The sequence below is a fragment of the Hesperophylax consimilis genome, chromosome 7, assembly GCF_061612785.1.
Source record: "Hesperophylax consimilis isolate HC1 chromosome 7, BYU_Hcon_1.0, whole genome shotgun sequence".
NCBI classification, from domain to species: domain Eukaryota; kingdom Metazoa; phylum Arthropoda; class Insecta; order Trichoptera; family Limnephilidae; genus Hesperophylax; species Hesperophylax consimilis.
In genome coordinates, this window is record NC_142842.1 from 4,412,512 (window position 1) to 4,700,523 (window position 288,012).

At 35.8% G+C, this 288,012-nt stretch overlaps 14 protein-coding genes across 18 annotated transcripts; 8 read left to right on the forward strand and 6 right to left on the reverse strand.

Annotated features, from left to right (window-relative positions):
• The first annotated feature begins 484 nt into the window (after positions 1-484).
• Positions 485-16,841, forward strand: LOC149422178 (uncharacterized). Its single transcript, XM_089633641.1, has 9 exons — positions 485-845; positions 6,487-6,606; positions 9,955-10,062; positions 10,187-10,335; positions 11,679-11,840; positions 12,867-12,973; positions 13,433-13,544; positions 14,304-14,460; positions 15,193-16,841. Exons 1-9 carry the CDS (start codon positions 687-689, stop codon positions 15,391-15,393), a joined length of 1,275 nt encoding a protein of 424 aa, XP_089489767.1. The 5' UTR covers positions 485-686; the 3' UTR covers positions 15,394-16,841.
• On the reverse strand, positions 7,827-29,150 carry LOC149422179 (uncharacterized). Its single transcript, XM_089633642.1, has 2 exons — positions 29,018-29,150; positions 7,827-8,989 (listed from the first exon to the last, which is right to left on the reverse strand). The coding sequence occupies exon 2, from the start codon at positions 8,937-8,939 to the stop codon at positions 8,100-8,102; it is 840 nt and encodes a 279-aa protein (XP_089489768.1). The 5' UTR covers positions 8,940-8,989; positions 29,018-29,150; the 3' UTR covers positions 7,827-8,099.
• Positions 18,660-26,721, forward strand: LOC149422180 (beta-alanine transporter-like). Its single transcript, XM_089633546.1, has 7 exons — positions 18,660-18,865; positions 20,853-21,051; positions 21,789-22,047; positions 23,408-23,657; positions 24,768-25,153; positions 25,781-25,959; positions 26,302-26,721. The coding sequence occupies exons 1-7, from the start codon at positions 18,660-18,662 to the stop codon at positions 26,719-26,721; spliced, it is 1,899 nt and encodes a 632-aa protein (XP_089489672.1).
• Positions 29,151-29,935: 785 nt separating the features above from the next.
• On the forward strand, positions 29,936-54,925 carry l(2)k01209 (uridine-cytidine kinase-like lethal (2) k01209). Of its 2 annotated transcripts, XM_089633139.1 has the most exons (12): positions 29,936-30,195; positions 36,625-36,752; positions 39,990-40,169; positions 40,569-40,675; positions 43,144-43,314; positions 43,651-43,787; positions 44,176-44,362; positions 45,313-45,402; positions 47,656-47,815; positions 49,517-49,662; positions 49,912-50,109; positions 50,215-54,925. In XM_089633139.1, exons 1-12 carry the CDS (start codon positions 30,143-30,145, stop codon positions 50,329-50,331), a joined length of 1,674 nt encoding a protein of 557 aa, XP_089489265.1. In that variant the 5' UTR covers positions 29,936-30,142; the 3' UTR covers positions 50,332-54,925. The 2 variants fall into 2 exon arrangements, with proteins under 2 accessions (XP_089489265.1, XP_089489266.1); XM_089633140.1 differs by lacking the exon at positions 36,625-36,752.
• A 9,132-nt stretch (positions 54,926-64,057) lies between these two features.
• Positions 64,058-69,360, reverse strand: LOC149422182 (uncharacterized). Its single transcript, XM_089633643.1, has 7 exons — positions 69,210-69,360; positions 68,444-68,723; positions 67,305-67,769; positions 67,137-67,227; positions 65,954-66,121; positions 64,879-64,964; positions 64,058-64,583 (listed from the first exon to the last, which is right to left on the reverse strand). The coding sequence occupies exons 1-7, from the start codon at positions 69,259-69,261 to the stop codon at positions 64,490-64,492; spliced, it is 1,236 nt and encodes a 411-aa protein (XP_089489769.1). The 5' UTR covers positions 69,262-69,360; the 3' UTR covers positions 64,058-64,489.
• A 6,476-nt stretch (positions 69,361-75,836) lies between these two features.
• Positions 75,837-85,576, reverse strand: LOC149422183 (threonylcarbamoyladenosine tRNA methylthiotransferase). The gene is made up of 7 exons (XM_089633644.1): positions 85,310-85,576; positions 83,922-84,096; positions 82,819-82,976; positions 81,904-82,170; positions 80,835-81,000; positions 77,555-77,662; positions 75,837-76,443 (listed from the first exon to the last, which is right to left on the reverse strand). Exons 1-7 carry the CDS (start codon positions 85,488-85,490, stop codon positions 75,837-75,839), a joined length of 1,662 nt encoding a protein of 553 aa, XP_089489770.1. The 5' UTR covers positions 85,491-85,576.
• A 2,815-nt stretch (positions 85,577-88,391) lies between these two features.
• Tre1 (Trapped in endoderm 1) lies at positions 88,392-182,395 on the forward strand. The gene is made up of 6 exons (XM_089633647.1): positions 88,392-88,628; positions 147,079-147,332; positions 159,507-159,753; positions 176,869-176,971; positions 179,507-179,709; positions 181,057-182,395. Exons 2-6 carry the CDS (start codon positions 147,155-147,157, stop codon positions 181,451-181,453), a joined length of 1,128 nt encoding a protein of 375 aa, XP_089489773.1. The 5' UTR covers positions 88,392-88,628; positions 147,079-147,154; the 3' UTR covers positions 181,454-182,395.
• On the forward strand, positions 140,232-141,914 carry LOC149422185 (uncharacterized). The gene is made up of 4 exons (XM_089633646.1): positions 140,232-140,271; positions 140,371-140,458; positions 140,536-140,631; positions 140,981-141,914. Exons 1-4 carry the CDS (start codon positions 140,268-140,270, stop codon positions 141,819-141,821), a joined length of 1,029 nt encoding a protein of 342 aa, XP_089489772.1. The 5' UTR covers positions 140,232-140,267; the 3' UTR covers positions 141,822-141,914.
• A 1,672-nt stretch (positions 182,396-184,067) lies between the features above and the next one.
• LOC149422186 (uncharacterized) lies at positions 184,068-201,131 on the reverse strand. The gene is made up of 3 exons (XM_089633648.1): positions 200,990-201,131; positions 200,638-200,855; positions 184,068-188,387 (listed from the first exon to the last, which is right to left on the reverse strand). The coding sequence occupies exons 1-3, from the start codon at positions 201,007-201,009 to the stop codon at positions 187,735-187,737; spliced, it is 891 nt and encodes a 296-aa protein (XP_089489774.1). The 5' UTR covers positions 201,010-201,131; the 3' UTR covers positions 184,068-187,734.
• A 1,238-nt stretch (positions 201,132-202,369) lies between these two features.
• On the forward strand, positions 202,370-233,683 carry Spt-I (serine palmitoyltransferase subunit I). Its single transcript, XM_089633156.1, has 6 exons — positions 202,370-202,561; positions 217,104-217,573; positions 218,189-218,447; positions 227,129-227,288; positions 228,328-228,451; positions 230,878-233,683. Exons 1-6 carry the CDS (start codon positions 202,532-202,534, stop codon positions 231,173-231,175), a joined length of 1,341 nt encoding a protein of 446 aa, XP_089489282.1. The 5' UTR covers positions 202,370-202,531; the 3' UTR covers positions 231,176-233,683.
• Positions 233,684-234,971: 1,288 nt separating this feature from the next.
• Positions 234,972-240,398, reverse strand: LOC149422188 (tektin-B1-like). Its single transcript, XM_089633547.1, has 6 exons — positions 240,190-240,398; positions 239,062-239,278; positions 238,065-238,213; positions 237,129-237,351; positions 236,221-236,444; positions 234,972-235,158 (listed from the first exon to the last, which is right to left on the reverse strand). The coding sequence occupies exons 1-6, from the start codon at positions 240,396-240,398 to the stop codon at positions 234,972-234,974; spliced, it is 1,209 nt and encodes a 402-aa protein (XP_089489673.1).
• Positions 240,399-242,377: 1,979 nt separating this feature from the next.
• On the forward strand, positions 242,378-259,389 carry LOC149422189 (uncharacterized). 2 transcript variants are annotated; one of them, XM_089633142.1, is made up of 7 exons: positions 242,378-242,516; positions 242,596-243,238; positions 244,725-244,991; positions 249,776-250,012; positions 250,452-250,608; positions 256,687-256,908; positions 257,020-259,389. In XM_089633142.1, coding segments are annotated over exons 1-7 (2,082 nt in total). In that variant the 5' UTR covers positions 242,378-242,514; the 3' UTR covers positions 257,574-259,389. The 2 variants fall into 2 exon arrangements, with proteins under 2 accessions (XP_089489268.1, XP_089489267.1); XM_089633141.1 differs by lacking the exons at positions 242,378-242,516; positions 242,596-243,238; positions 244,725-244,991 and adding an exon at positions 245,258-245,535.
• A 1,360-nt stretch (positions 259,390-260,749) lies between these two features.
• Positions 260,750-262,484, reverse strand: ATPsynD (ATP synthase, subunit D). Its single transcript, XM_089633649.1, has 3 exons — positions 262,281-262,484; positions 261,979-262,197; positions 260,750-261,359 (listed from the first exon to the last, which is right to left on the reverse strand). Exons 1-3 carry the CDS (start codon positions 262,397-262,399, stop codon positions 261,179-261,181), a joined length of 519 nt encoding a protein of 172 aa, XP_089489775.1. The 5' UTR covers positions 262,400-262,484; the 3' UTR covers positions 260,750-261,178.
• Positions 262,485-266,471: 3,987 nt separating this feature from the next.
• On the forward strand, positions 266,472-277,318 carry LOC149422191 (cyclic GMP-AMP synthase-like receptor). 3 transcript variants are annotated; one of them, XM_089633145.1, is made up of 3 exons: positions 266,472-266,637; positions 272,170-272,275; positions 272,417-277,318. In XM_089633145.1, exon 3 carries the CDS (start codon positions 272,478-272,480, stop codon positions 273,519-273,521), a length of 1,044 nt encoding a protein of 347 aa, XP_089489271.1. In that variant the 5' UTR covers positions 266,472-266,637; positions 272,170-272,275; positions 272,417-272,477; the 3' UTR covers positions 273,522-277,318. The 3 variants fall into 3 exon arrangements, with proteins under 3 accessions (XP_089489271.1, XP_089489269.1, XP_089489270.1); XM_089633143.1 differs by having other exon boundaries at positions 266,472-267,798; positions 270,292-272,275; positions 272,417-272,554; XM_089633144.1 differs by having other exon boundaries at positions 270,292-272,275; positions 272,417-272,554.
• Positions 277,319-288,012: the final 10,694 nt, after the last annotated feature.

A 288,012-nucleotide genomic window follows, 5' to 3' on the forward strand; every position in this document is an offset into this window, starting at 1 on the left:
AAAATTTCAGGTGTTATGGTACAGATTTCATTGCGAATATTGGTTTTATGTAAGTATAAAGCATTATATGAGAATAATGTCACCGTTTTTCTTTGCTAGCTAAGTTTGCCATCATTGCACAAGTAATAATTCCCTTTCATAATGGTGGTAGTAGGAGCAATTCTTTTAGAAAAATATTAAACACAATGCTGAGAGATATACCTTAAACACGGTACTAAGCGATTGATAAGAAACAATAAATAGGTAATGTAGTGTTTTTGCTTCATGCTTGTTTCAAAGTCACACATGATTATCATTATTTGATATGGGATCATATTGTTGTGCTGTAAAGTTAGCATACTTTATCATCAATGGCTCACAAACAAAGATGTGTGACCTTTGTCTGTCTGCATTAGATTGAAACATCTATGTTAATCTTTAACCCTAAGCACCTGGGTCACAACAAAAAACAAAAATATTATTTCTGAAAATTTGATGGCATAATAGGTGTCATTTACAAAGTGATATCTTTTTGATAAGCCCTCAATCAGAGTGTGTACGTGATATGACACTTGCAGATAACAGACTATCTCATATTGTCTTATAATTCATATTACTGCATTGCTGGTACCGGTAATGTGTATACTTTTAGTAACTAATTGAGAGAGAATAACAATTGTGTTTATAAATTGTCAATACTGTTTGAAATGGTGTTCCTTGTGGTGTTTTGCGCCATATTCATTGTGGCTGCTTGTCTCTTCCTCCGAATCAAAGATCCGCCGCCTATTTTCGGCGTTTATACTCAAAAGGGGAAGTGGTACCCGGTGAAATATGTACTATTCCTGATGATGTACTGTTACAGAAGGGTGAGTAAAAGTTTAAAGCTGTTTGAATAGTAAAAAAACTTAATAATGTATACCCAAAGTGTAAAGCAATAAATAAAACAAACACTCCCAGGCTACACATAACCTGACAATATTTTTAAATCTCCTGCTACCACAACAGTATGCGGAAAACGTTGCTTGTGTCGTGATGGAGGACTCAGCCAGCCGAGGAATTGAACTCATGACGCCTGGGTGGAAAAAAGATGAGATGCCAACTCAGCCACTGACGAGTGTTGGTTAGCACGAAAGGAACTACAGTAATTAAAAGTCTATTACACAGCGCCGCTATATAAATTACCAAATATTATTATTTGTGATCATGCTTTGATTGTTAATACACAACTCACAAATCCATTTGAATGATTTAAAAAGCTTCAATCTCGCAACACTAAACCTGCTATGCCTCAATACAAAGGACTATCCCGTAAAAACCGTGGTTTCAAAAATTCCCCCATTTCTCCAAAAAAGAAATATCCTCACTTATTCGAAGGAGGATTGGACATTGTTCCGCTCCTTTCCATCTTTTTAAAATTCACGTGCTTGACTCCTGATTGGTCACACATTCTGTGGTCTAGAAGTGGGAACTTATTTTTATTTTTCAGCTGTCCCTCTTTAAACAAATATCATCTCTTCTATCAAGCCTTATCTAAAATTGCCTCCCCTCTATTCAAAATCTCATCTCTTCCAAGTCTGAATTCGACTCCAATCTTCCATATAATTTTGAAATTTGCACATTTAAACAAAATTGAAATATAAATTCACCTTCCCTCTCTCCATAATTTGAAATGTGGCCGAGAACACCCTTGAAGGGTGAAAGCCAGAAACAAAAAATCTCACAACACCTGTTAATATGCTATGGTACAAAAGAGAACTGTATTTCGCAATTTTCGGAAATGGTCTTACAACAATAATAGTATCTCGAAAGGGTGCTTTTATAATGGCACAGGACGGCATGCCGTCATACCGTCCCCGTGGAAGCAAAATGTATAGGTTTGTATGAAAATGCTTTTAATTTATCAGTAACGGCATGCACATGGACATTGTAGCCGTGGTAATTATAAAAACGCCCAATGCCTTCTAAAAGCACAAAATCACCACCGGTTTTTGTTATGTAAGTAGTAGTAAAAATGACACTACTTTAAAATATCTAAGATATCGTAAACAATAACTGTCAGATTTGATTGATGTTTTTAAATAATTGCAAATGGTTGAATGATTTGAGATTATTACGGCAAAAAGTATTATCATGATTAATTTTTAGGTTATTATTCCATGATGTACTTCCACTTTAGCCAAAGTTTTCGGGCAGATATGGCTGTCCGAAACGTTATAACCCAAAAATTAATCACTACAAATGTATGGGTATGGCTCTATTAAAATATTAAATTAAAAAATCAACAATAGATACAAACCTCTATTACAATATTTACAAAAAACTTTAGAAAAATGGTGGTTGCTGCGATGGAATTTGAAATTCTGGATATTCCACTCACCGGACTACGGCTCCAATTACTGAGTTCCCAACATACCCCAAACTGGGGATGCCGGAATCCTACTGAGATAGTTCAGACTCTTGTGTAGTAATAACTAGGACACGGCAACGCCAGTGCCATACTCTAGGGAAAAATAACTTTATTTAACACAATAAAAAATGCTTATTTTTAACATGTTTTAGCATGGTTTTGCATGTGAGTGGTCGAGTATGTTGTCGACAATAAAAGTTTATTGACTTATTATAAATAGCAGCAATAGTGCAGTTTATATTGGGGATATCCTTCAACTACGGACACTGTACAAATCACAGTGCACCCCCTGTTGAATTTAGCAGCCTCCTCTGGTCTGAAGAACGAAAATACTCTTTGCGGAAATAGGGATAGTTTGATAGCTTCCCCGATTTTAACAAACGGATTAAAATCTGAAGACTTCTTGTGGCTTACATTATCCAGCTGCAGAAACTACACTGTGATTAAAACGAATTTAACCCATTAAATAATAATTTAAATTTTTTGCCTTTAATAATGACCGGCTCTGGAATTCTTCATTTTGCCACAGCGTTTCCGTGTTCCAGTAATACCATTAAAAAGTTACCTAAGCAAATAGACTTGTGTTTACCGATGAATTAAATGCTGTTTGAATAATAATAATAATAAATATCTTTATTGTGACAAATTTTCAAACTATAACTATAGAAATACATGTAAGACTGTTTTGTGTACATTGGTTTATAAATTAGAAGAGTATATAATTTTATCAATGGAAATTAATATATAAACAGTAGGTAAAATAAATGTAAATAATAGAAATGTTAATGTAGTTATATGTTAAGGTTTATCATAGCCCGCCTCACTAGGCTTAGCCTGTGTTGAGGCAGCTATCCAGTGGCTGATTAACCCTAAGGCAAAGTAGGCACGTGCCTAGGGGCGCCAGTTACAAAGGGGCGCCGGCGGGCGCCCCTAGAATTAAAAAAAATATATATATATAAACTTAATTTTGTAAGTAAGTATGCACCTGCTTACACAATATAAAAGATTATTTACTTCTGTAGAGATGCAGAGCTTCCAAAGCATACTCGCCTTCTTGATTATTCCTCCATGCCTCCATCGCATGATTTTTTAATAGAAGACCGCTCGCTCGTGGATTCGTTCGCGGGCGTTGCTAGATTGCAGGGCAAAGGGCGCAGCGGGGGCAGGGGCCAAGCGGCCGGCACCGGACTTCCGAACGGATGACGGGGTGACAGTCACACTCATCACTTTCAGCTTGGATGTCGCCGGTTACGCGCGCTTCTATTGATTACGTACTCGCAGCGGTATTTGTGTGAATTAATTAGTACATTGCGTTTTAGTTCATTACCCAAATAATGAGTGAATTGAAGAAGAAACCTAGTGGTGCAGCTTATAAAAGGAAGGCTAAGGAAAAAGAAGAAAAAAATCAAAATTTTATAAAGCATACGAAACATATTGAGACATTTTTTTCTAAATTAAAAAGTGATGATTCGGAATTTTCTAACGCAATTCACAGTGCGTCTTCTACCGAGTCTATTCAATGTGAAATTCCTACTAGTTCTAAACAACACGATTTGTCCATGCTGCCTACTCCGTCAGCCGTAGAAGTTGTGCACTTGTAGCAGTCGCAAAATAGACTGTTTATCGTGGGATGTGACCCTAACCCGTAACTTTTCCATTTTTCTTCACTAAAAATATCGTTTTATAAGACAAATAAAACAATGCGTTGCTCTGAAGTACAAAGAAACGACATTTAAAGTTTATTTGTCGTCCTTTTTTATATTAAAAAATTACATTATTTTTATTAGTCACTCAGTCAGCCACATAGCGAGTACACAATGCTGTTCATAAATAAATGCTGTTTAAGTGTAACCAAGACAACACATAAGTGACATTTGAAAAGTGCATAAAATAAAATTCGTAATTTAAACACAAAGGGATCCTAGGCATTTCTAGGTAGGTACTTATTAGTGAGTACTTATTCCTTTACATAAATAATTGATCATTTAAATTTTTTATGTTTTATCAATTATCCCTATTAATATTATAACTGCGAAAGTGTATATGTGTGTGTTTGTATAGGTATATGTTACTTCTTCATGCAAAAAAACTACTGAACCGATTGTGATGAAACTTGGTATGTAAAAAAAAGATAGCTGGCAGTGTTGCCAACGAGGGCGATATATCGCCATTTAGGCTACTCAGAACGAGAATCGGGGCGCTGAAAAAATCTAAAAGGCGACTGGTCGGGCTACTTCAGAGTCAAGTTAAAAACATCAATTTTAAACAATTCTCTAGCCACCCCCCCCCCCATGAATTTTTTTTTTCGGGACAAATTTTATTTTCTTGAAATTCTCTAGCCACCCCCCCCCCCCTCCCACGAAATTTTTATTTTCACGTAAAACCCACCTAACTACAAATTCGGCTACTTTAGGTACTTGTTAAAATTTATAATATGTGGTCGCTAGAGGGGCGCCGATGAGGTGCTTGCCTAGGGCACTCTCAACAGTTAATCCGCCTCTGCAGCTATCTACCAAGTTTATTTATAGTACTATAACGTACCTACAATTATATAAAAATATGAACACTCAATAGTTAGGTAGCATCAATATCAATACATCATTTACCAAGTTCGTTTCTAGTCCTAATAATATACCTACAATTATATGAAAATACATACAATAATTAGGTTGCATCAATGACTGCGAATTTGGATGAGTGCACCGGTAAAGGCCCTATCATTACTTTTAATCCAAATTTTTACGCTATCTTTGAAATTTTTTTGTGAATGACAGGTTTTTATTTTATCAGGAAGAATCACAGACATAGGAATTAATAGACGAGAAGATAAAGGCGAGGGGTAAAATCAACTGTTGAAGAACGAAGGGAGTGAAGATGACTGTGATTCGTCAATAAATCAATCTGACAGTAAATAGGCATCTCGCATTATAATATCACCATTTACTTCTTAAAAGTAAAATCTGCTTTGAATGAATAGACATTTTTACATGGGAGCGCAAATTACTCGCCACGTTATGAACAAATTTGCGAAGTCCAAATTCGGCAAAGTAAGGCAGCTTCTATATTCAGAGTCGTAGTTAGTTTCAGAGTATTTAGTTAAGACACTTTTATAAATGTTCATAATTTACTTCCCAGCAACCAACCAGCTTTGTGTTTCGCGTCCAGACGTTTCTCGATGTGATAGTAACAACTAATTCATATTATACGATGTGAATATGCTTAAAATAAAATAAAATAATGCTTATATATGGAATGTAATACGACAATTGGGTTTATTCTCTTTTTTCGCATCTATTTTTACCAGTTTTCATAGTACAAGTAAACATTTTGCCGTGTTATTTCGTAAAATGGACCGATGATGCCTCGACCATAGTTCGCACAAGAATGATGACGTCACGTTTTCAAATATCACTTGAGGCCGTACGCGAGCCCAGCCGGCTCAATGGAACCGGTATGGGGAGTGGGGATAATACGCTTTTTAATCACTTAGGGCAGGTCTACCTAATATTCATATGTCTATGGGAAGAATGTTATAAAGTCTAGTCGCAAGATATCTAAAATTTCGTTGTCCAAAAGTAGTGTGCGTTACAGGAATTTGAAGTAAGTCTTTGTTATTGCTTCGAGTACAGCGAGTATTAGATCTTTTTTCGTAGTATGTATGTTTATCTGTGTATAGGTGAGTGAGTATTGTTTTTGCGTATGTCTGCCGAACATCAAACACATTCATAATATGAAAGATCAAGTTCGAGTCAGTAATTAGAGGAAGCCTAAGAATTATTTTTATAATAGTTTTCTGTGCCCTTATGATTGGGTATAGTGCAGATGAAGTTCCACCTCCCCATGCTATGATACCATACTCAATAATAGATTGACAGAGTGCAAAATAAACCATTTTCAAGTGTTTTAAGTTGAGGAAGTTTCGTATCGTTCTGAAGAAGTGCATGGTTTTTATATTATGACTTCCACCTTTTGATGTAAGTAAGACTTAAACACAAAAATCACCATTTGGTGTTGGGGAATTTCATTCCCGCTTTGTAACAGATTGTTAACATGTCTGTTTTTATTTTGTTTTAACTTCTGTGCCTTATTTTGCCTTCCAGTGGGTTAATCAAAACAAGGAAGAAGAGCCACAATCCAAAGGAAGCACCGGCCAAGGGGTTAAGTCTCACAACAGGCCCGAGGAAATGGACGTGGCACAGCGCCTTTCTGATCACGCCAAGGTGAGTTACTAAAATAAATATACTTCTCATATTTAACAATAAAACCAACAACAATTTGCAACCTTTCACATCCATGAGAAAAAAGAATTGCATCAGTTCACATCTGCCGTTATGACGGTCACTGTGACGCTTCGTTGAATTCGAAACATTGGCTAAGAAAGGAGGACCCAGCGTAATAATACAAAAATTAATCACAATGGCATCAGTTGTTGGTGACAGGTCAATTTTTTGGTATTTGCATATTATCAATGTATTGTGTTCCTACCCTTTTTTTAATATAGGAGATGGTAGACGTAAGGTTCCCGTGAACACTTAGGCCATAGGCCCATTGTGCTATCTCCCATTTTACTTCATTCCAACAGTAATCCGGTCCCTATAAAAAAAGTTCACCAGGGTTGTCATTAGATATGTGACTATGTCTTCTGGTTCTACAATGTGTCTTCCCAGGTATCCTATATAGAGCCTTGTTCCCAACAGAGCGGGACATTGGCACCAAAAGTGAATTGGAGTCTCTTCATCCTCTTCACATTTCCTGCATCTGTTGGTGTTTTCCACTCCCAATAACTGCATGTGCCTCCTGAGATGGCAGTGTCCCGTTAGTTGTTCTACCAGTTCCCTCAGTGAGTTTCTGTCCATATTGAGTAGTTGTCTGGTTCGCCTTGGGTCTGGCCCGTTTATTGCCCCATTCCGGGTGCCCTTTCCCATTCCTCCCAGTGCCGGGATTTGAGCCACCTTTCAATATGTATTTTAGTGTGCTACTCCTACTTCGATCCCGCAAGTGGTACTTTCGCCCCTTTCCTTGCTAGTCCATTAGCCCGCTCATTGCCCTCAATTTCTTTATGTCTTGGTACCCAAATCAGGGTTATTTTATTTTAACCTACCCTTTCCTTTATGCGAGAAAGCTTCCTTTACGAGAAAGAGACTGAGTTATAATGATTACACCACGCAATATATATATACATAGAAATGCAAATACGTAGTCAATGATAGTGTTCAAATTGTAGACAAAGTGCAGTTGTTTTCTGTCGTGCTTTAGAACGATCAAGAAAGTGCAATGTACAACATTTTTACCTCAATAGGTTTGTTGGTGATAGCCATATTATAAAAACATTTTGTGTAGAAAATGCTATTGATCAAAAAATAATGGAATAAAGGTTTTTAAAGAATCTCAAAATTGGAGAAAGGATTTCAATAAAAATAATAGCCAAATGCATTTTTGTTTTATTTTTTATATTACAAATTTGTACTTTATTATAATACATGTCAAATTAAAAAAAAAATCAGTAAAACTACATTCTAACTACACATACAAATTTAATATTAAATAAAATGTTTTGGTATATACACTAAAAAAATTATTATCGCCAAAACAAAAATTAAAATGAATCATAATATTATTGCTCAATGAAGAAATTGTAAAACCATAAAATTAATTAAAATCAAGACACAAGACACGAGACACAAAAAACATCAGATGTATTCATAAAATAATATCATGGTTCCAAAAATGTTCTCCTTCCCAAAATTCCCTTTTTCGTCTTCAAGTTTTCTAAAATAATTTCATCTGGTGAAGGCACGTCAAATTTGAATACATTCAAAGCGTCATAATATTTAAAATCTATGTGAGGTTTACGCAAGTCTTTAGGGTTCATACAGATGACCTTTCCCATTGTTGACATCTTCTTGTACGAAGCTCTTTTTCTTGATTTTGTTGAGACAAATGCGTTTGTGTCGTAAAATAAGCACGGCAATCTCGGGGTGTCATCCACTACCGGCGGAGCTATGTCCAAATCACATTCAATAAATTCCATTGTTAAGATTTCTTCAATTGCTTCGATGTTGGGAGGTGTTACTTTAGTTACAGCATCAGTTTTGATGATTGTATGAGAGAGATCAATATCCCAGTCATCTTCATGTTCCTGCGTCGGTTTTTTAAATTCTTCCTTTTCACTTGAGCCGGTGCTAAACGATAAACTACCTTTGTTTCTTTCGTCGATGTTTCTTTGTGGAATATTGATGGGGGAGGATCGGATATGCAGCTTAGAAACGAGGTTCTCGAGGCCACCATTCTTGCTTCCTTTGATATTTGAAAAGTTTGGAATGACGAACTTGCCTTCTGAAGGGTTAATGGTCAGGTTATTTGATGGACTCTTTGAGAGTTGGCTGGCGAGGTATTGATTGGCGAAGGCCATGAGGGAGGAGCCATTGTTGGGTTGCGGGGGGGATATTTCGACTTTCTTGGCTGCAGAATCCAAGTGGTTCTGCATCAAGGAAAACAGAGAGGAATGCGTCACGACTGGCGCGCTACTATTACTTGCGTTTGATTCCTCCATGACTTTTTCTTCAATTGGCCCCTCTGCTTGTTTGTTGTCAAAATTTTAATCTGAAAATGAAAATAAAAGAAGAATTAATATGCTGCTAAATTAACGCAATAAGATAACTTAGAATCAAAATCTTCACAGTTTTCTACGCACTAAAATGCAACTTTACGTATAGGCTACCTGATTTATGCACATGGTATTTATACTGTAACAATGTAATACATTGTATTTTATGTACATAATATTGCCTAGATAAGAATTTGTAGTGACTCATATTGTGTATTGACTTAAAATATTATGTTGCTAAAATAAGAAATATATTTTTTGTATGAATAATCTTCCTAATCTTGTTTGTACAGTGATTTGATCAATAAATAATTTAATCTATAAAACTTAAAATATCTATAAAAATAAAAATATTAATAAAAATGTAATTGTTTGTTCAAAATCTTAAATCTACGACAGATCTTCACCGATTGCTTTGAAATGTTGACACAACGTTATATTCGAATACGCGTGTGTTTTTATATACGTTTATTATATAGATGTCACCTGTGACGGTAAAAACATGATTTTTTTTAAACAGCGTCATCTGTTGGACGTAAGAGCAACATGCGCTATTTTTTCTCTATCTGCACAGACTGATTAAACCACAGCTAGTACTTAAATAAAATTATATTTATCGGTAAGCTGTAAGAAACTGCTGCTAATTTAATAGTTTACTATTCAAAGAAAAGCGTTTTTTTCACTCGATGATGAATAACTCTAAAAATAAAACATTGGATTGAATCACCGATACAATACATGTATGCCTTTCTTGAAAGAATTGAGTTTGTAGTGAAAACAGATAATTCACCTTGATATATGTGAAAGCATAACGTGCTAAAAGTGTTAATAATGAAATTAGTGCCATCTATGAAAGAGCATATTATAAATTCTTTTTGGTATATCCTTAATCTGGAAACTCAAAGAATTTTCAAAAGAAATATGTCGCTAATATTTGATCATAATGGTGTTTGTTTTTTAGGCATTTGATGCGGCATTTTTCATAGGAGCCAATGAAGAGGGGTTCTATGTTGTGGCCGGGTGCGAGAGAAGACCCATGGGAGTTATTGCCGGAGTCTTCTACATTATTGTTCGTAAATAAATACCGTAATTTCGAATAAATATAATTATAAAATGAAATCATCAGGAAACAGCTAATAAATAAACTTCTGTAGATAGATTTAATTAATTATTTGATGGGAATATTTCCCCAGGTTCCCGGGAAGGGAGTGCTGTGCGGTGCGAAGATCCCCGACACAATGTTGTTTGGAGCACATGTGGATGAGTTTGGGGCAGAGGGACTGATGCTAACTCCCGTGGAACCAATGAAGAAATGGAATATCTCGTACAATGGAAAGATGTGGTAAGTTTTATGTACATAGTAACTAATAGGATCCCGTTTTTCATAACTTGTGTAATATCATCCTTGAATAAGAACTAGGACCTGAATCTAGCGCAATAACTTCATTACAGGGGTAGGCAGATTGGATAGAATGCCAAGCAACTTCTTGGCACACACTCCGTGCTTCATTAATTGATACTTCTTTTATTTATTTATTTAAAAGAAACAGCTTTTATAATACAAAGAATTATAATACAATTATAGTAAATAGAATTATAATAAATAGAATTATAATAGAAGAATTATAATACAGAATAGATATGATGTTAAATAAAGTTACAAAAATAGTTTCTTATTTTGCTTTAAAACTATGTAATAAGGTGAGAGCGAGAGAAAAGGAATATAGGATAAGGATAGGAGATGCACCCAATACATTCTACACGCAGTACCCGCATGTACTGATTTATGATTGTAGGCATTCCTTCAATATTCTGGGTTACTGTTAAGAATGTCGATTCTTGAAATTGTGGGCTATACCATGTTATTATTATTTTTTATAAGGTTAATTTTATTTTCTTAAACTCACTTTTATAGTTTTGTTCTCATACATATATAATTTTATACCGATTCTTGACATTTATGACCTAACTCTTTTTTGAATATGAATACAGCACAAGAGTCCCAACTGCTTCTAACCATTTGGATCCAGTGAGACTATGACATCCCCAATTGGGGTATTTTGTGAGGCTCAAGATAGTGGGGGCGGGGAGGAAATGGGGAAGACTTGGAAGGTGGGGAAGTACCTGGCTATTCAGATCTGGTCATCAAATATGGCTAAAGTCATTTCAAGCAACGTTTCAGTTCTGAATGGTGGTCTTATACTAGGGCGATTCTGAGAGTGTCTTCCACTCTGAAACGAGCCGCAAATTATCTTATATTATTTTGAATGATTAAATTGTGAAATAATATCACACCGCGATTTGAACCCGCGACCTTCGGATTGCTAGTCTAGAGTATTACCCTTCCACAACGGAGGCCGTCAACTCTTATAGAATTTAATTCATCCTCCTCCTATTTGTAGAAATTTGGCTTTTGAGCAATCATACAGTTACAGCTTGACACAGGCAGTTAAAGAGGAACTAGTAAATCAAAAAACTTTTAAAATCTGTACTATTTTTTTGTTTGTGCCCGCAAAATCTACACTAGCAAATCCACAGAGTGCAAAGATTAATGTGTCAAGTTATAAGTTGATGAATAATTGAGGGTTGATGATTTTAAAGCCGCTATTTTTTTTAAAGGTGTTTAAGCAGTCCAAGGTATTAGCATATTGTGACTTCTATGACTAATTATGTTTTTACTGTCAGGTATCAGTCGGATCCCACCAAAACAATTGAGGTGTCATTTGAAGCGGAATGGACGGCCACCAGCAAGTACTTTGACTACGACACAGACCTTGACGCTCGCTGCATCACTCGGGCCATCGCCAAGGAGCCCTGGTCCAAGAAGTACTTCAAGGACTTAGAAGTGTAAGTACACAGTCTTTTGAGGCCTTATAAGTGTAAATACACAGTCTTCTCAAGGACTTATAAATGTAAGTACACAGTCTTTTCAAGGACTTATAAGTGTAAGTACAGTCTTTTTAAGGACTTGGAAGTGTAAGTCATCCATAGCTCAGAATTGGAGGGCAAGTATTATGTTTTATATCAAATCCAACTCCACGTCCACTCGCTTGCCCGCGACCACAATACTGGCATTCCGCGTAAATACCTTAAAGCAGCATAGTCCAAATAAATGGACTTGCGATTGCGCGTAAAATCCCTCCCAAGTTACTCTTCTATTTATTTTTTAGTATTTTTTTATATTATAAATAAAACTTCTTTCCGTATAATCACCGAGTTAGCCTATCTTTTATAAAAGATTTTACAGTTGCAGCACTGACATTTATTGACTGTCAATATTTATTTATTTATGTTTCAATAGTTTTTTTTTTTGTTTCCGACGATTAGAAAGTAAATTTTTTTATATATTCTTTTATTTTTTATATTAACTTTATATGTTTAATTGTTACTTATTCTTTGCCACTTTTATTAGTATAGAAATTAATAAAATATAATGAACATTTTTAGACATAACTGAATCTTGTTTCAACGCGGTCACTTGTTTGTTTACATAAAAAAATAAGTTAATAATTATTTATATTACAGCATCGAGTTTATATAAACATAGTTTGCTTATTAATTTGATACCAAAAACATAAGAATTGATTAATTTGTGAGATTACACTCGCGAAAATAACAACTTTTGAAAAGTATTATTTTCGCATTGTCAGTTGACATAAAGCCCGTACAGCACTTTAATTCAACAGAATATTTTGTGTAAATTTATAATTTTTACTTGCTACTTATATAATTTTTCCGTACTATTATCATTCTCTAATGCATTTGAGATGGTTTCAAAATAAAGAACAAGTTGTAAAAACAACCCATTCTCATCCGGATGTCAGGCATGTATTATAACATTATATTAACACTGATTTATTTTTTGGTTTTTAGAGCACACCAATCTCACTACGAACAGTTTGGAAACATGAAGGCTAAATTTAATATTGAGAAAGAATCATTTGAAGTTAGTTTGGACTCTTTCAGAGATCACAGTTATGGTAAGACATCATTATTAATTATCAAACATACTAATTTAGGTTGTCTGTGCTGCGCGTTAGTCCTGGGTAAAATCTGGTTCAATGAACTGAAATTTGCTTTGAATTTAAGTTACATTTTCAATGTTGGAACTGATTGTGTGAAGAATTCAGACAAGCAATAAAACAACCCATATAATAATAAAATATTTGAACAGAAAATTATTTTAATTGTCTTTTCTAAAATTGTAATTATAATATATGTGTAACAGTAACATTTTTGTTGTGTATACATAACACTAAATTAATTAGTTATTTGTGTAATGGTTACGATATTTGACTTCCACGCAGTTGATCGGGGTTCAATTTTCGGTCATGGAAATTATTTTTTTTCACTTTTTTTTTAATGTGATTTTTCACGGATTTTCAATAATTTTGAAATGCTAATGATGCCCTCTTCACAGTTTGGTTTGATCTTTCCAGGTAACAAGAGGGATTGGGAGTTGATGCATCGCTACGCTTTCCACCACATTTTCTTGGAGGACAAAACCAAGATCGCAATCGGGGTTGTCTGCCAACCTTGCACGGGATCAGCGTAAGTTAAACATAAAATATTTTTTCTCTAATTATTGAAACAAATCAAGGAATATGAAATAGAACAAGACACAGAAAATAAAAATATGTGTCATGACCGAGACTTTAACCAACCAACTGGAGCCTATGTTTGGTAGACTATGGCCTCTCCAAATGAGGTATTTTCCGAGGCTGAAGGTAGTTGAGAGGGGAAGAGGAAGATGGGGAAAAACCTGTTTTTTTACATGAACTACATATAGGACACCTTGTGGAAAATAATTTCTCTCAAGTCCAATGTCATCTTTGGGAATGCTGGGTGGAGGGTCTTGTTGAGGAGAGGAAGGAATGAACATGGGTCTTGAAAATACCACATTGTAGGAGGGAGAAAACACAGAGGCCGGCAAATGATTCCACAGCTGAGCTGTTGAACTCAAGAACGAGCCATAGAAAGACGCATTCTCATGTGACTAAATGTTGAGTGCGCCTTTTTTGTGTTTCCCGGCTATGCACCGGTGCTGAAGGGATCAATGACGCTAGTTCCTCAGAGAATCTTCCATCTAAAACACTAGTAGAACAAGGACAGCATTCAAGATCCAAGGAACAAGGACCTTTAGTACATAGATGGTGTCCTCAGGCCTCCATACCTGACCATCCACTCTCAAGAATGGTACACATTAAGCTAAATTAAAGCAGCATTATAATTGCAACGTTGGTCAACTCCTTTGAATTGTTTATGACAAAACCCAACATCTTTGTGACTGATTTGTGATGATGGTTATAGCCTAGAGTTGGGATTCCTGTGGACCCCAGAGCACGGGGGCCAGAACGTACCCGTGGAGTGGTGTGACTTGGAGCTCTACAAGCACGGCGAGAATGGCACTGCACCAACAGACTACGCCTTCAGATTCAAGGCGGGCCAAGACGAATACACCGTACAGGTAAACTATATAATATGTAAAAACATTTGGCCATTGTTTTCAAAACTCGTTATGTTGAACGATGACAATAGATATAGTTTCATAAATATTGTAATAAAAATCAGTTTTGTTATTAAATTTGATAGAGAAGCAAATTCCGCCTATGCTTAGTTCACAATACTACCACTAGATATCGCACACAGCGGCAAATAAGCAATACCAGACAACCGACATCGGTTATATTTTTAATGAAATACTGCCTATTTCCAATAGTTTCGATGTGCCACAAAGAGTCAAAACTCGTCAAAAGTTTTTGTCTCTCCTTCACAATTAGGTTTTTGGTATTTGTGGTTATTTTCTACAAACGTATAATAACTTTGGGAACGTTTTCGCCAGCAACAGTGATAGGCAGATTGAGGAAAATGCTGGAGAAGGATTTATTAATGTAGATATCGAAGAAGCCCAGATTAAATGAAGGAGTGGAGACGTATGCCGATAGCTTGTGCAAATGTGTCCGATTTTACACGTCACAAGAACAAGTTAGATAAATGACCCGTTTTCATGCCCACAAAAATTAGTGTTCAGCTTTTTTCTGCCGAATTTCAGTGTACAGGGGATCAATTCTGCACTTTGTTCATTGCATATCGATACACATTAGTTGTAATTTCAAGAAAAATTTTACAAGGAAGATAATAACTGCATTGCACAATCTAAACTTTGATTTATAAGATAAAAATTGTTATTTCTATCTAGGTGGACGTGGTTCATCAATCTGTGCACTATGTGAGCCCACACTGGGACGCCCGCATGGTGGAGCGCTTCGCCAAGTTCACCGTTAACGGAGTGCAGGGTTGGGGAGTCACGGAGTTCCACTACAACAACAAGGGGGGCAGACCCGAGTCGAAGACCAAGGGAGACCCAGACTGGTACCACAGCCTGAGGAAAGACTCCTAATTCTATAAGAGATATACGATATACCACCAACTGGCTCCATTTTAACATCTCACTCTTTCTTATAAAGGTTATCGCACACATGTCAGCTCGGCATCGGATCGGCATCGCCTCACCTAGCTTATCCTGAGGCCTACGATGCTTATTACTGTGCATTGCAGTAAGGAGTTTCATACGAAGAATTCTGAACGGCTCGAGCTGATCTGGTGCCGGGGTATTATGTGTGCGACAACCTTTAAGAGGAACGGTCACGCGGCCCTTTTCATACAAATCTTAAATTTGGATTTGGGGCCAAAATACTTATCCAAAATGAAAATTATTTTTTTTAATCAAAAGGTATAGCAAATGTCTATTATTTGTGTTTTAAATTATAAAATATAGACCATTAGATAATAAAAAATTTCATTATTTTAGAGGCAATTATTTGTGAGTTAATATGAATTTGATGAAATATAAAAAAAAAAATTAATATGATTAAAAAAAAGCATTTCGATGAGCGAAAACTTGAATTCTAAAAGACCAATTTACGTTGGAACACAAATTTGTCATATATAAAATAAAATTGTGCATATCCGTACTAGATATTTGCTATACCTCTTGATTACAAAATGATTTTCAGTTTAGTTGGGTAATTTGGCCTCAAATACAAAAAGTTTTGTATGATAAATGCCGCGCAACCGTTCCCCTTAACAATGCAAATAACGGAAAGAACAGTTTGAACGGAGCTCTCAGCGACAGGAATATAATCCTATTCATACTGGGTGCTTTTCAGCAACAGATTCCAAGATGCACTTTCAATGCAAAGCTTTATTAATTAGTTATTCGTTCTAAGCTACTTCTGAACTCTTGCATTCAATTGTTTTCTGTGTATTGAATGTAAAAACATTCAATTGTTTTCGTATTGGATGTAAAAACAATATTCAATTGTTTTCTTTCTTATAACTTAGTCAGAAGCCTTGAACATGTTTTGAGGGTGAATTCATAATTTAAATTTTTTATATTCAAAATGTTTCCAACTAAGGACGGGTTGTTTCAGAGAATTTGAACAATTCTGCAAAACAACCCATCTTAATAATATGACAAATGATATGGACATTTTTAACATAACTAACTAAAATGATAATTTTAGAATTATCTTTTTTTATCAAATTATATACCATTAAGTAAGTAATTATTGTACGCAACCATTGTTTATTACTAAAAAATTTACAATTTTAGTAATAAACCATTGTTTATTACTAAAATTGTAAATGTTTCATTGGGTGTAAAAATAAAAACAGAGATTAATACTGTGAACTTTACAATAATTCTTTCTCATGTAAATGCTTTTGTTTTTCATTTTAGAAAGTTCAAAATTGAAAGTGTTTTAATGTTTATATAACTCGCTAATAATTTGATTTATAAAATGTTTAAAGTTTGTTTCATTTGTGTTCTATATACTTCTAGTTGTGTATCGGACAGCTGGAATTTGTATGTTATGTTTTTTTTATAATTTATTATAAATTTTTTTTACTAAATAAAATAAATTTAAATATTATCTATTGTTTTAATATCTATCTATCTATCTATATAAATAAAAATGTAACTGTTCGTTTGTTCAAAATCTTAAAGTTCTCCACTGATTGCTTTGAAATTTTGACACAACTTTGCATTCAAATACGCGTGTGTTTTTATATACCTGTATTATATAAATGTCACCTGTGACAAGTAAAAACATTTTTTTTTTTCAACAGCGACATCTGTTGGGCAAACATGCTTTCTTTGAAAAACACAGAGCCTTCCGTTGGACGAAAAAGCAACATACGCTATCATTTCTCTATCTATGAAGGAAAATGTCTGTTTCGGGCAGTCGGCATTTTATTTCTATGCAAATCTACAGTACCTTTCTAAGGTTGATGAAATTTTGCACACTTGACCTTCAAAACAAGAGAAGGTCACTGTCTAAATCTGACTTCGAAAAACTATGTGTAATGCCCGTGCAACGCAATGGAACCCATGCAGAAGAATACTATTATGCTAACATTAATTATTAATTTAATTTAAACGCCCTGATAGGCTTTTACGTGAAGCATATTTTACATGATTTACTACATAACACAGTGCCAACAGAAGATTTTTATTTTTAAAACAACAACAAAATAAATTAACAAAAACTTAAAAACACATGGTACATATATTCCATTTAGATGTATTATTATTATTGAGGTGTGTTATTATAGTCTTCTTTTAACTATATTAAATGCAGAACACATCTACTCATTCTGAATAATACTGAGCAATCTATTATTATAAATTTATTATATCTCCTAAAAAGGGTGTTAATAAATAAATAATAAAATAAGTTATAACGGTTTTACCACATCAGCTCCACCGAGGCGTAGCGAAACGACAACACTTTCAATACATAGAGAGTATTTTTTGGCTGAATAAAATCAACTATATTATGATGGCCTCTGCGGAAAAAGGATAAGACTCTTGACCAGCAATCCGAAGGTCGCGAGTTCAAATCCCGGCGTACATAAATAAATTTTATTTGATTAATTTGTATTATTGCACAATTTAATAATATACAGTATATTTACGGCACGTTCCAGAGTGGAAGATACTCTCAGTATCACCCTGGTGTAAGACCACCATCCAGAATTAAAACGTTGCTTTAAATGGCTTAGCCATGTTCAGTTTACCAGATCTGAATAGCCAGGTATTTATTTCCCCACCTTCTTCCACATCTCCTCCCTTCTCCACTACCTTCAGCCTCACTACATACCCCAAATGGGGATGTCATAGTCTGACTGGCTTCAGACTGTTGGGAGCAGCGTGGTATTCACATAAAAAAATAAATTAAACTAGGTACTTAATTACTGACTTATATACACGAACCACATCAAACCAAGTAAAATAAACTTAAGTACTTGCTACAAAATAAAAATTTGAAATGGGATTTCATTAGTGGACACTGCTTTCTGTACGACCTTACTTCATAATTTCGTTTCCTGATTACTACATACAATCATTCACAATTTCCTCTCGGGGCCAATTTGCCCTGACAATTTCTATCAATTAATAATTCCAGAGTATCTTAATTGAATTATGCCATTCTACTCAATTATCCATTCTAAGGACTCCCAAAGGATTTACATTTGGACATCAGTCACTCCGTGTCATCACATCACAGAGGCCATCATCAAACCACCAAAACATGTGACTGGACTTGGACAGAGAGAATTCAAAGGAGAATTTCCGATTGAAAGATTTCGATAAATTTAGTGATGGATTTTGACTCGATCTTGGCGGATGTTGGAGAATTTGGCCGGTATCAAAAGCTGGTAATCTATTTGGTATTACTGCCGGCCGTTTTGCCGTGTGGTTTCCATGCCTACGCCCAACTCTTCATGGCGGCCAGACCTGATCACTGGTGCCGGATTCCCGAGTTGGAGCGATGGGATGACAATATGCATCTCGTTAAAAATATAAGGTAGGTGATTTTATCTATATATGATAAATATGGCCTTCTACGGACGTAGGCTAATGAAGCAGCGCAAGACAGGGAAGCATGGAGGTGGAGGCGCCTTGTCGTGGCGATGGGTCCCTGACCCGAATAGGAGAAAGGGAAGAAGGTGAGATGAGATATACAGGGTGTCCGGGGGTAAAGTGCACAAACTCCGGGAGATGATTCTACATGATGGTAGAAGTAAAAAAAAAAATTCTAAATTCTGTTGTTTTTTCCCAAACAAAAATATTTTTCCATTGATTTATTATTTGCTCAATACAAACAATTCAACTTTTGTACCTGAAAACTACCTTAAAATTTCTAAAAAAGTTATTTATCTTTTCATGTAGAATCGCCTTCCAAAGTTTGTGCACTTTACCCCCGAACACCCTGTTTAAGTAGATTTCAATTCAATTCTAAAGATTTTATTCTCAATAATGAAATGAGAGTGTTATTCTAAATAATAAATCTTCGTTAAACACTTCACAGAATTGAACATCAAATTTCAAAATTCTATGAAAGTCCTATTCAAATTCTGTTATTATTTCATCATGGGTTTGTTTTACGTTTGGATATTAACAAACTTGAAAAGTACTTTCACAGAACTTGAATATTAACTATTAAATTTGAAGAATTGTTAAAATTCTGTGAAACAACTGTAAGAGCTTTGCAACCTAAATTTGGCTATTTTAACCCTTAGCTGAAGCATATATAATTTTTACGGAATTTTTTATTTCAATAAAAACCACATTTTATTAAATATTCATTTTCGTAATTTTAAGAGTACAATACTGTTTTAGTTATTCGTCGCTTGATTATCCGACAACTACTATAATTCGCTATTATTTTTACTAGTTGAAAGCATACAATCAAGCTCTATCTCGCCTGCATTTGTGTGTCAAATTCAGTTGTCCGCCACGTGCCTAGACTCGAGGGCCAAGATTTGTACACTAACGGTTTGGCTTATCTTACTATTACACACTCTTTGTCTACCATACCACCGTCTATAGTAATCTCAGAGAGAGGTCATACTTGACGTCATCATTCTAGTATCTTCTGTCTTTTTCGTTTTCATACGAGACGAGAAGGAAGTGGACGATTCATCTCGAAGCCATCTCGTAAGCTTATAAATGACCATAACTTTAAACCAAAAAACGGTTTGGAGAAATTACAAAAGATCGATAGCGGTGTTCATTTGTTTTTATGAAATACCAGTAAATTTTTGCATGTACAAACTGTAATACGCCGCTTTCGGATTAGTGAGAGAGCACTGACTACATACTATACTATTTTAATCTTGTCGACACTGCGGTCTGTTCTCAATTGTATTACGTCCGAGAATATTTTTGAGTTATGAAAATCACTATTTTGAATAATATATATTTGGAACTCAATTATTTTCAACTCCAAAGGCTGTGTGAGGCCTCACTATTGACGGAGGCTACTGAAGTAGTGCAGGACAAGGGCAAGAAAATATATGCATATATTTGGAACACGAGTGGAACTGGAGCAAAACAATAACAAAAAATGGTCTGCTCATAAATTACAAATAATTTTTTTTAATTTTTTTCTTCATATGAAGCGGTTACTTTGTGATGTGACATTATAATTTAAAATTAAACAATAACTTTGTAAACATCACTTATAGGTAAATACTTAATGTCGACCGGGTTTCGCTACAACCGTAGCTTCATCAGGACAGTATAATACTAAACATCTAAAATATAAATTAACATGTGTTGATATCACGGTAAGTAGACGGTCTGAGCTACAGTGGAAGAGGTAGGGATAGGTGGGAGATTGAGATGCGAGTGCTCTTTGTCAATAGGGAACAATCTGAGTATAGGGCTTTTATTTAGGTTTATTTGGTTGTTGATGACTTTGCTATTGACGTTTTTGGCTTTCCTTAACTCTAGCGCCTCTAAGTTATCAATTTTATTATTATTGTTATTAATTTTTTTTAAATTTGCAGTATTCCCAAAGAGTATCGCGATGGGGTGATACGTTTTTCGGAGTGCCAGATGTATGACTTCGACTACAAAGAACTCCTGGAGAACTACACTTCTCTGGAGGATATCAGCGACAACCTTCCTGATGTGAGGGACAAAGTGAGCTGTAAGCACGGCTGGAAGTATAACAAGACGTTGTACGAAAACACCGTCATTATGGAAGTAAGTTACATTGACCCTAGGAACCCATAGAAAGGCAAAAACATTAAAACATAATTCTGGCAGAATAAATTGTGTGACAAATTTGTAAAATCATTTAGGAATTTTAATTATGCGAACTGAACTATGAACCTTTTTCATTCCATGTAATAGAATTATAATAATAATATTTGGCTAATTTATATAGCGCCGTTTTCGTGAAAAATCACCTCAAGAATCACCTCGAGAATCACCTTAAAATGAAATTATATGAAAAATCGCAAAGAAAGCATCAAATCCCCATGGAAAATATGATTTTTCAACGCTGCTGGGCAATATCAGTAATTTGTTTATATCAATTTATTAATTTTTTATTATAATGTAAAAGCAAATAAGTAAAAGAGCGCGCTTTTGAATACACAAGGTGTCTAAGGGGTAAAGTGCAATAACTTTGGGAGATTCTCCATGATAATACAAGTAAAAAAGATAAATAACTTTGTACGAAATTCGAGAATTACGCCTGAAAGCTTCTAGTTTTGCGACGAAGCACGCGCCTAGTAGGACCACCCGGAGAACTCACAGGTAGACCGGCGCACTTTCCTCGCGAGAAGTTTCCAGGTGTAATGCGCGCTCCCCATACCAGTCTCAACTCAGTGATTTAGACGAATAGGCTACTTTGCTTAGTGTTGAATTAATAACCTTGATGTGAATTTTCATAAAAATTACCCCATGGTAACTATAAATTAATGAATATTTTCCAGTGGGACCTAACATGCCAAAAGGACTTCTACGGTACGTTGGCGCTAATCCTGCTCGGAGTGGGCGGTTTGGTGGGGAACTACATATTTGGATATCTCCAGGACACGCTGGGTCGGAGACCCTCCTTCTTCATTTACCTCTTCATCCAGTGCGTGTTCGGTGTCGCCACTGCCTTCGCCCAGAACTACGTCACGTGGGCCATATACCGGGTGGGGGTGGGCTTCACGGTGCCTGCTATTCTGGCAACACCTTATGTTTTAGGTGAGTACCATTTTTTAGTCTTCTCATTAACCTTTTCACTGCATTCTCGAAACATAGAAAAATGTGTGAGGCAAAAACTCCTTCTCTGTCGTTGTGCGTATATTTGCTTTATAATATTCAAGAGGAACGGCAAAATAACCAACAAACCGAAAAATTATATTTTTAATCAAAAGGTATAGCAAATATCTAGTACAGATACTTCATGTATTTATGTATAAAAAATATCATGATTTTTTAAGCAATTTTGGCAATTATTAGTGAGTTAATGAATTATTAAAAAAATACATATCTATTTCCCATATCTTATATTTCATCATATTTACCATATGATGAAACATAAAATTCAAAACAAATATAAAAATGATTTTAAAAAAAGCATTTTGGTGGGCTTAAATTTAAATTACAAATAACCAATTTATTTTGGAACACAAATTTGCTGTACAGTTAAAAAAACGCATTTTTCACTATTTTAACACAGTAGTTAAGGCAAGATTTTTTTTTAGTAATTACAATTAATTCACAAAAAAATGCTTAAGTTACCTCTAAAAACATGCAAAATTGAATTCTTTAATGATTTTTCTATGTATCATAATTTAAAACACAAATAAATAAAATATCACATATCCATACTAGATATTTTCTATACCTTTTGATAAAAAAAATATTATTCCGTTTGGTTTAGTAATTTAGCCTTAAATCCAAATTAAAGTTTTATATGAAAAAGGCCGCGCAGCTGTTCCTGTAAAGGGTTCATATGATTTCATCACAAATCATTTCCAATTCAAGAAATCTCTCCTTAAATAGCGTTAAAAACAAATCTAGCAATGAAATGAGTACAATCATAGAACAGCATGACAAGCTTTGGCTCTCAGTAAATTACACAGATTTATAAAATTAGGACGGTTCTATCGAGCCCTTTCGAGGCGTAGAGAAATGACAACATGTCCACTTAGACTGAATAAAATCCTCTAGGTACTTAACTACTGAATAACATCCTTCATCCTGTTACTACCGCTGATGAGTTTTGTCCTCCGTTGAACTCCAATATTGCATCATAGAACATAGTCCAAACTTATCTCCTTCTGTTGAACTCGATCGCGTCGTCAGCGATATTGAGAAATTCCTCCGTCTAGGGGATAGACAGCCACAGGTCGTCACATGCATGTGAATCGATACTCGTTTATTGACCTCCTTCGATGCGCTAAAAAGATCAGCACTCGGAGCTAAGAGGTTACAATGACTTATTTTTATATGAATACTGTATCTTCATTGTTTTGATTCTGAATGGTGGTTTTTCACTAGGGCAATACTGAAAGCTTCTAGAGCATTTGGAGGTAATGAATATTATTTTGATTTCCAGCCATCGAGCTGGTAGGCCCCAAGCACCGCACCCTGTGCACCATCGTGTCCAACATCGCCTACTCCGTGGGTCTGGTGCTGCTGGCGGCGGTTGTGTATCTGGTGCGCGAGTGGCGCCGCCTGGCCCTCGCCACCACGCTGCCCTTCGTGGCACTCTTCTGCTTCTGGAAGGCGCTGCCTGAGAGCCCCCGCTGGCTGCTGGCCAACGGGCGCTTTGCAGAGGCCCAGGTCATTCTGCACAAGATGGCAAGGTAATACTTTCATTGCTATTGGTCACAATTTATTGTATTCCAATCTTTTCAATTTCGGGCTATTTCTCCGTATTATTAACCCACACAGAAATGCTGTGGTTTTTTAGCCTTTCAGTCACATGTCAGTTCTATTACATGGTAACTGGTAGAGGGGACATTCTTTTTCATGGTTTGAACCTATCCACATGCCCATAAGAACCCGTTTGTGCACTGTACCAACCCAGCTGTGACTGCACCTGACATAGTTTAATGTGGTTCATGCTTTTCTAGACAACCCACTTCTCTTTCAGTTTAGCTCCTCTAAGGACTGATATTCTGATTATTGACCAAGCATAGTGAAGTTCAGTTTTTTTCGCATTTCGTCTCTCTGTAAATTTGTTTGTACTGTTTCTGTTTCAAGAGAGTAGTCATTTTAATGGTTCAGTAAAGATTATATTTTCAAATGTGAAATAGTTGTGTTCATTAGAACTTTTTTATTTGCATTTTTTCAATATTATGGTACCTACCACGACGGTCCGTGACTTTTCAGTCAGCTAGAGTTGAAAAAGTTGAAAAATATGACATTATTGATGTTGCCGTAACTGAAATTTTACATTTTATATTTTCAAATTTTCAATTTTTTCTATGAAGTTTTTCAAGATTCTTTAGGTTTGGGGAAGTGCAGCATCCCCAAACTGAAAAATTTTCATCCAAAAATGTGAAATTTTGAAAGTGACGTTTGAATAGTGACGTTTTTTTGTACAAATTGCTTTTTTGAAACCATATATATATACTTATACTCCACCACGCGTTGCGATGGTCTGTCTGTGCAAATAGAGAAACAATAGCGCGAGTTGCTTTTACGTCCTATGGATGGCGCTGTTTTTTTTAAAAAAAGCATGTTTTTACCTGTCACAGGTGACATCTATATAATATAGGTATATAAAAACACAAGCGTATTTGAATGCAATGTTGTTACAAAATTTCAAAGCAATAGGTGATGCATATGTTACATATTTTGCAAGGTTAATTACAAAAAATCGTTAAATTTATTGTGCCTTGGGAAGCCCAAATTTGGGTATCAGCTCGAGTGGTTAATATGATAAGAATATTGTGCATTACTATTTCCAGGATCAACGGAAAGACCTTGCCTGCCAACTACATGACCCACCTGAAAGCTCGTTACGAGATAGAGAAACAGAAGCAAGACATGGAGAAGTACAAGGACTACCAATACGGAGTCATGGACCTGTTCCGGACGCCCAATCTCCGCCGGAAGACATTGATCATCACATTCATCTGGTTCACCAACACCAGTGTTTACGTGGGCCTGTCGTACTACGCGCCCGTGCTAGGGGGTGATGAATTCCTGAACTTTTTCCTAGCCGGAGCGGTGGAGCTGCCCACTTATCTGTTCCTGTGGCCGGCCATGGAGCGACTGGGCAGGCGCTGGACGCTGTGCCTGAGCATGGTGGTGGGAGGCACTGCGTGTCTGGCAACATTCTTGGTGCAAAACGGTATTTATTTATCTAAATTTTATTTATTGTTTGTGCCAAGAAGTTCTTAGATATTGTTTTATAGATTTTCGAGAATTCCCGAGTGGCCCTTATTCTTGGATACTTTGACTAAGAACGTAGAAACTAACAGAATTCACAACAAAACTCAAAACATATCCATGAAGAAATAATTGTAAAAATCTTATTTCAAAGCCAAAGTAGAACATTATTTTGGTACATTTTGTGAAAATTTTAACCTTTTTGATTTAGTCATTCTTGACAGTTTATCAAACAAATCTGAACCCTTTAATCAAAATTTTTTTTAATGTAACGTTGATTCACCAGTTTCCCGGACACGGTGTGGGTTTGATTTTTAAACAAATCTATAGTTTTATTACGAGATTGACGAAAATTTGCACAACCGACATTCAAAATAAGAGGAAGGTCACTGTCTACATGATATTTCGTAAAACCAACCCCATCCACTTTTCCCACCCCTTAAAGTAGAATTTTGATACTTCTTCATAAAATTTTGCAACTCGACTTTAAAAATAAGAGGAAAATTACTGTATACATCTGATCTCAAAGGAGTCTGCGTAAAGCCCGGGCAACGCTAAGGAAAGTAAAGAGATAAACTTGAATTTCCAGAACCCACGGTGACGTTAACCCTCTACTGTGTGGGCAAGATGGGCATCTCTTCTTCGTTCGTGGTGCTTCCCCTGATGGCCTCAGAGCTCTACCCTACCGTGGTGCGCGGACTCGGAATGAGCATCAGCTCAGTGGTGGGCATGCTCGGACCTATCTTCATACCTCTAGTCAATTACCTGGTGAGTTTGAATCAACGATAGCTAGTTTATTCATTCTCTTTTGAAGTTAAAAGTGTGGCTTACATGGTCTTACTACAAATACGCCTCAGGGATCATATTTCTTTTTCATTCAGAATACTTTCATCAATATTTCCTCGGCTAGTTCCATACCTTACTAACATACATCAGGATCCTCACAACTCCACTGTTAACTGCCAGCCTCGCTGTATTTTTGTAATATGTGGACCAGAGATGAGCAGTAAATAAAATGAACAGACGGGATATTGTGAATGAAGATCAACCGAGAGTTTACTTTACGTAATAAAGAACTAAACCAAAATATATTTTATCTATTTGTTTCAGGGTGGTGACATGATGGTGCTCCCACTCATCATAATGGGCGTGCTACTCGTAGCTGGTGGTGTCACCAGCCTGCTTCTCCCGGAGACCCTCAACCAGCACCTCCCGCAGACCCTCCAAGACGGAGAGGAAATGGGGCTCGACATGGAACTCTGCTGCCAGCCCCCTAGTCACCCGGAAGACACGCAATTCGAAGAAATCAAAATAACGCAAAAATACACCATCGAGGAAATAGACACACACGATGTTATCGTCAAATCTAATTTGGACGAGTTCAATATTATTGAAGCAATGCACAGCGGGCAGGATCAAGTCATGACCTGCGAACATCCCAGCAGTATGAGAAAGTGTGGACCAAGGAAGAACGCTAATAGCGCAGCGGTCGAACGACATGTTCACATTCAGAATGTGGATGATATTTAATGTTTTACGCTCGTTGAGAGAGTTTTTGGTAGAAGCTAGAAGAAGGTAGAATCAGTATTTTGCAACAGTGAAACACAATCTGAGTTATTGTAAGCATGCTACAAAATCTGATAAATAAAAATCGATTTTATTGTGTAAGTATGAACTGATAATATGTCATCTGATGAGGATGGAAACTAATGATAAAATAAGGTTAGGTTATGTAAAAATAAATCGATTTTATTTTTAATAATGAAAAATCGTTTTGGAATGTTAGTACTTTTTTTCATATGGAGTCATTGGCCTACTTGTACACTTATAAATAAATAATACGTTGCTTTATCTCTTATGTAACAGATTAATCTATTTGGCAGTAAAAATAAAGTATAGGAAGTATGTTTGAAAATGTTACATTCAAAATTTTCAGTGGGCGATGGATTAAAATCGATGTTTTAACCTTACATTAAGGGTTCCCCAACTGTAATCTTAATCATTTAATATGATCTTGAATAATTTATCATAAGCTGACGAAATTATTGAATGATAAAATAGAGATGATAAAAAAATATATTTTTTAGTAATTTAATCAATATAAGATACCGATAAACGCCCTCGGGGTGATTTTCTGAGGTGCTACAAAAATGAACCGAGTATTAATGATTGATAAAGAATAATAACACTGGTCAACACATTTTTTGTCCCTTTAACGAAAGTAGCCAAATCTGACAGGAAATTTCACGCTGATTGCAGATATGTGATTAGTTTTTTTCTATCACGTCAGGTTTTTATGGGTTTTAAGTTTTACTAAAATGTGTATTAATTCATATTTATTCATGAGTTATCATTGATTTTTTTTTATAATATGGCAACACTAGGCTCGAATGTCATTTGAATGTCACAAACATGAAAGAGAACTATGACAACATGAAGCTGCTGTTAACAAAAATTAAATATGTAAAATACAAATGGAAAATATGTGGTGATCTAAAAGTAATAGGGCTCCTACTAGGACTGCAAGCGGGATACACAAAGTATTGTTGTTTTCTGCGCGAGTGGGACAGCAGAGACAGGAAAGACCAAGGACTGGCCTACTAGAAAGCACCTTAAACATGGCACGAAGAATGTTCAACATGCTCCCTTAGTAAAATCTAAAGATATCTTACTTACACCCTTACACATTAAATTGGGTTTGATGAAAAAAATTTAAGGGCTTGTCTGAGGATGTAAATGGCATGATTTACTTACAGCAAAAGTTTCCTAAGATCAGCGACGCAAAAATCAAAGAAGGAATATTCAGGGGACCACAAATAAGGGAGATCTTGACTGTTCCGAATTTTATAACAGTGTTGAGAACAGTCGAGCTAGCCGCTTGGTCAGCCTTCAAGAATGTTGTCGAGAACTTTCTTGGAAGTCATAAAAGTGAAAACTATATCAGCATTGTGTCTGAAATGCTCATGGCCTATAACATATGGGATGTAACATGTCACTAAAAATACACTTCCTTCACCCTCATTTGAATTTTTTCCCCGAAAATATGGGAGATGTCAGTGACGAGCACGGCGAACGATTTCACCAGGATATTGCGGCTATGGAAAAGCGATACCAAGGAAAGTGGAGTCCATCTATGCTAGCAGACTATTGCTGGACCCTGCAGAGAGACTCTCAAGATACTCACAAGCGCAAAAAAAATTAAATTGAATTAGTTATGAAATTTTGTTAAGTAAGTACCCGTCATACTAAGGAAGAATTATGTAAAAAAAACATTGTTAAATAATAAAAAAACCTGACCTACGAAAATTTTTTTTTGTTTCATTTTGTGTTTATGGATACTAAATACATATAAAAAAATAAGCTTTGCTTAAGGGACTGCACTTTAAAAAATAAATGTCGACCAGTGTAATTAGTATAATTATGTATGCATTCGTTGTGATTATTTTAACAGTAACGTAATAAGTAATAGCTAATATTTTGTCAAATTTCATTATGAAAATTAGAATTCTTATTGGAAAACGACCCAGGGTCATTTTAATATTTACAAAACTAAGAAACAAAATACAAGTAGACATTGACATTATAAAATGAAATTGTAGCTGAATGTACGTAGCAAATATACAACGAATTGAATTGGGACGTTTTTCATGAACAAAGAAAGGTAAAATAATATTGTCAATCTGTCAACTCAGTGTTATTGAACTTGGGATAGCGTAATAATTATTCATTTTATAAAGTTAGATATGAATAGTGACCATGACAATACTTTCTCGAAAAATATTCCAGATAATTACGAATATCCCAATGCAAATGATAAAACACTTACCTAATTCTTATTTGGAGATTATTCACTCAATTATTAGTAACATTGTTATCAAAACTAAGAATAAACCACTCATATTCCCGCGTCCAGTTCCAGATGTCAATAAAAATAAAATGACATTCGCGTTGTAAACATCATAAATCATAAACAATAAGAAGAGTTGTAACTCGTCTGCTTTATGGCTGTAGCTATGGCTCCGTATTGATAAATTGTTAAAAATATTGTTGTAAACATTTTTTGAAGTATCAGACGCCGCGCCGTAGGTACCCACATATGAAATAAAATAAATATTTTCTCCTCAATATTATTTTGTTATGCACTGCCTCTAACGCTTTTCTGTAACGTCCTCGAGGGTATATTTAAAGTTTTAAATCTGTCACAAGTAAATCAGTTTAAAGAGACCCTTGTTTGTATTGTAAGTGGTGTGCTAAATAAAAAAAAATAACAGTAATTTTGTTTTGTTGGGAAGTTGAAAATTAAACAAAAAAAAATTAAAAAGAACATTGTCAAATCGAATCGCGGGTCCAGATTTTAACGGAATTGATCAACTTCGTTATACACCCAGTAAATTTGAGCATTTGCGGGCTTGAAGGGGACTCTAAACTAGTTTGAAAAACTTTTTTGAAACTTTTGATACTACCGATGTGTACAAACAATACATTAAAACGCATCCTGGTTCATTTGCCTGCGGTTGGTTATGAAATCATTGGTCTTTGGAGTGAAATGATGAAATCATTTTAACGTTGGCGACAGTTTTACAGTTGCTACGCATGTGGTTGTATATTTATGCGCATGTGTTTAAACCAAACGATTAGAGAAAAAAACCTCACTCTTCTGGCTAGAAAATAAAAATATTCCATAAACAGCAATTTTTATTTATGACAGTCGGTCCTTCTTCCGCCATAGAAGCACATAGAAGCTTGGCCGAACTTTGAAAATTGTGCAGACGTCGTGTAATAAATTTTTAAATTAAATTTTAACATTGTTTACGTTGAATTCCGGAATGCAGTTCCGATGCAAAAGTAATTATTATTCTTGTTAAAATTTACGGGAGACAATATTAAGAAAAATCAAAGTTGATTTTTGGTGATTGTCTCGCTTTCAAGTGCAGGTGCTACGAAGTATGAGATGGCAGCTCAGGTTAATCACTGCGAAACTTTGAGTTCGGCGAGCTCCGACAGGTAAATACACTTTATAATATTCTCCGAAAATAATTCGCTTTCCATGTCTGATAATTTCAGCACGCTGTTGAAAATCGTTAAAAAAATCACGAACGTGGTTTGATATTTTGCAATGTTTTGGTACACCGCGCAGGTATTTTATCGTTTTATCTATCACTTGGTAAATAGAGAATTCGTGCATATTTTATAGCTTATCATTTATTCCGACATCTAACTGAAATATCATGCGGGTTTAACCTATTCGAGATCATTGTTCTCTTTCCTATCTATTTTTAGACATTTAGATTTAATGTTTTGACCACGTTCCGTCCCCACTTTACTTTACCTGCGCCTTATTTTGTGCATACAAACATTCATAACATGATGTATCACTTATTATTTTGTAATTAAATTCGACTTTATCAAATTTATTACACAATTAAACTGACCTACTCTGTCAGAACTTCTCATTGAACAAATCATTTACAAATGCCGAAAATAAATAAAGGGTCACTAGATTAAACTTACCTACTGAAAATATTTTCCTTTCGTTTTGTATTTCAATCGTTTCAGCTGTCAGTTATTTTCATTCTCCATTTACATTTACACACGAATTACTTTGACAACTTCACAACAAACAGCATTAAATAAAATTATATCACATTTCTTTCAAATGAAGGCAAAAAATTAAACTGTATATTTCTCTATGAAATTAAAGACTTATTAATACTCACAAATCAAGATGCTGTATCATGTGTCACATACACATCAATTGACTTATATAACATAGCATCCTTGAGGTGATACTGTCAAAATTCAATTGGTTTTTATCACTGTTGACTTTAAAAAAAAATAAAATCACTCACTATCCATATAATAATAATTATAAATAAAATTATTGGTTAGCACAGTTAATAATTAATGGAGTTATCCAGTCTGAAAATATAATAATATAGTCACTCCAAGTTATGATAAGACAATGTTGCACAAATTGTGCCTAATTTTATTAATATTGTGATTCCCCGTGAATATAATTTTATATCATAATTTTTTTTATGATTGATAAGTCATATTTAATCTTCATTTCTTTGATAACATAAATATAAACTGGTGGAATATTTAAACTTATCAGTATTCTTGAATTAATACATAGTGCATTGTATCCATTGCAAAATCAAGACTTGTGCAAAGTTTCGTACGTCTGCTGCAGAAATAGATTGTAAAGTTTTATTTAATATTTCCCATCAATAAGCACAATAATGCATAGGCAAATATTTCTACGAAATCTTGGAAATTTTGACAGGTAAATAAACCATTTGTATTTTCCGTTCAATAATAATACAATACCAAAGAATCATTGTTATAATATGTAAATATTATTATGTGTTTTTAATCTTTTTATATTAACCTATACACTCTTGTTCACCTTGAAACATATTTCCAATGACCTAGTTTTAGGTAAATACCATACTAAATGTGGAAAAAAACAACAAATATACTGTAATATATATTATACATCATCCAAATATTATTATTATTTATTTATTTTGTAAGAAACAAACAGCTTTTATATAATATGCAGTGATAGATATAAATATACAAGTTAATTGTAGTCAAGCCACAGAAGTTTCTTATGTTAAAGTGCATTAGAAATGAAGTTTTAGTTTCTTAAAATTAATTTTGTGTTAAAGGAAGGGGAGAGGAAGAGGAAAATAGGAAGAGGATAGGAGATGCTGCCGATACATTCCATACTCTCATATTAATAATTGATCGTACGCATTAATTCATATCGATATTTCTTTAGGTTATTACCAAAAATGTCAATGCTGTAAAAATTTTTATTATATTGTGCACATATACGAGGAATTGGGGAATTTTTTCGAATGTTTGTTCTACACGAGGGTAGATAAAATAAATCAGATTGTCGGGTTGATCTAGACGGAATATGAAAATTTATTAAATTGGTAAGTTCTGGTGAGTCCAGACCATTATTTAGGATTTTAAATAATAGGATTTGATCAAAAATTAGACGTCGTGTTTGGAGGGAGTTAAAATTATGAAATTTAATGGATTCGGTATAATTTGAGAACTGTAAGTTTAGTTTATAATTTATGTGTTTAAAAAATTTTTTTTGAATTCCTTCTATTCTTTCGATATGGGCTTGGTATAAAGGAGTCCAGATCGGTGTACAGTGTTCCAGGTGCGGGCGAATATATGAGGTGTAAAGGGAATATAGAGTGTTTATGTTGTGGAAGGGTTTTGCTATGTGAATTATAAATCCCAGCATTTTATTGGCTTTGTTAATGATGTCATCAGTGTGTTGGATAAAGTTTAATTTAACATCCAGTGTTACCCCAAGGTCCCTGATATATTTTACTTCATTGATGTGTGTGCCGTTTAGTGTGTATACAAAGGATATTTTATTTTTATTACGTGTAAATGTTAATTTATTGCATTTTGCGATGTTAATAACAAGTTTGTTTAATTCGCAATAGACAAAGAGACGGATATATGCATTATTCTGGCAACCACTCAGATTTTACTCATTTCTTTTTAATATTTTTTTTTCAGGAAACGTGGATACAATAACGCTTCGAAAATAAGTGTTAAATTAGTTGGTTTCTTTTATATTCTAACATTTTGATGCTTTTTTTAGCATAGAGCTATAAAATTAGAGGTGCTATTGCATACTAATATCTCTTCTAAACGTTTTTCACTAGCGATAATCATTGCGTATTGCGCTTAGACCGGATTTTGTAGTTTCCGGTCAGTCAGCGTTAACATTTTTTTCACTTCGTCTCATTTAGATGATCAATGTTTTTTGGATATTTTCAAACAGAAAATGTAATTTTTCGAAGAAAACTTCTTCTAACTGCTTTTCACTTTGTGATGGCATTATTTATTTTTTATTAAAACACAAATAACATTGTTTACATCACTTTATTTCGATACAAAATCTCAACATGTTTCATGAACCAAGTTCACTTCATCAGGAGCACAAGTATACTAAAGTTATAATTAAAATTAGGTCTAGAAAGAAGAGGTAGAAGGAGCGGGGAGGGGTAAGAGTGGGGGAGGGTTATTCAAAGTAGGAATTAAAATGTCATTAGACGGGAAAGACCGGGTAATTGGGAAAATATTTAAAATGGGGTTTATAAAAATTTTTTGTTTATTAATAATATCTGCTTTCATATTCACGTGTTTTCTTATTTCTAGGATTTCAAAATTATTGATTTGAGATACCTTGTAACCAGAATGTAGTATTTTAAAACCTGAATTAATATCGAAAGTATGGTCGTTATTTAATAAATGATCCGCAAATTCTGATTCACAGTTTCCCTTTAAAGCCCTAAGATGTTCTTTAATTCTGATCTCAAAGTTTCTATTAGTTTTTCCTATATAAAAGGAATTACAATCATTACAGTTGAGTTTATAAACACCTGATTTTTTAGTTTGACTATCAATATCTTTATTATTAAGAATATATTTTTTTAATTTGTTATTCGTATAAAACGCCGGTTGAATAGTGAAGGGGATGTTTTTATTTATAATTTTGGAAGTATCATTATCTACAAATAGAATTCTACGCCATTGTTTGTTTGTATCTTTATAAATAGGATAAATATAAAGTTTAAAGAATTTATGTTTAATTTTTTTATTTAGTATTTCATCTATCAATTTATTAGGATAGCCGTTATTAGATGCTATTTGTTTTATGATATTTAATTCTGAGATATAATTAGGATCCGACAAAGGAATAGAAATTAATCTATTAAGCATAGAATGGAAAGCTGCGACTTTTTGAGAAAAGGGATGATTTGATGAATTATGAATGACAATATCAGTGTACGTATCTTTACGGAAAATATTAAAATCTATTTTATTACCTATTATTGTTAAATTTAAATCTAAGAAATTTAAACTCTTATCTATACCTATTTCTAATGTAAATTGAATATTTTTGTGTATTTTATTTAAAAAGTTTAAAAACATGTTCAATTGTCTTTCTGTTCCTAACCAAATGCAAAAAATGTCGCCAACATATCTCTTCCAACAATATACATTTTTAAGTAACAAGGCACCGCTATTAAAAATCTTATTTTCTAAATTATTAATAAAAATGTCTGCAATCAAAGGACTCGTACTGTTCCCCATGGCCAAGCCATCCTTTTGTTTAAAAATTGTATTGTTAAATTGAAAATAATTTTGTTTAAAAATAACTTCGAAAAATAAAATAAGGTCATGGATAAGGTCTTTCTGTAAGTTAGATGAATTTAACAAATTATTGATGATGGTTTTACTTTCTTCTATTGGAATACTAGGGAATAAATTTACTACGTCAAAAGAAACTAAATTGATAGATGAAATACTAAATAAAAAAATTAAACATAAATTCTTTAAACTTTATATTTATCCTATTTATAAAGATACAAACAAACAATGGCGTAGAATTCTATTTGTAGATAATGATACTTCCAAAATTATAAATAAAAACATCCCCTTCACTATTCAACCGGCGTTTTATACGAATAACAAATTAAAAAATATATATTCTTAATAATAAAGATATTGATAGTCAAACTAAAAAATCAGGTGTTTATAAACTCAACTGTAATGATTGTAATTCCTTTTATATAGGAAAAACTAATAGAAACTTTGAGATCAGAATTAAAGAACATCTTAGGGCTTTAAAGGGAAACTGTGAATCAGAATTTGCGGATCATTTATTAAATAACGACCATACTTTCGATATTAATTCAGGTTTTAAAATACTACATTCTGGTTACAAGGTATCTCAAATCAATAATTTTGAAATCCTAGAAATAAGAAAACACGTGAATATGAAAGCAGATATTATTAATAAACAAAAAATTTTTATAAACCCCATTTTAAATATTTTCCCAATTACCCGGTCTTTCCCGTCTAATGACATTTTAATTCCTACTTTGAATAACCCTCCCCCACTCTTACCCCTCCCCGCTCCTTCTACCTCTTCTTTCTAGACCTAATTTTAATTATAACTTTAGTATACTTGTGCTCCTGATGAAGTGAACTTGGTTCATGAAACATGTTGAGATTTTGTATCGAAATAAAGTGATGTAAACAATGTTATTTGTGTTTTAATAAAAAAAGAAAATGTAAATACATTTTATAAATTCCTCAACGATTATAAAAGTTCTGTGTTTTTTATATTGTAAATTATATCTGTGTCTATCGATATATAAAACTACTTGAATATTCAAACATGCATTTATTTATTTTTTACAATATTTTTTGGGATTGATTAAATCAGTTTAATAAATAAGTTTGTAAAAAAGGTCACCCCATTCCGAAAGGTGACTTTGATCACTGTGTTTTTATTTTTTTTGACTCCTCAAAGCCATATATTTCTAGATTTTCACGGCCAAACATAATATAGTGTTTGGTTTTTGGGTTATTATGCCGTGTTGCACTACTTCATTCTTTAGCCAACTTTTCGAACAGCATTATAAAATTTTCCCATAAAAACGATTTTTTTTTAAAGTTATTTAGTTTCGAAGAAGTCAAACAAATTCTGTTTTACGTATGAAGATTTTCAGGAAATCTGTGCGACGCATGGCCAAACTGAAATTTCCTGAAAATCTTCATACTATAAAACTAATTTAAAAAAAAAAAAATCATTTGGTTAGTCCAATGTCAAATTTTTCAAACTTAACACTCCATCACTCTTAAATGTCACGAGCCGCCACTGGTCACCAATAGTCACGACTCGCAGGCAACAGACTTGCCAGTAAAATTGACTGCTCAAGAAATAATTTCGATATTTGGTCAATTTCTTCAAATATTTTCAGTTCAATTAAACCCTCATGCTGAAAAACAACATTATCGGCATAACACTGTTTTTGTGTTAATCCATTCAAATTACGGGCCATATGTCCATATATATAATATGGTGACCGGATAAATCATCACATCTTTAAAAAAATATATATAAAGTCATGGAAAGTGATGAAACAAAAACTTTATTAACTGGGTTAAGTAGGTTAGGTTAGGTTTAAAAAAAAAAAATTTCATCGTTTCTAATGACTTTATATCACTTTTTAAAAGTTGTCACTGTGTTGAGTTATCATGGAACCATATAATATATGTTCACAGCAAAAATATCCAACACAGATGACTGTACAAGGCCGGTAGTGTGAGTTTTTTTCCATACAACGGTAAAGTCAAGGCAAGTCGGCCATTTCATTAAAACTGACAGTTTATGCGATCGGCGTTTGGAATATTTGTCATTGTTTGTTATTTTTGGAAAAAAGGCATTATTTTTTTTTCGTTTAATTCTATGTCTATTAGCTGAAACATCTTATACAAATATATTTTTTTTTAACTATCAATGTGTATACGCACACTACAGTTAAATGAAATATTTAACAGATTTTTTCAGACTCATTTGTTTTGTTGGTATATTTTCAGCGATGTGACAGAGTTGGCAGCCCGATATGAATCGGTGTTTCTCCGGGAGGACGATGAGTTCCTCACAGGGGCTCCAGCCTCCCCCACCACGGTTCCCAACACGAGGTCCAACAGGCCTCCGTCCTCAGGTATGAGGACACTAATAATAATTCTAAAACACAAAACAATGTTATACTGCATTTAGATAGAACTCACGAGCTCATGATTTGCTAGTAAAACTATTGATCGGTGAGCTCTGGCGTTATGATATTTGCTAAGCAACTAAGTCAATGCAATCATTTTCAATTTGCGGCATCCTTTTCATGGTGAGCTATGGCGCTTTGAAATATCCATTCATTTATATATATTAGTTCCACACAGGAGGCCACGAGGAATATAACTTCCCTCATGGCCTCTATCATATTTGGGGATGCTGTGTGGAGGGTATTTATGAGGAAATAAAGGAGAGGAAGTTCTGAGAAGGAAACAAGTGTGAGGGGTGTGTAGGAATTTAGGGGGTCAGTGTGTCCAGGAGTGGCGGACGTACTTTTGGCAGAGGTGTTGGTTATCTAATGAATGGTTCCTAGGGCGGCGGTACCCATACCCGAATGATATGAAGTCAGTGTGATAAAACTAGTTATTATTTAAGTATCTGGTCACTGGTGACATTTTAATCCTCTTTATTTGATAAGACAGGTTTTACTAAAATTGCAAAAAAAAACATGTCTTTCAATCTTTGTAGCTATGGCAACTTATTTTGATTGCTAAATTTATGTAATTTTTTGGTTAAATTATAACGCAAAACATGCTAATGAATGGTCAGTGTTGTCTGTGCTTATTTTTTGGTAAACACGTTCTGAGACAGTCGTTAGCACATCTTGCTGGGCACTAGACCCATTCATTGGTACAGATAAAACTAGATGTCCCCAAATCATTAGAAAACTACTAGCGCATACCTGTAATAAATCCTGAGATGTTATAATTCCAATTTTGAAAATGGCAATTAAAATAACAAGTATGCCCTGTAAAAAATCCTGAGATGTTATAATTCCAATTTTGAAAATGGCAATTAAAATAACAAGTATGCCCTGTAAAAAATCCTGAGATGTTATAATTCCAATTTTGAAAATAGCAATTAAAATGATTTTCTGTTAAAAATATTATATTATTGGTAGGTACCTACTTTATCACTTGTTTTAATTCTTCAATCAATCAGTTACAATTTAGATAGCAAATTAATATGTTTTTTGGACACTTTCATTAAATCTTCTTTGATCAGTTCATTCATTTTCTTTTCATGTGCAATGAGTTTGTCTCTTGTTTTTATTTTTATTTTATTATTTTGATGAAAATGTATTATATTTAAAGTGTTGATGATGACCGTAAAATTAGTTTTTCGATATTTCCAAATGGGACGATGTTATAGACTTTCAAAGTCAACGTTGGCAAAATGTAGGCAATTGTGTCTCGTGATGTCAGTTTATAATTCGGATGGCAGTGCTGCAATACTGCCGCGCATGTACCATGATGTCATACGCTTTTCAGCCGGCTGCAAATGGCGGCGTTTTGATGGCTTATACCTTCAGTCCTGTCCTCAGCATGCTGTAAACTAATATGATAGACACTGGTAGGACATCTCAGGAGACACATGCAGATATTGGGAGTGGATAACACCAATAGATGTAGGAAATGTGAAGAGGATGAAGAGACTCCAATTCACCTATGGTGCCAATGTCCTGCCCTGGTGGGAACTAGGCTCAGATACCTGGGGAGACATACAGTAGAACCAGAAGACATAGCCACATACCTAATAACAACCCTGGTGAAGTTTATCAAAGGGACTGGGTTGTTGTTAAAGGATTGAGGTAAAATGGGAGATAGCACATTGGGCGGGCCTATGGCCTGAGTGCTCACGGGAACTACGTGTAAACCGTCTCCAACCTTAAAAAATATATATATATATATACATGATAGACAACTTTGTAAATAACATGCAATTTCACAAGTAGACGACCTCATTGTGACAATCTTAAAATAACATATTTACAACTGTTAAGACGAGCACTATTAAACAGTGTTTTTATTAGCTTCACATCTACCACTGTATTGCCCGCATGCGTAGAATTGTTTAACTTCACAGGCAACTAACTATGTACTACCCCGGATATGATTTGAGAATTTTTTTTCATGGCCAAAAGTATTATCATTATTAATTTGTAGTTTATTATGCCGTGATGCGCCTCCTCCTTCGTTAGCCAACGTTTCGGATAGCATTACAGTGTCCATCATCAAGGCAGATTTGTAGATTGTGGTGAAATGGTAATGTTAATGTTGTTTTCTGCATTTAGTTTTGGAGTAGCAATGGTCTGGTTTTCATACTTCCCAGACCAATGAACCAATCACTGGTCAGTTTAATTGCCACACAGGCTAGTATTGTTATTCAATGTCGATGGTTCTATTAAACAATTGAATCTCCTCCGTTGACCACATAATAGGAGTAGAGTGGATTATTATTTGATAAGTTGTCTTAACTTCGCCATAATGGCTCTTCCAATTAAACATGTACATACACATGCAGGTTTTATGTCCACAACACAAATTCAACCACTCTCAAATATGAAGGATGGAGAACTATTAGGTATACCTAATTGAGCGTTTGACTCGGTATGTTCTTATAGTTTTTGTTAGTAGTTCATTTGTATTCTTCTGTGGATATTAATTTTGCATTCATTTTAAAACACTTTTATTTACATCACCAGGTAAAATATTTTAAAAATTCATAACGCACATTATTTTATAGGTGAATGATTGCCTGTTTCAGTGTCATTTTACTCCAATAAGCCACCGACGAAAGTAAGAATTAAAGTATTGATTATTTTAATTCTTCAATAGTTTCTTAATAATTCCAACAAAGTACCAATGCAAATGCAAAATTCCAGTTATTTTAAACTTTCATAACTGTGTTACAAGGGCAATACAACTGTCATATGAATTAAAATTAAAAATAACATCAAACAGGCTGGCATACTATCTCATTTCACAATACACAAAATACAATAATGAAAATATGTTTTAATTGTTTTAACAAAATTGCCACTCCTCTCAAAAATTCTTTGAGCCTGGAATGAACTCTCTCATTCATCATTCTGATTTGTTAACTGTTTGCAATAAATCTATCCCTACTCTTCCCCTTGTCCTATTCGGGTGGGGGACCCATCGCATCAACAAGAGGCCCTGTCCTGCGCTACTTCATCGGTCTCCGTCCATAGCAGGCCAGCCTCTCCTCGCACCGTCTCTGGAGTCGTTTCTCCCAACTATATCTGGGACGGCCTACTGGACGTATCATGTAATAAATCATTAATATTATTTACTTGTTTGTTGTCCAGGATCGGGGGCCCTGAAGTCCCCGCGTTCCCGCCGGCCACGCACCACCTCCCTGAGCCAGGCGGGCAGCAAGCGCACAGCCTCGGAGAACATCATGCACGCTGACCGCAGGACCATTTACACGGCAGGTCGCCCCCCGTGGTATAACTCCGCCGGACAGCAGGTGGAGCCCTTTGTCATCGGTGAGCTGATACCACTGTTATTACGGACAAATACAAACCCTGACCTCGAACCTCCAACATGAATGATTTATTAACAGTTGTAATGAATATACTTAACCAAACCCTTTTGAAAGACTATTTCAATCATTTTGTTGATCCCACTAAAAAGTTGCCAGCGCTCTCTCTCTCTCTCTCTCTCTCTCTCTCTCTCGCGAAATGCTGAATGTGGAATGATTGGATCAAATAACAGTGCATATTGTAGGAGAGTGATCACAGTTCCTCGGAGGCATTTATGAAGAGAGACATGCCGGAAACCCCGGAATGACTGAAAGGCTCCTTTTATAGCAACCATGTAAAGAAGAACAAAGACAACCCCTTTTAACGTAAACCAGTTCTTTATTTAATTTCTTCCTTTCTAAGGAATTTGTGGTGCCAGTGCTTCGGGAAAAACAACCGTTGCAGAGAGAATCATCGAGTCCCTCGATGTTCCCTGGGTGACTATAGTCAGTATGGATTCCTTTTACAAGGTAAGATGCAATTTGACGCCTCAGGGTCAAAGTTTTATTTTTTTATTTCTGTTTTAATTAAGTTAATATTTCCCGCCGTAACAGTAACGATAATCTTATTTTACTCTAAGAGACCGAATTTATTCAGCTTTCTAGTAAATATGTATATTTTTAGGATTTAGGGTGTTATCTCAGTGGAAAGGGCGAATAGAATGAATTTTTGAATGACTGAATAAAATTGCTTCTGTCAGCTTTTTTTGCTGACATTAATTTTATATATTATTATTTTAATAGCAATGCTTTGAATTCTCGCTAATTCTGGCCGAAACCATAGCCAAATGTTCAATTTGACTTTGGTGACAGTATTATAAAAATTTCATTGTATTTACATATTAAGCAGATAACCCATTGAGTGCTTTTCTTATGCACTCAACGTGGCAGATAAGAAAAATGTGTAAATATATAAAAACAAATGCTATCTAACCCTAACCTTCCGTAATTTGTGTGATTGTCTCGCTGATAGTGTTTTGTTAATTAAAGAAGACATCCTAACAATGTCAGGCACATTATAGGCTGCTATGCAGCATTATTGTATGCCATATTACACACATTTCGGTGAAGTCACTAATTCGAAATTCTACCAATTGATGGAACTATAGCAAGTTAAAAACACCCTGTGGGAGAAAAATGAGATAAAATGAACTGTTTCTCTCAGTTTCTGTGATATCACCAAAATGTTCTATACAGTATTGTTCGGCTGACATCTTTAATTGTATGTTTGGGCTGTGTCATTGTGCTTACTCCTCCTTCCTCCGTGTTGTTAAAGACTGCAAAACTATGAAGCCATAAAATCAGGAAGGAGAAAGCGCAGATCAACAATAATATTATAAATGTAAATTTCAAATTAGAAACATTAAATGAATGGTGTGACAAAAATGACATTAAATTTATTTTCTAAATTATAAATACCCGTGTAGAATTCTCCGTCTTAGCCACAATTGAAATCGATATCAATCGCCGTCTACTAAAAAACCCAGAAACTTTCCAAAGAACCTTCTTAACCTTCTCCCAACCTCTTAGACTATATAACATCTGCGGTAGTGGCAAGATTTCAGATATATGTAGTGATAGCAGTAAAGTCGCTGAATTCCTCCTCACGCACACAATATATTAAATTACACTTGATTTTAACTTAATTACCACTGGAAACAACTATTTAAGTTGGGGGAGATGTAAAACATTCACAGAATAGGTATTTAGATTGTTAGTATTTCCCAGCCTTCAAACTTAACTTTGATTGAGAAAAATGGAACTTTAATGCATTTTTTACCATCTCCCCTGACACAAATGGTTATTTCTCGTAGTAATTAAGTTGAAATCAATTGCTATTTTTAATTTTTTTGTGCGATTCATTGCGATAGTCTCCAGAAATTTACTAAATTTCTTAAATCTCTTGTTTTTACTTGACTTCACTTGACCCAAACTTTATTGTCTCAAATGCTTAAGGTTTTATTCTTTTATATTGTTGTACACCATTTTTGGACGGTTGGTATTCATTCTTTGTAATTTTTTAAATTCTGTATGTTGATAAAATAATAGCATAGCATATTATGCTATTGTTTTTTATAATAACCAATTCTACTTGTTTACAATAATCTATCACCTATCTATCTATTATCTATTTAGAAATACAAAAACCAATTATTTTTGCTCACTTTCTGGTAAAATGGTTTTATAATTTTTTTTGCATATTTTGCAAATAGCCCAAATGTTTGATTCGGCAAAGCAAAATCAGACTCCATATGAAATTGCTGCATAATTATGTAATATTATAAAAAATACCGTTGAATTTATCATCATATTCATAATGCGAATGAAAGATGTTGTGAGGTCCTAGCAGCGGCAAAAGTTGTTGATAACGATGTCCGATGTCGAATCCATGGTCCATGATCACAGCAATGAAGCTCGACAACGCGTCGGTGGAGACCGAACTTCAAGGTGGTGTTATCACTGGTGAAGACCATGGGTCTTTCTGGTACTCTAGTGTAAAGTAAGCTAAAGGTACGGTGGACTTTGTTGTCTGATGATTGTGAGCTCGAACCGCGGGCAAAACTGGATACGCTTGTAGGTACTTCGGGATGCGGGAGAGGGGAGCGTGCCCAATGCGTGGGCGGTGGCGGAGAGGCCGCCCGTCGTCAGTTGCAGCTAGGCACTTGAACGGGTCTGATCGACTGAGTAATAAAGACTGACTTAGGTACCACAATGTCGCCGTGTTTATTTAGGTACCACTCGTTCGAGAACAAATTGCGAGTAATTAGGTTAGCGGCGTCGCTATTATCCTAGATAGGTAGATGTAGCGTACATTCGCTGTCTTACTCATAGGTTCCAATGTGATGCACGTTGCATGTATTGAATTTCTAGAACCTAGTACCCCTAGTAGTAGCTGCTGCAACACAATACATAGTATATTTCATTATTTTTCTTCACAGGTTCTCAACGAAGCACAGCACATACAGGCATTGAAAAATGAGTATAATTTTGACCACCCGGATGCATTCGATATGGAGCTCCTGTCTTCAGTTCTTCAAAGGCTTAAAGAGGGGAAAAAAGTAGAGGTTCCCATATACAATTATGTCACACACTCAAGAGATAATCGAACTGTAAGTACATCCTCATATTGCATAAAATATATTGTAACGACATGTGAAAAATATTCCTCCAATACTTTTACATACATAATTAACAATTTGAAAACGGAACGCTTTTATGACCAGTCAAATAAAATGTTGCCATTTAATTTAAATTAGACAGCAATAATAATAATATCAGGTACCTACCTACTTCTACTGCGTTATATTTTATGGCTTTAGAACAGGATTAGATGTGTAGGTACTACAGAATTTATTGTTCTTCCATTTTTCAATGCTCCTCTTTTTTTGTAGTTAATATCCCCATTTGTGTAAAGTATTTCAACTTAACTCAATTCTGTTTTTCAGAAAACAATGTATGGAGCCAATGTGATAATATTCGAGGGCATTCTGGCCTTCTACCACCCGGACGTATTGAAACTGCTGGACATGAAGGTGTTTGTTGACACGGATGCGGACATCAGATTAGCGCGCCGCTTGCGGAGGTGAATACATATATACGGTTGTATAAATTGATACACCAATGTTGGAGATTTTTTGATTTTCTTACCATTTTTATAGCGCCGTTTTTGAAAAAATCACGGGTTTCTGAATCATAATTCGTAGCTCTGGTGTCATGAAATTTGCACAGCTTTTCTCTGTCTGGAATTTCAACCTCAATGCTCTAAACTGTTTTCAGCTGACAAATTAACTTTCATCATGAACTTTGGAATAACCACAACAATTTTTTTTTAAATAAGTCGAGACAACGTTTTGTTTAACAGCGAAAGTAACTTTTTAGTTTATCTATTATTTGTGGTCAGTTATAACTAGTATGTTCAACAACTAAAAATATTTTTCTCACTTCTCTTGACGTTCATAATCTGATCTCAGGGACATATCGCAGCGCGGCCGCGAGCTGGACGGCGTCCTGAAGCAGTACATGCAGATGGTCAAGCCTGCGTACTGCAACTACATCGCGCCATCCATGGCCCACGCGGACATCATCGTGCCGCGCGGCGGGGAGAACAGTGTCGCCATACAGCTCATTGTGCAGCACGTGCACACTCAACTCATGTTGGTAAGGTTAAAATTAGCTTTATATTTTATGTGAACCACGCACCAGTATCCCAACTGCCTAAAGCTAGTGGGATTATGGCATCCCCTGTTGGGGTATGTAACCTGATCTTGTCACTAAACAAGCTTGCTTAATTCATTTAAAGATACAATGCGTCAGAGAAAAGCATGAGCATGCAAGCCAACATGCTTTTTAAGAGATTTAACAGTTATAGTCCTCCAATAAAGAAACGACTTGAGCCTGTGCACTTGCGAACTCTGGGCCAGAATGAAGGCGTTCATTCAAGAAGGTCATGAACACGCGTACAGGGCACTGTTCAACCTCCCCTGACGAAGCAGATGTTTGTAGAGGGGGGGTACATGGGTTCGCTGCTTTGATGCGCCGCAGAACGAGTCAATGCTTCCGGAAATCTAGGAAAACTCTCGTCCAAGATGTAGTCCAGTAGCATAACGCGCCACTACATCGTAGATGGAGAGTTTCCCTCAAATCATAGTAATACAAATGCTAAATATACACGTTTACAAAATTTCTTTTTTTGTATTACTTTTTTATGTATGCCATATTTCTTTATATGGCAGAGCATTGGCAATGCATTTTAATAATTTTTAAAAATGTGAACATTTTATTTGTGTCCTCTGACAGGCAATATTACACTTCAATAACTCTATGATAAGTTTTTCTGTGACGTCGTCTAAAGTAAAATTCATGTGTTTGTGATTGATGTGTTTGATTTCACTGGAGTTTCGTCCATTCTCCACACAATGAATACGTCCTAAAATAACATCAACATGTATAGGTAATGTTTATTCAGTCACTTTGCAATTAGACATGCATCTTGCCAAGCTCAGTTTGGAGTAGTTCCAAGAATATTAAAGTGCACTGTTCTAGCTGGTTTGATAATATTAACCACCATCTGTAGTATGTATTTTAATTGTTTTGTGTTATATTTGTAGCGAGGGTTTAAGCTGAGAGAGGAGCTAGCACACGCACACATGGGACAACCACTTCCTGACTCCATTTACCTTTTGCCACCCACTCCACAGGTACAACTCATGCAATCAAATTAATAATAAATATAGCTTACATGCTGAAATGCCCAACACTCAACTTTTTCAAAAGAGATAATTTTGAGAAAACTATACAGTAGAACCCCGTTAATTCGAACCCCGATAATTCGAAAAAACGCGTAATTCGAAATTTTCGCAAAAAAAAATTCCGCTGAAAAATTTTTTAATACAAAATTTTTTTTAATTCGAAATTCGTTAATTCGTAATTCGAAATTTATTTTTGTCCGCGCACGAAAATTTGTTCGTGTAATTCGAAAAAAATTGATTTTTGCGAAAATAAATCATAATATTTCGTAAATCTGAATCTAAAAGTCAGCCGTGGCGGTAAAACGCCGAAAAATGTATTTATACGTGGTTATACATCGTCCTAATTAGTATTATTATTTTGTAAATCTGAATCGATTTACACTGCAATGTCGTATTTTTTCAAATTTATTTCGAATATCCGAGTTTAAAGGGCCGAGAAAATACATTTTACGCGGATATATGTCGTAGTTTTAGGAGTTTACGCCAAATATCTGAATTTAAAGGGTCGGCCGCGACGAAACTCGGCCGCGTAATTTCGATTTACGCGTAAATATATCGTATTTCATCACCGCGACGGAAATCGGACGCAATTAACGCGGAAATATATCGTATTTTTACTAACTTTACTTCGAATATCCGAGTTGAAAAAATACGGCGCGACGGAAATCGGCCGAAAAATTTCGATCCATGCCGAAATATGACATATTTTTACGAATTTACTTCAAATATCTGAACTTAAAAGGCCGGCCGCAACGAAAAACTGCCGACAAAATTCGATTTACGCGGAAATATATCATATTTTTACGAATTTATTTCGAATATCTGAATTTGAAGAGCCGGCCGCGACGGAATACGGCCGCGAATTCTGGTTTTACGCGGAAATATATCGTATTTTTACAAATTCAACTTCAGATATTTGAAATAAAGGGCCGGCCGCGACAAAAAATTACCGCGAAATCTCGATTTACGCGGAAATATATCGTATTTTTACAAATATCTCAATTTAAAGGGTAGGCCGCGACCGAAATCGTAAAAATATAGCATTTTTATGAATTTATTTTGAATATCTGAATTTGAAGAGCCGGCCGCGACGAAATACGGCCGCGAATCCTCGTTTTACGCGGAAATATATCGTATTTTTACGAATTCAAATTCAGATATTTGAAATAAAGGGCCGGCCGCGACGGAAAATTACCGCGAAATCTCGATTTACGCCGAAATATATCGTATTTTTACGAATATCTCAATTTAAAGGGTAGGCCGCGACCGAAATCGGCAGCGAAATCTCGATTTACGCGTAAATATATAGCATTTTTACGAATTTATTGCGAATATCTGAATTTAAAGGGCCGGCCGCTACGGTAATCGACCGCGAAAATAAAGAAATAATTGGTATTAATACGATTTACAACTAAAATACCACCCGGATTTGAAGAGGCGGCCGAGAAAATCGATTTTCGGCGTTTTTTTTTTTTTTTTTTTCATAAAATTTCGAATTACGTGGGAATTCGTTAATTCGAAATTTGATTTTTGTTGTCCGCTGGATTTCGAATTAACGAGGTTCTACTGTATATGTACAAGGAATAAGTAAACAATTTCCACCTTGCGTTTGTGCCAAGTGTTTATAGGGAAGTCATTCAATATTGTTACATTCCTTTTTTTTACTATGACTCTATTCCACATCTTCCTGCTATTCTTTCAACAAATCTTTGTTTCATAATGTGTTGATTTTTTTTGTCTTACCGCAATGTATTAGCTTAGTTAAGTTTAGCCAAGTTGTGACGTGTGATGGAAAAGTATATTTTTATTTTTAATTGAAAAGAAAATAGCATTATACTACAAAATGATATCAAGATTTTTTACTCCAAATATTCTCAGGAATCGCTAGTTAAAATCTTTCGGGTGTGTGCTGTTATACCTTGTATAATTATAAATAGAAATTCTGTTCTCACTGATCGATTTCATAGATCCTATGAAACACATCATAGAATAGAATGTGGTATTCCAGCTTTAGTTGATTAAGTAAAATCGATATAATCATTTAGAATCACAAATCATTTTTTGTTTTTAGAAATTAATACAAAATTTAATTTATATATATGTACATGTATAAATTATTAGGTCAGATAGTACTACAGTTATATTGTCTTTGACGAATTTGTTGCTAAATACCCACTAAATAAAAGTGTTGGTCGTCTCCAGGTGCGTGGTCTGCACACCTTCATCCGAAACAGGGAGACGCCCCGAGATGAGTTCATCTTCTACTCAAAGCGCCTGATCCGCCTGGTCATAGAGTACGCCCTCTCGCTGCTTCCCTTCCACCATGTGGAGGTGGACACCCCGCAGGACTTTGTCTACCAAGGTTTGTAATCCATCAACGCACCAATCCACACAATCAGACCTCATCCTTAGAAGTAGCATGTCACTTTTTTACAAATTGTTAAAGAGAGGGGATAAGTTACGTTATCTGTTGGGTTTGAAATGAGAATATGTTTAGTTCTTACCGTGATTTCATTTATAGTGCTCCCAACCGTCTGTAGCCAGTGAGGGGTATTTTGTGAGGAGATGGGGAAGTACCTGGCTATTCAGATTGGTCAAGAAACACGGCCAAAGCCATTTCAAGCAACGTTACAATTCTGAATGGTGGTCTTACACCAGGGCGATACTGAGAGTATATTCCACTCCTGAACGTACCGCAAATATACTATATATTATTTAAAAAAAATAATTGTGAAATAACATCACAAATTAATCTTTGGGGATCAATGGTGAGGCACGAAAATAAAGCGTGTTGGTGAAGGTCACAGTGTTTATTGAGTCAGTTGCCGTGACGAGGAGATGATGTAGGACAAATGTTGAATACTCCGGTTGCTGCGGTGATGTGGTCCAGGCGGTAGTTGGTGACGGCGCACTGAGACCGGGACTCGATGGCGGTCAGGCACTGGCGATCTGGGGAATCAATACTCCAGTGCTGACGGAAGGCCGAAGGTGCGGCGGACCTTGTAGGCAGTTGAGTGGGAGCGGCGTAGACCAGTGAGGATGCTGCGTGTCCTCGTGGTGGTCATGGTGGCGTGGAAGAAGCGCTGGTCAGAGACGCTGGAACCAGGGCGCTTGTAATCCGAGTAGAGCTGGCCAGGGACGGCGATCTGGGCCAGAGCGCTATGATGATGTCCCGATAGAGTCCATGATGGTACGGGTGAAAACGGGAATATTGTCCTTCGCGCAAAGGTGCGCGGATTATCACTCGTTGATTTTTGTTAAATGACGGCGGACTGATAACTGACTGACTGACTGGCTGCGTCGGGCTTATTTATACTGTTCGGCCGGTGGCAACAGCAGGTAGTTAAATGGCAACTAAATCGAGGCCACTCGCTCGGTCTGGCCCTTTCCCGAAGTTTCGGCGGCGCGGCAATTATGCCTAGGCGGTAGACTCGAACCTTCTGGCGAGTTCTCGTAATGTGAAAGACGGACTTGCGATATTATTGTCGTCGATAGACAAGTAGGTGCTTGTAGTACGTAGGTTGCTCTGTTTTGATTTCGACTGCGAGTACGTACCTAAGTAGCAAGTACGTACCTAAGTAGCGTCGAGCTGCTTATTATTAATGAATTAATCTGGATTCTTCTACTACAAACCAAATAAAATTCACTTCTGCATGCCCAGATTTGAACCTGAGACGTCCAGCTATACATTTATATTATAAAAGTAGTATTGATAAGTACCTCCATCAAAGATTAAGATACATAATATTTTATTTGTATTCATATACAAATTAATAAATATGTGGAATCGAAATAAAAATGCGAGTTAGTACAATAATTTTATTTATTTATATGCACTTATTAATTTACTTGTTCAGTCGAAAATTTGTCTGAAGTAATAATTATGAATAGAGAATAATAAAAAACAATAAAAATTGTTAAATTACATTTTCACAAAATAATAACCCAAAAATAAATATCACGAAAAATGCAAAGACATTTTGTTTACCCTTGTCATTCCCCAGCTACTTTGAATTAATAATTTATTGGTATAATATTATGTTTAATTTATTTTTGCATTCAGGTAAGAGGAACAGCTGCCAGAGAATTTGCGGAGTGTCCATCCTGCGCGCCGGGGAGACCATGGAACAGGCCGTGTGCGACGTCTGCAAGGATATCCGAATCGGCAAGATCCTCATCCAGACCAACCAGGCCACCGGAGAACCTGAGGTTAGCTTTTGTAACTGACAAACTATAGTGCAACTCCTTGACAAGGTTATCAAAAGACTGGAAAATATTATACTAGGTTCCAAATTTGGCTATTTTAAAATCGATCGAAGTTGCCCCGATGATAGCCAAACTCCAATAGTAGAGGGAACCTGATAAATAAGTAGGTTAGCTCAGATAGACAAATCTTTTTCGCTATCAACTACCTTACTTGTAAGTATGATTAAATTAGATTTATTTTAAACGTTGCAGCTCTACTACCTGCGCCTGCCCAAGGACATCAAGGACTACCGCGTGATCCTGATGGACGCCACGGTGGCTACGGGTGCCGCTGCTATGATGGCCATCCGCGTCCTGCTCGACCATGACGTGCCGGAGGAGAGGATCAGCATTGTGTCGCTGCTCATGGCAGAGATCGGTGTGCACTCTATAGCCTACGCTTTCCCCAAGGTAAACAACCAACGAACAAACCTAGCACCTGTTCACTGTGGGATGAGAATTTGGAACAGTACAAAAATCAATCTTATGTATAACCTATAAATTTGTGCTTTTCAGGTGAAAATCGTCACATCAGCCCTCGATCCCGAGATAAATGAAAAATTCTACGTGTTGCCAGGAATCGGAAACTTCGGCGACCGGTATTTCGGTACCGAACCAGCCGACGACTACTAAGTATTTTCCAATTTATATATTTCCTTACTGACGCTGAATCAGGAAGGTTAGGTTATGATTGAGTGTTGATACGCTCAATCACACATTGTATAATATAATAATATGCTTTATGAATGTAACATTTTTTTACAGATTTACAAAACACAAAGTGGACGAAAAAATACTTTACAATTTTTTTAATTCAATGTCCAAAGAGTTCAGAATTTAAAATGCAGTTTTATCTGTTGTTAAATATGGCGTATAACAACAATTCTGAGTAAACTGCCGAGTGACTACTTGTCAAGTATCTTTAATCACAGGATTAACATGGCGGTAAAAATAGATATCTGGGTAGTGTAACTCAACGGTGGTGAAACAGATATACGCTACTCGATGAGTAGTGCTAATCGACAATTTACTCAGAGGTGATGAAATACCCACTAAGAATAATATACTACGCTACAAGTCAATTTTTTGTCATCAATGAACTATTTTTAAGTATGCTTGCTTTAGAAAAATAAGCCTGAACCATGTTATGAAACATCTACCTACATTTCTTTTTTGACTATTTTTTATAATTTTATATTGAAAGTGATTTACTGACTTGATTTGAGACTTTCCTTATGCGTTCAGTCTACAGTTTGACATACTTATCTCTGCAGGTGGCCAAAATAAGAACCAAATACTTGATTAAATATTTTTCAAAATAATTTCATTTGGGTTTCTTCAACTTTCTTTTCGGTTTTTATCATTCAAGGCCTATAAAAATGGGAAAATCTATGAACAGAATGATGCACAAAGCATAATTCTGAAGGTGACATTCATAGACTTTGAAAACCTTTAAACAGCCAAAAAAAGTATCTATCACTCTTATTATTATTCAAGTTCGATTACTTTATTTGAATAAACTTTGTATAATAAAGTGATGGTGTGCAATCAGTAAAGGTGTGTAATTTATTTTTAAGAATTAATTGGTCCAAACAAAGACAAAATTTGAGGTATTTATTTTGCCTTGGTATCCCCAATATTTACAGTGGTGATACCAACGATTGCTTAGTTATGTATATCAATTTGTAATGACTGCCCTTTTGTCGATATTTTTAAACAGATTTGTGCAAAAACATACTTAATTACAGTGGACCTTCGCTTAAAAATCACCCCCTGTAACAAGTGATTTGCATAATGCTCAGAACAAATAACCCGCTTACCAAGCTGAGTTTCACATGACGAGTTTACAAGTTTAAATGGTTTCTTTTTAGAAGCTTGCAAGATTGTGATTCTTTAGGCAATTTCTGAGAACTTTAACAACTGCATTCGGGTTCGCAAGAATGTGATTCTTTCAAGGTTGTTTTTGAGAACTTCAATAATTGCATTCTGAACATAGGATTGTTTTCTTTCCAGAGTTCTCAAAAATGTGATTCTTTCAAGGTAATTTGTGAGAACATCATTAATTGCATTCGGAACATATGAATGTTTTCTTTCCAGAGTTCACAAGAAGGTAATTTTTGAGAACATAGGATTGTTTCTTTCCAGAGTTCACAAGAGTGTGATTCTTTCAAGGTAATTTTTGAAAACATCAATAATTGCATTAGGAACATAGGAATGTTTTCTTTCCAGAGCTCTCAAGAATGTGATTCTTTTTTCTGCATGGAATGCATTATCATATTTTAATTGGGAGTGTTTCGCATTATGAGTAAGATTCTTCAATGAATTACGGTTAAAGTGAGGTTCCACTGTAAAATAGACATATTGTATGCACATATTATAATAAGAAACATGCTGTCATTAATATTAGTAAACTTATAATCAAACTATCATTGTGTAACTCTAGTTATGGATCATATAGTTTAATTGATGAGAGAACACCTCAGTCTGTATGAGAAACGGAGCATTTACTTTGCACAACGTTCAATAGGCCAACTCTTTAGAATATATCTATATCTTAATGCATGAGAGAATTTTTCTGCCTAAACTTGTACATTCCGGGGTGGATCTCTCAATATCTGTAGTATAATAATAGATAATATAACACTAAAATTCTAGTCTACTTTTGGCATAATTTTTTTGTCTATGGTTTTGACAAAATTATTATTTGTCTACGGTTTTGACTTTATGTTATAATTTTTGTCACTGTGTACTTATCCAAAATGGAGGACGGTGCATTTGACTTTATGGCACTGAATTTTAACAATGAAATATGAATCAAAATCTCAATATGTACAAGGCTTATAATTTATTAAAAATATTATATCTATTGCTGTTAAAATTTGACGCATTTTTTTAAATTTCGTGTTCACATTTATAGGTGTCGCAGTCAGAATTGACACAAACGCTGTACTAACGTACACGAATGCTTTTTTTATGTGAATATCACACAAGAATCCTGACTGTCCCAAGCCAATTCGACAATGCCATCACCAATTGGGGTGATGGCACGGTCTTGTTCTTAACCATATGAGGCTGCAGAGAAGGAGATGGGGAAGAGGAAGATTGGGAAGTTCCTGGCTCTTCAGATTCGGGCACTAAACACGGATAAAGCCATTTCAAGCACTTTACATACAGCATGTTTCAAACCCGTCATATCTGATCCCTCACTTACGTTGTTTGAATTTGGCATTTTTCAAACTTGTATACATTTTTTGTCACTTATTCACAAGATCAAGTAGAAATAAGCAAGATAAATGCTGGTTCTTTTTTCAAGGACATCATTGTAAGCATATGCACCAATACACACAATTTTTTCTGTTGTTTGGGTCGACTCTAATAAATTGCGCGACCTATAAGCGTGTTACGAAAAAATGTACTTTATTTAAATAATATGTCATATTTTAGAATAAGAGAAAAAATACAGGTGAATTGCTGTCGTACGAATAAATATTACGCTTATAAAAATGTGTGACTTAAAAATATTAAAAAAAATTGTAATCAATGTTATATTTTTAATGTTTCTTGAGATGTCCCGAATTACCTTAAAAAAAGCATGGTGATGGTCTCAGTAGGTAATGGCTACGATGGCTGACTTTGAATCCAAAGATCAGTTAAGCAATGGTGTAAAATTAGAATGCCGAGAGATCTGTGCGATGGTATTAAATACAGACAAGTTCGGCCTAAATTTTGAGGTTGAAAACAACATCGGTATCGTCTTAAAATCTCAAATATTAGAATAGTCCCAAGAATAATAAGTCGTATAACACCAAAGTATACGAAATTTTTATTTATAAATATTTTCACCATTTTATATTGTCTCCGTTCCTTCAAAAGCCACGAATCCTGAAACAACAGTTTTGATGTATCGAAATTTTTGTGATGGATATGTTAATATTTTCAAACTTTGTTCCCGAGGATGGTGAATTTTGCCCGAAAGGGAACGATATTATATTATTGTATTTGATGAATTTTTAACGGCATATAATATTATTGCATTGGGATCAATATTTTCATTTGTCATTGTTTTAGGATTAATTATTATTGTAATTCGTGATAATTTTAATATAAATGTGAAAAAACACCTGAAAACTTACATTTACTGCAATTGAAAATAAACCAAATTTTAAATTAATCCAGTTACTATATGAAATGTTCAGGTATCACCGTAGGCATCCAAATTAATAGACTTGCTCCAACATAAAATCTGGGTATCAGTTTACGAGCTGGAGGCAAACCATGTGACCATATTTTTGGCACCAGGAGGATTCGAGAATGTTTTGAATAATCTACGACAACAGCCGCACGCTGACCGCCGAAGAGCGCACATTGAAATAACCAGATCCTGCGCAGAAAAAGTTCGCTAAAGTAAAGCAACAGTTTGCAGTGCAGTCCATTGTGGGACTTTTCTGCGTAGGGTCTGAATAGGGCTGCAAAAATGAGTGTCGTAAGTAAATTATAACACTTTTGTAAAAGTGTCTTAACTAAATAGTGTAGCAAAATATTAAATTTTGAAACAAGCCTGAACTTTTGAGCCAGAGATTTGCATGCCAATGTAAAAAAAACTAGTAATTCGTAATATTACAATACCAGTTGCCCGTATACTGTCAGACTAATTTATTGACAAATTACAGAAAAAGAGACGGCCACACCACATTACCTTGGTTTGTCCCCTTTCCCTGATGGGCTGGTATATCAATTTAAATGTCTATGAGTACCACTGACTACTTTCAACTGCAGTCAGTTTCATAATAATAATGTATTGACTTGCCTAAATAAACCTGCTAAAGCCATCCTATTTCTTCTCACTGACTTCATCATTATGTATTAGTGTCGTAACTGTGAGCGATTAATTTAACTTGTGTTGTGTAGACCACAATGATGATTGTTTGAATTTTTTATTGTATTGTTAATATTAAATACACAAATGGAGGGGATTTGTGGTCGTTGTACTAGAACGGTGTTTTCCAAACTTGTATTACCGATTTTGCACACTTCTGATTAAAATAATATCGGATATTACTGATTTTGTGTTAATTTAATTTCTATTTAATTCAGTCGTTGAATTATTCTGTTGCCACAGTTTTGGAAACACTGGTATAGTGTTAGAGGCTTCTCTAAGAATTAGTAATATTGAAAAGAATTTGGCACTGTGTGTTTTATAATTAATGATGACACAAAAAAAATATATCGCAGATTAAAAATTATGAAATATTTGTTTTTTTCATTTGAATACAGTAGGAATATGGCAACCCCGATTGAGAAATTTTATGAGAATAGAGGAAAATGGCAGAGGTTGAAACTACCTAGATATTATGATCTAGCTAATAAACATGAAGCATTTTCAAGTAATGTTTCAATTCTAAATAATGGTTTCTAATCAGGGTGATACTGGAGTTTCTCCTTTCTCTGTTCGTTTACTCTACATGTTTAAGGCTGGCCGCATACATACGTTTTCCGTATTCGATTTCCGAATTCGTTTTCCGTATTCGGAATTCCGTGAGACTAGCGCAAACGTTCGTTTTTCTACATTCGGAATGTATAAACGTCAGAACCAGTGTTGCCAACAAGGGCGATATATCTCCATTTAGGCTACTCAGAGCGAGAATCGGGGCCGAAAAAATCTAAAAGGCGACTGGTCGCCAATTAAGCTACTTCAAAAACATCAATTTTAAACATGTCCCGAAATTCTCTAGCCACCCCCCCCATGAATTTTTTTATTTTCAGGGGACAAATTTTATTTTTTTGAAATACTCTAGTTACCCCCCCCCCCCCACGAAATTTTTATTTTCACGTAAAAATATCAATTTTAAACATGTCCCACCTAACAGCAAATTCGGCTACTTTACGCTACCTTATGTATGAGAAACGGCGATATTAGGTCAAGATCCGTTGGCAACACTGAATTACTGAACGTAAATTTCCGAACGTTTGCGTCGGCACAAAGTGTATGCAAGAGCTACGTTCCACATGACGTCATTAGGTTTTTTCCATTCGGTGTCTCCGAACGCGCCGGCTCGCATTCGGAACGTGCGTAAGGAATTTGTTCCGTTCGGAACTAAAACGAACGTGTGCGGCAGTTAATGTATTTTCTACTGATTCCGTGCATTCGGATGTCCGAATACGGAAAACGAATTCGGAAATCGAATACGGAAAACGTATGTATGCGGCCAGCCTAAATCATCGAAGTGTCCCTTTCCTTACACTTAACTACCTACATTTTAGTCACGTAATTGCCTACCCTCGGTCTGTGAGATGTCGACATTATATCGCCAAAGAAAATTATGGCAGTGGGAGATAATTTGAAATAAAACTAATTATTTTAGGGGTTTTTACTATTTATTGAAATTATAGAAACAAAAAATCAACGATCAAAACAATTTCAAAATCTTCATAAACTAAGAAAAAAGGAAAAAAAACAATATATTTAGAAAAAGAGATCCGCCATCATAGAAACATTAATTAGGAAGTTCTCGTTACTAATTTTCATAAATTCGATAATCAACTTAAACGTAAACACAAATTTAAAAAAAAAGTAGTTTCTTTTACAAAATTGTAATAAGGAAGTTGAGTCCATTTTTTTTATTTTTTTTTATCAATGTTCGCATTCAAACTTAAATACTGGTATTTTTTTTTTTTTTTTTAAGTTTGTTTTCATAGTTAAATTAATTCTCAAAGTTTAAATTTTATTAAGCCCGCCAAAACGAGCGGAATCCGAGCGGTAACAGGCGGGGTGTAGTGTGACGTCATTAGAACTGTGAAAACCACGTCGCTTAAGCATTATGTATGGAAAAAATTTTAATTCTTCAACAAGGAATTCCAGTAATTTTTTTACCAATAGTTGCGCGTGAGGTTTAAAATTGAATAGCCTTAAATGTGTACCCTTCACCCCCCTCTGCCCCTTGTCCCCTTTCCTTGATCCGGGCCCAGAGACAAGGAGTATTGTTCAGTGTTATCGTTGCATCTTACCCGCGAACATTTCGTCTTATATTGAAACCCGCATATGTTGAACTCGGCTGTGATCATTTTGGAGCACAATCGTCCAGTGAAACGGTTTTACCCGCCGCAGTGAATTTCACTGTGTTAAGTGTTAATGTTAATTGTATGCAAACTGATAAGAGAGCAGAACCAGCGGCTTAAGGGGAACGAGACCAGGGTAAGTCTTTGGCCTTTCCCACTCATTTTCCTCTTGCAAACACTAAGGCAATTCAATTCGTTTTTATTTGTCTTAGTCTATATCGCATCCGCAATACCGCAACCCCCCGCACAATTGCGTACGAAAGAGTTCCGCACAACCATCAAATTGGTCCAATTTCGAACCGGGTTATATTGTATTACTTTCGTTCGCAATTGCAATCTATAATCATTATTTGTACCAAAATCATGGCATTTGCATTATAAATGGGTTAAAATTTAGTCCGTCAAATAGTTATATTAAAAACGAATTACATTTAATTCCTCGTGGCAAATTATAGGTTGACAATAATTTAATCGTGTATGTAGGTACCTGGTTTAACGCAAGGAATCGTATTGTGTAAGTAGGTACTTGTATTCAATACTGAATTCTAATAATACGAGTACATACTTCGCTAGCGTTAAGTACGTAGGTATGTATTAACGACCGCTAACAATAGATAGTAAACAGAATAATAATATTCAGTTGTTATTGAGTTTAATTTGGAAACACATATCAGAAGAATTGTTTACTTTGATCAATTACGCTAGCGTTAATTCAATTATAGCGTTATTTAAATTATAATTAATTATTTGGGTTAATTATTTATTGCTAAATACATAATGGCCACTAAAGAAAAAAAGTTGAGATTACTGACGGCTCAGCGAGATGCGTTAGATGCACGTCTTACTAAGTTATTTGAACTATCAAATAAAATTTCCGACTTGAGTATTCTAGAGGAGTTTCTTTCGTTAGTTGAAACTCTAGACTTGACTAGAAGTAAGTATGAGGACATATCTCAACAAATAAATATATTAAATTTGGAAATCGATTCAAACTTTGAACCTGATTTTGAAAGATGGTTCAAGTTCGACGATATGTACGGACATATCAAAAGAAAAATATCGTTAAATCGGGAAAACACTTCGCGGGTGGTTAGTGAACAGAAAAAATGTAGTGTAAAACTCCCACCGATTGAATTGGCATATTTCGATGGGGAAATAAAAAATTGGCCCATATTTTATTCAAGTTTTATTAATACCGTACACAATAACGATACACTTTCGAATTCAGAAAAGTTATATTATTTGTTGGGAAAAATCAGTAACCGTGTTAAATCAACGTTCGCCGGGATCATTTTATCGCCGGAAAATTACGAAATTATTTTTAACTCGTTGATCGATAAATATAACGACAAAAGAGTAATATCTTCTGCATACATCGATCAAATTTTGGATTTTAAATCCTTTGCTGTTGCAAATATTAATAATCTGGAATCCTTCATTGATCATTTTGCGTCAGCTGTGGCAGCCGTTAAAAATGTAAATTTAGATAATTTGTGTGACTTTATTTTCTTACACATTGCATTGAAAAAACTTGATATGGACTCGGTGAAAGGATTCGAAACATACAATCGGGAAAATGAATTCCCCTCGTTTGAAGACTTGGTGAAATTTGTGCGTGAACAAGTTAAGATCTTGCAAAGAACCGGTTCTTCAAGGAAATCGGTGGAAAATAAAAGTGAAACGTTAAAACGGTCACAAAGATCGACGCATGCCTATATGAGCGCTGGTAGTGAGGAAAATCGTCAGCCTATTAAATGTTTACTTTGCAATAATTTATCGCATGGAAATTTGTTTAAATGTTCAGAATTTAAAAAATTGACTGTAAGGGAACGGTTCAATTTTATCAAAAGAAAGGGATTCTGTTTTAGATGCCTTAGTGATAGACATAAGGCTAGAGCTTGCAATTCAAATCAAAATTGTCATAAGTGTAATGACAAGTTTCATCATACAATGTTACATTTTGAAGAACAGGGTGCATCACACAAGGGGCAGTCAGACTCTCAAAATGCCCAAAGAATTGAAAACCAGAAAGCTGATCAATCGAATGATCCAAAACCGGGCTGCTCCAATTCTGATGTAGCTTTGTGTACTTTTTCAACTGTTCGATCTCATAGTCTAAAGACTCATTGTACTGTATTGCTGGCTACCGCACGAGTGGGAATAATAGACGCACAGGGAAATGAACATCTCGTTAGGTGTTTATTGGACAGCGCATCTCAGAGCAATTTTATTACTCGGGATTGTTGTAGAAAATTAGGATTTTTTGAATATCAACGCCCGTCTTGTTCCACCGTTAAGGGTATTGGAGGATCGTCTAAGCCCATTACAGGCTCCATACAGACCGAAATTTACTCTCGTTTCAATCGATCAATAAATTATAACATTACTTCATTGATTGTGAATAAAGTTACAGAGCGCTTACCTACCGCCAAAGTTGATGTACCTTCATTGTCATATTTGAATGACTTACCGTTGGCGGATGAGTCATATGGAGAACCAGGAGAAATTGACATGTTGCTAGGAGCCCAGCTCTTCCCGCATCTCCTGTTGTCAAAAAGGGTTCAAGACCCTTTTCAGAGGTATAATCTGCATGCTTTAGAAACAGTTCTAGGATACGTTATTTTGGGATCAGCACCAACTCGGGTTGAGGATAATGTTAGCGTATCTTGTTGTGCCATGCTAGAAGAACCAGATGATATTTGTCTCAAAAGATTTTGGGAATTAGAAGAGGTAAACGTACCGTCTATTAAAAGTCCTGAAGATCGTGAATGTGAGGAAATATATCAAAGAACAACCACAAGAGATCCTGAAAATGGAAGATATATAGTAACTTTGCCATTTAAAGGGGATGTTTCAACCCTTGGGGATTCATTTGCAATGGCAAAGAAACGTTTTTTATGCCTTGAACGTAAATTGGAAGCCTCTCCAAAATTAAGAGAAGCTTATAATAATATTATCAATGAATATTTAGAGAAGGATTATTTGACTCTCAGGACTTCAAATGAAGGAAATGAGATGCCTTCATACATAATTCCGCACCATGGAGTTGTACGAGAGGATAAAATCACGACCAGTTTGAGAATAGTCCTGGACGCTAGCGCAAAAACAAGCACTTCCGTGTCATTGAATAATATTTTATATAGTGGGGAAAATTTACAGGGAAATTTATTTAATATAATTATGAATTTTCGTGTATTCCCAATAGCTCTTTCAGCTGATATACGCAAAATGTTTTTGTGTATAGGAGTGAAAGATAGTGATCGGAGATATCAACGAATCTTGTATCGCTTCTCGCCCAGCGAAGATATTAAAACTTATGAGTTTAACCGCGTTTGTTTTGGTCTTACATCCAGCCCATTTCAAGCTTTACGCACTATCAGGCAATTGGCCTCCGATGAAGGAGAAGCTTTTCCTGAGGCTAAGAAAATTATTGAAGAATTTTTATATATGGATGATTTTGTATATAGTATGGAAACTGAAGAGGGTGCAAAGGAAACGTCCTCTCAGTTAATCGCATTATTGAAGACTGGCCAATTTGACCTTGTCAAGTGGACCAGCAATTCGCAAGATGTTCTGGAATCTATTCCAGATTCGCATCGCTTATCAGCGATAAAGGAATTTGATGAAGTAAGCATGCATAAAATATTGGGCTTATACTGGTCACCAAATTCCGATTTATTCTCGTTCGTCACTTCTACACCTAAAACAGGTTGTACAAAACGAAATATATTGTCTTGTGTCGCAAAAATATGGGATATTATGGGCTTCATCGCGCCTGTCGTTTTATATGCCAAGCTTTTAATTAAAAAATTGTGGCTACACAAATGCGATTGGGATGATGAGCCTCCCGACGATATTGTAAGGATATGGACGCAATTCTGTGAGGAACTTTCCTCACTGAATAGAATACAAATTCCGCGTCATACTGGCATCACGTCCAGTAGCATCGTAACCATTGTTGGTTTCGCAGATGCCAGCGAAAAGGCATATGGAGGTATAGTGTATTTCCATGTCCAAAATCATGAAGCAATTTCAGTACATGTTGCTTGTGCAAAATCGAAGGTTTCTCCTGTGAAAATTGTTTCTCTCGCACGATTAGAACTTTGCGCTGCATTAATACTTGCAAAATTAATGCATAACGTAATAGAAACCTTAGAAAAACGCTTGAAAATTGAAAATATATACGCATTTACTGATTCCACTGTAGCACTTTGTTGGATTCAGTCTTCTCCGCACCGTTGGGGGACATTCGTGGCTAATAGAGTTGCTAAAATTCAATCTGAATTATCAGCTACCTGTTTTAATCATATCGCAGGCACAGATAATCCCGCTGATTGTCTGTCACGAGGGCTTACCCCCAATCAGATTTTAGATCACCCGCTATGGTTTCATGGCCCACCGTGGATGAAATTTAGGCCTGAACGGTGGCCCATTACCACATTTGATGTCAACATGGTCACAGAACCACCCGAACAGAAGTCTATTTCGTTAGTAATGACTTCTGGTTTAGAAGAATATGATATTCTAACCCTGTCAAAGCGCTTTTCCTCGTGGAATAAATTATTACGATGTTTGGTTTACGTATTTCGTTTTCTTAAGGTGTTGCCATATCGAAAATATATAAGTGGGTCAGATTTAGAGTTCGTTGAGCTTAAAATATTGCGCGAAATACAACGAGCGTACTTTCCCGGGGAGTTGATAAATCTACAACAAGGAAAAACGTGTAAACCCGTATTTCAACGTTTGAGACCGTTCTTGAATGACGGACTCATAAGGTTGGGAGGTCGTTTAGTTAATTCGGATTTAAATTATGATCAAAAGCACCCCATAGTTCTCCCGCGAAAGGATCACGTTTTAAATTTGTTGGTTGATCATTATCATAAAATTCATTGTCACTCGGGTCCCGCATTATTAATGTCTATTTTGAGGCAAAAATATTGGATACTGTCAGCCCGTAGTTTAATTCGAAATCGAGTACATAAATGCAATTCGTGTTTTCGGCTACGCCCTAAAACAATTGCACCTTTAATGGCGGATCATAGAGGTTGTCGTGTCATTCAGTCTATAAAACCATTTACGCATGTGGGTATAGACTTTGCCGGGCCTTTAAGGGTAACCGTATCACGTGGACGTGGAATTCGTTCTCAAAAGGCGTATATTTGCTTATTCGTGTGTTTGACAACAAGAGCTATACACCTTGAATTGGCGTCAAGTTTGAGCACCGAATGTTTTCTGAACGCATTCAAACGATTTCTTTCTAGGCGTGGTCCTGTGTCAAATTTATACTCAGACAACGGAACTAACTTTGTTGGAGCCAAGAGAAAATTGAATGAATTGCACGCATTTTCGTCATCTTCACATTTTGGTGAAGAATTCGCAAGTATTTTGGCCAATAATAGAATAAGCTGGCATTTGAATGCGCCAATAGCACCCCACTTTGGAGGAAATTGGGAATCCAATATTAAAAGTATGAAGACTCATCTTTTTCGGGTAATAGGAGATCAGATTCTATCGTTTGAAGAGGCAACTACAGTACTTGCACAAGTAGAAACCATTCTGAATACGAGACCATTGTGTAGAACGCTCTCTTCAGACCCCTCCGAGCCCCTTGCGTTAACGCCAGCTCACTTCTTGACGACAACTCCCTTAAAACACCTGCCCGCCATGGAAATCGAGAAGGATAATTTGAACCTTCTATCGCGTCATGATTTACTCGATAAATTAATTCAATCATTCTGGAAGCGATGGAGATTAGATTACTTGCATACTTTGCAAGTACGTCCAAAATGGAATACTCCTGCTAATCCAGTAAAGGTTGGCTTAGTAGTAATAGTGGGAACTGAAAACGCCCCACCATTACATTGGCCGTTAGGTATTATCGATGAAGTTTTCCCCGCAAAAGATGGAGTAATTCGTGTTGCTCGTGTCAGAACAGTGCTGGGATCTTATATTCGCCCAGTAATACGGCTATACCCTTTGCCAACTCAATAGTAGTCTAGTAGCATTAGGTTTAGTCAATGTAGGTTAGGAAATTTAGGATAACTGTAGGTTATGTTAATTTGTTTATATGATAAATGCCATGACAATGCGGTTTTAAAAGGGGTGATTTCGCACCCTTTCAAGGCGGGGGGGATAGTTGCGCGTGAGGTTTAAAATTGAATAGCCTTAAATGTGTACCCTTCACCCCCCTCTGCCCCTTGTCCCCTTTCCTTGATCCGGGCCCAGAGACAAGGAGTATTGTTCAGTGTTATCGTTGCATCTTACCCGCGAACATTTCGTCTTATATTGAAACCCGCATATGTTGAACTCGGCTGTGATCATTTTGGAGCACAATCGTCCAGTGAAACGGTTTTACCCGCCGCAGTGAATTTCACTGTGTTAAGTGTTAATGTTAATTGTATGCAAACTGATAAGAGAGCAGAACCAGCGGCTTAAGGGGAACGAGACCAGGGTAAGTCTTTGGCCTTTCCCACTCATTTTCCTCTTGCAAACACTAAGGCAATTCAATTCGTTTTTATTTGTCTTAGTCTATATCGCATCCGCAATACCGCAACCCCCCGCACAATTGCGTACGAAAGAGTTCCGCACAACCAACCAATGTTAACCGTCTATTATAATTGATGTTATTAAAAAAAAAAGAAAATTGATTAAGATTTGATAGTTAAATTAATATTTTAAGTTAGAATATTTGCTTTTCACGCCCGGTACGGTATTGCCGTCGCTACTTGTTGACGTTCCCCGCGCGAATTCAGGACCACCGCGCAGAAAAGTAGAGACCAAAAGTAAAATAACGGTTTACAGCCCAGTTCACTGTGAGACTTTTCTGAGCGGCCTGGCGGCCTGAAGTGTATCATATGCTATGTGACATGTATAATAATAAAAACATCTATGTTATGCAATAAACAACATATTATTATAAAGCACTATACGAATATGTATCTTTAGAAATCCATTTCATATAATAATAATAACAAATACGTACATATATTTGACAAACCCAAATAAACCTTTGGCCTATACACCTCTCTCATCTAAACCGACCATCTCTCATGTAATAGAAAGAGATGCACCATAGGTGTTCCGTTGTACGTACGAGTCACGACACATGTGACGACAGAATTCTTTCGACCAATCGTGGAGCGTATACAGTCTATTGCTATTGAATGCTTTTTCAAGAACGTTTAACTAATTCTAAGAATAATAATATAGAAATATATTTATATATTTAGAATCGATATTTTTTGATCTACATGAACATATTTTTTATAAGTCAAAATATTTTTCACTCAACTTCCTTATTATAACTTATTACCTATCCCGGTCTCTCAGAGCGATCTCAGAAGTTTTTTACTCACCAAATGCAAATACGCACACCTGTGTCCTCAAAGAGCGCAGGCACGGCATTGCGGGTGGCGGGGAAAGAAGGTACATGGACGCATGAAATGTAAAGAAGCGTGCACACTTAAGAGTTATTCACGAAAATAATATTACTGGTGTCTGAGAACGGGGATAGGCAGTTAAGGGATAATATGTTTTGCCATTTATTATTTTTCAAATGTAGTTATTATACATTCTTCAAATACAATATAATATTTTGAAAATAATGACAGAAATCAATAACAATTTTATTTTACTAAGCATTCTAACATTGAAGTGATTTTAAAAATTTTGATAGAAACTAAATTCATTTGCCTTTGTAATTTTCTTATTTTTTACTATTATTTTGTTTAAAAATCTAAATAGTTTTGTGAATAAAGTTTTTAAAGGCCATGTCCCAGTGTTCTTGTCTGGAGGTGGTGACATTTTCAGGGCATTGGTTTTGAAGTTTTCTGTGAAAGAGAGACAATATATTATTTTTATGACACCACCGACTGCAGACTTAAGTGTGTCAATCTGCAATATGCTGTGAAGGTGACGTTGTAAATTGAGGAGGATATATAGGAAAGATAAAAAAAAGGTTGTATAATTTTTTTTAATTGAAAGAACCGATGACGAGAAGAAAAAGAAAGATGTTATATAGTTGACACATTCGCACAAGAGATTGGGAGAATGTTAAGTTGGTTTTATGGAAAGGAATATGGAAAGTTTCCTAGTAGACGGTGATTGATATTGATTTTGACTCACCTAACTTGTTCTTCGCACTCTTCTAAACTCGCTTCACCATTGCTGAGACGGGAGCCAAAACCGCTGTAATACGATATGTAACGTTGCTGGAAGATATAATTATATATACATTAGTTTTGAATTGGAAAACTATCCGGGACAGGTGATAATTATTGCTTGATCATGAACCAAAATAAACAAACATTTAACTGTTGGTGTGCCGATGCAAAATCTTCACCGTACATCAACTGATTCTATTTTCTTTTCTTGCAAAATTATGTTTTGTCATTATGCCGTCTTACCAGATACTGTGTTTATTTATATATTTAAAAAAATTATATAATCTACCATATGATTCGTGGACTTGCAAACCCGCTTTTTGGAAATCTGAAGATTTTTGGCAAATTTGGCATATCTGAAGATGGTTGCCAAAAACTGTTTGGAACACCTCGATCATAAAAAGAATTTACATTTTTTTTTAAATTATTTACATTATTTTAAATATTTAAACAATAAAACATTATTCTTTAAAAATATTAACATTATACTTTCAATGTATTTCAAACACTTTTTGGGAATGTGTCAAAACGAGCAGAAATTTCTAGAGCGGGTTTTGCAACTCCATGATTGACTCATAATTTAGTTTCCCCAGAATAACTAGTTATTTTCAGAGAAATGATTTTTTAAATGTATCCTTAAGGATTCACTGGCGTTCAAGATGTCGATGCCTGACAAAAGATTATGTTTGGAGATTACTTTCAACACAAATATATCTGATTTAAGTAGATCTTTCACAGAACTTGAATATTAACTTTGAAATTTGATGTTCCAAGTTCTGTGAAAAAACTGGCCATAAGTTTTTCTAAGGCCTAGAATCAGCAGTTAACGGGGACCATTTTTGAAATGGCAAATATGAAAATATTAAAAATGGCGCCGATAACTGATTTTATAACAATGTCTACTGTGACAGATTCAATCAAATCAACCATAATTTGAAGAATTTTGAGTGGTCGATATTTTAGATAGTATCTTATGTTGATAGACTTATTATCCGTGATGTCGATATAGTGTTATATGAGTTTATGGAGTTTGTTACCTGCAAGTTCTTAGTGAATGTTTGGTCGGTCAACATCTTGGTAGCGATCCTCAGTCCTCTGGCTAGCGTGTCTACGCATGAGATGTAAGACAGGAACAAGTCCTTCGCATCCACACAGTCTCTGTTGGGGACCACTCGAATGCTGATTCCTCCGGGTTGAATACCTCCCTAAAATAAGATTACTCTGTCGGTCATTTTCATTATAGGTATTAAATCCTGTTTTATTCGAATATTCCATCAATAACATAACTTTAGAAAGAGTCACGGAAATGAGAGATCTTGGAATTATTTTGGACGAAAAACTAAGTTTCACCAATCATGTCCATCAAATTGTGAACAAAGGTATGAAAACACTAGGCTTCGTATTAAGAACAACTAAAAACTTTAATTCTTTACAAGCCATTAAACTATTATACGTATCTCTAGTAAGAAGTCTAATTGAATATAACTCAGTAGTTTGGTCTCCATCTTACAAAATTCACATTAACAACATTGAGCGAATACAAAAAAAATTTCTACGTTTTATAAATTTTAAATTAAATATCCCTGTCGAAGACTTAAAATACAATTTCTTATTAAATACCTTAAAAATACATACATTAGAAGATAGACGTAAAATAAACGATTTAACGTTCTTATTCAAAATACTTAACTCTAAATTCGACTGTTGTGAACTCCTGCAACTTATAAACATACATACACCCACAGTAACAACACGACAAAATACAATATTCTACAGCAGCACACATAAGCGTAACTACATTGCCCACTCTCCGATAAACCGACTTCACACCATGGGAAATCATTACTTGGGTGATGTTGACATATTCAATACCAACTTGGCAAGTTTTGTGGATCATTTAAAACATTTATTTCATCAATACTCCTAAACACATCATGTAAACCTACAAATAGCTGTAATTTTCTGTTTTTGTTTCTTGTGTTTGTATGACTTGTTGCATAGCTTTTATCAAATGTAATTTTTTTTTTGTAACTTTTAAAGTATCTGTCAAATTAAAATTATGTATACTACCAACCATGTAAAAGCCCTCTGGGCGTTAAATAAATAAATAAATAAAAATAAATAAATTCTCCACCACAGTAAAATGTAATCTACAACCCTAAGAGTTGGATAGAGGAAGAGGTTTTGTTGCAAGAATCTATGGTGTAGTTCTAACCTTACCTGTTCAATTATATTTTTCATCATCAATGTGGCATCCTTAACATCCAACTGATCATTCGGGGTGATTTCAATAGATCCGGTAACATTGTATCTGCAGACAGAAAGATACATGAGCCATTTTGCATGCATAGTATAAAAAATACTGTTAAAAGACAAAACTTTACTCACGTTGAACTTATATAGAATTGGTAGCCAGGCTTGGTACAGATCTTGTAATGGCGATCTAAATTATAATGCTTCAAAAAGCAGAGTCCGCTCGTCACATCCCAGGTATAATGGCGCATTCCTCTGCCATCATTCATATTGATTAAGTCGTTAATCTTGCAATCAGTCTCGCAAGAATGATTATACAACATATTCTCCGAGTCAGATTTCTTCCAAGGTTGAAGGAGCAACTGCCCCCTGTAGCCGAGCCTCTCCTTGAAGTCTGATGTCATTTTCAACAAACGGGCAAAGTGTTTCATCTCTTTGGGAATGTCGGTGTTCAGCAGACTGTAGCAGCCCTCCCGGCCGGCCCAGATAAGGAAGCATTCAGAGTTCAGTTTGTGAGAGGTCTCCAGACATCGCTTCACCTGTTGGGCTGCTTGCATCATGATGTTTGAATCGTAGCTGGTTGCTGAACCAGAGGCATACCTTGGAATATGATAATTAAATCAATTAAGAAGCCAAAAGGTCAGAAATGCAAAACATTACCCTCTCAGTAATCCGCCAATCCAACAACTATAATCTGTTTTTTTACTAGTTGAAACCACAATATCGAGCTCTATAATTAGGTATTCGTGTGTCAAATTCAGTAATCCGCCGCATGCCTAGACTCGAGTGCCAAATTTTGTTCACCGATGGACTGGGTTATCTTACATACTCTGTTATTATACTGCCCATCTAGCTTGCTCTCGCTGGCCATTTTACCAGTAACCAGGATTAATTATTTTATTCTAGCGACGGTTTCAATTTGTTTCGTTCTGCCACATTTTTTGCTTGAAATTAAACATGTTTTATTTTTACGAAAAACCTGTTTTTATTTTTGCATATGTTATATGTATGCATCCGTCGCTTTCACTAATTGAACACTTGCACAGTTTTTGGGGTGGCAGATTAGTTAGAGAGTAGGTACTAAGTTGATTGAAATTCATGTTGCAATTTATCTGAATGTTGTCCCTGTTCTGTTGCTTTTAATTTGTCTGAATTGAATAAATTATCTAATCATATTATTTTAGAAAAAAACAGAAATCAGAGAAAGTTGTGTAATTTGTATAATGCCAAAGCTTTTGCTATTGATAGTTAAGATACAGTGATGTTAATCTTACTTGGGACTTGTGTGCAAGTCTGGTGCAATCCACAGCGGCTTAATTCCAGTTCTCTGCTGCATCTCCTGAAGAAACTCGGTGATCTCGTCAGTGCTGATCACATTCTCTTCGAAGGTGTCCATCTCCGGAATCAGGTCCCTGTCGTAGGCGCTCCAGTGCTTGATGCCTAGCTTTGTGCAGAACTCAAAACCCGCCTTCAAGTATCGCTTATAATTCTCAAGGGACTGACTGTGATCGTCCCAGCTTCGATGGAATGTAGGCTTTCCGTAGGAATCCATTCCTTAGAAAAGAAGAAAGATAAACAAGATAATTTTAAAAGGCAAGCTTTGAACTCTTGGTGGGGATTTATTAAAGTACCAACGCACATGTACGTAGAAAAAAAATGGTATAGCATTTTCATTGAGTCCTAAAGCTTTCTGAATAGAATCTTACTGAGGAAGCTGGTAGAACTGTTAATAGGACACTGCAATCTCAGGAGTTACATGCAGTTGTTGTGAGTAGAAAGCACCAACACCAGTAGGCAGTGGAAAGAGGATGAAGAAATGATGCAGAATCATCAATGATGCCAGAGTCCATTTTTATTTATTTACGTTACACCTCACAAAAGCTCCCTGTTTTGGGGAAGTGCAAAGGCAGGGCAACTACCTAACAGGCTCCATTGAAATACCTTTAGAATAGACTCAGCATGAAATATAGAATATGTACAGAGCTATGCAAACTGACTAATAAATACTAAACTGAATCAATAATAATAACAGGTTCTCACCATTGTATTTGAATGCCGTGAGGGACACCGCAGGCCGGATCCAATCCTCCATTGTACGACCGTGCACCCTCTCGCTGGCGTTGAAGTAGCGATAGCACAGCGTCTCGTCATAGGCAGCTGTTTCGCCCTTGTACTCTATCTTATTTATACCTTAGCCACAATTATTATTAATTCATTAGCTTATTATTTTTAACCCACAATTTACAGTTGTGAAATTATTGGATGTTGCATTATAATTTCCAGAAAAAATTACATTTATACATATATGTAGTTGAATAATCTGAAAAAATGTTTATTGATCATCAATGCACAATTACGTACAAAAATGATTAAGGGTAAACTTAAAAGAATTCAAAATCTGCTCTTTCATAGTTTTAAAATCCCTTTCACTTTGCAGAGCCTCGCCTTGAACTCGTCTCTTGTCACTTCCGCCCTCCCTTCAACCTCTCTCGGGGGTCAATATTCGCCGCCTTTAGTTAGATGAAGATATCTCCAGCAGCCAGTTCGTCCTGAGTACCTTCCCAACTACCTTGAATAGAGCTATAGAAGTTCCAGGTACCCTGTACTTATCCCATGGCTATAAAAGTTCTTGCAACTTACATGCGAAAATCATTAAAAATAAAAGAGTTAATCAATGTTCTTTAGCTTCATTCAGATAATTTATTTATTTAAAGACGATAACAACAAAAGTGTTATCGAATAATGTATTAAACAAGAAGTTCTCGATCAATTTCAGTGTCCGTTATTCATGCTCGTATAATTACTAGACCTTATGACCCATATTGCAGGAAAAACGGTATGCGAAAATATCTAATGTTTATTTTACAATTATATTATTTCAAAATATATAAATACCTAATGTTTGTTTTCAAACCATGGATCGATAATAAATTTCCTTAACCGTTTGAGTGCCAAAAAATTCATACATTTGCTTGTAAAATGCCACCAAAAAAACATTATTTTCTATGAAACTATATATTTTTTTAAAACCCCATAAATTCTTTGAATTTTCAAGGATTTCGATAAATCAAAATATGATATTGGTTTAGAATCACTTGGAGGAATCCCGAAGTCCAGGCGTTTCGAAAAAATGAGAATTTTCGGTAGAAAAAATGGTTCTGGGAGGTACATTTGAAAATGAGTAACTTCCGGTGTTACTCTCCATTTCTTGGTCACGATCCGAAGAATTACTGGAAATTCGCATCCTGCGGTTGGGAAACACAGGTATGACATCACTCTCATCAGAGCTACTCTTACTCGAACTTGAATTAGAGGAGTGGAAATCGTCGCTCCCGCTGTCAGACATTTCAGAGGACGCCCTCGACGTTATATTTTTTCAATTAAATAAAATAAAAAAAATAATAAATGAATCTGAAATTTAAACGGTTTACTACGATCTTACAACTATTAAGATAATATTAGAATAATATTTACCAACGCCGCAGCACCACACCCGACGTACGCGCGAATCAGAACACGACTGACGAATCGACAAAAGTCGACGATTGGCAATCAAACGGTTAATATCTATTGGTTCAAAAGTATGCTACCAATATAGATACAAAATATTTGAAAAGGAGTCAAATTATTTTCAGAGCATTTAAGAAAATACATAATTCGGGAAAAACACATTTTACATTGATATTTTATAGTCCAGTCAGTGGGGGATAAAAAGGGGCTCCACCTTGCAAAAGGTTAGGTAGTAGCGATTTTTACATATGTTGTTAAGATTGGGACTCCAAAGAAAAAAAAAGTTTTCGACTTTGGGGGGGTCGAGCTCGACCCGCCATCTTGGATTGAAGGTACCCAAATTTGGTTTTTTCAAAATAATTATGAAGTGGTTGATTTTACAACCAAATTGTTGAACGCAAACTTAAAGACAACTAAATTACCTACATTTTTATAGAAAGTTTTTTTTTGTAAGTTTAATAGGTAACGAGTTACAGCGGTTGAAAGAAGAAAATGTTGACAAAAAATTGTAAAACTCCAGTTTTCTAGATAAATTTTGTACAAACATATTACACAATATCATTTTAATGTATTTCTACGTTACAATATACTTATATAGCATAATCCGTGTGCTCGATGACGTTGATTTGTTATAGTGGGATCCTAGTCTACAGCTGACTTGGCAACACTGATTGAGTCCTGGTTACGATCGAAGAAGCACATGTCTGCAGATGTTCTTTTCGATGAAACAATGCCAGTTCAAGTTTCACAAGAACGATTTTTAGCCAATGAAAATAACAAAGTCCATCTGATTTCGATGCTTACAAAGCAATTTATACAGGATGATTTTACAGTTAAGCAGGCTGAAGAAGATGCTGATGAGTTGATTGTCAATACTGCGATTTCCTTGTGTTCATCATATGACGCTGTTTTCATTATTGGCGAAGACGTTGATCTCCTAGTTCTGCTGACAGCATTAGCACCACCCAAAAGTAGTATATATCTTCGCAAACCCGGGAGAGGCAAAACTTTTGAAAGACTGTATTCCGCGAATAGTGTGAAATACAAAGAGGCGGCTGAGAATATTCTGTTTCTTCATGCCTTTAGCGGCTGCGATACAACATCGTCCTTCTTCAACCAAGGAAAAACAAAATTTTGTTCAAATATTGAAGACAATATTAGTGATTTCTAAACGAAAATCTGAAACAGAAAAATCAGAAAAGGAAACGGTCACATCTGGGACTCGAACCCAATGAAAAAATAAGATAGGTTTATCTAAATAGACACTGTCTGGATTGCATTTAGTTCGGGTTGAATCTTGCGATCATACATAAAGATAGTTGCCAATAAAAATGTGCGGTGAAAAAATGAAGACAATGTTAGTAGTTCTTATTCGAAGTATGATACAGTTAAAAGTGACCGAGGGGAATAGGGTCCCATTAGCTCAGTTGGTAGAGCACTGTCACGGAAAGACAAGGGTCCTGGGTTCGAGTCCCAGATGTGACCGTTTCCTTTTCTGATTTTTCTGTTTCAGATTTTCGTTTAGAAATCACTAATATTGTCTTCAATATTTAAATATTACAATTTGAGGTTTTACTCAATAAAGTTCTTCCGAAAAATAAAAATTTTGTTCGCTTGTGCAAAACGACACAAGACTCGATGCCATGATAGGAATCTTAAAACAACATGATGCAACACCAGAAGACATAGCAGTTGCAGGAACACGCTTTCTTGTTGCTTTGTACGGGGGTGACATGGATAAGCAAACCTTGGAAGAAGTCCGCTACAAACGTTTCGCAAAGTCGACAACAAAAAGCAAATTCAATCTTGCCTCTTTGCCACCAACGAACGACGCTGCACGGTACCATGCATTTAGAACGTACCATCAAGTCCAAAAATGGTATGGAATCCAAAAAAATCCAGAAAACTGGGGCTGGAAACGTGACATCAACGGGCTTGTTCCAGTAAGAATGACAAAGAAACCAGCACCCGAGACTTTATTAAAATTTATTTCATGCAATTGTAAAAAAAGATGCGGCGTTGGATGTAGCTGCAGGAAAGCTGGATTGAAGTGTTCTATTGTATGTGGGTGCTGTAATGGTCAAACATGCCGAAATTCGCCAGAGGTTCACATCGATGTCGAGGACGAAGAAGAAAAGATTTTGTCAATGGAAGCCCAGAATCTTAGTATCACAGGCAATGAGTTAGATGATGACATTGATGACGAAGACTGTTATTAAGTAACATAATTTATAGTAACATAATTCATAGTAATGTAACATAATTTCGAAATCTACCATCGCTGGTATATCTGTGGAGTAGACCTACTGGGGATACCACAATAAAAAATGCGCCATGTTCTCTACTTCATGGTGGTGTGGAAATGAGTTAACAAAATTATTATAATTATGTAATGAATAACCCGAAAAAATTACAAAGTTAGGAATTTCATCATTTTTTAGAAAAATATTCACATTCCGCCACTGTAGCTCGTTACCTATTAGACTTTAAAAAAAAAATCTCTACAAAAAATGTAGGTAATTTAGTTGTCTTGAAGTTTGCGTTCAACAATTTGGTTGTAAAAACGACCACTTCACAATTATTTTGAAAAAAACAAATTTTGGCACCTTCAATCCAAGATGGCGGGTCGAGCTCGACCCTCCCAAGGTCGAAAACTTTTTTTTTTCCTTAGAGTCCCAATCTTAACAACATATATCAAAATAGCTACTACCTAACCTTTTGCAAGGTAAAACTCCCCACTGACTGGACTATTATGGGGGAAGATAAAAACAGTGTTAATTTACACTGTGGTTAAAATGCGTGCAATGTAGGTACTTCATAATCAGAAGGGAGGGTTTTTGATTTATACAGCGGCGACCAGCCCCGCGCCCCGAGGCTCTCCCTTCTTCATTATACATTTTTCTTGACGAAGAAACCATTGGTTTTGAAAAAAGTCGATCCTTTTTTCTTGTATACAAAGTATTTTATTTTCATATAATTAAAATGACGCCACAAAGTGATTTTGCGATTATTGAACATAGAGAACATAAAACATAATTTTTTAACGCTTAAATATTTACAAAATTTATCATTTTGACTTTCCTGTTATATTTTAAGGTTAAACTCAAAATTTGTTATAATCTACACATTCATAGATGGCAGTATGACCAAATAACACGTCCTCGTGTATCCTTTTCTATTGTGGTCAAACATATAATACAAATAGATTTAGAAAGAGAGAACAACAAGCTTTATTTTTGCATTTAAAAGTTTATTATAGACGCCCCCCCTACAATTTTAAATAATTCTATAAAACAGAAAACAGCCACTCAAGATTTGAAATTTTTTTTAAAAAGGCAAAGTGACAATTAAACCTTTATAACAAGCATGTCTAATTGAATATGGTTAATTTTTACTTTTGCATAAAATGGTAAATTAAATTTACAATAAAAAAGCATTGAAGCGATTTTAAAAACTTTAACTTTAGTTTGTGTTAAAATTGTTTTAAATATTTTTAATTGTATATGTGCATTTTCAATATTAAAATATGAAAGAGCCATTCATCTGCTTACAACAATAGTGTTTCATTTTGTGATTTGTTTATAAAAAAGCGAATCTATTTGAAATTAAATGTTTGGACGGGAATAGCTGTAAATAAATCTACAAACTGACTGACGTGAAATCACATTGTCGTTACCTGGGAAGTACTCCGTAACCTCAACACTCCTCACCGGTTCCCGCACTGTCTTCTGCCTCTTATTACACGGCTGGACGTACGTGGCCATGGCTGCCTCTCCAAAAGTAATATTATTATTGTTAATATCTTCTTCTACAGATCGGCACTACCAACCTTTAAGATGGACTTTCTTTCTAAGGGCCAAGAATCCTGGTGGCATCCTTTTATAAGGAGTTCTATGGCCTACTTCTCCACAAACTGTAGATTTTACATGCCTTTGTTCCAAGAAACCTGATACTCCGGTAAACCTGTTTTCTAAGAACAGCGTTGTATTGAGTTTACACCCATATTGAGTTATGCAATAGGAATTAGGTTAAGGTGTTGCATTTCAAAGCTTTATACACTCATGTGGCAGAAAAGTATGAATACTTTTAAATATCTATTCTTTTCCGAAACTCCCAAACGATGGAGCTCTGACTTATTAGCGATTACGAAGACTTTTTTTGTCTACAATTTCCAGATTAATACGACTTGTATTTTCAGCACGCAAGTCATTCCTATCATGAACTACGGAGCTTGAAATAACTATCTAACTAAATTAGATTAGACATATTATTCTTATTTATCAAGTCCCCGGCGTTGTCCAAGCTTTAAACAGAGTTTTTCGAAATCTGAGTAGAATAATTTTTCTATTATTTTATTTAAGTGTGCAAAATTTCATCAAGAAATATCAAAATTCTGTAGAAAGGGGTGGGAAAAGGGGATGAAGGTGGTTTTTCAAAATCTCATGTAGACAGTCACCTTCCTCTCGTTTTGAAGATCGAGGGTCCAAATTTCATCAATCTCGGAATAAAACTGTTGATTTGTATAAAAAATAAAACCACTTTGCCATGGACCCTCTTCTTTATGAATATATATTTACATACATCTATTTTAATTTCACTTTTGTTTTAGGTAATGAATAAATGTAAATCTTGGACACGCACACGCATGCCATATATGCATTTCTTTAAAATTCAATGATGTTACAGCAATTGACATATGCAATAAATATCAGTCTAATCCAATCGGGATTTGGCTCTGTTGGTAGGGTTGTGGACTCAAGTTCCTGGGTAGGAAGGTTCAATCAGATGCACTACAGTAAGAAAACTTTATAACAATATTATTGTTCACGAACAGAAGATATATAACTGGAAAAGGGAGTTTTCTATTGGAAGACAATATTATGGTTCACTAGAAGAACTATAAATATAAAATGGATGAAAATATTACTGTTCACTAGAAGATCTATATCTATAAAATGGATGACAATGTTATTGTTCATTAGAAGATCTATGACTATAAAATGGATGACAATTTTACTGTTCATTAGAAAATCTATAACTAGAAAAAAGAGTGTTGAAAATTGGACAAAACCGGGTCGTAACCATGCAATTACTAGTAAATAACAAAACAAAAATTATTTTAATATTTTTATTTACAAACTAAATTCACATAGAATATCACACAACATTGCACACCAGCTTTATCATGAAAGCGAAGCACAGAACAAACAAGGCACACTTCACTCCAACACTTATAAAGCCGTTACTGTTCTTTAAAGTAATCTCCTTCAGTTCCAAGCGACACCCCGACACCTGGCCCTGCTTCAGGGGCTGGCCGACTCCTGGACTCATGATCTTATCCTCAAGCGGCTCGCCAAACATGCAAAACTTCGAAACTTTAACTATTTTCACCGTTAAAATCTTCCCCATGACGTTTTCCCACCGTGGAACCAGAACTTGTTCGTAATTTATATTATGACTAACGAAAAACTTTGTATCGTGAGAAATGTCTGTTACTAACACTTCTTGAATTTCACCTAATCTATTATCATAGGTAGTATACGAGTTGAATAGTTCCGTGAGTTGCTTGGTCCGTTTTTTAACCTCGTTGGCGGGAATTCGTTGCATTTTCGCGGCGGGAGTGCCCGGACGCGGGAAGAACTGGTTGATGAAGAGACTGGGGAACTTGTACTGGTCACAGAGAGTTATGGTCTCTTCGAAGTCTTTCTCAGTTTCGGTCGGGAAGCCACAGATTATGTCGGTGGCTATTGTCATCCCCTGCACACTGGAATGACAAAAATAATCACTATCAGTCAATATAAATAATTTGATTTGTTTCTTTAGTCCTGTCAAAAATATGTTATTTATTCATGGCTTGAAGGCTTTTACATTTCATATAGATAAATTATTATAGGCTTGTAAAAAGGACATAACAAAATAAAGAGAATATAAAATATATAAGTAGTTACAATATAAGTGTGTAGTTACATTATCATAAAAAGTTATATAAAGGAGTTTAAATAAGTGTGTACAATCACAAGAGTACAAAATAAGTATGTGTGCATGCTAAGTATGTCCAGTATTATGCTGTTTCCTCGCAGGAGTAGGCATAGGACGGGCCGCTAAACAACTCGGTCTTAGCATACAAGTCTACCCTTGTTCACATTCATCCATCGTCTCATACGTACTCTTCTCTTATTCTGACTCTTGACATGGCTCGACTTAAGTATCCGGTTCCTCGGGCATCTTCGACTTATTCTACCATTCACATTTGCGTCATACATTCTCCTTACACTTCTTTCAATGTCATTTATCAATAGTGAAAACATATATTAAACACCAATTGCCTCCGAGCAACGACAATTTATGTACAAACATATTGTTATGGCGAGATTTAACATGAACTTACCTTTCTTTCGTCAGTATGAGAGTCATTACTATGTAAATAATGGAATGAACCACAATCAAATGATTCTAGTGAAATTATTTCTTTCAATAAATACATGAATTCAATATGTACTTAATAATTATGCTCGTTTCTGTCAAAACAAACCAAATTGAAGGTAGGCTGAATAAAGACAATAAGTCAGTAATATTATTATTGGGTTTATAAAAACAGTTTATTTTTAAACAAGTTCTGCTGTGTAATTATTATTACGCGTGACAGCTGTTTCGCCCTCTGAAGGCATTATCAAACTGTTTGATAATGCCTTCAGAGGGCGAAACAGCTGTCACGCGTAATAATAATTACACAGCAGAACTTGTTTAAAAATAAACTGTTTTTATAAACCCAATAATAATATTATTGAATATATAAAAAATAAAAATTAAAATGGAGTTCTACAAATTAAACTTAATAACAATAAACAATAAGTCAGCTTGAACATAACACTCACCGATCCCGCAAATAATTGACTACTCGTTCAAATTCAGATCTGGTGTACTCTCTCTTCATATCAGAGAGAACTTGGTCACTCCCCGACTGCACAGGAACATGAAGAAATCTACAAAAACAACAAAATAAATAAATATTAAAACTAACACAAGAAAAATGTAATTGTTCGTTTGTTCAAAATCTTAAATTTCCAAAGGTTCTTCACCGGTTGCTTTGAAATTTTGACACAAATTTGCGTTCGCGGGTGATTTTATATACCTGTATTATATAGATGTCACCTGCGACAGATAAAAACATGCTTTTTTGAAAAACAGCGCCATCTTTTGGACGTAAAAGCAACACGCGCTATTGTTTCTCTATCTGCACAGACAGATTGAGCGGGGTACAGCTAGTAATGAAATAAATAAATACAATTAAAACTCGGGTCACGTGGTGCTATATCTGTCACTAAACGACAACCCCTATTATGGTCAGATATATAATTTTATAGAATAAAGAATAAAACTAGAAGTGCCGTCCATACAAATTTGAACGGAAACAAATGTTCCATTTAGCCCAATAGCCCAACGCTCTGTCTCACTTACACTCGCCTGATATTGTAGATTTTCATCCCATTTGAATTTTGTAAACACAGTTTTGTATTGTAAATTTAAGCCTCGATAAGGCAAATATTTGAAAACATGCCCACAAGGCATTTCTTGTGTACTTCCTTATTCTATGCATAACATAAACAGATTTAGAAAGAGATAACACAAAGCTTACTATTTGAATTTAAAATTTTACCACAGATGCTCCCTTGACATTTGAAAAAATTCTATAAAACAGAAAACCGCCAAAACAGTTCTTCCCGGTAAAGGTTTGTATAAAACGAAAAAGTCAAGCGAGAATATTTGAAAATATGATTTTTTTGTATAGACCAGAGGGGGTTAAGTCCATTTGCAATGACATCAATGGTACCGGTAAATTAGGTCATCAAACGAATGTTGTATTAATAAAGAATATTCTTTTGCACTTCCCGTGAACTTCAATTAATTTGGCTTTAATCTACACCAGTCTTTCTCAAAGTGGGCGAAAAAAACCCCTTGTGGGAGCTGGAGGCTTTCAGGGGGGCAGTAGAAGGCTCAAAGAAAATTAGGGGGCGTTAAGGAAATCCAGAGGGGGATGTCAGACAAATACTATCTATAAAAATCCGACAGAATCTATCTGAATTAAGTAACAATAGTTTGTTTTACTTCCAAATCGGTTGCAAGTTACTGAACGCTGCGACTTTTTTTAAGGAGAATTCGAGCCTGATATTAATTAACTAACTCGTTGAAATACATCAGATTCATCCTTCACATTAGATAGGTTTTAAATTCAAAGTCTTCTTTTGATAGATATGGATCACACCCTATCTATCCTATCCATATAATAATGCATGCTTAAACATATTTGCAATAACTGTTTTTGCAACAGCAACAAATGGAAATGTAAAAAGGTATGTTAAAAATATGGGGGGCACACAGTGGGCTGAACATCGCCTTTCATAGACATAGAGACTTGAATTTTCAAGGGTATTTTTTTTGGCTAGAAATAGATTCTGCTGATCATTACTATGCTATAAAAATTCGTACGAAGCAATTGAGTGTGCAAATGAAGGAGTCATCATTTTATAAAGAAAAAATTGTATGGCACTGACATTAAAAATGAGGCTATCTCTGGAATCATAAGGTTGACCATTATATCCTTACACACAGATATACTACTATTCATTTGTATTTTTTTGACATACTTCGTATTGTGGCGCAACTTATGATTTTTTTTTTTAAATCCTCAAAGTAAAAAAAAAAACTTTATAATGTTGATGATTCATTTTAATGCTTAAATGCTTTTAGGCTTGCAGTGTAAATAAAATATTGAAAACTAGACAAAGCATACTCACATGTAAAGCATTTAAGCATTAAAATGAATCATCAACATAAAAAAGTTTTTTTTTCAACTTTGAGGATTTAAAAAAAAAAAAATCATAAGTTGCGCCACAATACGAAGTATGTCAAAAAAATACAAATAAATAGTAGTATATCTGTGTGTAAGGATAGAATGGCCAACCTTATGATTCCAGAGATAGCCTCATTTTTAATGTCAGTGCCATACAATTTTTTCTTTAAAAAATGATAACTCCTTCATTTGTACACGCAATTGCTTCGTACGAAATTTTATAGCATAGTAATGATCAGCAGAATCCATTTCTAGCCAAAAAAAATACCCTTGAAAATTCAAGTCTCTATGTCTATGAAAGGCGATTTTCAGCCCACTGTGGGGCACTAGAATTTTTTTAATCTCTATGTGGGTGGTGGTCGAAATAAGTTTGAGAACCTGTGATCTACACGGATGTTAACTTCTTCATTCAATTAAAATAACGACATAGAACTTGTTTTTCTTCATTGCGGCAAATGTCAATGTAATCTACTCAGAAGATTGTCAAACAACATGTCGTATCTGGTTAACCTCAGTGTTTTATAGTTTATCCTTATTTTTTCAATCATTCTTCTTCTTCTAGCATGACTTTCTCTAGGTTTGAGTTCTTAGAACAAGTTGCAGTCAGACAGTTGATAACCTATATTACCTGTAATACCTAGCTCCAAAATTGGTAGATTAGTATGTTTTTATCAATACCGTTTTACCCATTAAGTCTACACAGATAGATCATTCCAGACTTTTCTACGTATCTCATAAGGTTTGGACAGCATTAGCAATGTAGTGCCCAAAAGTATATTTTTTTGACTTTATTATAAAACATTGAATTTTCTCTACTTTCTATAAATATAATATGCGTGTATTATATACGTAAACCTTCCGGAAGAAATTCTCTAAATGATAGTGAAAACTTTATCAAAAATCGTTGCGCAGTTTAGAAGAACTAAGCGCACAAACAGACAAATAGCGACTTTACTTTATACTATTTAGAGATTTATTTTGTAAGATACAATAAGACCAGGAAGCGAACATACCATAGAATAAAGAAGAACACAAGAAGTGCCTTGTGGTGTTTCGTGATCCAAGTATTTGCCTAATAGAGGCTTAAATTTCCAATACAAAACTGTTCACGAAATTTAAATGGGATGGATGGACATCTACGACGTCAGGCGAGTATAAGTTTGACGCAGCGCTGGGCTATTGAGCTAAATGGAAATTCTGTTTCTTTTCAAATTTGTATGGAAGGCACTTCTGGTGTTATTATTTATTCTATGGTGCATACACATAAATATAGTTAAAAGAAATTATTGTAAAGCAGGTGTTACTTATAAACTCGCGGGTGCTGGAAGATGTTGGCCATGCTCTGCAGGTGCTCCAGGATGTAGGGCGGGTTGGTCATGCCCAGTCGGAGTCGGCAACCTTCGGGGATCACCTTCACCAGCTCCTCCAGCAGCGAAGGTAGCGATGTGCCAATGTCTCGGCCATATGTTCCTGGAGGCCAAATATTCATCTTTAAATTGAGCCGCTATCAATAACAACCCTTACGTAAATGGCGATAAATGGCCTGTTTTGATTTATGCAAGAAAAAAACATGGCCAAAAAGTGCCTTTTATTTTATTTTGTGGATGTTCAGGCACAAATATTTTATTTTTTTCCAATAATTTTATAAATAACTTAATTTGCCACATTACACAATTAAATCATAACCGAAAATGGGTTCGTAAGTAAGAGATTTTGAAAAGCAGTTTTCATAGGCCTGTACATTATTTTTTTCTGGACTTATAAAAAATACTCGATTATTTCAAAGGTCAAGATGTATTCTACTCACAGTATTTAATTAAAGCACCTGAAACATTTCTAGGCGACCAAATTTTCAAACCAAAAACACATGATTTTGCATTACTACGTATGGCATCGCCTTAACATTAATAAAGACAACGGGGTTAAGCTCAATAGTTCTTAGTATCCGGTAACTGACGGCTACAGCAAAACTAAACGAAGAAAACTATTTTTAATTATACATACCGTAATACCAGCTCTTAGAGGATTGGAGTTGGCAACACGGTATCTCACCTACATACATACCTAAGCACACACTTTGCCACGTCGATTACACATCTGCCCTGATAGTGGATTGAGCTGTGAAGCAGATTTATGTGAATACCGCAAAAGACTTCAACTGCTTCCTGCTAACCAGAGGTGGTGAGACTATGGCATCCCCGATTACGGCACATTGTAAGGCTGAAGCATACAAGGAGAGTAAGTCCCCGGCTATTCAGATCTGTTCACAGATCAACACGGCTATATTGAGAGTATTTATACCACTTTTGAGACTTGCATAGTTGCCTGGGAGCTATGCACACCGTTTCCTTATCAATTATAATTAATTTTAACCTGTATCTTCACTAGTCAGCCATATCTCGCACACTCCTTCCTCGAAGGACTGCTTGGCACGTTCCACAATCTCCTCAGGCGGGTAGGAGCCAAGTTCGCCGCGCGCGTGTTTGGTCTTGCAGTAGGTGCACTGGTTCAGGCAGCCCGTGTTGATAGCGATGATCTCCACCAGCGGATTTTTGCGCACCTTCGGCAGCAGGAGCGACGCCCCACCCGACTTCTTTCCCTCTTCGTTCTTCTTTTTACCGAATAGGCGAACTGTGTGACCTGAAGAAGAGAGAAGAATATTATGAGAATAATTAACTTTTCTGTTTTCTACATAAGACCGTGAAGGATTACTTCAATTCTGTCACAAAACCATTTGAGAGATAGCTACCCAAATTTGGATTCCACCGCTAATGCCCTTGTGCGATAGATACTTAAATATGGGTAGCTGAAGGTATCTGATTTTTATGAATTAAAATAAATTTATTTAGAATTTTCCGCAATCAGCTAATAATCGCTAGCTTGACTAAGCTCCTATAGAATACCAAAAGATGTCAAGAACGTTCCTCTAATGAAATATTCCAGTTTTGTATCAGCAGTCTGCATGTAGACGTAATTTCAAATTGTTTTCTAAAAATTACATCATAAAAGTTGCATTTTTTTAAATATATATTATGTCTATGTATCAGACATTTTCAGTAGACCATAGACAACATATAGAAACAGTGATATTCAATATTGCCCGAAATAAGTACGATATGGGGCAATTTCCTGTCGGTAACTAACATACAGAATTCGTAAGTTTATAAATTTGACGAGTATAAAGTATAAAAAAATATAAAAGTATAAATTAACTAAAACAGTATAAGTATAAAAAGTATTAAATAATGTATATAAAGGTAGATATAAAAAGTATGAAAAAAATAAAACCTTTGAGGGTCTCTTCTACAACTTCCACGATGCGGTCGATCTGCTGGACACCCACAATGCTCAGCCCCTTGAGGTACTCGGCCCGGGGCATGCCCTGCGGCACGCATCCCGCCACCACCACGTGGCGCCCCCGCGTGCGCCCTAGCTCTATCTCATTCCTGAAAAGAGGAAAAATTATTTTAGCATTTCTATCACGTTTTTTTGTCTGCATTAGGGTATGTCTGCTTTTTTGTCACTCTACTCCATTATTCAATGAGAATCGACGGTCAATTTATAGAATGAAAGTTAAAGTTTAATTTTTATTAATGACTGTTTAAAAAATATAAAGTTTTGTAGTTTAATCACAATCCTCCTCACTATGTATTCTTGTTCAGAGGCTGGTTGTTTGTTGGTGGTACATCATGATTTCCTCATCTTCATGTTTGTTGGATGTCTGTTCCATAGAAAAGCCTATTCTCACTAATCTATTTCACAGATTCTATGAAATAAGAATTTCATAGATTCTATGAAATAGACCATAGAAAAATACAGGTGAGATCACACCAGGGGGGTATAACTCCGATCGAAAATTGGAACTGAAATATTGTGACGTCATATGATTGCCTAACTATATACACCAATGAAAAACTCTGAAAGTCTATGGAATAAACTTTCATAGTTTTTCATTGGTGTATAGTATAATAAGTAGGCTCCGAATGAGAATCTTACTGTCTATATATTGTTATATCTTTGGTTTTTAGGACCAATTTATTTCATACAAAAAGCCCGAAGATATCGATCTAGTGAGTGGTTTATTTATGGATCACATTTTAACCTGGGAATGTTTACCTCTCTTCAAAAGAAATAAAATGATAATAATACTATGTAATTAATCCTGATGACTATTAAAATGGTCAGCGAGAGCAAGCTAGACGGCGGTATAGTAATTAGGCATGCGACGATCTACTGAATTTGACATAAGAACAGCGGCAAATTATAAAACTTGATTTTGTGTTTTCAACTAGTAAAAATAATGGCATTATATAGTAGTTGTCGGATAATCAAATAGTGGATTACTGAGAGTTTACTGTATTTTAATTTCTTGGAATATTAATAATACAGACCTAAAGTGATCTTCGGCAGGATTTTTGACGGTGCATGAGTTGAGCAGCCAAAGATCAGCATCCCACTTCTTTTGGGTCAGTTGGTACCCATAGGCCGCCAGCTGCCCGGCCATGTACTCCGAGTCGGAGCTGTTATGGGCGCAGCCCCAGGTCTTCACATAGATTGTCTGTGTTCCTACAATATTCAAATAGATACATTGATGAGGTAAATATAATTTACTTAACCACTGCACTTTTAATTTTTAAAGGCACTGATTTTTTAAATTACACATTGTTTCAACTTTTTTAATTACTACAAGAAACAACTATTTACGTCGGGAGAAATGCTAAGATATGCATTTAAGTTCAATTTTTTATTTAATTAAAGCTCAAATTTTCGTCATTTTGGATTTTATTTAGTAATTATTTCCCTAACAAGAAACAACTATTTATATGCACTAAATAGGTTATGAAGAACCTAATTTATTAAGTTTGGTTTCATTAAGTAATTTATGCATATTTAAATTGAAACGAAACTTTTGCGAGTGTCATATACAATAAGTCCAAAATGGCGGGAAAGTGATTGTTTTATAAGGTACATTTTGAACTTTGATTGAATGAAAATGGAATCATATAGCATCTTTTAATATCCATCCCGACCTAAATCGTTGTTTCTTGTAGTAATTATCCTGAAACAAACAACACGTCTCATTTTTGTTGTTTGTTTTTGGGGTGTTATGCCGTGTTGCGCTAACTCATTCTTTAGCCGACGTTTCGGACAGCGTTGCAGTGTCCATCATCAGGGCGGATCTACCGGCTCTGCCCTGATGATGGACACTGCAACGCTGTCCGAAACGTCGGCTAAAGAAGGAGTTAGCGCAACACGGCATAACACCCCAAAAACAAACAACAAAAATGCTTTTGGCCGTGAGAATCTAAAAACTTACCCAACACGTCTCATAATCTGTGCCTATTAAAGTGCGGCGGTTAGATAAACGTTTACTTTTATTTTTATTAGAATAAGTTTAGTCAATTCTTCTATATTATTACTAATAAATTGAGACAGTGTATAAGAAACTGATTAAATGATGACAAAATAGAAAATAATAGAATGATTAAAATGATGAAAAAATGATCCAACCATTAAATTATCTTTCAGGTGAATTTATTGAAAATAAACGTTGCTATTTTTTAAATACTTAAATCTTAATGTAAAACATCCAGCTAACATTTCATAAAATATTTATACAACAACGGTTGGATCATATCATAACTCCAATGCCGGTAATTTCAATAACGCTGCGTATTACTCAATAACCGGAATGTTGTTGTTGACTTTCGTTTGTTATGACGTTAAAAATACTTTAAAAGTCTACGTAAATGATTTTTAAAAATCCTCAATTGAATACCTGGAATAACACTCTCCAATACATTTTTCTCTCTAAAATTACAGTCTTTTTCGATGTTTTGGTTCTTTCTCGATCTAACTGTGACAGATTTCTTGCTACTGTATCGCTCCTTGGGAGTTATGTCCTGTGATAAAACCAAATCTTCGATATCATCGATACCGTCTATCCAATTATCTGCCATTATTGCTTATAAATTGTAAATAATAAATTATATAAAGCAATAAATGAATAAAATATTTTCAGAGATAACGTCAAACGTCAAACCACAAAACATAACCCTAAAATATATTTTCTTTTTAAATTTGACACGTGATATTTTTAGGCTACAGAATGCGTATTTAGCCGGTCGTCATATTAAGTGTTATTTTCATTACAAAGGGGATAATTTTGAGCTTAACTAACTGAACTAATTAACTAACCATTACCCTGTTTTACTGCAGGAGTAAGCGAAGAGGATGGACCGCCAAACTTGGTCTTGACACACACTCTTTGCCTCATTCACATTTATACATTGTCTCATACATACTTTGTTATTTTGTTACTCGGTTTTGTTACTTTGTTACTCGGTTATTTTGACTCTTGACATGGCCCGACTCAAGTATCTGGTTCACTTGATCGTGCCAAGTCTTCCTCGGGCGTCCACGACTTCTGCTACCATTCACACTCGCATCATATATTCTCCTTATACTCTTTTCTTCGTTCATTCGCTCTGCATTCCACATCGGAGCGTCCCTTTCATAATCTCACTCATTACGCTTACATCAGCCTGGCATTCTTTGTAAATCTCCACATTTCTCACATGCATGGTTTTACCACATATACGCCTCAGAGATTTCATTTCTACTGCATTCAGTCTACTTTCATCATTTATGCTTTCATCCTTCCTCTGCAAGTTCCATGCCTCACTGCCATCAACTTTCCAAAGAAAACTGGACTATGGGGTTTCACAAAGGGTTTTTGAAAGTTTCCTCTTGATTGTCTTACCACATCATGACCACATCGTTAGTTCTTATTTTTGTTGCCGATTATTGGTAATTATGTTGGTAATCTTCTATGCTGTTTGGTTGATTACTTTGTGGAATGAAAAATAATTTTGGAAAAAACTTTAGTTACCTATCTTATATTTTTATAACGTTATAAAATGCATTGCCGAAAAATATGCGAAGGGTTGTAAAGCAAATAAATATTTCATTTTGTAGTTTTTGAGCGATGACAATCGAAGTATCGAAGAACCATATTTGGGATTCGGGCAGCTGTGCTTGTCTAGGCAGGGATTTTCAACTGTAGTAAAAAATAATAGAAAAAACGTTGATCGATATTGCTTGTTAGGTTAGTTTGGTAGATGTGTTATGTAGTTTAAACTGACTCATTTCTCTAAAGGCATGATCTTAGGATGGCTTCCATTTGTGATTGATTATGATTATGTCTTAGATAACAACTTCTTTCTGCAATTTCTAGATCAACGTAACTATTTTTAGCTTGCAACGTAATTCCATCATGAGCTTATTACGCTTTGAAAGATCCAACGTATTTGTCGAAGATAAGTATAATAATTATTCAAAAAAGAAGGCTTAAGGCATTTATTAATTTAGAGGACGTTTTTTCACAAATATTTTTTTTGGTAATTAAATTAAATTCAAAAGTTACCGACTCCGTAATTAAATTGGCAAATATATCGGTCACAGGATTCTTAACCTCGACTTATCTCAACAGCTTTTTTTTAAATGTGGAACCGCACAAGAGTCCCAACTGCTTCTTAACGTCTACGGGGTATATTGTGATGCTGAAGGTAGTGGGGAGGGGAAGGAAACGTGAACGAGGAAGGTGGGGAAGTACCTGGCTATTCAGATCTGGTCACTAAACACGGCCTAAACCGTTTCAAGCCACGATTCAATTCTGAGTGGTGGTCTTACACCAGGGCGATACTGAGAGTATTTTCCACTCTGGAACGTGCCGCAAATATGCTATACATTATTTTGACTGAGTAAATTATAAAATAACTCAAAATATTCACATAAAATTTACATCCGCAACCCGGGATTTGAACCTGCGACTTTCGGCTTGCTAGTCGAGAGCCTTACCCCTCGACCACGGAGGCCGTCTAAAATGCTGTGTAAAAATAAATATAATTCTGACGTCTTTGTATAGTTTGTTTGTTTCATATGAGGGGTACAATTGAAAACTTATCACAAAAAATGAAGAAAAAAAACAATACATTCGATGTTTGAAAGCAGAAATACCACTTTTCCACAAAAAACAACATTTTAAAAGGGATTATACGACAAACCACTGCTTTTAAATTTCAACCAATCAGAATCATCCTTTCAGCTTTATCTTAAATGGCCGCTGTTGTTGTGCACCACTGTGCATTTCGATGGGCTGCAAAAGTGACACTTTGTAAAATCTGAAAAGGCAAAAGTGCAACTGCTTATTTTATTTACTCCAATATTTTGGCCATGGTGGAAAAAATCGTAATTCTTTGTTGAATGTAAGAGTATAGAATGGTAGTAACTAAAACATAAAACAAATCTTTTCAATAACTAAAATAACAAAGGCGAAAAAACATTTTCGTGTTTTCTGAAAAATTTGTAAAAGTTGTAAGTGACTAGTTTTCTTGTATACCTCTCATATATTATAATATCCGTAGTAATACTTATTGCTAGTTGGTAATTTCTCATAAATTTTGTACTTTATCTATAGGTTCTGTTATAAAAATAAAATAATATAAATTAAAAATATATATACTCCAACGTCTACGACGATAGTCCAAACCAATATTTTTTGTCGTATTACGTTACTTCGTAAATAATATAAATAAAATACTGCCACCCCGCAAAATTTATTCCTAACAACCCCTGAATATTTCTCGCCAAACTTGGCGGGGTGTTTACTTACTACAAAAAACGCCCTTACATCAAAAAGACGTACCATTTATTTATTATTTTTCTGCAATTCATTGCTTTTGTGATGAGTTAGCCATATTTTATGCGCCCACTGAAATTGAGACTCGACGCGCTCAATTCAAAACATAATGTTGAACATCATTTTCAGTCATACAAATTTAGTTCATCGGAGAATTTGTCGTTGGTTTGTCGTGCTTTACCGTTCCTTCTTTCGTATTCTTCCATTCTTCGTGTATTTATTGCAAGTGTTTATTTCGCTATCTGTAAAAAATAATAAATAAATGAACACTTAATTAATTTAAATAAATTACGGTTGTGTCATTTTACAAAAGTTTACGTTCAGTTATAAATAAATTAAAAACAGTGTTTTCATTTAGTATAAACTTTGAATGATCAGTTTACAAGAGTTTAATTCAGTAAGTAATCAAGATAATTATTATATATTTGTAGGTATATATATTTATGAGACTTGATTTCTATAGAAGTGCAAGTAACAAATTATCAACCTGATAATGATTTTGAAAGTTTTACATTGATACCTCATTTTTTGTGCATTATTGGTCCGTTTAAAAATCCCACCAAAACTTACCGTTGTATAAAACATAGGGTAAATATTTATTTAACTGCTGAATTTTATATATGCACAGATTGTGGAAATTACACTTAGCTTCAACTTAATTACTACAAAAACAACCTATTTACTTCGGGAGAGACGGTAAAAGATGCATTAAAATACAATTTTTATTCAGAGTTCAAAATTTCTCGTAAAACGATGATTTTTTTATGTTTGGAATGTGGATTGATACTTGCGAAAGTTTCCTATTATCTAAATACCCTAAACTACTTAATTAACCCAAACTAAGAAACTAATTACGAAATAACCTATTCTGTGCTTGTAAATCTCTAAATAGTGTAAAACAAGTCACTATCCGCGTCTGTCTGTTTGTGCGCTTAGTTCTTCTAAACTCTGCAACGGAGTTTGATATGGTAGATTACTAGTAGATGTATAATGGAATAATTGTTGAAACGATGTGTAATTTCCACAATCTGTTCCTAAAAGTGCAGCGGCTAGGTTAATATTCACTTTTGGTTCTTTGTTTTATAACCTAACAATAAGAAAAAAGTGTTACTATTATTTCAGACGTTTAAAAGACGCAAATTATAACCCGTTAAAGTAATTTTACTATCTTAACTCCTGACACAAGTTTAATTTCAATAAAAAATTTACCAGGACATTTGTTATTTTCATCTATATTTTGAATGTATTATTAAATGTACCTATTACTATGTATTTATTTTCATGTTATGACAACATTGTTCTTTCTTGTATTTATTTGAATACGTAGGTACTAGGTACCATGGTTTCTCACAGCGTTTGCTATTGCTTTTACATGAAATCTAAATATTTATGTTTTGTCTCATTAGTCTGACGTCATTTATCATAATTTAAACTGAAAACTACTTAATTAACCGTTATCATTATTATTAATATTAATTGAATGTTTGTTAACATAACGTTATTTGTTGTGGTTAGTTTTGATAATATAGGAATTACCCACAGACATATAATATTCATATGTCTATGGAATTACCCTATTTAACAGTTCAGTGGCGTACAATCAAAGGGGAGCAACCCTATTCCAAAACTGGCCCATTTTAGTAAACACTACCTGACGTGTACCCGGGGTTGCTAGACTTTTCTCTACTTTCTATAAATATAATTTTGCATGCATTATATATATAAACCTTCCGAAAGAAATTATTTGAATGATAATGAAAACCCTATCAAAATCCGTTTCGTAGTTTCGAAGAACTTTATTTAACTTAAGTTTCATAAAGTAGTTTAACTTATTTAACTTGAATGACCTTGGTTATATTGCATTTTTTAAATTTTGCCTCAACCACGTATAATTAAAAAAGCAGTGAGCTTTGGCGTCATGAATTTTGCACAGCTTTTTCTGTCTGGAATAAAACAACGCAGTTTATATTTATGGGTACCTATGTACATTGTATACCAACCTACTTATTTCAGCTGTTATGTCATTTCAAGGACATGATATTTAATTATTTATTACTAGCTGACGTATACGTGTTATCCTTATGCTACGTATACATACGCGAGCCGAACTGCCGAACTGAACCTCAACTTATGGGAAAGGAATGAAGCAACCGCAAATGGCGCGAAACGCTGCTTGCAGCTGCTTCGTTCTTTTCCTGTAAAGCTGCTGCCACACGCAAAGCTCACATCAACAGATAATATAAAGCACAATAGCGCTCGCCATACAATCCCATACAGACCCGACACACGTAAAAAGATAACGCGCTATAAGTGTGGTTCTGAACTTGGCTAACCGAATTTATTTTACGTAACCGCTCCCGACGCGATATTTGAAAAGTTATGCGTCCCCCTCTCCGCCGTAAAAAGGAGAGGGGGTCATTTTAATTACGGAGCTACCAACTAAGTTCCGTGTTCCCTTTGACAGCCATGACATAAGCAGCCTAATAATGCATTTCTTATTTATTATGTTAGCTCATATCGTCATGTGTGCTAGTAAATTTAGAAACATAAAAAAAAACTTTATTTGGCAAACATACTTAACATATATTTAAAATATAAATATAATCAATATTTGAATTTGAAGTAAACAAATTTTCGCCCTTTCAAAATTAATCATATTTTTAACTCAGTATTTTTATATGGTAATATCATTCGGTTTTTTGATAAAGTTGGACGGCCTGATACCTACATAGAGAAGCTTCTAGTTTGTTCGTTTGTTGATTGTTTTCGATTGTTTTCCTGGGTAATCTGGTTTGCTCTCGTCAGCTCTCGTACTCTCTTCTCGTTTCCTGCCCTGGTGTTGGTCCTTGCCGCCTTTGCCTTCGACATTTTTGGAAATCGACGTGAGCTTATTTTACAATAATTTATTATATGTCGATTTCCTCGATCGGCGTGCGAACTGCGAATTTCCTGATTCGACGGAGAGGTTATGTCAGGTTATGTGAAAATGCGCTATTTACGCGCAGATTGTTTAAAATCTAAAAAGTTTATAAATAGCATTTATAATTATATAGTCAACTGAGCACTGCTGGCGGCATCATCATCTGAGGATGAGCTGTCCAACAGATCCAGCAATAGGCGACAAGTATCATCCATTTCGAAAACGTGCTCAAGCTGTCAGTAAGTAAAGTTGTCACTTTGACAGATGAAATTATGTTCCTCGGCCGCTCTCGAATTCAACTGACCCCCTCTCCTACCATAGGAAGAAATATTTGATAGCGTCGTGTGTCGGTAGAAAAGATGATGCGCTGTACATTAACTTTTGATGTGAGCTTTACGTGTGGCAGCAGCATAATTCGTTTCTCGGTTCGCAAGTGTATACTTACCATAATGCTACGTATATACGTGAGCATACGTATACATACGTGAGCCGAACTGCCGAACTGAACTTCAACTTATGGGAAAGGTACGAAGCAACCGCAAAACGCAGCTTGCAGTTGCTTCGTTCCTTTCCCGTAATTCGTGGCTCGGTTCGCGTTTAAGTGCGCAAATGTATACTTACCATTATGATATAGACATATACCGTTGTAGACTTTTCTGTAGGCCTTTTTAAGATATACAATTCCGTAGTACATTATTTTGATGTATCTTATAAGGTTTAGCCAACATTAGCTATACAAGCGCTTGAAAAAAATTTGCCTGTTACAAAACATCAACTTTTCTCTACTTTCTATAAAAATAATATGCATGTATTATATACATAAACCTTCCGGAAGAAATTCTCTAAATAATAGTGAAAACCTATCAAAATCCGTTGCGTAGTTCAGAAGAACTAAGCGCACAAACAGACAGACGCGGATAGCGACTTTATTTTATACTACACGATAGTAATTAACATTCAAATTACAATATAGTAAGAAGAAAGAAAAGAAAAATTATAAGATTATATACTCGTAAGTAAACAGGACAAAAAATAATTAACATAAACAAAGTTAATGAATGAAATGAATATTAAACAAAAACTGTTATGCAGTGACCTCGTTAAAATATGCATTGCTAGAGTGTTCAATCAGTACGGCTTTATATTTTTACTAGAAATAATAAAAACATCAGCTAACATAGCATCAATAGTGTGTAATCTATTTATAACAGAATAGCAACCTAAAACCGTAGTATAATTGTACAATAATACATATTAAGAAACTTTGATATGAAATTATACTATATTTGATCACATATTAACTCATATGTGTTCGACCATTAGTAAAATATTCACACAATGTGAAACTGGAACCAACGATTAATAATATTGCCTTTAAATAAATGTGCAATATTTTGTTGCAACGTTTTCAACAATGGAGGATTGAGGGGTATTGGAAAGGGGATAGAGGGATTCCGCATGTCACCGGGTATGTATTATGTAAGTAAGGGATAACTTTTCTATGTTGAAAAATCGCAGAGGGTTGATGCTTTCAATTTGGCCACAATATACCGATACCCTTATTATTGCTAACCGAACCATTAATAATTTAAAATAAAATATACAACCGGTTTGCTGCTGTAAATATTGCAATAGGATCCCCAATATCTACCGTACCGTACGTCATAATATGTATATTTTTTTACAGTCTGACAAATTGTAAAAACTAATTGAGAGAGTTACAATAGTTTAATAATAAAAATAATATTTGGATGATTTGTATGTTATATTGTATTTTTGTGCAAAATCATCTCAAGGGCGCTGATTAGAAACTTTAAATGGCAACATCAATATCGAACCCTCCTACGTAAACTATCGTAACCCACAAAATGGGAATCAATAAAAAAAAAAATATGTAAAAAGTTTTTTTTACACTGTCATTTATCGTTACTCCTTTGTGCTGTACAAATATACTATAATACAATGTGGTGTATGAACAAAAAATACTTTAAACTGCTCTCCTTTTGAAGATACGATAGTTTACGTAGGAGGGGTCGATATTCGATATGAGTTTACCACTTTAGTAAACTATTACATTTTATTGTCAAATTGTACATAACTATAAGTTATTCTTAAATTATCCTTAAGTGATATGTACTCTCAGCATTGCCATGGTGAAAGACTACCATTCAGAAATGACTGTAGCTATGTTTAATAGCCAGGTACTACCAAGCATGTTGCATTAAAACGAAAGAGATGCACAATACCAGAATGTTATTTTGAATACACATAGTAATTGATAAAAGTATTCTTTCTTTATTATATGAAGAAACGACGTAGATAGATTGCAACTTGAGAGTTTCTACCTTTCCCTAAACCATGTTTTTAGTTTTTAAATCCCAGCTAAACCTTATCGCATCTATGCATCGATATAGTTCGATGTATCTATGAGTGTTACAACTCGAAGAAATCCTAATCAGTCCCTAATCGTAGTTTTACGGATACGCTTTGTTGTTCCAAAGTAAAACCGTGAAGTTATAAACAAATTTTAAAATTATTTTCACCCGACTGATAAGAAATAACGAAGAATTAGGCGAGTTTATGTTTATGTGTAAATTACAAACGTTGAGTTAATACCTAACTTTTTATTATTAACGTTCTCAGAAACCTAGGTAGGTACATAATATTGAGGGTTATATTCATCCCAGAGGCGCCTCATGCTTATGTGCGATGTGTGCTGTGCACACGCGCGGCCTAACCCAGGGGTAGACCTGTTAAATTTGTTTATGCGGCTGCCGTTATTTATAATTAATTCAACAATATAACAAGTAATTAGACTCCTAAGGCATATGTGTGCTAAATGTGCCAATGTTTGGATAATGTCTGGCCGATATAAGCGACGGACTGAGATAACTAGTTAGAGACTAGTTAGAAGAATCGAAACCACGAAGGCATTGGCCTGAATTCTGTTTATTCGCTTTTTATATGTGTTTATTGCGTAAATACCCGGGTCCAGTGGCACTATGGTATCCCCAATTTGGTTATGTTGTGAGGCTGAAGGCAGTGAGCAGGGGAAGGTAGGGAAGTGCCTGACTATTTCGAAGTCTTCACCGAACTCGTCGAAAGCTATTTCAAGCAACTTTTGTATTCTGAATGGAAGTCTTTCACAAAGATTTAACCTGGAATATGTATCTACCACACTGTTTCCAAATCTTGAAAGTTTGCCATATCTGTCTCGTGGATAGTAATAATTATTATTATTGGATAATTTGTACAGTTCCGTTTTTGTTAAAAAATCACCACAAGGGCGCTGCACAAATTTGACTTCCTAGGCTTTCTCTTATTTTGCCCAGATACAGAAAACATAATTAGATGGCAGGTCACGTTAGAAAAACACAGTTTTATTAGAATTTTCTATTTCCCTTGGACTTGGACACAAAGTTTTTAAACCCTTATCTTTCTAAAAATTATCTCTATACATTTGCCGAGCCGAAAAAACCGAATTATACATTGATATCTCTGTGAAATTATATGATATTCTCTCTGGAAAAAAAAACACTCCGAAAATTATTACACTGATATGAAAATAATTATACACATTGTTCTGTCATTAACATATTATAGATTTGAAAAAAAATCGCTGTGATTATATAAATGATATTTTAGACAGGTGTCGACAGATTTTTGATTTATTTGGAATAAGTTATGCTTAGTTAAATATTTTCGCTTTAGCGCTTTAATTACATTCTTATTTACATATCTCCCCTTAAACCATCTTCTTCTTCTTTTGGACAATTACTACGGAACCTTAAGCTTGGAGATAATTTTAGATACAATATTAAAAACACTGTTCTCATCGTTTGATTTTAAAGTGGGTATTTTGATGTGTACTATTCTAGGATCACATATTATAAATATATTTGTTCTTATTCTATTAGGGCCCTCTCCTATCGAAGGTTGACTATCATTGGTTAAGATTATACTCAATATACTCACAGACACAAATACTTCCTTTTACGATTCTGCCAAAGTATAACATCACAACTGCCATTCTACAAACAATTTTTAATTTTTCTTTGGTGCATTCTTCACTCATATACAGGATGGGGCGGTTCGCTTCATGCACATATAAAACCTTTACAAATAACTCAAAATTATATCATCAAAGTTATGTATAGTCGGAAAAGAACATTTCCAACAGACGAGTTATACAAAGAATCTAAACTATTCTGTCTCCGTAAACTATTTATTTTGCAAACTATGAAATACATCTTTAAAAACAAAAATAAATTCGAAATAAATGAAAACAGAATCAACATTAGAAATAATAATGTATTTTATACTCCCCAAACGAACACAAAACAAATGCAAGCACACTGCAGTTTCATTGGACCTCGTACTTTCAATCTCTTACCGAAAAATATTCAAGTGATTACTAAACTTCCTCAATATGTAAAAGAGTTAAAAAATCACCACCAAAATCAAATACACTTATCGTCATCTACTTACACGACTAAATTTGGAAATAACTCCTTACAATACATTGCACAGAAGCAATATAACGCATTACCTACTAATCGAAAACTTCCGGCAACCAACAAAAAACATTGGCAAAAGCTCTTAAAAGCTATTTCCTCAGCAGTTTTATTAATGACTGACACATTCTTTCTTTGGAACTCCAAAATAACTTCTGCGATTATTTATTTGAATGTAATGTTGTCTTTCCGAAATGAGTTTTGTAAACTCACTGGGAATAGTACATTATAAATTTGTTATTATTTTGTAATGTATCTTGTAATAAATAAAATAAAAATTGCAACATTAACTATTTCATACTTGGGCGATATTTTTTTCGCACCCATCACTGCGGCCCTGCAGCATTTGCTTACGAGGTTTTTGGCGTTCTCCCATTAATAATGGCGTTACGCACCTGGCGGGTTTTATTGTTTTGCCAATGACGCGTACGTCGCGTATTGGATGTTTATGATTACACTCGCCTTTATAAAACAAATAATACGTAGTTTTAGTGTAAGAACACTCATCGGGAAATGACAGGTAAAAAAACATATCCGCAATCTGCATGCATTCTTATTGTCCACATTTCTAATTGAAATTGATGTAATTTTAAAATACTTGATTAGTTTTAGTCAATTTAATAAAATCCTAATTTTTAATGTATGATTAATTAAACATTATTGTTTATATCATACTTTAACAACTCGTCTGCTAGAGGTTTGGATTAGAACAAATGGATACATAATAAAAATGTATCATTCTGTCTTATTTTAATAGTTAAATAGCTATTTCAGCGCTCCACGCTTAATATGAAAATTACTTTTTCGAGAATCTTGAAATTCCTAACCAAAAAGCTGTGCAAATTTCATGACACAGTTAAGTTCACTGAGAAGTAAATGATGATATTAATTTCATATAACTTCTTTCTGAATATATTATTATTTTTATTTTTTGGTAACTAGCTGAAGTCCCGGCGTTGCCAGCGCTTTACAAAGAAGGTGATTTTTCGAAATTTCATGTAGACAATGACAGTTTGTTCAGTTGTTTGAGTAACTGGTTGTTCAGATCTGCTCACCAAACATGGCTAAAGCCATTTCAAGCTTCAAGTTTCAATTCTGAATGGTGGTCTTACACCAGGGTATATTCCACATTCGAACCTGCCGCAAATCTTAATATACATATAAAAAAATCTCGTGTCACTGTGTTCGTACACGCTAATATCCGAAATCACAAAACCGATTGTGAATGTGTATGGTTGGTTGCTTATTTGATTAAATTGTGTTATTTCACAATTTACTACTAATATAAAATCTACATATATTAAAAATCTCAAGTCACGGCGTTTGTGGTCGCACTCCTCCGAAACAGCTCTACCGATTTTTATGAAATTTCTTATGTATAATTGTTAGGTATGAGAATTGGTTGTAAAGTATATTTCATACCGTTAAGTGATTAGGATATCCCTATCCAGAAATTTTTTTCTGCTTTTTTTGAAAAAAATATTTTTTTATTATTTGGTATCAAAAAATATCTATAAACTTATATTTTCACCCTCCTACCCCCACCCTACCATTTTTTAATCGTGATTTTAGTATTTATGAATGAACAAATATAACCGTCGTTCATATTTCAAACACGACGAAATTATTTAATAGTTGTTGAATAACAGATGGCGCTGCGTTCGCCTCCTCGAACATTCATCCACACATGCGCAAGTCATTCACGAGAAGCGTCGCGACATTTTGACATTTCATTTGGCATTTTTATGTATCACAACGCAGTGCGTGCATAATTTTGTACGATTTATTTTAATTTATCTATTTGTGTGCGTGTATTACAGTGAACAATGCAAGCAAGACGCAAGGGGGCCAATTTTGGGCCGTCGAACGAATAAAGCAACAAACTTGCAAAATAGTAGAGCAGAAAGAACAGACATACAAATCCAACAAGATACCGAAAATGTGCGTGTGAGCATGTCGGAATTGCGTAAATATCAATCTCAAGAGGCACGAGCTAAACGAAATCATTTTTTTTTGTTTATTTTTCGGCACACCATGTTTTTCACATGGACAATTATAATTGGCATGTTCTCGCATGGTCAAACCATCGAGCTTTTTTGTGTTATCTAAAGACGGACTGGCAAAAAATATTGTTCACTCTATTGCTCTTCGAAATTAAAATTGATTTTCTTTATTTCATTTTACTTTAGGATAAAAAAATGGATTTTTTTCACTTTTCATTTAACTTTTAAAAGATCGAACAATGAATATGTCAGTTACTTTAAAGAAACACATTGAATTAGGAAAATGAATGGTTGGCGTTTTTTTGTTTTTATCGGCGGTCATCGTCTTCAGTGCTCCTTTCATCTTTCTGCCATAGATCCCATCCCCACAAACTTACAATACATTCGTTATTTTTTATTTAATAAACGAAATATTCACTATAAATAATTTATATGGCAGAAAACGTTTGCCGGGTCAGCTAGTGAATATTTGGTGTACTAGAGTGCTAATATTACAAACAAATGCATTATTGATGTTGTTGTACCTAAAAATTGATTTTTTATGTTTTTTTCAAAAATTCGATTTTTATATGAAGATTTTCAGGAAATTTCAGTTTGGCCGTGCGCCGCACGGATTTCCTGAAAATTTTCGAACAAAAAATCGAATTTTCGAAAAAAAAATATTTTCAGCTACAACATCAATAATGCCATTTTTGTAATATTAGCACTCTAGAACACCCAAAAGTCACGAGCCGCCACTGCTAGCAATATATTATATACTAGTGGATCCTCCGCAATGCTTCGCGATTGCTAGTGTCTTTCTTGGGCGCCTCTGACTTCTTCTACCATTCACTACTGTATACCACAATGTTTGTGGTATACAGTATATACATACAGTCACCCCAAGTGGTTCGCTACGTTTGGTGACTTAGCAGGGGTGCCCGGGTTCATGGGTTAAGGTTTGCCCAGGTCTTGGTGGCGGGTGCGTCGGCCCACCTTCTGCGTGGCGGGCCGGTTGGGAGATGCTGGTTTTTTTTTTTTTTTTTTTTTTTTATAGTGAATACCTCACAAGAGTCCCAACTGCTCCCGTCTGGAGCCAGTGAGACTATGGCATCCCCAATTGGGGGATGTTGTGAGGCTGAAGGTAAGTGGGGAAGGGAAAGAGGAAGGTGGGGAAGTACCTGGCTATTCAGATCTAGTCACTAAACACGGCTAAAGCCATTTGGAGCAACGTTTCAATTCTGAATGGTGGTCTTACACCAGGGCGATATACTGGTAGTATCTTCCACTCTGGAACGTGCCGCAAATATACTATATATTATTTGAATTAATTAATTGTGAAATAACACAAATTAATCAAATAAAATTTATTTGCGCACGCCGGGTTCGAACCCGCGACCTTCGGAATGGCAGTCCAATGCGTTACCACTGGACTATGCCGGCCGTCAGGGAGTCAGAGACCAGGGTTAGGGTTGAGGGAGACCCTTTACAACCGGTTACCGCTTTCCGGGCCGCTCGATAGTACAGGGGCCCGACCCTCAGGCTCACGACTAAGGGTGGGCTGCCCCATCAGCGAGTGAAAAAACCCCGCCACTGCTGTTATGCCGGTTCGTGACCGGAGGGGACCCAGCAGCAGCGTTTGGGGCGCATTGGATGCCCTCTCCAGCCGGACTCTCCCAGCCTATCGCCTAGCACCGCAGTGGGTGGGCTGGAACCACACGCTCATCACTCCTGGACAGCCTGAACCCCAGATTCCTACCCACCCCTCATACCTTTCCTTTCCAGACCTTTCCTTTCACCTCCTACCCTTATAAAAAAAAAAAAAAAAAAAATTCATGAACATACAACACAACAATTTTAACATCGTTACAGCGGCGAGTAGCAGGCGTCCCCGGTGCGGGCCAAAACTGTTGGTAAATTTTGCCAACATTCGCGGCCTGCACACAAATTTAAATTCCGTCCATCACCATCTTTTGTCCCAACGTCCCAACCTTCTTTTCCTATCTGAAACTCAGATAGCCGACCTGCCAGACTCCTCCTATCTGGACTGCCCGGGCTTTACCCTCGCAAGCAAATTCCGACTGAAAGGAGGAGTCTGCCTCTATAGTCGAGCTGACGTCAACTGTGTGCGACTATTGAGTCTGGAAAACTCCAGATTCGACGTAATGTGGGTGCGCGTCAATCTTGCCAGTACGGCAAGATTCTACGCATGTCTATACCGCTCACCGAACCATAGCGAATCAGACACTTCCGAGCTCTTCAAACATTTGAGCGATACTATTGATGATCTCTTGCCCCGCTACCCTTCGGCCGAGTTTGTTGTTCTGGGGGACTTCAACGTTCATAACGAACCATGGTTGAAGTTCTCAGGCCCAACGGACTCGGCTGGCCGACAGGCGGAATCCTTTGCCATTTGCTACGGATTAGAGCAATTGGTTCAGGAGCCTACAAGGGTTCCTGATGTCCAGACTCACCGCTCCAATCTGTTAGACCTATTCTTAACTACTGTGCCACACGGTTATAAGATTGACGTCACAGCGCCTCTGGGATCATCTGACCACTGCCTAGTGACGACATCAATCCCCGTTAGCCTCAGACCAACCAATGAGAGGCTGAGGAGAAAAGTGTGGCACTATAGGTCAGCAGATTGGTTCGGTATACGGGCCCATTTCAACGCTTTTCCGTGGTCAGCTGTTTGTTTTCGGACTTCGGACCCTTCAAGATGTGCCCAGGAGATTGGTGAAGTCATCAAATCGGCGATGGATGGCTTCATACAATCGACTACTATAGAAACTGGTGTGGGCTCAAAGCCGTGGTTCAGTCGACAATGCTCCGAAGCAGTTCGACGAAAAAACGCGGCTTACCGAGCCTACAACACATCTCGAACGCCCGAAAGCAGATCAGCATACAACAAATCGGCAAAGGAATGCAAGAGAATCATCAATAGGTCAAAATTCGAACACGACCTGCAGATCAGCAAAAAGCTGGCTGCCTGCCCGCATGGCAGCAGAGCATTCTGGTCGCTTGCGGGCTCAATAGGTCGAAATTTTTGCAAACCCAGTTTGCCACCTCTTACCAGACCTGACGGCTCACTAGCAAACACCGCCACCGAAAAGGCTAACTTATTAGGGAAAATTTTTGCGGAAAACTCGACCCTCGACGACGGGGGTGCTGTTCCGCCGTCGGTTCCTCACTGCGGCTTCTATATGAAAAAGCTGAGGATCCGGCATCGGGATGTACTCCACGTCATACGGGGGCTCGATGTTAACAAAGCTAGTGGACCTGATGGAATACCTGCCCTGGTATTGCAGAGGTGTGCTGCGGAAATAGTTCCAGTTTTGACAAAGCTCTTCAAAATGTCCCTGAAGTGTGGCACTGTGCCCTCTGGTTGGAAAAAAGCGGTAATTCACCCTATTCCCAAGAAAGGTGACCGCTCCAACCCGGCCAACTACCGCCCCATAGCGATCACATCAGTTCTGTCCAAAGTGATGGAACGTGTGATCAACGACAAACTGCTCACATACCTCGAGAAGAACAAAATTATCAACGACCGTCAATACGGATTCCGGCGGAACCGCTCGTGCGGTGATCTTCTCGCGTATGTGACGAATGTTTGGGGGCGGTGCCTGGAACGTCACGGTGAGACCCAAACGGTCGCACTAGACATATCCAAGGCCTTTGACCGGGTCTGGCACCGAGGACTTGTCAACAAATTGCATTCTTACGGACTTCCCCCATCCCTGTGTACGTGGATTGCTGACTTTTTAAGGGATAGGTCGATTCAGGCGGTTGCTGACGGTTTCACCTCTTCCTCGCACTCCATAAATGCTGGCGTCCCACAGGGATCGGTTCTGTCTCCGACTTTGTTTTTGCTGCACATCAATGACCTTTTGACATGTGCACCGATTCATTGTTACGCGGATGACAGTACAGTTCATGATAGCTTTTTGTTTGACAAGCCCCCAAAGGGCACACAAACTCCAACGGCTCGGAGGGCTTTGAAGCAGAGAATGGACGGTTATCTCGAGAGTATTTCCTCCTGGGGTAAAAATAATCTCGTCGAATTTAATGTTTCAAAGACCCAATCCTGTCTGATTACGTCTAAAAGGGATCCAAATGATAATCTAGTCTCCTTCAACGGAAGCAATCTTCCGAACAGGCCTTTCATTGATATGCTTGGTGTAACTATAAGTGACCAGCTCAGGTACGGGGGCTCCATCGAAGCCAGAGTAAAGTTGGCCTCTCAGAAGCTGGGCGTACTGTACAGGGCCCGCAGATACTTTAATAGTACACAACTGCTCACCCTGTACAAATCGCAAGTGCGCCCTACTGTCGAATTTGGCAGCCATCTCTGGTCTGGAGCCCCAAAATACCTGAAAAAACCCTTGACTCTGTGCAGAAACGGGCGGTCCGTTTGATAGATTCCCCAATCTCAACAAACGGACTGCAATCTTTAGAGCACAGGCGTCAGGTAGGTATGCTGTCCTTGTTCTATCGGTATTACAATGGAAGATGCTCTGAGGAACTAGCGTCATTGATCCCTTCGGCACCGGTGCGTAGTCGGGATACACGCCAAACGCGCGCCCAACATTTGTACACAGTTGACACTTGTCACATGAGAACGGGTCGCTTCTACGATTCGTTCTTAAGTTCAACAGCTCGGCTGTGGAACGAACTGCCGGCCTCTGTGTTTCCTCCCTCCTACAACATGGGACTCTTCAAGACCCATGTTCACTCCTTCCTCTCCAAAAAAAGACCCTCCACACAGCATCCCCAAAGATGACATAGGCCCCGAGGGAAATTATTTTCTTCAGGGCCTCCTGTGTGGAGTAAATATTAAAAAAAAAAAAAATGTTATTGTTAAAAAATTACATTACATCGATTTTCATTAGACCACGTATCTCATTATTAAAATTGAATTTTTTGAAGATTTTTTGAAGAGTTTTGAAGTTTTGGTGAGCTAAGGTGAGAAAGCTGGGGTGAAATGTATAGTTATAAGTAAGACACTGCAAAGCTGGGGAGAAATGTATAGTTATAATTAAGACACTGCAAAGCTGGGGAGAAATGTATAGTTATAAGTAAGACACTGCAAAGCTGGGGAGAAATGTATAGTTATAAGTAAGACACTGCAAAGCTGGGGAGAAATGTATAGTTATAAGAAAGACACTGCAAAGCTGGGGAGAAATGTATAGTTATAAGTAGGACACGACAAAGCTTGGGCGAAACCAGTAGCGTACTCTAGGGTGAAATAACCTATTTTTAGATCGCTTGTCGATTTTAGCTTACGAGGAGTCGAGCACGTTGTTAACAATAAAAGTTTATTGACTTATTATACAGGGTGTATCGGCACGTACCCGACAAACTTTAACCACCTATTCCTTAGCACATTTGGAGTAAAAAATGTTATGGGCACTTTGCTGTCCGGTAACATTTTTTTTAATAAAAAAATTATTATTCATATTTTCACCACATGTCACCAATGTTTTATCCTTTGTCAAAGTTTGAAAATCCGTCTGGCAATATTTTGTTCGAGTTTCGTTGAATAATGTACGTACGTACCTACGTTGGCGCGCTTTTACAATCACAACGAAATGGCACGGCACCATTCGTCTCATTTTTAACTATTATTATTTAGTGTGTACGAAAGAGCGAGGACTCTTTTTGACACACTTGCTAATAACAACTGTTGAACACGAGAAACAATGCAAATGACAGTGACGGAGTGTGGATTTTTTGTTTTTGTTTTTAATGGAAAAAATATGTTACCGGACAGCAAAGCGCCCATAACATTTTTTACTCCAAATGTGCTGAGGAATAGCTGGTTACAGTTTGTCGGGTACTTGCCGATACACCATGTATTTGCCTAATTCGCGTTCCCCTTGTAGTTTTTAAATTATTGTTTCGATTGAAGAAATCTGAATAACAACTATCTTTTGCGTATAATTATTATGATATATTTTTCGACCATATTTCATATCACCACTTGGGAGCTGCAGCTCGCAAGTCGAGTGAAGTATTTTTATCACAAAAAGGGCAAATAAGCGTATGAAATTAGATTATTTTAGTAAGAATGATTTTAGCCTTATCATTAAAACTCAACATTTATATGTCACAGTTGTATCACGCTAGATGACCATCTGGTCAATATAAATCGACTGCTGAAAGTACAGTTCTTAAAAAGTTGATATTATTTTCGTAAAAATATAAAAACCGTAAAAAAATAATAGTGTATTGAGAAAATGTTCATACCAACCTCTTGTTGTTTATACTAGCCACCTGCATCAAAACCGCCTAGATCGCAAGGCCGGGACACTGAATCAAATCAGCCTCCTAAATTGTACGAGAACCTCCAAAAAAATATTTTTACTATTATTTTTTAAATTAACTAAAACTTTTTAAGATGTTATAATAAAAAAAGAATAAATTGAAAAAAAATTAAAACGAAAATTTTTCCTGCATGCACTACACTGTGATTAACACGAATTTAACTCATTAAATGTTGAGGCTCTGGAATTCTTCATTTTGCCACAGCTTATCCATATACTAGTTATAAGTTGAGTTTTCTCATAATCCGCCTCACTAGGCTAGCCTGAGTTAAGGCAGACATTTTACAAGTTAATTTATAATACATATGAATATATATACATTTATATTACAATATATTCACTCAATAGTTTTGTCAAATAATTTCGAATTTGTGTGATTGCACCGGTAAAGACCCTATGATTACTTTTGATACAAATAATTGTTATTTTTTATGTGTATCACATTTTTTATGGTATCATATTATAATGTAGAATCACCTGCCGAAGTTAGAGCACTTAACCCCCAGACACCTCGTGTGACACAATAACACTTATCTAGTGTCAATATTGGAGTGAATAAATGTTAATGGTTATCTTTAGTCCAAAATAATACGAAATACAGGATGTTATTATTAATCAATTAGAGTTTAATATTTGTTGTATTTTTTTTAAATTTGAAGACCTCTAATATGATTAATTTTATGATAGGAAACCTTGATAACAGTTAAGCTATCATGCTAATCAATATAAGGAACTCCAGTAAATTTTCAATGTATATTCACGTTCTAACTTAAGTATATTAAATTATTTTATAAATTAATGGAATGATTTAGGAATGAATCAACAAAACCCAATATAAATAATTAGCAAGAATTAAATATAAAACACGAATACTTTTAATACACCGAACGACCCGTGAGGGAGCGACCTAAGTTCTGAGAAACTCACCGACCGACACAGGGCGTTTTTATACAAACGTTTTTTAAATTGTACGTAGGTATATATGTAAAAAAATCAGAATCAGCAAAGTTTGTTCTATTTGCATTTTTTTAGCCATAATATTTTTCACTGGAGTTCCTTAATTCATCAAAAGCTGAAACGGGCCGAGATTCTGCATTTAACGGTGATTTGTGACTGTTACTATCAATTTTTAATGTGTCTCACACCCCAACTTAAGTATGTAGATACGCGGTAATCAATATTACGCTGTAACCATAGACAAAAGTTGTAATGGTTTTGTGTTACCTAAGTGGAAAGAAAGTAGGTACTTCTCAGCATCATATCTACATTAGCTTAATGGATATAATGGGGAAACGCTACTTCATATCAGCATGAAGTCACAGAGTCAAGGAGACAGAAAACAGCGGGACGTAGCCATTTTTATAGCTTCAAAAGCTCGAGGTTTCCTGAGAAGACAGAAAATACAACTAAAATTACGATCGCACATGCAATACTAGCATCCTTTCTCAGTACCCATGTCCTGCTTTAACTCGACCACTTGACATTTCATCTGTTTTTTAATTTATTTGTTACGTTCCTGTTTCGGTTCAAAATGGTAGTCGTGTTGGATACTACCTTTTTATCCCACTAGAGTTCGCATAATTGTGGTTCCTTCTACAAGCTGTGAAATCGGAATAATCAATATGTGTAATTAGTAATTAGGTACTTACCGGCCTGAAAAAAATGTTAGGTAAACTTTTAGAACAGCTGACAGCCACGCGTACGAATATTTTCTGGAAAAAAAAACACTTTGATTCAACTTAATTACTATAAAAGACAACTATTTGCGTTCGGAGTAACGGAAAATACTGCATTTAAAATGAAAATTTGATTTTGTTTGGGTCGATAATTGAGTTACGTGAAATAATGACATACGACAGATGTCAAATAATGTCCGCCATCTTAAATATGTACAATAGTCGGTACCAAAAAAAAACGCATTTAATTCTGAAACTATAAGAAAAAAAAGCACGCGTGTTATAGATCAGAATTGGCGGTAATGTGTCAATATTGTTATCGTTGTCTATAAATGGAGTGCTACAGTATAGATTAATTATCTATAAATTTACCCCTTGTGCAAAGACCTGAAAGTGGAATTTTTGGCTAGCATGATCATTAGCGGTTCGTGGTCTTTTAAGAGACGATATTATATTTGTATACCTATTTCGTCAAATTTAACGGACTTTCCTAATTTTTTATTTCAAGCACCCTTTTGCACCCCAACTCGCTATATTTCTTAATGTAAATAACACTTTATTTCGCCATTGTACAATATTAGATATAAGTAGCTAGAATTAAATCAATAAATCGCAAAACAATACTGCATTACTAGCGAATTAAGACAATAAGATAAACTCTGTTTTATTAGTATATTTACAAATGGCATTAAAAGCAAACGGTTGGAGAAATGTAGGAACAAGAAAATACAACTGTACAAAAATTTAATGCAAACTACTAAAGAAAAATAACATTTAATTTGCATTTATGAAGTGCAAAGTTCAGGCCGGCTCGTAATGAATGGCTCGTCTAATCTCGGTGACACTCATCAAATTTCGGAGGTCACGTGGCATTAGACATTCTGTATCGCGGCGCACAAAGACTGTCTTCTTTTGGCGTAGGTTATAAGATTTCACAGGGGGATTGTGTTGTTCTGTATTTTTTTGTGTATTTTGTGCTGATTCTATAACGCACAGCGTGGGAATATCAGGTTGCTCTTTGACCGTATGTTTCGGTGTTCCATGATAACTCCTCAAAATGACAATTCAACACACCTATAAAACTGCTATAAACTTATGAAAAGTGATGAAACAAAAACTAGGTTAAATAGGTTACATATATGTAACTAGCATTTTTTATAGGTTTGTTGAATTGTCATTTTGATGAGTTATCCGGTCACCATTTTTCGGTCGCGTCAACAGTCAGAATTTTAATGGCGCTGATTATTATATGCTTATATTATTAATTTTTCGAAGAAAACTTCTTCTAACTGCTTTTCACTTTGTGATGGCATTATTTATTTTTTATTAAAACACATATAACTTTGTTTTCATCACTTTATTTCAATACAAAATTTCAACATGTTTCATGAACCAAGTTCACTTCATCAAGAGCACAAGTATATGTATTATGAGCAAGTTACAAGTATATGATCACAAGTATATGTACATGTATTATTATATTGCAAGTTTTGTCTCATAATCTTATCTTTTTTATGGGGGCTCGCTGCACAAACGCACTTAACACAGATTTGTACAGAGTTTTTTTTATATCTTTATGAAGGCGGACGCGAAATTTCCTTTGGTTATGTAAATAATAATTTATTAGTGACCACAAGTATTTATGGATGGGCGTGATATTAAAGTTTTAGATAGCGGAAATCCTACTACTTTTTACCCGAGCAATTTGTGGTCAAAGGATGCGTCATGATATCAGCTTTTCGCTGCATAGTAATAGTTTTTTTTTACTTAAAAATAGACCGAAATGAGAATAATGAATGTGGCTGATTTTTGGGGTATGTTGCCGTGTTGCGCTTCCTCTTTCTTCAGCCAACGTTTCGAAGAGCCTTACAGTGTCCACCACCAGAGCAGATGTATAGATTGTGATGAAGTGTGTGTTTTTTTAATGTAGAAGTGATACCATGTCCTCTTATGGCCGGTATTTCAGTATAAAAAATCGTAAAATTAATGTGGTTTTCGGCGTTTAGTTTAGGTGTATCAGTCATGTGTCGGATACCAATATCTATGAAATATTGCCCTGCCTTTCCTGTTGCTATTAAAGGGGTTTTGTGGATTTTGATTACTTGCTTAGACCGGATTTTATAGTTTCCGGTCGTTTGGCATCAGAGCGTTGGAGGCCAAATCGGACTAATTGGGAGTAGAAAAGTGGAACCTATTTTTTTCGTTTCGTGTCTCAATTAAATATAATACACCAATGGAATTTACACCAATATTGATCACGGTAAAACCCTACTTCAATTAAATCATCATTTCATCTATCTTTTCCAGAACGGTATGTTCTTTTATTTTTGGTTTTTCAGGAAAATTAACAGAAAATCTTATAAATAACATACATAATCTTCTAACTATCTATTTATATAAAGAAGAGTGACTGTGGCGTGGCGGGATTTGGTTTGTATACAAATGTCATGGATCAGTAGGATTTATAGGACCTGTTAGGAGTTCTACCGAGCCGAACCCTCTGATATGAAAATATCTGGAGTCGGTGAGTTATTTTCCCATTTGATCTCTGGTGAGTTGACGTGTTGTTCTTGTATTGTTTTGTATTTAGTTTGCTTATATAATGCACTTGCATAATGTTGATTGACTAGATGATCATTTGTTGAAAAGTGTGTGGAAGGGTTTAGTTTTTTCTATGAGGAAGATTTAACGCGGACATAAAATGGGAAATATAATACTAAAAATTATAGAAGTTCCTAAAGTGTAACAATTGACAATTTAAGTGATTTTTCAATTACAAAGCGTTAAAATATTATCTCGTACAAAGGGTTTTTTGTAACAACTATATATATTTTTAATCGTGGTGTCCATTTTTGTCAAAACGTTATAGACAAGCGTTAATGCGCGTGTTTTCAATCTAAGCGTATTAGTACCTACCTACATAAACATATAATATAAATACCAGTAATGCAGGGTAATACATTTGATAAACTTACTTATCTTGCAGTATTAATCCTTTGATTGCCTAGGGGTTCAATGTAAGCCATACTGTAATTGAATATAGTAGGTAGATAGAATATTGCACAGTGACGTTGGATAAATATTAAAATACAGGGTTTTCCAATAAGAGGTGTTATTTTGATATTCAATCGTAAAAGATCAATGATTCGTTGCTTGTGTGGCACGTAGCGCCGTCTTGTTGAAAGTAAACGTTGTCCAGATCAATACCATCCAATTCCGGCCATAAAAAAATCATTAATCATCTCTAGACAGCGCAATCTATTCACCGTAACTGTTGCTCCAGCCTCATTTTCTAAAAAGTAAGGTCCAATGACTCCGCCGGACCATAAACCGCACCAAACAGTGACACGTTGAGGATAGAGAGGCTTTAACAATAACTCTTGGGTTTTCCGAGCCCCAGATGCGACAATTTTGCTTGTTGACGAAGCCACCGAGGTGGAAATGGGCCTCATCACTCCAGATGATTTGCATTTGATTCACTCAAGAGAATTTTAATAATTTCAATGTGTTGTTGAAGCGTGTATCGTTCCATTTGTATTAATGGCGTAGTTTCTACTTGTCAAATGTCAAAAAATGACAGCTTCAAAAGTAACATCTACCGAAATAGCGGGCTATTCAAAATAACATCTCTTATTGGAAAACCCTGTATTAAGCAAGGATTCTCTCTGTTCTTCAAAAGAATTAATAATAAGTAAGTAAGTTTGTTTTAAAATCTTGTTTTAGGCGAAGCAAATCACTATTTTGATTAATCTTTATAACGAATTGGTGTATATTATGAATATCAAAAAATATGCTTTAGATAAATTGAAGGTTTTCCTATCGTTTCGCTTGAAAACAAATAAAAAATAAATTACTCAATAAAAAAATATAAATGTAAACTACTAAAAAAAATATTTTTTCAATAGAAATATATGAACGCATAAAGGAAACAAATTTTTTAAAATACTTTATTAAAGCTAAGATTATCTCTGACAGTTTCACTTTATTAAATTTTTTACTTTCTTATAAAATTATTTAGAAAATAAATAAAAACCAGTTTTGTGCTTGAAATCGAACGTTTCTAGACTCCGTTTGTCAAGCGATTTTAATGCCTATTACTTACGATATAAGGTATACCAAGAATATACACATTTTTGGCTTGTAGCTTCCTCTTCATTCGAATCTTGGTAATGCTGTTATGCTTAATTTGATCAAAAGGTGAAGCGGCAGAAATATGCCTATTCTTAGACCTATCACCACAAATATAGGTAAAAGGCATAAAAATTGTTTGGCAAACGGGTCTAGAAAAGGTAGCGCAAAAGTGCTTATTTATTTTTTGTAAATAATTTTATAAGAAAGAAAAAAGTTAACCAAATGAAACTGTCACACGGAGAAAAATGTGTATTGCAAATTTATGAATCTCTTAAAACGTAATGGTAATCCTTTGTCTTGATAATGTATAGTGACGAAATGCGAAAATGTCATGATTTTTATGAACACGTGTTAAAAACGGGACTGCAGGCCTTTAACGAATGAATTGACAGAGTTCCTGGCAAAGTATCAGTTAAAAGCAAAAGTTTTGTGAGGACGGCAGAACACGTGTTCGTACAAATATTGTTATTGACATACTGATATTCTCGCATTCTGTCATGATATTTACTAGGAAATGAACACGTGTTCTCGATATTTTCTGAATGACTAGTATTTTATCAGGAAATGGGCATGCTATCATTTTTCTCCGTGTAGTAAAGATTAATCGAAAATAGTGATTTCACTGATAGCTTCACCTTAAAAGGACCGTTCAAATGTCAAAATATTCCAAAGGGCACTGATTGTCAAATTAATGTGAAGGTTGGTCAAACGACTGCCCCTACCAGTTGAGTGAGAAATATCACATTCTGTAATGAGAAAGAACTGAGAAATATCACATTCTGTAAATGATAAAGAACTGAGAAATATCACATTCTGTAAATGAGAAAGAACTGAGAAATATGATATTCTGTAAATGAGAAAGAACTGAGAAATATGACATTCTGTAAATGCGAAAAAACTGAGAAATATCACATTCGGAATTATTTTTTTTTACATTAACTCCACAAAGGAGACCCAGAGGAAAATATTTTCTATGATATGGTATGATATAAAAGGGGTGGGCAAGAATCTAAGGAATCTTTGACGTATAAGTCCATCCAAAAGAAAGGATTAAGTTTAAAACCAAGTATTTAATATTTATCTAATTACACTAGGCCAAAATGTAGCTGCTTGATACGAACAATGAAGGTTTTCTTTACCAAGCTAATTGCAATCTTGCAATGTTTACAAAGCGTCACCTGAAAGGTGTGCCACCGTAGTAATTCACTACTAGCAGTTAAAAACCCGCTCCGCGGGTTTTTGCTGCTAGGCCCTGCGGGCGGCACTTGGTTGGGCTGCGCCCAGTTTAAGTGATATTAACAACAGTTACATTTAATAGATAGATATTAGGTCATTCACAGAGAGAGGGTGAGTATATATTGTTAAAACACGGAACAGGAAGGAGTTAATGAATAATAACATGCTCAATTTAGGCATAATAAGAATGACAGTTGTTTGAATAAATGAAATTTTACGTATTTGTGATGGATTATTTCAAATGAAACACTATTATTGACTACATGTCTACAACTGATATTAACTGTTATGGTACCTAATATAATTTGCTCATAGGAGACTTGCAGTGCTTAAATATGTGTTACAACCGTCAATGTCTATAAGTTGAATCAATATCGTATAGTTTGTCACAACAATTAAAGATAGTTACAACAAATTTGACTGAAATAATACATTATTACATATTGATTAATTGTACCCGTGTTTATGGATAAAAGGAGGGTAATGGTGCAATGTGATTAGCAGTCGGTTTAATTAAAAGGTGTGAATTTTACTCCAACTGGTGGTAATTCTTTTCCTAAAACTGTTACTGTATCTAATAAAGTTTAAAGTTAGATTATATATACACCTTTATCAGGAGAGTAAAAATCTATATATAAAGGTAGATTATTACAATATAGCGCCCCTGAGGTAATATCTCACAAAAGCGGCGCCATGCAAATTGTCCAATTAATAAATAAATATAATGTTTACATTTTATTATGTACGTATGCATTGATATACAATGGAAATAGATAAAATAATGTTATCCGATTAAACTTTATTTTATTAAAAAACAAATAACTTTTTTAACTTCACTTTATTATATACAACCAATACATGTTTCATGAACGAAGTATACACCGAAGTCAAAAATTAAATATAGATTATAATTGGAAAAAAGAAGTGGAAGGAGGGGGGAGGGGTAAGAGTAGGCTGGGTTTATAAGAATTAGGAATTACAATATGAAAGACCAGTTAAGTGGGAAAATATTTAAAAGAGAGTTTATAAAAAAAAATTCTTGTTAATTACATCTACTTTTATAAACATGTTCTCTTATTTCTAAAATTTCGAAATTATTTATTTGTGATGCTTTATATCCTGTGTGAAGTATTTTAAGACCTGAAATTTTTTTTTGCATATAACCATAAAACAATATATTCATAAGACAAATAACATTTAATAACGGTTATTCTAATAAATTGATAGTTGAAATACTAAATAAAATAATTAAACATATTATCTTCAAACGGTATTTTTACCCTAGTTCTTAAGATATAAATAAACAATGGCGTAGAATTCTGTTTGTGGATAACGACACTTCTAAAATGATATATATAAACATTCCTGGTACTATTCAACCGGCGTTTTACACTAATAACAGAATGAATAAATATATTCTTAATAATATAGATTGCGAAAATCAAACAAAAAAATCAGGAGTTTATAAACTCAATTGGGCTGGATTTGTAATTTATTTTACAAAGGTAGAACCAATAGAAACTTTGAAGTCAGAACTAAAAAATATCTCAGGGTTCTAAATGGAAATAGTGAATATGAGTTTGCAAATCATCTTTTGAATCACACTTTCGATAAAAATTCAGGTCTTAAAATACTTCACTCAGGATTAAAGCATCGCAAATAAATAATTTAGAAATTTTAGAAATTAGAAAACATGTCAATATAAAATCAGATGTAATTAATAAGCAAAAAAAATTTATAAATAATAATGAAAAATGCCATTGCAAAGTAGAACTAAACTTCCAGAAGAAATCTTATTATTAAATGCTTGATGTTCAAGTAATTTTGCATATTTAAATATACGCGCCAGTCATTTGATTCGTTTCTTCACCGCCAGAGGGGCGCTCTGTCGGCCACCTAGCCGCGATGCGTATCGGGAATCGGCCATATTGAATTAACGCCTGCTTTTTTCGTCAAACGTCAAACGTAATCACGTAATTGTGGATAATTTTCACTGTAATGTAATTAATCCAATGGATTATGAACTTTCTAAGACATATTTTCTTCGATATTATCCAAAAATTGTATGAGCAGAAACGATATTTTTTAAGAAATATCGTATTACATGTGGCGATTCTATTTCAGTATGAAATGGTGTCTTAATCTTTAAAGTCTTATTTAAACACAATTTGAATTTGACCAATCACAGGGCCTACACCGTCCAGACGCTGGAGTAATAATATTATCAGATAGCATTAGTAACAAACTACAGGTAAAACCGTAACTCATTTTCTTGGAAACCTGATCTTCATGTTTCCTTTTACTTTGTTTGCAATAGTGCATTCCTGTTTCATCATAAGCGTGCATCATTATAATAATACAGGTGTTTTAATACTACCTATCTTCCATACCCATGACACGCTTAACTTTGAAGTCGATTATGTAGTTCGTTCGTTAATTCTTCCTGTGTCGAAGATTAATTAAAATGAATCATCAACATTCAAAAGTGTTTTTTTCAACTTTGAGGATTTAAAAAAAAAAATCGCATGTTGTGCCACAATACGAAGTATGTCAAAAAAATACAAATAAATAGTAGTATATCTGTGTGTAAGGATAGAACGGCCAACCTTATGATTCCAGAGATAGCCTAATTTTTAATGTCAGTGCCATACAAATTTTTCTTAAAAAAATGATAACTCCTTCATTTGTACACGCAATTGCTTCGTACGAAATTTTATAGCATAGTAATGATCAGCAGAATCCATTTCTAGCCAAAAAAAATACCTTTGAAAATTCAAGTCTCTATGTCTATGAAAGGCGATTTTCAGCCCACTGTGTGCCGGGTGGGAGACGACATCTTCTTGCAAAGGTATTGCGCTTTTTTGCAGCGCCTTCTTGTATTCCCTCAGTGTTGCAATTGTCCCAGATGAAACCGAATATTTTTCTCTCGTATCTGTTTCAATTTTTTCGTTTGAGTGCTTAATGTTGTATTCAATGATTATATTTTATAAGTTATCAGGAGATTCAAACTTTATTACCTAAACATTAATGCGTATGATATAATTTTTATTTACCCTCGATTCGACAGCTTATCAGTCTTTTTCGATAATCCCGCCACGCCTTCTAGGCTAGATGTCCCCAGGTTGCCTGTTTTTTTTTTTTATTTATTTAAAATATATTTCTTTTATATAAAAAGATAAATATGTTAAACTAAAAAAAAAACTAATTACAATAAAAATGTTTTCTTTTTAACGTAAAATGTTATTCTCAGAAATCCCCGTATTTTAATTATATTATACTCTATTGTTAGCAGCGCATTTAAATACTGCCGCCACAGTGTTTAGTTCACCAATTGGCCGGAAGAGGCGCTGCTGGTTGAAGGCGGGAGCGACTCCACCGCCACCTGGCGGACACCCGGGGGACGAGCACGGCAAGCGGCTGAGACTTGGAACTGCGCAATGCGCGATATAACCTTACTGAATATTGGATGTTATTATTGTAATAGACCGTGAAGACAATATAATATTTCATCATAACAATTTACTTAGCGTTTTATTATTGCTAACACTATATAAGTATTATTTTCCTTATCTCGCGGTCTGGGAAGATTTACCTAGGGTCCTCAGTTCTTACTCTTAGAGACTTCTTGATGACTCCCACGTCAGCAGTTGTCAAGTGTCCTGGCTGGCCGAAAAGCGTGGGTCATCACTTATCAATTATGAATTATTGTACCGAATAGAGAATTCCAGTCAATAAAAAAACACGAAAGTTTACCTTCTAACATACTACTAATAATACTAGTAATTTTTTTTACGAATGTCGATTTCTTACTCAATTTATAAAAATAATTTTCAAAGTTTGCATTTTTCAAAGCCCGCCAAATCGATTGAAATCTGGCGGGCTACGCGTGACGTCATACGTACCTCGCTTTTGTCAAGTAAAGCCAATCCCACTCGGGTCGGTAAGAAATTAGCGATTCCTAATTTAAATATTGATCAAGATTTCCAAAAAACATGAATTACATTGAAATAGCGGTAATTATTCGGGATCGCTGGCCACGCTTGATCCTTTTTTTACATAAAACTTTTTCATTTACCTTAATTACTATAAAAGTAAACTGACTATAAAAGTAAATTACGTAAAATTAAAATTCGCTTTCGTTGTATGGGATGACAGCCAAAATAATTTTTCTTGATGAATTTTTCTTATGTTATAAAATATTAGCGCGTGTGGTCCTGCTGCTGAGAACTCCGTTGTAGCCCCAATGAATAACTCAAACACAAGCTATTACTTGCTGTTTCTTAGCCCATTTTTTATATGAATACCGGACAACCGCTCCCTGTTAACCAGAGCCAGTGAAACTTATGGCATGCACAATTGGGGTATTTTGTAAGACTGAAAGGTATGGAGAGGGGAAGGAGAGGACGAGAAGGGGGAAAATAAGGTCGGGAAGTACCTGGCTAATCAGATCTAGTCACTAAAAACGAGTAAAGCCATTTCAAGCAATGTTGTCTAAATAACAAAATAAATAGGAATGAGTTTCGAACAATAACAAAATGATTTGGGATAAGTTTCGAACAATAACAAAATAAATTGATCCTTTTATGTACACGCACGCTTTGATGTTTTGTATCCCGCATACTAAAAATGCGATTCGTTTATTCGATTTAAAACCGCTTTTTATTCCCATGAATGCTCTTTAGTTCTGCGGGTATCTACTATAAAAAAATATTTAATTTATTAAGCCTCAAAAAATTCCATGATAAAAAAGGTTCAACGCAGCAAGCACAATAATTTTATTACTGTACTACGGATCTGGACCGAGAATAATATCATTAGGTAGGTTTGTAACATAGACATATGAATATTAGTAGACCTGCCCTAAGTGATTAAAAGCGTATTATCCCCACTCCCCATACCGGTTCCATTGGAGCCGGCTGTGCTCGCGTATGGCCTCAAGTGAATTTAGAAAACGTGACGTCATCATTCTTGTGCGAACTATGGTCGAGGCATCATCGGTTCATTTTACGAAATAACACGGCAAAATGGTGACTTGTACTATGAAAACTTGTAAAAATAGATGTGAAAAAGAGAATAAACCCAATTGTCGTATTACATTCCATATATAAGCATTATTTTACTTTATTTTAAGCATATTCACATCGTATAATATGGATCAGTTGTAGAAACATATACTATCACATCGATATACGTCTGGATGTGAAACACAAAGCTGGTTGGTTGCTGGGAAGTAAATTATGAACATTTATAAAAGTGTCTTAACTAAATACATAAACGAAATATTCGACTCTAAAAATAGAAGAAATTTATTTTGCCGAATTTGGACTTCGCAAATTGTTCATAACGTGGCGAGTAATTTGCGCTCCCATGTAAAAATGTCTATTCATTAAAAAGCAGATTTTACTTTTAAGAACTAAATGGTGATATTATAAGGCGAGATGCCTATATACTATCAGATTGATTTATTGACGAATCACAGTCAGCTTCCCTCTTCGTTCTTCAACAGTTGATTTTACCCCTCATCCTTAATTTCTAGTCTATTAATATTCATATGTCTGTGGTTTGTAATAATATTGTCTTGCTTGGGGGATTGTCCTAAATGCAAAGTAGGTATAAATTATAATGTGCATATTAAAGTCATCGTCATTGTCAACATATCGCTCGTTTGTTATAATAATGACACAATTCAAAATTAACATCTTTTTACGAAACGCGTTTGAACATTTTTAATTATTCTAATAATATTGTGAAGCAATATTGACACTTATTTAGTTGTCTCGCGGCAACTTTAGATAGTTCGGGTATGCATTTGGGCCAATTAAGTTGTGGTAATAATTGGATAGTTTTTGATTGGATAGATAAGCAATCGACATAAATGAAATACTGTAGGATCCAGCGCAGAAAAGTTCTGCATTGAACTGTACCGCAGACTGTTACTTTACTATAGCGAACTTAATTTTCTGCTCATGGTCTTGCAGCATTCGGTTTATATCGATTGACTGCCGACCCGTGGGACGGGAGGCTAAGTCTTATTTTTATTTGATTAAACACACGAATTTAGAATTTTTGAAATCAATTTTTCCTAAAAGCGAGACGTTCGCTTAAAAATCAGCACGCTTGGAAACCAGTGGCGGCTCGTGACTTTTGAGTGTGATGGAGTGCTACGGTTGAAAAAATTACATTTTGATTTTGTTTTGTTTTTCTTTGAAAATTCGATTTTTGTATGAAGATTTTCAGGAAATCCATGCGGTTAAACTGAAATTTCCTGAAAATCTTTATATAAGTAACACGCACAATAATGCCTTTTCTGTAATATTAGCAATCTAGTACACCAAAAAGTCACGAGCCGCCACTGTTGGCAACGTATATATTTTGCATAGAATAATTTTTTTAATATTTTTTCAAAATCAAACTTTATAGTTTAAACATGCGAATTTTTTTTGGGATGTTGTTATACAAATGTATGTCTTCAGGGGGTCTTTGTAGATAGAAGCATGTTAGGGCTTGAGGTTATATTAATATTTTTATTTAAATTCGTTTAATTTTGTTAGTAAATCAAATTTTTTGTATTTAATAAAAAACATACGTAGTACGTAGGTAATATCGTGGTCAATTTTTGGGTTACTACGCCGTGTTGCGCTTCCTCCTTCTTGCTAACGTTTCGGACAGCTTTACATTGTCCATCATCGGGGCAGATGTGATCATTCATGTATAGGTCTATGGATGCATGCATGTGACATCTGCCCTCGCGATGGACACTGTTTAGCTGTCCGAAACGTTAGCTGAACAAGGAGGAAGCGCAACACGGCACAAAAACCCTAAAATTAATGACAATAATACTGTTGGCCGTGAAAATCTCAACTCATATTTCATATTATGTAAGTAGTTCTAATTTCTTCAGATAAAAACAATGACATGGATAAACCTACCTATATTTGCTTAATTTCTATTCAGATTAGTAATATCGTTTTTCCTGAAAGGAAATGACACAATAATTTATAAATTCAAAGAATTCATTTCATATTATAGTTTCATTCTGATTCGTGTTCTTATCTGCCTATAGTGATTACATTCGTTTTACAATCAATCATAGGTAGGGTAGGTACTCATTTGTTCTCTATCCAGTACTGGATGAGTGTTATTTTTTAGCTTCGTTCATTATAATTGATGTTGTGGGCCAGTTGTTTTTTTGTTATTGTTAGCGGCCCGATTCCAAATGTTACACGACGTGGTGCATCGCCAAACGTGCATAAAACATATTACGACATTATCTCCGATCTCTCTGGTTTAAGTTACTGAATGAAATATGAGTCAAGAATACACAACACACTATCGTCCATTGATACTAGTTATCATCTTCTGTTTGTATATTTAATGACGAAACATTCCCAGGAGTTATTATAAAAGTTAATGTCATACTTGCTCTCATCGCCATTTTACATTTCCAACTGGGTACTTGGGTACTGGGTAGGTACTGCGAACTGTCAGATGGAACATTACTTGCTGTACCCTGTCACGCTGTGCTGTGGCCCAGTCTGTTTATGCAGATAGAGAAACAATAGTATGTTGCTTTAAGGTGACACAATACCCTGATAACGGAGATTTGCCCCGACGTTCACATTTTAATTATTTCTGATGAGTTTATTACTAAAATGTTAAATGTTTCTAGAGGGATTCGAAGGGATGCAAGTTATTTATATATAAGATTAATAAAAATAGGACCTTATCATTAAATATATTATGGAAAAAGGTATGTACATTTTATTAATTGTAAAATGTTGTAAGATAAGCGGCAAGCACCAGATTTTATTTTTGTAGACGATGAATTAGTAACTTCCCGACGAATCCCTCTAGAAACTTTAGAGATTTTATTAATGTATTCATAAGAATTAATCAAAATATAACACTCTGAAATTTCCAATTTCTATACCGCTAAAGGAAACACAGCCGTAAGTACTTTAATACTGTAACGCACGCAACTGTATTCGTGTGCAGGTGCTGAAGTACTTAGACCGTTCCAGGTCAGTGTCGGCCAGAGCTCAAGCCGGAAAGGTCGTTTCTGTTCCGGCCCGAATGTACGGTGATTTCTTTTACGTATTTATTTAATTAATCAAACGATTACTTTTAATTCTGTTAGTGAAATTTTCTGTTTTTTATAATTTAACTCCTTCCTCAAGTGAGTAAAGGTTTTTTGTATGTTTCACCAATATAAAAGAAAACATTACTTTTTTTCAATTGTTTATACTTAAAATGTGCACAGTGGTCATGTTTCAGATAAATTTGGACATTGTTAAAAAAATATGAAAACAGTTTATTAGGTAGAAGTTTTTTTAATTCTTAAGTTTCTTTATTTTAGTAGTTAAATATTACCTTAAATATTTTTTTGAATAAAAAGTTCCGCTGTTATGTGCGATTTTTATTTGTAATTGTCACACCTAAAAATGATTATCAAGTAAAACTTATTTCATATAAAAAGTATTTCAAATATAATAATTATAAACAATGTAGTTTCTTTTTACATATAAATCATATTATTTGGGTTTCAGTCACACCAATTTTTGGGCACAGAAAAATTGGAACTGATTGTGAAGAACTCAGACATGCCATAAATACCTAATATAATATTTTAACCAAAAATTGCTTTACTTTAAAATGCAAACAGATTTTTCAAGAATTAACTGGGTCTGCCCTAGTATAAGGTATTATACAAAGTGACCGGTATAAAATTTTGGAAATTCGAAAGTTTTTTTTCCATAAAACAAATACTCTACATCGAAAGTTTTTCTCCATACAGACAATTAGACATAATATATGTTACCTATAAAGTACCTAAAGTCATTCGAATATTAAAAAGAGTTATTCATCTTTTAAGTCTAGATTGTTAGATCATTTGTTGTAGATAGAATTGTACAATTATCTCCCCAAGTTACTGCACTTACTTACGTTGAAATGATTTTCAAATTTAAGGTAAAATTGAACCAATTTATAATAAATCTCTTGGCTAATATATACGTACGTTTCAGTTAAATATGGGAAAACAGAAGACAAAATGAGTTTTATCCCGAACAAAATGACGGCACCAAGGAAAATGCTTAACGGAATTGAGACGGTACTACATAAATAAACACTTAAAAGTAAATTTTTGGGCTAAATTTTCTACAGAACATAATTGTAAAATGACAGCTTAATTAATTTTATATATCTATAAATATGTAGGTATATACATGTATACGCACTCGATAAACTTCCAGCGATTCCTGAGCTTATTCAATTTGGAGTATAAGAAGTACATTCATTTTGGTTTCCGATGACATATTTTTTCCACTTCAAAAGAAAAACAAAGCATTGGACGGTGAAGGTTTTTTGATATCGAAATACTGACATAAAATTTTACCCATTAAATCCCACCTATGTATTGAAAATTCCTCTCGTCCTACAATGAGTTCTGTAACTCATCGGGATTGCTCTAGCAAGAAATAAAATCTAAAATCTGAGATGTAAAAAAACTGTAATGTACGAACTATTTTCTATGTCAAAGTTTTATTAGTAAAAATATTTTATTTTTCTATTTTTGTACTGTTTCGTATGTGAAACTTATAATTTTGATATCAAAATACCAATGTAAAATTGTACCTAATTACTCCCACCTATGTATTGTAAGTTCCTCCCGTCCTACAGTGAGTTTTTTAACTCATCGGGATTGTTCTATCAAGAAAAAAAATAATAACAAAAAAGTATTTGTGATTTATGATTATTTGGGATGCCTTGCATACTGCAGATGATTATATACTGTATGTAGATACCACGATTTTCAAAACACCATGCAAATTATGCAATTCATTAACTAATGCACAACAATAATGAAAATTATTATTATCATTTTAAATTTATAATTATAAAACTTGTCCGTGTGAAATCAAACTATGTCACACTGTGCGAAATTTTGACCAACGCGGGGCGTCAACGAAATGTTTTGGGCTATAGTATTACTCTAAGGGCTATAGCCGCGCCCACTAAAAACGCCCATAACTGATATTATTTTGACGTCTTATGTCCTCTTAACTCCCAACAGATGGCGTTAAAAAAACACGTTTGTCCAACAGATGGCGCAGTTTTAAAAAGCATGTTTTTACCTGTCACAGATGACATATATTTAATACGAGTATATAAAAACACATACTAGTTATCATCTTCTGTTTGTATATTTAATGACGAAACATTCCCAGGAGTTATTATAAAAGTTAATGTCATACTTGCTCTCATCGCCATTTTACATTTCCAACTGGGTACTTGGGTACTGGGTAGGTACTGCGAACTGTCAGATGGAACATTACTTGCTGTACCCTGTCACGCTGTGCTGTGGCCCAGTCTGTTTATGCAGATAGAGAAACAATAGTATGTTGCTTTAACTCCCAACAGATGGCGTTAAAAAAACACGTTTGTCCAACAGATGGCGCAGTTTTAAAAAGCATGTTTTTACCTGTCACAGATGACATATATTTAATACGAGTATATAAAAACACATACTAGTTATCATCTTCTGTTTGTATATTTAATGACGAAACATTCCCAGGAGTTATTATAAAAGTTAATGTCATACTTGCTCTCATCGCCATTTTACATTTCCAACTGGGTACTTGGGTACTGGGTAGGTACTGCGAACTGTCAGATGGAACATTACTTGCTGTACCCTGTCACGCTGTGCTGTGGCCCAGTCTGTTTATGCAGATAGAGAAACAATAGTATGTTGCTTTAACTCCCAACAGATGGCGTTAAAAAAACACGTTTGTCCAACAGATGGCGCAGTTTTAAAAAGCATGTTTTTACCTGTCACAGATGACATATATTTAATACGAGTATATAAAAACACACGCGTATTCGAATACAACTTTGTGTCAACATTTCAAAGCAATCGGCGAAGAACTTGAGGAGGTTTAAGATTTTGAACAAACGAATATTAACATTTTTATTTATATGGATAGATTTATGTGATATAATGCAACTTCTTAGTCAAACCTGGCAACACCGGATAGATAGTGAAAATAATCACCTCTTTCACCTGACATATTTACTTTATGATTTAGGTATTTTCTTATATAAATAATACCGGTTTTGTGATTTTACTACCCGGCTTTATTTGGATTTCTTTACAGTATACGTATTATAAATTATAACTGTATTACATTAGGTTAGATTATTTAGCGCACTTGAGGAAGGGTTGCCAGAAGTGGCTAGGGTATCGTCTGGTCGAGAGGGGGTGGGGGGAGTGAGTGGTAGACCGAAAAAATAACGAAAGACGAGAAGTACGAAGATTTCAATGGACGAATATAGCCGTTGAGGTGATTTTGCAAAAAACGGCGCTGCACAAATCATTCAAATATTATTATTATAAGATGTACCACCATAATAAAGCTAGGCTTCTGTAGCTAGAGATGTGTCATTTTGTTCCTTATTTTTTATGTAATATGCCAAAGTATTCAATTTTATTGACAACTAGATTGATCTATTTTTTTTGCTTTATTTGAAGTATTAAATTATTATCATCAATAATATACAACACCTAGTGCACAACCTGTTTTCTATTTCTTGTACAACTATTTCAAACCATAAAAAACGTTTCAATTTATGAGAATTAACAAAAATAATGTAACATTTCAAATTAACGCAACAATAGTTGAACGCTGAGAGCGGTGTCGCGCCAAATCATCAAAATCCACCACTGTGTGTCGTGTTGATAATAATGTTATTCGGTAGGTACCTATGAAGTATTAATTTAGTTTTCATCTTTCAGTTAAATAAAGCAGGACACTGAGCCACTTGAAGCCATTTCAACTGTTTTGATTCGGCTTCAAACAAAGCAGCCCTTTATCTCCATATCTCTGTGGGGAGCTAAACCTTTTCCTAGATTTCAGCCATGATTATATTATATATGATATTCAGTTACTACACGTCCTTGCCCGAATTTTAACGCGTCTATTTTTTTCTATTTTATTTTATGTTAAATGTACATTAACAGTTAACATAACCATAATAAATACACGTTATATTTAGTTAATTAATAATAAGATTTTTAAATTTAATAGCGTTCAATTGAAAAATATGTGTCAGGGGACAAGCTATTTAACCTCTATAGTGCGACTGGCTACATTTGCAGTCCAATGAAATTATGACTACCTTGAGTTGCACTGCAGTGAGCAGTGTGTTAAGCTATATTTTGGATATATTTCGTTACTGTCAATGAGATTTCAAACTAAAAGAGTTGTAACATTGTAGAAGTGTGTTTCTTATTTCTGTTAAAATTTTCAATACTATATTTGGATTTGAGATATTTTACTAAGTTTCAACCGTCTCATATAGGTTAATAGCAGAATCAAGCAATTCCGAGCGGCATTACCAATGGTAGGTTCTGCATCTCAGAACAACAATAGTACTGTGCCTGCACTCTCTTGTGAAGTTGTCGGGAACATAAAACTTTTGTATATTATTAGGAATACAGATATGACTGTTTAAAAGATTATGTGCTGTTATCAGCGAAGCAGTTTTCCTTCTATCAGAGAGGCTTTTTATAAATGGAATACCATACAGATGGATATAATACCCGAAGCATCTTCTTTGTACGTTCTCTACCATTAGACAGTAAGTAAAATCCAATGGTCTCCATAATAACCCCTATAAACTATAGCATAGCACACGAATAGCGGCCGAGCTGCAAGAATGCCTGAAGTTACTTAGCATAAATCCCAGCAATCTCAAAGCTTTGCTACATATCGTTTCTACGTGGACATGAAATATAAGGTGCCTATCAAATGTGATTCCCAAATATGTCGGAATAAAAATGTTCTTAAAAGATGAATAAGACATTTTGTAGTTATTGTAAATGTTTTTTTTTGCTTTGGTGTAGCACATAATGAGCATTTCTTTTTATAACCAAACAGTTGAAAAATAATATGGTATCTTATCTAATTTTATGGCAGATATCATCAAAGATTCTCACTACTGGTATTACATAATATTATAGTGATTGATTTTTGGTGTATTTAGCTGCTTTCGCATCATCAGAATTCTGCCCTGATGATGGACACTGCAAGGCAGTCTGAAACTTTGGTCTTAGCCAAATTTCGCCTTTAGGCAAGCGTAACACGACTCGTTGCTCCAAAAAATTATCACCATTTGTGTATGACAGTTGAAAAGTTCAAAGCTACGACGCTCATGTTTGAGATTAGTTTACGGATTGAAAACAATTGCATTGATCTAGAATTCTAGATTTTAAAAGTGATGTGAACATTTTATGGGGCTACAGCTCGTCGTTTTAATGTTTCGGCTGCTTTATGATAAGTTTACGAGGTTGTGGGCCGACATATCAGTGGCTTTTTATCTTCGCTTGGTTGTTATGAAAAGTTTTGTACATAATCCTTATAATACAGGTCGTAAACATAGATAACCAATATTACAGGTTTTGTCTATGATTTTAATACAGGAACGTGTTTGTTTGCAAAATCAAACTGTCATCACGATATTTAAAAATTTCAACGATCAAGTTTATTTCTACGCTGGTTTAATTAACTAGTAATGTGGTATATTCAAGGACACTAATAGTGTAGTATTTTAAATATTATTTGTTTAGCTGTTAATTCATTAATTGATGACAAACTAACCACTGAAAACAAACTCTTCTCACATAAGGACTTATAAAATCCACCTTATACTTATATTATCACACTATTTTAGATTTAATATCATCCTTTATTAATTAATGTCATCGAAATTCTCCATGAATGTATGTACTGATAAAAGTAGGCAATTTGCGTAAGTTTCGGTAAAACGAAAGTGTGCAATTATTTACGTAAATTTCGATAAGAAGAATGCATGCCATTATTTACATAAATGTCCATTTTCACACGTTGTGCTACTTTGCGGCTTATCAAGGATAAGGCGGTCGATTTAGCCCGCTTAAATTTGAGCTAGGATTCTCTTACATGGCGAGGATAAATAACAACGAATATATCGAGCGTATGCCTAGTAAATTAATTTAAAAATAAATTTACCCTCACTTCCACTCCCCCAAGAAACAAGATCAAGTACTTCTAAAAAGAAAAAGAATACTACAACGCCAGTTCAATAAACCACTGTTTGTCGACCCCTGTATGTATGTTGAGTCCTGCGTTATAAAATTTGAGTGAAATGAACACCACACTCTCCTCTGGGAAACTGAGTCAGGGCTCTTCAAGACCGTCACGCCTGGGACGAATTCCAACTCACTCAACTCCAGAAGTGGCCGATAACCAGTATTATACTCCTGCCAACGATAACTTTTTTACCGTATATGCCGAATTCATGCTAAATACACAAACGAATGAATTTTTTTTTATGAAAATTAAGCGACCATTGCATTGCATCGACACGGATTCTAAAAAATACAGTAACACTGCTTTTTACAAATTATTGAAATTATCTTTGCCCTCTGGGACGGCGCTAAAGTAGATTTTGGAATATAAAGTTGCGTATAAACAGTCAGTTGTTTCGGTCCATTCCCATAAGGTAAGCGACACATTACGCTCTACGCATCATGGCTTGGTCTATTTCAGCATATCGCTCACCATACACTACCAATGGGAATGTATGGCGAGCGATACGCTTAATAAGGCCAAGCCACGAAAATACATTGTGGACTGTCACTGGCTTAAATCTTAGTTATAATTATATAATACGGTTTTTAAGATTTAAAAAGCAAAGGTATACATATCTTCTATTTTTAGTCTATAAACAGTAAACAATTTTGTGTTTTTGTTCATCATTTACGTCTCATTTTACAACAAATATTTTTTTTTGATTTTTGTCTTCCTCGGTCATCTCCTATTTTTTGATTTATGTCTTCTTCGGTCATCCCCTACTTTTTGATTTATGTCTTACTCGGTCATCGCCTACTTTTAGATTTATGTCTTCCTCGGTCATCGCCTACTTTTTGATTTATGTCTTCCTCGGTCATCCCCTACTTTTTGATTTATGTCTTCCTCGGTCATCCCCTACTTTTAGATTTATGTCTTCCTCGGTCATCCCCTACTTTTAGATTTATGTCTTCCTCGGTCATCCCCTACTTTTAGATTTATGTCTTCCTCGGTCATCTCCTACTTTTTGATTTATTTCTTCCTCGGTCATCTCCTACTTTTTGATTTATTTCTTCCTCGGTCATCTCCTACTTTTTGATTTATTTCTTCCTCGGTCATCTCCTACTTTTTGATTTATTTCTTCCTCGGTCATCTCCTACTTTTTGATTTATTTCTTCCTCGGTCATCTCCTACTTTTTGATTTATTTCTTCCTCGGTCATCTCCTACTTTTTGATTTATTTCTTCCTCGGTCATCTCCTACTTTTTGATTTATTTCTTCCTCGGTCATCTCCTACTTTTTGATTTATGTCTTCCTCGGTCACCCCCTACTTTTTGATGTATGTCTTCTTCGGTCACCCCCTACTTTTTGATTTATGTCTTCCTCGGTCATCCCCTACTTTATGATTTATGTCTTCCTCGGTCATCCCCTACTTTTTTGATTTATGTCTTCCTCGGTCATCCCCTACTTTTTCTACCATTCACTTCACATAGTATCATGAAATCCACATTGTTAAACAACTACATTATGTCGACTTTAATTTGACTCCGTATCTCATTCCAGTGCAGAGATAATGAGTCAAGTCTTTCAAGTCAAGTCTTTCTCTCGGGCGTCCCCGACTTCTTCTACAAAACCACTCTCTACTAAACACTCCTGGCACTAATAAGAACAAACTTTGAAATTTTAGCGAAATCGGATAAACAGTGTAATAGTACATAAAAAACAAAGAAATACCTACATTTATATATAGATTTCGAATATTATTATGTAACTCTCCTGTCCTGCAATACTCTAATTTAGAAGCGATGTTAAAATTGATTATTGTAATCCTAATACGAAAAAGACTATTTTAAATATATCATGCTATCCTCTTATTGGCAGGACTACAATCTGAAATAATAATAAAAATATTATAGTTAGGTACTATAAACAGAGCTTGCGTGTACAGAATGGGATTTGCTATTAAAAAATAACCTAAACTTTTTCTACTGTCAACACGATACTAATATGTAATAAAAAAAACTTTACGACCTGTTTTGTTTTCAGAATAAGTAATAAAATGTTCATTAAACATGTTATTTCAGTCCTTGGTGCATTAATATTATTATTAATTAACCTAAGGACTGACTTAATAACTTCTGAAATAGTTTTGTGCAGTAAAAAAGATTTTATTTCAATATTCCTTTAAATAATATCCTGACCAATGTATTTATTAAAAGAATAAAACACATCAATAAAATCATAAGCCACTCATCCTAATAGGGAATTCCTGTGTCGAGATGTGCTGCTTTACAATCACTATATTATATAAATTTACATAAATAAAAAAGTTTATGTTCGTTCGTTCAAAATCTTAAAGTTTAATGTACTTAATTCATTCAAGATTTGTTATTTGAATGGGACAGACCCAAAATAATTCTGTCCTTCTCTCGTAGGTATAAATAGATTTTTTTATAATATTATCATTAATTCTATATTTTTTTATGCGAGCATAATCACTGTTCATATTGACAGTTGACAGACCATCCTGTCTTGGGAGACTTATCTCGCCGAGACGCGATAAAAAATACAGTTTTATTCATTGACATTACAGATAAAGACATGAAATGGACGAACGGAAGATTTGCGGAGAAAAAACACCCGCGTCTAATACTTTTTTTATGTGACAGCTTATTTTCGTTAAATAAATTAATGATTTTGTAGGGTTCCTTATTTAAAAATCAATTTCAAATTCACGGAAGAGTCCATATTTACAAAGGTCTCCTTTTTTAAAATTTAATTTGAATGAATAATCTCTTAACAGTATAAAATAAAGCCGCTATCCGCATCCGTCTGTTTGTGCACTTATTTCTTCTAAACTACTCAATGGATTTTGATAGGGTTTTCATTATCATTGAGAGAATTTCTTCCGGAAGGTTTATTTATATAACACATGTATGTAATACTTATATAAAGTAGAGAAAAGTCGATGTTTTTAAAACAAGTCGTAAAAAAACGCTTATATCGATATACATCAAAATAATGTAATAAGGAATTGTATATCTTAAAAAGGCCTACAGAAAAGTCCCCGAGGGAATCTCATAAAGATAACCCCCAGACATCAGAAGGCGCGGGTTCAATTCCTGTCGGCGACATTTATTTTTACTCGGGAGATATTTTCAATTTGTATGGATATTTCGGGCGACTAATTATTGCTTATAATAATTTACCTATTTTTCTACATAATCCCCATTTCGATCGATGCATTTTTGTAAGCGCTATGGCAATTTTTGCATACCCATGTCATACCATTTCGCCGCCATCTCATTGAAGAAGTCTTTCATCTTGTCATCATTGCTGAATGCTGAAGCGCTTTCGTGGTCTTCCGTGAGCAATCGAGGAGCCCATCTTAAATTTTTTTCAACATATTTATGTATTTTGTTTGGTGCGCAGTGCATACGCCACTAGCATAGTTAGCACACACGACTAGCATAGTTATAATGATAGACATTCAAATTGGGATGTCTATGTTTATATTGTTGTACTCAGTTACCTATAATATGTTTCCTTAAATTAGCTACTTACCTGTGTAGGTGGACAATGCGGTCGTAAAAACGAGTGCGAAGACAATCATTTGAAGGACATGATTTGCGTCGGTCTTCTATTAGCAATATTTTTATTATACTTAGTAGTTTAGTAGCACTATTTGACAGCTATTAAAATAAACACATACCTTCAGCTTGGCATACTTATCTCTGCAGGCGGTCAAAAGATGGACAATATTTTGTCTGTTTGGTGTAGTTGTCGAAATATTGAATTTTTTTTTGTCTCAACTATTGTGGAATGTTGTTGTCTGAAGGTAGTGGGAGGGAGGAAGGTGTGGAAAGTATCTGGCTATTTATATCTGGTCACCAAACAAGGCTAAAGCCATTTCAATCAAAGTTTAAATTCTGAATGATTCTCTTTCACCAGGGCGGTACTAAAAGTATCCTCAATTACATTCAGCCCCACAACATACCCTAATTGGGGATGTTATTGTCTCACTCTCTCCAGACGGTTGGGAGCAGTTGGGACTCTTGTACGGTACTAACATAAAATAAAATAAAAACCAAAAAAAAAATCGAAACCTTCTTTCAAATATATAATTTATTCAATAATTCGTTTACCAGCTTTTTTGTGCAGCAGCTGTCGTATTTACGATACGTTCGTGTCGGTCTTGTGGCGTTTCCTTAGGTCTTGGATGCGGAGCATTGTGCGTTATGTGACGGCTAACTTCTTTTCCTTTCATCGCGTTATAAAAGGATAAAGGATGGTCCTTGTTCGATGTTGATCACTCTGCCCAGTGGCGCATCCACGAGGGGGGCCCTGCCACTTCCTTAAAAAAAGAGGTGGTTTTACTGTGAACTGTAAACAATATTTCACTCAACTATTGAGGTAGCTGCAGTTAACAGTTAGAATTGGAAAAGGAATCTCTCGGACTTATCAATCGATATTATGGCCTTTCTTATTGGATTTACATTATTCGAAATCTGTCTTATACCGAGGGACGAATCACGTTTAGGAAAATGAATTCTGATCAAAACCTTGCACTGCAGTACCGCCCAGCATAAAATTGTTCTTTTCCTTTTCTAAACACGCTCATTAAAGAACATAAATACATATTATTAAAATAAATACCGGAAAGTCCAATTATGTCCTGTGCGTGGAACCGTATCTAAATTTCTCTAATAAACAATAAACAGTGTTAATCTCTAGTGACCTATCAGGTAAGTATGGTACTTACTGTATATTTTATCTGCCTGTACAAAATATAAATAAATAAGAATAGTACAGCGCTTTTGAGGTGATTTTGATCAAATACAGTGGTACCTCGACATACGAGTTTAATTCGTTCCGCAACCTTGCTCGTATCTTGAATTACTGGTATATCGATGCAGATTTCCCCATACGAAACAATTAGATTACCATTAATCCGTTCCAACCCCCAAAATGTCACCCCAGTTATTTTTGTTACGTGATTTTGAATAATAAAAACGTATTTATAAATGACAAATATTTATTGTACAAAAACAAAAAAGAGAATCTAAATAAATAAATTAGATATCCTTACTGGTCTTTGCCTTTTTCGCTACATTTTTCTCGCTTTCACCCGTAGGCCGTTTAGAAAAAAACATGTCCAAGGAGGTTTGTTTCTTCCTCTCTCTCAGAATGTTCCGGAAATGAGTTTCATTAAAAAGAGGCAAGTGTAATTAAAAAGATCAGATGCACGACCTGTTGCAACTTTTTCTGGGTGTTTCTTTTCTACGAACTGTGAAACTCTCTCCCACATTCCTAAGATCTCCTTTATCTCACTTGTAGAAATAACCTCCTCCTCCTCTGACTCCTCGAAACCAATTTCTTACATAAAATCCGTATGCTGCTGTGACTGTAACTCTTGTATCTCCTCAGTCGTCAGTTCCTGGGTGTCTCCTCGACGAGTTCATTCACGTCTCTCTCTTCCACCTCTAGACCCATGGACCCATACCGGGCGACCTGCTAAACCGAACTCGTATCTCGAATTTTGCTCGTAACTCAAAGCAAAAAATCACTCGCTCGCCGGCTCGTATCTCGAAAAACTCGTATGTTGGGGCACTCGTATGTCGAGGTACAACTGTATTATTATTATTAAGGGACAATGCTAGCTATCACTGCAAAAGCTTATAATATATATATATATTTTATTTTTTTTCTTAGGTTTGTCAACAGTGATTCATATCAAAGCTCTCGAAATTCAATTACACAATTTAAACTTGGTTGATACTATCACTAATTACAGACAAACACAACATTGATGAACACAAAACTATAAGTAAAGAATAATGTACATGTATGCACCTACATGCATACATGTATACACAAATACATACACTGACATATACATTTCATAACAGCAATAGTAATTATTTTATAGAAATATATTCGAATTAAATGCATCTAAGTAACATGTTTACTGCACCGGTTTTCTTTATAGAAAATGTATAAATAAGTTGTTACAATGTCACTGAATGTTGTACTCCACTTTGTCGGACAGGGGCAGGTAATTGGGTGGAGGAATGCAGGAACATGTGTTAAAGGGAGATGTATAGTTGCGTCAAAGGTTGGTATAGAAGTTTTTTCTAAGAAGAAGTGGTGTATCGTAATACTTACTTATGTATAATTATAAATTACTACTTATAAATTACTTGAACTGGTAGACACTGGCTCGAATACTTTTCAATGTGGAATTATTGTGCAATTCGTGAGCATTTTTTTTCTCACAATTATTACGGACCGCACCTTGCGGCAGGAAAATTACTGAAGAATTACTGAAATTACTGAAAATTCCCAACTATCTAGAGCCAGACCGACTATAGCATCTCCAATTGGGGTATATTGTATGGCTGAAGGTAGTGGGGAGGGGGAGGAGACGCGGAAGAGGAAGGTGATTCAGAAATAGTCACCAAACACGGTTAAAGCCATTTGAAGCAAATTTTCAATTCTGAATGGTGGTCTTACACCAGGGCAATACTGAGAGTATCTTCCACTCTGGAACGTGCCACGAGTGTACTATATATTATTTTAAATGAATAAATTGTAAAATAAAACAAATTCGTCATCTTTAACAGGATTTGAACCCGCGACCTTCGAATTGCTAGTCGAGAGCCTTACCCCTCGACCACGGAGGCCGTCGATCCTAACGCTTTGCAAGGATAATTATTTAATAATTTTGTCTATGCTTATGTATATAAAATAATTTTCTTCTAAGCTCTAACTATCGTTTGTATTCGAAAAAGTCAACTTTGTTCTTCGACCTCAAATAATGTCTGAAAAAATAATCCTTAAAAAATCGATAAAAGATGATTCAAATAATGTTCGTGGCATACTCTACAGTTGGGACTCTTGTGCGTATTAAAAAAAAACCGCGAAATATACAGGTTATGTGTTAACTTTTTATTTATGACTTTTTTGTGAATTTAAAATAATAATAGTGCTTAGACAATATCCTAGGTGCGCCACTGACTCTGCCACAGTAGGTACGAGTAGCAGTAAGAACCCAAACAAACAATCGCCAATTGTCCAAAGATGCGTTCTACGTTCTACTCCAAATAAAACCGCGCCGCTTTATAAAGATATAAGTTTCAATAATATTATCTCTCTAAATGAGTTTTGTAAACTCACTGGGAAAAGTACATTATAAATTTGTTATCATTTTGTAATGTATTATCTTGTAATAAATAAAAATATATTAAAAAAATCCAAAATCTCTTTCTAAATCAAGTAAATGCAATAGTTCTGGGAGAAAGAGCCAAAATATAATATAAGTCTCAACAATGTTATCTCTCTAATCAAATCTCTTTCTAAATTAGGAAAATGCAATAGTTCTGGGACCAAGAGCCAAAATATAATATAAGTTTCAATAATGTTATCTCTCTAATAAAATCTCTTCCTAAATCAAGTAAATGCAATTATTTATTTACGGTGCAGGTCCATTAAAAACATAGAAATACGATTAGAAAATAACACTTCTTACAAACAGCCTAAGCTTTTAAATACATTAAATTAAGTTAAATTAGTTAAACCTGGGAATGTTCGTCTTTCTTAAAAAACAAAAATTAAATATTTCATTATAATGAAATAAAAATTAAGGGAACCATTTATTTTTATCCTGGTGTTTTTCAAATTTATTTATCTTGATAAATACAGTAATAAAGATACAATAATAGTGGGTATATTTATGTTGGTATTACGTGCCTCGCCAGTAACTACCAGAACCTGTATTGAGGCAGAATTTTTTAACAACATTAATTCATGCACTGTCATTTGTTTATCAATACATATAGAAAATAAGTTCCTATAAAACCATTTTTATATTATTATTAACTTTACTAATCATCCATAGTACAATAACTTTATACGAAATTCGCTAGACTTGGGTGAGTTCACTGGTTAGTGCACGACCTGTGATGAAAATCCGTGTGTACAGAATGCGCCTGCCCACCAACTGCGTGGCGGGCCAGATCGGCAGAGGCTGACCTCTTCTTTGACCTCTCCAACTGGTCTCATGGCCTTGCGCCGATGTGGAAGGGATTTATTCATATGTCCGTCAACCTAACCTAACCCAACCCTCATACCCTTACTTCCGCTCCTTCCTTTCATTAAAAAGGAACCTCCACACAGTATTCCAAAAGATGACATGACCCTGAGGGAAATTGTTTTCCTGAAGGCCTCCAGTGTAGGGTTAACGTTAAATTAAAATTAAAATTTTCAATTATACTAAATGTTAAAATAATATAACCAATAATAATTAATATAATATAACATTTTAAATATCAGCATTTGGCATACTCAGACTATAAAAATATTACCATTCGTTTTTTCGGCTACTGGCATTATACCTAGCTCTCTAATTAAAAATTTAGGCGTATTAGATCTATCAAAAAAATTATATATAAAGATGCAAAAGTCGGTCATTTTGAATACATGTAGGATAACAAAAGATTTTTTAAATATTTATGTTGAGGGATCAGTATGATTTATAGGCCCTGTTAGAAGTTCTACCGAGCCGAACCCTCTGATATGAAAATATCTGGAGTCGGTGAATTATTTTCCCATTTGATCTCTGGTGAGTTGACGTGTTGTTCTTGTATTGTTTTGTATTTATTTTGCTTATATAATGCACTTGCATAATATTGATTGACTAGATGATCATTTGTGGAAAAGTGTGTGGAAGGGTTGAGTTTTTCTTATGGGGAAGATTTAACCCGGACATAAAATCGGGAAAAATAACAGTTAATATAATATAACTAAATAAATAAATTGTAAAAATAATGATTTCGTAATCTCATTGCAGAATACGAATATATAATTTGACCAGTCTTTTTGATAAATCAGTAATATTTTTTTTTTTTTTTAACTTCCGATTTAGTTGTCCGGGTTAAATCTTCCCCAAAGGAAAAACATAACCCTTCCACTCACTTTTCCACAAATGATCATCTAGTCAATCAACATTATGTAAGTGCATTATATAAGCAAAATAAATACAAAACAATACAAGAACAACACGTCAACTCACCAGAGATCAAATGGGAAAATAATTCACCGACTCCAGATATTTTCATATCAGAGGGTTCGGCTCGGTAGAACTTCTAACAGGGCCTATAAATCCTACTGATCCCTCAACATAAATATTTAAAAAATCTTTTGTTATCCTACATGTATTCAAAATGACCGACTTTTGCATCTTTATTTATAATTTTTTTGATAGATCTAATACGCCTAAATTTTTAATTAGAGAGCTAGGTATAATGCCAGTAGCCGAAATAACGAATGGTAATATTTTTATAGTCTGAGAATGCCAGTAAGTTTTCTCCGTCTGTTATTTTTATTATTATCACAGTGCTGGAAGCAGAAATATCAGCTAGGAAATGCTGTGCAAATTTCACGGCACCAGAAAACTCCCAGTGAAGCACAGATTTTCTGTTTTAAAGTAAAGACCATACATATTATTTTCTAAAACGGTGTCGTCGAATTGTTTTTATATGTTGTCTCGATAAAATGTTAAAAATCATTCTTCCAAAATTAATTAATTTTTTTACTATTACTTAAACATACTTTACTATTACTTAAACATACTTTACTATTACTTAAACATACTTTACTATTACTTAAACATACTTTACTATTACTTAAACATACTTTACTATTACTTAAACATACTTTACTATTACTTAAACATACTTTACTATTACTTAAACATACTTTACTATTTTTGCTATTTGTTTTTGGGGTATTATGCCGTGTTGCGCTAACTCCTTCTTTAGCCAACGTTTCGGACAGCATTGCAGTGTCCATCATCAGGGCAGATGTGTTATTATGCTGTCCGAAACGTTGGCTAAAGAAGGAGTTAGCGCAACACGGCATAATACCCCAAAAACAAATAGCAAAAATACTTTTGGCCGTGAAAATCTTAAATCATATACTTTACTATTACTTAAACATACTTTACTATTACTTAAACATACTTTACTATTACTTAAACATACTTTACTATTACTTAAACATACTTTACTATTACTTAAACATACTTTACTATTACTTAAACATACTTTACTATTACTTAAACGTACTTTCATCAGCTTTTGTGTCTTTGCCACAGAATGTAATTTTTATTATCTTTTAATAACAGCTTATTAAAAATAAATAAATACCAAAAAAAAATTTTAACATTTTTTTTATGACAAACCAAATACAATGTAATGGCGGATTTGTATTTATTTCGCTATGTAAACCAAATGGACAACCCACTGGCACTACTAAACCAAATTGACAACCCACTGGCACTACTAAACCAAATTGACAACCCACTGGCACTGCTAAACCAAATTGACAACCCACTGACACTACTAAACCAAATTGACAACCCACTGGCACTGCTAAACCAAATTGACAACCCACTGACACTACTAAACCAAATTGACAACCCACTGGCACTACTAAACCAAATTGACAACCCACTGGCACTGCTAAACCAAATTGACAACCCACTGACACTACTAAACCAAATTGACAACCCACTGACACTACTAAACCAAATTGACAACCCACTGACTCTACTAAACCAAATTGACAACCCACTGGCACTACTAAACCAAATTGACAACCCACTGGCACTGCTAAACCAAATTGACAACCCACTGACACTACTAAACCAAATTGACAACCCACTGACACTACTAAACCAAATTGACAACCCACTGACACTACTTCTTCTTTCGTATGGTGGGGGGTCAGAGGGGGACATCTAGATCTGCGAGCCATTTTAGGGCCTCAGGCGTCGCCATGTGGACCTCATCAATCCCGCCGGGGAATGAATGGAGCGGGCATTCGTTGACCACATGTTCGGTAGTCTGCACCGCACCACATTCACACATCGCCGACTCTTTAAGGCCCCATCTGTGCATCATGTGGGCACAGCGGCTATGGGAGCACCTTAACCTATTGATGGCGGACCAGGTTGACACACTGGCACTGCTAAACCAAATTGACAACCCAGTGACACTACTAAACCAAATTGACAACCCACTGGCACTACTAAACCAAATCGACAACCCACTGGCACTGCTAAACCAAATTGACAACCCACTGGCACTGCTAAACCAAATTGACAACCCACTGGCACTACTAAACCAAATTGACAACCCACTGGCACTGCTAAACCAAATTGACAACCCACTGGCACTACTAAACCAAATTGACAACCCACTGGCACTACTAAACCAAATTGACAACCCACTGGCACTGCTAAACCAAATTGACAACCCACTGGCACTACTAAACCAAATTGACAACCCACTGACTCTAGTAAAAACCTAATTTGATATCCCCCTTGATCTGCTATGAATCGGTACTTACAACGACCAGTATGGTATCGTTTTTATGTAATATCTCATTTAAATAATGTAGAACAGGGGTTCCCTAAATGTTTCGAATTAGCGATTAACTCTTTAGAGTGACAAAAAGACGGCCACGCAGCATCCTCAAAGATGTCATGGGAAATTATTTTATGAGCTTAACGCACAGACAGTAATATTCCTCTTATTTAAGGGGTGGGAAAAGGGGGTAAACATTCTCCTGTTTTGAAGGTTAAGTGTGTAAAATTTCATCAATCAATAAAACTGTAGATTTGTTCAACAACAAACACACACCGGGACCTCTTCTTTATACCTACATAGAGAAGATTAGATAATGTGAATGACTAGACCCATTCACGTGTTATGGTGGTCGCCGGTGGGCTCTCTATAATTTATTTTATCGTCTCACAAGTTTGTGAACCTCTGGTGTAGATATATAACGTTGTATAGTCTATCATAGTTGATGGTATTTGCTTTAGTCTTATTAAAACCGCCGCCCATGGCGCTGCCTGTGCCTGTACTACCGGCGACCAGTGCAGGACTCCCGGGAACGTTTATTTAAACAATTCAGCAATAAATTGTCATCAAGTTTATCGAGCGGGTGGTCGCGGAGTAGTGCGACGTATTTATATTACCGTGCGGCGGTTCATTGTTCTATTGAATTGCAATGATTTTGTGATATATACATTTATATAATTTATTTAATTTATTTAATTTTCATCATTCAATATAATGTAGGTACGTGTTACAATTTATGTTTTCCGTTTCTTTTTGTACGTAAAGTATGTGTTCATATTAGTTCGTAAAAGTACCTGTGTGTTGTAAGTTTAATTAATGGCTTCTTAATAATTTTGAAAAATTGTGAAAAAATTTTAAAAGTGTGTGTTTGACGAATTAAGGTAGCCTCTTTTTAAGTATTTATGTGGGTATGAGATGTTTTGATCTTAGTATGTAAGTGGGTATGAGATGTTAAGATCATGGTATTTAAGTGGGTATGAGATGTATTGATCCTAGTATTTAAGTGGGTATTAGATGTTTTGATCTTAGTATTTAAGTGGGTATTAGATGATTTGATCCTAGTATTTAAGTGGGTACGAGATGTTTAGATCTTAGTATTTAAGTGGGTATTAGATGTTTTAATCCTAGTATTTAAGTGGGTATTAGATGATTTGATCCTAGTATTTAAGTGGGTACGAGATGTTTAGATCTTAGTATTTAAGTGGGTACGAGATGTTTAGATCTTAGTATTTAAGTGGGTATTAGATGTTTTAATCCTAGTATTTAAGTGGGTATTAGATGATTTGATCCTAGTATTTAAGTGGTTACGAGATGTTTAGATCTTAGTATTTAAGTGGGTATTAGATGTTTTAATCCTAGTATTTAAGTGGGTATTAGATGATTTGATCCTAGTATTTAAGTGGGTACGAGATGTTTAGATCTTAGTATTTAAGTGGGTACGAGATGTTTAGATCTTAGTATTTAAGTGGGTATTAGATGTTTTAATCCTAGTATTTAAGTGGGTATTAGATGATTTGATCCTAGTATTTAAGTGGGTACGAGATGTTTAGATCCTAGTTTTTAAGTGGGTATAAGATATTTTGATCCTAGTATTTAAGTGGGTATGAGATGTTTTGATCCTAGTGTTTAAGTGGGTATGAGATGTTTTGATCCTAGTTCCTGTTAGCACCAAACTTATCTTATATGTCATATTTCGGGATTTATAATCTTATATGTCATATTTCGGGAAGACATCTAAAAAAATCTATATCTCGATTGAACAGATACAACACATCTTTCATTTCTGAAATTTCCACGTCAATATTTGAACATTGTGTTGAAGTACTGTACCATAAATACCCAGTAAATGGAAAAAAAACCTTTGATGATGCATCAATGATATCAACACATCATTATTAATTCCTCAGTTTGAGGTAACAATAGTAAAAGAGGCGGTCTTTGAAGTTTCAAAGGCGCCATTTCACATTATTTGAAATGCATGTTCCAGCTTCCAGCCATGAAAAATAACCATTTTTCTTTCAGACGTTTTCAGAATATTCCTTATTATTTTATTGGCTGCAGCGTACATACAGGTGACGAAGTTGAATTTATAAATAAAGTTTCATACTAAGGCGAAGCTTAATGCTAAATCACTATTTTGATTAATCTTTATAACGAATTGGTGTACATTATGAATACAAAAAAATATGCTTTAGATAAATTGAAGGTTTTCCTATCGTTTCGCTTGAGTAGAATATAAATAAAAAACAATATCCAATAAAAAATATAAATGTAAACTACTAAAATTTTTTTTTTCAGTATAAATTTATAAACGCGTAAAGGAAACAACTTTTTAAACATACCTACAGTATTATAGATAAGATTATCTGTGACAGTTTCACTTGATTAACTTTTTTGCTTTCTTATAAAATTATTTACAAAATAAATAAAAACCAGTTTTGTGCTTGAAATCGAACGATTCTAGACTCAGTTTGCCAAGCGATTTTAATGCCTATTACCTACAATGCATTCTTGGTGGCGTTCACGCGCACACGCGCAGACATATACGGATTTCTCTGAAATCGGATGACATTACAGCAATTAATATACGAAATAAAAATGTCGGTCCTATCCGATCGGCATTTGACGAGATTGGTAGTGTTGTCGACTCCAGTCCATGGGTAGGAGGGTTCAATCCTCAATCTAACCATTTTTAAAATTTAATTTTGAAAACAATTGTAAATAGATGTATCGATCTAAAAAAACATAAAATATGGTTTTAATTATATTTATTTATTTAAAAAAAAAAAAAATTTTTATAGTTTTTACGGGTTAATATTTTTGATCGCCTTTAATTAATTGATATCGTGCAAGTTAATAACTTGGTCTAATCTCAACACGTTTTTTGTTGTATTTCGTAATATAACGTCCCCTCACCCGGTGTCCCACTTAGAGTAAAAACGGGAAATGTGTCAAGTGCCTTGTTTTCTGTGCCCGGCTATTGGAATGACAACATGAGCCATTATAGTTAAGACGAGACAATACCCTAAAATAAATCCAGGATCTTAAGAGGAACGGCTGCGGTGCCTGTTTCATACAAAATTTAAATTTGGATTTACGGCTAAAATACTAGAGTAAACTGTTTTTTTTTTTTTTAGTTAAAAGACATAGTATATATAAAGTACGCATATGGATCAGATTTTCGATTTTTGCCTTAAATTATAGAATATAGGCCCCAGAAGATGACGATTTTACATGATTTTACGAGGCATCTTTGGCAATTTTTTGTGACCAAATGAAAGGTATTTTTTGAAAAAATCTCTCATATCCTGTCTCAGGCATATAATGAACTATACAATAAAATTTGAATCCTCACTGAAAAAAGTTTTATTTGCTTCAAAAGCCGAATTTGGTGGCCACAAATTCAGCGTATATTTAACTAGCTTTTTTGTTATTGTCTCATTCGCACTTTCTTGAGTCGGCCTGGCTAGGGTAGGTAGGGAGGCCGGGGGGCAGGGGCTCGAGTGAGATCGCCCGCCTAACAAATACATGCATACGTCAATCGTCCTTCATTTTTTATTATTATTGCTAGTGTATGTATATGTGTTAGTCTGACATTCGCTCGCAGTCAGCCTGCGCGGACATATAATTGACGAATTTGTTACTTTGTTTACGAATAATATTATTTTTAAACTCCACAGTTCTTAACCGAAGCATCCCCAAATAATTTATTTCATTCAACATGGGTAAGTAATCATTATTTGAGCATTTTTAACAATGATAATTAGGTTATGAATTAGGGTACTTACGTTATTGATTTTTATAAAATGTTATTTGTGTTTTAGGTCGAAAGTGGATACATGGTAAGCCACCCAGTATGCACCGGAAAAAGAGGAAGTGCAATGTCAAAAAGACAGAAAGAACTCGGAACAGGTGAAAATTAAATGCAATATTTATTATAAGTATTTATTTTTTACGGTAAAAATGTAATGTTTTTTTGTTGTTTTCAGTTCCGTAAATGATGTTGAAGATTGTCAGGCTAAATTTGCCAACAAGGATTTTTTCGATGCTAACATCGATGTGAATTGTGGGATTTTGAGCAAACGGTAAGCAAATAATTTTATTTTCACAAGAAAAAACTCTCGAGAATGTACACAATAACGTCAAGATACCATCTTTTGGTTAGTAGTGAGAGTTTCACTTTATTGCCGTTCAGCTTTTAGTTTTGATGACAGTGTTTTTACACATTGGTACAATTCAATATTACACCGACGATCTTTAATTAAAAGTGATTAAATTTAAGAATAAAAACCGTCCTCCATTTTTGCCTATAATTTCTTGTACTATTTTGTCGAATTTGTAAGTATAATCACTACACATATTGATCATACCTTGACAGTATAATATGCGGTCTTTTGTTTTCACGGTTTGATGCCTGATTTTTTTTTCTTTTAGTACCGATGTGATTGAACCCGAAATATCGTCGCAGAAAATGTCAGACGTATCACCCGACATTGAATTCAACTGTTCATCCGATTCCAGTGACTCTTTTGAGTTAGAGGTTGAGGAAGAAGATGATCCGAACCACATCGTTACATCGAATTTAGTTGGCAGAAGAATTGTCAACATAGAATTTTTATTTGACTCTTTGTCCAAAATTGATCATTCTCCATTTGATTGCAATTTTTGTTTTCAAAGGGAAATCAGGAATGGATTATACAGCGAATTTCATTTTTTATGTAAGCTTTGTGGAAAAATAGAAATTATAAAATCTGACATGCCTAAGCAAGTTGGCGGTATGCCTATCAATAATGCGATGGTTGAAGGTATCGTATGTACTGGCAACGGTTATTCCCAATTACGGGAAATATGCAGCACTATAAATATGCCTTGTATGTCGTCCTCCTTATTCTATAAACATCTGATTCAGTTGGGGGGACACTTGGAAAATTTGGCAGTCGAAAAAATGATTGAAGCAGGAAAGGAAGAAAACCGATTAGCTGTGGAGAACAATGAAGTCGATGATGACGGTGTGCCACAAATCACCGTGGTTGCAGATGGTTCATGGGCAAAGCGATCGTACAAAACCAACTATAATTCGCATTCTGGTGCAGCATGCATTATTGGCTTCCGCACCAGAAAGGTCCTTTTCTGTGGTGTCCGTAATAAAATGGATAAGCCACTGGAGACATTTTATATGGAATGTATTTTGCCAGAATTGGTCGATCCAAGATATCATCGGAAGATGCCACTTCGCGAAAGATGTTCATATTCCGAGAAACAGCTAAAGTCATAGTTTTGTTTAGATATTAGTGTTAGTTTTGTTAGATTCTACACAGTATACATTTTGTAATAATTAGTCTATCTGACGGGGTATTAGGGTACTTCACTACTATACAGCTTGTTGACAACTTTTGAGAGATTGGTAGTGAAATACGTCCTAATTATAATTGTATTATTATATACCTGTGATTAATATCCACTTTAATTCCGTGATGTTTTAAAGATATTTTAAAGAAACTTGTATTATTTTGCTTGAACAGTTTGTGTCTTCGAAAATGCAATTTCTTTTAAACACATACGATGGTCCTCTTTGATTGTGTGATAATTTTCTGATATTTATGTAATTATTTATTTGCTTATTTATATTGGAGTCTGTTCTTACTATGCAACTACTACCTGTCCGACTTTTTTTTATTTTTCACCTTGTGCACATGTATTGTGTAGATTATAAAATAGGATTTTTTTCAGTATAAAAAATCTGGGACTAACTACCATAAATGTATTCCTCACTGCCTAGAATGGACGGAAATAATTATACCGATTCATTGAACATTTTTAATAAAATATGCTTGATGCTATTATTCTTGCTGTTATTGTTTTATTAGTGTGCTGCTATTTTTATGGTTATTTTTATTTATAGTTGTATTACTTAATTTTGTTGTTCACATAATATTCTTCTTACACAACACTTAAAAATAATCTCGACCAAAATCCCAGTGATAAAGTCAGTGCGTGTTCGGAATTATATACACAGCGACACGACTTTATAAAATTCTTCCAGATAAAATTTAAAAAAATGTGATTCACAAAAAAATTTCAAAGGTAATGTAAAAATTAAAAAAATAAAAGATTATGTCAACAGTAACGGTAAGGCCTTTACCGGTGCACTCACACAAATTTTAAGTAAGTGTATATTTCTATTCTCTACAATTATATTACTTACTGTTCATATATTATTTACTGCTGTTAATTCTATGTACTTATCTAATTTATAAACTTATACACCTATTATTACTATTATTATAATTTCGTCTGTGGCCAGCTGCCACATTTACAATGCACGTGTACAATATCCGTATCTCCTACAATAATACACGTATCTGCTAATTTAAATGAACTAAACAAAAGGGTGATTCCCCGTTTTGATGCAAATATATTCACGCACAAAAGAAAAAAAGCATTTCTCTTTTACTGCTTCAGTGCGTGATATTGTCAGTGCCTAACGTGTACATGCGCATATACCAATACTATTAAAGAATAGGTCGGAAGCCCTTGTATGTCTGTGTCTACTAAAGGAATGAACTAAACGAAAGGGACATTTCACCGACTTCGTGCAAATATTCAAGCATTGAATTTAATTTCTTTTTTATTTAATCTCATATTATCTAACTTTTTTTGATCGCTTGCAACGTCAGCCGTACTAAAAGCCAGGTACTCCCTCTCCGTTCCCCGCTGCACGCTCCGTTAGAGAGGGACACAGGACAATAATTATTTTTGCGGGAGTCGAAATTTCGTCCGCGAAAACAACGCTCTTAACGACGTAAGTGAAGCAGCCGTGCACAAAAATATGCGACGCGCGGCCCTGTGTACTGGACAGACCCAAGGTTGAATTTTCCCTATCAAATCTCTAAAATAAAGTGGGAACCTTAACGACATAAGTGATGAAGTTGTATAAAAACAATACTCGGAGCGCGGCCCGGCGTAATGGACGGACCTACGAATGACTTTGCCGTAGCAGGCATAGAAAATCGATCTTTCAAAAGATAGATTTAATTATTTCTGATGAACGTATTACTAAAATCTAAAATGTTTCTAAAGGGATCCCTCGGAAAGTTACTAATATATCGTCCAAAAAAATAAAATCTGGTACTTACCGCTAATTTTATAGTCGAAAAACGTTTTATAATATTTTCAAACCGTTGTTTATAAAATATTTTAATGATTTGGTCCCGTTTTTATTAAAGTTAAATATAAATAACTTCTGTTATACCTCTCCCTAATCCCTCTAGAAACATTTGAGATTTTAGTAATACTTTCATCAGAAATAATTAAAATGTGAGCGTCGAGTAAACCCCTGTTATTAGAGTCCTTTGTCGCCTTAAGCTACCAATTCAAGTGGAAAGTTGATCAATCACTCCGCCATATTGATATAAACCACACGAAGCGTGCTCATCCTGGCTATATAGCAGAAATCTATCTTTGGGAGCACCAATAACTCTCGGGTGATGAGATCTGGCGGCATGAAATATGTCTGCAAACCTCTTTTCTGATAGATTTTTTACCTCCAAAAGTTATTTCCATCAAGAGCTTTTGTTCTTTTAAATATCCATTCAAATGATTGTGTACCAATAAACTCTCTACTGAGGTCGTGAAAATTACACAGTTGTCTGAATTTTTTAGTTCAACACACCATTCTCCAGCGCGCAACGTCATATCCATCATGAGCTTTGAAATATCTATTAAAATATTAAATACAGGACGAGTTGCTATATTGTTTATTCGTTTTTTTTACTGTTTAATGCGTAAAAAGAGTGACCATTTACTGACAACACGGAGAAACATGAGTATTGCTAATTTATTAAAAATCTCTTAAAATTTTTGGTAATCCTTTTAAAAACGGAATTGCAGGTCTTTATCGAATGAATTAACATGTTTCCTGATAAACTTTTAGTAAATTTCGAATATATTATCACGATGTCGGAACAGTTGACTGACCGACTGTTTTCTTTATACGACCCCCGTAGAATGCATAGGTATTTTATAGGTCGCTGCAATATATTGCTACGGTTTTCCTCGTTTCATACTTCCTTTCCACAAGTTTCTCGAAGGCACATCTGCGCTGAACCAAGCTACTCCCGACTAGCTGAATAACCTCAGCACCCCACCTTGACCTCCACCTAAAGAAGAAAACAATTAAAAAATTACACGAGTTTCGCAAGTTGATATCAATGACATAACCTACAAAAATCTTTGGATGACACCACATGCCTGTCAAGAAATTGTGGACAAAATTGGAGGGCGGGCGCTGCGATCGCTTAAATAATTTTAACTATTTTTTAAATAGAAACATCTAATCTAAAACTACCGCAAATTTTTACCTCAAAAATGATTACCTTGATTGTTATTCTTATACTTTTTAAATTACCGAACTTCATAGACTGCCCTTAAACGTTAAGTGTTATAAGTATCCATGTCCTTGTCAAATCTACTCGAATCCACCACCTTTTCCGCTCTGACAACCATCGCACTAAATATTAATAATAATATAACTCAAGACTAGCGCGTTTTCTCCGAACTGTCATGCATCAAAGAAAAAAATAATTAGTTTTGAATGTACATATATCTGATACGTATTTCATAAATTTTGCTGTTACTTATTAGATTATTACACGCCCGTTCAACGTTGACGTGGTAAATCTGGCGTTGAGCCTGGTTTAAGACCGTTTTAACCAAAAAAAAACACAAAAATTCTGTTATTGTTAAAAAATATGTTGCACTGATTATATTATGTATTACTTGCGTCTCGTACTTTTCTGTAATATTTGTGTTTCATATATATTTTTAATTTTGAATTTTTATTTGATTTATATTTTAATCTTTATTTAGGTAAATGAAAATTAATGTGTCCTATGGCTGAGTAGATTTTAGTAATTGTTGTACCTATTTGTATATTAACTGAGTTTTTATAACTGGATTGTTCTCACGTAAGTGAGATCGTCTGTAAAAACCCACTATAAATAAATAAATAAAATAAAATAAATAGTTAAAAAATAAACAAACGCCATGCTAATAAATCAAGTTTTTCACTGTTCTGTCCTTACGCGCCGCGGAATATTTACACCACGTTTTTTAGTAAGGCTGTAAGTCTGTACAATTATTTTTAAGGTTCAATCAACTAACGTACCTATCTCTCCTATTTTACCTTATGTTCGACTTGAATTATGTTCGTTTTTACGAACAAGAAAACTGCCGATAAATCAACTGGCGCTAATTCAAATATAATTTCTACATTTTCATACAAAAAAGAGAACAACAATAATATTAGTAGTTACCAGCATTAATTTTCTATATAATTTAATTGTATGCTTTACATTACCTTCCTCAATAGGTGTAACCTGTTCTGAGGTAGTTGACAGGAATGTACAGTAAAATATTTCATAGTCATGTTATTGGCAGATTTAGGAAATATTAAATTTAGATAAATATTGATTAATAAAGTATGTAGTCTGTAAAAGAAGAAAAACAGTACATTTTTAGAAATATGGTTAATAAGACGACTATTAGGTAAGGAAGTGTAAATGCAAAACATAGAGAATAACAAATTCTATTTCTTAAGGTCTTTCCGATAAACTTGTCAAATTATGTACGAAATATAGAAAGGGGAACCGAATGGAACTCTAAGAGGATGCCACCAGAATACTGAATGTCCTACCTTTGGTCTTGGTGTCTTCAGAGTGCCCTCTCTCTGCCAGCACAAAAACTCCACAGAAAATTGCACGTAACCCGGAATTGAACTAGCAACCTGTGATCGGTGGCGCGGTAGAAAAGGTACTGTTTTGGTACTTCCCGTCTCCAGGTGACAGAGGTAATAAGATGGGTACTATTACAGATAACAATCGGCAATATGCCCGAACATGCATACATTATTAAAATAACACAAACTAAAAACATATTTTGCGCATGTTTACAAATAGTGGTCTCCGTTAGATATTTAAGTTGAAATCAAGTGCTGTTTTTTTTAAATAGCCTTACACGAAGTGGAATTCGACAACTTTACCTAAATTCCTTATGATGACTATGATCAAATTGAATATTTTTACGTCGATATTAAAAGGTGTTCAGAAATTAGAGGAGATTCATGAAATGAGATGTTTCTTTATCACATTCTAAGGAAACTAAACATTCGAACTTTTTATTTTTTGACACTCAGCGAGACAATTGCATGGAAATTTATTTTGTATTTTCGATGTTTACATAATATCACAGAAGCCATTTATACTTTAAAGCATTTAACTATAAAACAATGTAGAAGAAGCGCGCACCTTCAGCATTAAAAAAAACGTTAAGAAATATTGAATTCTGTAATTTTTCCTGTACAAGTCAATTTTTCAGATTCGGAAGTCAAACATAACCTCACATTTAAAAATACTATATTTTCTTCTAAAATCGTAGCTATTCGGTGTTGCCACAGTAATTGGTTCTTTATTCTTCCAGTGTTTTAAAAAAAATTTACGGACTGTAATAACAATAACCTTTCTTTTTTTTGACAGGCCATTTTCCTGACGATGTGACCTCCGCTACTTCCACAGGGCCCAGCCCGGGATGACTTAGCTCCCTGCCTCCACAATGGACTCCATAGAGTCCTTCACAATGACGGTGACGGTGGACTCGGTCTATGACCTGGCCATGGATTCTGCCTATGACCTGGCCGTGGCCTCGAGGTCGCAGCACGTGACCTTTCCCCGGCCGGCCACCATTGTGGCGTTCATATGCGCAGTCTTATTCATCGTGGTCGGTGTTATTGGTGAGATAATTTTTTTTCTACCCATGATTTCATCTTCTTCTTCTTTATAGTATGGAGGAGAGTTGGCGGACGGTAACCAGCAATCCTGAGGTTATTTGGGTTATTCGTTTTATTTACCTAGGATTTCATCTTCACCTAACCATTTTTTCATCACTTTTTAAAAGTTATTTGTTGAAGTGAAACTTCTTTACGCGCGTTATGCAATTTCGAGGACCGGAGTAAAACCAACTCATGACCGTCATCAAAAACCGTGATCATTTCGCTATAGAAGCCTAGCCAATATTATATACCTACTTTCGGTCGCTCTCCAAACTCAGCTTCGCGGTCTAGAGGCAAAGCTCCCGATTGTCGTCGTGAAGAACCGAGGTTCGATCACTAATTTTTTTTTTCTTTTGTGATTTTTTTAATAATAATTTTTTTTAAAGTGATAAAATGCTCTCGTGCTGCGACTTTTAGATATTTTGACTATATGATATTTTGGTCGAATACGTAATAACCGTGGTCTAGAGGCAGAGCGTTCGACACTCGTTATGCAGGACCCGGGTTTGAATCCCATATTTTTATAACTTAAATTTTTTTTTTATCAACGATTTGTAATAATGTAGTAAAAAAATAGATAAATTTGTTAATTTAAATTTAATTTACTTTACGGTACCTATATGTTATTTTGGTCGAAATATAACTTACAAATCGTGCCGGTAGAGTCGCTCGGTATTTTGATTAATTATTTTTATTTTGAATCATTAAAATTACTAATCAAGGCCGATAACGCCGCGTCGCGCGAGATATCTCTCCTCGCGGTCTAGAGGCAGAGCGTTCGACACTCGTTATGCAGGACCCGGGTTCGAATCCCATATTTTTATAACTTTTAATTTTTTTTATCAACGATTTGTTTTTTTACTTATAAATATGTCAATAGAGAGAAAAAAAGAGAGAATGAAATGAAAAGAGCGAGAGAAGAATACTAAAAGTTTCACTTCCGTCGTGCGTAGGCTTGCCACACACTGTATTTATTTTTTTTCCGGTTACCCATCTTTATTTTTTTTTATATTAGCTCCTTACAGAAGGCCCTCATTTCACTCAACTTTGATAATGCTGTATGGATTTTTTTCTTTTAAATATGTATAGGAAAATCTGGGAAGGAATAATATATGAGAGGTGGAATATGGGGGTCAGTGTGTCCAAGAGTGACGGATATTTGAGTTCATTCCTTCCACTGCAATGCAAGGCGATGGATTGAGAGCATAGACATATGAATATTAGTAGACCTGCCCTAAGTGATTAAAAGCGTATTATCCCCACTCCCCATACCGGTTCCATTGAGCCGGCTGGGCTCGCGTATGGCTTCCCATGAATCAAAAGAATGTGACGTCATCATTCTTGTTCGAACTAGCGTCGAGCTACGGTCGAGTTCGTTTTACGAAATAACGCGGCAAAATGGTCGGTTGCGCTATGAAAACTTGTAAAAATAGAAGTGAAAAAGAGAATAAACCCAATTTTCGTATTACATTCCATAGGTAAGCATTATTTTAATTTGTTTTAAGCTTATCACATCGTATAATATAGATCAGTTTTAGAAACATATACTATCACGCGATGGACGCGAACAACAAAGCCGTGTCCACAAGAATCAGGGATGTGCCTTCGCCTTTTGCGCTTTGATAAAATATGTATATATATATATATATATTTTTTTTTTTTACTCGCCACGTTATGAACTAATTTGCGAAGTCCAAATTTGGCAAAGTAAATTTCTTCTGTTTGCAGAGTCGTAGTTAGTTTCAGAGTATTTAGTTAAGAGACTTTTACAAATGTTTCATAATTTACTTACCCCAGTAAACAACGATGAGCACACTTGAGAATCGCTACATTGTGATGTGATAGTATGTGTTTCTAAAACTGATCCATATAATACGGTGTGAATAAGCTTAAAATAAAGTAAAATAATGCTTACTTATGGAATGTAATACGACAATTGGGTTTATTCTCTTTTTCACATCTATTTTTACAAGTTTTCATATCACAAGTCAACATTTTGCCGTGTTATTTCGTAAAATGAACCGATGATGCCTCGACCATAGTTCGCACAAGAATGATGACGTCACGTTTTCAAATTTCACTTGAGGCCATACGCGAGCCCAGCCGGCTCCAATGGAACCGGTATGGGGAGTGGGGATAATACGCTTTTAATCACTTAGGGCAGGTCTACTAATATTCATATGTCTATGGTATTACGTTGTTTTCGATCATATTCAATTATTAACCTATCAACTGTGGGAGGGACTCCGGAGTCCTCCAAACTAAAATCGAAGATTTTTTTAAAATCAATTTTAACCCGTGTTTACAAAGGAACTGTATGAATAATACGGCCAGAATCGCTTGCGCTAAATATTTCTTTAGGAAATATTTTTTATTTGATAAACGCAGCTTCTTTGACGGCGTTGGAATATATTATCTTCCACTTTAGAACGTGCCGCAAACATCCTTTAAATTATTTTAAATTAGTAAATCGTGAAATAATTCAAATTAATCAAATAAAAATTTTATTTGCACGCTGGGTTTCGAACCCGAAACTTCCCGCTTGCTAGTTGAGAGCGTTACCCCTCGACTACGGAGACCTTCATATCTATGATTTGTAATTTTTCTCACGGACACGGGCGTCATCACAGTCAACAGATTAATACCTTCTTTCTATGTTGGTTCATCTTTAAAATATATTTTTATTCAGCTGTTATTATTTATCTAGCATCGATAATATAACTATTGTACATGTTGTTTTCTCTTAAACTGTGCTTTTATTTTTGTACATTATTTAAACCCCTGTAAGTTGTTTATTGGATGCTGTTCTCACAAATATACTTTAATTATTAACCCTTTTGTCTTTTTCTTTTGATTTCTTCCATTGTCCGTATATATTTATATATACATAATTTATATGTATAACTCGTATATTTTTTAATAATATTATGCATAGTCTTAGAATACTGTTATTATGTCGGTGTATATAATACTGTCTTACTAATTTCTTGCAGACATATTATGATGCTTAAATGTACCTAAAAAAATGTTTATGCAAATATTATACCCAAAAAATAAATAAAAAGCACCTTCATCGACAAAATACTCCCAAATAATACCCCACACCTGGCTATGTGGTGGTGAGAAGTACCTAGCTATGTAAATCTGGTCACTGAACACGCCTAAAGCCATTTCAAGTAGTTGGGGCGATACTGAGAGTATCTACAAAAACAAGGAGCAAATAATAATGTAAATGCTACGTATTATTGTGATGAAATAATGTTTGAAATAATTCGCGTAAATTAATTTTAATTAAAAGTGATAATTACATTATTTTATTATTAATAGGAAAAAAAGCGGTTGTGACAACCCTAGATCATTGTTCGAATGTGGCCGTTGCTTAGAGTAATAATATAGCCGTTGTCAAGTGTGCTTGTCGCTGTTTACTGGGGTAAGTAAATTATGAACATTCGTAAAAGGGTCTTAACTAAATACTCTGAAACTAACTACGACGCTGCAAACAGAAGAAATTTACTTTGCCGAATTTGGACTTCGCAAATTTGTTCATAACGTGGCGAGTAATTTGCGCTCCCATGTAAAAATGTCTATTCATTCAAAGCAGATTTTACTTTTAAGAAGTAAATGGTGATATTATAATGCGAGATGCCTATTTACTGTCAGATTGATTTATTGACGAATCACAGTCATCTTCACTCCCTTCGTTCTTCAACAGTTGATTTTACCCCTCGCCTTTATCTTCTCGTCTATTAATTCCTATGTCTGTGATTGAGAGTGTCCTGCTGGAGAAGTAAAAATATCTCCCCCATCCCGTGTCTCCAAATCTGGCCTGCCACACAGTAGGTGGGCAAAAGCATCCGCCGCCAAGACCTAGACAATCCCCATAAACCCGGGCACCCCTGATAAGTCACCAAACGTAGCGAACTGCTTAGAGTGACCTATGGCAGAGGTGTTTTCTAATTAATGGTTCCCAGGACGGCAGTAACCGTACTGTAATCTCAAATTATGATCAATTATATAACTAGCGCAAATCCGTGAAAAATTACGGATTGTTATAATTGTAGGATTTGTGAAGCTGAAAGTGTTTATAAAATTTATTTCTATATGGGAGGTATCCTATATACAACTAACAATCGCGGTAACTAGGATACCGTATTGCTATCCTGGGACGTGGTGTGACAGGTCAGGTGAGCGTAGTTTAGAAGAACTAAGCGCACAAAAAGACAGAAACGGATAGCGACCTTATTTTAGACTATTAATGACAAGTTGTTTAGGAGAATTTGAACAATTCATCAAATTTCATCGTTCATTTTCGGGTTCTGTTAATGTCCTATTCAAGTTCTGTTATTATATCATTATAGGCTAGTTGCTTGACAGAATTGAAATAATAACAGAACTTGAAAAATCTTTTACAGAACTTTGAAAATTAACTTTTAATTTGGAGAATTGTTCAAATTCTCTGAAACAACCCGTCCTTAGAGATTAGTCATTCAGATTTACATCGCCAAATTTTGACAGATTTATGTAGATCTGGAAAAGAAATACACATTTCAAATATAGAATTATTCACTAAGAAAATTATATTGGTACCTACCCTTTATGGCTTGTCTGATATGACTTATCCATATCAGTTCCCAATTTTGAAAATTAAAAGTTTATTGAATACTTTTACGAACTACGCAAGAATACAATTAGAAATCACGCATGCACCCGAGCAACTACAAACGGAATTACTATGATTAATTTTCTGTTGTTTGTGTTTGATCTTTTTCACAAATTCAGAATCTTTTGAATATTTATGACTATTAAATGTGTTTTTTATAGAATGATTCAAAGATAGTCATCATCGTTAACTGATTTCTTTGAACTGTTGATTGCTTAATTAAAGCATCATTAAATTGCGTCCTTGGTTAGGGGAGAATATAGAAGCCGGTAATAAATTTGATGTGTTGTGAATTAAAAAAAACTGTCGGCTTCGGATGAGTGAGAACTGCCAAGAATGAAATTTTCTGTTGATAAAAAAATTAATAATAAAATTAGGTGAAATAATTACTTTATTTTCTGTAACTTTATTATTTGTAAATAAATGTTTTAATATTTTTTTTAAATACAAATATTGAATTGAAAATAAGTTTGGTATAGAATGTGATTCTTAGTTGAATAAAAAAAATATTTTATACGCGGCCTTTTTCATATTAAACTTAAATTTAGATTTGAAGCCAAAATACTTGACAAAACTGAATAATTTTTTTGTTCAATCAAACGATGTGGTAATTAACTAGTACGAATATGTGTGCTACTTTATTTATCCGTGTTTCAAATTTTAAAATAAAGGCAATTAAAGAAAACGATTTTCCCGGTTTTAGAGACAACTTTGGTAATTATTTGTGTTTGAGTTTATGATAATTATCTAAAAAAATAATTTGCACTTCTTACTATGTAAGTATAATATAATTAACTTACTTAAGGCAAAGCTTAATGCCAAATCACTATTTTGATTAATCTTTATAACGAATTGGTGTACATTATGAATACCAAAAAATATGCTTTAGATAAATTGAAGGTTTTCCTATCGTTTCGCTTGAGTAGAATACAAATAAAAAATAAATTACTCAATAAAAAATATAAATGTAAACTACTAAAAGATATTTATTTCAATAGAAATGTATGAACGAGTAAAAAAAACAACTTTAAAACAATACAGTATTATAGCTAAGATTATCTGTAACAGTTTCACTTGATTAACTTTTTTGTTTTCTTATAAAATTATTTACAAAATAAATAAAAACCAGTTTTGTGCTTGAAATCGAAAGTTTCTAGACTCCGCTTGCCAAGCGATTTTAATGCCTTTTACCTAAAATATAAGGTTTACCAAGAATATACACATTTTTGGCTTGTTAAATATATTGAGCTTAGGTAATTTTAACAGCCCCATTTTTGTGGAATATCAATTTAAGGACGCTGAATATTGTATTTGTAGTAAATAAATCATCATCTGATGCTGCACAAACTCTCGAAAGTGTGAATTCTGGCGTCATGAAATTTGCCCGGCCTAATTTGTCTAAAACAATTGCGTGGACCTAGAAATTCATCTATCTCGAATTTCTAGGTTAACGCAATTTAGCAACTTAGCGATGTCATTTCCATCGTACGCTAGCGACTTGTATTTCTTCATGGTCTGCTGAGTTTAGAAGTATCCCTTGAAATAGTAAAAAAAATTAGGCGAGACAGCATATTTTTTGCTAGGTGTTAAAAGCTACTGAAAAGCAAAAATGTTTGGTTTTGGTTCAACGCCACGCATTAATAATAATAATAATAATAATGACTTGGATGACTTGTATAGCGCCGTTTTTGTGCAAAATCACCTCAAGGGCGCTGTACAAACTTATAATACATTTCTACAGTGATCTATGTTATTACTTAACTATTTATGGAGAAAATATACAGTACAATACTTACCTGGTAGGTCACTTGAGATTAACACTCAATTAACATTATCTAATTGTTTATTGGCGAAATTTAGATACAGGATTTAGGAATTAATTGAAAAATTGAATATAACTGGACTTTCTCTTAGGAATGGTATATTTAATTTAAGGGTACTACAGCTTTATAGACCGTTTTGATTTTAATGCGTTATTTTTAGATAAACATCCACAAAATACTATGGACGTTGAACAGACTAACATTATTATTTTTTTGACACAAGAACTAAATATTGCTTTGTCCTTCATCCATTATTTTATTTCATCCATTACATTATTTTAACTTAGCAATGTTCCAGGCGAAAGACTCAATGCCATTGGGCAAAAAGGATGTGGAATAAACCAATACGAAATAAAACAGCGAATTAGTATTATTTTGTTCTATGTACATCCGGATATGGAACAATCCAACAGAAAATATTGTTCTTTTTTGTGAACTTGGAGCAAAAAACTTTTAAAAAATCTCAGATTCAATTTTTTTACTCGATATGTAATAAAGCGATACTGAACAACAGGTTTATATGACAATGTCTATTTTGTTAAAAATGTTCTCTAAAATAAACCAATATTCACAATACACGAAAAATCTTTTCATTAAATAATGTATTTCAAGTTATAATCAAGTGTTATACATACTTTCTTCCTAATACAATTATGAATAAAGATGTTTTAATCAATTAATTACTGAGTTTGTTATTCACGTGTGTCATGTTTCCGACTTCGCTTGCCAAGCGATTTTAATGCCTTTTACCAAAAATATAAGGTTTACCAAGAATATTGACATCGCGTTTGGGTCCCACTTAGGCGTAGTGTGTTCAACTCCTCGGCTGGCTAAGTCCTCCATCACAACACAAGCAATATTTTCAGCTTACTGTGGTGGTAGTAGGAGATTTTCAAATATTGTCAGGTTATTCGTAACCCGGGCATGTTTGTCTTTCTTTAAAAAAAAAAAAAGATACGCATTGTTGGCTTGTAGCTTACTCTTAAGAGGCTCTTAATTTGAGGGCGCTGATTATAGTATTTGTAGCAAATAAATCATCATCTGATTCTGCACGTCATGGCGTCATGAAATTTGCCCGGTCTTATCTATCTAAAACAATTGCGTGGACCTAGAAATTCGCGTGTCTCGAATTTCTAGGTTAACGTAATTATTTTAACTTAGCAATGTCATTTCCATCATAAGCTAGCGACTTGTATTTCTTCATGGTCTGCTGAGTTTAGAAATATCCCTTGAATAGTAAAAAAAAATAGACGAGACACCATATTTTTTGCTAGGTGTTAAAAGCTACTGAAAAGCAAATATGTTTGGTTTTGGTTCAACGCCATTTGCTGTGGCTAAGTCTCTCTAAAGCAATAGCGCAATAGTAAGTCCAACAGATGGCGCTATTAAAAAAACACATTTTTACCTGCCACATGCAAAATCATTTTTTTACCTGTCAAGTTTAGTGGTTCCATATTTCATCAAAATGAAAATTAAACACACCTTTAAAAAGTGATATAGAGTCATTAAAAGTGATAAAACAAAATAATAATTTAATAGTTACCTATTTAACCTAGTTTTTGTTTCATCACTTTTCATGACTTTATGTCACTTTTTGGAGGTGTGTTGAATTGCCATTTTGATGACATACCTGGTCACCCTGTTTAATATAAAAACACACCCATGAAAAACTTTCGGAGATTTAAGATTTTGAACAAATGAACGTTTACCTTTGTTATTTATATATAATAAATAACAATAATATTATAGTAAGATAGACAGATATAATACTTTTTGTCTGCATTTTTTAATTCAGATTTAAATCTACCTACTTTAACTTTAAACTCAAATACCTTAAGTAGATGAACCTAAATAGACCGTATATAGGTTCTATTTAGTTGGTATTTTACAATAAGAGCTTAAGCAACATTTTCAAAATTAGCTCTGATTCGCGTTGGTTCTAATAATGAACTCTCCGTCATTATGGAAACAATATTGCACGCACCAACTGCACTCCATTTAAACTGTACAGTGTTATTACTGTCACATGTAACTCTTGAAATACTTAGCTGTACTTATTTAAATACAATTAGCCAACGCAAATGATTCTCCGTTGGTCATCGTCATAAATAAAACACGTGAAGCACAGATGCTGCGACGAGATGAACAAAAGTTAATTATGCGGTACCAATGATGAAATACATGAGAATATATATTTTTTTATTTATTTGAAAGGAGAGTACGCGGAAATGAAATAAGAGAAAAAACTACAAACCAGATTGCAAATAATAAACAAAAAAATATTTTTCTAAAATTCTAGCCCATGACAAGGATGTTGTCAGGCTGTGTAAACAATATGGAGTTACGCAAGGACCTTATGTTGGACCTTTTTTGTTTGTTTGTTATTTCGGTACATTTATATTTAATCGCGTATGGTCAAAAGTTCTAATGTTTACTGTCTGCAAGTCAGATGGATTCACATTTTAGAGCAGTCTTTGGCTCTCAACCGATCGGGTATTAAAAGACCTGGGATTTGATGAAGGCATGTCATTTAAAAAAATGATTTTTGGTGGGTACATTATTTTCTAGAATTTAAAATAGATATTTGTGCCTCTCTCCAGATTAGAAAGTACTCTTACCTTGGTGGGAGACAATAGTTTTAGCTATGTTTAGTGACAATATCCTAATCGCCAGGTGCTTCCTGGTACAGCGCTATCCATAATTTGCCCGACCTTATCTATCCAAAACAATTGCGTGGACCTATAAATTCATCTGTCTCGAATTTATAGGTTAACGCAAGTATTTTAACTTAGCAATGTCATTTATAATATACATGTACAAGCTGTTGAAAGAATACAAAACAAATTCTTACGTTTTATAAATTTTAAAATGGGTATTCCAGCAATTATGTTGAACTACAACACTCTGTTAAATTATATGAATATGCTCAAATTTTCAGATAGAAGAATTTTCACTGACTTATTTCTATATAAAATTCTAAATGATTTAGTTGATATTCCGGTATTGCTAGAATTGATAAGCTTTCGGATTCCACAACGTAATACTCGAAGTCAGGATTTATTTCAGTGCAGAAATTCTGGGACTAACTACCATATGTATTCCTCTTTGCCCAGAATACTAATGGAGGGAAACAATTCTACCAAGTCAGTGGACATCTTCAATTTATGTTAAAACAAATATAAAATGTTGTTAATGAAGCAATTCAGTTATGTACAATAAATAATGTATATTTCGTAATATTCTCATGTAAAACCCCCGAAAAAGGGCGTTAATAAATAAATAAATAAACCTATGTTTCGGCTTACCAACACCTCCGTCGTCCTGCAAGTTCATTATAGAACAACTAATTATTGTCGGTTAAACATGTGTTTTTATTTGTGTAATTGGCTCCTGCGTCACTATTTGATAGGTATATTTTTATGACAGTGACTCTGCTCGCTTTTGGTAATTTGTTGGAAGTTGACATCCTAATTAATCTTAATTTGGAGGTTCTGATTATATACCTAGCCACGACCTCCAGCTCTACACAATTTCAATTGTAGAAACATAATATTATGTACTGTTTTTATTATACAAATTTTGGGTTTTGCTGGCAATTATGATAAGTTGTTAGTGGTATATTATGATCCAGCCACTGGGACTTACTCTCTCTGGACGACCTCTCTTTCTGTTACTGTTCCGTTTATTACCAAGAGGGAAAGGTTACAACTTATAACTACTGAGCTATCAGCGTTTCCTCTTTATGTATTTTATTATGGCATTTGCACAATGAAACGATATCTGCGTAAACTTCGGCGATTTTCTTTTATATATTTTTTTTCATTTGAGTTGATCTCGACATAGAATAGAGTAAGTATGGAAATATTTGTTTCATAAAATTGATTTCTCTGTATATATGCATTCTCTACTTATCTGTATATTACCACACCCAAATATATTATGATTCCACCAAAGAATAAAGAAGAACATCGAAACTCAACTTCATACTTTCAAAACATAAATAATAACTCTATGGATCCTACATCTGCAATACATTTCAATCACAACACCCATACATTCTACACTTTAACCCCTGATCTCCTTTCACACATCTCTCACATTCCTCAATTGTCTGAATTCATTAAAAATATAATACTTATTAATGATTAATTTATTATTTGTCACATAAAATATGAACTAAATCGGAATTGTATAATTTACTAACTATTTTTATGCATATTATAAATACATCTCTACATTCCTACATCTCTACATCTCTACATCTCTACATCCCTACATCTCTACATCCCTACATCTCTACATCCCTACATCTCTACATCCCCACATCTCTACATCCCTACATCTCTACATCCCTACATCTCTACATTCCAATATCTCTACATCTCTACATCCCTACATCCCTACATCCCTACATCCCTACATCTCTACATCGCTACATCAGAGTTCATGGCGGTTGAAATAACATTAAAAAATGTATCCAATGTAACTTTTCTTTAAAATAGAATAAAAAAATTGAAATACTTTATTTAAGAAAAACGTCTACACCTAAAGAAACCTTTTGGTCAGCTATTGCCTCTGGAAAATCAGAACGACCATAAAAAAGCAGTCACTACTTTACGTCCTAACCACTATTCAGGGACACTTGGTTTCAGGCTTGTACGTACACCCCCTTTATTTCTTCTTTTCTTTTTATGGGGAACATAAGAATGAACTTCCTGTATTCCCCATTAAACCATAAAGCCCATCAAACTTCGCCCTTCGCGTCCAAAGATATACGCTAATGGATTAGGGACTGTCGGCCATTAAGTATTTAAGTCGTCAATTTAACCACTTCGGATATATAGAAGTGATATAGAAAAGGATGATCTGTTTTAGCTCCCGCGTCTCTTTTTAATTGCCTATTTTTATATCTTCCATCAGAATAGGAAGTACACTTGTTGCCTCATCCGCCCTACTCTGTGATGTTACTCGTACCTAGATGTCTGTAGATCTAGTATTTTGTTTCTCTAAGTATTTTGATAAACAATCGTTGACTTGTATTGCGGGAGTTTATTATACGAAAGTCGAATAAGTGTACAAGTACGTATAACTAATAGCTACTTGCTATTATCCGGTTGACCCGAGTTTGACCAGTAATATGGAGTATTGTTTTTTTTTTAAGCTATATGAATTTCTACGCCATCATCACCGTCATCCTTTTGTTGTGTGTGTCTGCTGTTCTTATCACTCAACCTGTTATATGTGAGAATGTGAGTATATCATAGTTACGATGACTTCTTTCATAGGAAAACTGATCACCACCGTGGCGCTTCTGACGTGCCCCAAGTTGCGCGGCTACGTCACTACTTATCGCTGTAATTGTCCGATCTTTTGTTCTGCTCACTCAACCCTAATCAATGACTTATAGCAGGTTGTGTCTCTAGGAAACATGATCCCCACCCTCATTATTATCATTTCACCCGATCGCTGTAGTACTCGTCGGACCTTTTGTTCTGCTCACTCAACCTGAATCAATAACTTAAAGCAGGTTGTCTGACGTGCCCCAAGTTGCGTGTTCATGCTACTACTTGATCCATCGCAGCAGTACTTGTTGGACCTTTAGTTCTGCTCACTTAACCTGAATCAGTGACTTATAGTATTTTGTGTCTCCAGGAAATCTGATCACCACCGTGGCGCTGTTGACATGTCCCAAGTTGCGCGGCCACGCTACTACCACCTTCATCCTGTCGCTGTGCATGTCGGACCTGCTGTTCTGCTCGCTCAACCTTCCTCTGACCGCCTCACGCTACCTGCACGAGAGCTGGGAGTTCGGGGACGCGCTGTGCCAGCTGTTCCCCGTCATCTTCTATGGAAATGTGGCCGTGTCGCTGCTATCCATGGTGGCCATTACCCTCAACAGGTGATAATTCATACTACTATCATTTACTGTATTTTTCTTCTATTTTCTCGGAAATAGTCCCGCGGCCAAAGAGCTCTCTTGTAATCTCTCTTTCTGATGCAACATACAACAGAGCTATTAGCTGAAGTTACGTTCTACAGGCCTGGGCGCGCAACAACTGAATTACGAAGTCATTACTGTCGCTCAGTAAACTTCACTTTTTAAAAAAGGTTTTATCGCTCTGTTTATTTAATGTGTTTGCGGTAAAATAACACAGAAAATAGCAGTAAGAAAAACAATGGCAACAATTTGCAAATTGTCGTTGCTCGATGGCACTGACTTGATCACATGACACATGTCGTGTGCGCCTGCTTTGCGTTCTGCCGTAGTTACGACATGATACTAAAACACGAACCGATACTAAACTAAACATTCATATTACTTCGCCCAATGGAGACAGTCTGCTTTGCTGTATACAGTAAACATAATCTACCATCAGCATTCAGAACGTTATTTCCAGAAAAGTGAAATTAATTCATACACATCGAGTACCTACCTTATCCCCAATTTCGCCATCATCATTTTGCAATTAAATTGAATGAACTGATTATGTATCAAATGCTCGAAATATTTTATTTTTAAATATTGTTACACACGTGTAATTTCACCCCATTGATCTTTATTGGAAATTATTCGGGAAATTAGGGTTTTCCGTCTGCCGCAGAGTTGAACATCGCCCGAAATGAGATTTTCTTTGAATCAATAAATTTGAATGTGCCAATCTAATGTGTCATACTAACCTCAACTACCTCCATGCGCATCCATTTAGTAAAACATATTTCGCGCTTCCGCGACTACACTGCCATAAGTCGAAATACTGGTGAGTCAAACTGACATAATGAAGTTTGTTAAATATTGTACTCCATACTTTTTAATTTCCAGTTCAATTCCACTTATAATATTAAAACACAAGGACGCTTCGGTCACAAGCTGTTTATCCTGTTTATTGTAGATGTTGTATAGTGTTGTAAACATAAATAAACCACTCACGTTGTAGAGTTTTTAAATTTGAAGAGAAAAAATGCTTCAGAAAATAAAAGAACACAGATTATCATGGAAAAACAGGAATCTACTAAATTGACAAACATTTCAAACCCTCGCTTGCATACGAGTACATACAGGGTGTATCGGCAAGTACCCGACAAACTTTAACCAGCTATTCCTCAGCACATTTGTAAAAAATGTTATGGGCGCTTTGCTGTCCGGTAACATTTTTTTCCCATTAAAAAACAAAAAATAAATAAAAAATCCACACTCCGTCACTGTCATTTGCATTGTTTTTCGTGTTCAACAGCTGTTATTAGCAAGTGTGTCAAAAAGTGTCCTCGCTCTTTCGTACACACTAAATAATAATAGTTAAAAATGAGACGAATGGTGCCGTGCCATTTCGTTGTGATTGTAAAAGCGCGCCAACGTAGGTACGTACGTACATTATTCAACGAAACAAATCAAAAAATAATCGAACAAAATATTGCCAGACGGGTTTTCAAACTTTGACAAAGGATAAAACATTGTTGACATGTGGTGAAAATATGAATAGTAAATTAAATTTTTTATTAAAAAAAATGTTACCGGACAGCTAAGTGCCCATAACATTTTTTACTCCAAATGTGCTAAGGAATAGGTGGTTAAAGTTTGTCGGGTACGTGCCGATACACCCTGTATAGATTGCAAGAAGTTAGTAATAGATACGCATATGTGGTGGATCTATTTAACTGCACGGAATGTAGGTACAAGAAGGCTATACTATCATAGCTTTTCAATCAATAGTAATTTAAACTATGTCTACTTATAATTTGTGCAGGTACTTGTATCTAATTTGTTGTTTGTGGTATATTTATGCCGTTGAAATTAAATAAATGTCTTCAACACTATTGGCTCCTAGCCATTCAGATCTGGTCAATCCATTTCAAGCAACGCTTTATTTCTGAATGGTGGTTTTACATCAGGGAGTTTATTTATTTATCACACTGAGAGTTTATTCTATACTATATATACTACATATTATTTTAAATTAATAAATTGTGAAATAACACACGTTATTCAAATAAAATTTACTTGCGCACGCCGGGATTTGAACCCGTGACCTTCGGATTTCTAGTCTTGCTAGTCTCACCCCTCGACCACTTAGGCCGTCAAGATTTTGATTTTATACTTCAACATTTTTCAAAATATTTCTCAAAATACTTATAAATGAATTTGAAATGACAGTCTAGTTTGCGGCAGTACGTCTTGCTATCGCATAATGCGCAAAGAGGCCCCATGTGCGTCGTTAAACATCTAAGTGCCCAGTCTAACCATTACGAGAGTTGAAACAGTAATACCATTGTGTTAGGATTTATTATTAGACGGTGCCTATCGATTTTATTAATCGCTTTCAGCGGAGTTGGCTAATTAATTGTTACGCGTCGAAGACTCGCGCTGTGACTAAATAAAAAAAAACCATTTGATTAGAAGATTAGAACTCGGATTGTAAAACTAATCCAGTTTATTGCATTTTGAAATCGAAAATCATTTTTAATAATACGACAAAACTCGTTGGAGCGAAACTTACAGGGTCTTAAAAAAACTTTTATGTTAATAAAATACTCAATACGTGAAATATGTAGAATCAATATTGCGCAGGTTGTTATAACTCTCTGTTCGAAAATTGGAACCGAAATATTGTGACGTTATATAATTGCCTAACTGTATCCACCAATGAAAAACTCCGAAAGTCTATGGAATAAACTCTCAGAGTTTTTCATTGGTGTATGGTACTGTCTATAAATTGTCATATCTATGGTTTTTTAAGACCAATTGGTTTCATACAAAAAGCCCTAAGATATCGATGTAGTAAGTGGTTTATTTATGATATGGCGTCTTATCTTATTTTTGACAGTTTTTGACAAAGGTAGTTGCGAGCTGAAAAAACTTTGCTTTCATCGTTGGAGTTTTTCTTTCTTGAGCAAACGGATTTCTGATAGCCTTATACTTATCTATATTATTAATTTCTATGCTTTTCAAATATGCATAATAATATAAAAAGTAAACTAATACTTTTCTTCAAATTTTACAGAAATAAACGTTATTGGTTGGTACTTTTGTAGTTGAAAATACCACGGTAAAATTGTCGAATCCACAATTTTTTAACAAATAACACTTGATTTCTATTTAATTACTACAAGAAACAACTATTTATATCGGGGGAGATGGTAAAAGAACTAAAAGATGCATTATAGTTCCAATTTTTCTCAATCAAAGTAAAATATTTCATTGACAACTTCGACCATCATGACGTTTGTTGAAGTTTTGAAGGTTAGGAAATACGCATAAATTATAAAAAAGAACCCAAACTAAGAACCTAATTACATGCATGATATTCTATCTCCCACGACTTGTTAGTAAGTAAGTTGAAATCAAGTGTTTTATAAAAATGCAGCTAACAGATTACGCTATACGCATCACAATCCCAATGGGAATGTATGGCGAGCGATATGCTGAAATAGGCCAAGCCACGAGACTAGCGTGGTCTGAATTCAGCAACATTACCGATATTTTTTAATATCCATTTTTAGTGTGGAAAAAACAACTTAAAGAAGGTACTTTTTTCCATTGGTGCCTACTGCCTACAGGACTGTAAATTGAATTACATTAACTCTATTAAATGTTTTCAATTAGGTTCGTTTTACATTATTATCGAAGCATATTGTTTTGTAATAAAGTTTTTAATTTATAAATCGTCAGCCCAATCAAGTATCGAAATAATAATATAACTATTTGTACATCATCTGATAGTGGCGCCATTTCTATAACAGGCAAAGAATATTATCTCTGTTCAGTGAACCTATTAAATATTATCGGCAATTATTACCCATTCGCAATTATAATTACAATGAAATGTAACGATAGTTCCATTCTTTATATATTTATGATAAATCTAAATAAAGAACATATTAATGAATTTATTAAAAAAATATATTTCCGCGAATCTATCTTGTCATTTCCTGTGGATGTTTTAAAAAAATATTATAATAATTTAATTCCGTATTTCATTATGAGTAGGTACTTTGATTAGTACAGTAGTACCTACCTACTATTTTTAAGACCGTTGGGATTGTGAGGAAGTACTTATTGTGGTTTTGGCAAATATTCAGCTTCGCTCTTGTGATAAAACACCATTCATAATAGAAAAGTTGCTTGAAATTGCTTTAGCATTGTTCAGTGAACAGATTAGAATAGTCAGGTACTTCCCAACCTTTCTCTACTTATCTCATCATAAACATAATATATATCAATAACTGGTGATGCCATGCCATTGTAGCTATCTAACAATCCATCACACCGTTTCCCAGAGGTGAGACTCTTTTTTTACTATAATACATCTATTTTTAATCTATTATACATAATATATTGAAAATAATGTATTATACACAATGTTTGACAGAAATAACTATTGAATTGTCATTTTTCGCTGATGAGTATTTAAAAAAGAGCTAGATTGTCTGAAAAACGAGCTAAGAAGCTAAACCATTTTTTTGGAGCTGAACGCCTCTAAAGAAGCTGAGTTGGCAACACTGGACTTAATTTTTAAATTATGAATTAATACTATGTCAATTATTACTATAATTGCTCAGGCGCCAGAGGTGACAGCCGACTTAGAAAAATAAGGGTTTTTAGTAATTAATTTTCCACTAGCCGAGAGCCAACATCCGGGCCATGATTGGTTTAGACTTCCTTCAACAGATGTCGCCTAGTTAATTGATGATTCCATTAAAACTATTAAGGACGCATTAAAAATGATTAGGTACACACAGTGTGACGAAATGCGTGCCGAGCTTTTGGGACAATTATTAGGATCACTTCGTTTCAATTAATACCGAATTAAGTTTTAATTCGGTGACTTTGTCGATAATAACGTTTTAATTTAGCATGGATCCCTATTAAATTTGTTCAAAGACGCCGGGAACATTAAAAATATCATGTATTTTCAATATTCTTCCTAGTGTAGTGTATTTAAAGAAAATTTTGTTTGTCTGAGGATTAATCCTTTCTCATCAGGGACTGGAATCAACCGCGCCAACAACTGCTCCAAATCCTGATTGGTTATGACCGACATTTATTTCGTATATTAAGGCACACACACTACTAATAACAGGCGTTTGATCGAGGCTGACATTTTAATTAATTCCGATGAATTCGTAACGATATTATATATTTTTTTAGAGCAATCCCCACGAATATAATAAGTTATTTATATTTAAGGTCAATAAAATAGAACCTCACCTTTAAAATATTTTATGTAAAACAGTTTGAATAATTTATAAAACGTTTTTCGACTATAAAATTAGCGGTAAGCACCACATTTTATTTTTCTAGGCGATGAATTATTAACTTCCCGAGGTATTCCTATAGCATATCTATGGTTCATCCTCTAGAAACATTTGATATTTTAGTAATACGTTCATCAAAAATAATTAAAATAAACCCCGCGGAAAGATAAATTTTCTAAGCTTCAGGGCAAAGTCGAGCATAGCATCCATTACTCCGCCGGGCCGCGCGCCGAATGTTGTTTTTACACGACTTCCTTTATTTTAGAGATTTGCCAGTGCAAATTCAACCGTAGGTCTGTCCAATACGCCAGGGTAGCGCGACATATATTTTTGTGCATGGCTTCTTCACTTACGTCGTTAAGATTCCGACTTCATTTTAGGCTATTGTCCCAGGTAATCCAATATCAGAGAAATGCGTATAAGTCTGCGTGTGTGTCCGCGATTGCCACCAAAAGTTGATAGAATACATCGACAACGTCGAGTTTCAGCTCTATCGGGTGATGGGAAGTGGGTTAATTTCCAATTCCAAGATTTGCACTCATTTATTCTCGAAGACAAATGTGAAATTCATATACAGGGTGTCCGGAAACTCGTAGTACAAGCGGGAAACTGGTGAATCTACATCACATTTGGAGTCGATTTTGTAGTATTTTTTTTTTTATTTGAGCTTTCGTTATCGAGTAAATCGAGTTTGAAGTTGATTTTTTTTATTTTTTTTTTTAATCAAATTCTTATAAATTATTACTGAAGATCAAAGTACCCAACTAATTAAAACTATTTGAAAGTAAAACAAATGAAGAAACTCGGATTTGAAGCATTATTTTGAAATCACCCTTCATTTAATCCGGTGTAATCATAAAATATTTCTGCTCTGCAGGGTTAAAACATCTGTTATTCAACCCTAAACACCAGAAAAAACTTTAACCCTAAAATAGCCGAAAAATATTTTTTTTTGTTTTTTTTTTTTTTGAAAATGCTCAAATCAAAAAACTTTATGTTTTTTTGGGTTCCCCATGTGGTGTAGATTCTCCAGTTTCCCGCTTGTACTACGAGTTTCCGGACACCGTGTATATGTATTTAAAGTGGGCCCTGCAACCCTTTATATTGCTATCAAATAACATTACTAACATTATCAAAGGTAAAGGGGCGTAACTTCAAAATACAGGGTTTTCCAATAAGAGGTGTTATTTTGATATTCAATTGTAAAAGATCAATGGTTTCGTTGCTTGTGTGGCACGTAGCGCCATCTTGTTGAAAGTAAACGTTGTCCAGATCAATACCATCCAATTCCGGCCATAACAAATCATTAATCATCTCTCGATAGCGCAATCCATTCACCGTAACTGTCGCTCCAGGCTCATTTTCGAAAAAGTAAGGTTCAATGACTCCGCCGGACCATAAACCGCACCAAACAGTCACACGTTGAGGATAGAGAGGCTTTTCAACAATAACTCTTGGGTTTTCCGAGCCCATGCGACAATTTTGCTTGTTGACGAAGCCACCGAGGTGGAAATGGGCCTCATCACTCAAGATGATTTGCATTTGATTCACTCAAGTGAATTTTAATAATTTCGATAATGCGTTGTTGAAGCGTGTATCGTTCCATTTTTATTAATGGCGTAGTTTCTACTTGTCAAATGTCAAAAAATGACAACTTCAAAAGTAACATCTACCGAAATAGCGGGCTATTCAAAATAACACCTCTTATTGAAAAACCCTGTAGCACTATAGTCTAAATGCGTATTTTTCGTATTCTTTTTGTGGATACCGTGTTCAGAAATTAGTTGTAATTTCTGAAATTATTTTTTTTTAATGTTCACTTAGAATTTTTACAGACATATTATTATAACAATTTTACTAAACCATTGATTTTAATTATGACATACTTCCCTTGAAAACTTTTATTAAAAAAATCTATTTTTTTTAAAATACGCGAGTTATAAGCGAGTTGAAATAGTAATTATATAAAATTACCTCGATAGAAAAAAATCGCAAAGTTCGCTCCCTAAATTATTTAAAAAAAAACATTTTTGTTATTTAATTCACAGGTGCTCTATTTTAAATACGTCTTATTTTGTTAAATATTTTAACAACAGTCACTTACGCCTATTAATTTAATCATTTTTTAATATTACCGCGCTCTTTCTATAATTCGTATTTACTCTCCCTTTCAAACCATTTTCAGTAATATTTTTCTTATTTTTGAACGCTTGTAATGGAAGGTTTTGCAAGTAAGCCGATGCGACGGTATGCAAGGTCGTAACTAACCTTCTTTTCACTACGAAAATGTGAAGATAATGTTAAATTCTTTTAATAAACATTACACTGTAAAACTGTTTCGATGTTTATAAATGTAAATAATAGACAACACAGTTGGGCCGAACATAAATAATTCTTACAACCCACACAATAAAACTACAATAATAATAATCCCACATAAATGTTTTATCATACTTTTATGGCTCAAGATATTTAGCTAGGACTATCATAGGTGTATCCATCCCCTAATGAAAATACACTATACGATGTAGTTCCCAATGATGTTAACACTTAACAAATTTATCGAGAAGTGTTTTGTGGGCGTGTCTGTGCTAGAAGTAAGCTCAATTTTATACTTCAACTAGTTTCTGTCTCACACCTTTTCTTAATTATTTGTTATTGACGTTCCGCGAACCGAAATTATTAAAATACATTTAATAGTTAATAGACAAAAACCTAAACTGGAAAGATCAAATCAACCAAACCGTCAAAAAATAAGAAAATTAATTTATATATTTTTGAAAATTGGAAATTTTCTCTCTTTGGAAATTCTAACATCGGTCTACCACGCTTTAGTACAATCAAATGTCCAATACGCTGTAATCAGCTGGGGAGCTGCATACAAAATAAATCTACTCCCTGTTGAAATTGTACAACGTCCACAGACATAGGATATGTCTATGACAACGTCTAATTATAAAAATAATATTGAAAAAACCAAGAGATTATCCAACACATCTAATTCTTGAAGAATTTAAATTTAATGATCTTGTCCAAAAAAACATAGGACGGGTTGTTTCGGAGAATCTGAACAATTCATCATATTTCAACGTTCATTTTCAAGTTCTGTGAAAGATTTTTTCAAGTTCTGTTTTTATTTCAGTTTTGTCAAGCAACAAGCCTACAATGATATAAAAACAAAACTTGAATAAGTCTTTCACAAAACCCGAAAATGAACGTTGAAATTTGATGAATCGTTCAAATTCTCCGAAACAACCCGTCCTTAATAACTCAAATAATAAAAGAAAAACAAAATCACAGCTTTTTAACTAAAAGTCGTACTCGTCAAAAACATATATTTCCAACACAAAAATGTGACACCTCCTTTGCTCAACATCATTACATATATCTAGGGAAAAAATACTTCAACAGACTACCCGAAAATATCAGAACAATAGAAAACGATTAACACCTACTAAAAGCAATTAAAGAGAAGTTCAATGTAAAAATACCAAAATGATGAAACTATATTTTTAATTAATTATAAATTTTAATATTCATAATTACAAACACTAAATATTCATAATTACAAACACTAAATATTCTTAATCTTGATACTCACCACTCTTCTAGACACAAGCGCCAGCTTCTATAGAAGAGGAACATTACAAAATCAAAAGCAGTGAAAACTAATTGTATGAATTATTTTAGTTAACTCAGTTTTATTATACTCTGTAATACTATTATACTGTAAATTGATTAATTATTTAATAAATACTAATTATTTAAATAAAAAAATAAATAAAAATCATTCTTAAAAATCATTGATCATGTGTTGACATTTTAAAAATGCATGTTCGAATATAAATTTGTATCTGTTATTGTCAACTATGCCATAGATAACATACAGAAGTCATCATATTTAATATTGCTCCAAATGGGTACCACGTACGGTAATTTTAAAGTAAATAATCTGCAGAATTATAAACTTAAAGATTATTTTTTATGAATCCTACAAATATGGGATAAACCATAGACATATGAATATTAGTAGACCTGCCCTAAGTGATTAAAAGCGTATTATTCCCCACTCCCCATACCGGTTCCATTGGAGCCGGCTGTGCTCGCGTATGGCCTCAAGTGAATTTAGAAAACGTGACGTCATCATTCTTGTGCGAACTATGGTCGAGGCATCATCGGTTCATTTTACGAAATAACACGGCAAAATGGTGGCTTGTGGTATGAAAACTTGTAAAAATAGATGTGAAAAAGAGAATAAAACCAATTGTCGTATTACATTCCATATATAAGCATTATTTTAAGCATATTCACATCGTATAATATGGATCAGTTGTAGAAACATATACTATCACATCGAGATACGCCTGGACGCGAAGCACAAAGCTGGTTGGTTGCTGGGAAGTAAATTATGAACATTTATAAAAGTAAACGAAATATTCGACTCTGAAAATAGAAGAAATTTATTTTGCCGAATTTGGACTTCGCAAATTTGTTCATAACGTGGCGAGTAATTTGCGCTCCCATGTAAAAATGTCTATTCATTCAAAAGCAGATTTTACTTTTAAGAACTAAATGGTGATATTAAAATGCGAGATGCCTATATACTGTCAGATTGATTTATTGACGAATCACAGTCAGCTTTACCCCCTTCGTTCTTCAACAGTTGATTTTACCCCTCATCTTTAATTTCTAGTCTATATATTCATATGTCTGTGGGATAAACGGTCAAATCTGTATTTGGTCACCCATTGTCATTTTTTTTTTTTTTTTTCTAGATTCTTATATTCCATGAAGTGGTGAATCATTTAAATTTACTGAATTTAAAGTTAGTGTTCTTTATACAAATAGAACGGCGTCATATGCGCCTCACAATTTTTACCTCATATGGGTTTATTCAAATATTACCTGGCTTTTATAGACTTAGAGGCCTTGTATTTTCTCGGTAGGGAAAAAATTTGTTACCTAAAAACCCTACTAAAATTGCATGTATCATCATCCAGCATCAGCACCAGCGGCGACCTACAGCGGCCATATACTACATACGTGTCTGTTTGTGTTGTGTTGGGAATGGGGAGGTAATTTTGGCTGCGCCCTTTTGTTGGAGTCCTTCCGCATTTGCCGTTGGGAGTAAGGAAAATCGCAGAAAACCTTACCCAGGAAGGAGCGGCCGAACGTCAACTTGAAACGTTTGCGGCCTTCAGTAACATCGGTATATGATGTCCTGCATTTTTGAGATGTGTGTGTGTGTGTCTGTTTTTATGTTAATATATACTTATGGGAAGATAGAAAATAAACATACATATACATACAAATTATAAAATATTATATAAATATATAAATAGATATATAAACATTATATATTTGGGAAGAAGGTCGGGAGTTTAGGAAATACCTACTGCTCGCTATTCGTCCGCGTCTAGTTCTGGTATGTGCCATATGTGGTCATGGTCCATGAGGATGTGTTTTGGTAGTCTATGTGTGTATCTGAATGTCAGGTCGCTCGGAGCATTGTGTTGTCCTATGTCTCGTATTAGTTGATTTTTACTAAGTGTGAGTGATTTGTAAAAGCGTTCAGTCAGTCTGTGTGTGAATTCGTATAGAGTTGGAATTTGTTCTCGTTCGTGTAATCTCTTCAAGTTTGTTCTGAGTCTCGTGTTGTATGTGATTTTAATGCAGAGATTTTGAAGTGTCTGTAGATTCTTGTGGTCTGAGTGTGAGATGCTGCTCCATACGGGAATCGCATACGAGAGTACTGGACGAATGAGCGAGTAGTAGACGAGGAGTTTGGTTTTGGGAAGTAGCGGACTCCGTCTATTGAAAATTGGCTTCATCATGCCGATCGCTTGTCGCGTGCGCGTGTGCATCTTCGCTTGGTGAGATTTCCAGTTGAGGCGGGAGTCCATGGTCAGGCCCAGATATGTCACTTCATCTTTCCATTCTATGCTGTGTCCTCCCATTTCGATGTTAAAGTCAGGTGTTCTGTTTACACGTTTTCTCGTGAACATGATGGCTTCAGTTTTCGCCTCGTTCAGTTTCAGGCGCCATTTTTCGTAGTATTCTACGAGCGCGTCGAGCGCCCTCTGTAGGTAAATAGCGGCCATATTCGCTTTCAGCGAGGAAACGTATAGTTTGACGTCATCTGCGTAGATAGACAGATTGCATCTCTCGTTTCGGGGGATGTCGAAGGTAAACAGAATGAAGAGAAATGGTCCAAGTAAACTTCCTTGCGGCACGCCTTTTGGAATCTCACGCATTGAAGATAGCACGTTCCTTATGAACACTCTGAACGATCTATTCTTTAGGTATTCCTGTATCAGTCTCGTTAGGTATATGGGCGTGTTAGTGCGGTGCAGTTTATGCACGAGCCCGTCTATCCATACGGTGTCGAATGCCTTCTCTAGGTCGATGAGCGCAGCGGCGGTGAAGCGATGTTCGTTAAATTTTCTTGCGATGTATTCCGCTACTCTGGTGAGTTGATGGGTCGTGGAGTGCCTCTTTCTGAAGCCGAACTGCTCGTCTGGCAACGTTTTGTTGTCGTCGTGGTGCGGTACAAGCCTGTTGAGTATAATTTGTTCAAATACCTTGCTCAGCGTAGATAATAGGCTAATCGGCCGGTAACTTGTCGGCTGCGTTCTATCTTTATTCGGCTTTGCGAAAGGCAGCACGGTCGCCGATTTCCAAATCTGGGGGAAATGCCCGGTCATGAGGCAGGCATTGAACAATTTTGTTGTGTAGATGATGGCTTTTTGAGGGAGATGTTTGAGTAAGATGTTGTGAATTTGATCGCTTCCCGGCGCCTTGTTTGTTCTCAATCGCCTGATTGTGACAGCAATCTCGCTTGGCGTAGCAAAGTGAATATCTTCAGCGTTTGTCTGCTCCGCTTCCCTCAAGTCTCGTAGAGAGTCAGCTACGATCCGGTCCGTAGCCGGGTCGGAAAGGCCGTCTGTAGCGGCGTAGGCTCTCTCGAATCCGTCGGCGAGTGTTTCAGCTTTTTCTTGTAGCGAAAGCGCCGTCCCGGGGCCGTTCAATTTCTGTAGCGGGGGGATTGTGAAGTCTTTATGTCGCAGCGCGCTTGCCATTTTCCATAGGGAATTATCCTTCGGCGTGAGTGATGCGACTTTTTTGTCCCAAAGTTCGCGCTTGAGTTCTGCGATTTCGGTCTTGATTTCCCTCTGCAGGCAGTTATACGCTGTCTTGAAATATTCGTCGCGTGTGCGGTGAAACATGCGTCGCAGGCGATTTTTCTCCTTGATGAGCGATAGAACGTACTCGGGAAGCTTGATCGTGTATGGGTGTATTTCTTTGAGAGGAATGTGTGTATCTTGTGCTGTTTGAAGAATCTCTGTGAGAGTGCTTGTAGCTGCGTCGATTTCTTGTGGCGTGCGCAGAGTTCCCGAAGTGAGATGAATTCGTTCGTTGACTTCTTTTTTGAATCCTTCCCAGTTCGCATCCTTGTAATTGCGCTGTTTTCTGGGGGTCCTTGAAGTTGTGCCGCCTATAGTAAAGCTCACGGGCAGGTGGTCCGAAGACAGTTCGTCTAATGTGCGCAGTGGAGATATTGTCTTAATATTTTTCTCGAGTACTATATCCAATGTACTCGGATATCTAGATAGTCGCGAGTAGTACGTAGGTCTGTCGGGCGCCATTATCGAATAGGTATTTGTCTGCATGTGTGTAAAGAGCGTATTTCCGTTCGCATTACCTCTGTAGTTATTCCAGTAGTTGTGTTTGGCGTTCAAATCGCCTCCCATCACAACAATTGGTCCCAGATTGAGCAATTTATTGAGATCTTCTCTCACTAGGTTACTTTGGGTGCAGTATACGGAGATGATGGTATGCGCTCTACCCTCTATGGTGACTTCGATAATCGTGGCTTCAGCGTGCTTCAACTTCGGAGTAGGTATTCTTGTGGACGTCATAGATTGCCGAACGAATATTGCGGTTCCTCCGCCTGATCTTCCTTGTCGATCGTCACGATAAATCTCGAAACCTTGCACTCTCAGCGGTACGCTTGGATTCAAGTGAGATTCTGATAGGAGAATAATGTCGGTGTGTAATTCGTTTGCCAAAGCGAGCAGTTCGTCTGTCTTGTTGCGCACGCTAAATGCGTTCCATACGAGGACTTTCACCGTCTCGGTATTAGGCATCGAGGGTGTCTAGGAGCTCAATCAGGATGACGAGCTTGTCTGCTCTTGTTGCGCAGCGGGCGAGCTGTGATCGCATCCTCAGGAGGCCTTGGAGCAGGGCCATCAGGTCCAGGTTGTCATCTGAAGAGGTGGGCGCGCGCACGGGCTCCTGCTGTGGGCGTGGCTGTGGGGGCGGCGCGGTCTCGCGCAGCTCTTGGGCGGGGGCGGTGCCTCCGGCTACGTTGGCCCATGTGCGTCCATCCGTCCTCGGCTGAGGAGGTGGCCTGCTCGGGTTCTGTTCTGCCGGCGGTCGTTGGGCCCTTCTGGCAGGTCGCTGCTGTATTGAGGCGACGTATGCTACCCGCTTGGGGCAGCCTCTGTAGTTGGCGGGATGCGGGCCTGAGCAGTTGCAGCATGCGGCGGGCTCATCTCTTGTCTTCTTGGGGCATTCTGCCGAAGCATGCTCCAGTAAGCATTTTACGCACCTTGCTGTGTGCGAGCAGTTTCGGGACCTATGCCCGAAGTCTTGGCACCTGTAGCACTGGGTGCCGTGCTGTAAATGGTTGCTCCTGTGCTTCTGGAGGCGAATGCGGCAGTGGCACAGATATTTGACGGCCGCACGCAGCTGTCCCATGTTGACTTCCTTATTGAAGTGCGCTAAGTATAGGGGATACTCAATTGAGGCGGTCATCTTGACCACCTTCACTGCTGGGAATCCTTGTGATTCCAGATCTGCCTTTATTTCTTCCACTTCGACGAGCGGCAGGCCCTTGATGACGGCCTTTTTCATCTTTTCCGCTTCGGCCGTGAACGTGTGGAAGCCGCGAGCCTCCGCTCGCAGCCCGTTGGTAAGGGCGCGGTGGTCCTCCATCGTGCGCACGAAAATGTTAGCCGTGCCGCCCCTGTTGTATCTGAAAGTGAAGGGCTTACCAGCTCCCAGATGTCCTTGCACCGCAGCTGTGATCTGCGCGTGCGTCATGTTCCCCAGGGTCATCACAACCGGGGGAACGCGGTCTCTCCTGCCGGTACCTGCGGGAGAGAAATTATTATTAGTATTGGCACGCTTTATACGCGGCGCGCCGGCGCCTTCGCTTACCTCGGGCAACTCATCAAATCGGTTGCCACACTGGAGCGGTTGTGGTCCCCGTGGGGACATGGGCCTCTTCACGGGGTTGGACGGCCTCGTCCAGCCTCCATCCTGGGGGGCAGCCGTCTCCATCGGCTGCTGCGGTCTCGGGGGCGCCACGTAGGCCGACGCTGGGCCTATCGGGGGGCGCGTGGGGGCAGGACTGGGTCCTGCTGCCCAGGAGGGGCCTGCTACGGGCTCCGTCATCTCGGTGGCGTCGGGCGTCGTGGGAGCCGTGGTGGTGGATGGTCTCCGGGTCCTTGGGTCCTCGGGGCGGGGCTGTGGTGCGGGGACCGTATAGCGCACGGTCCCGGTCTTAGTGCGATGCGCAATTTGGCGAGCGCCGGGCGGTACCACGACCGGGGAGTCCTCGTGGTCAATGGGGAGCATCCGGGTCGGGAACATGGTCATCTGTGTCGAGCGGTGACTCCTCTTAAAAAGGGAGCACGTCTCAGGTGCTTGCGGGCGGTTTGTGGGGGCCAGCGTGGATCTTCGTAAGTTGAGTGTTTTGCGTGAAAGATTGCCTTGATAAAGGCAGTTGGGTGGGCGCGAGCGCCTGTTCAGTGGGCCGGCGGGATTCCTCCGGCCGGCAAAAGTAGCGGGGCCTGGCTGAGTGCACAAGCCAGACAAAAACGCTTGTGTGGTTGTGTCACAAACCACAAAAACGATCAATCTCCTATCCTATCTCCTCCTCACCCATTGTCAATTCACGGTATTTTAGGTTCGAATGTACGCGGAGCCGTACCACGCGCCGCTCCGAGCCGCCGCGCAGAAAAGTCACACAATGGACTGCGCTGTAAACCGTTATCTTACTTTCGGACTTTACTTTTCGGCGCGGCGGCCTGGAGTGGCGTATGGTACCGCCGCTCCGAAGTGTACGTGTGACAGAGCCAATAAGCAAAACGAAATACTGTTTCACAGTGAGGGTTATTAATTCAATCAATAGCAACTATAATTCTATAATCCTTGGAGTCGAAACGTGTCGTAAATTCTTTCCAATCGGTATAATTTGGAAGGCGGGTATGGGTACCGCCGCCCTGGGACCAACCCTCTGCCGTAGGTCACACCAAGTGGTTAACCAAGGAGTTAACCGCAGTGGAAGGGATGTATTCATATGTCCATCTCTCATGGAGACACTGACCCCGAGGTTCCTACCCACCCCTCATACTTTTGAAATCCCAGAACTCCTCTCCTTTCTTTCCTTAAAAAAAAACACGAAACATCCCTAAAGATGACAGGACCCTAAGGAAATGATTTTCCCTTGGTTGTCAAGTCCTCTCTGTGGAGTTCATTAAAATAAAATACGCATGATAATACTTCTACCGATTTACATCTTCAGTGGACTGCAATAATATTATAGTGCCTGGCCATTAGGTTGCGAATGTTTGGTTGGTGTCACCTTTCCTCTTGGTTTCTCCGTCATAATTAATTAATTCATTGTTGACCGGATAGATTTTCCACATTCTATTTTAGTAGCTATCATTTTTATAACTATTCGCCGTCATCCGCCGGGAATCTATTATACACCGAGTTTAAATGTGGTACCTACCGCGACATTTCACGAGGTGAAAGATCGTAAACGTTACTATACCGCTCGCTGCAAATCACTATTGTTTGATCTAACCTATCGACTGATTGGCTACGCACATACCTACCCAATACTACCCATATGATAGAGCGGGTATCGTTAGCGAGTAAAGCAAGTAAAGCTACGAGCATACGACAAGTTTTCAACCTCTTTCAAACAAAATATAAGTTAATAATTTTTCGTTCGTGAGCTAGACAAGTGCGAATAAGTACCTACCTACTAAGTAATAGGTGAATATCAGTGGAAATATTAGAATATAAATTATTAAATTGTGTGGGCAGTTATTTTAAGAGGTTTTTCGTAGAATATCGTGAATAATCATATCAAATTTCGCGGTACCTACCGCCCTGAAACACGATATCTACAAGTACGTATGTAGCTATATAACATCTATTGTTATTGTTTCTATCTTATATATATATATATCTATTTTTTCTACCATCTACCTATTGTTTATATAACTCTTTAGTTCCATGATAACTCAACACAGTGACAATTCAACACACTTTTAAAAAGTGATATAAAGTCATTAAAAACCTAACATAACCTAACCTACTTAACCCAGTTAATAAAGTTTATGTTTCATCACTTTCCCTGACTTATTTTTTGGGTTATTATGCCGTGACCGTTTCGGACAATGTAACGCTGTCCGAAGTATTGGCTAAAAACTGAGATAGCTCAACATTCAATAACCCAAAAATTAATCACAATAATACTTTGGCCGTGAAAATCTGAAATCATATTATATGATATTTATCGTTTTTATGACACTGTTTCCCTTTATGCTTAGATAAAAAAAACATGTAAAAAAAGGTTATTGTTAATGTTTTTAATGTTGAATGAGCATGTGACAGACATTGTCCTATTTTATGACCCGCTATTTTTAACACTTTCATTTTTATTTGTAATGTGTTTTGTTTTCAGATATATCCTGATAGCCTACTATGACATGTATAGTACGATCTATTCTACGAAGAACATCTGCCTGCAATTAGTCCTGATTTGGGCCATTGCATTCGGATTGATGGTAATCATCCTTCCTTATTTATTCGTCTTTCATTCCCATGAAATAAGCCATTATCTTTTATGATTAAATAAACGTTAAAGTAGCTAGATAAATTATAATTTTTTATACTATGAATAATTCAGTTATTTTTTAATATTTTTTGTTATTCCTCTTGCAAAACTCCTTTGCTATTTTATACTGTTTTTTTCTAATTTTATTTGCGTATGTGTTGATCTATTTCCTAAATTTCTTATATTGCTTTGCCAATTACATGCATTGCACAACCCCTGCATGTAGCAATGTAGCATAAGGCGATGCGCTACGTCGTCTAATATTTTGAATCGAGCCGCTATCAATAACACACCTTACGTAGATGGCGATAAGGCTTAAATTCCCGCTTAACACCATCCACCTGTTTAGATTTATGCAAGAAAAAAACATGGCCAAAAAGTGCCTTTTACTTTTATTTTGTGGATATTCAGGCACAAATATTTAAATGTTTTTCCATCATTTTATAAATAACTTAATTTGCCACATTGTACAATAAAACCTTAACCGAAAATGGGTTCATAAGTAGGAGATTTTGAACTTTTAAGCAGTTTTCATAGGCCCATACATTATTTTTTTCTGGGCTTATAAAAAGACTTATCTAAAAAATACTCGATTATTTCAAAGGCCAGGTTGTATTCTACTCGCAGTATTTAATTAAAGCATCTGCAACATTTCTAGGCGACCAAATTTTCAAACTAAAAACTCATGATTTTAAATTACTAAGGACGGGTTGTTTCGGAGAATTAGAACAATTCATCAAATTTCAATGTTCATTTTCAAGTTCTGTGAATGATTTTTTCAAGTTCTGTTTTTATTTCAGTTTTGTCAAGCAACTAGCCTACAATGATATAATAACAGAACTTGAATAGGATTTTCACAGAACCCGAAAATGAATGTTGAAATTTGATGAATTGTTCAAATTTTCAGAAACAACCCGTCCTTAGTAGTGCATCGTCTTAAAATAAAAGTATTATTATTTTTACTATTCAGTATTTAAAAATCGGCAAGAAGAAATTGTTTTAATAATAAGAGTTTATTTCAGAATGTATGCAGGGATAGTGCAATGCAATACATTCCATATTATAAAATAACAGACAAATAATAAGAATACATAGATAGGAACAAAAAATTCGGAATAGAAGTGAAAAATGTGTGCAAGCAGCCGTTTATGAAGGATATTTGAACATCTCCTGTCTCCAGAGGGCCATCAGGGGGACTCCATCCAGCCAACCATGGCAGTGATGATAGTGTTATTTGATTGGCGTAGTCTTAGCCGTAGTCGTAGCCATAAGCTTCCCGTGTGGTGGCGGAGAAGCGCTCTGAAAGAGTGTACTCGTCCCTCCAGGAACATTTCCGTAGCGCTGCAGTATCTCGGTAGGCGGTATAGTTAGCGATAACCATTATTGTAAGCGACTTTTAGCTTATGCCATTGGGATGCAGTGTAATCTACCCACAGTTCTGTCGTGTACATTGAAGTGCAGAATGCGTTGAATAGTATCCATGTGACGTCTGTACTGCAAATGTGAAAACGCCTTAAAAGCATTCCTGCTGTAATGGATATCGCTCTTCTTTGCCTTTCCATATCTTCGATGTCTTTCAGGTTGTCTGTGATATATGTCCCAGTTGTCCGTTAGTATTTTATTAATTTTGCAAATTGTATCTTTATGTTTTTTTTTTCTTTAACAAATTTTTACAATAGGAAAATCCAGTCCATTTTTTTTATGACCTTTTAACTTAAATAACAGTAATTTTTATTGTTATACAGGGTTTTCCAATAAGAGATGTTATTTTGAATAGCCCGCTATTTCGGTAGATGTTACTTTTGAAGTTGTCATTTTTTGACATTTGACAAGTAGAAACTACGCCATTAATAAAAATGGAACGATACACGCTTCAACAACGCATTGAAATTATTAAAATTCACTTGAGTGAATCAAATGCAAATCATCTTGAGTGATGAGGCCCATTTCCACCTCGGCGGCTTCGTCAACAAGCAAAATTGTCGCATCTGGGGCTCGGAAAATCCAAGAGTTATTGTTGAATAGCCTTTATATCCTCAACGTGTGACTGTTGTGACTGTGTGGCAGAGTCATTGGTCCTTACTTTCGAAAATGAGGCTGGAGCAACAGTTATGGTGAATGGATTGCGCTATCGAGAGATGATTAATGATTTTTTATGGCCGGAATTGGATGGTATTGATCTGGACAACGTTTACTTTCAACAAGACGGCGCTACGTGCCACACAAGCAACGAAACCATTGATCTTTTACGATTGAATATTAAAATAACACCTCTTATTGGAAAACCCTGTAGTTAGTTTTTATATTTAAAATTAATTTCAAAGTCTTAACAATTTGGGTCTCTCTAAAACGCATCAAATCTATGGACATGACGCGTGATGTCACGAGTAACCGTCTCAAAAAGCCAACGTTAGTTTTAGTTCCTTATTGGGAATATTGATCTACATTATTAAATTAATATAATTTAATATTTCATACATTCCAGATGCCCCCATTGCTGGGAATCTGGGGCAAGCTAGGACTGGATGAGAGAACCTTTTCATGCACTATCTTGAAGAAGAACAACCACTCCCCCAAGACATTCTTCTTCATCGCTGGATTTGCATTCCCTTGCCTCGTTATTTTATTATCCTACTCCTGTATTTACTGGAAGGTTCGACAGTCCAAAGTCAAACTGGAGGCACACAGGTAATAAAAAAATATTGTCTTTCTTTATTTTCAAGTATTTTTATTATTATGTATTTATTAATTTTTAAAATTCAATACAATTTTTAAAAAAACTATGTTTTTTTGCACTATAATACATTTATTAAAAATATATATACAGGGTGTATCGGCACGTACCCGACAAACTTTAACCAGCTATTCCTTAGCATATTTGGAGTAAAAAATCTTATGTGCACTTTGCTGTCCGGTAACGTTTTTTTTTAATAAAAAAATTATTATTCATATTTTCACCACATGTCACCACTGTTTTATCCTTTGTCAAAGTTTGAAAACCCATCTGGCAATATTTTATTTTGGCGTGCTTTTACAATCACAACGAAATGGCACGGCACCATTCGTCTCATTTTTAACTATTATTATTTAGTGTGTGCGAAAGAGCGATGACGCTTTTCGACATACTTGCTTATAAAGCAGGGTACTCATCTAGCCGTGTAACGTGTAACGTAACTGATACTGTATCAAGTGAGTACGTAGGCGCGAGCCTACTGCGAGCCGCTCGCGGGTGGAGCGCAGTGTGATCGCAGCGAGCCGCCGACGGCGGATTCACTGCGAGATCACACTGCGAGCACTAAAGGCGGATCCGGGAGCTCGTAGCTGTTACCGTGGACGAGCCGTACCCACTTGCAGATTGATACAGTATCAGTTACGTTACACGGTGCTACACTCTTGGTGAGTACCCTGCTTAACAGCTGTTGAACACGAAAAGCAATGCCAATGACAGTGATGTAGTGTGGAAATTTTTAATTTTTTTGTTTTAATTGAAAAAAAAATGTTACCGGACAGCAAAGTGCCCATAACATTTTTTACTCCAAATGTGCTAAGGAATAGCTGGTTAAAGTTTGTCGGGTTAGTGCCGATACACCCTGTATACATATATATATATATATATATTTTGACTGAGGATTGAACCTTCCTACCCAGGAACTGGAGTCGACAACTCTATTAACCTCGCCAAATTTCGATCTGGTAGGACCGATATTTATTTCGCATATTAACTCTGTAATGTCATCTGATTTCAAAAAATGCAAAAATGTCCGCGTGTGTGTATGTGATTGCCACCAAAAGTTGATAGAATGCATTGTTATTGAGACCAAGTCTATCTGCCGAGTTTCAGCTCGATCAAGTGTGTTAAATTCCGCTTCCAAGATTTACATTCATTCACTCTCGTAAACAAAAGTGAAATTCAAATAGATGTACTAAAACTGCACTGAATTGATTCGCTACTTTGAATGAAGGAATCTGCCCATGTCTACTGGAAGTATTATTACCACAAATGCAACTACTGACATGTACATAAATATTTTCCAGCCAACTGAGTGTGAAGGAAGCATGCAAATCAGCGCGGGAGAGAGAAGACAGCCGCCTGACGACGTTAATGCTCAGCATTTTTCTCACATTTGTGGCGTGCTTCCTGCCACTTCTAATAATGAATGTGGCAGATGACGACATCCGCTATCCCGTCCTCCACGTCATCGCGTCTATCCTGGCGTGGGCGTCCTGCGTGATCAACCCACTGATCTACGCGGCGACCAACAGACAGTACCGCTCGGCGTATAAGAAGTTCTTCAATCGATTTCGTCAGAAGCCCATTGTGCGGAGGACCACAATGGGCAGCCGGACGTTCTGCCAACCCTCCACAAATTCAGGAAACTCTCATCTAGAGAAGAAGTTTCCGGTGAATGAAGAAGTTTACGCAAAGTGTTGAAACCAAAATGTTTCCCGTAAACGAAGAAGTCTACACAGTGTACAAAGAATATATAAATTTTTACACAGTGTTAAAACCAAAAAAGTTCCCATTGTACGAAGAAGTGTACCAACACAAAGTGTTAATATCAAATGTTCTTGGTGTATGAAAAAATGTACACGAAATGTTACAACCAAAAAGAACTTACTATTTTTAGCTAAAGATTGTATTTTGTACTGCGTTGTAAATAGTTCAGTTAAGTGTGCTTTATGTTTTATCTTTAACACATTATGATGTGCGCTAGACTCATTTAGGCCAAAGACCCAGATCCACAGATTTATATGTTCGTATGTTGCTCTTTTAGCCGCCTGTGCAAAAAAGTTAGTAAATCTTTTCTTTATAAATTAAGAAAACGTGAGCCAATACTGTTTCGCAATTCATTCACTTTGAGTGAGCATGAAAATTAACCTACGGTTGCCACAAATTGGAAATTCCGTGCAATTTTGAATTTTTTGCATTAGAAATGAGCATTGCCAGGGCGAAAAATTGAAACTCCTTAGGAGAATTATTCTAGAGTTGTTAAAAAGTCCTTTTCTACACTTGGAACTCTCTGATTTTCCCTAGATCTAGGGATATCTCCCTAGACATATCAGCGCTGATTGGAACTCTGTCAGCCCAAGAAACAGCGGTTAATGGGAACCGTTTGAACCCAACGAAATATGTATTCTTTTTGTGAAATAATTTCCTTTCTTTATATAAAAAGCTAATTCAGGAATGAATTGCTTTTTATTTGACATTATTTATTTTGCATGTTCATTAAAAGTTTAGAATAATAGTTGTAAGACCAATTATATTACAATATACCTACAAGATTACGTAAGTATAAATATTTAAATTATTTAAGCTGTTAAAACTTGTAATACTTAGGTTCCTTGTGAGATATTATATTGTTTTGTGATTTTATTAAGATTACAGATTGTATTTTTTTATTGTATAAATTAGAAAATGGATGTATTAAGTTTAACGCTTTTAACCTCAGCCATTTTTCAATTAAAAAAATAAATTGTTGTACTGAGGTTAAAAGGGATCAGCAAACTGACTTATTATTTTTAAGCTTTGGGTTTGAATACTGAATCTATTCTTACATGGTTTTACCATTTTGTACAAACGGACATGAATATTTTATATTTTGATGAATGCAAATTTTTTTTAAATATGAGGTAAATATACATAAAATAGGGCAATAATAAATACTCACATTTTATTTCAAAAACACTTTTATCAGTTAGATAATAATGAGAAATAAGTATTTCAGTTTCCGAAAAACGAAAATAATGCATTTTAGTAACTATCTTCTTTCCACCGCATTTTGAATTTTAAAATAGTTTTTTTTGTTTTATTTTAATTAAATCCAAACTAATCTATATTAGGATCATAGGTTCATATTTTGGGTTAAATAAGAGAATAAAAAACATTCACATCAATAACAATGGCTGCCAAGTGCAAAATCGATTTTATTCGAAATAACTATTCAAATGTGTTATTTTTCATTTCCAGAAGCAGAAATACTTACTTCTCATTTTAATGTAACTACTATGAAGTGCATATTAAGTGTGCCACTATTTTCTGTATATTCACCAAATATTATTTTTGTGTGCCTACTTATATCTATATACTAAGTTGAAAAATATGGACATGCGATTTTTCATAACCTTTATTTTACACATTGTTTTGTTAAGTTATTAATTTTTATTGTTAGTGTTGCCAGTTTTTTACTGAGAATGACTGAAGTAGTGTTCATTCTCTCAAGAGGACATGAATATTTAAAATAACTAATATTTTACAATTTTACCAGTATGTGCAATAATATAGTTATTTTTAATTGCAGTTTATTATGTAGTGTACAAAATCATAACTTTTAACATTTTTTACAACATTGTTTGGCCATAGAGAATAGTACTCAGAATGTGCCATAATATTCAACATTATAATAATCCTCCAGCTTTGTTCTATAAGCAGCTATAAAATGCTATTTTATTATTTTTATTGTATTTATCACAATACCTAATTTGATTTTATAACTTTATTTTGTTGTCCTTTCATCATTTATCCATAAAATAATTTTATAAGTCTGCTCTCCATTTTGCTTTACCTAAGAATCCATTCCAAAGATATTATTCCAAAAATAATAATAATAGTGTTGTTCATAAGATATTAATTACCTAACTAAAGGTATTTTTTTAAATAAATGTTATGCTAAAATCCATAAAATATTTTCATTTACATAGATACTCTTAGGTAACTATCGCCCTGCTAAAAGACCACCATTCTGATTCGAAATGTTGCTTGAAATGGCTTTAGCCATGTTTGGGAACCAGATCTGAATGGCCAGATGCATTCCCAGCTTCCTCTTCCCCATCTCCTCCCACTATCTTCAGCCTCACAACCCCAATTGTCCATATTCTCACTGGCTCCAGACGGTTGGGATTCTTGTGTGGTATTCATATAAAAAAATACTTATTAATTTCTCTGAGGTTTTCTTTCCTCTGTTTTCCAGTCTTTGGAACGGTGCTTCAAAACTGCGCCACAAACAACAACAAACTAATTCAACAAAAATAAAACCAACCAATGAGGTAAGTACTTTTTCTTATATAAAATTTAATCAGTAAGTTTACAAGATCAGTAATTGAGCCCTTATGTGGAAAAACATCGTTATTGAAATAATGCTGTTTTTCGTGCAGATCCATTCAGATTACGTGCAATACATCCATTTTCTTTCACAGCAAAAATTGTTTTAAAATCTCAACCATAGACAGCATTATAAGGCCTATAGCGATGTCCGGTAGCGTGATCGTTTAGTGTACAATGGTAAAGTTAAGACAAGAAGGCCATTATATCGAGACTGTGCGATTGGTGTTTGGCATATTTGTCATTATTATGGTGATAAAGTTACGTAATTTGTTGATATATTATGTCTGACATTTTTGTTAGTAAAATGAAAACACATTGATATATGGAAAAACGGCATTATTTTTTATGTTTTTTTGTACCCACATATGAATAAATTGATAAAAATACATAAACCGTATTTTCTGTTAGTTGAAACATCTTATTACATATAAATTTATTTGACTTTCAATGTGTATAAACTCACTACCGTCAAATGAAATGTTTAACAGCCCGTATATCAGAATTGACTTCTTCACATAACGCTGTTTTTCCGCATATGGGCTCAATTTCATAAACATATATTTTTCCAATAGCTACAATGCAAAAAAATCATAAAAAGTTAACTCTGGTTGTACCAGTAAAATTATTTGGTACATACTTAAATATTCAAACACCAATATGCGGTTTTAAATTTTCATTTGAGTCACTAATATTGTCTTCAATGATTAAACATAAGATAATGTTTACAGGATCAAGAGATTGTAAAAAACTGTTTTGAATATCACTTAGATTGTTGATTATTTAGAGAATCAAATTCATATTATTTTATGTGACCTGATTAACAGTGTCTTTAAGATATGTAGATACATACATTCATAATATGTATTTTCTATAAAAAAATAACCACTCTAATTCTAAAAGTTAAAATCTAACTGTAGGAACTTTAAGGTGTTTGTTATATTGCTTTTGTGAGTGATATATTAACCTACCGAAATCAAAAGACTCATTCAGCCGGAAAAGTCAAGGCATCTGTTTTTTGGGACTGTAAGGGGGTCCTTTTAGTGGCTTTTATGCCTAAAGGGACTACCATTAATACAGAGGCTTACTTTGATTTTTGGGTGGAAAATGTTTTTCCAACGATCAGGAGGTCGAAGGACCTGTGATGAAATGACTGAAAGAGCTGGCTGCGGAGGTCTATGACACTGGCATACTAAAGCTGGTGCTCCGACTTCAGAAACGTCACGATCAAAATAGTTTAATATATTTATGAAGTATCCTGTATATTTTTCGATCCTATATAAATATTGTAACCTTACTTTCTAGATGACCCTTGTATTTAATCATATTATCTGGTAAGATTGTACAGTTTACAAAACATCATATTAAAAAAACAAATAAGTTATTAAGAAAATAAAATCAGCTGGAGCACAGCCTACGATTAGTATTGCCACAAAAAGAGTTAAGTATATTGAGGATGGTTTTATGCACTTCTTATACAGGGTGGGCCATAAATTTTTGCATTTATAATATCACTTGTGTGGGGGAACCAGACGTAGGAGGGGCGCGGTAAGCGGCATGCGAAAGCTCAGTTCTTGGGAATATTTTCACCTTGGGTGGCTTTACGGGGTCACATTGCACTTTCTGTGTAAAAACAACATGATTTTTCAGCCCTGTTTTATGTTCATTATCGATTACACAGTGTAAATCAGGGTCCCAGTATTAATTTAGTTAAAACATGGATCAATAAGTTCTAGGTGACTGTTTCAACACTAAATGATAAAAAGACAGAATGGCCACAGAAAGGGAGGAGCGATGAGAATGTTATGCGAATTACCGAGTCTGTACCAAAAGCTCCGGACTTGTCAGCATGCAGACGTTCAGGTGATTTGGTGATACTCAAGTAATCTTTACATTGAATATTAAAATTGGATCTACAATTAAAACCTTACTTAACCCAATTGGTGCAGAATAAAAAAAAGTTAATATTCATTAACACAATGCTCAAAGCTTCCTTAGTTTTACAACATCTTATGTCCGGACAGAACCAATTTTTTATCTGAATGGGCATTTTAATAAAGAAAATTGTTGATTCTGGAGCAAGGGACACCCTAAAACAAATCTGTTAATGTTAATACTGCAGAATATGTCAGGGTGTTCACAGAATATCTCCTTCCAAAGTTACAGCAAATCCATGGGTACAACGCCAGGACTTGGATGCAGCAAGATAGGGCAACCTACTATACCGGTAATGAAAGAAATGTTCACCGAAAAATTGATTTCGTAAAGTTGACTACATCCCATGGCCCCCTCAGCCCTGATTTGACACCTCTTGATTTTTTTTCCTGGGGTTATCTCAAAAGTTTATATAAATGAACCAGCCACAATATCCCAACTTAACACGTATATTCTTCAAGAGATAGCCGACATCCCACGCACAACGTTTGAAGAGTTTAAAAAAATCTTGGTTCCAGATTCCAGGGATGCTAGCGGTGCGATGGTGCATACTTAGATATATTTTTTATGTACTTTTATTAAAATAAATTTTCATTTTGATGACTTGTAGTTTTCTTTTTATGGAGTTTTTTTAATGCAAAAACTTATGGCGCACCATATAGATAATAAATAGTGTGTTGTTATCTACATAATCATTTGACATCAATGAATGGGGTTTTAGTCCTGTGAAGGTTTCTTACATTATTCTAATTATTGCTTAGTGGATTATATTAATGGAAGTGTCAACTCCTGTGATAAGTGAGAAGCTTCACCTTACAAACAAATACCATGATTAAAAAAGCTTTCACAAAGGGGAATACATTAACTTTGATTGTTCCAGTTTACAATTAGGGAGGCGGGATTATCGGATAACCAACACCTCTGTCATAGGTCACCCTTAGTGGTTTGCTACGGGTTAATGGGGTGAGGTTTATCCAGGTTTTGGCGCCGGGTGCGTCTACCCACCAACTGCAGATCGGATCAGGAGAGGCCGGTTGAGAGAGACCCTTTCACCTCTTCAACCGGACTCTCGACCCATTGATTTGCGCTGCAGTGAGAGGGATGGATTCATTCCTACCCACCCCCTCATAACTTTTTCCTTCCTAGAACTTCCTTTCTTAAAAATACTCTCCACACAACATCCCCAAAGATGACATAGGTCCTGATGGAAATTATTTTCCTGTGGGCCTTCTGTGTGGAGCTAATGTAAAGAAAAAAAGTTATGTAAGCCGATAACGCTCTTTCGTTTTGTATTTTAATTACTGAATTGACCACAATATAGGTAATTCCATAAAGACCATCAATGATTGAACGCGCCATAAAATAAGAGTGTGGGCACCACCTGCTATTATGAGCAACAGGTGAATTTTAAAACTAATTGATGCACATAAAAAATATGCTGGTCTTTTTAAATCCACGTATTCTAGATCTATCATAGACAGCCATATTTTGTTACATTCAAACCAAAATGTAATTGTGTTTGATTATAGAATATTCAAGATCAGTATTATTTTCAGTAAACAATAGACAATATTTAACCTTAAATATTCGCAGAAATCAATATTCTGAAGACATTTTTGATATCTCAAAAGACTTCATGCTTAAATTATCCACATGATAAAAAGATCTTTGTAATAATATCATTGGCTCAAATTGTCTTCATCCGTCATGTTAGGAATGATGCAGTAAGTTTGATTGTAGCCATCTTCTGAAATTAAAATCAGATTATTCTCCATGACCTGGTTCTTGGTAAATTCTATAATTTCAGACTCATCCATTATCTCGGTCTCTGTCTCTTCACTGGCCTTGGGGGCCTTCTTTGGTTTTGTTTTACTCTTAAGAACAATGTTATTGGTAGCGGCGATGTTTCTGATGTCTTTCCTTTTGAGCAGGTGAATTCGTTTGAGATCACCCTCGACCGATGCCTTGTATTTTTCCAGGATTTCGTCTATGGTCAAACCTTGAAAGAGCATGTCGGCAATTTCCTGACGGTCGACCACGGACAAATTGACATGTTCAACCTCTGTCGTGTGACCGTAATGCGTTTTGCAGAAGCGCACGCAGTAAATGCCTTGCAGCTTCGTTACTTTGATGGTGGACGTGCAAGAGAAGCCGATTTTTTTTGTGCCCTGACTTTTCAGCGATCTCTTGGTGGTGGTCTTCCTGTTCTTGTAGACTCCGGATCTGCTACAGTCGAACAAGTAGAGAAACTCTCCGGGTTTCGAACATCGCTTCTTGATGACGTATGAGCAGTTGTTTTGCCTCTCGTAACTGATCTTCCAAATGTGAAAATCTGGAAAAATATAAATGTTATTTTTAAAAAAATAATGGTTTGCGCTCTTAGATAGTAAGTTTCTTGGGTAAAGTAGCTAATTTTTATTTAATGGAATTTTTTTAAACTTTATTATAGTCATATAGTAATGTAGAATCAATAGAAGTTAATTTTTTACTTTTAGTTCTGATCGAATCAATTATGATCATTCACTCACGGAAAACACAATATCAGTCTTTGTCAGGAAATATGTGGTTCAAAGAATCAGCAGTAGGGGAACTGGATTCGGTGGTGCAATTGTAAAGCAGCCCCACTTGGCAAGCGGATGATTTGGTGGTGCAATTGTAAAGCAGCCCCACTTGGCAAGCGGATGATTCGGTGGTACAATTATAACGCAAACACTTGGCAAGCGGATGATTCGGTGGTGCAATTGTAAAGCAGCCACTTGGCAAGCGGATGATTCGGTTGTGCAATTGTAACGCAGCCACTTGGCAAGCAGATGATTCGGTGGTGCAATTGTAACGCAGCCACTTGGCAAGTGGATGATTTGGTGGTGCAATTGTAACGCAGCCACTTGTCAAGCGGATGATTCCAAATTCGAGGATCGGTTGCACCACGGGAACCACCCGTATACTACTCAATGTGAATACCACACAAGAGCCCCACCTCTCTGAAGTCAGTCGGATTACTAACCACTTGAAGGTTAGGAAGAATCTGGCTATTGACATCTGGTCACCAAACATGGCTAAGGGTCAATCTGCACCAAATCATCCAGGCCATGTCACCCACCATCTCAGATTTTGATGAAACTTTAAATTTTTAATCCTTCCATATAGATAAGAAAATATACCAAATTTTACCTTCCTACCTCAACTCGTTTTTTTTTTATGGGCAGTTGAAGTTTGGGCAAAATAAGCGTTTTTACATATTCCGAGCACTCCGGAAGAGCTTGTACCTTCAATGAAAAAAAATTGTATCTTTGTCATTTATAGTGCAAATGCAATGAAAATTTTCAATATTATCAAGAAAACTATGCTGATTGCAGAAAAAAATAAATAAACCCTTTACATTTATCTACTTGACTTTAAAAAATTACCAAAAGTAATTTTTTAAGTAATTTTTGGGACGGAAAAGGTGCTTTACAAAAAAGCAATATCTCGGGAAGGTACAGTGTTAATGAAGTAATTTTTTTTTTTATTCATATCTACAAATAGCATAGAATCACATACAAAAATAAAATTCATGGCATTTTACTTGCTTCAATAAATAAAATCCATTTTAAACTTTTTTAAAACTTTTTGTAATTTTTTTTTATTCTTATCTACAATAAACATAGTACAACCTAAAAAAATAAAACTCCTGGTATTTTGTGTGCTTCACAGTGTAGAAACGTTTTTAAAATGAGAAATCTTAATCATACAGAATTGTTCCAAGTTTTTTAAAATCTAGATACTGTATTTGCAAATAAAAAAAGTCAAACTTATTCGGTCCTTTACAACATGCTGGTAAGCTTGCAATGTAAGCTTAAGGCACCAACAAAATAATGTACCTTGTTCCTTACCCTGAATGCATACACCATAGCAATATTTTATAACAAGATCAACTTTTTAACTCTTTTCAATACAAAGTTAACTCTTTAAAAAACAAATACAATAAAAATAAAACAGGCAATGTAGGATTAGGTTAAATGAAAGTACATTACAATAATATTGTTTACAAATAAATGTTCAAGTTCATTTTTTACTTTTATTCTTGATCTGACCCATAAGATGGTTGAACTTTTGATCAGCATGATGAACGTCTTTTTCAAGAAAGTAGTAAGCTCTTCCTGAACCTTTTGTTGTGGGAGGGTCAACGATATTAAAAATATTTTGTAGTGGAACAAAACAAATATCTTCTTTTTGATGTGGCCAGTAAAAGGATGGAGCTGGGCCAAAAGGATGCATAAACTTGATTGATACATCACACTCGTCTTCATCTTTGGAAACCACAAGTCCAAAAAACCAATGGTTGTCATATACGCAAGCTACATAAGAGTTTGTACAAATTTGTACTTTAGGATTTTACTTACTTAAGTGTTTTGGGTTAAAACAGATCCTAAAGGACTCTCAATATCAGAAGGTTGTTTTTAATAAAAGAATATTGAAATTCACTGAGTTTATTTGAACACATTGTAATACGCGACAATAAAATTTACATGGACGATTCTAGAATGTAGACGGTAATGTAGAAGGTACAACCAGTCGGGTCCAGCGGGAAATCAAGAATGATTCGGTCGGCTCACTGGCGGACCGTTGTGTTGAACACAGAATGTTGCCATAATCAGGAAATTAAATTAATAATTATTTTGTGCTGTTCGCTGTCAGGTCGCTGGTAGGTACCGTCTACATACTTCGCCCCCAGTTGTTAAACGATATATAAAGTAAGAAACATATAGTAGTATACATGATTTAAAAAGAAAAAAAATTATAAAGTTGAGAACTTGTCAGTGATTATAACACACAATTGTACATTTTTAAATTTAATACAACAGGAATTATTTTTTTTAAATTATTTTCAACTGTATATCGAAATATGTTATTTATTATCTCTACATATTAATGGAGATAGTAATATTAAACAAAAATGAAACTGGGCAGTGTCCTCATCCAGTCTGGCATATTCCATTTTTATTTCCATTGTAAACTATTGTTATTACATATGGAATGCCAAATAACATTTACATGTTTACATAAACATTTGGATAGAATTATCGCATAAATTATCACATGTTATATTATATTACTACATTAAAAAATTTTATCATCTGTGAATTTGATATTAAAAAATATAGCCTAAAAGTGCTTAAAATTATAACTTAAAATTATACAAGGCTTCAACGCGTAAAGCGTAATTATTTTCAATGCAAGTTGCAATTTCTTCGCTATTTGCGGAATGGTGAAAGTATATAAAAAAAACTTAAAAACTATTAACGCTTGCGGAATATTTTTAAAATTATAAAAAACATGTTTGTACAGTTATATATTTTGGTAATATGTGATACATTGTTTTACATGAACAATATAAGACATATTATTAAGCTATTATATATTTAGGACATTAGCGTGGTGTGACATTTCTAAGTATAGGTATATAAGATTTGCTTATACATATCTAAGTACATAGGTTAGTTAGATCATTTATTTATTTTTTAGGAAAAGAAATGCCTTTTTATGCTTTAAACTGTCCTAATCTGTCTGGGAAATGAACTCTTCGACCAGATTTTGTGGTTCTGATTATTTCTGGTAATACTGGAACAGATGTAGGAACAGATACATTTTCTTCTGCAGGAACAAAAGCAGGTTTGAGGCGGTCTATTGTGACACGCTTAGGTTTTCCTTTTACAGTAATTAGGAATGTTTTTTTATTCCGTTCTTCCACTTTGTACGGGCCTTCGTACGGATTCTGCAGTGGTCTTCTTCCACCGTCAGTTCTGAGGAACACATGTGTCGCGCTAGGTAGGTCTTTGTGGACAAAAAACTTTCCTGTACCATGAACACTGGCAGGAGTTGGTTTAATGGCTTCGAACGTATTTTGTAGCCGTCCGATATATGTGTCTGGTTCCTCGCGTGGTGTTGTTGTGAAGAAATCACAGGGTAATTTAAGGGTTCTACCATAGGTTAATTCAGCTGGTGAACACTTCAGATCTTCTCGTACCGTTGCTCTCAAACCAAGTAGAACTAATGGGAGGCTTTCGACCCAATTTCGATCGCCACAAGCCATGAGAGAGGCTTTTAAGGTGCGGTGCCATCTCTCGATCATACCGTTAGCTTGTGGGTGGTACGCGGTGGTCCTAGAATGTTTTATTCCAAATTTTTCGGTTAGTTTTTTGAAGAGGCAGGACTCAAATTGTCTGCCCTGATCCGAACTGATGGTATCTGGGGTTCCGTGACGGGCAATCCAATGTGTTGTCAGTGCAGTAGCGACGGTTTCTGCAGTCATATCTTTCAAAGGGATTGCTTCGGGCCATCGTGTGTACCTGTCAATCATAGTGAGTATATATTGGTACTCGTTACACGCTGGGAGAGGTCCAACCAGGTCGATATGAACATTACGGAATCGATCCTCTGGTAGTAAATACGTTGCTAATGGTGCAACCGTATGTCGAGAGACCTTAGCTTTTTGGCAAGCTATGCACTGTTTGACAAAGTTTTTTATGTCTGTCGCCATGTTAGGCCAAACAAATCTTTGTTTTATGGTCTTTGTCGTTCCCAGGATGCCAGGATGGCAAACATTGTGTACACTTTCGATTACCTGCATTCGCATGCAAGCGGGTACGAATGGTCTGATATGGCCCGTTGATACGTCACACCATATTGAAGCTTCCGAGCCTGGAATCACCATTTGACATAAGGCGAGGGCGGTGTCATCTTTTGCCTTCATAAGTCCGTCGTCTTGACACTGCGCTTTCTCCATCTGCCTGTAGTCAATAGAAGTAGGGCTGTTAATCTCTTCGATTCGAGATAGTGCGTCCGCTACTATATTTTGTTCTCCAGAGATATGCCTGATGTCCGTTGAAAATTGGGCAATGTAATCCAACTGTCTCTCTTGACGTGGAGAGCTAGAGGCTCGCTTCTTGCAAAAAGCAAAGGTGATTGGCTTGTGATCTGTATAGATGGTGAAATTTCGACCTTCAATATGACTTCTAAAATATTTTACCGCTTCGAAAACACCAGTAAGTTCTCGATCAAAGGTACTGTATTTTCGCTGTGCTGGTGAAAATTTCTTGGAAAAGAATGCTAAAGGTTCCCAAGAATCGCCATTTGACTGTTGTAATGACGCACCCATAGCTATGTCGCTAGCATCAACCATTATAGCTATTTTAGCGTTGGTATTTGGGTGTGCGAGTAATGCTGCGTCAGCTAAGAGTTGTTTGCATTCCTTGAATGCGTCCGTCAGTTCTTGATTCCAAGTTATTTCCCTCTTGTCATTTCTCTTATAACCGGCAATGCAATCAAATAATTTAGTTTGAGTGTTGATAGCCTTAGGGAGGAATCTTCTATAATAGTTCAACATGCCTAAAAAACGTCGCAAGTCTTTTGCTGTTTTAGGTAATGGAAAATTTATGACGGCATTCACCTTTTCTTTGATAGGCGACATTCCTTTTTGTGTTATTGTGTGACCCAGGAAGTTGACTGTAGGTACGCCAAATTGGCATTTGTTAATGTTGATTACTAGATCATATTCAGCAAGGCGTTTGAGTAATATTTCCAAGTGTTTTCTATGTTCTTCTTCATTTTTAGAAGCAATCAGGATGTCATCAAGGTATACGAAACAAAAGTCCAAATCTCTTGTCACAGCATACATAAAACGTTGAAAGCTTTGCGCTGCGTTTGATAAACCAAATTGCATGGATGTGAATTCGAATAATCCAAATGGTGTGATGATGGCAGTCTTCGGAATGTCTTCAGGTTCCACTGGTATTTGATGATAAGCCCTGGTCAAGTCAATTGTGCTGAATATGGTTGCATCTGCAAGTTTGTGTGCAAAATCATGAAGTTGAGGTATTGGAAATTTATCCGGGATCGTTTTAGCATTAAGACGACGATAATCGCCGCAAGGACGCCACTCGCCGTTGGGTTTTTTTACCATATGTAACGGGCTGGCCCAATTACTTTTAGAAGGCCTGCAGATCCCTTGTTCCATCAGATATTTGAATTCTTTCTTCGCCGCTTCCAGTAGGGCTGGTGCTAGCCTGCGGGCTCGTTCGGTAACGGGTGGTCCTCGAGTTTCGATGCAGTGGGTCACTGAGTGTTTTTTGGCATCTGATGTCTTCATGATAGGTCTTGTTAAGTTTGGGAATTTGTTTAGAATATCACGGTATTTTTGCGATGAAGAAATTGTGGAAATACCGGATGTAGGTCCCTTATGAGTTATTCCTTTTATGACTAATCCTGTTGACTGGTCTGCGATTGTTGACTTTTTTAAATTCACCGTTAGGTTGAAATGATGAAGAAAGTCTGCACCTAGGATTGGTCTTGATACATCAGCCACAATAAATCGCCATTTTAGTGCTCGGCGTAGGCCAAAATCGAGTTCTACAGTTCTTGTGCCGTATGTCTTGATGGGATTTCCGTTGGCACCATATAGTGTAGCTGGACAGTTGTCAGAAGTGATGTTATTTTTGTTGTATGACGGGTTTCTAGGAATGACAGAAACGTCCGCCCCAGTGTCCACTAGGAATTTTTGTCTAGTTTGTAGATCATAAACAAAGAGACGACATGTGTTACTCGGAATCTCGCACGTCCCTACTGAGAGGTTCCGTTGTCGTTTCCCGAATTTTTGTTTTTTGAAATTACATGGTTGGTAACATCTGAAGGATTTTTCGCCATAACGTCTGTGGAAATGACATAATCCATCAGGATTCCTCTTGGGTGATCTACCGCGAGACCTGGACCTCGGCCTTCCAGCGGGATTCTGTTGTGATGAATTGTTGTAAGAGTAATTTCGACGTGGGCTCTGGTTTTGTCGTCCACGGAAGTTTGTAAAGTTGTTATTTTGAGACATTTTTAAACGTGACACTTCATGTGTAAGGTCGGAAATTTGCTGTTGAAGTTGTAATAATATAGAATTTTCCGTATTTTCCTTTCTTGAGGTACCCGGTTTATTTTGATGGTCTACAGCACTGCATTCGGATGACTGGTAGACGTCTATTATTTTATCAGCCGCCAACGCGAGCTGATTCGTGTCATTGTCGGTTAAAGCTGACAGGATTGCTTGGACGTGTTGCGGTAAACGCTGCAACCAGAGTGTTCTCACTATAGCACTGTCCGCTAAAGCTGGTCCGGCAAGTTCCATCATGTGTCGGAGGAGTCCGGTTGGTTTCCGATCTTCCAGCTGGATTCCAGTAAGTAGTCGGGTGAGTCGCTTCTCAGACGAATCTTGCAGTCTGTCAATAAGTGCCGCTTTGAGGCTTAAATATTTGTCAGTTGCGGGTGGTTTTGTGACAATATCGCTAACGCATTGTAGAGTTTGAGAATCTAGCGCTGCAATAATTATGTTATATTTAGTAAAGTCGTCCTTAACACGTGAATTAGCAAATTGCGCTTCCGCCTGTACTAGCCAAAGCGATATACTTTCTCTCCAGCATGGTGGTAACCTGACTGTTACATAATTGATATTTGAATCGGGATTAGTTGCGCTTGCTGATTCCATGTTTTCGGTTTTCTTTGTATCCAGTTTATTCGTAGTTGATTCAAATGTTTTCTTCAAGTTGGGAATTTCTTCATCCGATATCATTCTGACATTTTCGTAGTATTTAAATGGACAAGTTTAATGCATGTAAGGCTTAAGATTTAAATACGTATTTAACCAAAATGTAATTAGTTAACATAAGATTATCTTTTTAACCATTCACTATCAAGTAAAAAAATCAGAAAAACTTTAATACATATGTTTAGAACCATCTATGTATTTATGTTGAAAATATTTGTAAATACTGCGTGGATAATCAAAGACGCAAACCAAAAATTTGAATGGAAGTAGTCTACACTAAATAGTTTTCAAAGATTTCGAATAATAATGTTAAATCAATATGAAATTCAAGAATCATACATGTTTTTGTTAAGATGTTTTTCAGATTCATGCACATTATTTTAAAATTGATAACTGATTTGTGAAAATTGCAAGAATTGTAAAATCATTAGAAATGTTTGCAAAATATGAATTTATTTTAAAAAAACATTCAACGTTATTCATAAAATATTTTTTGGAACTGCATAAAATTATTAAATTTTTTATATTATTATGTAGTTTCATGTTAATCAACTGTAGGTATGACTCTAATATTGCAGTTATAATATTTCAAAAGTTCTAGAAGATTTCTTTATTCAAACATGTGCTGATTTGCAACATATTATTTAAAATTCATTATTATTTACGTTAAATCAATGCAACATATTATTTGAAATGCATTATTATTTACGTCAAATCAATGCAACATATTATTTGAAATGCATTATTATTTACGTCAAATCAATGCAACATATTAACTTTAATATGTATATTTAATAGTATGTAAAAACTGTTTAAACATTTACGTGACGTGAATATGATTTCTTCTTTCTTTCTGGAACTTGTAATCCCAGGATGACTCAGGAAAACTGGAATTCGCCCAGCAGATCGTCTTTCTGCATATGGACCGATGTAATGTGGCGAAATCTCGCCCCGCTGATGAAATGTATCGTGACGTCGTATTTGCAACTGCTTGAAGTGGTTGTCATGACGCAATCCGTCTTCCGATGGATGTAGCTGGTCGATCTTTCCTGGAATTAAGTTTAAAACGCACTTAATGCTCGAAGAAACAAGTATATTATATGATTAGTTGGGACATTTTATTAAAAAGTTAAAAGACTTTAATCATTTGTAGGTATTTCGTTAAATTGAAAACTCGTACTGCATATTAATGCTTGTAAACACCATGGTTGGGCTGCTAAATAGCAGATCGCGCGATGCGCTTTATCTTAAACGATACTGAGAACATTTATTTTCGTTAATTATGAGAAAATAATAGTTAAAGTTACTTACGGAGGGGTATTCTGTCTCAGGATCCTTGATTCCACGCTGTCTCGACTGGATGGCAGATAATAATAATGATAAATACGCGTAATTTAGAATGACAATAATGTCAATACGTGTGAAACTTCGGGTCACCAATTTATGATGACGGATGACAATAATGATACGCATGAAACGTCGGGTCACCAATTTAGGATTTTACTTACTTAAGTGTTTTGGGTTAAAACAGATCCTAAAGGACTCTCAATATCAGAAGGTTGTTTTTAATAAAAGAATATTGAAATTCACTGAGTTTATTTGAACACATTGTAATACGCGACAATAAAATTTACATGGACGATTCTAGAATGTAGACGGTAATGTAGAAAGCACAACCAGTCGGGTCCAGCGGGAAATCAAGAATGATTCGGTCGGCTCACTGGCGGACCGTTGTGTTGAACACAGAATGTTGCCATAATCAGGAAATTAAATTAATAATTATTTTGTGCTGTTCGCTGTCAGGTCGCTGGTAGGTACCGTCTACAGTACCATACTTAGTTGCTCAGAGCGATTTCGTTCCCCACTGAAGTTAAAAATCAAAGCATAATCTGAATCTGAACTTATCCTTTTTGTGCCAACTTCATTTTCAGACAGAGGAACAAAGCAGTGGAAACCTCGAGTGCCTGGTATTGTTTTAGCTTGTGAAAAACGCTGCTGTAATTGTTGCCTGCAAGTGAATAAGCTTTCTTTTCTCAGCAAGTAAAAATATATATTTTCTACTCTCGACTGACAAAACTTAAAAGTTTTGTCTACAGTTGTGATAGTGTTGCCAGGGCCAAGTTGCAAACTTTCTCTAGTTAGAAGACGTTTTACTGTTCCACCTATTCCATCACAGGGAGATTTCCCATGACTCGTAGCAAAAAACGACCAACATGCTTTCAAGTTGAAGTCTTTTTGATGGTGACACAGATTTAAAAAGTTTTTGCAGTTTTTATATTGCGCTGCGCAACCATCAGTAAAATAATGAACACTTTGAATTTGGGGAAATTTTTGATTTAAAAATTGAGCAACAATTTTTTGAGTTTCGTAAACAAAACTTACATCATGTTCCAAGTCATCTGAAATTACACACAAGCTTGACACTGTGAGATCTTTGCCAGGCTCTTCACAAGTGTAAATTACCACTGGGTGGAGTGAACAACTGTCTTGCGTCCAGTGGTAACCCTGGACTTCATTCTGGATAACATAGGAGAAGTTTTCACTGTAGTCTAATAACACAACAGCTTCATTTATCTGCAGCTGTGCTTTTAGGGACTCTTTGAGATATTTTGATTGAGACTTTGTTATAAAAGAATGAGGAAGAAGTTTTACAAGACTCTTCGCAAGATGTTCTACATATTCATGAAAGGGAACTGTAACTGAAACCTGCTGTGTTCTATCAGTAGTTACCCATGCACTGTATGTAATTTCATCTTGGTCCCATTCTTCAAATTTTTTCGTCAAAGATACATCATTTCCATGTAGTGACTTGTCTCTAGGACTGTTTCTTTGATATTAGTCCATTCATTCAACCTATATTACTAGCTATATACCTAAACTATAACTTGCCCAATTACAAACTAAAAATAGATATAAAAAAAATCACAAAAAGTTTGAAAAAAGTTTAAAATGGATTTTATTTATTTTTGTATCTAGATTTAAAAAAACCTAGAACAATTCTGTATGATAAAGATTTCTTATTTTAAAAACGTTTCTACACTGTGAAGCACACAAAATACCAGGAGTTTTATTTTTTTAGGTTGTACTATGTTTATTGTAGATAAGAATAAAAAAAAATTACAAAAAGTTTGAAAAAAGTTTAAAATGGATTTTATTTATTGAAGCAAGTAAAATGCCATGAATTTTATTTTTGTATGTGATTCTATGCTATTTGTAGATATGAATAAAAAAAAAATTACTTCATTAACACTGTACCTTCCCGAGATATTGCTTTTTTGTAAAGTACCTTTTCCGTCCAAAAAATTACTTAAAAAATTACTTTTGGTAATTTTTTAAAGTCAAGTAGATAAATGTAAAGGGTTTATTTATTTTTTTCTGCAATCAGCATAGTTTTCTTGATAATATTGAAAATTTTCATTGCATTTGCACTATAAATGACAAAGATACAATTTTTTTTCATTGAAGGTACAAGCTCTTCCGGAGTGCTCGGAATATGTAAAAACGCTTATTTTGCCCAAACTTCAACTGCCCATAAAAAAAAAACGAGTTGAGGTAGGAAGGTAAAATTTGGTATATTTTCTTATCTATATGGAAGGATTAAAAATTTAAAGTTTCATCAAAATCTGAGATGGTGGGTGACAAATCCAAAATTTTCTGGATGATTTGGTGCGGATTGACCCTAAAGTTATTTTTATTTCTATTTATTTTACAGTTATAATATACACAATAAAAATGTGCATAGATTGTGTACAATGTTGTTTAGTGTAAAGTAAGAATGGTGTATTCCGTATAGGATTTATATATTACACTTGGAGAACCTGTGATTCTGTATGTTGGTCTTCCACGAGCGCAGTACTGACAGTATATACCACTCGGGTATAATAAAAAAATGTGGTAATTATTTGTCTAACTGCCGCACTTTTAGGCACAGATTATGGAAATTACGCTGTGTCAATAATTACTACCAGAAACAACTTTTTACAAAAGAGGTTATTAGGTTCTTAGTTTGGGTTAATTAAGTCATTTAGGCATATTTATAGATTGAAATGAAACTCTCGCAAGTGTCACTCCATTTAAAGAAAATAAAATTGATGTGACACCTCACAAGAGCGCCCCTGAAGGTACAGTGTAAAGGCAGGGGAACTATGTTGCCACCCAGTTGGGCAGCGTTGTGAGGCGGGTTAAGATATGGGCTGTAGGGAGGAATTTATTAATGCGGGTTTTGAAGAGGCCTGGATTATATGAAGGAGGAAAAACAGATGCCGGTTACTCGTTTCACATAAGCGCAGTCTTACAAAAAAACGAGTCGAAGAAGCGGCCCGTTCCCATGAGGCCAACATCAACTGTGAATGGGTGTTCCGCTTGTGTATGTCGAGTTTCACAAACATGCACCGGTGCACCGGGGATCAATGCTGCTAGGTCCTTATAGCAGGCTCCATTAATATACCTATAGGACAGACTCAGCATGCCCACATTGCGTCTATGCATTAGAGATGGTAATCAGTCTGTAAACAATTCATTGTCAATCAGACGGACTGCCCTCCTTTGCGCAGAATCAAGTAGGTTTATTAAGTATCGTGGAGCTCCAGCCCAGAGGTGACTCCCAAATTCAATTGCTGGGTGGACTTGAGATTTATATAGGTTAGCAGCTGGTTACTATTGAAGAATCTGTTAGCCCTATACAAGACACCCAGTAACACACACTTGGACACTTCTTGTGCGCCAGATTTCCTTGTGCTTCTGTAGAGCCACGATACTTGAGACGGTCTGATATACTTACTCCAAGCATTTCAATGGAGTCTTTATTGGGAAGGGTGCTTCCATCAATTTGCACCTGACAGTCATTGATCTCCCTCTTTGCCGAAATCAGACACGCTAAAAATGCAGCTTTTACCATCTATCCCGACGCAAATCGTTGTTTCTTTTAGTAATTAAATTGAAACGAAGTGTAATTTCCTTAATCTGCGCCTGTTAAAAGTGTGGCGGTTAGGGAAATATTTACCAAAAAATGAATTACCTTCCAAAGTAAGAAATGCCCTGGTCTCAAATTCCATGGGCATCTGGTGCACGGAGGTGAGATGGTCGCGCAGGCGGTCCACCTTAAAGAGGTCGAGTGCGCACTCCTGGCACTTGGTGTGGTTCTCCAGCACCTTTTGGCGCCCGTGCATGTGCTTGTTGTGGCTGGTCAGCCCGTCTCTGTTGCGCAGCCGCGTGCCACACAGCTCACACACCACTCTGGAAACAAGCATTGTTATATATTTCTATTTAAAGAAGTACCGTCTTCGAATGTCATCAATAAATTATTATCAATATTGTAAATTAATTCGCAGAAATTTCTACGGTTACGCATTGTTCTATAATTAACGTACCCTGCCTCTAAAGACGCCATCTCCTTACTCGTGGTTAAAGGCGCTAATTTTTTGCACAATATCTTTATTCAGATATCATTTACTTGTAAATGAGAAGTTTTTAAACACGCTCCACGAATAATTCATGAAAAATTGACAGATGACAGCTTGTTGCATAGATATTTATCTCGTTGTCTGGCAATTCTGGCATAAATAAACCACTCTCTTGTCTGGTGTTGTCTGCATAAATAAACCCATAAATCAACTATCCACTAAAACTACTCACTAAACCACTCTGTTGTCTGGTTAGTTCAAAGATATACCCATGATATACCTACCTCTCACGGTTTATTTGTAGCTATTGATGGAGCATAATAATAACCTCAACACAGGCTTGTCCTAGTGAGGTTAAAAATTATAACTTAAAAAAAAGATACAATGTAAAGAAACGATAAATAAATAAATAAAATAATAATAAGATTTATTCCAGTATTAATAAATAAACCACTCGCTGATGGAGCATTGGTACAATCGAAAAATCAAATTCCGGCACTTCATATATATCGAAATTTATTGCTCGGATAGCAGCGAAAATTATTCTCTAAACGCTAATGTCGTTTATCTGTTGTATGGTAGCGTTTTTTGTGCCAATCCTTAAAAAGCAAATATAAAAATCAGCGTGTTGCCGCTATCGTTAGTGCACCCAAAAATAAACCACTCACAGTGCACCCCTATCAAGTGTCGTGTTAAATAATATGACATCGTACTAAGACTCCAATGAAAGATATCCACATTATTCTTTCAATAACCCAATACGCCAAAAATAAACCACAATGACCATGAGAATCCCAAGGCGGAGCAAAATCATGGGTTTTCGATTGGAAAACTGAATTACCTATTAACAATTAATATTACAGATAGTTGAACATAACATAACTCGGCATTTGATTTAATTGAGTTTTTTTATAAGTTCAGAAAATAATTGTATCGGACCTGTAAACACACTGTGGGGGGTAATACCTTCTACTTATTTTTTTTTTCAAAATTCTTTTTGTAGCATATTTTGGTTAATTAAGTTTTTTGGACAAAACCGGAAAAAAAATTATGCCCTGAGCTTTACAAAATAAAATATAGCACGCTTTTGTCGATGTTTTTATGCATAAATCGAAACAGCCAGCCGGCATCAAGTGGAAATCTTATCACCACTATCACAAGTAGTGTGTGATGTCGTTCAAGTTTCAAAGATTTATATCATAAAAAATGATTCTTTCGTTCGTTAGTTCTTACCTTGGCCGACTGAGAAATTAACCGTGTCAAGGTGTAAATATATGTCAGAATTTAGCAGACTGGCCACCCCGAGAAGGCGTGATCCGTGCTAAGCGGCAAGCCGGCAAGCGGCATGCACTATGCAGTTCAGAAAATTGTCAACCGCCGTGACTGCCGCCGACCACCGCTGACAAGGTGACATGTTAAATTGACAGATCTCTCGTGTCGTTACAAATTTGCAGTTTTAAATAATAAAAAGTTACAATAAACAGTTAATTAATCTAAAAACAAATAGAAATGTTCTTCGTAGTGGATGTTTTAGACATGGTAGGTATATACATGATTATTATTTCACTAACATTATACCTTATTTGGGAGCATACATTCCCCAACGTTTTCGGCAGTCGGATCAAGATATCATATTCAATTGAGCATGTTTTTATTAACAGTGTTGTAATTTTGGAACGATGCATTTACGTGTATAAGTTACCAAAGTCTCTCACAAAATTGTGCCGCATTCCTTATACGTTATAGGCAAATGTAATGCGGAAAGTATATGTCAGTTTGTACTGCGGACTGCGGATGTGCTGTTCTTGGAAAAATTACCTCAACGCCTCCTGTAGATAACTAACAAATAATCATATCGTACAGTACCGAAATTTAAATATATACAATATAATATTTATTCATCTGAAAAACATACTAGGGTGAATGACAGTTTGAGTTCTTACATCCCATACTTTTAAGTTTATGGGGATATCTCAAATACTCTCCCTTTTGGTATACTCAGAGTTGCAAATACTCTCCCTGGTAAACGACCACCATTCAAAATCGAATTGTTGCTTGAAATGGTATTGGCCGTGTTTGGTGACAAGATCGGAATGGCCGGGTACTTGCAACCCATCTCCTTCTCTTCCCCGCTCCCTCCAGTCTTACAACATACCCAAATTCGGTATGCCGTCATAGTCCCCCTGGCTCCAGACAGTTGGAAGTCTTGTGTGGTATTCACATAAAACAAATATAATATGAATCTTACGGTTATGTCAAGGCAAAACAATTTGAAATAAATATTTAAAATTATTTCTACAGTGAACTTGTTATGCACCATTAAATTACAGTTTAAAAATAATAATATTTAGATGATTGTATAGCGCCATTTTTGTGCAAAATCACCTCAAGGGTGCTGTACAAATATATAATACACTTATACAATGATCTATGTTATTACTAACTAATATGGAGATAATATACAGTACCATACTTACCTGACAGGTCACTTGATTAACACTTAATAAACATTAACTTACCCGGGAGGTCACATGAGATCAACACTGTTTATTGTTTATTAGAGTTTATTTGTTTGTTACATCTTCTTTGACTGCCTGTAGAAATAAATGTACATTTGTAAATATGGATCATGAATGGGTAACCAACCTTGAAATCTGTCTATGGTGAATTTTAATTTACCAGTACTTTTATGATTGTTATAAATAATTGACTGCACTTTTGCACAATCCTCACACAATGTTTGCATTAATTTTTAAATTTTTAGTCACTGTTTACTTTTTACAATCCATTTAAATATATACAATATTTGACGGCCGGCATAGTCCAGTGGTAACGCATTGGACTACCATTCCGAAGGTCGCGGGTTCGAACCCGGCGTGCGCAAATAAATTTTATTTGATTAATTTGTGTTATTTCACAATTAATTAATTAAAATAATATATAGTATATTTGCGGCACGTTCCAGAGTGGAAGATACTACCAGTATCGCCCTGGTGTAGTAAGACCACCATTCAGAATTGAAACGTTGCTCCAAATGGCTTTAGCCGTGTTTAGTGACTAGATCTGAATAGCCAGGTACTTCCCCACCTTCCTCTTTCCCTTCCCCACTTACCTTCAGCCTCACAACATCCCCCAATTGGGGATGCCATAGTCTCACTGGCTCCAGACGGGAGCAGTTGGGACTCTTGTGAGGTATTCACTATAAAAAATTTAATCTTTTCGTAATAGTTTCTCTACATACTTCATTAACATCAAAAAAACCGCGGAGCGGGTTTTCAACTGCTAGTATATGTATATATTATATAAAAACGCACTATACTATACATTTAGATGTCACCTGTGACAGGTAAAAAAAATGCTTTTTCTGAACGGCGCCATCTGTTGGATGTAAAAGCAAAACGCGCTATTGTTTCTCTATCTGTATAGATAGACTGATCCATAGCAAAGTTTACAGCTAGTTTTCTAATAAATATAATTTATTTCCTGAAAAATAAGAATGTTTTATATTTTGACCAGTTAATTAACCGGTTAATTATTGGAATTTAATATAAGCACAAATAAACTACCAATTACTTCTATATCCATACTCTTCTCCCTCCGCTATTACTTTGTTTTGAGTAATAATACATCAAAAATAAAATAATAATTTTTAACTGTTTCTTTAAGTTCAATAGATAAATACAAGTTTACACCACTCCAACAATCAATAATAGCATATTTAATATTTCTTTCTATACATATTATTTTTTATCAGTTCTTTTGCCCTGACCAAAGAACAGGGCCGGCCCTGAGCCAAATGGTGCCTGGCGCTCGTCAAAACCTCAAGGGCATTAGGTGTTAGGTATTATCGGTGCTTTGGCTTCGTGGTGCCTTGGCAATACGGCGCCCGAAGCAAACTGCTCCAATGTGGTATTTTCAACTATGAATACCGTTGAAAATGTGTGGAAGATTTATACTTTATTTTTCTGATTATGATTATCTTACCAAAAATATTCACTTTTAATAATTTCATTCATAATTATTGATTTAAAAACAATCGAAAAACCTCACATTCTGAAACGGTTCCAACTGGTTACAACATCATAACGGCATAGAAAACGTCAATATCTGGTGAGCCGTCTGTCACCAACGTTGCCCGGCGTGACATCAACACCGCCGAATTCATAAATAAAAACGAACCTGTCAATTTGGCGGCAAACTGAAAATGGCGCATTTTAAATCAAACATAAAAATACCTTCATTATCGTAATTTTTTTCGAGAATAATAAAACATAATGAAAATACCCCATTGCGCCTGCACAGGGCTGGCACTGCCAAATAATATATTTTCTGAAAGAGTGAGTTCCAAGACTAATTTAAAATTAACATTTTAAATTAATTGTGTGGTTAAAACAGTTATATACAGGGTTTTCCAATAAGAGGTGTTATTTTGAATAGCCCGCTATTTCGGTAGATGTTACTTTTGAAGCTGTCATGTTTTGACATTTGACAAGTAGAAACTACGCCATTAATAAAAATGGAACGATACACGCTTCAACAACGCATTGAAATTATTAAAATTCACTTGAGTGAATCAAATGCAAATCATCTTGAGTGATGAGGCCCATTTCCACCTCGGTGGCTTCGTCAACAAGCAAAATTGTCGCATCTGGGGCTCGGAAAACCCAAGAGTTATTGTTGAAAAGCCTCTCTATCCTCAACGTGTGACTGTTTGGTGCGGTTTATGGTCCGTCGGAGTCATTGGACCTTACTTGGGAGGAATGCAGATCACGCCAAACTCTGGGAATTGAATAAAAATGCACTTTCTAGATGAAAAAAGTGTGTAGAAATTCATTAAAAAAAGAATTAAGGCGCGGAAGAATAAATTGAGGGAGATACAGCCGATCAAAGTTTAATAAATTGCACTTCGCGATCTGATATTATCACCATATTCGGACAGTCCGCCGCCATATTTTGTCACGAAAATCAAATTAAAAACTTTTAATACTTTTGAAATTTCAGTAGTGCCATCCAAAAAATAAAAAGTGTTGCCATATAATAATATCAATGCATGGAAAATTCTGAAAATTAAATATCATTTGCCAGATTGGTAGTTTATTATTTAAAATCTTGTAAATACTTAATTTATGTATATATTATATAACCTACCCTAACTGTGATTTTCCGTAACAAAAAAATGACCCTTTAATAACGCCCACTCGCGTCCCCTTTAGAGTTTTATCCCAGTTTTCAAGTAGTTTGTGGGCTACGCTAGGTTTGTATAGACGGTTTGTGATTTAATACTAATACCTTTTTTCCATGTTATTTCCTGTTACACAAAATTGCCCCTTTAATAACGCCTGCTCGCGTTCCCTTTAGAGTTATATCCCAGTTTTCAAGTAGTTTGTGGGCTACGCTAGGTTTGTATAGACTGGTTTGTGATTTAATTCTAATACCTTTTTCCCATGTTCTTCTGCCTACTCTAACCCAAACTAAACACCTAACCTATTTTGTAAAAAAATATTATTATTATATGGCAACACTTTTCTTTTTTTGGTTGGCACTACTGAAATTTCAAAAGTAAATAGTTGTTAATTTGATTTTCTTAAGTCATAATTGATAAATAAAACATGGTTACTATGTATCGCGTACGAAGTTTCAAAACCCTATAACTCAGTTAATAGTGCCGACCCCCACCTAATTCTTTCAGATTCGGATTCCCCAGCCCTAAATTAGTCTAAATCAAGTTCAATTTCGGTTATACTCCCATAAACCGAATTTTACCCTCAGATCGCGAAGTGCAATTTTATTAAACTTTGATCGGCTGTATCTCCCTCAATTTATTCTTCCGCGCCTTAATTCTTTTTTTAATGAGTTTCTACACACTTTTCTCATCTAGAAAGTGCATTTTTATTCAATTCCCAGAGTTTGGCGTGATCTGCATTTCACCCCCTTACTTTTCCGAAAATGAGGCTGGAGCAACAGTTACGGTGAATGGATCGCTATCGAGAGTTGATTAATGATTTTTTATGGCCGTAATTGGATGGTATTGATCTGGACAACGTTTACTTTCAACAAGACGGCACTACATGCCACACAAGCAACGAAACCATTGATCTTTTACGATTGAATATCAAAATAACACCTCTTATTGGAAAACCCTGTATAAGCACTAGTGGTCCCGCAATGCTTCGCTATTGCAAATGTCTTTCTCGGATGTCTCCGACTTCTTCCACCATTCAATACCACAAGGTTACTATTAAAAAACTACAATACATCGAATTTCATTCGACTCCGTATCTCATTCTAGTGCATAGATATTGCGTTTATATTGCATTTTTGACTGAGTGTAGCGAAGTTCTGTTCTAACTCGACCATTTGACATTTCACCTGTCTAAATTTGTTTGCATCTTTCCTGTTCAAGATGGTGGCCGTTATAATGGTTCAATAAAAATTCTTTTTTCAAATGTGATATCATTATGCTGATTAATTAAGTAGGTAAGTATTTAAGTACCTACTTACAATTCTTATTTTTGGTTTTGATTTGAAATAAGAAAAAATTGGATACATAATACTTTTTTTGAATTCGAATTCAGTTTAAAATAACACATCATATTTTTATTTACTATTCATATTCTATTAATATTTACTTATTCTCAACAACATTTAAAACTAACAGGTTTTAGCATAAAAATTTTCTAAATGTTATAGCATTCAAATCAGGTATTATGAAAAGAAACATAAATATTTTAGCAGTAATCAGGGGCCTTGAGGAATTTAATCTGTGACATGAATAAATATTTTACTACATCTGAGAAGACTATCTTTCTGATATCTTGAAGTCTTATATTATTATGTCTACGTAGTAATATCATGAGACATGCTGTTGTTATCTTATCCCATACCCATAACGCTTAATAAAAAAATCAATCAAGTGAAGATAATTGCAGTGTCCCCCAAGGATCACCATTCAGAATCGAAATTTTGTTTGAAATGGTAGTAGCTGTGTTTGGTGACTAGGCCTGAATAGCCTGATACTTAAAAAATATATATTTTTCTAATTAATTCATAAAAAAACTTTTAGAAAGTTTTTACAATACTTTTAAATATTCAAAATCGATGATCGTGTGTGTTCACTTGTTGCCGTAAGCAAGACAAACCATACACAATCCTAAGTTTTTGTTAGGGTTAACTTATTTTGTAAGTTTTATAAATTTTTGTTTTTTATTTTATTAAAAATTTTAATGCCGTGTTTGCTCGATATTATTTAAAATGTAAGTCTGAGAGATTGATATAGAAACATAATTTGAATAATATTCACATTATGAAAAGAACATAAAATACCATATTTAAATATTCAGTAAAAAGCTGTTCCTTAAACCACTTAATTTATTAATAGCACTGAACAGACATTTCTTAGAAGTGTGATGTACACCGATTTGAAAAAACCTGATGTCACCAATTTAGAAGACTTTTTAGACTCCTAGGCCCCAGACAAGCCACTGATATTGATCTGTTCTAAAAAATTGGTCTTACTTCGTACACACATATACATCCACAACCGTAGACATTCAAATCAATAGACGAGCCAATCAGGGAAAGAGAACAAACCAACTTGCGCTGAGCGCGGGAGGCGGCTTGTCCGTCTCACTCTCAGTGATTGTCAAAAAATGAATCTAAAAGTATACAGGCAGTTCGCATTGTAATTTGTAATATCACTACTCGAAAATAAAATTTCTTATGAAATCATGTAACAATAATCGCAGTGACAGCAGTTCGTGTTTACACTTTGCTCTTGCAAAAAAACTAAAAAAAACCTCCGAATTCGTGTGCAAACAGTATTTATATGGAAAATTTAAGTGCCAAAAAAGTTTATTTGATAAAACAGTAATAAAATAATACTATTCTAGCGGATTCTAAACATTTTTATCGAAAGTTTTAAAACAACCTAAGATTGTGTGTTTGTTCTCATTGAAATGTCCATCCCACCGATGCCTGATGAATGCTGCCATCGGCGTAAAAAAAGAATGCTGGATAAGATGACGTCCCCATCACAAAAAAAGGCCTCGGGAATGATTTCTCCAGTGGTTGAAGATGAGGAATCTGACGGAGCATCGGACTATTCCGACGTGTCTGAAAATGATAGTGAAATCCCAGTGTCCTCAGTACAGATACTGAACGACACTGAAGCAAGTCTAAGAGCACTCCAAGATGTCCTTGCTGAAAAGCAGTCAAGAGTCTCAAAGGATCAACAACTGCGGATAAGCGCATATGTATCCGCTGTATTCAGATCAGTTTCACAGCTGTTATTGGAACGAGAGGGTTTCAAAGCTGATCTGGCAACAGTTAATGCCAAATTAATAGTGGCAAAGGGAGAGATCGCGATTGAAAAAGCAGAAAACCAACACAGGTTAGAAAAAATATTGCAGTTGGAGTCAGATCTAGGACCAGTGATGCGTAGAGTAGCCGATGCCACGGAAGCAAGCCTATCGTTTGCCGATATTGTGAAAAATGGCCCACAGAAGATGATACCATCAATCAACCGCTCAGGACTTAACGTTGGGACCCCCAAACCTGCTGTATGCATCTTCCCAAAGCTGGATTCTACAAAAGATAGCGACGATACGAAACAGCTACTAAAAGATACATTACGACCATCAGAACTTGGAATCCGTGTGACGGGTATTAGGAGAATCAGAAACAAAGGCGTTGTAATCCATACTGCAACACAAGAAGATCAGGATAAAATACTGAAAACCCCATGTCTAGCAAACTCGGACACTCTAAGCGCTCGATTACCAACAAAACGGCTTCCAAGGGTGATTTTCTTCAATGTTCCTCGTGACCTAACGGACGAGTGCTTCCTAAAAAATGCCTTAGCAGGAGCCCAGGACAAAGCAGGCCTAGATTTCGCAGTAAAAAGTTGCAAGCTAAGTCACCTTGCTGGCGCTCGAACTGGATCAACTTGCCACCGGGTCTTCGAGGTTCCTGCCCACATTCGTCACGTGCTGGTGGAGCAGGGGAAAGTCTTTGTGGACTGGAATGTGTGCCGTGTTCGTGACTTCATTGGACTTACAGTGTGCTCCAAGTGCCAAATGATCGGACATTCCTTCAAGTTTTGCAAGGACCAGCAAAGATGTGGACACTGCGCAGGCGAAGGTCACGCCCGGATAAACTGCCCAAAAGCCGCCGCCGAGCCTGTCTGCGCCACCTGTACAAGATTTGGGAAGCCCGCTGCACATCCGACTGGAGACAAGGACTCCTGCCCGGCCTACAAGGCTGCCCTTGCCAAGGACTTTGCAACCATTGATTATGGCGTCTAATTACATTGAAGAAGATGACGAGGTAGATTACGAAAATACTCATAATTTCTGTGATTGGCTAAAGTTTCATAGCAACTACAATATGGAAAATATTAATATTGTTCAGTTGAATGTTAGATCGATTTATAAATACTGGGATACTTTGAATGTCTACTTAAATACTTGTTGGAAGCATATTCATGTGTTAATGTTATGTGAAACGGCTATAACACCGAATCTTGTCTGTCTGTATAATATTCCTGGATTTAACTGCTACAACTATTGCCGAACTAAAAAATCTGGAGGAGGTATATTGCTATATGTTCGAAATGAATTCACATTTCAACAGAAAACAATAGAAACAAATCATTTTGAATGTGTGCTTGGCTCTATGACACTTCCAAACAAGAGTATTTTAAACATCATAGCAATATACCGCCCCCCCAACTCTAGCCAACCACAATTTCTTAATGAAATATCTGCCATTCTGCATACTATAAGCCCCAAAGAAAATGTTTTACTTATAGGAGATATTAATCTAGACTTGTTAAATTGTCAAAACCCTATTATTATGGCATATGAAAATATAATGTCGGATAATTATTTAATCAAATGTATTTGTGACGTAACTAGAGAAGCAGTTTTAGCAGGAAAAGTTACTCGTACTTGTTTAGACCACATATTTGTCCGATTTAACAGTGGATGTAAACAAAGCGATTCTCTTTCCTCATGTGTATGTAATAATATTACTATAGCGGATCACTTTTTAACTGCAGTTAATATTAAATATAGTGCAAGGAAAGAAGCCCCAGAACACGGGGAAAGAATTTCGTTTTTATCGCAAAACAAAATCGACAAAAACATTCATAATTTTAAGTGGTACTCCTTGCTTGAGGAACAAGATTGCAATATACTATATAGTAAAATTAAAAACAACTTTAAGAATTTGTATGAACAGAGTAAAATCGTTATGAATTATAAACCCAAAAAAAGACCTCTGTCAATAAAACCTTGGATAACTTCTAATATCTTAGAAAACATTAAAAAAAAAGATTCATTGTACAGAAGGTGGAAGAATTTTCCTAGCAATCAATTCTTTGAATTGGAATATAAAACTTTCAGAAATAAGGTGACAAAAGAAATTATTAAATGTAAGTCTACCTTTTTTAACAATAAATTCAAAAATTATTTTGGAAATACAAAAAAAACTTGGGATGAAATAAATAAATTATTAGGACGCAAGTCCAAAAGTAGTTGTGACGAAATAATCTCGAAATATATGTTAAATACGAATAATGAAGAAACCGTAGCAGATAAGTTTGTTGAATATTTTACAAATAGTGTTAACTCTATGATACATAAATGTGATTATTTAGCATCGACCGTCAGGCCGAATGAAGTGCAACATAGTATGTACCTACCCAGAGCTACCTGCCAAGAAATCAATATTATTGTTAGCAAATTAAACAATTCAAAGTCACCAGGGATTGACAACATTCGAATGTTTGACATTAAGACACATATTAATATTTTAGGGCCTGTTATAACACACTTTATCAATTTAATTTTATCGCAAGCAGTAATACCAGATGAACTAAAAAGTAGCATCATTAGGCCAATTTACAAAGGGGGCAAACATACAGATATTCAAAATTATAGGCCAATAAGCATATTGCCAGCCCTAGAAAAAATACTTGAAAAATACATTTCCATAAAACTTAATAAATATCTAGAATCTTTCTCTTTGTTGGATCCCAACCAATATGGATTTCAAAAGAAAAAAAGTACGGAAATGCTGCTTCAGGAATTTTCAAATCACATAAATTATGAATTAAATCTAAAAAAACAAGTTTTGGTTTTATTCATAGATAACTCTAAGGCATTTGATACCATTGATACAAATAAACTATTAGAAACACTGGAGGCAATAGGAATTAGAGGAAAGCTGCTAGTTTTATTAAAAAATTTACTAACTGATCGACAAATAAGAGTAAAAATTCTTAAAAAATTTAGCAAAAGAAAATATATCTCAACAGGTGTTGCACAGGGGTCAATTCTAGGGCCAACCCTTTATATTATTTATGTCTCAATTATGAGAAAATTGTTTTCATTTGTTAAACATTTTGTATATGCAGACGATACGGCGCTCGTAATATCGCACGAAGATCTGGTTACTGCAATGAACCTTATGCAACATGATTTTATTGCCCTACTGAAATGGTCGCATGATGCAGGCCTCTTTATAAACGCCAAAAAAACTAAAATTATGCACATCAGATCTCCACACGCCAGATGTAATGTAATTCCTTCATTATATACACACACATTTGACTGCATACATAAAAATGTTGCACAGCCCTGTTCATGTGAAACCATTGATTTTGTCAAAAGTTATGTATATTTGGGTGTTACTATTGACTGCTACATGAAATGGGATGTACAAATTGCTAATGTTTGTAAACGTCTACGAGCTATTGTGGGTAGGATTTATAAAATAAAATACTTTGTGCCTATAAGTACTTTAAAGTTAATCTACTTATCTCTGGCTGAATCCACTATACGTTATGGAATTACTTCTTGGGGACATTCTTGTAAAACTAATATAAGCTATATACAAACATTACAAAACTCCATTATAAAATTGTTAATCCATAAATATGACAATCAACACAGAAGTAACATTAAATTAATATACAAGTCTCTGAATATTTTACCTGTCAGAGGATTATTGTTTTATAATATTGTAAGTCAACATGTTATATTGTCTGATTCATTGTATAGGGAAAGAGTTTGACATAAACATAACACAAGATTCACTCAAAATGAAGGACTGGTAGTTCCGAAATGTACTAATAAATATGGTGAAAGAACTTTAAACTATATAGTACCCAAAATGTTTAACTTATTACCAATGACAATTAAAAATAATAACATGTATACTGCCAATGTTAAATATAATCTAAGGAAATGGTTATTGGATAATAATGATCTATACTGATGCCCCTGAAATGGAATTCATATTCTTAGAAAATGGAAAAACAATTATTTTATAATACCTGACTACCTACCTCTATTTATGAAACTATTGATGTACTTGTTGATAATACTAATTTGTTCATACATTTATTTTTACTTGCTTATTTTATAAGGCTTTTATGTTTTATGTTGATAATACTAATTTGTTCATACATTTATTTTTACTTGCTTATTATATAAGGCTTTTATGCTGCTATTTAAACTTTTCTGCAATGTAACCAATTTATGTAATTATGTACCGTTCAAATTGTATCTTATGAGTGTATAAATGTTGTCTCTATGTCCCTGCTGACAAACTACACAAGTAGTTTAGCGGGTTTAAATGTGAATAAATAAAAAAAAAAAAAAAAATTACAAGTATCCTTTTTACAATGACGCGCAAATTGCTGGCAGCATAAAAAAAACCTAACTACAAATACCAATTTGGTAACCATAAGTTCAGGCTTATTTCCAAAATTTTATATTTTGTTACACTATTTAGTTAGACACTTTTACAAATGTGTTATAATTTACCCACCTCACTCAATTTCAGCGTTGCTACGCCGGGCGATTAGTTTAAGGAGGAACATTCAGATTCTGCGCAGAACTTTACTTTTCTGCGCATGGTCTGGTTATTTCAACGTGCGCTCCTCAGTAGTCAATGTACGAAGATGTCATAGTATATTCAAAGCATTATTGAACCCTTCTGGTGCCAAAAATATGGTCATGTTGTTTGCCTCCAGTTTGTCTAAATGATACCCAGATTTCATGTTCAGGCAAGTCTATTAATTTGGATGTCTTTGTTCACAACACACTTCTATTAGTTTATCAGTAATTAATAGCTACAGGTGTGCATGTGTGTTATTGTAATATGATATTTTACTTTCCAACACCCCATTTTCTAAAACAAGAAGAGTAAACACGAAATTATTTTTTATAAAAAAATTCTTTCGTTGTTTACTGAGTTCACCATTCATAAAAAGTTTAGTTCAAACACTTTTAACAAATTGCGTTCAGCTAAAGTGTTTGTTGTAACAGCGTATTAACTGATAAGGCGATGTTAGTAAGGAAAGGAAGTATGACTTTGCAATGATAATTATCAGACTTCAAAACTGATCTTTCATTGGCATGTGTCAGCTGAATTCCCCCTGATTCTTGAGTCATTTTTGTGATAAGGACTGGTAGGATAATCATACCAATACATAAACAGTGATATCTTGATCGATCGTTCCTCGATTAATAGTTTTTTTGTCGAAAATCATGAAATCCAACTTAACTTGTCAGTAGTTTTGCAAAGAAAAAAGAAACACGCTCCTCTATTAACACACTTCGTGCGGGAAAAGTAGTTCTACCCATTCGGTCGATCGATGCTTAGCGGCGGGAAGGGTAGTTCTACCTTTTGCGCCGGCCTCATTTCAATGCAGAAAAGATGGAATTATTCATACCAATATATATAAATAATATATACCAATCTCTTTGTAATGGTCCCAACTATATGTACATGATTATCGAATCGTAATGCAAGTCTTCTTTTTATATTTATCTTCGTGCCTTTCGTTTACATCGGTATTTCAACAAAAGGATAGTATATTATTTAGATAACATATTTTGTTATTGTAATAATTCAATTCTATTATTTAAAGTATTTAAAGAAAGCAAGTATGGGCAAATACAGACAGGCGGACCAAAATAAACATATTACAAGGTTAATTGAGTTGCATTTCAAATAATATTCGATTTTCATTTAGTACTTCCATAGCTTGGGTATGCTGAGTTACTATAATGTACGATGTAGAAAATTTTTATAAACATATTTTAATTATTTTCGAAGATATAGCGATTTAAAACAAATGAAAAAAATTAGCGCTGGACCTTTATTTTCGAGACAGCGTAGCACCAGCGCAAAAAATACCTGCCAGAAATGTGTTAAGATCATAGACAAAACGTGTAATATTTGAGACATATTATAATATATATAATACACTTACGACCTATATGTTTATTTAGTAAAACACAAAAAAACTATTAAAATTACTCTAACTTCTATTTAACTTCAACTTTAACTGTTTTTATTAAATTCACAGAAACTCCAGTAAAATCACATTCATCTATCTATAGGTGCTATATTTTTTTTCTTTCTTTAACCACCACTGTTTTGTATACATAATTTATAATGCCCATGCACAGGCTTCACCTTTGTGGGATTTTTTTTGTTACTGTCTAAATATATTTTTTATAGTTATATATGTACCAGTATGTATCAAAAAAAACTTACAATAAAAAAATAAAAAATTCTTCCAGATCAATCGCTGCCGGCTGCCGCTTCTGGCATAAGTTATCGTTAGACATTCAAACAGCGGTGCACGCATTCGGTTATCTTTTAACTTTTTTTGTATCTCAACTTTAAAAATTAACCGTCCGGTGAAAATGCATAGTTTTCAAGAAAAATTTAAAATGTCGAAGAAGTGGAAAAAATTCCACAGAAAAACGTGTTGATATATAGCAAAGTGTTTAGTAATCATGGCACTTATATGTGAAATATCGAATCATATTAGAAAACATGTGAAATATCTATCGTTTTTTGGAATATTAAACATTTATTCATAGTTTATTTCAATAGGATATTTTATAAACGATAGATAGATGTTTCAATACATATATTATGTACATAAATACACAATATGTACTTAGATAAATAGTTACCAATAGGTTATCAAGTATACAATATTTTACCCGTATGACTATCGATAAATTATCAATAAATCTAATCTTTCAAGTACACAAGAATCAGTTAAGCAAAGTTAACTTTTTTTAATATTATACAAGCATAGTGCAAGCAAATAATAATATGAACTTGAAATATTTATATATTATGTTGATTTAGTACAGAAAACACATTTAAAATATTTTTGAAAGAAATTTTTTGACTGTCAAACTAGGAAGATTTATCCGTTTCTGATTTATAATTTAAATTATTATTTTATTGGCTTAATTCAAGAACATACTTAGATATCTATCTATTGCAAGACCACAAAACTAAGGACATGCCCGTATGTAGTGATGTGTATTCCCCGACCGAATAATATAAATTCCCCAAAGTCGGGAATTTTTCTAAATGGGGTTTATATTGATCAAAATGTATTATATTTAAGAAGTTAATAGTGACAGTAAAATAAGTTTTTCGATATCTCCAAAAATGACTAAGTTACGAACTTTCAAAGTGAACTTGGGCAAAACGCATGCAATCGTGCCTCGTGACGTCACACGAGACACGATACAGTACAATTGATAATTTGAATGTTAGTGCTACAGTTCTGCTGCGTTAGTCATTTTATGGACTGTGACATCACAATTCCGGCCGGCCGTAATTATCAACATTTTGACGGCTTATAACATGAAATATTATTGCAGGAGACAACATTATTGGTTTTTCTGGGGATTTCACCATTTAGATGAAAATTCCTGTAATATCTCCCATTTCAGAAATAAATTTTGGGAATTTACCCATCACTACCATGATAGCATGTTCATAGTTTAATATTATTAGTGTAATTCATCGAGTTCATAGTTTAATATTATTAGTGTAATTCATCGAAATAATGTCTGAATTGTACATAGAAACTATGTACATATATTATATTCTTTTTTCTAGGAAAATTACCGCATCCCAACAGCGTTTCTCCAAATGCCACCCCAATGGCATACCCGTTATAGAAACCTCGATAAGTTAAACAACTCAAAGGGAAGAAGACGTAATGAGTTAAATAAGTACATTTTTCTTCCAGGCTGGTTGGTGGTCGGGGGCCATTGGTTTTCAAATAGTTTTGGGCGTGTTAATATTCCTATGGAACCGCAGTCGAGCCAAGAAGGTGATCAGGAAGAAGCCCAAGCCGACAGACGACCAGAGACTCCTCGATTGGAAGCCCCTGCCCCTCGTCGACGAGGATGTGATCCATGAGAAGCCGCCCATCATGGGCAAACTGAACCAAGATGAACTGAACATGGGAGCCACGAGCTTCCTCTGCCTCGACCGCGAGGAAAAAGTGCGCGATGATTCGATCGCGGCGCTGCGCAAGTACGGCGTGGGATCGTGTGGTCCTCGCGGCTTCTACGGGACTATCGACGTGCATCTGGAACTCGAAGAGCGGTTGGCGAACTTCATGGGCGTGGAGGAGGCTTGCGTCTATTCGTACGGATTCTCGACGGTGGCCAGCGCTATTCCGGCCTACGCCAAAAAGGGAGATCTAATTTTTGCGTAAGTAAATTATTGTGATTTCAGATTTTCACAGCCAATAGTATTACGCTTTAATTTTGTTTTTACATAGGGGATACGTGCATGATGTTTTTTATATGTATTTTGTTTTGTCAGTCAGATTTTATATATTTATATAAAATTGTAAATTATAAGTTGAATAGCCCTGATATGTTAATGTTAATTCACTTTCATGTTCCTACCATTAGATCACAGTTCCCTAGTATGTATTATTGTGAAAAATATACTATTGTTTCAGGTTACCATTCTGTTATAAATATTTAATGTGCCTCTATTGAAGCATAAAGCTGTACTAATTGAACATTTTAGCAGTGTATATTTTAACAAGGTCACTGTACAACAGATTTTTCTTGCTTTATTTTAAAATACCTAAAAACAATTTAGGTATTTTAAAATATTAATTTTCACCAAAAGTAATGAAAATTTTAGCTTAATTTGGGCACACAGACCCGCCCTTTAATCATATTTCTGTTCAGTGTTATTTTACCAGCAAGGAGTTAGTGCCAAGAAGCCGTTGCGGTTCATCTTATAAAGAAAGAAGAGATATTTTTAATAAAAGTAATTATTATTTAAAGTAATTTTATATTTATTTTCAAGCGATGAATGCGTCAACTTCTCGATACAGAAGGGATTCGATGCGTCGCGCAGCACCATCCAGTACTACCGGCACAACGACATGCACCACCTGGAGCAGCTGCTGGCTTCAGCTTCAGCCAAAATAGCCAAGCGGCGCGCCTTCATCGTCACCGAGGGTGTCTTCTACAACACGGGCACCGTCTGCCCGCTGCCGCAACTCGTGGAACTGCGCAAGAAGTACAAGCTGCGCCTCATATTGGACGAGAGCCTCTCTATCGGGGTGAGATACTCTTTGTTAATCTTTAACCTGATTTATGCTGCTGTCCCAAATATATGTGACCCAACGGTGGCTATCCCGAACTTATTATTTTATCATGTTCTCTTTTGTCACTGTACTGTTTTATCTGATTACCTGCTGTCACATATGTGATCCATTGGCGGCTATCCCCGTATGCGTATGTCTCATTTGTGATCCGTGAAGTTTCTCTAAAACATGTACTGGTCAACACGGGATAGATTGATAAATTGGGTTTAAAAGGCCAGCGAATAAAAGGTTAATATTTGATTCATTTTGTAGGGTTTTTTTTAAAATATAATCACCACTGCCCAATTGTTCATGGCATCCCCATAGACATATGAATATTAGTAGACCTGCCCTAAGTGATTAAAAGCGTATTATTCCCCACTCCCCATACCGGTTCCATTGGAGCCGGCTGTGCTCGCTTATGGCCTCAAGTGAATTTAGAAAACGTGACGTCATCATTCTTGTGCGAACTATGGTCGAGGCATCATCGGTTCATTTTACGAAATAACACGGCAAAATGGTATCTTGTGGTATGAAAACTTGTAAAAATAGATGTGAAAAAGAGAATAAACCCAATTGTCGTATTACATTCCATATATAAGCATTATTTTACTTTATTTTAAGCATATTCACATCGTATAATATGGATCAGTTGTAGAAACATATAAGTACTATCACACCGAGATACGACTGGACGCGAAACACAAAGCTGGTTGGTTGCTGGGAAGTAAATTATGAACATTTATAAAAGTGTCTTAACTAAATACGTAAGCGAAATATTCGACTCTGAAAATAGAAGAAATTTAGTTTGCCGAATTTGGACTTCGCAAATTTGTTCATAACGTGGCGAGTAATTTGCGCTCCCATGTAAAAATGTCTATTCATTCAAAAGCAGATTTTACTTTTAAGAACTAAATGGTGATATTAAAATGCGAGATGCCTATATACTGTCAGATTGATTTATTGACGAATCACAGTCAGCTTTACCCCCTTCGTTCTTCAATAGTTGATTTTACCCCTCATTTTTAATTTCTAGTCTATACAGGGTGTATCGGCACTAACCCGACAAACTTTAACCAGCTATTCCTTAGCACATTTGGAGTGAAAAATGTTATGGGCACTTTGCTGTCCGGTAGCATTTTTTTTTCAATTAAAAACAAAAAAATTTAAAATTTCCACACTACATCACTGTCATTGGCATTGCGTTTCGTGTTAAACAGGTGTTATAAGCAAGTGTGTCAAAAAGCGTCTTCGCTCTTTCGCACACACTAATTAATAATAGTTAAAAATGAGACGAATGGTGCCGTGCCATTTCGTTGTGACTGTAAACGTGCGCCAATATAGGTACACACGTGCATTATTCAACGGAATTCGAATAAAATATTTGCCAGATGGGTTTTCAAACTTTATCAAAGGATAAAACAGTGGTGACATGTGGTGAAAATATGAATAATAAATTTTTTATTAAAAAAAAACGTTACCGGACAGCAAAGTGCACATAAGATTTTTTACTCCAAATATGCTAAGGAATGGCTGGTTAAAGTTTGTCGGGTACGTGCCGATACACCCTGTATATGTCTGTGGGCATCCCCTATTTCGAGTATTATTGCGAGAGCTTTAGACGGAGGAAGGTTGGGAAGAACCTGACCATTCAGATCTGACTACTGAAATCATTTCAAACTATTTAGATTCTGAATGGTCACCAGGGCTATAGTGAGAGTCTCTGCCACTCGAGTGATAGTTTTTTAAAATTATTTATTGAGTTAGTTTATACAACATTTGAATATAAACAAGATAATATTTCATTTAGTAACTTTTAATATTTTTACATAAACATGACGTTTCTTTTTAAATACATTAATTCTTCAGACTTTCATGCATTTCATCATACATCTTTAGTCCTTTGTACATTAGGCAGTTCTGTGATTTTGATTTCTTCATATGTGGCAATCTAATTCTATTTACATTTCTGGTTTCGTAATTATGAACATCTCTATTAAAAACAATTTCATCCTTAAAATATTTTGGCATTTGGTTGTTCATGACTTTATGCACAAAAATTAACACATTAAATAACAGTCTCTTTTTTTATTGGAATCCAATTTAGCTGCTCTCTCGTTTGATTAATGCTTGCGTATTTGCCTTTTCCCAGTATACATCTCATAGCTCTATTCTGTATAACATCTAGTTTGTTCAAATCTCCTTCATAGGCCAAATATAACATAGTAGAAAAATAATCTAAATGTGGAGCAATTATAGTTTTATAAATGAGCTCTGTAGTTTTTCCATTTAGTTTATATCTTAATCTTCTAAGAAAATTTACTTTTTTTTATACCTTCTTTAGCACATATTCAAAATTTGCTGTGAAAGTGAGTTTTGAATTGAGTATTACACTCAGGTATTTAATTTCATTTAGTTAATTTCGGTTAGGTTAGGTTAGAATTTCTCACAAATGAAACGGAGTAAAAATATTTGAATAAAAAAAAAAATCGATAACATAATTTTAGAATATCGGGTTTTGAAGTTTTCTGTGATTGGGTTCTTAACCGAGGTTGTTCTGAAAATTTCTCACAGCCCTCATAAAATGATTTGAACACTCGAATAAGACAGTATTATTGTGATGGATTATGTCAACAATTTTGGAAAATTTTGTGGGTTATTAGTGTTTGCTTCAGTCAAATCAATAATCTTACAATAGTGTTGACTTTTATTGTTGCTATTTGGATGTCAATGTGGCAAATCAATCAAACCGTAATTTTATGAATTTAGTGAATGACAAATTTATCAAAGTATCACAAATAGAATAAATTGTTAAACGCCCTCGAGCCTGGTAGCCCATTAACGGGTGCTCCGCTTGTGTCCGTTAGGTTTTTGCATACGTGCACAGGGGATTGATGCTTCTAGCTCCTTCGAGCAGGCTCATTGAAATACCTGTGGAACATACTCAGCATGCCTACATTGCGTCTGTCCGTTAGATATGACAATCGGTCTGTTAACAACGGATTGTCAATCAGACAGACCGCCCTCCTTTGCACAGAATTTTGTTTGACGAAATAACAATATAATTTTTGTTTACATTAGCTCCATAGCCCTGAGGAAAATAATTTCCCTCAGGCCCATGTCATCTTTGGGGATGCTGTGTGGAGGTTTTTTTAAATGAAATGAGTGGAAAATCTGGAAAGGAATTAGATATAAAGGGTGGGTAGGAATTTAGGGGTTAGTGTGTCCACGTGACGTATGAATTCATCCCTACCACGGCGGTGCAAGGCGATAGTTATTCCTACTGGAGAGGTAAAAAAAGATCTCCCCCCAACCAGTCTCCGAATCCGGCCCGCCAAGACCTTGACAATTCTACCCCCATGAACCCAGGCACCCCTGCCAAGTCTCCAAGCATAGCGAACTTGGGGTGACCTATGACAGACGTGTTTGTGACTCATACCCGCCTACCAAATTGGGGATTGATGTATAATTCTGATTAAAATTTGATATCTTCACTAAGTGTTTTGTCAAAGACGATGGGATATGGCTACAGAAGCAGAATGAGATGCATAATTGTTTTTTAAATGAGTTCAATTTGAAAAAAGATTCTATCATGATTGTTTAATTGATAGATTGGATACATCATTTAAAAAGCATGACATCAATTTCACCAGCTTCTATTCAGTCAATTAGAATAATGGTGTTAAACGAGACTCATTTCAAAAGCGGTTGTAAGATACCACTTTCCGTTATTTATTTACGAATAATGCGATATGTTTGAAGCTACAAGTAATAGTGAATTACTTTTTCAGTTACCTTGATTACAGTTTAACAGCCACTTAACCTCTTAAACCCACTTATTTCATGTGTTCCACAATTCCACAATCACAGCTACTAATAATGCCAGTATGTGTTAGTGATAATTTTTCTTGATAGAGTCACAAGTCGAGTAATAATGAATTCATATATGCATAGTAACATTTATCTAATTCCGTCAGCTAAGATTACTACAAATTAAAATTGATTATTTTAAGTGGTCCAGGGGTAAGGCTCTCGACTGGCAATCCGGAAGTCCTCGAGTTCACAAGTAAACTTTATTTGATTAACACGTGTTATTTCACGATAAAATCGTTTAAAATATATTTTTTTAATTCATTTTATGCCCATAGGGCTTTTACATAAGTATATGTGGTATAATTTTGACATGATGCATAATTTAGAACACGAGAAAGAAATGATAAAAATAAGATTACAGTAACCGAAAAATACTGTTATGTAGCAGTTTGAATCGTAGGAAGTAATAATAACAATCAAAGCTGCCACACGCTGGTTTTTGCGATCGCCGCCAAAGAGCAGCACTTTGCCGGCCTAAATGCTCGCCATCGGATGCACCGACGCAAACCGTTCGTTCGCCCTCGCCCTAGTCCTTGCTATTATACACGGTGTCCGGAAACTCGTAGTACAAGCGGGAAACTGGAGAATCTACACCACATGGGGAACCCAAATAAACATAAAGTTTTTTGATTTGAGCATTTTCACAAAAAAAAAAACCAAAAAAAAATATTTTTCGGCTATTTTAGGGTTAAAGTTTTTTCTGGTGTTTAGGGTTGAACAACAGATGTTTTAACCCTGCAGAGCAGAAATATTTTATGATTACACCGGATTAAATGAAGGGTGATTTCAAAATAATGCTTCAAATCCGAGTTTCTTCATTTGTTTTACTTTCAAATAGTTTTAATTAGTTGGGTACTTTGATCTTCAGTAATAATTTATAAGAATTTGATTAAAAAAAAAATTTAAAAAAAAAAAAAAAAATCAACTTCTAACTCGATTTACTCGATAACGAAAGCTCAAATCAAAAAAAAATATACAGTGAAACCTCTATCTATTGGTTTTAAAGGGACCTATCGAAATAAACGATGAATGCGGGAAAACAATGAATGCGGGATTAAGAGGACAAAACACAAGGAGATACGATCCAGTAAAGTTACCATCCTCCCAATCTGCATAACCGTTGGTAGATTAAAATTATAAGAAGAAAATAAGTTTTAGATGTAAATAAATGTATTTATTTAAAAAAATACAAAGCTAAACAGAACCAATTTTTTTTAAAAATTTATTGCATTGTAAATACATAATCTTTCATCGACATTTGTTTTTTTTACTGTTTTATTTCCGCAAGTCAACAGTATATTTTCAGCTTTGCAAATGATATTTTTTTCGGCATCAATATCTGAGTGTGCGTAGTAGAAAGTTTTCAATCTTTCAAAGAGGGTGCATGCTTCTGAAAATGAAGGTACAGGCAGCGGCTCCTCTTCATCAATATCGACCTCTTCTGTTGTCTCCGTCAATCTTGCGTCACACAAGCTTTCGATAGTTTCTATCCCACAAGTTAGAATATTGTCGTCGAAAGTAACAAAATTGTTAAAATTTGTCAAATTTGGTACCAAGAGATAAGAATTTTCTCCAGTTCGCTAAACTTTGATTCTTTACTGGTTTTTCTAGTTTTCGAAGATTTTCCGCACTTTTGAATTTGCTCCCGAATTTCGTTTTTTTTCAAGAAAATAGAATTTAACGTGGATGCCGCGATTCCTAAACGCTTGGCTATATCGACGCGTTTTTCAGCGGGGTTTTTTTCGTACGTAAGAGAACGTACTTTTTTCATCAAACGGCTCATTTCGAAGATAGTTTAAAAGCTCAAAAGGATAACTGCAAACACTCCACTAAGTTCGGGTATCTAGCGACAACTGACGACAACTAGCGACTGATGGCGGTGACAAACTGTTATTCTTTCTCTTTCTCTCTCAAAAGTTTCGCGCATCGTAATGAGTGCCGTCTGGCGCCGTTTAAACATAGACAAAATATATCAAATACGCGACGTAATTCCTACGATGAATGCGGGAAAATGGTGGACATAGAAACGATCGATGCAATCTATTTTTGTATGAAATGATTTCGGACTAGAAGAAATAAATGATACATCCGGGAAAACGATTATTCGAGGAACGATAGATAGAGGTTTCACTGTACTACAAAATCGACTCCAAATGTGATGTAGATTCACCAGTTTCCCGCTTGTACTACGAGTTTCCGGACACCCTGTATAACGTTGAAACCCTAACTTTTGTCTTTACTGAACCCCTGTCTCGTTCTGAATGATGTAGCAGAAGATGATAGCTGACCCCTCGCTTTGAGTAAGAGTTGACATCACGCCTTTGTAGAGCTAGTCCGTGGTAATGCATCAGGCCCCTGATGTCAACTATGTCGATTGACCTACATTCTAAATCCTACGTACATCACTTCTGTTTTATTGCACTGCCGCCCATCGTGTATTGCACGGACACGGGGGCCGGTATTATTGCACTGGCGCCTCACACGGGGCCCAATGCATGAAATAAAAATACAAGAAACTAATTTTTTAAAAGATACAGTGATGAGATAGGTTAACAAAGAGACAACCAAAGGTTTAAGAATAGGGTTGGAATAGGTTTTTAATATGATCCATAAAATTCACAAAGATAATATTAAACATATCATAGTATTGATTTCCCATAGTGTGAAACCTCTGTATAGGGCAATTAGCTGTGTAGTTGCACTTCCGCACATTGTGGTGGAATAGAGTATTGTGTCTTGTTGTTCTTGTGGGTATTTTATAACTTGCAGGATTTCGGAAGAGTCTAATTTAGAGTGTAGAATTATAAATAAGAAAGTTAAATTTTTTTTTTTGCATGTTCCATAGGGGCCATTCAAGTATTACGTAAGCAGATGTATTACAATTATTTACCCCCTCTTCCCCCTTGTCACCAAAAGTAAGCAAAGCTCTTACCCCCCCCCTCCCATGTTTACGTAAAAATTGGTACCTATATGCATTTTTCTGTTAATGTATTCTGTTTTTATATTGATTTTAAGCGAAAGAGGATCAACAGTAACACAACTATTAACTTGCTTTGATTTGCTTACAACACGTCAAATCGTCAATCGTACTGAAACGAAACAATAGATTGATGGAAGAAATTTTGACAAGTGAGTAGCGCGCGGTAATTCCCCCATTCGCTTTTAAGCGAGTACCTAAACGTATTAATTATTTGTGGGAATCCCCTAATATGTATTCGGTTTTCAAACATAGACAATGTGTGAAAAAAAAATAACTACTGCTGAGCAGTGCTGACGTAATCACTATCTCGACCCCCCCACCCCTCCATATCATCAAAAATAAGCAAAGCAAAGACCCCCCTGCCCCCTTATAGTGCTTACATAATACTTGAACGGCTCCATAGTGAAAGATACCCTCAGTATCGCCCCAATGTAAGACCACCATTCATTATTGAAACGTTGCTTGAAATGGCTTTAGTCATGTTTGGTGACTAGATCTGAGTAGCCAGGTACTCACCTCCCTCTTCCCCATCTCCTTCCCCTCCCCATAACCTTCATCCTCACAACATGCCCTAATTAGGGATGTTGGGATCAGTTGGAAAATTAAAAAAAAAAACACAAAGGAATAATGGGAGCACCATTTTGAAATATCATAAAAGAAAGAAAATGTTAGAGAATGTATAATAATGTAATACTTATTGTAAAAGTAATAACATGGTAACTCTTTGAAAGTCCCTCTAATATTCAACTGTGACCTAGGTAGCATTATCTATTGCAGCCATTGATATAATAAAAACCCGGCCTTGGTTGAAATAATGACCATTGTTTTGCATTCAATAACTTTGTGTTGATTTTGATTGGCGCATCCATCGCATTGTGAATCATTTAACTACTATGTGATATAATTTTATACTGATATGTAAAAAATATTCCAGTAATTAATGTACATAAATTTTTGGTTTTATCATGTTTTATTTATGAAACTAGCTGTACCCCGCTACGCGTTGCTGTTGCTCAGTCAGTTTGTGCAGATAGAGAAACAATAGCGCGTGTTGCTTTTACGTCCAACAGATGGCGCGATTTTTCATAAAAAACATGTTTTTACCTGTCACACGTGACATCTATATAATATAGGTATATAAAAACACACGCGTATTGGAATGCAAAGTTGTGTCGACATTTCAAAGCTATCGATGAAGAATCTTCAGAACATGATTCTTGGTACGCTTCCGAAATTTCAGTCCGTTCAACGCCATAGAGCCTGAGAAAACGACTCTCAAAGTTCTAACCCAAGTCTTGCATTTGTGTCCGTGAATAATATTTTTTTAACAAATGCTACTTTATGCTGATTTTGATGTTGATTTTGCTTCAGACCATGATTCCTAGTACGCTTCCGAAATTTCAGTCCGTTTAACGCCATAGAGCCTGAGAAAACAACTCTCAAAGTTGGAAGAAGAGTTTGAACAAACGAACATTTCCTTTTTTATTTATTTAGATAAATAATAATCGTTTTTGTAATCTTAACCTTTTCACAGCATGTGTACAAATGTTGAGGGTATTTAACGACTATGCACCAGTGCCGAAGGAATCAATGACACTAATTTGTGAGAGCAACTTTCAATAGAATAAGTAGGGCCCTGTTCAGTACGCTCCGCTTTTAAGAGGCTAACTTACTCCGGCTTCGATGGAGCTCCCGTGCCTGGTTACATAGTAACAGCAAGCAATATCAATTGAAGGCATGTTGGGAATATTGTAAAAGGTAATACTTAGGATGTGCATTAACCATTTTGACTTTATCGGTTCAGGTGTTGGGAGAGAAGGGACTGGGTCTAACGGAGCACTTCAAGGTGCCCATTTGCGAGGTGGACCTCATTGTGGGTTCCCTGGAGAACTCATTCGGCAGCATTGGAGGCTTCTGCGTTGGTAGCAGCTTCATCGTAGAACACCAGAGATTGTCTGGACTAGGTTAGTAACGCTAACATCAAACTAACTAACTGTTAGGTTCTGCTAGGAAATGTTGGCAGCCCTTGCACTTCACGGCTCAACACGCACATAACATGAAATGTTGGCAGCCCTTGCACTTCACGGCTCAACACACACACAACATGAAATGTTGGCAGCCCTTGCACTTCACGGCTCAACACGCACACATCATGAAATGTTGACAGCCCTTGCACTTCACGGCTCAAAACGCACACAACATGAAATTTGTATGACTAAAATGATGAATGAATAAAACGCTACATAAATTTTGGATGTTAATTTATTTCACTTAATGCAATCTATTTGATTGTCACTCGGCGACTATCCCCTTATGCGAATGTTGTAAATAAATTAAAATAATGTATTAAATAAATTTGATCCATGAAGTTTCTCCAATATTAATCTTCTCCCAAATTTTATTTGATTAATTTGTCTTACATATTTAAAAATTTTGTAACATGCAACTAGTATATTTGCGACACGTTCCAGAGATGTACATAAATACTTTCAGTATCGCCCAGTTGAAAGTCCACCATTCAGAATTGAAATGGCTTTAGCTGTGTTTAGTGACCAGATCTATCTTCATACCCATCTGAATAGCCAGGTACTTCCCCACCTGCCTCTTCCCCACCCCGCTACCTTCAGTCTCACAATATATCCCATTTGTGGATGTCGTAGTCTCACTGGCTCCAGACGGTTGGGAACAGTTGGGGCTCTTGTGCCATTTCAAGTAATGTTTCAATTCTGAATGATGGTCTTTCACCAGGGCGATACTGAACATACCTTCAACTCTGGAAGGTGCCACAAATATGCTTATACTATTTTTAATTAATTATTTTGTGAAACCACACAAATTAATCAAATGTAATTCCGGATTCGTGGTAATGACCCTTACCCCTCGACCATGGATGCCGTTAGAAGCTGCCATTAGCATTTTGTACCACAAACACAACTATCATAAAAATGAAATTGGTTTTGTGTTTGAATATTGTTGCTATATGTGTCTGGTGGTTGTGTTCAGGTTATTGCTTCAGTGCATCCCTGCCCCCCTTGCTGACTCAGGCCGCCATCACAGCTCTGGACTTCATCGAATCTGACCCCTCCTTGATGGCCAAACTCAGAGACAACTCCTCTAAACTGCAGAGGTAAGTTACCACAAATACCCTATAATATTAACACATTTCTGGTAGGTATTTTTTTGCGCTGGCGCTACGTTGTGTCCGGGCGAATACAAAGGTCCCGCTTGAATTTCTTTAATTTGTTTTAAATCACTATATCTTCGAAAATAATTAAAATATTTTAGTAAAAATATCTACATAGCTTACCCAAGATATAAAAGTACTAAAAGAAAATCGAATATTATTTGAAATGCAACTCAATTAACCACTTATTATTATAGTCCGCCCACCGGTATTTACCCAAACCTGCTTTCTTTAAATACGCCCGACATCTCTCGCTCGCACATAGGAGTTAAGTGGGTGCGGAACAGAGATTCGAATCGGGTTTCACAGTCATAAACCCTCATTCCAGGAATTGAATTATTACAATAACAAATAATATACTATCCTTTTGTTGAAATACCGATGTAAACCGGTCAGTGGCCGAGTTGACATCGCGTTTGGGTCCCACCCAGGCGTAGTTTGTTCAATTCCTCGGCTGGCTAAGTCCTCCATCACAACACAAGCAACATGTTCCGCTTACTGTGGTGGTAGTAGGAGATTTTCAAATATTGTCAGGTTATTCGTAACCCGGGAATGTTTGTCTTTCTTTTATAAAAAATAAAAAAAATGCATGAAGATAAATATAAAAAAAGGCTTGTTTTTGGGGTGTTATGCCGTGTTGCGCTAACTCCTTCTTTAGCCAACGTTTCGGACAGCATTGCAGTGTCCATCATCAGGGCAGATGTGTTATTTGAGGTTTGTGTTAAAATGTGAGCTTATGTATGAGGTTGTGATACCGTGTTGTGTATCTGTAAACACGGTATCACAACCTCATACATAAGGTGTATCGGTTTGGCCGTGAAAATCTTAAATCATATTTAAAGAAGACTTGCATTACGATTCCATAATTATGTGCATATTGTTGGGACCTTTACAAAGAGATGGCCACTACATATTTCACTAGAGTTGGATGTATTATTAATATTATAGGGTATTTGGTTACACCCCTCCTTCCCCCTCTCCTGCATATATATGTCTCTGTTATTGTTTCCCTTTCTACTGACATACATATATGTATACACCTAATTAAATTACGTATTCATATGTAATTAGCAATGATTGGAATGATATTGCCTACTTAAATGAAAGTTTGCGTTACATATTTACAAATGCATCATATTAGAGCACGTTGAGAACAGAACTTGTTGAATTTTTGAAAAATAACAAATAGTAGTGAAGATATGTATAAGCCGCCAATAAGTTATATTTTGGCAGCTGGCTGAAAAGCATGTGACATCACGGTACATGCTTGTGACATTTTTGCATACATTTTACCAACGTTCTCATATATAAAATTAATTTTACATACAATACATTTTCATTCAAATAAAACATTTAGGAGACAACCTCAATTCTCATCTTCCTACACATAAAATCCCCTCACAATTTTTCTATATATTATAAAAAATTTTCATGCTTATGAAGATAAAGAAAACAAAGAAAAAAATTTCCATAATATTGTATTGTTTATTATTTCCCAATGTTAACATTTTACTACCTTATGTAAAAGTTCTCTAGGCGTTAATTGCATAAATCAATATATATTATAAAAGTAAGTGTACAGTGTGCGTGCTGCTAAAACTCAGAAACAGAGTTAGGTACGATCAAGGGAGTTATATGGTGTTGGAACCCTATATCCCCCATCCATGAAGAAGGTTCCCGTTTTTACCTGAAGGGCGTGCTTTTGAAGATATAAGGGCTGGAAGTTTAGCCCTCTAGAAATTTCTAGAACAGTCCAAAACATTGGAGAGTATTCGAGAACATTCCAAAACATTTCAGAACATCCCGGAATAGTCTGGAATGTTTGGGAATAGTCTGGAACATCCCAGATCATAATGAATTAAAAACAGGATTACAGGCCATTTCCTGATAAACTTTTAATAAATTCTTAATCGTGACAATACATTGGTATCTCTAAATAGTATTAAACAAGTTTGTTTGTGCGCTTAGTTCTTCTAAACTATTCAACGGAGTTTGATGGGGTTTTCACTATATTTAGAGAATTTCTTCTGGAAAGTTTATTTATATATAATACTTGGATATTATATTTGTTGAAAGTAGAGAAAAATCGAGCAACGCCGGGTAACACGTCGTCAGCTAGTAAATAAATAAAACAAAACTTGTTAACATGAGGGTCATTGAAGTGCACCACGCATTTTATCATTATAATGACATATTTATAACTTTTGTAGGAATACAAAAAAAAACAATATCATAGATTCATAATGCTGAATTGTGATAACGTAGGGGATAGTAATTTCGGCAATTTTGGTTACCTCTTTTGGCAAGGGGAAGGTAAATTAGGAAATTATTAATTTAGCCATAATAACAATGAAATTTTATTTTTTCAGTGCATTAGCCGGTCTCACAAACTACCGAGTCGGCGGTCACGCTCTCTCACCCATCAAACATCTCTACCTGGCAGCCGATCACCTTTCCACAGCGGAGAGGCAGTCCGCCCTGAAGCAGGTGGCGGCCTACTGCCTGGAGCGGGGGCTCGCCCTCAGCGTGGCATCCTACCTCCGGGAGGTGGAGGTCAAGTGCCCCGAACCGTCCATCCGGATCGCCTCCAACAGCCAACTGACCGCGGTGGATATAGACAAATTGACCACGCTACTTAGCAGTGCTTACGATTCCTTAGATCTTTAATATATAGTAAGTTATATAAATAAATTCCTGTGCTTTATATATACATCGATGTGGAAAGCTTTAGATGTTGACTTTGTTACACAAAATATCGTTGTGGATACATACTACAACTATATAGTGAAACCAGTTTTCTTTGAAATCGGTATAGAACACATTTTTTGAGGTTATTTGTTTAGTGCACGTCACAGATAGAAAACATTTTAAGGGAGGTGTGATTTTAGATTTTCATGGCCAAAGCCACGTTGGCTAAAGAAGGAGGAAACATATCATGGCATAATACCCCAAAAATAAATCATGATAATAATTTAAGGAAATTTTTAAAATGCATACATTTTTTATTTGTGAATTGATACGGGTGATGTAGAAACACCGCATTTGGTATTTCGAGTTTCATTGGAAACTCTCAATTAGTACATCAAGTTTTATAAGTACACAACTTTTAGCTACAGTAACTTTGAAATTCATAATTTGAGTTATAGGTGAATTTGAACGTATTGCAGTATCCACAACGAAATGAGTCTATTTAGGTAACTTACGGCCACTTTCACAAATCAAAACTGAAAGAATGATAAGTTAAGTTAAAATTTATGCTTTGCGTAAGACTTACTCAATTGCATTTCTTCGTCATTTTTTATTTGAGAATCCAAGCAATTTCAATAGATATTATGTTATTTACGCTAATTCTACTATTGGATTGTGAATACATGTTTTATTTTGTAATTAAAAGAAATGATTTTAATCTGCAAAAAAAAATGTGCAGACATCAATCACTTTGATATCTCAACATTGTTCATTCGTACAAGTAGAAGTTTTAATATTTTTTATAATCCAATTTCAGGTACTCGATTGCGATGGTTACATCAAAGCAGTTTCGAGCTACGTTTGAACTTAGCGATCGTTCAGTTTGATTGACGAAAGTGACTGATTTAGAATCTGGGTATAAACTAAGTAAAGGTGTTATTTATTGGTTCTACGGAATAAGATCCATCCGTATTAGGAATACTTCTCAGAATAACATCACTAATACGTCTTATCTATTGTTTTTCTACACCGATGGTTCCACAACACTCCTTCTTAGCTTATTTACAAATCACATTGGGTAATTTTACAACTCTAGAGTGCTCAAGCTTAAATTTAGTAAATGGAAACGTTTTGCCTCGAAATTTTTTGTGCCTTTGAAAATTACAGCCAGACATGGCTATAAAATATCAGAAATCTTCCTAGCACTAGCTACCTTTCTCTCTCAAAGTTTAAATCCTTAGGAAATATTTATTCGATACAAATGAAGGGCGTATTGTCATATAGTAGTAAGTCGCAATATGTACATGTTTTTAATTATTTTAAGTTAAGTTCCGTAGGACAGTTGCCTATTGCATTTTTAACTGGATAGGTTACGGAAACATTTGCTAGTTGAGTTTATTTTCTAGACATAAGGAAGCTTTATTATATTCTCATACTTCAGCTTGGGACTGTCAAATCATTAAACTAACATTTTATACAAATATTATTGATGGAATAATCTACAATTACAATTTATAAATCAAACTATCGTGCTGTTATGAATACGATTATTGGCAGAATAATCATATGATTACAATTTCTAAATCAAACTATCGTGCCATTATGAATATGATTATTGACAGAATAATCATACGATTTCAATTTATAAATCAACTACCATACAATTATCAATCGATGATCGTACAATAATGATTTGATTACATGTTCAATCAATTATGATTACTCAATCAATTACTGTACTATTATGATTATTCAATCAATTATTATACTATTATGATTATTCAATCAATTATCATACGATTCAAATTATGTTTACATAATTCTTACGAAATATTCACTTGCTTCACAATTGATATTGTTACCTACATACTATTATAAAACATTTAATGTTACATGTATGTACTAACTAAATTGATGTTCACATTACAACATATTTATACAAAGTAGTTTAAAAACTTTTTTCTTTTTGCAATCTGTAAATGAATTAATTATTATTCAATAATCATATGGTTACAATTATGTATTATGATAATGATTATCCACTTTCTTACCGTCCTTTATTCGATGATTATGTATGCACATCGGTAGCTCTCTGAAATGGCTAATAAGAAAATAACAGTGATTCGTGGCTTACCAAAATTTGACAATAGGCCCTTCAAATAATGTACATTGTTTTATATGTAATTTCATCGAGATTAGATCAAATGTTTAATATCAACGCTTCAGTATTTTTTTCATGTGAGATGTGTGAATATTTAATTTTTTATTACGTTGGTCACAATATTTTTATTGTATTATTTATGTGTATTTTATAAGCATTATAGAGAGGTGATGATTGCTTTAAGATTCCTACAGAAGTATTTTTGTATTTGTTTTTATTTCTAAGTATTATTTTTAGTTTTAAATATTTAATTGTAGTGATGTCACTACGCACTCTCCGAGTCATTAACTGTACTGTAGAAATAAAAAATATTTCTACATACTTAATTGGTGTTTTAATATGTGAAATGCTAAAAACCCTAATGGGCCCTTTACAAGATGTTTTTTTTATAAAGATACCCATATGAAAACCATATTGAGACCAGTATAAAAAAAAATTGCTTTAGGTGGGTTTTCAGCGACAAAAACATTGGGTCGGGCCACAACGTTTTTTGTTTTCATCGACCACGTAAAACAAAATGGGCCAGGGCCACAATGTTTCCTGTTTACATAAACATTTGGCTCAATGTTTGTGGTCATATTGTCCCTGGAGACCCGCCTTTACACAATCATTATTAGATAGTTGCCATATAGAAGAAATAATATTATGGGACGGTGCTAAATCACCAAAAAATGGCAACACCTAGAACTACAGATCACATGAAAGCTTCTGTCATTTGCCTTTGTCATCGCCATCAACAAATCATCAAAAATTCACAATACCGAACAGTATTACTTGTTCACAATGAGTAATAAACGCATATTGTAGTCTTTTTATCAATCTTCTATATAAATAAAAATGTAAATGTTTGTTTGTTCAAAATCTTAAATTTCTGAAATTTCTTCACCAATTGCTTTGAAATTTTGGCGTAACATTGCATTCGAATGGGCATGTGTTTTTATATACCTATACATATTATATTGATGTCACCTGTGACAGGTAAAAACATGTTGTTTTTTTTAAACAGCGTTTCTCTATTTGCACAGACAGACTGAGGCCATAGCAACGCGTGGCAGGGTAATTAAATAAACATTTCCACATAATATAGCAATAACAGCACGTACCCAAAGGATTTTAAACAGCCATTCCTGAGAATATTTGGAATAAAAAATGTACTTGTCATTTTGCTGTCCGATGATATTTAATATCTTTTCAATTAAATTAAAATTTCTAAGGCTAGCTTTAGACTTTCAAAATGCAATATGCCCATTGGCTAGATGTCGTAAATTTACGAAAAAACTTACAAGTTGGATTTTCAAAATGCAATATGCCCATTGGCTAGAAGTCGTAAATTTACGAAAAAACTTACAAGTCTAAAGCTAGCCTTACAAACGTCGCCACTGTTTCACACTGTTAGGCGTCACAATGGGATCACGTGACACGCATTCTCTTTCCTCTATTACCGTGCTCCTGGAAAGAGACGAAGAGCGTATCATGTGGCCCGCTAGGCTGAACCCCGCTACTCAGTCGCGACATGTGATGGAAAAATATTTCGACCGTTGAAATATATTTTAATAGATTAGGTTGATACAGCTAGCATTGAAAAGGTTAAACTAATAATTCATGACAGCCATTCTAAATGGGCATTTGGTCCCTCGTCATCTTGACGAGATCAATATTCTGCTGCGTGGGGGTCCGGTAGGAGACAGCCAGGGGGGCCCTAATCTCTGTGCAGCGCTTGTCTATCTCAAGAGTGTTGCTTTTGTCATCCAATTCCTTCTCTAAGTTCAACAGAAGCTTCTCGGAAGAGTTGAAAGTGGCTCTGAAATATAGAACAAATTATTATGTTTATATATGATATATACAAACATAACGTATCGGCACTAACCCGACAAACTTTAACCAGCTATTCCTTAGCACATTTGGAGTAAAAAATGTTATGGGCACTTTGCTGTCCGGTAGCATTTTTTTTTCAATTAAAAACAAAAAAATTAAAAATTTCCACACTACATCACTGTCATTGGCATTGCTTTTCGTGTTCAACAGCTGTTATAAGCAAGTATGTCGAAAAGCATCTTCGCTCTTTCGCACACACTAAATAATAATAGTTAAAAATTAGACGAATGGTGCCGTGCCATTTCGTTGTGATTGTAAAAGCACGCCAATATAGGTACACACTTACATTATTCAACGGAATTCGAATAAAATATTGCCAGATGGGTTTTCAAACTTTGACAAAGGATAAAACAGTGGTGACATGTGGTGAAAATATGAATAATAAATTTTTTATTTAAAAAAAAACGTTACCGGACAGCAAAGTGCACATAAGATTTTTTACTCCAAATATGCTAAGGAATAGCTGGTTAAAGTTTGTCGGGTACGTGCCGATACACCCTGTATAATTAATTTTGAAGCCAGTGGGACTACCTTTATTTTTATTAAGTACTATATTTGCTCATTAAGTTAGAGATAGCTTAGTCAGAACCCGCGATGGGCGAGGCGAGACCACATAGATGTATAAATTTTGTAGACCGGGCGTCTTCCAGCCTGGAACTGCAGTGACAGTCCATTTCATATTAACCATCTCTATTTCTCTGACGCGAGATCAAGATCCGTTCTGCACAATTTACACATTTATGGTCTAACGGGACGGCGGCGCATCGATCTACATATGTATTTCATTTTTTCTCTTCTAAGTCTGAACTCGACTCCAATCTAAAAAAGGTACCGGATCACTTCGTCAGTGGGTCATGTTGGATCCTGGTCGAGTAAAATGATTGATCAACCCAAGATAGTTTGTGAGCTTGAAGGAAGGAGATGCAAAAGAGGAAAGCTTGGAAATAAATGTTCGATCAATTTTGTTTTAGTAAAGGTTGGGACTCACTTCATCTGGTTGATTTTATTAGTAAGATGTGCCATGGTCTGCCGGACATGTTTGGACTCCTCTTCGAGCCCGTCCACCACCCGGTCCCGCACCAGCTCCAGGCGCGGGCGGTAGGTCCGGTTCTCTGCCCGAGTCTCCACCAGCTTCTCCACGTTTACCTTCGCCTCCAAGGCGTTCTGCAACGCTGCCACTTCCGAGGCCGTCTTGTACATGCTGTCTTTCATCTGCCACGGAAGAACAGGTTTAGTAATAACTGAGAGACTGTTATCGTCTGATGGAGATCTACTAGTTAAATACTAGGGCTAAATGGAACATTCAAATTTGTATGGAAGGCACTTCTAGTTTTCTTCTTTAATCTATGTGTGTGCATGCGCATTCAACAGACGATTCGTTTGTGTTATGGCCGAGAAAGTCCGTGCCTTTGGGTACAAATATACCACCACTGCCAAATGTCGCTATCAGTGCCATCTATTGATGCCTCTATTAATCAGCAAAAATTACAAAATAATTATAATACATAATACTATGGTGGCAAAGTTTCTCTTTTTAAGGGTAAAAATATGGAAATTTTATATCCGTAATTTGCTTTTAATATGCATAAAGCTGTTATTTGAATTTGACCGGCTAGCAGCTTAGCCATTCTTAGCGATAACTTGCACAAAGGAAGTTGATATGAAATTCAGAAGACGATGAAATGAAGGAGACGAACGTCCCATTATTAGTCATGAGAAGCTAGAGAAAGCCGGTAGGAGACATTTTCTAGGGTAGCCAGGACTCTAAGGGATACAGAATTGATGCTGATGATGTCTTTGTGTTGATCTTAAATACAACATGAAGACAGCTCTTTGATGATTATAGGGATGGCATAATAATGGGTATTGATAAATTAATTTTAAGATGGTTCTTACTTTCATTCTTTGCCACTCCAGTTCATTTTTGGATCTCTGGGTTTCGAATATTCGCTTACGTAAAGCGTGTTCCACCACCTGCTTCTGAGCGTTCAAGTCGTTGGTGCATTTCTCTCGAGCTTGGAACATTTTTTCCCTCAAGAACTTGGACTCTGCCATTATCGAATTGGCCAAGTTGATGGTGTCTTTTGTGAAATCCAGCCATCCATCTTCAGTTATTGAACTATCGAAACAAATTTACCATTTATCAGAATACAGTCAATCTCTCTTAAGAAGTTCCCACTTAAGAAGTTTTCATGCTTAAGAAGTTTTGTTTTCGGTCCCTTGAAAAGTCCATTCAAAAAACTGAAAAAAATGCAATTTTTTTCAGTAAGAGCAGCGAACACTGCTTCCCACTTAAAAAGTTTTTAAAGTTCGGCGATGAATCCATCATAAACTAAAAAGTGGTGAAATATACCTGAAAATGTCTCTTTTTGCACAAAGTCATAAAATGTATGACTTTTTTATTACAAAGTGCTTTTTACAAAATATGCTTTATACAAAGTGATTTATACAAAGTGCTTTGTACAAAATATGCTTTATACAAAGTGCTTTATACAAAATATGCTTTATACAAAGTGCTTTGTACAAAATATGCTTTATATAAAATATGCTTTATACAAAGAGATTTATACCAAAATGTTTAGATACTAAGTGCTTTGAGCAAGAGTGCGAAATGACACTAAACTGCGTTATATAAATGCTATGTTATTATTATTATTTATACAAAATATATAAAGCACTTTGAGGCAACGTTTTATCAGACAACTATAAAATTTCTCACAAATGTTAATATTTAGCAGCATAATTATTTAAAGATTGTAAGAATACTTTTGTAGAACTCTGAAAGGTTCCATTTTGTATGAGATCATAGCACTGTTTTTGTCCATGTTTAACTGCTCTTCCTCAATTTGCAATGTGTTTTCTTTGTTGGATATTTCATTCTGCAATCTCCGTTTTATGGCCTCCAGATAAGAAAGCTTCTCCCAGGCATCGCAACACACATTCACAAGGTGTTGTTTGTTGGTTTCAGCTACCAATAACTCCTAAAAAAATAAAAAGTATTGGGGAAACAACTTCCAATAACCGAAAATAAAGCGCTAATGCAAAACTGTTTTATATTTCATAACTAACTTTGTATTGGATAAAAGAAAGTAGAGAAAATACATAATATATGCAAATATCGTCTCACGAAAGCGATACTGCTGTGACCGCCACTAAGCAAACTATTTATACTTTATTTTACAGGAAACTTTTTTCTGCAACAATCTAAATGGGTCCAGTGGTTTTACAAAGATTACTACTGGTTTAAAATTCATATAAATTAATAATATTTTTAGCAATTACTGGAGTATTTGTTACTTTCCTGTAATGTATTAAATATTTGTACAGCGCCCTTGAGGTGATTTTGCACAAAAACTGCGCCATACAAATCAACCAAATATTATTATTAATGATATCTTGAAAAATTTAAACACAAATTTCTCCACATTACAAAATTTGACCTGCGCAACACACCTAACCTAACTTAACCATAACTTATTTATTTATAAATACATGATATTTGGCATAGACTTTTACAGATAATATATTTATAAAAATCAAATCACCACACTAGACATAACTTAATCTAACCGTAATAGTAATAATATTTAGATGATTTGTATGGCGCCGTTTTTGTGCAAAATCACCTCAACACGGGTAGAGCACCCAGTGAAGTACACATTACTATTGTAACTAACTAACTATCACGCCGTTTCCCGCACGGGTAGGCAGTGTGGACAAAACCGCTAAACAACTATTGTAACATAAAAATAATACCATTTATGAATTTAATTTATCATATGATTTCATTGACTTCTGAACATCTTGAAAAGCTTTCTCAACAATTTACCCGTTTCAATTCCTCGCCCAGATAATCGTGCGTAGTTTCCGTAATGCGTCTAGTGTCCCTGTTGGAGAGGCACTCCGTGATGACGGAGAAGGGAGTGTGCAAGGCATCCATGCACCGCTCCGTGTTGATCTTCTCCACTCCGAGAGTAAACATCTCCTGCTCCACTCGGTCCAGAGTGGCCCTCAGTTCATCACGCCACATGTCCACATCAAAAATTCTGTTGATATTATGTATTTCAATTTAATTATTGTCACAAAGTATGTGTGAAAATCATCGGCATTAATTGATGAATAAATTTACTAACGGTTTAAAAATATATGCATCATCATTGCTAACTCTTGGAGAGTCCTGACAGCTTCCACTTCTGCCAACTGATTGTCTTATGACTATTGGATTTTGTCTTTTTAAAGAGGTGTCTCGATTTCAAATGATGACATATTCAAGTAAAAATGTAGTCATTTCAAATAGATGTATTTAACTCAAGCTCCGTTTCGCATTCATTGTTACTTTTATTAGTTTATTATGTAAAAACTAAATATGTGAGGAGCATGGCATATTTTAATTGGTCCCTGTGATGTATGGTATTTAAGTGATAGATGGCGCTAGTCATAAAGCTTACTCGAGAGTCCGTCAGATGTCGCTAGAGCGTAACAAATGCTTGTGAGGTTATAGTGACAGGGAACAAGCTTACCGAACGAGAGAATTACCAACCCTCGGGTAATGAACAGTGTAGCTAAAACCAGACCTATTATTTGTAATGTAAATAAACACAATTATAAGTAGAACCTTTTACTTTATTCAAAGAGTTCCCAACACTTAAATCTGCAAACTAAGACAGATATAACAAAGCACTATTGGACTAATGCAATATTGGCGGACTTCCAGGAGTTTCCTGTACAAAAAAGTGGTTTGGAACAAAATGAATAGTTTAGATATTATGTGGCTGAGTAGTTCAAAGTATCAGGTTTCCCTCCAGGCTTCAATCGTCTGCTAGCTTAGTCCTCCATCATTGCAAAAACATTTAACGCTGATAATAATGGAGTAGGAGGAATTCAAATATCGTTAGGTAATTAGTATCCTGGGAATGCCCGGGTTGCCTATGAAAAGAAAAATATTTATAGAACGAACCTGTCTCTTAGACGGTCATTATTTTTGTATGTATCCCATTTGGTCTGAATGGCCGTCTCATTCCGGAGCTGGGTGGCCATGCTCCTCATGTTGAAGGCGTCGTACCTCTGCGACCTCGAGGCATCTTTCAACTTGCTCAGCCCCAAGTGCCAGTCCGGCATGCTTCTTCGCGCCACACTCCGCTCATAAATCTCCAGGGAAGTGTTCATTGCTGAGTCGTAATACACAAAAGTATCGCAGCTGTCGGGAATAGAAAGCACCAATAGCTGTAGGAAATGTGTAAGGATTAAGAAACATCCATAATCTATGGTGCCAAGGTCAGTCACCTGGAGAGTTAAATACCATGTTGTGGAACCAGGAGGCATCGCCAAACACCCAATAGACGGGTCTCGACTAGCAAGCTGGAGGTCACGGGATCAAATCCCAGCGTGCGCAAGTAAATTTTATTTGATTAATTTGTGTTATTTCACAATTTGCTCATTTAAAATAAGACCACCTTTCAGAATAGAAATGTTGCGTGAAATAGCTTTGGCCGTGTTTAATGACCAAATAATCTGAATCTAGCCAGGTTCTTCCCCACCTTCCTCTCACCCTCTCCTTCCCCTTCCCACCACCTTCAGCCTCTCAGCATTCCCCAATCGGGGATGCCATAGCCTCACTGGCTCCAGACGGTTGGGAGCAGTTAAGACTCTTGTGTGGTTTCACATTAAAAAAACAAATGGCAATCCCGGTGAACTTGATTAAAGGGTCTTGGTTACTGTCAAAATAATGAGGTGAGATGTAGGCGACAAGCACGTTGGGCCTGAGCACTTGGGGAGCTATGCGGATCATCTGTATCAAAAAATAGTTTAGGAATAGGATAATTGACCTAGTTTGAGTTTGTCAGAATCGTTTTTCCAAAGATTATTCCTTTTGGGAGTGTGCACTATAATTTCGGCAAAAGCGAATAGAACATTCAATAGAATCACATCACAATCGTCATTCAGTTACCTGTAATTATCTTCTATTTTAAGTAAACCGAAACTGTAAAAGTATCGTTTTTTACTGGCTTTAATTAAAAATAAGTTTTGTCAATATTACATACCTATCTCCTTTATTGCAATCGGAATGTTTGTTCAATATTTCATCGTAGGCAACCAATATTTTGTACTATCAACTCCTGGAGGAAGTAATATACCTAATATTCTATTCCTAGAGTATTCAGTAGGTAATAAACATATCAATTCTGATTTAAGAAATCAGCAATTTAATGATGTGTAACAGAAAATTCCCAAAATGTCTAAATGGAGTAATTTGCGTTTCTGAATGATTATTCCTGGTTTCAATCATATGCCGTAGTCACGTGCCGTAGACTCACTAGGTCCAAGCAAATTGGAACTCTAGTGCAGTATCGCATAATTTTATCTTGCAAACCAGGCATTTACAAAATTATGTACTTTGGTGATAAATGGGTGTAATAAAATAGAGAACCCTGTGTCTAGGTCAATAAAATATTTATTTAAAAATAAAACTTTCTATACATTTTTTCCTAATACCAAAATATTAAATATCACAGAAAAATCATAGACTTAGTGTACGTAGATAATTAAAGTATAACCTAATAAATTATGTACAATTTCTAGCTTAGAGTAGGTGAGGATATTAACAATCCAAGATCTATGTTCCAGTCAGTGTGTCTTTATGCGGTGCCGTTTTATGCTCTTGTAGCTTTTCCTCAGAAAACACTTATCACTTTAAGCACATAGACTTGCAATGCGAAGTATATGCAGTAGAGTAAAGTTATAAAACAAGGCATCAACAAAAACACGAAGTAGTATAATAGGAAACTCTGCGTCGAAACATTAAACAGAAATATCAGATAATCTGTCCACACTTCTTCAGATTCCTCATTCGCCCCCATCTTGATGGAACGAGGTTTATTTAAATTTGTGTTATCCGGAAATTCTTCAGATTTAGAGAGGCTTCAGCGCATAAATAAACCACTCTCCTTCAGTTTCCGTCAGATTTCCTCAAATTGTTTCAGACATAAATAAACGTTTCAGATTTGTTTTTTTTTTTTAATTTTGACATTTCTCTTGTTTGAACAGTAGTGTTGCCTGGTTGTTTTTTTCCATAGACAATTGTGTTTATAATAAGCACCTACTTTACTGACGAAACTTTGTAACTGGCTATTTAAAAAATCTACCCAACAACCCATAGTTGGTTGACAGTCGTTTCGACAGCCATTTTGATTTATGCAAACTATCGTCCTGTTTTCTATCGGTTGTTTGTTATCGCTTTTATCGTCTCCCAGTTTACGAAAGATATTGTTGTTGTAATCGCATTATGTTAGTGTTCTTCATAGAGTTTTGCGCAGTATTTTGGTGAAAGAGGGCTTCTTGTAATTGCACTTTTGGTTTGTTTTAGGTATCAGCGCGAACGAAGAGGCGGAGATCGAGGCGGCGGACTAGGGAGCAGCAGCGGCGGCAGCTTTAGCAGAGGAAGTAGAGGAGGCGGAAGCCGCGGTGGGAGTCGAGGAGGCGGTGATAGCGGCCGAGGATTCTCCAGGGATGGCGGATCCGGTAGTTCTTGGGGAAGCAAACCCGGCCTGAAAGGAAAACAACCGGGTGGAAATCTAAGGAAAATGCGATGGGACAATGTAACATTACAGCCATTCAGTAAAGACTTTTACGTTCCACACGTAAATGTTCAGAATCGGTCTGTTCAGGAGGTGGATGCGTATCGCGGTCAACACGAAATTACCGTTAAAGGAAGTAACGTGCCGAAACCAATGATTTTCTTCAATGAAGGCGGTTTTCCGGATTATGCCATGCGAGAGATCGTGAAGCAAGGGTTTTCCGGACCGACACCGATCCAGGCTCAGGGTTGGCCCATCGCCCTCTCGGGGAGGGACCTGGTGGGGATAGCGCAGACCGGCTCCGGGAAGACTCTAGCCTACATGTTGCCTGCCATGGTTCACATCATGAATCAACCGAGACTGTTGAGAGATGATGGACCCATTGTTCTAGTTTTAGCTCCCACTAGAGAATTAGCACAACAAATTCAACAGGTACCTATAATATTTCTAATACAATTGTTCAACAATGCTTATTTAGTGCGCATGATTTACTTCGAACTGTGCAAATTATGATTGACGTCAGCTAAATATAACCCGTTCATTGTTTACAGAGAGTAATGGCTAATGCATATTTAACGACTTCTGGTAACAATCCATAAATTTAACTTGCGTAACTGTACTGTGAAAATTTTCCATCAATATCCAACTATCGTAAAATATTTATTACTGATTTTGTAAATGATTAATGTTCTCTCAGAGTTTGTATCTTTTTGCTACTATTGTTAGAATCAAATACATATTATAGTTTTGGTATTTTTATTTTACGTAAATTCAGCTGACTGCTTATAAAAATGAACATTTTTCTGAAATTTAACTGTATACAAAGTAAAAATGGACTAGGAATTAATTAAAAAAAAATTACAACTAATAATGCGCCATTGAAATGACAACCATATTAGTACAATAAAAGATATAAATTTGTTTTAGACCACTTTAATTAAAGTGGTCTTAAACAAATTTATATCTTTTATTGTAAATTATGACGAGCCACAAAGTAAATGCTTATTACAAATATACCATATTAATATTTTAAAAATAACCTTAAAATATTTTTTTCACAATATTTGATAAGCTGTTGTCAATCATATTTCTAAATGTTATTATTATGTTCTGCAAGCATTTCAGTTTTTATTATTGTGACAACTGTTTCGGCATTCAAGGCAACCACTACCCTTTTTTATTTTTAAATAAAAATAGGGTAGGTATAAATGAAATCATTAATAAGTTAGAAGCTTAGGACTGGTTTGTTTCACAGAATTTGAACAATTCATCAAAGTTCTGTGAAAGTCCTATCCAAGTTTTATTATTATTATCAATATTAATAATATTTTGATGATTTTTTTATAGCGCCGTTTTTGTGCAAAATCACCTCAAGGGTGCAAAACAAATATATAATACATTTCTACAATGATCTATTACTAACTACTATAGCCTATCAATTCATGTCTAACAGATTGCATCCACCGGTTCGTCGATCACTAATATAAAACTATATGTACAATGCATTTGAATGTGCTGATTTTTATTTTTGGAATAACTTAATGAGTAAAACTACAAATTGTAATATTTTATTATTGAAGACAATATTAGCGATTCCTAAATGAAAATTTGAAACAGGAAAACACATCTAGGACTTGAACCCTGGACCCTTGCCTTGCCAGGGCAGTGGGGCCCTGATTTTGATGCCCTGTACAGGCAGATAATATATAGGACCATACTTACCTGGGCGATGAACACTGTTTATTGGACAAATTTAGATACAGTTGGCAGGCAGAGGACATAATTCAAAATGCCATATACATTCAGATGTAAGGTTTTGACTTCTGAATTTGACCGGAAAATAGTATAACTCAATTTATGAGAAATAATAAGTAGAACATCCCTGAATGGATTTTCTAAAATAAATTATTATCCACAGGTAGCCAATGACTTTGGGCAGGATATGCAGGTGCGCAACACGTGCGTGTTTGGGGGGGCGCAGAAGGGGCCGCAAGGGCGCGCGCTGGAGCGGGGTGTTGAGATTGTGATCGCCACGCCGGGTCGCCTCATTGACTTCCTGGAGCGTGGCACCACCAACCTGCAGCGCTGCACCTATCTGGTGCTCGACGAGGCCGACCGCATGCTGGACATGGGCTTCGAGCCGCAGATCAGGAAGATCATCGAGCAGATTCGCCCGGACAGACAGGTTAGTAAGCAAATGGCATTGGGTAGGACATGCAGGTGCGCAACACGTGCGTGTTTGGGGGGGCGCAGAAGGGGCCGCAAGACCGCGCTCTGGAGCGGGGTGTTGAGATTGTGATCGCCACGCCGGGTCGCCTCATTGACTTCCTGGAGCGTGGCACCACCAACCTGCAGCGCTGCACCTATCTGGTGCTCGACGAGGCCGACCGCATGCTGGACATGGGCTTCGAGCCGCAGATCAGGAAGATCATCGAGCAGATTCGCCCGGACAGACAGGTTAGTAAGCAAATGGCATTGGGTAGGACATGCAGGTGCGCAACACGTGCGTGTTTGGGGGGGCGCAGAAGGGGCCGCAAGACCGCGCTCTGGAGCGGGGTGTTGAGATTGTGATCGCCACGCCGGGTCGCCTCATTGACTTCCTGGAGCGTGGCACCACCAACCTGCAGCGCTGCACCTATCTGGTGCTCGACGAGGCCGACCGCATGCTGGACATGGGCTTCGAGCCGCAGATCAGGAAGATCATCGAGCAGATTCGCCCGGACAGACAGGTTAGTAAGCAAATGGCATTGGGCAGGACATGCAGGTGCGCAACACATTCGTCTTGGTGATAGGGGGCCTCGAGTGTTAAGATATGTTGATTTTTTAACTAGTAGTTCTGTGAACAGTGGACCCCGCGTTCAAAATAATATGTTTTTAATTTTTCTTATTTAATAAATCAAGATATTGAAAGAAGGGTAAATGCAGGTAATTCCATTAATGGAGGACTGAACGCAGTTGGCGCTAAGAAACAATTGTCCAAAGAAGCGAAGTTAGCAGTCCACAACGGAGTGCTGGTACCTACCCTGATGTATGGAAGAGAGGCATGGAAATGGCAAAGAAAGGATGAAAGTAGATTAAATGCTGTTGAGATGAGAGGCGTATGTGTGGTAAAACCATGTTTGATCGTGTGAGGAATGTCGAGATTCACAAAGAGTGCAAGGCTGATGTCAGCGTAATGGGTAAGATTAAGAAAGGAACGAGATGGTTTTGGCATGTAGAGCGAATGAGCGAAGAAAGGAGTGTAAGGAGGATATATGATGCAAATCCGAATGGTAGCAGAAGTCGGGGACGCCCGAGGAAGACATGGCACGATCAAGTGAATCAGATACTCGAGTCGGGCCATGTCAAGAGTCAGAATAATAGAAGAGTATGTATGAGACGATGTATAAATGTGAATGAGGCAAGGAGTGTGTACCAAGACCGAGTTGTTTGGCGGTCTGTCCTCTCTGCCTACCCCTGCGGGAAACGGCGTGATGGTTAGTTAGTTATAAATCAAAACCAAAATTACGTCTCAAATCATAAGATTTGTAAGTAGATACCCACCTACTTAAACCAAATATTAAAAACATCCCGTAATATTTATATAAAGTCCAATAAATATAATTTTTTTTTTTTTTATTGAAGAATCTTTACTAAACCATAGTCAAAGTTATAATAATATTAACACATATCGGCCGGGTATTTTTTGCGCTGGCGCTATGCTGAGTCCGGGCGAAAATAAAGGTCCCGTGCGAATTTCTTTAATTTGTTTTAAATCGCTATATCTCAAAAAATAATTAAAATATTTGAATAAAAATTTCTACACAGCAACTCAGCACCCAAGCTATAAAAGTACTAAACTAAAATCGAATATTATTTGAAATGCAACTCAATTAACCTTGTAAATGTTTATTACGGTCCGCTTATTGGTATTTGCTCATACCTGCTTTCTTTAAATACGCTCGAAATCTCTCGCTCGCTTGCACATAGGAGTTTAGTGAAAAAGATTCGAATCGGGCTTCATGGTCATAAAAATCCTCATTCCAGGAATTGAATTATTTCACTAACATATAATACACTCTCCTTTTGTTGAAATACCGATGTAAACGAAAGGCACGAAGATAAATATAAAAGAAGACTTGTATTACGATTCGATAATTATGTACATATAGTTGGGACCTTTACAAAGAGATTGGTATATAATATTCAAGTAAATACATTGAATAATTCCGTCTTTTCTGCCATTGAAATGATGCCGGCGCAAAAGGTAGAACTACCCTTCCCGGCATTAACTATCAATCGACCCAACGGGTAGAACTACCTTTCCCGGCCAAAGTGTGTTAATATATTTTATAAAATTTCTTATATATTTCAAATCATTCAATACATGAAAAAATTACATACTATACAGGGTGTCCGGGGGAAAAGTGCAAAAACTTCGGGAGGTGATTCTACATGACGGTAGAAGTAAAATAGATAAATGACTTTTTTCGGAATTCCTTTGTTTTTTTCCCATACAAAAATATTTTTCCACAGAAGAATATTATTTTCTCCCTACAAACAATTATACATTTGAACCTTAAAACTTTGAATTTTCAAAAAAATAATTTACCTTTTTTTAATTTCGACTTAGTTCTGCAAACTGGACCCAACCCACACAAGCATGGCTTGAGATAATTCAGTTTTAAGAAAAAGTCTGATTTAAAATCATGTCATTATCATTTCATTTTCCTTATTTCTGTTACTTAGTAGAGAATTATCTGTTATTTCGAAATGTAATATGTAGGAGTTACTAAGATGGAGGAATAAACAGATAATCATTAAAAATGACGTGCATCTTTTTAACAAAAGGCTATTTTGTGGTTTGGATCCTTTTAACAAATAGGTACAATACATGATAAAAGGTATATTACTGAAAGCAATGACATTTTATGTCTTTTTAATTAGAAATATCAGAAAGGAAGATTTAAATGTTATAAAAAACAACAAAAGTTGCCAAATAAGTATCGATTTCACATCTTCATCCTCCATATCAGAATCTCTGCCCGAAAATCCATCAGCATCTTCTTTAATTGAGTTTTTTTTAAATGAATTTTATATGTAGATCCTGTGCGTTTTTCGGAATGAGAGAGGTAGTAAAGTTTTCAAGTCTTTCAACTTTGGCTCCGATATTTGTTTGCCATTCGGTCAAAGTGGTATTAGCTTTTCCAATGTTAGCATGGCAGGACGATGAGCCCTTTTATTTTTTTATGTCCACTTCAACAAAGGCTTCATCAAACGAAGATCTCATCAAAATGGAGAAAGGTTTATCTTTCTGCAAGAGAATTCCTTTAGTTTTCAACCATGAAACTTTTCCACGTATTGTTATTTTTCTATACACAGTATTCTTTACCAGTGCGACAGATCAGAACAAATGCGAAAGGTCTATTTTATTGACTGTTAAGGGATTTTTGCATTTGCATGTCTGCATATAGTCTTCTGGAGTGTATATTCTAGTATGTGTTTGGCCAAAGTCTGTAAACTATCGGCAGGAAACTATCTTTATGTTTCGGTTTTGATAGCCGCAACTCTCGCTCCAGAAAATAAGTTTCTCAGCACTTATTATGTTCATGTATCTAATAAGGCATGACGCCACCTCCTGAGCAGCTTGACCTTGTACCCATTCATTGCTAAAACTGGTTGAGTGTCGTCCGAACCAACATGAATGGATCGTACACCCTCGGATTGTACACCCATATAAGTAAAACTTTATGGTTTCAGCCTCACTTTTAGCCATCATCAAGTCACTTCTCAGTTTAACAACACTTTCACTAATTGTTGTGATGTTTAATTCGCTCAGCTCAGATGGTGCATTCAATTTCTGTTGTGGATTTTTTTCTTGAACAGCAAATCACACTTGTTGCACATATATTTTGTCAGAGGCTTGGTTCACAGATTGATTGCAGTCTTACATACCATTACCTCATATAAGTTATAACTTTTTGATTTTCGTCTAGGGCATTAGAAATTACAATTGCATTACAATTTTCGCCCCTTTGGTATTTTTCTAATTATTATAGCACATATTTTTGTATGTTTCTTTCTTTTCTGGTAAACTTTCCTCTTTCTGCCTTTTGACGGCCCACCTTCTGACAATTATGAATATCCATTTCATAAAAACATAACAAAAAAACCACCTCCAGCTGATAATTTTATTTGTTATTTAAAGATCCATTGCATTTTACTGTGAATACGTGGATCTTTTATGTTAAAATAAATGGAGAAAAAATAAGACGATTTGAGATTTGCAATAAAGATCCACTCTGATTGGATTTTGTTTGAAAAATTAATAAAATAACAATCATTCGATACATCCCATTGTTGAAATCATCCACGTGACCTGGATCTATTTTGAAAAATCAAATAAGTTATTTGTGCCTTCATTTGAAATAACGCAACAGGAATCCACGTGCTTTGGACCCCACTTGAATTTTTGAATTATTTTTGCAAACTAGATTCATACTAGTTTCAAAAAAATTTCAGGCAGCAGTGGAGATTGCGTCAACGAGAAGAGACTTTTTGAAAAATCAGTATGATTTTACTTTTGAATCTCTCCTCATTGAATAATTTATAGATATTATTAGAGATTTGGTTCAGGAGCAATATACCGCTCCCCACCGAGAGAACCATTGGCAGGTTAGTCCTACCAGTGCAATAGGAATAGGAAGATAGAGTAATCTGTGATGAAGCTGTCTGTAGTCCATCAGGAACAGGAACATAGATAGTTGCCATCTAGTCGAAGTAAGTAAGTTGCTTGAATAATAAGGTTGATGCATAAGATTTTCACAAATAGAAATGGAATGCACAAACAAATTTACAGACAGACGAAATGCAAAAAGGTTGATTTAAAAACAGGACTTTCCTAAGCTCCGTCAATCATATTTCAAGATTGATTTGTAACAAATAAGGATACAAAATAAAAGCTAATATATTCAATATGTATAATTCCAGGTGCTGATGTGGTCCGCCACCTGGCCCAAGGAAGTGCGCATGCTGGCCGAGGAGTTCCTTCACGAGTACATCCAGATCAACATCGGCTCCCTGTCGCTGGCGGCCAACCACAACATCCTGCAGATAGTGGACGTGTGTGAGCCCTTCCAGAAGGAGCAGCGCCTCATCAGCCTGCTCAAGGAGATCTCTGCCGAGCCGGAGACCAAGACCATCATCTTCGCCGAGACCAAGAAGAGGGTGAGTGCAAACAAGTTCAACAATATATGGATTGGCATTCCTCATTACGCAATGGAGGTATGCTGAGACTGGCTCAGGTATGTGGCTCCATAGAGGACTCTAGCAAAAATGCTGGCTTCCAAGAAACTTTTTGAAACAACAAATCTTTTGGTAGTTTGCAATGCACCGCATTCACACAACTCTGACTCTTTAAGGCCCCACCAGTGCATCATGTGGCATAACGGCTGTGGGAGCACCCTATCCTATTGACATTGACATTCGAGGGCCACTTCTGGGCTGAATCTCCCAATAACTCGCTTCTTATGTAAATTTAAGCTTACTTGTTTGTTATGTAAATTATTTGCGACATCAGTTTTCTTTCAAATTGGTACAGATCACACTTCTAACACTATTGGTTATTCTATGACTAAAGCCCGTTTTTATGAATGGTTGTCTCCAGGTGGACAACATAACGCGCTCCATCTGCCGCGTGGGCTTCAAGGCGCTGTGCATCCACGGAGACAAGAACCAGCAGGACCGCGACTATGTGCTGCACCAGTTCCGCCAGTCCTCCAACGGCATCCTGGTGGCCACCGACGTCGCCGCCCGAGGACTCGGTAAGTGCCCTGTCGCCCCCCGCTCCGTCCCCAGTGATAGTCACCCAACAACTCTGCCTGAATACCTTGCTACTAGAAGCCTGTGCATATTGGTTGAAGCCTCCGTCCTAAGTGAAATTAAAACATCACCTGTACATGCAAATGATTTACTATACACTAAAGGTCGTATTATCTATATCGTACATTGTTTCATATTGCCAATATCTTTGGAAATGAAACATCCAAGACTTGAAAATACTTTGTATGACCTATTAATTAGTATTTAAGTACATTCTTGTGTTGATTTCCAACTAAGTTTCAATGAGTCTTATTCAATATGATACTAAATGTTATGTCTTTAAGCTACATACTTCACACATTACCACTAATCTATTTTTAAGTAGTTTTAAGTATGAACCATATTCTTAATGTAAGCCAAGATTAAGAAGTGAATTGTTCATGTCTGAAACTGCAATTATCGTACCTTCCCTACGATTACTGATTTGGCTGTAACCTCTCCCCGATATGGTTAATTCGACACTTCCATATCATTATCGAGAAAGACAAAACGGTTGATCTTTCATTTTCTAAATTTTGAATGCAAAATGAAGTGGTAAAAAACACAAAAATAATATGTAAATAATTTGTGTGCGGTATCGATGTTGCTTATATGTACCTACATATCGAGAGATTAATGGATTGTATTAATGCAGGTGTGTTTTTGAATATTTTAGCTAAAGGTTGCTATTCAAGAAGGCATCGTAACTCACAACATGCATTGGTAATGTGTTGACTCGGTGTGTAATGTCAAATACTCTATTGAATCAACCAATTTGCACAGACCCCGAAATGTAACCACTCTCCGGCGCTGTGTTGGAGAAGTGGGCATGGAGAATCCAGGTAGCTACCAGGGGTGACTTTTCATGACACGGACGGGTATTTTTCATCATTTTTCAGAGCGGCAACACGGGGCGCTTCTGCGGGTGACCCGGGGAGGTTAAAAAGTCTGGTGGAGAGATCCGTGGCAGTAGAGAATAGAGATTGGGGGGTGAAACCACCTGAAGCCTTCCTTTGCTAAACCTTTACGAGTTCCAGTATTCACTAATCTTTATGCCGTTAATAACTAGCATAAGCAAATATCATAACTGTAAATATGTGTTGTTTTAGATATATAGTATTATTATGTTCTAAATGTCAGATCCAACTAAAGAGTTGTGATGTTATTCATAACCCTTTCTTGCCGGTGCTGTCAACTGATTTGATATGTCTATAGTTACTTCAATTATCTCTGTAAATATACAAAACACAGAGAGAAAATATATGTTTAGTAAATATACTAAACACCTGTTTTAGGTTGTCTTCAATCATACATTTATGTATTGGATAGAATAATTAAAATATATATGTAAGTATTTATCAAACGCAACAAAAAAAAATAATGTTTTGTCAAAAAATCGGGAAAAATTTCATTAATATACAGGGTGTATCGGCACGTACCCGACAAACTTTAACCAGCTATTCCTTAGCACATTTGGAGTAAAAAAATGTTATGGGCACATTGCTGTCCGGTAACATTTTTTTTTAATAAAAAATTTATTATTCATATTTTCACCACATGTCACCAATGTTTTATCCTTTGTCAAAGTTTGAAAACCCATCTGGCAATATTTTGTTCGAGTTTCGTTGAATAATGTACATACGTACCTACGTTGGCGCGCTTTTACAATCACAACGAAATGGCACGGCACCATTCGTCTCATTTTTAACTATTATTATTTAGTGTGTATGAAAGAGCGAGGACACTTTTTGACACACTTGCCAATAACAGCTGTTGAACACGAGAAACAATGCAAATGACAGTGACGGAGTGTGGATTTATTTATTTATTTTTTGTTTTTAATGGGAAAAAAATGTTACAGGACAGCAAAGCGCCCATAACATTTTTTACTCCAAATGTGCTGAGGAAAAGCTTGTTAAAGTTTGTCGGGTACTTGCCGATACACCCTGTATATGTACGTCTGCGTGCGTTGATAACTTACTGAGTGGTGCAGTAGTGAGCGAGAGAGCTACTGGTTTTCACTCACCGTGCCACGTTGGTAGCAGCGGCGGTCTGCTGGCTGTAATGAACGTTTTATGCATGGCTGATGGTTTTTCCTCGTTTTCAGCTTTAATAGATCATATTTTACAGGTGCCCTTGTGGCCATTTATGCTAATAATAAAATGATTTACGTTAATAATAAATGCAAACTATTTTTTTTATTAAATTAGCTTAAAAATGACAAAATTCAAACGTTTATTCTGTGTAATGAGTACACAGCACCGGACACCGATTTTCTAGCACCGTAAGGGAAGGGTTCATGTCATACTAATATTGTAAAAATAATCACTTGAGACGTGGGTGGTTTTATAAGTTGGCTGAGAAGCGATCTCAATCAAATAGTAGACTCGATATATCTCCTTCTGTCCTCTAAGGACTGGAGTTACTTTGGACTGGCAGTGACGTGGCACAGGCAGATGAGCTGTGTATTTTTTATTGTCTTTCCAAATTAATTAAATTTTGAATTGGCAATACAAAGGTATAGTTATAGCAGTGAGGCCAAAGCCTAGTACGCACATTCGTTTTTACTCTACGGTTTTACTCGGTATCGAGTAAGTATTTCCGTGTGGATAGAAAAACTCATAGCTTGATAGCTCGCGTCGAGCCGGCTCGAAGAGATTTGGACCTCCTAATTTCTTTTGTACTTATTTACTTCGAGCCATCGAGCTGGGCTCGAGAGTGTGTTGTTACATCGATTAAGTTAGTAGTGAAACAGTGCTGGTTCGCGCGAGCAATGCGATACACGCTAAACAACGCCACCTTTTCTTCACATTGTAGATATTTTATGTTGAGGCTCAAACTGTTTGACACACACCAAACCTTGAGGAGAACCATTCGTATGGACATCGCCTCGAGCCTTCGTTCTTACTTGTTCGAGTAAAACTGGCGTGCATACTAGGCTTATCACTAGAAGTGAATGAATGCAGAATGAAGTGAATGGAAGAAGTCGGGCATGCCCAAGGAAGACACGGGACAGAAGAGTATGTAATGTATGAGTCAGTGTACGAATGTGGATGCAACAAGGAGTGTGTGCCAGGATGGTGTTGTGTGGTGATCCATTCTCTCTGCCTACCCCTGCAAGAAATAGCATGACACTTCCTTCTCTGTCACTATAGAAATAAATCTTTTAATACGGCTAATATCTTTAAACTACGCTAAATAGAATAAAAGAATTCTAGATTATTTGATTGCACAGAATTAAAATAATAAGAGTCTTTTTGGTAAGGACATAGGTACTTAAATAAGACCATTGGTAGACTCCTTCTGTGAACAGGAAGATAGAACAATCTAACCTAAAATGTGATAAAACCCAACCTCAGAGGAGAAATGGGTGTATGTTGAATTAATGAATTTTGAATGTGTTTATCAAGATGGTTAGCCAGAAATCACCACAATTGTATGCCATTACAGAATTAGTAAATAACATTAGGTTAGCTTGTATTCATGATCTCTACGAACTGGCAGCAAAGATGGACCATGTGTGGATAACATCTGATTCATACAGGCTGGAAAAAGTACTGCCTTTACTCCCTCTGCAATAGATATAGGTTAACCTTTTCTACTCGACTGTCGGATATGTGATCCATTGGCGGCTTTCCCGGTATGCGGATGTCGCATATTATGTGATCCATGAAGTTTTGTTAAAACACATACAGTTTGTCAAAACGTGCCTCGTGGTGGGATAGATTACGTTGAAAAGGCCGGCATTAAAAAGGTTACAAAGAGGGAGTTGAATGCCTCGTATTGTTGTGGACTGATTTATATTAGTTTGTAGAACAATAATGTTGTAAGATTTTGCGGGCAAATCCACTTGAGATTTGCGCGTAAAAGTGGTGAATATTGGAAGTTGCGATTGGTGAGAGCGGGATTGGTGGGGGCGGGCAGTGGTCACAGCGGGCTACGATAGTTGCCGTTTCAGACAGGGCAATCCCCAGCTCGGCCCGAGTTAAATCCTTTGGTTTATTGTTTTTCAGAGGCTCATGCCACCGACTGTTGGGTAGAACAGTGCCAGCGGGTGCATGGTGCCTCTATTAGCCGAGACCTAACCTAACCTAGCGCCGTATAAGCCTCACTGCGTATTAAAGTAAAGCCCCTCTCGGCCTATTTCACCCCCAGGCGTTGTTTTACAGCCCCGACCAGTTCATCATAAGGTATCGTACATTATGGTTTACTGCTTTACTATTTCCTCATTCCTCCGTTGTATCTAGCTGTCCTTGTTTAACCAACTTAACAGTTGACTGTCTCTCCAGTATAGAGTGTTGTAACTGTAACTATCGGTTATATTTGAGGGTACTACATACTTGCAAAGTCGCTGAACTGTGAATGATACCTTGTTCTATATTGTGTATGAATTTTAGAACTAGATTCTACCTCATTTTCCAGAAAATTACATTTTTAATTTGATGTTTCATGTGAAACCGGTAACCTCCACTACCTAATAATGTTAATGTACAATTTTCACATTGCACTCTTTTTTTTTCTCAATTAACCCCCAGTGTCACCGCGCCTCAATTTTATGGTATTTTGAACCTTCGAAAATGCTCCTAGCATGCTAAAATATATTTTATTTGCTTAGCATGGAATAAAGTATTTTAATATTATTCTATCTTGTCATTTTAAACTTTTTTTTATTTATGAAAAAGCGCATTGTAAAATTCCATGTCAAATGTCATAATTCCGATTTTCAAAAGTCATAGTACTGTTTTTTATTAAATATTATTTCTGGCTTTCACCCTTCAAGGGTGTTCTTGGCCATCATTTAAAATTATGGAGAAATGAAAGGTGAATTTTAAATATCTGTTATTTTCAAAAAATCCTCATGTGACGTATTTTTACCGTGAAGAACATGGAATACGCTGGAAAATATAATAAAACTCATTTTCGTTTGTCTTCATTAAATTTTTTTATAACATTAGAGAGAAAAAATACATTTCTCTGAATGTCAGTAGCTATCCTGGGTAAACAACATAGGATAGATATATTAAAAAATATATATATAAATGGATAAACACATTTCTAGTAAAATTTACAAAACAAAGAGTTAATTCTAAAATAATGTCAGCGGGCATATGTTGGTGATTGATGTTTTACCCTCGGCATTCCAAAGGTTAACACGTATGTATTACAACGATCAAATAAGCCAATATCAGTTTTCTTGATTTATAGAAATGTATGCAGGTTACAGACTTTGCAAGTAGTGCCTACCCTAACTTAGTATTTCTTCCAAGCGATGGGTTAAATTTTATTTTTTCCTCGCAACATTCTCTACTGGCCCTCCAGTCATCTTTGTTTTGTGTGTAGGTACTAATCTTTATTTACAGTTTTACATTATTGATTGCTAAAAATGTATATTTATTTTACCGCTTTGGATTTTTTTTCTGTTAAAAAATATTAGAGATCAGATAATAAACCTTAGCAGGGGAGGATTGAGATTCGATGTCTGTCATGTGATTTAGCTGTGCCATCATTCTTATTCTAATTTCAGTTAGTGGATTTAATAAATAAATTATACAGTTTAAAAACATGGGAAAAATACTATTGCCTAGATTTTTATTATTTGCGTCTCTTATTTATGGATAATTTGCTTTGCTAATTTCAATATAAAATAATGCAATAATATCTGGGATAGCATTGTAGTGGCTACATATACTGTAGAAATTTTTTTTTACGATACCGACCAGCGGAGACAAAGTGTCAAAATATTTTAAAAAAATTGCCCCCTTTGATTCTGATTTAGGCACATGTTTAATTAATAAAAATCATTTAAAAGCATGCTTACCATAAACATACATATATAGATGTATCCATAAGAATACAAAAAAAATAATTGTAGTATGTTGAAATAAAGAGTTATTTGGAAACCATCTGGAAAAAAATTTAGACCTTTTTTATTTCAAAATATTGCAACCGTACCACCAAAATCACCACATCATTCTGAAACTGGCATCGCTTTATTTACTTCTGTCATTCTCTGAACTAATCGTGACTGTGTCCCTCGGCAGACGTGGAGGACGTGAAGTTCGTGATAAACTTCGACTACCCGAACAACTCAGAGGACTATGTGCACCGCATCGGGCGTACGGGGCGCTCGCAGCGCACGGGCACGGCGTACACGCTGTTCACCACCTCAAATGCGCCCAAGGCCCGCGATCTCATCGCCGTGCTACAGGAGGCCAACCAGACTGTCAACCCCAAGCTCTTCGAAATGGGCAACATGGGCGGTGGTAAGAAATACTTCATTACTAGATTACCGACTGCTCCAATTCAATTGTGCAGTTAATAAACCCTCTTATTAGACAAATACAATAAAAAGTGTGTACTTTGGTTTATTGCAGGAAGAGGTAGATTCGGTGGCGGAGGCAGGCGAGACTTCGGAAGAGGTGGCTCCAGCTACGGGAGTGGTCGCGGGGGCTTCAGTGACAGAGGTGGACGAGGTGGGTCCCGCGGGGGCAGTAGCCGCTCTGACTCCCGGCCCTCCTACTCTGGGGGCAACAGCAACTCGTACTCGTCGGGGAGCACGTCCTATGGGTCCAGTGCCCCCTCCGGCTACCCGCCCGCCTCGTCCACCGCTGCGCCCCCGGCGGCCCCCAGCCGCTGGGATAGCTCCGCCAACACCACTAAGATGCAGCTGAGGAGCGCTCCTCCCACACACATGCAGCCCCCTCCACCACCGCCTAACATGGCGCAGCCCAATGGCTACCCTGTGCAGCAGTATGCGGCACCCCAATACGGGGCAGCGCAGTACAGCATGCCGCCACCCACAGGGGGCATGCAGGGCGCACAGGCCTACTACCAGCAGTACGCCAGCGCCATGGCGCAGCCCCCACCCGTGCACAACGGCTATGCCCCCTCCTCCTACCCCCCGCAGCCACCTCTTCCTAAGAACTGATTAATCCCACGAATTGAAGTGATCCACAACGGCGCTTAACTCCATACAAATGTCGCATGAATAAACGAGACATTACATAATAATACAAACTAAAACATCAAATTATATAGTGTCTGCTGCTTATGTAAATGCTGAAAATACTTTTGTTTTGAAGTTCGCCGTTGTCTGAAGATTGATTGCGAGCGACGAGGAAAGACCAGCGCCAGTCGCCAGCACTGATTGTTCCAAGTGTCCCTTAGCATTAATAGATATTTAAATGAAATGCGACTGGCGCGCTGTTGCGTACAGTTGACTGCGGCTCCGCACATTGAAGATGATTGCAACAATGGTCATTGTGATCACTACCGTAGTTTGTACTAACCTTGTAATATAGTATTTCAAATTTCCTACGATCGTTTGATCCTAAATATTAATATTACGGAATAAGATTCCAGTTCAGTTGTGCTGCAATGAGTGTTGTTGATACTCTGTTAGAATTAGTTTACAGATTTTTCCCCGTAATGTAAAACTCCACAGGAGAATTATTGTTGCCAGGTTTATGTTAGTACATACTCGCAACTTGTGACTCTGCAATGTTATCTTCTTTAATTAACCGTCAGGTTTGCAGGATAATTCTACCGTAGTATTATGGTTTCTAAGTGTTTTCTTCTGCACGTGGCGTACCTTCAGAGCTAGCACCAGTGTGGCCAGTAACACAGAAAGTACTGTGCAATTTGCATTATTTAATACATATTTTGTTTAATTTATTATCCTGATCAATAGATTCCAGCTTAAAAATAATTGGCTGCAAAAATGCATTCCACCAAGAATAATAATATCTTCTTTTATTCTAAATATCATACACCTTTCTTTAATTCAGTAACTATTTTTTTTATTGAAAAAATTTATCCTTTTTTTTAATTTTACCATTGATAAACAATCAATGACCCTCAACCCCTTGGGTGTAGGACAATATAATGATCATGTCAGTTACAAAATCTGTCAGATTAGAGATTTATTTTGAAATATTCCTGCTATATATATTTTATAAAGAGAAAACTTGGTGTTTTCTCTTTCAAAAACTGTTTACTTCATATTATGTCTGACCATTATAGAAAAGAAGATGAGTTTTATAGGGACGTGTCAGTTGGTGATGATTCACAATGTGACTCGACGGCTTTTGATGTTTCGTGACAAATACGGCACTAGGTGGCTCGGATGGTTAATTAAATTTTTTAAAATGTAGTTAATTACATATTTATTTTATGAACCAATCGTTATTTCAGTTCTCTGTTAAACATTAATCATCAAATTATGACATGCAAAAAAAAATTCCAGAACAATATTAACTTGATGGAAACGAAAATCTTGGATGTAATTTTTGGTTATGTTGCAGACCAATTTTGGATATTCTTTAGGTTGCTTACTTCATATTTTTGGTTAATAATCATTGCCGTGGATGCTACCTTTATGCCTGTGACAGACCACGCTATATTTTCGTGGCTTGGCCTATTTCAGCATATCGCTCGCAATTCATTTCCATTGGTAGTGTGTGGCGAGCGATATTCTGAAAGATGCTAAGCCATGATGCGTATAGCGTAATGTGTCGCCTACCTTATGGGTAAGATTTTTTATTTAGTCGGTCTTGTTTCTGACGGGTTTGGATTAAAAAATTTCCAACCAGAATATCATTATTATGTCTTACAGACTTACCTTCTCTTCTCCCATGGATTCTAAAGATAATGTAGTTTCTATGTTCAGGGTAAAAAAAAATTGTGACCATTTGATTTTTATTGCGTTATGTTAGGACTTTTTGATTAAATAATTTCAAACTCTATTTTATTTTATTTATTAAACACCATTTCCTCAACTCCCCATGCCTCTGCCATATTTTATTCAACCATATAATTTTCGATATATTAAAATGTTGAATGGCTCACCTTACGTTTTTTGTAACAAAAATTAATGATAATGAAAATATTTATAAAAGCACGCATTTTAATAGATTACGCACGCACGCGGTACTATCAACTTTAGTCACTTCATTAATTTGTCGTTTAATGTAAAAATAATTAGTAAAAAATTCACAATTTTGTTTCAAATTGTGTTCAGAACCTTTAGTTTCATAAAGGTGCACATTTTAATTCTTGTGTGGTTAACTTCTAGATTTGAATAAAAAGCGTGGTGTTTTCTCTTTTTAGATCATAATTCTCACCATAACAGTGAGGGGGTACAACAATTTCTATGAGATTATATGAGTTGTTCCCAAAAGTGAAAAATTAGGCTGAAGATTTAACTCTTTAAATATGGCATTTCGATGCTAGGTGCATCGGGTGGGTGTTCGGAAAACAACTGTTGTGACATCCGCGTATGGGGCATGGCCGCTCGCAACCCAACAACCGTGATGTCCGCCTACAACGGGTTAAAATCCAGAGTTCCTTTTAGATTTTATTATTATCGATTGATTTGCACTTTTCAAACCCGAATGGGAAAGATGCCCAATCCCAGTACAACTGGTTGAAAAATGCTGGAGTAGTAAACCTAAAACAGGTATCGGAAACCTGGTTTAGGCACTTGCCATCATCTGACAAGAGACCCAACTGCCCAGAGCCAGTGGGACTTCGGCATCCCCAATTTGAGGATGAACAAATTGGGGAGGGGAGAGAAATGTGAAAGAGGAAGGTTTGGAAGTACCCGGCTATAAGATCTGCTCACAAAACAACCTGATTACACCTATTATGAAGCTTAAAAAGAAACAAAGATCCTTTATCGATTAAAAAATTTATAAGGCAAAAGAGAATCTCTATGGAGAATGATTCTTTGCAAAATATCTGTTATACTAGTCCCAGCGAGAGTTTGCATGTGACATCATCGTTCTAGTATCTTCTGTCTTTTTGTTTTCATGTAAAACGTGTGAGAAGGAAGCTGATGATCGTAGATGACATATACAACCTCCCTCTGGGACTACTTTACTTTGATCTTTTATTTTAAATTCCGTGTTTTTTTTTTTCAAAATCACTCAAGTTTTTATTTAATCTTCAGAAGAAACCCTCTTAGTTCAAATGAATCACTACAAAACGTCATTACTGACTTCATTTTCAGTTTTAGAGTTGACAATTTATTTTCTTTCTTTCAGCTTAATCTTCATAATAGTGAGTCTAAATCATTATTACAAAACCATAATAAAATGATAAAAATAATCAAATAACAGATTTTATTAATGTTTAATATCTACATTGTAATTCATACCAGCACAAGCTCACGCCACAGCACGAGCAAACATGTTTAAAAACAACAAATCAATGTTTATGAAAGCACGAAACACAATTCCATTACTTGGTGACACGCAAGATGTAAGTTGGGTTGGAAAGAGTATTTGGAATTGTCAAAGAATGGAGAAACATCATGAAACTCTGCTCAATAAGATGTAAGATTCATGTAACTCTTTGGCTTAGATATAAGATTCATAAAATTCTGCTCGGCTGAGATAAAAGATTCATGAAACAATTCGGCTGAAATATACATTCATGAAATTCGGTTCAGCTGCGAAGTTATTTTGATTAGCTGAACAGAATCTTGTAATGGCAACAAGATATTGGCTGTGCTGGAGACTTGATGGAGGTGGTCTAGTGCTTGGCGGCAGGGTCCTTGTAATGCTGGCCAGGCTGGCCATCCTCATAATGGGGCCAGAAAGTGGGGTTCTTGAGAGGGTCAAGGGCAAACTCTGGATGGGAATCGCGGAAGTCTTCCATGGTCATCTCGCCGTAGGGAATGAGAGCGTCGATTACGGCAATCTGCTTCTGGAGGCTGTAATCATTTTACAGTGAATAATTAAAACATTTTTAAAATATGGTAGAATTTGAGCAATCATCAAAGCCAGTGGGGACTATGGCATCCCCAGTTGCAAAAGGGAGTGGGGATAGGCCGGGGAAGAGGAAGGTGGGAAGCACCTAGCTGTTCAGATCTGATCACCAAACACGACTAAAGCCGTTTTAAGCAATATTTCGATTCTGAATGGTGGTCCATCACCAGGACAATACTTTAGTACAGTATCTCCCTCCCCCATCTGGAAAACTGTTTCTGTATGGAACATATTTTATTACGGCAGCCTTGTAGAGTCCGGGACATTGTATTTTAGGTATTTATAAATAAGAATTCTTTGCTGCTTCATTTCAACTTAACTTTGGATGACTGAGGAGGAACTCTTCAAAACATATTTTGATGACACTTGGAAAAAAACTGGAATTTTACTGTAAATCCACAATAATTGAATTGTTTTCTACTACAAATAAAGAAAAATCAGGTATTTATTAAATATTATTGTCCAAATAATCTATCATGGACTAAATACGATTCGAAAAGTTGCTTCTCGATCAACCTCGCACATTATTGTCATGATATAATCAAAATGATGGGGATGACTTACTCGGCTATCTTGGCGTTAGACTTGACGATGAATTCGGAAATCTGGGCCTTGGTGGAAGCTTCCTGAGCATCTACCAACTTCGTGAAGTTGTCCTGGGGGAAAGGAATTTGGAGAGTCTCATACTGCTTCTGGAAAGTATCCACCATACCAGCCACGGGGACTTGCTTCTTGTAAGTAGCCCAGTCGATTTTTGGGAGCTCGGCAGGATTCGCCATAACCCTAAAAGCACGATCATAAGAACATAAAAATTTATTTTTTAAATATTATATAATCGGCGTGTCAAATTGCTCAAAAGGGTTTACCTCCGTAAATATCCATCGGATCTCGCCTTGAAGGAGAGGAATTTGTTCTTAATATGAGGCGGCACGCGCTCAGAGAGCGCGGACCAATTTACTGTACTTTGAGCGATCCTTTTAGCCATTTTATTAAATTTAGTTCCCGAAAAGCGGAACCAGCCCCCAAATTCCCAATAGACTTTGATAGACGTCTAGAGAAGAAATCTATGACTATAATAGGGAGGACAGCACAGTAAAATGTATTGAAAATAAAAAATTTATTGGTACCTACTTTAGTAGTTTTAACTTTATCTTTTTGACTAATGATGGGCAGGATCGAAACATTAACATGATTGAAATAATTTAATCGAAACATCAAAAGAATCGAATGATTAATCGATTTAATTTTAAAAAACATTGCTTTTCTACCGGCAATGATGTTTATTGTTTACTTGCAGATAGCAACGTAATGATCGTGATATTATTTTAATGATGTGAATGACTACGAATTTGAATGCGTTTCATATGGAGGTTTGATAATATTGAATCTTTCACAAAAATACATACATAACCTTGAAATACATTCAACCTTGAGATTTTTTAAGTGGGGCCTTTCAGTCGTTAAAACGGCACTATAAAAAATGATCAATTTATGTTTATTAATAACCTTCCCAACTTATGAGTCAGAATGCCATTTTTTACTCACACTAAATGCACAGGTGTCGTAAATATCAATCTAAAATATGTTCACATACTCGTAGCTTCTTTGGTTGGTAGATAATATCTTAATATGATCCTAATGAAACATTTGAAAATTAGCAAAGAATAATTGCGTTATCCCAGTTCCCAGTGGACATTAAATCATACGAGGTAGTACGTAATAATATGTCGTTTGTCAAGCAATCCGAGATATGTTTGACGTTTCTACGATTTGGAAATCGATTTACGTTTTCGAGTGAATTCTAACTAATGAAATGACTGATTTTTATATCGATGAAATCTGACCAATGATGTTACTGCTTTGATCTCGCTTAAATCTGACCAATGACGTGACAGCTGTTGTTTCGAATGGTTTCAAAACGAATTTCTCGGACTGTGTGATGATTTTTGACAGAATCGATTATTGACCATGATATTTCGATGGTCAAAAAGGTCGAGTAAATCATCGACGATTCATCGATTGTGCTCATCGCTACTTTTAAAACAAAAAGTAAGGTCTGCCAACTGAAAAACTTGTTCGAACCGCAATATATAAGATTACTTATCGAAATTCTTTTTTAATATTGTAAAACTAATATCATCGTATCTTGATCGGTACGATATTCGTAAAATATATGAGCTGGAACTACCAAACAACAGCGCAGATGCCAAAGCAACAGCTCTCACAAACCAGTCTCCATAAACAAACCACTCACCCTGTTTCTATTAATTAATCAAAAAGTAAGTTACAATATGAAGTTAACACACATAGATATTCTATTTATGTTCTGAGATAACTGTACGTATGTAGAATTCTCTTGTATTATTTTCTCAAAACAAAATGTCAAATCATCAAACGTAGACGCGAAATGTACAATACATGTTAGATAGCAGTAATACAAATTCACAATTAGTAATAAATACATATTTTAGTTAATAATTAAATATTTTATTAATGTTTTAAACATAAAGTGAAACATTTTCAGGTAATATAGTTACGTAAAACATTGAGATGCCAGAAAAAAATGTCAATCATCAAACATACACGCGATATTCACAATACCTAACAGTAATTCACATCAGTAATAAATAGAAATTGTAGTCTTTTTAGTAATAATTTAAATATAAAACTGAATAAACATGCATCATTTTTACGTAATATAATTTCGTAAAACAATTAGAGAAGGCAGATTGCAGATGTCAAACAATGTCCGCCATCTTAAACTGAACGAAAATCTGTAATACCCTTAAATCAACTATCAACTAACTGGTAATACATGGGTAATACCAACACACTGAACACACGTCACTGTACTAGCGATGGGCGGGATCGATGAATCATCGATGGTTTACTCGATCTTTTTTACCATTCGAAATATCTCGATTCATTGTCAGAATTAATTCGAATGCAACTCCGAGACAATCGTTTTGAAACGTCATCGAAAGTCGTCGCTGTGATTGGTCAGAAATAATCGATGCCAGCCAAGCATTGTGATTGGTCATAATTAATTCGAATGCAACTCCGAGACAATCGTTTTGAAACGTCATCGAAAGTCGTCGCTGTGATTGGTCAGAAATAATCGATGCCAGCCAAGCGTTGTGATTGGTCAGAATTAATTCGAATGCACGGTCCGAAATAATCGTTTTCAAATGTCATCGAAAGTGGAATCTAGACAATCGCTCTGAAATGTCAGAAATCATTCGAATGTTCAGTCCGAGATAATCGTTTTCAAACTGTCAGAATTCGTTCGAAAACGCAAATCGATTCTCACATTCGAGAGGTTATATTTCGAGATGTCAAAATATCTCAGATTGCTTGACAAACGAAGTACATTGTTGGCTGCCTACTGAAGCATGTTGATGTTATAATCAACCTCGTGTATGAATTGTAAATTATGAATTTATACTTTTAGGTGACGATTTACGTTTCCAGTAGGTATAGTTTATGTGTAAAAGATTTTCATGGTGATAGTTTTTCACAATTGAAGGTTTAATACCTACCTATGTTATTTTTAGGTTATATATCATCTATTCGGGACATTCGGGTAGTGTATATTTAAAATAAAATAAACCAATAACTTAGCAAACACCATTTTTATATTTAATGCTGATCGGGTTTCACTACAACCGTAGCTTCTTCGGGCAGTATACAATATTCAGTATATATTAAACTCATCAAGTGACATGTGTTCGTTTATATAAACATAATATATCTGCTACTTTCTTATGCTACGAACAAATATATTTAATTTATTTGAAATTAACATGAATGAAATTAACATCGGTGTCTCTTAGTTAGTAATTAAAATGAAACGCTTTCTGTAGTAAAATAACTTTATTTACTTAATAATAATTTGTGAATTGCATACAAATTACAAATGAATGAATGGTTTGTTTTGGGTTCTAGTAGGCGCCTACAACGTACATGAGATTTAGAGGTTATTTTTAACAAAACGTGAAAATAAATAATTTATGTGAAAATAAATAAATAAATAAAACGGCATATAATTATTATCTTATTATTAAGAGGTACATTATAAATATTATTAATGGGAATTTGTACCTACTGACTACACTAAGTAGCTATTCAGCAGGAGCTTACAATATTATATAAAACAGATATCAAAGTACAGCAAATGAAAATTACAGCACAATAATAATGTTCATAAAAATATTTTTCTTTGTACTTAAAAAACTTGTATAATAATTTATTTTAATTGTACGTATGTAGATATTCGAATCTTATTAATTATTTATAAAAATGTTAATTGCATATGCATACATATTTGAAATTCGTGGCTAACAGGAATAATACTAATGTTGCTAGCAGACAACAAGGGAATCATTGCCAGGAATGAAAATTAGTGATTGAAATTTCGCTAGTACCTGCTTACCAAAAATATTGCCATACTAATGAAAATAAATTACAACCGGAATATGCAAACAATTTTTTTTACGATAGGAATAGTCTTGATATTCGAGTTTCTATTTTCGAATCCAACCCCCCCCCCCCCCGACGAAAAAATTTTTGCCCCTGTCCGTAGCTATTGCTTCCGCACTCCGAGCGATTCATTCGAATGGATCATTCGATTATTTTGATGTTTCGGTTAAAAAAAATCGATTATATAAATATTTCGATCATTCCCATCACTACACTGTACCAAGTGCCAACTACCAAATTAGAAAACGTCTCTTTTTTCATCCCGATCAGACAAACTGCATTAAAAGAGGTGTCGTGTAAAACGGCCTTTACTGGCTCCAGACGGTTATTAATATTGTGCGGTTTCACATAAAAAAAGCAAGAAAAAAAATCCTCAACGAATCCACCACCCATCGACGCGAATTTTCAAAACTAATGTCAGCCGTGGGTGGTTTATTTATGTGCATAAATAAACCACTTTTATGTGTCGGCCCATGTCGGCTTATGATGTCGGCCATAGATAGTTGATTTATGGTCGGCCATACCTGGCAACACCAAGTATGTGACGTTTGCTCTTCATTATTATTATTTATCACCAAACTACTTGTCAGTGTATTTTTATTATTTCGTTTTATTTATATTTTAATTGGCATATTTGTATGAAGATAGTAGTTTCACTTAAAATTTATTCCCGGTGCCCAAATCTATAAACCCGGAGATCTACAGAAACATTTTTTCCTACCGATGTTCTAGTTTTTATCACAGGTATGTTCAATGTATTATATTATGTTAAATTATACACAAGGAGCACTGCCATCGTTTTCATGCCATTCTTTTTTTAATTTATGAAAATGGTCCCTAACCGGTTTTACCAAAGCGTACCTATTGTTATAATTTAAATGAATGCAATACATTATATAAAAAAAATCTCTGCTATTTAAAAACAATGAAATGTGATATTATTCTATTACAGTATTTTTATTTTGGGCAAATATACAGAAAATAAATGTACACGGTTAATACGCATTTTTAATAGAAAAACCACTATGTATCAGTTAGATAACAATGAGAAGTAAGTATTTCAGTTTCCGAAAATGGAAAATAATGCATTTCAGTAGCTATTTCTTAAAAAAAAACGGAAAATTTGGCATCTTTTCTTCATTCCATGTTTGGATATAATAATTTTTAATTTATGGTTTTTTTATTTATGATTTAATTAAACCCAAACTGACAACCTAGGAACCTATTTTATGAGTATAGGTTCATATTTAGGTTTAAATAAGAGAAGAAAAAAAAAAAGTTTGACATCAACAACAATGGCCGGCCACCAAGTAAAAATGGGTTTTATTTTTTTTATTTTTTATTTAGGAGAAAAAACAGATACAGATATCAATTGACAAGAATATACAAAATATCAACTAGAGAATTCACCTGCATCCAAACTATTTGTCACGAATTGACTTAAACAGCAGTCAAAAACATTTACAAATAACTATTTAAATGCATTTTTTTCCATTTCTGGAAACTGAAATATCTACAAATAATTATAAGCAATAATTAGTCGCCTGAAATGCTAATACAAATTGAAAATATCTCCCGAGTAAAAATAAATGCCGCCAACGGGAATTGAACCCACACCTTCTGATGTCCGGTCACTCCTGGACACACTGACCCTCATACCTTTTACCTTCCCAGAACTTTGCCCTTTCTTTCCTTAAAAACGACCCTCCACACAGCATCCCAAAAGATGACATAAGCCATGTAGGAATTTATTTTCCTCAGGGCCTCCTGTGCCTGGTTGATGTAAAAAAAAAAAAACTTGATACTCTACATTGTGTACAACTTTGCCATTGAAACGTAATATTTGTCGTAAGATTCAGGAACCATTGGTGATGGGTGGAGCCTCTGCTCTTATATAAATATTTGGTAAAAAATCCAAACTTCACTTACTTCTTAATGCTATGTATACACACGCAAGCTGAACCTCAACTTATCGGAAAGGAACGAAGCAACGCCAAATGGTGCAAAACACCGCTTGCAGTTGCTTTGTTCCTTTCCCGTAATTCGTGCCTCGGCTCGCGTTTCATTTCGCAAATGTATACGTTCCATTATATGCACAAATTATTTAACAAGTAACAACTATGTATATGGGAGGGAGATGGTAAAAGATGCATGTTTTTTCAATAAAGTTTTCAATCAGATATCCCAAGTTTTAACAGTTCCGGTTAAATCCAAGTAAGCACAAATTATTTAAATAACCCAAACTAAGAACTTTATTAACTATTTTAAGCGTGTTTTTCCATCTCCCCCAACCTAAATAGTTGTTTCTTGTGTAAATATTTCCATAACCGCCGCACTTTTGATAGGCACAGATTATGGAAATTACACTTCGTTTTAACGTAATTAATAAAAAATACAACTATTTATGTCAGGAGAGACGGTAAAAAATGTTTTATAATTCCATTTTTATTCAAAGTTCAAAATTAACCTTATAAAACCATCCCTTTGCTGCCATTTTGGACTTAATTTAGTATGGAGTGACACTTTGAAACTAAATGTACGTAAATTACTTAATTAACCCAAAATAAGAATCTAATAACCTATTTTGTGCATGTAGATAGTTGTTTCTTGTATTAACTGTTGAAACAAAGTAGTGAATTTCCATAATCTGTGCCTAAAAGTGGGGCAGTTAGGTAAATAATTACCGTTTCTTCAAATTTTAGTTTAATTTTCTCTTGATTTCAGAAAAGAAAATTAATAAAAAGATCACCTCGTAAAACTTTACTTTTTAAGTATTCAATTTCAATGACCGTAAAGGTACACTTGTACATTTTTTCTATTTAACAATAAGTTAAGCTCTTGGTGGGTCTCAAAATTTTCACTACGCACCATCTGATTCTATATTCGTCATAACATTCTTGTTTTTTGCTAAATGATGTTTTTGTAAATTGTATTATCTTACCAAATAATAATATTTAATCTACCATATATATTATTATAAGATGTTAAGCAAGACAAAAAGGTATTTCTCAGTAACGCTTTGCAAAGATATCGCTGCCGAAAGCGTATACAGATACACACAACCCTAAATATGTGTTGTTTGATATCTATATGTTTTTCTATCGGCAACAATTATTAACGGAAGTGTAAACAAAGTCTCTGTGTTTTGCTATCTGAATGCTTTTGCATTATGCATACTAATGTGATTTATTTAACCCTTTAAATACTAACAATCAACTTTTTTTCTATATTTAACTTACGAGACGAGCAATGGCTTGTTGAAAAACTCTTCGTGTTAACTAATCGCACTATCGTAACGGACAAAATTTTGATTTGTTATTATCTGTTTGACTTTTTTTTTAAATGAATAAAATTTTCTAAGTGAATTATTATCATTCAGTGAATTTCAATGGTCCTTTAAGAAATCGATTATTAGTTTGAATACGTTTCAAATTAATTTTAATATCATCCGAAAATAAGAATAAATTTGAATTGATTTCGTTCAGTTATTTTAGAATCAGCGTGTTCAAATTAATTTTAATTGATTATTGTTATAATCAAAAAGGGAATATATCTTGATTACTCATACCACCCGATATATCATTAAACACAATACATATTATTCCTCCAAGTATACAATGCATTTGAGCTTACGTAGTTTAAGACTTTTTTAATTTCGCAAATTTACTGTTCCCACATTGGGACATTAATAGAGAAAAAAATTAGTCCAATATAATATTAAATAAAAGCCACATTTTACCCATCAAACAGCAATGCACGCCATTGCTGTTAAAACTATGTTTTAATTTTTATAATAAAAATAATTTCTTAATTAAATGTAAATTTTAAAATTATTCCTGTTAGGCCAAGATATTTTTAAGCTATCTTCTAAAGATATTATCAAACAACCAATAACAGGTAATCTAATTATAGCAAATCGCTAAATAACTCATCTTTTCCATAATAAATTGGTGCATACAAGGGCGGAAGTAGGGGGTTCAAACCCCCCCCCCCCCCAGGTCTAACCACCCCATGTAAATGCTATAGCTACTCCACTGGGCGCATAACCGTTTTACAGAGAACATAGCTATATACATACATAAGGAAAGACAGGTTTTAAATTTGCTCTAATTGCCAATGTCCTTAAATATATTTTAGATACTTACAGTAAACTTAAATTGGGATACTACCGATGACCCATAATTATTATGTCTTCTCATCAATATTGAACAGCAATTTAATTAATAATAGTCAGTAATAATACAAATTTAACATTTTATTCGGAAATGTGATTAGATGTGTTATATATTATGCATTATCATCTGTAATTTACTCTGAACTAAACAAATGTTGCACTTTTAAAATCTTCTTGATTTACCAATTTTAACTAATTTTCATTTATAAACATATTTGCCACAGGAAAGTGATAAAGTATTTAAATATTTCGAGATAAGCCAATACCATTTGCGAAACTCAATATGTGTGTGTGGCATTGAAGAATGGAGCAGCCGGGGGGTTAAGAGATTGTAGAGTGACTCACACTCACACACTTACTTGCAGAGTGCTTACCAGTGCTTACTGAGGTGTGGGACTGTGGGAGGGGGATGCCAGATACCGGTTTGACCATCTGACCAGTCTGTAGTTTGTAGCTGTTATCCGAGTGAGACAGAGGTCTGCAAGTAATTGCTACATAGTTGGAAATCACTGTAAAGAAGGGGATCCCTTATTTTCTACAATACGGATTGTGTTCTTGTACCGGTGTTTGAAACTGTTAAAGTTTTTGTGCAAAAATGGAACCCTTTGACAAGAATACTTACAAGCTATTTGATCCGATACTTCAGGATATCAGTAGAGAGCTAACGATTAAGAAAAGCGCGGTGGCAGATCATCTGGAAGCGTTTCGGGAAGTATTTGACGAATTCAGAAAGAAACTGATGGAGGCCGAACCATTCCTGACTTTATACAAAGGAACTAAATATGCAGGAAGCTATTCCAACAACATCAAAATAAAAGCACCTGATGAATTCGACATGTTGCTATGCATGAAGCTGCCCAGCGAACTGAATGTACAAATTCTCAACAGCACCTATCCCGCTTATGTTCAACTAAAAACAGCCGGACTGGAAGCTCTCAAGAACAAACAAAACTGGGACAAATATAAATGCATTGAAAAATGGTTGGACAGTAAAAATTTTATAATGCAGAACAAATTACGTGAATGGATGGAAAGTTTAATTCAAAAAGTATTGAACCAATTACAGAATATTCTCACTTGTGGAACAAGCCAATATAATCTGAAATATACCAAAGCCAATCCGGCCTTTACTTTGCATATACAAGGTATTACCAATACAAGCATCAAGTTTGACTTGGATCTTGTTCCGAACTTCATCTTTGAGTTTCCTACTTGGCCCCCCGTTGTGAAACAGAAACATGCCAAGAAGTTCAAGGCGCAAGAGTGGTTTGTGATTGCTAAACCCATTTACAACGAAGACGACACTCGTCACAAATGTTGGCGCGTAGTTTTATCTCTACAAGAATCCGAGATATTGCACAGCAACAACCAAATGAAAAGCACTATCAGATTCATGAAGCAGCTGAGAGACGTTCACCGTATTCCGTTCTTGAAAAGTTATTTCATAAACATGATATTTATTTGGGAAGTGGATAAGCAACAGAGTCCTGATTTCTGGAAAAATCCACAAAGTTTCTTATTCATGCATATGCTTCGAGAAATACGAACTTATGTGATAAATGAGAAAATCCCTTACTTTTGGGACAACAGGTTGAATCTTCTGGAAAAACCTACACAAAATCAGCTCAATGACTGCGTGATTAAAATAGATAATATCTTCAAAAGTATTAAGAAGAATTACCCGAGTAATCCGCAAATAATTGTCAAGATACTTGGAATGGATGTGGAAAATATTTCATCGGATATGTCGAGGCTTTCCATTGATTCGAGAAGATCTTCCAGCGAGGGCGGAAGCCAGTCTTCAACATCAGCTAGCCCTTCAGACAAGCCTACTCCAGCCAAGACCACTCCAGCTACTCCAGTCAAGACCACTCCAGCTACTCCAGCCAAGACCACTCCAGCTTCTCCAGCCAAGACTATTCTAGCCAAGGCTTCTCCTGGCCAAGAGCAGACTCAAGCGATTCAGCCGAGCTGTATAAATCTCCTGTCTTCCAGCAATGGTGGGGGCCAGTCTTCAGCACCAGCTAGTGCTCCAGCCCAGACTTCTCCAGGTCTTGAGCAAGCCCTGGCGCTTGACCCAAGTTATACAAATAGTCTGTTAGTTCTAGGTGCCGCCGCAGCATTGGGGCTAGGGATGCTGATGGGAGTGTGCAAAAGGAGAAATGACTGACAGAGATAAGAGCGCAACCTCTTCTTCATACTTCTAAGGTATTCATTTCTCTTCTCCTCTTGTAAAATATATTTATTGGTGATTTAATTTAACTGCTTACTAGCCTCAAATATGTTGGAGTCCAATAATAATAATTTGTTAAACAACCCCCTTAACAGAAATTTGTGTTTTTATTTCAGATAATAAAAAATCCCGCTACAAACTGAATGTTCTTAAAAGTGAGTGAATGGAGAAAACAAAATGGAACAGGCGGACATACCCACTTCAGATTCACTTAAAAATTCCACTTTAATCAAAGAGGAAATAGAAGACCCCAATTACCTGATCAAAGGTGAGCCGTTGAGCGATGGTGCTTCGGAGGACGATGCTCCCCTTACGCTTTTGGAAATTGAAAGCTCTAACCTTAAAAAAACTATTGACAAAAGTAGTACACAAAAAAAAAGTAAAAATGGTCGCTTTCAAAGAAAGATCCATTCTTGCGACGTTTGCGAGTATGCCACCACCCACCTCAACAACCTGCGTACGCACAAGCGGACCCACTCGGGGGAGCGGCCCTTCTCCTGCGATGATTGCAACTACACTAGCACGCAGCTCGGGCATCTACAGGACCACCGCCTCATGCACACGGGCCTCAAGCCCCACGTGTGCGACGTGTGCCAGCATCCCTTCCGTCGCCTCTACCACCTCAAGGTGCACAAGCTCGTCCACTCTGGGGCCAAACCGTATGCCTGCGGCTGGGACGGCTGCGACTTCACGTGTCGCATATCGAGTCAGCTCAAGTCACATGCACGCATGCACTCCGGCGAGAAACCGTATGCGTGCAACCAGTGTGACTACTCTGGCGCATATCTCAGCTCACTGGCGGAGCACAAGCGTTCGCACTCAACGGACAAGCCTTTCGCTTGTCACCTGTGCGATTACACGAGTCGATGGCGGCGCCACCTGAAGACACACTTGCGCGTGCACACGGGCGAGCGTCCCTATCGATGCGGCGAGTGTGCGTATTCTTGTTCGCAGGCGTCGCACCTCACCTCACACCGGCGCACGCACTCTGGCGACAAGCCCTACAAGTGCGACCTGTGCACATACGCCAGCACGCAGGCCACGCATGTGCGCGAGCACCGCCGCATACACACAGGCGAGAAGCCTTTCGCCTGCCATCGCTGCGACTACACCACCAAGACCATGTATGAGCTGAAGAGACATCAGAAGAAACACCACAGCCAGGATCCAAAGCCCCTAGACAATGTACCCATTGCGTCTGTGACTGGCGACGCCTTGTGATCATAGATAATAGAAACAAAGAAGAACATGAACCAATATTAGTATAAAACCGCATAAAAACAAAATTTTTGACATCACCCATACAACATACTACCTATACACGAAACGCATAACTTTCATTAGCTCCGCCGCTTGGATAGTCTGTGCAGCTTTGATAGTTTGGTCGTAGCTCGGCGACAATCGGCACGCTTGTTTCTATTATCTGTGCCCATGATCCTATTACTAGCAACTAGTGGAGATCTTTCAGTCAAATTTGAATAGATTAAAGTACCTGATGATATCAAATATAAGTAAATGAATAGTGTTTAAAACACTTCTTTTCGCGTCTTTCTACCGATTAACAAATTTGATAAGGTTAAATCATTTCTTAAATTCACAGCATGTCTCTAGGTCAAAACAACTGTCTTGCATTGCCATATCCATCTTGTGTTATATGAAGCTTTTTAAATATACATTATTATAACTCTTGAAAATTCAACCAACACATCATGTTGGTTATAATTTGAGATTTTTACGGCCATAGGTTATTCTTTAGCCAACGTTTTGGACAATGTTACAGTTTCCGTTATCAGGGTAGACGTGTAATGTTCTGATGATGGACACCGTAACGCATCATTTCAATGACACTATTCAAAAATAAATTATCTTTATTGTATACATTTTTAGATGATATATCTGTAATAGTATATTTATGATGTTACTGTGGGATCTTACATTATTCATTTAAGATTTACATTTTCTTACAATTATTGTTACTATATAGTAATATTTTGAATGTATATTATAAATATTTTACTATATATTTTGTTGATTCTGACCTCTGAAGAGGTAACCCCTAGAAGTGAGATCTGATATAAAATATAACTGATGTAGCTAATTTACACCCTTAAATGACCAGACTTTTGACCTTAGCTCCACACAGGAGGCCCTGAAGAAAATAATTTCCCTCAGGGCCTATGTCATCTTTGGGGATGCTGTGTGGAGGGTCTTTTTAACCAGGTCTCCCTCAACCAGTGCCCGCCACACATCCGCCGAGGTGTTGGATATCCAATAAAAGGTTCCTGGGGCAGCGGTACCCACACCCGCCTCCCAAATATATTTGAAAATATATATTTTTGTTCAAAGGAATATTTGATCTCGCTTGGGCACAGTAGAACAAACTTCTAACGGTTTTTCTCTTCATTGATACTTTGTTAATATATTCAAGGATATTAATCATTATTTTATATATTTGTCTTTTAGTTCATAGTTTTTTTTAAAATTTATATTTAGCATCTGCTTACGTAATGTTTACTTTTTACATAAGCATTACATATATATTGTTTTTTAATAATTTTAACAAATGTTTTAAATTTAATAATATAATTTATCTTATCATAAGATAATTTGTTATCTTTATAGAATTTATAAATTCTTTCTTTGGCGATAATGTTTATAAAAACAAATAATATTTGTCGTCATAAATATATCTAAATGATATGTAAAAATTTACATTGTTATCTGCTGCCTTTTGTTTAAATGATTATCAGGATCAACGATTTTATTACCTAAGACACTAATACCATAGCATGTACATAACGTGCACCAGCACGCACCCAAAAGTTTTTAACCAGCGATTCCTGAGTATATTTGGAGTAAAACATGTAGAAGTCATTTAGCTATCGAAGTATAATTTTTTTTTAAATTTTTAATAGCCTCCCAGGCCAATTTGTTTCCTCTTGGGAACAGCTCATATGGTCTCATAGAAATAGTTGTGTCTCCCTCACTGTCATGGAGGAAAATATGATCTAAACGATGTTAGAAAGAGAAAACATCATGCTGTATATTCAAATCTAGAAGTTAACCACAGAAGAATACCACCGCATTTTGAGAAAAATTATGAAACTTTTTTGCTAATTATTTTTACATGAAATGACAAACAAGTGAGATGGCAATAATGTTTATGATACATTTGTCTTATATTTTCATTATCAGTCAATTTAGTTCAGTGTTTAGATGAAAAAATGTAAGGTTTTAAAAACTTTTGTGTTTGCATAGAAAATTTTAATTTAAAAAAAATTATGTGTTAATTTATGTAATGTAAATGTTCGTTTGTTCAAAATATTATATTTCCAAAAGTTCTTCACCGATGGCTTTGAAATTTTGACACAATGTTGCATTCTAATATGAGGGGGTTTTTATATACCTATATTATATAAATGTCACCTGTGACTGCTAATTTCTTTTATTTATTTTACGCCTATTAAGGCTTTTACAATACACTCAGAAATATTTAATTTATTTTGATTTTATTGCAAAGCGGAAATAGCCAGCCAGAGGACCGGGGGTTAAATTTTTTTTTTTTTCATAACAAATCACCACTGGGTACAACCTAGTGCATCACGTGATATGCACTCCGTCTCGTTCTAGCAGCACTGTACAGACGAGACCACGTTAGACGCATATCACATGTCCATTGCGGCGTTGTGTGGTAGTGTGATTAGTGATTTGTGACATTTTATTTATTTTGTTTTAATTTTAACAATGTATCATCAGACAGCTAAATGACATCTACATTTTTTACTCCAATTAAACTCGGAAATCGCTGGTGAAAATATTTCAGGTACGTGCTTGTACACCTTGTATATATTATGTAATATAGCGCAGGGGCGTTGCATGGCACGTCCGGTTCCCTATCCTAAACACAAGGATAAAGATTTTATTGATAATATTGGTATTTGTGTTCATTCCATTCACAACTGCAGATCGCCAATAAAAAATCAGTAGTTCACGCCGACTGAATTAAGCATAATTATTAGTCAACTGACTAAATTAAGCATATTTAATCAACCTATTAAATTAAGCTTATTTAGTCAACTGACTAAATTAAACGTATATAGTTGACTGACTAAATTAAATGTATTTAGTCAACTGACTAAATTAAAGGTATTAAGTCCACTGACTAAAATAAACGTATTTAGTCACCTGACTAAATTAAACAAATTTAGTCAACTGACTAAATTAAACGTATTTAGTCGACTTACTAAATTAAACATATTTAGTCAACTGACTAATAACGTACATAGTTGACTGACTAAATTAAATGTATTTAGTCAACTGACTAAATTAGAGGTATTAAGTCGACTGACTAAATTAAACGTATTTAGTCGACTTATAAATTAAACATATTTAGTCAACTGACTACATTAAAGGTATTTAATCGACTGACTAAATTAAACTTATTTAGTCAACTGACTAAATTAAAGGTATTAAGTCGACTGACTAAATTAAACGTATTTAGTCAACCGACTAAATTAAATGTATTTAGTCGACTTACTAAATTAAACATATTTAGTCAACTGACTAAATTAAAGGTATTAAGTCGACTGACTAAATTAAACGTATTTAGTCAACCGACTAAATTAAATGTATTTAGTCGACTTACTAAATTAAACATATTTAGTCAACTGACTAAATTAAACGTATATAGTTGACTGACTAAATTAAACTTATTTAGTCAACTGACTAAATTAAACGTATTTAGTCGACTTACTAAATTATACGTATTTAGTCAACTGACTACATTAAAGGTATTTAGTCGACTGACTAAATTATATGTATTTAGTCTACCGATTAAATTAAGCATATGTAAAACTTAATGAAACAGCAGTTCACGTAGTTAGTCGATGTAAACTGCTATTTTTCCATTGGCGATCAGTCATGCTCGGGAACGAAAACCTATAAAATCTTTATCAATATGTTTGTGCTAGGGGGCCTGGTTACTTGTGACAAATCTAAAAATGTATTTTATAATTACATTGAATCATTTAAAAAAAGAAATTAAAAGGATTTGTTTTATTATTTTTCACCTATAAAAATATTTTATGTATTTATTTATTGCTTCTCACAGAACATAAAGCTTAATTTTTTAAGCTTAATTTGAAAAAAGTTGAATTGTTCGTATGGGAAAAAAAATCTCTTTTACGTCTACCATCATGTAGAATCACCTCCCAAAGTTAGTGAACTTTACCCCCGGACATCCTGTATTACAGGGAGAAAGAAGAAAAGAAAAAAAAATATGTTACATAAGCTGCCAGGGGTACTTGGAGAATGCATTGTAACAATATCAGAACCATAAATAAATCATTACTCCAAAGAAACAAAGTAAAGACAAAAATAACTAGGGTGACACTGTTTTGAGCACATGCAACTTACGAAATCTTATTATCGAAGTCGGTGATTAAAAAATATTATGGCCATCTTCTGTCAACACCTTCAAAATCTTTTTAAATTTATATATAAGGAAGTGGAAGACTTAATAAAAATCTGGAAGAACATTAAATATAAGCGATACAAATAGTTTCTTTGACCAAAAGATATTTTAGTATGTACCGCCACAAAGTTCAGTGTAGAGCCAATTCTAGCGGTACGGATTTGTTATGTTCTTTCTGCAAATTTAATGTTGACGAAAGTCTACAGAGTATTTGAGTGATATACTGCTGTTTTATACACATAACATTACATTTCTTATAAAGTAGGTTGGATGAATACAGGTTTTTTTGTACATAATGTTAATATTCAATTTATGAGAAATATTTATTTACGAGTGTCTTGTCGGTGTGATTGACTCTTTTTTTAAATTCGTACCTATCTTGTTACTAATTACGTAAATATAAATATATTTGATATGGTGACCTCGTTCTATTGTTATCATAATAAAATAATTAATCTTTATCTCAAGCGAAAGATAATAATCTTGTGTGTATTAACACAGATGTATTTTGCAATATTTTATAAAAATCAACCCGTAAAAAAAACAAACCATTTTTACTATAATACATCTATTTTCCGTCTACAAATGTCTTTTAAAACTTAATAAAAATTTGGTTTGACTGAGGATTGAACCATCCTACCCAGGAACTGGAGTTTATAACCCAACCGAGCCATATCCCGATTGGATAAGGTTGGCATTTATTGCGTATATTAACTGCAATAATGTCATTGAATTTCAGAGAAATGCGTATATGTCCGCATGACTACCACCAAAAGTTGATAGAATGCATTGTCATCGACAGCGAGTCTATCTGCCGATTAAAACACCATCACATTAAAACGCGCTGTTTGGTTGATACAAATTGGTCTAATGGAATGCGGGTTCTCGGAGCGGGGCTGCTGGGTTGCGGGGATCGTGTAGATCACAGTCCCTGTCTTGTTCCGGAGTTTAAACTGGTGGGCGCCAGGAGGTAGAACCTCGCGGGGAGCATCCGCGGAGCGGGCATCCTATACCGCCTCTTTAGTAAAGGAAAGGTCTTCTTCTGTTGCGTAGGTGGGGCCAGTGTGAGTCTTCATTGTTGGAGCGATATGCGGGGGGGTTAAAGAGAAAGGCAGTGGAAGGCATGCGCGCCTGTACAGGGGGCCGGCAGGACTTCTCCGGCCGGCTGGGTAAGTAACAGGGCCTGGCTGTGTTGAAAACACAAGCCAGACAGAGCAATTTTGGTGCCTATGTCTCAAACCACAAAATCACAAGCCTTCTGTGTCTGCTATGCTCCACCGATTGTTAATTGCTCCTTATGATTCTGCTCTGCAGCAATGTTTTATTCTGTGAGCGACGTAGGTATTAGGATAATAATGTGAGCCCTAATGTCCTGCGATGATTTGGCGAGAATTACAAATTCTAATGTTAAAAAATAATTTCAGTATTAAATTGTAATGTTAAAAAAAAAAAAAAATCTAAAATTTATTTAGACGGTTGATAAAAAATTTACTGTAATTTTTTTTATTTTTTTTTATTTTCTAGATTCTTATATTCCATGAAGTGGTGAATCATTTAAATTTACTGAATTTAAAGTTAATGTTCTTTATACAAATAGAACGGCGTCATATGCGCCTCACAATTTTTACCTCATATGGGTTTATTCAAATATTACCTGGCTTTTATAGACTTAGAGGCCTTGTATTTTTCTCGGTAGGGAAAAAATTTGTTACCTAAAAACCCTACTAAAATTGCATGTATCATCATCCAGCATCAGCACCAGCGGCGACCTACAGCGGCCATATACTACATACGTGTCTGTTTGTGTTGTGTTGGGAATGGGGAGGAAATTTTGGCTGCGCCATTTTGTTGGAGTCCTTCCGCATTTGCCGTTGGGAGTAAGGAAAATCGCAGAAAACCTTACCCAGGAAGGAGCGGCCGAACGTCAACTTGAAACGTTTGCGGCCTTCAGTAACATCGGTATATGATGTCCTGCATTTTTGAGATGTGTGTGTGTGTGTCTGTTTTTATGTTAATATATACTTATGGGAAGATAGAAAATAAACATACATATACATACAAATTATAAAATATTATATAAATATATAAATAGATATATAAACATTATTTATTTGGGAAGAAGGTCGGGAGTTTAGGAAATACCTACTGCTCGCTATTCGTCCGCGTCTAGTTCTGGTATGTGCCATATGTGGTCATGGTCCATGAGGATGTGTTTTGGTAGTCTATGTGTGTATCTGAATGTCAGGTCGCTCGGAGCATTGTATTGTCCTATGTCTCGTATTAGTTGATTTTTGCTAAGTGTGAGTGATTTGTAAAAGCGTTCAGTCAGTCTGTGTGTGAATTCGTATAGAGTTGGAATTTGTTCTCGTTCGTGTAATCTCTTCAAGTTTGTTCTGAGTCTCGTGTTGTATGTGATTTTAATGCAGAGATTTTGAAGTGTCTGTAGATTCTTGTGGTCTGAGTGTGAGATGCTGCTCCATACGGGAATCGCATACGAGAGTACTGGACGAATGAGCGAGTAGTAGACGAGGAGTTTGGTTTTGGGAAGTAGCGGACTCCGTCTATTGAAAATTGGCTTCATCATGCCGATCGCTTGTCGCGTGCGCGTGTGCATCTTCGCTTGGTGAGATTTCCAGTTGAGGCGGGAGTCCATGGTCAGGCCCAGATATGTCACTTCATCTTTCCATTCTATGCTGTGTCCTCCCATTTCGATGTTAAAGTCAGGTGTTCTGTTTACACGTTTTCTCGTGAACATGATGGCTTCAGTTTTCGCCTCGTTCAGTTTCAGGCGCCATTTTTTGTAGTATTCTACGAGCGCGTCGAGCGCCCTCTGTAGGTAAATAGCGGCCATATTCGCTTTCAGCGAGGAAACGTATAGTTTGACGTCATCTGCGTAGATAGACAGATTGCATCTCTCGTCTCGGGGGATGTCAAAGGTAAACAGAATGAAGAGAAATGGTCCAAGTAAACTTCCTTGCGGCACGCCTTTTGGAATCTCACGCATTGAAGATAGCACGTTCCTTATGAACACTCTGAACGATCTATTCTTTAGGTATTCCTGTATCAGTCTCGTTAGGTATATGGGCGTGTTAGTGCGGTGCAGTTTATGCACGAGCCCGTCTATCCATACGGTGTCGAATGCCTTCTCTAGGTCGATGAGCGCAGCGGCGGTGAAGCGATGTTCGTTAAATTTTCTTGCGATGTATTCCGCTACTCTGGTGAGTGGATGGATCGTGGAGTGCCTCTTTCTGAAGCCGAACTGCTCGTCTGGCAACGTTTTGTTGTCGTCGTGGTGTGGTACAAGCCTGTTGAGTATAATTTGTTCAAATACCTTGCTCAGCGTAGATAATAGGCTAATCGGCCGGTAACTTGTCGGCTGCGTTCTATCTTTATTCGGCTTTGCGAAAGGCAGCACGGTCGCCGATTTCCAAATCTGGGGGAAATGCCCGGTCATGAGGCAGGCATTGAACAATTTTGTTGTGTAGATGATGGCTTTTTGAGGGAGATGTTTGAGTAAAATGTTGTGAATTTGATCGCTTCCCGGCGCCTTGTTTGTTCTCAATCGCCTGATTGTGACAGCAATCTCGCTTGGCGTAGCAAAGTGAATATCTTCAGCGTTTGTCTGCTCCGCTTCCCTCAAGTCTCATAGAGAGTCAGCTACGATCCGGTCCGTAGCCGGGTCGGAAAGGCCGTCTGTAGCGGCGTAGGCTCTCTCGAATCCGTCGGCGAGTGTTTCAGCTTTTTCTTGTAGCGAAAGCGCCGTCCCGGGGCCGTTCAATTTCTGTAGCGGGGGGATTGTGAAGTCTTTATGTCGCAGCGCGCTTGCCATTTTCCATAGGGAATTATCCTTCGGCGTGAGTGATGCGACTTTTTTGTCCCAAAGTTCGCGCTTGAGTTCTGCGATTTCGGTCTTGATTTCCCTCTGCAGGCAGTTATACGCTGTCTTGAAATATTCGTCGCGTGTGCGGTGAAACATGCGTCGCAGGCGATTTTTCTCCTTGATGAGCGATAGAACGTACTCGGGAAGCTTGATCGTGTATGGGTGTATTTCTTTGAGAGGAATGTGTGTATCTTGTGCTGTTTGAAGAATCTCTGTGAGAGTGCTTGTAGCTGCGTCGATTTCTTGTGGCGAGCGCAGAGTTCCCGAAGTGAGATGAATTCGTTCGTTGACTTCTTTTTTGAATCCTTCCCAGTTCGCATCCTTGTAATTGCGCTGTTTTCTGGGGGTCCTTGAAGTTGTGCCGCCTATAGTAAAGCTCACGGGCAGGTGGTCCGAAGACAGTTCGTCTAATGTGCGCAGTGGAGATATTGTCTTAACATTTTTCTCGAGTACTATATCCAATGTACTCGGATATCTAGATAGTCGCGAGTAGTACGTAGGTCTGTCGGGCGCCATTATCGAATAGGTATTTGTCTGCATGTGTGTAAAGAGCGTATTTCCGTTCGCATTACCTCTGTAGTTATTCCAGTAGTTGTGTTTGGCGTTCAAATCGCCTCCCATCACAACAATTGGTCCCAGATTGAGCAATTTATTGAGATCTTCTCTCACTAGGTTACTCTGGGTGCAGTATACGGAGATGATGGTATGCGCTCTACCCTCTATGGTGACTTCGATAATCGTGGCTTCAGCGTGCTTCAACTTCGGAGTAGGTATTCTTGTGGACGTCATAGATTGTCGAACGAATATTGCGGTTCCTCCGCCTGATCTTCCTTGTCGATCGTCACGATGAATCTCGAAACCTTGCACTCTCAGCGGTACGCTTGGATTCAAATGAGATTCTGATAGGAGAATAATGTCGGTGTGTAATTCGTTTGCCAAAGCGAGCAGTTCGTCTGTCTTGTTGCGCACGCTAAATGCGTTCCATACGAGGACTTTCACCGTCTCGGTATTAGGCATCGAGGGTGTCTAGGAGCTCAATCAGGATGACGAGCTTGTCTGCTCTTGTTGCGCAGCGGGCGAGCTGTGATCGCATCCTCAGGAGGCCTTGGAGCAGGGCCATCAGGTCCAGGTTGTCATCTGAAGAGGTGGGCGCGCGCACGGGCTCCTGCTGTGGGCGTGGCTGTGGGGGCGGCGCGGTCTCGCGCTGCTCTTGGGCGGGGGCGGTGCCTCCGGCTACGTTGGCCCATGTGCGTCCATCCGTCCTCGGCTGAGGAGGTGGCCTGCTCGGGTTCTGTTCTGCCGGCGGGCGTTGGGCCCTTCTGGCAGGTCGCTGCTGTATTGAGGCGACGTACGCTACCCGCTTGGGGCAGCCTCGGTAATTGGCGGGATGCGGGCCTGAGCAGTTGCAGCATGCGGCGGGCTCATCTCTCGTCTTCTTGGGGCATTCTGCCGAAGCATGCTCCAGTAAGCATTTTACGCACCTTGCTGTGTGCGAGCAGTTTCGGGACCCATGCCCGAAGTCTTGACATCTGTAGCACTGAGTGCCGTGCTGAAGGTGGTTGCTCCTGTGCTTCTGGAGTCGAATTCGGCAGTGGCACAGGTATTTGACGGCCGCGCGCAGCTGTCCCATGTTGACTTCCTTATTGAAGTGCGCTAAGTATATGGGATATTCTATTGAGGCGGTCATCTTGACCACCTTCACTGCTGGGAATCCCTGCGATTCCAGGTCTGCCTTGATATCTTCCACTTCTACGAGCGGCAGGCCCTTGATGACGGCCTTTTTCATCTTTTCTGCTTCGGCCGTGAATGTGTGGAAGCCGCGAGCCTCCGCCCGCAGTCCATTGGTGAGGGCGCGATGGTCCTCCATCGTGCGCACGAAGATGTTGGCCGTGCCGCCCCTGTTATACCTGAAAGTAAAATGCTTACCAGCCCCCAGATGTCCTTGCACCGCAGCTGTGATCTGCGCGTGTGTCATGTTCCCCAGGGTCATCACGACCGGGGGAACGCGGTCTCTCCTGCCGGTACCTGCGGGAGAGAAATTATTATTAGTATTGGCACGCTTTATACGCGGCGCGCCGGCGCCTTCGCTTACCTCGGGCAACTCATCAAATCGGTTGCCACACTGGAGCGGTTGTGGTCCCCGTGGGGACATGGGCCTCTTCACGGGGTTGGACGGCCTCGTCCAGCCTCCATCCTGGGGGGCAGCCGTCTCCATCGGCTGCTGCGGTCTCGGGGGCGCCACGTAGGCCGACGCTGGGCCTATCGGGGGGCGCGTGGGGGCAGGACTGGGTCCTGCTGCCCAAGAGGGGCCTGCTGCGGGCTCCGTCATCTCCGTTTCATCGGGCGTGGTGGCAGTCGTGGTGGTGGATGGTCTCCGGGTCCTTGGGTCCTCGGGGCGGGGCTGTGGTGCGGGGACCGTATAGCGCACGGTCCCGGTCTTAGTGCGATGCGCAATTTGGCGAGCGCCGGGCGGTACCACGACCGGGGAGTCCTCGTGGTCAATGGGGAGCATCCGGGTCGGGAACATGGTCATCTGTGTCGAGCGGTGACTCCTCTTAAAAAGGGAGCACGTCTCAGGTGCTTGCGGGCGGTTTGTGGGGGCCAGCGTGGATCTTCGTAAGTTGAGTGTTTTGCGTGAAAGATTGCCTTGATAAAGGCAGTTGGGTGGGCGCGAGCGCCTGTTCAGTGGGCCGGCGGGATTCCTCCGGCCGGCAAAAGTAGCGGGGCCTGGCTGAGTGCACAAGCCAGACAAAAACGCTTGTGTGGTTGTGTCACAAACCACAAAAAACTCCTCTATCAATCTCCTCTCCTCATATCTATCTCCTCCTCCTCAAATTTACTGTAATCTCCTTACAAAATGCCTAACGAAAGAAGAATTCATCATATAAATTTTCAGAACAAATTTATTCAACACATGACACTTCAATACCGTCATCGCTCATCATATCACAGATTCAGAACAATACAAACTCAGAATAGTACATTTTCAGCACTCAGCACACTCTTTCCAGATTCACTGTTACCAATACACGCGTCAAAACTTATAATTATTATCCTGGATACCAATTTCATTGGAAGGGGGGGGGGGGGAGGTTTCGATGCAGGCGGAGAAGTATGAAAGAATTTTGATGTTTTACTTTTGACCATGTTTTGACCGGTCGGTGGTAGAGGTGGGTCCTATGAGTACTTTTCGTTACTGGGTACAATGAGTACAGGTACAAAAAAATACTCAAAAGTATTTAATACCGACCTGACTATTGATTCAGAATTCTAATGAACTCGCACAAATTCTGCCCACATATTCCCCACAAATATTCTACGGGAGCTTGATTCCCCGTTTTATTATTCGAAATCCAAGGGGGGGGGGTTGTTACAGAATTTCTGAAAAACATTATTTCCCACAAAAAAATTTCAAAATGAATACTCCCCACGACATATTTGAAATCCATGGGGGGGAGGGTTGTTAGAGAATTTTTGTAAACCAAAATTCTTCACAAAAAAATTTTTAAATGGGTACTCCCCACGGAATATTTGAAATCCGTGGGGGGGGGGGATTGTTACGGAACTTCACTGAAAAAAATTCCGCACAAGCAAAATAATCTAATATGTGATTCCCCACAATAATTTTTCGAAAATCATGGAGGGGGGGGGGGGGGTAGCTACGGAATTCCATTTCGAAAAAATTCCCGACATTTTTCCCGTCGAAATACCTACTACATACAAAAAAAATCGCTATCATAAATACCTACTAAAAATACGCATCAAAAATACCCATCGAAAATACCTATCAAAAATACCTACTGAAAATACCCATCGGAAATACCTATCAAAAATACCTACTGAAAATACCCATCAAAAATACCTATTAAAAATACTTGTCAAAAATACCTATCAAAAATACCTGGTAAAAGTACCTATTAAAAATATTTAGTCCCGGTATAAAATACTCAAGAGTATTTTGGAACCAGGTATTTTAGAGATCTGTCACAAGTACAAAGTATCGCATTGAAATACCCGGTACTTTTACTGGGTACGATAAATACGCCTCACCTCTAGTCGGTGGCTGAGTTGACATCGTGTTTGGGTCCCACCCAGGCAGCGTTGCCAGGTCTAGGGAAATTTCCCTAGATCTAGGGGAGAAAAAAAAATCAAGGGAAAAGGGAAATTTTCACGAAATCAGCACAAATGTAGGGAAATTTCGTACTTTTTGGCAAAAAAAAATTTTTACATGACAATATTATTGGGATTGCCAGTGAACATAAATGTATTTTCATTTTTTATTTTTGGGATTTCCAGGAATCTTAAATAATGTTGATGTACATAAATGAAGCAATGTTATTTTTAACACTGACAACTCAAAATTTTATTTATGTTCCTAAAAATATTAAAACCGGGGACTTCTTTAAAGTTTTAGATTACGACTTTGTCCATGATCATTACAATAAGAAATTATCTTCTCTCAGCTTTTCACTTTTGGCTTTCCACTTTCGGCAATTTCGGTTGGTTCACATTGATTTTTATTAAGATTCCTGTTTTGAATTCAGTGGTAAGTACTTTGAAATTATTATTATCTCTTTCCAATTAATTAACATGTAAAACAGGGTTAGTGTAACACAAAGTTCAGCGTTCAGCTACTAAGTTTAAAAATTTTATAAGCTACTTTCCAATATATTTAGTGTTTAGTTTAACACAACTTATACTATTATGTGTTTGGTATAAGTACACCCTGAATTTATAATATAGTATTTATTATAGGTCAACACGATGGATATACCTTCGACTTCTGGCGCAAGGAGGAACCTTCCGGATGAGGATAATTCAACTTCGTCCAAAAGGCCTACAAAAATGTACGCGCAGAAGTACCAGGAGAAATGGGAGAGCGAAGTGGTTTTTAAAGGCTGGCTCAAGAAGAGCAATAAAGGACCTAATTTTTTTTTCTGCAATGCTTGTAGGAAAGATTTTGTGTGCGGAAAGTCGGAGATACAGAAGCATGCAAAGGGGGCTAAACATGCTGATAATATCCGAGCTGCTGCTCTTTTCAGCCTACAATACTCGAAATGCCAGCAATACGGCAAAGGGCGAAGTTATCAACAAAAACCAAGTACTTTTTTTCAAAGATCCCCCCCCCGGACGGACAGACGTTTTTAACTTGCCAAGATGGTACCCCCGGAATCTAGGGAAATCTAGGGAAATTTCGACTCCCAATCTAAGGAAATATTGCAATCTAGACCTGGCAACGCTGCACCCAGGCGTAGTGTGTTCAATTCCTCGGCTGGCTAAGTCCTCCATCACAACATAAGCAACATTTTCCGCTTACGGTGGTAGTAGATTTTCAAATATTGTCAGGTTATTCGTAACCCGGGAATGTTTGTCTTTCTTTAAAAAAAAAATATTTCGTCCAAATTCGAAAATCATTTGTTGAGGTTTTGACCCACTTGACATAATTTTATTTTTTTATTTTACTATAGATCATAATATGGGTTACATTAATACATACATATTTTGCAAAAATATAATATTAAGGTTCATAATTGGTCACGATTCTTACTTAGATTCAATGTTATAATATATATATTTTTTTTAATACAAGTTTTTTTGGAAAAAAAGTTTGATTTTATTTATTTGTTCTTGTTGGTTCGTAATACAGCGCAATTCAGAAGAGAGATTATTGTATTTTTTTATGGCTTGGTAAATATAATGGTTTTGCATTTGAGTTGTTTTAAAGATTGGCGTAATAAATTGATTTCCATTTCTCATGAGTTTGTAAAATTCTTGATATTCTGTGTTATTTTTTTCTTTACACATTTTTATAATGGAAGTATAATACATTCAATTTTATCCATTGGGTAAATTACTTGTATAACTGTGAGTAGTTTCTAGTAATTTTGCGTAAAAATCACATATGTTCTTCAGATAGATACATATAGATAGTACTTATAAGATTCTACATGGCGGAATTTTGTATGTTCTCTTAGAAATTTACTATTCTCTCCTAAGGATTTTAAACGTATCACCAAATCATTTAAAAAATAACGTTGGAATAATGCTATATGAAGATTTTAAATAAATTCGTGCCTCAAAAATCATATAAGATACATAACTAGATATAGGTATTAAAATTCTAGCAATGTGTTCTTTCTCCGTGCTTATCAAGATATTTAGGATTTATATTACTTGCCTACAATGCCTACAAATATTAAATACAAATTTAATAATATATAAATTGCCGGCGGTACCGCGAACCACTTGTGAACCATAAATAAACCACTCTCTAGATCGATATCTTAGGGCTTTTTGTATGGCCCCATTTTGTCACCCCCTTAACCACAGACGACCACAGATAAAACGGTCGATTGGTC

Coding starts and splice junctions, on each gene's coding strand:
- LOC149422186 (XM_089633648.1), bottom strand. CDS start 201,009: ATGGCGTCTTTAGAGGCAGG. Junction 200,856..200,989: donor ATGGCGTCTTTAGAGGCAGG/GTACGTTAATTA, acceptor GCTTGTTTCCAG/AGTGGTGTGTGAGCTGTGTG. Junction 188,388..200,637: donor GGCATTTCTTACTTTGGAAG/GTAATTCATTTT, acceptor ATATTTTTCCAG/ATTTTCACATTTGGAAGATC.
- LOC149422191 (XM_089633143.1), top strand. CDS start 270,663: ATGGAACCCTTTGACAAGAATACTTACAAGCTATTTGATCCGATACTT.
- Spt-I (XM_089633156.1), top strand. CDS start 202,532: ATGTTCTTCGTAGTGGATGTTTTAGACATG. Junction 218,448..227,128: donor ACGAGAGCCTCTCTATCGGG/GTGAGATACTCT, acceptor TTATCGGTTCAG/GTGTTGGGAGAGAAGGGACT. Junction 227,289..228,327: donor CCAGAGATTGTCTGGACTAG/GTTAGTAACGCT, acceptor GGTTGTGTTCAG/GTTATTGCTTCAGTGCATCC.
- LOC149422180 (XM_089633546.1), top strand. CDS start 18,660: ATGGATTTTGACTCGATCTTGGCGGATGTTGGAGAATTTGGCCGGTAT. Junction 21,052..21,788: donor AAAACACCGTCATTATGGAA/GTAAGTTACATT, acceptor AATATTTTCCAG/TGGGACCTAACATGCCAAAA. Junction 25,960..26,301: donor TACCTCTAGTCAATTACCTG/GTGAGTTTGAAT, acceptor TATTTGTTTCAG/GGTGGTGACATGATGGTGCT.
- ATPsynD (XM_089633649.1), bottom strand. CDS start 262,399: ATGGCTAAAAGGATCGCTCAAAGTACAGTAAATTGGTCCGCGCTCTCT. Junction 262,198..262,280: donor TCCGATGGATATTTACGGAG/GTAAACCCTTTT, acceptor TCGTGCTTTTAG/GGTTATGGCGAATCCTGCCG. Junction 261,360..261,978: donor TCTAACGCCAAGATAGCCGA/GTAAGTCATCCC, acceptor AAATGATTACAG/CCTCCAGAAGCAGATTGCCG.
- LOC149422189 (XM_089633142.1), top strand. Junction 250,609..256,686: donor CGTCGCCGCCCGAGGACTCG/GTAAGTGCCCTG, acceptor GTCCCTCGGCAG/ACGTGGAGGACGTGAAGTTC. Junction 256,909..257,019: donor AATGGGCAACATGGGCGGTG/GTAAGAAATACT, acceptor GGTTTATTGCAG/GAAGAGGTAGATTCGGTGGC.
- LOC149422178 (XM_089633641.1), top strand. CDS start 687: ATGGTGTTCCTTGTGGTGTTTTGCGCCATATTCATTGTGGCTGCTTGT. Junction 846..6,486: donor TGATGTACTGTTACAGAAGG/GTGAGTAAAAGT, acceptor TTTGCCTTCCAG/TGGGTTAATCAAAACAAGGA. Junction 13,545..14,303: donor CAACCTTGCACGGGATCAGC/GTAAGTTAAACA, acceptor TGATGGTTATAG/CCTAGAGTTGGGATTCCTGT.
- LOC149422185 (XM_089633646.1), top strand. Junction 140,459..140,535: donor ACAGAAAGAACTCGGAACAG/GTGAAAATTAAA, acceptor TGTTGTTTTCAG/TTCCGTAAATGATGTTGAAG. Junction 140,632..140,980: donor TGTGGGATTTTGAGCAAACG/GTAAGCAAATAA, acceptor TTTTTCTTTTAG/TACCGATGTGATTGAACCCG.
- LOC149422182 (XM_089633643.1), bottom strand. CDS start 69,261: ATGGAGGATTGGATCCGGCCTGCGGTGTCCCTCACGGCATTCAAATAC. Junction 67,770..68,443: donor GACTTGCACACAAGTCCCAA/GTAAGATTAACA, acceptor TCATATTCCAAG/GTATGCCTCTGGTTCAGCAA. Junction 64,584..64,878: donor GAGTGCGAAGAACAAGTTAG/GTGAGTCAAAAT, acceptor TCTCTTTCACAG/AAAACTTCAAAACCAATGCC.
- Tre1 (XM_089633647.1), top strand. CDS start 147,155: ATGGACTCCATAGAGTCCTTCACAATGACGGTGACGGTGGACTCGGTC. Junction 159,754..176,868: donor GTGGCCATTACCCTCAACAG/GTGATAATTCAT, acceptor TTTTGTTTTCAG/ATATATCCTGATAGCCTACT. Junction 176,972..179,506: donor CCATTGCATTCGGATTGATG/GTAATCATCCTT, acceptor CATACATTCCAG/ATGCCCCCATTGCTGGGAAT.
- LOC149422179 (XM_089633642.1), bottom strand. CDS start 8,939: ATGGAGGAATCAAACGCAAGTAATAGTAGCGCGCCAGTCGTGACGCAT.
- LOC149422188 (XM_089633547.1), bottom strand. CDS start 240,398: ATGAACACTTCCCTGGAGATTTATGAGCGGAGTGTGGCGCGAAGAAGC. Junction 237,352..238,064: donor TTGCAAATTGAGGAAGAGCA/GTTAAACATGGA, acceptor TTGTTTCGATAG/TTCAATAACTGAAGATGGAT. Junction 236,445..237,128: donor TGGAGTGGCAAAGAATGAAA/GTAAGAACCATC, acceptor CTTCCGTGGCAG/ATGAAAGACAGCATGTACAA.
- LOC149422183 (XM_089633644.1), bottom strand. CDS start 85,490: ATGGCAGATAATTGGATAGACGGTATCGATGATATCGAAGATTTGGTT. Junction 82,171..82,818: donor TGTAGAAGAGACCCTCAAAG/GTTTTATTTTTT, acceptor TCTCTTCTTCAG/GTCACACAGTTCGCCTATTC. Junction 77,663..80,834: donor CAGCACCCGCGAGTTTATAA/GTAACACCTGCT, acceptor TTGTTTTTGTAG/ATTTCTTCATGTTCCTGTGC.